This window comes from Malus domestica, chromosome 13 (assembly GCF_042453785.1).
Source record: "Malus domestica chromosome 13, GDT2T_hap1".
In the NCBI taxonomy this organism is placed as follows: domain Eukaryota; kingdom Viridiplantae; phylum Streptophyta; class Magnoliopsida; order Rosales; family Rosaceae; genus Malus; species Malus domestica.
The window spans coordinates 4588636-4857500 of NC_091673.1; the positions used below are offsets into that span (position 1 = coordinate 4588636).

General features: G+C 37.7%; 29 protein-coding genes, 4 long non-coding RNA genes and 3 pseudogenes across 45 annotated transcripts; 18 read left to right on the plus strand and 18 right to left on the minus strand.

The window, feature by feature from the left end:
* Positions 1 to 9442: 9442 nt before the first annotated feature.
* On the plus strand, positions 9443 to 12058 carry LOC103451807 (expansin-A10). The gene is made up of 4 exons (XM_008391234.3): positions 9443 to 9947; positions 10064 to 10203; positions 10309 to 10621; positions 11218 to 12058. Coding segments are annotated over exons 1-4 (762 nt in total). The 5' UTR covers positions 9443 to 9945; the 3' UTR covers positions 11525 to 12058.
* A 2587-nt stretch (positions 12059 to 14645) lies between these two features.
* LOC103451806 (agamous-like MADS-box protein AGL30) lies at positions 14646 to 19490 on the minus strand. 6 transcript variants are annotated; one of them, XM_008391233.4, is made up of 12 exons: positions 19113 to 19490; positions 18442 to 18694; positions 17922 to 17981; positions 17815 to 17833; positions 17594 to 17658; positions 17484 to 17499; positions 17305 to 17366; positions 17085 to 17181; positions 16560 to 16607; positions 16320 to 16447; positions 15718 to 16081; positions 14646 to 15337 (listed from the first exon to the last, which is right to left on the minus strand). In XM_008391233.4, the coding sequence occupies exons 2-12, from the start codon at positions 18624 to 18626 to the stop codon at positions 15329 to 15331; spliced, it is 1053 nt and encodes a 350-aa protein (XP_008389455.1). In that variant the 5' UTR covers positions 18627 to 18694; positions 19113 to 19490; the 3' UTR covers positions 14646 to 15328. The 6 variants fall into 6 exon arrangements, with proteins under 6 accessions (XP_008389455.1, XP_008389454.1, XP_028947652.1 ...); XM_008391232.4 differs by having other exon boundaries at positions 14646 to 15340; XM_029091819.2 differs by having other exon boundaries at positions 14646 to 15340; positions 19309 to 19461.
* A 21470-nt stretch (positions 19491 to 40960) lies between these two features.
* On the plus strand, positions 40961 to 43557 carry MYB32 (transcription factor CSA). Its single transcript, XM_008391235.4, has 3 exons — positions 40961 to 41807; positions 42088 to 42630; positions 42923 to 43557. The coding sequence occupies exons 1-3, from the start codon at positions 41318 to 41320 to the stop codon at positions 43246 to 43248; spliced, it is 1359 nt and encodes a 452-aa protein (XP_008389457.1). The 5' UTR covers positions 40961 to 41317; the 3' UTR covers positions 43249 to 43557.
* Positions 43558 to 47652: 4095 nt separating this feature from the next.
* On the plus strand, positions 47653 to 48264 carry LOC139190469 (uncharacterized). Its single transcript, XM_070810787.1, has one exon. It carries the CDS (start codon positions 47653 to 47655, stop codon positions 48262 to 48264), a length of 612 nt encoding a protein of 203 aa, XP_070666888.1.
* A 6232-nt stretch (positions 48265 to 54496) lies between these two features.
* LOC103451809 (probable calcium-binding protein CML46) lies at positions 54497 to 54820 on the minus strand. Its single transcript, XM_008391236.4, has one exon. It carries the CDS (start codon positions 54818 to 54820, stop codon positions 54497 to 54499), a length of 324 nt encoding a protein of 107 aa, XP_008389458.2.
* A 5450-nt stretch (positions 54821 to 60270) lies between these two features.
* Positions 60271 to 63561, minus strand: LOC103414303 (cyclic dof factor 1-like). Its single transcript, XM_008352701.4, has 2 exons — positions 63005 to 63561; positions 60271 to 61921 (listed from the first exon to the last, which is right to left on the minus strand). The coding sequence occupies exons 1-2, from the start codon at positions 63275 to 63277 to the stop codon at positions 60626 to 60628; spliced, it is 1569 nt and encodes a 522-aa protein (XP_008350923.1). The 5' UTR covers positions 63278 to 63561; the 3' UTR covers positions 60271 to 60625.
* An 8861-nt stretch (positions 63562 to 72422) lies between these two features.
* LOC108175100 (uncharacterized) lies at positions 72423 to 73645 on the plus strand. The gene is made up of 2 exons (XR_001791920.3): positions 72423 to 72735; positions 73218 to 73645. It is a non-coding gene; the product is annotated as an uncharacterized lncRNA (long non-coding RNA).
* A 1101-nt stretch (positions 73646 to 74746) lies between these two features.
* Positions 74747 to 76960, plus strand: LOC103451811 (myb family transcription factor PHL8-like). Its single transcript, XM_008391237.4, has 6 exons — positions 74747 to 75293; positions 75510 to 75586; positions 75679 to 75736; positions 75841 to 75916; positions 76021 to 76090; positions 76183 to 76960. The coding sequence occupies exons 1-6, from the start codon at positions 75161 to 75163 to the stop codon at positions 76783 to 76785; spliced, it is 1017 nt and encodes a 338-aa protein (XP_008389459.1). The 5' UTR covers positions 74747 to 75160; the 3' UTR covers positions 76786 to 76960.
* Positions 76961 to 77376: 416 nt separating this feature from the next.
* On the plus strand, positions 77377 to 80168 carry LOC103452327 (protein HOTHEAD-like; annotated as a pseudogene).
* Positions 80169 to 81029: 861 nt separating this feature from the next.
* Positions 81030 to 82252, plus strand: LOC103452326 (protein HOTHEAD-like; annotated as a pseudogene).
* A 144-nt stretch (positions 82253 to 82396) lies between these two features.
* Positions 82397 to 83445, minus strand: LOC103452325 (E3 ubiquitin-protein ligase MPSR1). Its single transcript, XM_017336730.3, has one exon. The coding sequence runs from the start codon at positions 83206 to 83208 to the stop codon at positions 82552 to 82554; it is 657 nt and encodes a 218-aa protein (XP_017192219.2). The 5' UTR covers positions 83209 to 83445; the 3' UTR covers positions 82397 to 82551.
* A 5623-nt stretch (positions 83446 to 89068) lies between these two features.
* LOC103451812 (beta-1,3-galactosyltransferase GALT1) lies at positions 89069 to 94397 on the minus strand. 2 transcript variants are annotated; one of them, XM_070810592.1, is made up of 10 exons: positions 94133 to 94353; positions 93873 to 94045; positions 93380 to 93529; positions 91808 to 92933; positions 91004 to 91227; positions 90627 to 90908; positions 90303 to 90431; positions 90045 to 90224; positions 89757 to 89864; positions 89069 to 89635 (listed from the first exon to the last, which is right to left on the minus strand). In XM_070810592.1, exons 4-10 carry the CDS (start codon positions 92565 to 92567, stop codon positions 89420 to 89422), a joined length of 1899 nt encoding a protein of 632 aa, XP_070666693.1. In that variant the 5' UTR covers positions 92568 to 92933; positions 93380 to 93529; positions 93873 to 94045; positions 94133 to 94353; the 3' UTR covers positions 89069 to 89419. The 2 variants fall into 2 exon arrangements, with proteins under 2 accessions (XP_070666693.1, XP_008389460.3); XM_008391238.4 differs by lacking the exon at positions 93380 to 93529 and having other exon boundaries at positions 94133 to 94397.
* Positions 94398 to 100040: 5643 nt separating this feature from the next.
* LOC103414307 (ribonuclease 3-like) lies at positions 100041 to 103067 on the minus strand (annotated as a pseudogene).
* A 6888-nt stretch (positions 103068 to 109955) lies between these two features.
* LOC103451816 (ribonuclease 3-like) lies at positions 109956 to 112511 on the minus strand. Its single transcript, XM_008391242.4, has 4 exons — positions 112225 to 112511; positions 111479 to 111634; positions 110606 to 110804; positions 109956 to 110470 (listed from the first exon to the last, which is right to left on the minus strand). Exons 1-4 carry the CDS (start codon positions 112327 to 112329, stop codon positions 110247 to 110249), a joined length of 684 nt encoding a protein of 227 aa, XP_008389464.1. The 5' UTR covers positions 112330 to 112511; the 3' UTR covers positions 109956 to 110246.
* A 2999-nt stretch (positions 112512 to 115510) lies between these two features.
* LOC103451815 (uncharacterized) lies at positions 115511 to 117150 on the minus strand. The gene is made up of 3 exons (XR_531723.4): positions 116693 to 117150; positions 116364 to 116426; positions 115511 to 115702 (listed from the first exon to the last, which is right to left on the minus strand). It is a non-coding gene; the product is annotated as an uncharacterized lncRNA (long non-coding RNA).
* Positions 117151 to 117604: 454 nt separating this feature from the next.
* LOC103451813 (extracellular ribonuclease LE) lies at positions 117605 to 119753 on the minus strand. Its single transcript, XM_008391239.4, has 4 exons — positions 119535 to 119753; positions 119263 to 119418; positions 118196 to 118394; positions 117605 to 117993 (listed from the first exon to the last, which is right to left on the minus strand). The coding sequence occupies exons 1-4, from the start codon at positions 119634 to 119636 to the stop codon at positions 117770 to 117772; spliced, it is 681 nt and encodes a 226-aa protein (XP_008389461.1). The 5' UTR covers positions 119637 to 119753; the 3' UTR covers positions 117605 to 117769.
* A 2221-nt stretch (positions 119754 to 121974) lies between these two features.
* Positions 121975 to 124368, minus strand: LOC103451814 (pentatricopeptide repeat-containing protein At2g02980, chloroplastic). The gene has a single exon (XM_008391241.4). It carries the CDS (start codon positions 124026 to 124028, stop codon positions 122247 to 122249), a length of 1782 nt encoding a protein of 593 aa, XP_008389463.1. The 5' UTR covers positions 124029 to 124368; the 3' UTR covers positions 121975 to 122246.
* A 3930-nt stretch (positions 124369 to 128298) lies between these two features.
* LOC103452328 (amino acid transporter AVT1I-like) lies at positions 128299 to 130145 on the minus strand. Its single transcript, XM_008391828.4, has 3 exons — positions 129901 to 130145; positions 129149 to 129756; positions 128299 to 128890 (listed from the first exon to the last, which is right to left on the minus strand). The coding sequence occupies exons 1-3, from the start codon at positions 130016 to 130018 to the stop codon at positions 128378 to 128380; spliced, it is 1239 nt and encodes a 412-aa protein (XP_008390050.1). The 5' UTR covers positions 130019 to 130145; the 3' UTR covers positions 128299 to 128377.
* Positions 130146 to 133352: 3207 nt separating this feature from the next.
* LOC139190471 (uncharacterized) lies at positions 133353 to 134640 on the plus strand. The gene is made up of 2 exons (XM_070810788.1): positions 133353 to 133457; positions 133855 to 134640. Exons 1-2 carry the CDS (start codon positions 133353 to 133355, stop codon positions 134638 to 134640), a joined length of 891 nt encoding a protein of 296 aa, XP_070666889.1.
* Positions 134641 to 141759: 7119 nt separating this feature from the next.
* Positions 141760 to 143548, minus strand: LOC103451819 (amino acid transporter AVT1I-like). Its single transcript, XM_008391247.4, has 3 exons — positions 143311 to 143548; positions 142559 to 143166; positions 141760 to 142300 (listed from the first exon to the last, which is right to left on the minus strand). Exons 1-3 carry the CDS (start codon positions 143426 to 143428, stop codon positions 141788 to 141790), a joined length of 1239 nt encoding a protein of 412 aa, XP_008389469.1. The 5' UTR covers positions 143429 to 143548; the 3' UTR covers positions 141760 to 141787.
* A 5729-nt stretch (positions 143549 to 149277) lies between these two features.
* Positions 149278 to 153256, plus strand: LOC103451818 (probable apyrase 6). Of its 2 annotated transcripts, XM_070810258.1 has the most exons (9): positions 149278 to 150238; positions 150479 to 150591; positions 151007 to 151114; positions 151235 to 151289; positions 151700 to 151891; positions 151986 to 152083; positions 152266 to 152462; positions 152585 to 152669; positions 152764 to 153256. In XM_070810258.1, exons 1-9 carry the CDS (start codon positions 149632 to 149634, stop codon positions 152797 to 152799), a joined length of 1491 nt encoding a protein of 496 aa, XP_070666359.1. In that variant the 5' UTR covers positions 149278 to 149631; the 3' UTR covers positions 152800 to 153256. The 2 variants fall into 2 exon arrangements, with proteins under 2 accessions (XP_070666359.1, XP_008389467.1); XM_008391245.4 differs by having other exon boundaries at positions 152585 to 153256.
* Positions 153257 to 155110: 1854 nt separating this feature from the next.
* On the plus strand, positions 155111 to 158435 carry LOC103451817 (uncharacterized). 2 transcript variants are annotated; one of them, XM_070810259.1, is made up of 8 exons: positions 155111 to 155398; positions 155535 to 155825; positions 156348 to 156419; positions 156971 to 157035; positions 157224 to 157377; positions 157483 to 157575; positions 157696 to 157785; positions 158013 to 158435. In XM_070810259.1, exons 2-8 carry the CDS (start codon positions 155559 to 155561, stop codon positions 158145 to 158147), a joined length of 876 nt encoding a protein of 291 aa, XP_070666360.1. In that variant the 5' UTR covers positions 155111 to 155398; positions 155535 to 155558; the 3' UTR covers positions 158148 to 158435. The 2 variants fall into 2 exon arrangements, with proteins under 2 accessions (XP_070666360.1, XP_028947296.1); XM_029091463.2 differs by having other exon boundaries at positions 155154 to 155398; positions 157462 to 157575.
* Positions 158436 to 177613: 19178 nt separating this feature from the next.
* On the plus strand, positions 177614 to 179348 carry LOC103451826 (zinc-finger homeodomain protein 11-like). Its single transcript, XM_008391255.4, has one exon. The coding sequence runs from the start codon at positions 178060 to 178062 to the stop codon at positions 179059 to 179061; it is 1002 nt and encodes a 333-aa protein (XP_008389477.1). The 5' UTR covers positions 177614 to 178059; the 3' UTR covers positions 179062 to 179348.
* Positions 179349 to 183398: 4050 nt separating this feature from the next.
* Positions 183399 to 184910, plus strand: LOC103451825 (large ribosomal subunit protein eL34-like). Its single transcript, XM_008391254.4, has 4 exons — positions 183399 to 183606; positions 183805 to 183884; positions 184371 to 184480; positions 184576 to 184910. Exons 1-4 carry the CDS (start codon positions 183528 to 183530, stop codon positions 184670 to 184672), a joined length of 366 nt encoding a protein of 121 aa, XP_008389476.1. The 5' UTR covers positions 183399 to 183527; the 3' UTR covers positions 184673 to 184910.
* A 1370-nt stretch (positions 184911 to 186280) lies between these two features.
* On the minus strand, positions 186281 to 188454 carry LOC103452332 (protein FEZ-like). The gene is made up of 3 exons (XM_008391831.4): positions 188115 to 188454; positions 187490 to 187812; positions 186281 to 187332 (listed from the first exon to the last, which is right to left on the minus strand). The coding sequence occupies exons 1-3, from the start codon at positions 188302 to 188304 to the stop codon at positions 186457 to 186459; spliced, it is 1389 nt and encodes a 462-aa protein (XP_008390053.1). The 5' UTR covers positions 188305 to 188454; the 3' UTR covers positions 186281 to 186456.
* Positions 188455 to 192912: 4458 nt separating this feature from the next.
* Positions 192913 to 196029, minus strand: LOC103451824 (uncharacterized). The gene is made up of 10 exons (XM_008391253.4): positions 195685 to 196029; positions 195484 to 195575; positions 195297 to 195404; positions 195103 to 195185; positions 194567 to 194700; positions 194376 to 194425; positions 194199 to 194291; positions 193587 to 193678; positions 193364 to 193470; positions 192913 to 193242 (listed from the first exon to the last, which is right to left on the minus strand). Exons 1-10 carry the CDS (start codon positions 195961 to 195963, stop codon positions 193201 to 193203), a joined length of 1080 nt encoding a protein of 359 aa, XP_008389475.1. The 5' UTR covers positions 195964 to 196029; the 3' UTR covers positions 192913 to 193200.
* A 6141-nt stretch (positions 196030 to 202170) lies between these two features.
* LOC103451823 (probable methyltransferase PMT2) lies at positions 202171 to 207239 on the plus strand. Of its 2 annotated transcripts, XM_008391252.4 has the most exons (7): positions 202171 to 202579; positions 203181 to 203826; positions 203971 to 204181; positions 204291 to 204585; positions 205014 to 205385; positions 205801 to 205878; positions 206620 to 207239. In XM_008391252.4, exons 2-7 carry the CDS (start codon positions 203188 to 203190, stop codon positions 206843 to 206845), a joined length of 1821 nt encoding a protein of 606 aa, XP_008389474.1. In that variant the 5' UTR covers positions 202171 to 202579; positions 203181 to 203187; the 3' UTR covers positions 206846 to 207239. The 2 variants fall into 2 exon arrangements, with proteins under 2 accessions (XP_008389474.1, XP_070666361.1); XM_070810260.1 differs by lacking the exon at positions 205801 to 205878 and having other exon boundaries at positions 202268 to 202579; positions 206620 to 206723.
* A 2052-nt stretch (positions 207240 to 209291) lies between these two features.
* On the plus strand, positions 209292 to 210761 carry LOC103452330 (protein PHYTOCHROME KINASE SUBSTRATE 1). The gene has a single exon (XM_017336655.2). The coding sequence runs from the start codon at positions 209292 to 209294 to the stop codon at positions 210759 to 210761; it is 1470 nt and encodes a 489-aa protein (XP_017192144.2).
* Positions 210762 to 213111: 2350 nt separating this feature from the next.
* LOC139190284 (uncharacterized) lies at positions 213112 to 215520 on the minus strand. The gene is made up of 2 exons (XR_011574386.1): positions 215114 to 215520; positions 213112 to 213563 (listed from the first exon to the last, which is right to left on the minus strand). It is a non-coding gene; the product is annotated as an uncharacterized lncRNA (long non-coding RNA).
* A 3544-nt stretch (positions 215521 to 219064) lies between these two features.
* LOC103451822 (sphinganine C4-monooxygenase 1) lies at positions 219065 to 221841 on the minus strand. The gene is made up of 2 exons (XM_008391251.4): positions 221288 to 221841; positions 219065 to 219902 (listed from the first exon to the last, which is right to left on the minus strand). The coding sequence occupies exons 1-2, from the start codon at positions 221507 to 221509 to the stop codon at positions 219351 to 219353; spliced, it is 774 nt and encodes a 257-aa protein (XP_008389473.1). The 5' UTR covers positions 221510 to 221841; the 3' UTR covers positions 219065 to 219350.
* Positions 221842 to 223101: 1260 nt separating this feature from the next.
* On the plus strand, positions 223102 to 224206 carry LOC139190726 (uncharacterized). 2 transcript variants are annotated; one of them, XR_011575082.1, is made up of 2 exons: positions 223102 to 223453; positions 223536 to 224206. It is a non-coding gene; the product is annotated as an uncharacterized lncRNA (long non-coding RNA). The 2 variants fall into 2 exon arrangements; XR_011575083.1 differs by having other exon boundaries at positions 223772 to 224206.
* A 2461-nt stretch (positions 224207 to 226667) lies between these two features.
* On the minus strand, positions 226668 to 229297 carry LOC103451820 (origin of replication complex subunit 6). Of its 3 annotated transcripts, none has more exons than XM_008391249.4 (10): positions 229023 to 229297; positions 228888 to 228934; positions 228691 to 228795; positions 228502 to 228582; positions 228196 to 228307; positions 228029 to 228091; positions 227834 to 227921; positions 227674 to 227744; positions 227115 to 227204; positions 226668 to 227013 (listed from the first exon to the last, which is right to left on the minus strand). In XM_008391249.4, exons 1-10 carry the CDS (start codon positions 229140 to 229142, stop codon positions 226981 to 226983), a joined length of 810 nt encoding a protein of 269 aa, XP_008389471.2. In that variant the 5' UTR covers positions 229143 to 229297; the 3' UTR covers positions 226668 to 226980. The 3 variants fall into 3 exon arrangements, with proteins under 3 accessions (XP_008389471.2, XP_070667215.1, XP_070667214.1); XM_070811114.1 differs by having other exon boundaries at positions 226668 to 227011; positions 227106 to 227204; XM_070811113.1 differs by having other exon boundaries at positions 226668 to 227204.
* Positions 229298 to 245749: 16452 nt separating this feature from the next.
* On the plus strand, positions 245750 to 247751 carry LOC103451828 (uncharacterized). Its single transcript, XM_008391257.4, has 8 exons — positions 245750 to 246111; positions 246209 to 246291; positions 246397 to 246480; positions 246679 to 246827; positions 246932 to 247005; positions 247101 to 247194; positions 247296 to 247377; positions 247448 to 247751. Exons 1-7 carry the CDS (start codon positions 245868 to 245870, stop codon positions 247360 to 247362), a joined length of 795 nt encoding a protein of 264 aa, XP_008389479.1. The 5' UTR covers positions 245750 to 245867; the 3' UTR covers positions 247363 to 247377; positions 247448 to 247751.
* Positions 247589 to 251161, minus strand: LOC103451827 (cullin-3A). The gene is made up of 2 exons (XM_008391256.4): positions 250694 to 251161; positions 247589 to 249757 (listed from the first exon to the last, which is right to left on the minus strand). The coding sequence occupies exons 1-2, from the start codon at positions 250852 to 250854 to the stop codon at positions 247720 to 247722; spliced, it is 2199 nt and encodes a 732-aa protein (XP_008389478.1). The 5' UTR covers positions 250855 to 251161; the 3' UTR covers positions 247589 to 247719.
* Positions 251162 to 251258: 97 nt separating this feature from the next.
* LOC103451830 (uncharacterized) lies at positions 251259 to 253619 on the plus strand. Its single transcript, XM_008391258.4, has 7 exons — positions 251259 to 251761; positions 251887 to 251922; positions 252023 to 252160; positions 252249 to 252335; positions 252412 to 252459; positions 252569 to 252645; positions 253299 to 253619. The coding sequence occupies exons 1-7, from the start codon at positions 251687 to 251689 to the stop codon at positions 253444 to 253446; spliced, it is 609 nt and encodes a 202-aa protein (XP_008389480.1). The 5' UTR covers positions 251259 to 251686; the 3' UTR covers positions 253447 to 253619.
* An 11935-nt stretch (positions 253620 to 265554) lies between these two features.
* On the plus strand, positions 265555 to 267532 carry LOC103451831 (transcription factor TCP15-like). Its single transcript, XM_008391259.4, has one exon. The coding sequence runs from the start codon at positions 266018 to 266020 to the stop codon at positions 267221 to 267223; it is 1206 nt and encodes a 401-aa protein (XP_008389481.3). The 5' UTR covers positions 265555 to 266017; the 3' UTR covers positions 267224 to 267532.
* The last annotated feature ends 1333 nt before the right edge of the window (positions 267533 to 268865 follow it).

The following is a 268865-nucleotide window of genomic DNA, read 5'->3' on the forward strand; positions in this document are numbered from 1 at the left end:
AAGAACCAAGAGAATGAAGAGAGTGGATTGGAGAAGAGATGAAAAAATGTAAAAATAAAATAAAATAAAAAGAGGAGAGAGAGAGAGAGAGAGAGAGATATTTGGAGTGAGAGGGGAGGAGGGAGAGAAAAGAAATGAGTGAGTTTAAGTTTAAAAACTCTAAAAACTCACATTTTATGTTTTTAGAGAATATACTATATTTTTAAGTTAGTCTTGAGTTCAGTTTTAGAAAATAGTCATACCAAACAAGTTTTTAAGGCCTAAAACTTAAAAATTGTTTTTGAGTTTAAAAAGTTGGATTTAAGTAGAGTACCAAACAAGCCCTTAACTTTATTCATGGTATCAAAGCAGGTTGTCATAGGTGTGAAGCCCAACGGTCACACGTGATCCAGGTCACCCTATTATGTTGTTCACGTGTTAGACTTGAAAATTCATCATATGAGAGGGAGCGTGTGGACGTGTTGAGAGTGAGGGTCACATAACACAAAGAGAATCCAATAGATTTTCATGCACATTCGAACACCATGGGACATGCATGGCCCGAAGGGGAATTAGTGTGTAGTCGTTTGACATCAAACTATTTTTACACCCTACTTAAAATATAAAGCAAGATCCAACGCACACTTTTGCATAGACAACTTTTTTAGGGTTTATTCTAATGTAAAAAGTCAAGTGATCCATCATTAAAGGTTGTAACAAGAGGATCTATGCAAATCTTAAACATAATTAGTGTCGGCAGCATATTTTTCTTCCTACAATATCACTAGAGAATAATGTGACACACGAGAGTTGTACTTTAATTGTTACAAATAAAAGAGGTTTAAAGTTGTTTAAGATATAACATGTAAAACACAATAATTGTTTACTTAGGGTTCAAAATTTCAAAATTTACTTAGGTTGAGTCTCTAATTTTACATTCCTCAGACTAGAAAGATAATCATTTTTACTCTTCTTCCCGTTTAGGAATGAACAAACACTTTAAACTTTTTTGCCCACCATTAGTGCTTATTGTTTAACCAAGTAAAAAACCAAACCCTAAAACTTTGAAAGCACTTCACCAAATCTTCTTTGGGTTGTTGGAAGTGCCTTTACTGGCGCAGTGCTATGGAAGAAAGAATCCTAGAGGTAGTTGGGTTGGTTAACAATGAGGCAGCGTTTAAAACATAAAAGAAAAAGAGCAGGCAGACAAGAAAAGTACTTCTGAGAAAAGCCAAATCTACCATAAAGATATATCTTCAAATTAAATTCAAGTCCCTCCTGCTTTTTTAGTAGACAACAACTCCTTTGATCGCGGGCTTGTTCTCCTTCTCACATTCCCTTACTCGTACGCCTGCCTCGTTCTGCTTCTGCTTCTAGAGCAATGTGCTGTGACTTTATACTTCTCTCTCTCTCTCTCTCTGCTCACGGACTTGTAATAAGAAACTGGACAGCATTCAAAATCACACCCAACCGAATCGTCTTCCTCCACCATTCTTTAATTTTTTTCAAATTTTTGTTTCATTCCAACTGGAGGAATTCTGTTGGGGGTAAAAATTTCTGTTTTTTTTTATTTGTTTGCTGGACCACATGTTGTTGGTGATTAGTTATGGGGCTTTTTACACACATTTTGACCTCCCTAACACTTCTTAATAATTACTGTCATTTGACTCATTCAATTAATCCGATTTGACGATAAAAAATTAAAAGAGTGTGTGAAAGATAAAAAAAGATATGTGAATAACACCTCCCTCCCTTAGTATTCAATTGATTATATATTTGGGTTGAAGTCGTTGCTCCATATGATTAGCATGTGATGGTCACTTTTAACAAGCACAAAGAAGGAGGTGAGACAAGAGATGAATATAGAGATTATGAGGAGTTGCGAATTAGAGTCATCCTCACGAGGTATATAATAAGCACTACTGCAATCTAATCAGATCTTTAATTCCCTTTTAACATATTCTTATACTGTTCCAGGAAAAAACACTATCATGCAAGTAAAGATTATGTGTTGCATAAAGAAAGTTCAAGTTGTATCATAAAACCAAATTAGTAACACGAAGAAGAGTAGATTACTGCTTACGCTTACAAGGACATGTACGTTTGATATATTGCCAGTTGATTTATGGTGGATCCTCTCTACTTTCTTCAAACGGAACTGTCAAATCAATAAAGTTTTACTAATTAATCAACCATACAGACAACATTCACATGTCATGCCATACAATTCGTGTCTGATGATTTCTGAATCTAAAATTTGTTCAATACAAACTTATGAAAGGTTTAGTGTATGCTTGTAGTATTTTCTTATTCTTTAAATGGTGGATAATCAGATAAGCAAGAAAGACTTGGACTTAAAATTGCACACCTTAATTATGTTTCGACATCGTTTAGATTGTCATATACTAGTATATGGCCATACACAAAGTGTGTGAAGTTTTTTATTTTTATTTTTAAAATTGAAGGAGAGAGGAAGAGAGAGAGAACGTGAGAGTGGAGAGAAAGAGGAAAAGATTTATTTTTTTATTTTTTATTAGTTAGATTAAGGGCAGTAACGTGAAATTATGCTACTGTTTTTAATTTTTTTTATTATGATAGAAAATTAAATAGCCATTTCATTTTATTTTTTAGTTGACAACAAAAATTATATTAATATGTAGTTTAGATGATCGTTTCATCTTCAAGATTAAATCTAGCTATTGATTTGAGTAACGAGTAATAGAAAAACACCTTACTATGTTAGTCATAAGTTCTCAAGAATGAATGAATGAAATTTTTCGATGTACTTGACTTGTAGTCGCACTTTGCCCGGGTGCAGAGTATATCTTGAACTTAGGAGGGGCCAGTGGCCACAGAAGGCAGCGTACCCTTTCAAAACAGTGAAAGGTGTGAGAAAACAGAAAAGGTTACAAAATCTAAAACGCCATTACCTTTTGATACCAGTCAGAAATACTTGGGACTATGGACGGTCCAGATGGAATCTTATACTAAAGGGCACAGTTGAAAAAGCGACTTGGACCGATGGACTATTTCTTTTGGACGTATCTTAACTACAAGTTGGTTATTGGCCGTTAAACTTTCAATTTTCATATAAAATAAGAAGTTGTTATTAGTATTTCAAAAATTTCATTCTACACTCTTCACAAGTGTATTTTTTTTTAATTATAGAAAGTTTGGAATTCTAAATAATATTTTTTGAGTGCTAATAAGAATTCTCATAAAATAAATATCTTAAAATGGTTTTGTAGTGTATTGATGAAGATTTTCGGATTAAATTTTTGTCTACTTATAAAATTGACGTTATCTTCTATATATAAAGCCGGAGGCCCGTTTTGGTGTCATTGGCTTCGACAAAAATAATTGGACCAAATTGCCCCTCAGCCAAAAAATTCAAAACCTGTCCAAAATAATATATCAAATCATTCAAGGGTAAGTTGGTAATTTGATCATCATAAAATATAATATAAATATAAATAGGGAGAGAGAGAAGAATAAAACAATGAAAGGGAAGAGAGAAATGAATAAACAAATAACAAAGTTGATGGTGTCCACGTGATGGGAAAGAAAAATATAATAAAAAATAAGAAAAATTATGAATGTTGTATTCAAAACATTTTAAGAGGCGCATAGCGCCGGTGATAAAAAAAGGAAATAATGAAATAAAAAATATTAAAGCAATTCATGCATATAAATATATTTAAAATGTCTAAGTCGCTGTGATTCAAATAATATCTTTTGCACGCAATTGTTTATTAAATATTATTTCTCAATTTTTAAATACTTAAAGAGGTGCGTAGTGTTAGTTATAAAAAAAATATCTCGCACACGCATAATAATGTAATTTAATTAGTTGTCAAATTATCATTTTTTTAACAAACGATGTAATATACGCTAAGGGGAGGGAGTGGGTTTGGCCTCACAATGAGCTAGCAATCAATGGTTTATTAAATATTATTTTTTCTAATCCTAATGTAAATTCAATAAAATGTAGATGAAAATTGAAATATCGCTTTTATTAACATGGATTCAGCTGCTTTAATTAGTTAAATGACCGCTTTTATTAGATGTATTTATTATTCATTTCCATCTACATTAATAAATACATTTAAAACATGTAAATCATGCGTAACACGCCGTGATTCAAAAAATTGTCTTCTACATGCGTGTGAGCGTGTGCATGGAAGCTAGTTATTTTAATTTAAGTTATAATGACTGAGTTTATTTATTAGTAATAATATTCTGAGGTTATGTTGTCAACCCTGAGTAGCTTGTGAAATGATACACTACGAGACATGTATTTCAATACCCACAAAAGTTTCTCGGATTTTAGATACAGATTGGAGTGCAACTTTCGCGTATCAGATCCGATTTTGAAATGCGTTGTCTGTTTCTATTTGTGTTTCTTTCATCTGGGTTTTATAATTTAATGGTTCTGTGTGGAAAAATCTCTCAGAAAACAAAAAACTCAAAAGGAAAATCGGATAGAAGCCAAATGGTTTTTGAACAAAGAACAATAAGCCAAACAATTGCATGTGCAGCAGCTGCAACTTGGCGCCATTAAAGGACTCAACGAGTCTCTTTCACCAGACAATGAGCACATATCTTAAAAATCCACGAAGTTAAATAAGTTGGTTAAACCGTGCCAAGAATATTACTTTTACCTCAATCAAGTAAATCGATGGATATTTTAAATTATTCTGATTTACGACGAAAAAGATTAAAACTTGGTTGTAAATGACAAACTATTAGAGCAAGTTCATCCTTAAAAAAATAAGTCAACATCCAGCCTATTTAATCCACTCAGTGAACATTAATAGACGTCCATGAATAGTAATAAGCCAAATGCATCTTCATCCTTAACAAAAAATAACATAGTCAATTTTATTAAAATATTATTATTTTTTATTATAAAATAATAATTTTATTTTTAATTTCTGACTTTATAAAAAAATATTATTAATTTTTTATATTTTTATAAAATATTATTATAAATTACACCCAGCAATGTATACACTTGACACACCCCTATACATACAATAACACCACGGTTGCCGCCACCTCTAGCATGACCGCCAGCTCAACCCGCGACGCCAAGCCCACCGTCCTCGTCTCAGAGAAGCCCAGCAAGCCCGGAATCAACCTCCTAAAGCAGTTCACTGACTGCTCCTCTGCACTAAGATCTCGCTTTGTGACGCATTGATCATGCGTAGCAAGACCAAGGTCACCTGCGAGGTGTTTGAGTCCTCTGGCGAGAGGTTGAAGGTTGTGGGAAGAGTTGGCGTCGACATCGACAACGTGGATTTGGCTGTGGCGACTGAGTTCGGGTGCTTGGTGGTGAACGCCTCCATGACCAACACCGTTGCAGTCGCCGAGCACGGGATTGCTCACGTCAAATGGCCCGACTGTTGGATCTGTCGATTCTAGGCCGGTTTCTTGCCTAGCTTGGGCTGGGGTGGTGTGATTTGGCTAGGTGCCGTCCTGTTTTGGGTGCTAGGTGATGGGCAATCCACTCTCGGTGGACTTGCTCTCAAGGCAACATTAGATACACGTATATGTCAAACAATAGGATGAATGTAAAGAAAGGAGTCTCGTATTAGAGAAAAATTAAACTTTGCAAAGACTTATAAGGAGTTGAGATACTCTCACTATATTGTCAATTCTCATGTACATTTATAACTGAATAATACACTTGTTACAATGTTGAGCTACCACTATGAGGTTATTCACATATGTGATCCAAATTTATCACAAATATACGAACATCTAGGGCAACCAGCAGTTCCAAGAGAAGGAAGATCCAGCAGGCGAGATCGGTTTTTTCGGTTCAAACTGTTGATGCTATACTACCAGAGCTGATCATCGGCTTTACGAAACAAGACGCGGAACGAGTAGACTTCTCCCATGACGACGTCCTGGTAAACCATGTCCAATTGGGCATGGTCGGTAGAGTGATGATGGACAATGACAGCAAAGTCAACATTCTTCAATTTTTCATGATCCAAAAGATGGCCTTCAAGAGCACAATCAGACCTCGGAAGGGGGTCTTGACCGGGTTCAATGGCAAGTTGAACATGAGTATCCTTCATAAACTCATCTCATTTATGATTAAACTTGCCTCAAATTGCCAATTTTCTTTTTATATTAGTGAATAGTACACATGACACTGAAGCCGTACAACAAAAAGAATAGAGTAAAAAAAAATTTAAAAAAAACTTATGAAGTTAATAAACATGGTTACTGCTGCTACCACGAATTACGTACATGACCTAAATTTTCTACGTGTAATTTGGACACTAGTTAGATGATTGAAAGCACTAATGCCGAGAATCACGGTCTTATTAAGATCTCGCCAAATCAAGTTGGAATCGAGTGGTTATCGTTTTCCATGCAATCTTATCTTATTAAATATAAATCAGGATTCAAGATCTGTGTTTAGTTTATGTGATTAACAAGCACCATTAATTAAATATCAGAAGCCAATATAATTTTACTTGTACAAGGTTTCATATTTGATTCATATAGATGACGAGTTCAATATCTAATTACAATTAGATCACGTTGTTAATTACCCACGCCCTCCATTTCAAGTTGATTTTTGTTGTAGTGAAAACACAACAATCTAAAACAATACCTGCGTCCATCTTAAGTGTGCACTTTCTTGTTCAATCAGTTACGATTAAGAAAATCTCTCTGTAATTCTTTTGTCTAATGTTTAGTAAACACCCCTAAATGAACCCTATGTTCGATCAACTTGGTGAAGTTTGTTTTGTAAAAAAAAAAAAAACCACTAACGTACACCTTCTGTCACATCATGGCCCGAGTCCATCACATCTCTGGCCCGTTCCACTACCATAGCACGATATTGTCCGCTTTGGACTAACCATTCCCTCAAGGTTTTGTTTTTGGGAACTCACGAGCAACTTCCCAGTGACTCACCTATCCTGGAAGTGCTATGGCCTCCTTCTCGTTTAACTTCAGAGTTCCTACGGAACCCGAAGCTAATGAGCTCCCAAAAGGCCTCGCGCTAGGTAGGGATGAAAATATACATTTAAGGATCACTCCCCTAGGCGATGTGGGATGTTACAATCGACCCCCCTTATGGGCCCGACGTATTCGTCGGCACACTTCAGGCTAGAGATTGGCTCTGATACCATTTTGTCACATCCCGGCCCGGGTCCAGAACATCATGGGCCCGTTCCACCACCGTAGCATGATATTGTCCGCTTTGGGCTTACCATTTCCTCACAGTTTTGTTTTTGGGAATTCACGAGCAACTTCCCAGTGGATCACTCATCTTGTGAGTGCTCTGGCCTCCTTCTCGCTTAACTTCGGAGTTCATACGTAACCCAAAGTCAGTGAGCTCCCAAAAGGCCTCGTGCTAGGTAGGGATGAGAATATACATTTAAGGATCACTTCCCTGAACGATGTGGGTTGTTTCACCTTCTTCATTAAGTTGTTATTAACGAATATTCATAGTTATTTTTTCTTTTATATAAAAAGGAGACCTCGAGGGACAATCGACCTTTATATATTTTAAGATAAATCACCCATCTTATTTCAAATAAATCTCTAAACTACGATTTAAATAAAAATGCTTTGTTCTACTTATAATATTTGTACGATTCATATTTTGAGAGGCAAAAGATAGTACACTCTTGAAGTGGATGCAAGTAAAGAAAACAAATAAGGGGAAAATTCGAAATAGCTTCAATTTTATAGGCTTACTTTTGAAATATGTCTAATTTTTAGTGACTTTTGACTTTTGAAATATGTCTAATTTTTAGTTACTTTGGACTCATATCAAAAGACTCCATAGTGGGATTTTAATAAGATGGAGGTCTCCCTTTCCATCTAATCCATCAAGTTTAGAATTCGGGTTATTAAAATTTGATTAAAAAGCTACCGTTATTATAACTTTTAAAAGGATTTCTTATTTGTAATCGTTGGATCAAATTTTAACGGTTTAGATCACAAATTTAGTGGATTAAATGAAAAGTGAACCGGATAGAATCCCTTTCCGTCTTGTTCAACTAGAAGACACCTAAGCTGCTAAAAATGTCATCACCCATGTGCTTCTCCGAGTGTACGTGGACCTTTTGCTTTCTTTTTCTGATTTTCTTACTGTTATGATTTGATAGAATCATCTGCAGTAACCCAACATACTTGAAAACGAACGGACGACTACAGTAATTTGAAATTATATATGATATGTAACGTTATCACCGTTATATAGCGTGTCCAGTTATATAACATCTCAATAATCAATTGTTTGTTCATTTTTTCCGCATACATAGTAATGCTTAATAACAATTAACTCGTTTTATGTAAATTATTCTTTCAATATTTACAAAGTATAAACTGACGATGATTTTTTTATTAAGAAAACTAATGAAAATATCTTGAAAACTTTGAGTTTTAACGATAATGATAAAATAAAGGGTAAAGTGAATAATAACATGATTGATTTTTTAGTATAAAAATGTAATTTTTCATTAAAATGAACAGTAGCGAGAACTTTTCTTTAAAGTTCATTTTTTATTTTGTTACAGAAGAGATGCCATTTAACGAAAAAGGATGAAATACTCATGGATTCATGAGTAAAAAATGCTCATTCAATTCGTTTACCAGAAAAGATTTGGGAATTGAATTCCTCCCTTCCTGCCCCAGGTCCTAATAAACGGCTATGTAATTAAAGCTTCTTTAACTGTGTGAGATGTGTGTCTCAATGTGTGCCATTGCAGAGAAAGGGAGAACAAGAGAGACAGAGACACAACACATCTCTCTCACTCTCTCCCCTCCCCCTCCCCCTTCCCCTCCCTCTCTTTTCTGATTGAGACAGCAAGTTCAAGATAAAATCTCCCTGCAAATTTTTATTCATGCACATTTCAGTTCTGCAATAATCTAAATAAAGTTGTTAATTTTCTGTTAGGTAAAAGAGATTCTGTCCGAAGCAAGAAAACCCAGTTCACCAAAAGTCTTTAAGCTCTTTAAAAATGGTTGTTGTGGTGAGTATGGGTTCCTTCAGGAAAAAACCAATACAATAAATATAATATTCATATGTAGGTTAGTCACGTTGGCTTAGAGCAATCCATTCGCCTCTTTTTTTTTGTGTTCGAAGTTCATTTCCATGAATTATACTAGACGTTGGTTAAGCTTGTTAACTAACAACAATCTCTCTTACGCGGCTACGTCTGAGTTCGAATTCTCTTATCTCTTTCATTAAACTAAATTCGCTTAAATATTGTTTTGTAAAAAGAAAAATATAATTGATAATCTAAATAATGAAAAGACAGGAGGAAAAGTAAAAGCTGAGAGAAGCATGGAAAACGAACAAAAGAGGGAAAAGGTTGTTTGCGGCAAATGGCCAATGCTTGCACGTGAGGTATGGATTCTACAGAAGAACACCCCAAAAAACCACCATATCTTACTTGCATTTGGGAAATTTCCCCCACAAAACCACACGGTTTGTCCTCCAAAACTGCCCTTCCATCCCAAAGGGTCTTGGGTTTTAGTACTAATTTGGTACTGAGATACTTTTATAAAAAATAGGTATAAAAAAAAGCTAAGTTAAAAGAAAATGTTTATTAAATACTTAAAAACAGCTTATTTTCTTAATTTTGGGTGAAAAAAATAAAAACGTGAAAGAACAAAAATAAACTTAAAGCATAAATAATTTTTTTTCAATGCACAGCAATATCAAATCAGAACTTAACTATTTCAAAACCAGTTAGCCCTAGAAGATTATGGTCCCCTCCCCAAACATCTTAAGTAACAGATATATTAAAAAATAAAAGTTTATGTCAGTGGCTCAGTGGCTCAGTGGCCATGGTGGCTAAACACTAAATTCCCCTACCTCCCCAAAAGTTCTATATAATCCTGCCTAACCCCTCCCACTTTCCTCACTCATCTGCCTCCTCCCATTTCCTCTCCCCTGGTTTTTTCAAGCCTTATTCGTTTCCAATCCAAATGTAATAATATTGTCCCTCTCTCTCTGCAAATTTTAATTAGAAATGCTTAATGGTTTCCAATAAAAAAGCTGCATTTTTTTCTAAAATGCTTAATGGTTTCACTTCTTTGCATGCAGGAAAATGGCTTCTTCATCTGGGTTTTTCATGGCGGGTCTTCTTGCAATGTTGGTAGCCTCTGCGCATGCTTACGGCGGAGGCGGGTGGGTTAATGCTCGCGCCACTTTCTACGGCGGCGGTGACGCTTCTGGCACAATGGGTATGCACCAAAACAGCATAAGATTCCATTTTTACTTAATGTTACCATTTTTAAGTGCCCTTTCTGACCTCTGACTTCTGAATTTTTGGGATTTTGTTTTTGAAGGTGGAGCTTGTGGTTACGGCAACCTCTACAGCCAGGGGTACGGAACCAATACGGCCGCGCTGAGTACTGCTCTGTTCAACAATGGGCTGGGGTGTGGATCTTGCTACCAGATTAGGTGTGTGAACGACCCCAAATGGTGTCTGCCGGGCACCATTGTGGTCACCGCCACCAATTTCTGCCCGCCGAACAACGCCCTCCCCAACAATGCCGGCGGCTGGTGCAACCCTCCCCAGCACCACTTCGACCTCTCTCAGCCTGTCTTCCAGCACATTGCCCAATACAAAGCCGGAGTTGTGCCTGTGTCCTACAGAAGGTAAAACCCTAGTTAAATTTCAACATTTCAGAGCTAAAGATTCATACTTTATCCCAAAAAATCATTAATTTTATGAGAATTTTTGTGGGTTCTTTCTCAAAATTGCAAATTTTTTGTGGACTCTTATCAAAATTACTAAAATTTAGTAGGAGAGGACAAGGATCCTCTCCTGAGCAATTCCCTGGGGATCCTAGGGATCCTGCAATTTTGTCCGTTCATCGTATATCGTGTGATCAGAAATCATTTAAAATTTAAATTTTAAAATTCAAATATGAATAATACTTAACGAAAACTGACCGATATAAAATGAACGGACAAGATTATGGGATCCCTAAGATCCCTAGGGAATTGCTCAGGAGAGGATCTGGTCCGGATTTTATCATGGTCTTTTAATATTGCATTATATTTATGAAAAAAAAAAATTGGAAGAAGGGCACTAGAAGAATTTCATAATTAAAAAATCCTCGAAATGAAAGAAGGGCATTAAAGGAATTTCATGGCTAAGAATCTGATAGTGCATGACATGCAAATATATGTGAAATTTTCTCTCTCTAATTGAGGTGTTTATCTAATTTTATTTTGTTGGGTTTTTGTAGGGTACCCTGCAGGAGAAGGGGAGGCATCAGATTCACAATCAACGGACACTCCTACTTCAACCTGGTCCTTATCACAAACGTTGGTGGTGCCGGTGATGTGCACTCTGTTTCCGTCAAAGGGTCCAGAACTGGCTGGCAAGCAATGTCCCGAAACTGGGGGCAAAACTGGCAATCCAACAGCTACCTCAATGGCCAAGCTCTCTCTTTCAAGGTCACAACCAGTGACGGCAGGACTGTTGTGTCCTACAATGCTGCCCCTGCTGGGTGGTCCTTTGGGCAGACCTACAGCGGTGCCCAATTCCGCTAGGGCACCCCCCACGCCACCTCCTAATTTACCCTCCATATTTAGCCATTTCCTAGGTCATTAAATATATACTGAAGTATAATTAAGATTAGTGCGACTCTTAAGTATACTACGATATTAGTTAGTATTCTGAGTCACTGAGTCATTCAGTCAAGGTCTTTGGCCTCTGCGGTCAAAAGTGAGTAGGGCTTATTTTATAAGGGCTCTCCCATCAAGTTTTAATTTTTGAATTCTATGTGTCTTAGGTGTAGGGTACCCTACTATCTTTGGGACCCTAACTCCTTGGGTATTGTTTCTTTTTTACTTCTGTGGTATTTGTAAAACCAGAAGTTGGCTGAGGTGGTGGACTTTGACCACCCGCCATTAGTGTTTTGAAATATTACTAGCATTTTGGGCTTGTTGGGCATTATTGTAATTCAGCTGAGGTTGATGGTTAATTCAGTATTGTCCTTGGTTGTTATGTTTGAATGTTGTTGAAGGACTAAATGTAAATTTTCCTTTTTCTACTAAGTAATGGATTTGCCAATTTACTATTTATTGCTTCTTATTTCACCTTTTGCGAATAATCAATCATTTTGTTCATCTAACTTGTGCTTGTTTCAATGAAGAAACCAGAAAAATAATGCATACGTGTGAGTTAAATCAAATTGTATAAAAAAAAAGTAAAATAATATAGACGTAGGTTATACCAGTTGATTAAAGCAGTGTGTTTTGTAGCGTTCAAGTTATAATTCCCCTAATTGTAATTACTTACAAAGTAACCTTTACTCTCAAGACTAAGCAAATTCATAGTTCCCTGAATGAGTAGGTTTGGTAACGAGTTTTCTAGATTGTGTTCGATGCAATAACAAATTATAAACAAGAGAGAAAAAGCATGTAGACATTGTCTAGTTGAAGTAATTGGCAATGGTAACAAGTTAGAAAAATATAATGTTAGGGATGGCAAGGAATGAAGGAAATGGGGATCGAGATTGAATTTCATGTGTGGCTATAGGAATATATTGGCACGGGCCAGCCCTAAACCAAAAGTGCCAACACAAGAGAAAATAGGGCGACCACGTAGCTAACTACTTGGTTAGCCACTCAAAAAGCGTGGGTTACCGTTCGTTGAGAATTTGTAGCTACATGAGGGATCATTTTCCTAGAGATCTTAAGGATCCCGTGATCTTACATGTTCACCATACATCATGCGGTCATAAATCATTTTAAAATTTAAAATTAAATATGAATAATATCTAATAAAAATTAACTGCACGATATACGATGAACGGATAAGATCACAGAATCCTTAGGAAAATGATCCGGTGATGATCCTTTTCCCATGAGGCGGATGATACCCTAAAATGAAGGGCCATTTTATTTGTGAGAGTGATCTAACCAATCACGCGGTCATGTTGCCCTACTTTCATCTTTTACACCTAGCTATTTTCACAAGGCAATTTAATAAGTCTGTGAGCAGAAATTTTGTGTGATGGGACTGAATAATTGATTGGGTTACAACGTTACATGAATTGGAGTAAAACATCTGTACAGACATTTCATATCTCAAAATTTTCAACGTCTCATCCATTGTCCCTTTGCTTTCCATGTCCCTTTCAACGTAGATTGCCTCAAAGATTCATACCAGTTAACAACAAAAGATTTACCAGAGGGAGAATCTATGCAGGAAACTTCACATACCCAACTTTTTTTTTTTGTGGTTTCATTTAAATGTTTTGCTGTGTGTATATAGACAGACAGCAACACGGAATAATAGCGGTTTACGTGTATACGTAACTATTTTAGTTTTGTGTGTTCAATGATCATTCATTTTTATATAATAAATGAATAAAAGATTAGTGTTATAAATAGGTAAAAGTTAGAAAAATAACATTTGCTAAGAACGAGAGTGAAGCAGATGTAATATATCACAATATTTTGTGTATTAACTATAACAGAAAGATTGCAAGAAAAAGAGAAATAGGAGAATGTAGAAAATATTATAACTTATCTTTCTTTTCTTATTCCTTTTGTATATTCTGTTTTGAACACTCGTAGTGCTCTATTTATAGAGTAACTACCATGAAAACTTACAAAAACTTCACTATTTAGCATATGAATCTTTACTATATACATGTGGGCATTCTAGATTTTAAATCGTGTAAACTTTTATACTTTCTAGGCCTTTACGATCCATTCGGTTATCATAAATTACTTAAACTGAATAACTCACTATATATTTGGTTTAAGTACTATTTAAATTTCAAAGAATGGGGCTTTGCAAACACAACAAGCACTTGCCTTGTCTCACGAGTAAGTGCAGCCTGCCAGGTTCCGACCTCAACGGCAAAACGATTGATATAGAATTAGAACCTTGGTAACTTTTCTAGCAATTTGTAGCTAGAGTCTAGAAATTCATCTGACATCATTGAATTTTAGCAAAATCATTTGCCTTAAGTGTTCTTCTACACTCCATGATCTTCACAAGCTCTTCAAGACACCAAGTTGATGTGCTGCGTAGCTCCTCGAGAAGACGATGACAGAGATCCTAGACCCTTGGATTGCCTGCGCCAGTACGGCTGTTATATTTTGCCCTTGTCTAATTTCCTCGTCGCCATTAAAGACGTTGATTCCGGCATCTTTTAACACCTGTGGAGGTGGTTTCACCCTTGAAGCTCAAGAACATGTCGTACGTACAATGTTTTGAGGAGGAGGAAGAGAAGAAGGATTCATATGCTGTCCTGGTAGTGGTTCTTAATTCCCTGATCACAACAAAAACGTTCCAGTTGTCCGTCTGCTTAGGAGGAAGGCATGTTTAACCCAAATGGTTGACTTTGAGAATCATATATGAACATCATGCAATGTAGTTGTTGGGCAAATATTATTTGAATACAGATCCTCGACTACTTCCATTTTAAACAATTTTTTGAACTTTTCATTTTTGTTTAATTTTTAGTCAACATTTTTCATGCTTTAGAAGTGCAAACCAAAACCATATCGTCTGTAAAATTGGAACGAAGTAGAGAAGATTAGCATGGCCTTGCAAAAGGACGATACGAGACCGTGTAAACCTGGTATAGTTGCTTTGTGGTTCCAGCTGATGTTTTGCGGTGTGTAGACAGCAACAAGAAATAGCAGACATTAATTTACACAAAAAAATGGAATTTTAAAAATTTTCCAATATGTTATGGTTTTTGTATATTTTTATATGTACTTTTATTTACAGCTCAGATTACTGAGAGGGGAAGCAAGGGGGACTTGGATTGTCTGCCCTCCCATTTCGGTGCCCTTCTCGTACCCTCCTGTTTGTGTGGTCACGGTAAAACCACGTCAACATTTTATAAAAAAATAATATAAAATGTTGACGTGACTTAACCGTGACCACACAAAATAGGAGGGCACAGGAAGGGCACCAAAATGGGAGGGCAGACAATCCAGGTCCAAGCAAGGGAAGGCAATGTCCTAAACTGCCAATAGAAACCTTGACAGCCAAAGACATGAAGGGGGCGGAGGGAGCAAAAAAAACTCAGCAGAACACCTATACTTCTATATATATAAAACACAGAAGATCTCTCATTATATTTTTGGTGCTTCATTCTTTGCGCATCAGCACCGTCGTTTCTTCTCGCAGGGGGACTAATCACTAATGATAGGACCGTTTTGTGTTGAACCCGCACTGTACACTCGGTGGTTGCCTTCTATATTACCACGACAAAAAAAATATATGACTGCGAAAACCTTGATGGATGAGTATGTTTTTCAAGCATTCAGTTGGATTTCTCCAGCAACTCCCCATCGGTGGATGAACGACAAAAGCACCCATGGACTTCAGTTTGTCTGCTGCATCAAGCAATAGAGATGCTTTTAAGATTTCAATACAGTACAGAGAAGTAAACCTTCCAATTAGTAGGACAAAACATTGCAACAACGGGGCAATGTCAACATAATACAGAGATGCTTTCTAAGGTGGAATATGCAGGTTTAACGCAATGGGGAGGAAAACAATTGACTTTGCAGTTTATCTCTGAAGAAAAATAAATTGGATTACATTGTAGCTGAAAGAAAAATCACATTAACAGTATAATAATATACATGGAGAAAACAATGTTATAATAACCAATGTCTAGTTTTTACGTAATTCGCTACTCCAGCAAAGGAAAACATGCTAGTAACAAGCATGAAAAATTTATTGAGAAAATCGGGGAAGAGAAACTGACCTGGGAATATAAATGCTCGTCAAACATGGTAACTGCACAAGGACCAGATGTAGAAGCCCAATTATGCTGAGTGGGGTAAAACTCAGGTCTAGGAGCTTCAAAGCTTCCATTAACTTGATACTCAACAGGGTTTTCTTGAGGACTCATTTCTGCCGGTGGTTGGAATTTCGTATCAGTCAGCATATTGAGATTGTACGGAAGATAGGGAATGTGCCCACCCAGCTGTAGATTCAGCGGTGCGGTTCTGCTTAAGTCATTTAGAATACCATTTTCTTGTCCAGAAGTAGAAATCTCTGGACTTTTTCCTGTGCCAAGGTAACCAGAATAACTACCAAAGGAGGAACTTGCTGAGCATTCCATATCCCTATAACAGGAAATAATTTCACTGAGTAACACTTTTGAGATAAAGGCAATCCACCATTAGATGAAATTCGTAGATTTTTAATCAACAAAAAATTAGTTGGGGGAGCCTTTTAACGTTCTATGTTATAAAGAGCGTCATCTTATCGCATAACATGTTGCGTTTCTTTTCAATTATATTTCCGTCTTACACAACAAAAATTCTTAGGAGAGCTAGTATGTACTTCCCAACAATCACTCACCTATGGGGAAGCAAGGTCGCGTCCTCAGGTAAAACTATATGTCGGCTTTCATTAGTCGGAATCCATGACAAAGGCTGGAGCTGCTGCTCAGCATTCATGCTGAAGGGTATATGCAACCCATTTTGGAACTGCAAGATGAGAATGTTTGCCAATATCGTACCGGTAAGTAAATAACACCTCAAAAAAGTTAAATAACACCTTAAAAAAGTTTCTCATGTCAGAAAAGTAGCAATGCTTTACCTGACTAGTGCATTTTATTGACATAAGCTGCTGCTTTTGTAAATTTTCCTGCCAGCGGAAAATTGGATAGCATTAGTATCAAGAGGTGTAGAACTAATCATTGTAGCACAAGGTCACTTGAAAACTACAGAGAAAGGATTCGAGGAAAATTATAAATTCTTTATTGTACAATTGTAATAACTCTATTTTGTTTGTAACTGTCAACAGTTTCTTGCTGAAACTCCAATGATGTCATACTCACTACTATTCACATACATTTCCAAATTAATAAGTAATCAAATTCTAAATTTCTACAGTCCAAGGCAGTACATCGTTTCAGCAACTTTCAATTATCAGTGGTAAAATTTCAATGGCATATAATATTGGAGAGCTAGCCAATTACAATAATTAGAAAATCTTAAAATTTGGAACCAGACAATGAGAACACTTACCAGTGCTGACCCTATCAAGCGCAAGAATTCTAACATCGGGCGGGTATACACTAAATGTCTTCATATAAAACCTACAACTGGATGAAGAGGATACCTTATGTGTTCGAATCTGGTTAAGCGATTCTCTAAGTGAATCTTCCATATGCCCCAACTGTTCTACACTGTTGATCTTATCAAGGCTAGTCCAACAGCTGCAGAATCCAAGATTGGTATAGCATTAGTTTAGGGGGTCATAAACCATAGTAAAATTTCATTGCAACTTAAATTAGTGAAACGTAAAATATGGCTCGCAAACCAAATTTTCAGGTATTCACCTTAGTCTCTTTTTTATTTCGGAAAGCTGGGTTTGCAATAAACTAGACTGGTTACTCAGATCCTGTCAGAAAAAAAGAGAGAGAAAGAGAAATATAAACAGCACGTAACAATGAAAAGTTAAGCCAAAGAGACTCGAATGGTGAAATATCACATTGGAAATATAGGTTTGCATTCTTACCTCAATCGTTTGAGAACTGAAACAAAAAGAAAAGAAAAACATATTAATTGTAATTCTTGTAATTCCATGATTTCTGACAACATTTTAACCGAGTGTGTTAGCTTGTGTACCTTGTACCCAAAAATTCTTGTATATTAACGTCATGATCCAACTTCTTGAATGTTTTCTTCAGTGCCTACACTTTCAACAAGAAAAACAGAAAATTAAGTAAGAGACAGCAGTGGTAGTATCTAGATTATACCAGAACAGAAAAAAAAAAAAAAAAAAAAAAAAAAAGAAAGAACAATAACATCATCAATAAATAAATAAAAGGTTATCAAAAGGGACTTACTTCGAGGCTTTCCAATTTCCTGTTAGAATCCAAACAATTTAAATTTAGCTAGGATACTTCGAAACTTAATTCAGATACATGATTGTTTCTTTGAGCGAAGAAATTACCTTTTAGCTCTTTCCTGTGGAGTGAGTTGAGCAAACTTTGCTATAACGTCTTCAATGCTACTAAAGTCAACAAGAAAAAAGAAAAGGGCAAATTACTGATCATTTCATCTACACATGATTTCATAAATGCAAGTGCATGATCGTTATTTACAGCCCTCGTTACCAATAATGTTATACAAACTAATCTCCATTTAACAATAGAACAATCAGACTTGTTCAGAAATAACGGAAACAATTAAAACACTAAGGTACGTCATGTGATCTAAAGAATTTTACATTCCTTACTGCTGTAACTCCTAAAGTGAATATAATTTGGTAATTAAACTAAATAACTGAATGAATTAAGGTGCCTCACACATTAAACATATCCCCCCGAATCAACTGCTTCGATTAACTAAAAGGCTTAATCTCGATAAGCCTGAATAGTTTTCAAACGCAAACATAAAAACCTCATGCGAGTCTTCATATAAATTCTTTAATTCGTTACCATTAGAATGAATGTACAATTGTAGATACATACCTGCGTTTGCCACAGCACAAAGAAGGCTTTCCGGTAGGCGAAAACATGAGAAGGATAATGTCAATGTCGCATAGTATAGATAATTCATTAGCCTTTTTCATAATGCCATTCTTCCTTTTAGCATAAGTTGCTTGACGCCCATTTGTGTTCTCCAACCTCTTAATCTTTAGCTTTACCCTTCCCATCCTGCACTTTCAACCGCGAATCTTACGCTCGAATCCCTCTTCTTTGACTGTCCAAAATATCGAAAAGCCTGCCCAAAACCAAAATCATTCATTTCTTCATCACAATCTATCCAACCACACAGAGTTCAATTTCCTGACTCACACAATTCAGCAACCAATTTAAACAACGTTGCCAGATACAAGAACATGCTACCGAAAGTTCACAAATTTATCAACATTACAAAATAAAGACAGATGCTTTTCCTATTTTTCCATACCCTAATGACCAAATTAAATCTTACATAAACAGGGGTGATTAAAATTGCATTAAGCCCAGATAAGAAAACCAAGATTCAACAAAAACCCATTTGCCAAATGAAGCTAAAAAACCAAAATCGAATACCTTTTCTGAGAACGGGAGACTTGTGGGATATTTGAGAAAAATAAGGAATAAATAGTAAAAGGCAAAAAGCATATCTGAAAAACCACAAAAAAATAGAAACTTACCCAGAAGAGGAAATGAAACAGGGGAGTTTTTAGCAAAACATTATCCAAACGTCGGAAAATGTTGGGACACGGAAGAGAGAGAGAGAGAGAGAGAGAGAGAGAGAGATTGGCTGTCGAGGAAAGCCAATAGGGAGGAGATTCAAAAGGCAGAGAGAGAGACGGAGGGAGAGAAAGAGAAGGGTGTGTGTGAGCTTACATATAGCTTTGCATAACACGACCGGGTGACCGAAAAATTCGGTAAACAAAATTTGCGGGAGAATCGGAAACGTCGGAAATTCCCAAACTAACCAACCAAAAACAATTTTGTGCGTCGTTCGCCCTCCTTCCTCCTCCGACTCTGTCCTCTGATCCGGACACAGATTCTTGTTTCTCTAACATGTTTTGCTGGGTCGTGGAGAGTCGGTGGGCTTTGGAACTTAAATTTTGTGAAATTACGTTTCTATCCTCCACTTCCCATGCATTTTGATGGAAAAGATAATGTCGCTATGGTCATTTTAGGAAACGAGTAATTAATGGTGGGAAAATGTGGTGTTATTTTTGCTAACTAATTAATTCATGGGCCCCTGGACTAGAAAAATAGGCCTGATGGATTGGGTTGGTTACACACTTGCACTCTATTACATGTGGTCCATTGAAACCAGCAAGTGAGAAGAGGAAACTGCTACTAAACATCTAGGATTTCAAATCACAAAAGGATTGTCCCTCTTAATGACAATTTGTATGGATTAATTCTGTTTAGACACACAAACCAACTTCCGTTGTTGACACTCTCTAATACTGGTTTGTCTTTACATCCGATGGTAGCTCTCACTTTTATCAGGGAGTATCAACAATGGTTAGTTTTGTGTGTCTAAATAGTATTACGAGAGAGGAGTAGACTTATGATTAAAAAATAAAAAGTACTTTATACACTGATCAAGGCAAAAACACATTGATAATCAAATCCCAAACCCACATTAATTCATTTACTTACCCATAAAAGTACTGAGTGTATAATAACAAGGTTTAAACATTGCAGTAATTGCCAACGTTTGATTGCACTGATGCTGCTAGAGTCATCACTGAGGTCAAAAAGAAAAGCAGCACGAACAGCTGAGCAGCTACCGGCAATGGACCAGCGGATTTTCGTGTGCATCATCATATTTTTCAATCAGTTAAAGTTTGATATGCGTGCAAAAATGGGCCATGGCTTTTGGAAAGTGTTAATAATTTAAGGCAGGTACTAGTTTGTCCATAAAAAGCAAGGAGCTCAAGAACCTCTTTGGGTTGCGTTACGTCAGATCAGATGAATCAGTTAGCTAATAACCACCTCTCTCTTTCTCTCTCTCTGTGATCGATCGATTTTCTGGATCACTGACAGTATATTGACAATATTATCTGACAGCAAAATTGTGAGACTTTATTCTCTGAAATGACCAATCGAGATTGCTGGTTTTAAGAAACTTTGAGCAATAATAACAAGGGTGTAGGGTTTGTGAATTTTGATGCTCTCTATCTCCACCCTTCGGGCCTCGGTAACAAGTAATAACCGACCGACAAAGACTAGATGAGAGGGTCGGTCATATAGCATTAACAAGAGATGAATATCTAGACTTCCAGCCAGATGTGCTGTATCAATATTTTCAAGTCAATTACACCTTGTTATGGTGCATTTTAACTATTTTATATAGTGATTTTGTGGCAATGGATCGTTATATTAAGCTTCATCTTCTATTGTTTAAAAAAATTCTTCATGCAACAAATTTTATGCTTATTTTTCTTTATTTTGCTCATCACTTTACTATTATTTAGGTGACCAGAGATAAAACATATGGGATATTTTTAGGGTTTGTATAGGATTGGACTGGACATGCCCAACAAACAAAAGCATAATCTGCCGTTTAGAAAGTAGTTGAATGCTTTTCACAGCAATCACTAAAAGTAAGGTATTATTAGGCATCCCCTGGTGATCATATAAATAACAGCAACAAATGACTTTGTTTCCAAAAGGACTTGCACCAATATTTATCTGTGCATGCATTTGATTTCGTATATATAGACAATTATAATGAAGCACTATTTTGTGTTAACTATTTACTTCAGAGTGCAGACAGACGCTTCTTCAACCGAGTGAAGCAATTTCGTGGTGAAGTTGGTCCACTGAAGATTATCACAGTTGGGGTTCTTCAGGACAGTCCAGGAGTCATGACTCTGCATTTGAAAAACAAATACCTTGGTCCCTACCACTACACTCCTCTACTTACTACCATTTATCAAACTTTGTAAAAGTTTCACATCAATCAAGCACGTTAAACATTGATTAGGCTTTTGGATAAACATCCCTTTCTCCTGCAGGTTATGCCAGAAAGATCAAATGAACATGGGAATAAACCACCACCTTTTTCATCACAAGTAAAAGAGTTCATGTTTGATACGTTTGCTTGATTAGGGCGATTTTTACAACGAGGCAAGACTGTGTGAGACATTTCTTTGCCGTTGACATGATTTGGCACTCCCCTCAAATTATCTTCTAAGACTATCTCCAAACCTTGGAATAAAATTTAAAATATAAGCTTTAAACCCCCCCCCCCTCCCAAACTATCTCCAATCATGGGTTAAAATAAGTCTTAGGATTTAGGATAAAATATATCTCTGGCTAGATTCCCCCATATTTCTAATATTTTTTTGTTTTTCACTTATAATTTAACGGTTATAATCAAATGAGATCAAATCTAATAGTAAAAAAAGAAAGATTTGATGGCCCAAAATTAAATCTAAAGTTTAAAATAATTTAAGAAACTTATTTAAATCAAATTTGACTTAAAACTTCATAAATATCTATGTATTTGTATGATTTTTAATTACTTATCGAAATTTAAATATTTTTAGACTAAAATATTCATAAAAATCAATTAAGATAATCTACATAAATTTTATTTAAAAGTAATTAATGAAAACAAAAAGTTAGACTAAAATCATTATTTAATTATCATAGGCTAAAATTTTAAGCCACAAGAGTTGAAGGAGAAAAACAGTTTTTAGCTTGTAACTTAAAATTTTATGGCTTAAATTTTAAAGTTTTATCCTCAAGGTTGGAGATGGTCTAAATAAGAAGTGATGCAACATGAGATTAGGTTTCCTTCGCTACAAGGATCAACCCTCTCACATCAGAAAAATCTATGTGATATAAGGTGGTAATAAAATATTGTGAGTCTCATACTTACGTGAAATATACCTTACAACTTAAATATTCGGATGCCCTTGTTGAAGTTATTATCCAAGTATATGTTAAAGTTTTAGGGGGACAGGCGTCGGTCCACCATTATACTAATAGCATTGAAGTTGTCCCCACTTAATCATCTGTGCAATCAATAAGCGTGGAGTTTTTATACAAAAAATCTTGATGTAATTAAAAGTGGAACCTTTTGACATAAATTGTGATTTGTTTTGTGAAATAACTTATGTGGGACTTTTTGCGGTCTTCAACACACCCCCTCATGTTGAACCACTTTAGAGTGGGTCAAACGTGTAGCTACATCAGTCAGGTTTGTAAGTGAACCCGATAGTTCGGGTCCATATTTGAAATCCGCCCTGATACTAAGTTAAAGTTTAAGAGAGACAAGCCGCAGTCCACTATGCCTCGATGCAATTAGCAGTGGAACCATTTGATATAAGTTGTGATTTGTTTTGTAAGATGGCCAATGTGTGATTTTTTGCTTTATTCAACAGTATATAAATATTTCTTTCTATCTCTCATCTCATACATGTATGTATATAAAAAAAATAGTGTTATCCACACACCAATTTCTAATTTTCACTCTTCTCAACTATAAAATATTAACAAGAATATATAGAAAAATGAGTGTATGAATATCGATAACCATAAGAAACCAAAATAAAGTGAATGAATCAAGCACAATTTTCCTTGGATGACTACACACGCATACACACATGCATGGTTGTCTAGCAACGACAGGCTTTTACGGGTGCGGGTGTCCAAAAGGACCATGAACCGTTGGCTTTGTTTTGTTTCTTTGCAAACAACATACAACAGGGGGCTCCAACGCACGTGGATTTCTGTTATAAACAAAGTTTTAAAAGATGTTTCGTGCTAGTTGAGTAACTGGTTGTGGTTTAGCGTCTAGACGGCTAGGTGGACTAGGTGAATTTAAGTAAATTTCACTACAATAATTTGGATCTTTTACAACTTGGCAAATACGACATACAGTACTGGTATGTCGTAAATAATATCATTCACGACATTCATAAAGTTCATATCGTAATACTTGTGCATAATCTCACATTCACGGCAGTACTTTTGTGCAAGTCGTTAAACACAAATATTTACAGCTTAAGTGTTGTGTGTCGTATTTGACAATTTATACGACACACTTTCCTCTTTTAAGGCTTCACGTTATGTCGTAATATGAATTTTTCATATATTTGTGTCCCTACCTTTTATGACACGTCGTAAATAATGACTAACTTTGGAAATTTATTATGTTATAAACAAGCCAAATTTTTCTAGTCAATCAATAGACAATTTGGCGCTGAAATTTTTTTTAGTTCCCAACTTCCCACCCAAATTTTCCCAACCCACATTTTATTATTTTTTTTGCTCAAAAATGAGCTTTTTGGCTTTTTGGCTTGGTTCTCTTTTCTTTCTCCAAAGTTCCCAGCTTCTACGACTCGTCAAGCTCTCCGGCCGGCCATGGTGATTTCCTAATCCAACACATCTCTTTTTTTTCACTTGCTTATTCTTTTTAGAAAATGCAGTTTTAATATTTTTCTTGAAACTTTTGTATTTTTAACCATTTGGTTTTACCCTTTTCAATGATATAAATGTTGAGTTTGTAATTATGAAAAATGATGTAGATTTTAATCTTTTGTCTGGTGCTATGTATGCATTTGTGAGTATTTGAAGGAATATGGCTTGAATGAAGGTGAAATGGTGAAATTTCTCTCTTTGTTGCCTTTTATTGAGTTTTAGTAGGGGCAAGAAGGTTAGAGTTATATGGGAGTGTTTGGCTCTTGCTGTAATTTGTGTGGTCTGGATGAAAAGAAATAAAGGGCTTTTGAAGGTATGGTGGAGTAGGGGCTGAGGAGCTATGGGATAACTTGGCGAGGAGTCTATGATGTTGTAGGCCTGCTAATTTTTTTTCAGATTTTAGGAGGGTTTTGTTTCCCTTATGCATTTCTGTTTTCCTTTAGTGGTCCTCTTGACCACTTTTTCATTGGTTGTTTTATTGTCTTTGTTGCAAGAAAATTGTTTTATTATCTTTGTTGCAACTAGAAGATGATTAGAATCCGGGAGAAAAGTAGTTTATTGGCACGACAATTCCATGCAATTACAAGTTATGAATCTTTTTTATTTTTAATGCAACATTATTAGTAATTTTGTTAGTTTTCAGACTTGTTTTCTACGTGAGATCATTATAAAGTATTTTATTACTGTTGGGTTGTTCATTTACAAATGTGTCTGTTTCCAAAAAGTATAAAATGACCAATAACATATTACAAGTTATGAATCTTTTTTATTTTTAATGCAACATTATTAGTAATTTTGTTAGTTTTCAGACTTGTTTTCTACGTGAGATCATTATAAAGTATTTTATTACTGTTGGGTTGTTCATTTACAAATGTGTCTGTTTCCAAAAAGTATAAAATGACCAATAACATAAACGATTGATGATTTATTTATGTAATCCATTTGAATGTTGATATTGTGATTTGTGATAACCAAGGAAAACTAAAGAAGAAGAATTTGAATGCATCAACTTCAAATTACCTTTGGAGGAAAAAGAGATTACAATTCATTTGGTTAAGAGTTAGGACTTAGGTCTAAATCTTGTAGATTTTAGATGCATTTGTTGATGTGACAAAGTTATGCATCTTTCATGTCTTCATCCCTTAAGACTTGACAATTGGATAACAAGTTAGGGAAGATTTGATATGTTTTACAAATAGTTGTGGTTTATTCTGAGAGTATATAATCTCCTAAAGTACTGCTTATTTGGCTATTGCAGGTTTGATAATATGCATGCATTGTTGCTTATTTGGCTTATCAAGGTTTCATCACTATCAATGCATGCCTAGAAATCCAGGTATAACAAATTATGTAAATGAGCAGTCATTTATTTTCATTATTATAATTGATGGCTTATTTTGTGTCTTGCCTTTGAATATGCTAAGTTTTTGTAATACAGTGCTTTTAAACTTGATTTTGTTTTCTGTATATGTTTTAGTAGCTACTATGTTGACTGCTAGAACTAGAGAACTTGACAATGTAGAGTGTAGAGTTTAATTGGTGTACAATGGATAAAGAATGTGCATACTTTCCACGGTTATATTCTGAACTATGTGTGTAAATGTTAAGATTTCTTATTTATATTCCACACACATTGAATTTGTACTTTTCCCTTGTAGAAATTCAGTAGTGTATCAAAATGGGGTACATAGTTTTTTGAAGGATGTTCTGACTAAGGAGGGTAATCCAAAAAAAATAATATGTCCTTGCAAGGATTGGTTTTAAGCGTGTTACAATGCAACTCAAGCCTGATAATGTGAGTTTGGTACAATGGCGGAGTTTTGTTAAGAAACGCTTAGGTTCAAAATGTAAGATAACAATATTTCTTTTCTTTTATTCAAATATATCCATTCTATATTCAAATATATCCATTCAAATATATCCATTCTTTTATTGAATAAATTTTGGATATATAGGAGATAAGTGAGAGATTTAAGAAAATGAGGGCAAAGCAAACTATGTTACACACAATGAGTCACAAAGGCTATGCTCGCCTTGAAGATGAGATGGTAAACTACAATTTTTATTTCTGTTAGTCATATTTTACTTTTGTAGATTTTCTTATTTAAAGTTTCAATGTATATTTCATGTATGTTTGTACAATAGTGAGTCCAAGTATATATGAGAAGAGAGAGGGAAAAAAAATGGGAAGGATGGCTACAGCAAGCAGCCGACAAGAAAGAAGAAGGCATGTTGCCTACATAATCTAAACCTTACACAAATATATTACCCTAATCAGTCTCCTCCCTTAAATAAAGGGAAAGGTGATTTACATACTTTTACCCTAAATATTACAATGTGCCTTACCCTAGAGATTTACCTTAGGGGTCACCTTGGTAGTAGACTCCATATGCAGCATCAGTAGATACATCATCAGTCATATGCAGCATCAGTAAATGCAGCATTATTGATGCAGCATCAGTAGATGCATCATCACAACAACTTTTTAACATAATTGTGAGTGGTGTTGCTGTATGAAGACTATGATCTAATATTCTCTCTTAGTGTTTTATTTTTTATTTTTTATATTTCTAATGATGTAGATAAGAGAAAGTGAAACACCTGATGCAATAACAAGGGGAGATGTATGGATTTATGGGCACACAAGGAAATTTGGTGAATTTTTAAATGAAAAGGTTGCAACTGTATCGGTAATGAATGAAACAATTTATACTTACTTGTATTAGTATTATAGTTTTTATTTTATAAGTTAACATTTTGCTTTTTCATCGTAGAAAAAAATACAAGAAGCAAATAAGAATATAATAGATGTTGATAAAAACTCTGTTAAGAATGATGCTCTTGCCAAAGCACTTGGACCCGAACGTAGAGGTAGAGTAAGGGGACTTGGGTTTGGTGCAACACCTGTGTTCAAACATATAATCGTGAGAAAGTTATTATGCTGGAAAAAAAGTTGGAAGATTTGAAAAATATTGTCGATTCCTTACTAGTTGGACGGATGGGGAAAAATACTAACTTGGTAAGTACATTTTTCATACACTTCATTATTATTATTAAATATTAAATTAGCATCAAACTCATAAATTATGGTCTACTTTAATGGCAGTCTCCTTGTGTTAGCACAAATCATCAAGGATCTGAAAACTTACCAAATGATTCAGCCAATCACCATGCTATTTCAGCAAACCATCATGCTACTTATTCCAAGCCTCAAGCTAAATCTTCCAACCTTGATGCCTCTTATGGTAATCTAAATCATAATTCTCCTAAACCTCAAGGGACTAAGTGCAAATTACTAAATTGTACAAGGACTAGAAAAGTTGTTGCACTTGCTGAAATTGCATAAATCCTCAAGATTTGGTGCATTTTGTGCCACTTGGACCAAATCATTGGAAAGTTTGGGTCCTTGAGATACTTGTATCTAGGATAAACTTACCTCGACCAACACGTGAGTTTTTTCTTCTCGACGATGCACTCCTTAGTACAATCCCATGGCCAATCGAATCTATCTCATTTGACTAGCTCTTGATTAAAATGTACTAATTTTGGTTGTGATGGTTCACTAAATTTATATCAATTTCTACTTTAGTTATTTCTTGTTTTTTCTCACTTACTAGCTATATATATTTTAGTCATACAGATTTGAGAATTAGCTTAACGCTTCCTTCTTGGTATGGTGCTATTTTGTGATGAAATTGATTGCTCCATGAACATGGAGGGTGTGCTTGGGATATTGCTTTTTGGTATGATGTTGCCTCATATTTTGGTACTACATATTTGAGAATTAGCTCAAAGCTTCCTTCTTGGTATTGTGACGATCCGTCCCAAATTATTATTATTATTATTATTATATATATATACACACACACATATATATCCCCAAGTATGTAAAGTGACGATAATACCCTCGAGGTTTGGTGACGTGGATGTACATGTTCAAATTTAAATTGATTTTCTTGCTGATGTAATTAAATCGCACTCGACGTCACGAGCGCATCGACGTGAGTTAGGGGCGAATTGGTTCCTTAACGAAAATGTTACGATGATTTTAGAGCGAGATTGGGTGGAATTATATTTTTGGGTTGACTATTTCATATTTTCCAATCATCTTATTTTCCTACAACCTTGGACCCAATTAGAATTTTTAGGCTTGTTTTATTTCATTTGAACCAATTGTTAGGCCCTGAATCACACAGCCCAATCAGGGCTTGTGATCCTTTTATGCTAACCAATCCCGTGCACACACACATGCACCCACACACGTACGCATCCTTCTTCTTTCCCTCACCTTCTCGACCTTTCCTCATTCGTACACCGTAGCACCCATACACCCAATCATCACAAAAACATCACGGATCGAGCTTTTGGAAATCACCATCACACCCATCTCAAGCTTTCGAACCTAACCATACCCATAGGTTCTAGTTTTGGTGAGATTTAGCCGTTGTTCCACGAACTCCCGCACGATGGGAATTTGAGACTCGTGAATCGTGGACGACTCACAAGGTTTTAAGGCTCGAGGAAGCTTTTATTCAACTTCTTAGAGACCCTAGACTAGCATTGGGACAGAGTTGACGTCGGGACTTGTGGTTTCGAGAAGTTGCAAGGGTGGCCGGATTTTCCAAGAATTATTCTGACCGTCTTTCATTGGTTTTAGGACCTCAAATAGGTATGGTTGTGTTCTATTCTTTAAGAGCTTCAAATCCATATAAAATTCATGAAATTTGGTTGAAAAACGAATTAGAAACTAAGGTTTTAAAATTTTCCAGTTTCTGGCATAACAGACGGCGACTCCGGCGAATCCACGGGAAAAGATAGAGAATATTCCATCAACTTTGACGGAATATACTAACGACGTCAGGTAAATTTAACGGAATATGCTTTTATTTAACGGAATATTCCCCAATGCCGTTAGGGATTCCGTCAGTGTGCCAGACACGTGCCTGCGCATGGCCGACGAGTGAGACATCAAAAAAAAATTCTAAAAATATGGATGCTCGTGGTGTTGAGTAGGCCACAATGGTATATTCAAATGCCCCAATTGAGCAACGTATGAGAAGTTATTACATGATTCAATATGCACTCACCTGAAGCTTACCTGAGCGTCCATAGCATAATGGAATAATATGCATATTCCATTATGATGTGGACGCTCAGTTAAGCTTCAGGTGAGTGCATATTGATGATAGTAATTACAGTGTGTATGGTTATGTTTAGATGCATTTAGTGTTCATTATCCTACACCCCGATGTTAGTGCTCCGCCTGAGGCTAGAGCCTAGTCTTCACGTGATCGTTCACCTCTCGCACCACACGCTCACCTTGAATCCAAGGCAGGTGCCAGCCTATCGTACAGACCACATTAGGTGGTTCCGACTCGTAGGTGACTTACAATACTTCGCACAACCTTCATGTGATCATAGGACTTGAGCGTATTTATTTAAACCTAGCCTGTCGTACATACCACATTAAGTGGTTCCGACTAGTGTGCTAGAATTGGTAGATGAGCTATAGGCTTAGCCGTACAGGTCACGTTAGGTGACTCTGGCTGACATATCAGTCTACATTGATTTATTTCACCTGACTTACTTATTTCATTGCTGAGATACTTGACATGACATATACTTGGTTTTCACTACTCTCGAGCATGATTTCTACATACGTATGTATTATTATTTTCTGGGAAATTATACGGGTTTTACGGTGAGGGGTTATTATTTTTGGAAAGAGAAATGGTTTTAAAAAGCTTTGTTTTTGCCCACTTACGTTTTCTGTTTTGGGCCCTCCAGGTTCTAGTTAGACGTTCGTACTAGTGGCTTATGAAGACTCTACGACGGTTCTGACAAACTTCAATTAATGTAGGAATCTCTTTCATATCTTGCATAATTAATACTTAGCCTGTTGGACTGCATTTAGGTTACCTATGCTCTGAATATGTGTATCTACACTTTAAATACCTTCACTTGCACTTATATATTTGTCTAGTGTAAGTTAGCTAGTTGGTTTTTAATTACTCACATTTTCATATCACTATAACTTCTGCTTTGCGCTCATGGCTACGTCACCCTCATGTGACGCCCAGCATGCCTCGATTCCGGTCGGGGTGTGTCAGGTATAATGCTCTTTTGTGATGAAATTGGTTGCTCCATGAACATGGAGGGTGTGCTTGGGATATTGCTTTTTGGTATGATGTTGCCTTATATTTTGGTCTTACAGATTTGAGAATTAGCTTAACACTTCCTTCTTGGTATAGTGCTCTTTTGTGATGAAATTGGTTGCTCCATGAACATGGAGATGGAGGGTGTGCATGGGATATTGCTTTTTGGTATGATGTTGCCTTATGGTCATCATTAGTTTCCTCTATTAGCTTTAGGATGTGCATAAGTTGTAAGAGGAACAAAACAACTCAGGTTTTTTGTAAACTTCCAATTGTAATGTAATTGACAATTTTTCCTAATTAATCTAAGTATTTAGAGTTTAATGCGTTTACGATGATTATTGTTATCTTTTTATAGAGTTTAATGCGTTTACGATGATTATTGTTATCTTTTTATTGTACTCCTTACAATATTAATTTAGATGTTATGAAGTGAGGTCCATCTAAAATGAATTGTTAAAAATAAAAATTAAAATAAATGTAAACTATGGCATGCAAAATCAGCCGTAATTGTTAATGGTAGTCTTCTTTTACGATGTATGCCGTATGCCGTAATTGCCTTCACAATATTACGACACTCAATAAACGCGTATCAAATATAAATTACAGTACACATGTATGCTAATTGCTTTTGCAATATTACGACACTCCATTAATGCCGTATCTAATACCAATTAAGGCGCGCAAGGCACAACTTAAAGAACATTTATGACATGTTTTGCTTAAATTATTCACAGCTACTAGCGAACGTCGTATTTGACAAAACATCTTTTACGACAGGGGCTTTTACTGCTTGGAGGCTCACGCCGTGAATAACCGTTTACAGCGCCCTTTGTGCTCTGCTAAAGACCAATTATGTTGTAGTGTATATTATATTTCATATAAATAAGTGTCTATTTATATTTGAAATATATATAATTTCATCATAAACTACAAAATAGAATGACATATTTATTATGAAGTATTAGAATATAATGAAAACATAGGGAGCAAAGATATACTATGTATTCATTTAAGTATGCAACATGTCTCTTACAATTTATTAAAAAAAATGAAAGTTATCTATTTTCTATCTACGTGGGACGCGACCTAGGAAGATTAGGTGTTCTAGACCGGCGCCTCAGCAGGTATATACACTTTTTTGAAATCGGTTATCCTATGTCACTCACTTGTTAAATGTTGCTCATTGTATTTTTATTTAACGGCCAAAAATCATGAAGCATGAGATATTTCAGAACATATTAAAATGTCTCATCTGTCGTTCATATATATGCATGGGAAGAAATATAAATAAGAGAAATAAGAAAAAGAAATGAAAGAAGGGAAACCCTAAACCTAAAAGTATAGGGTACAGGGACAATTCCTCAATGTACACAAAGCTGTGTCTTTTTCCCAGTCAATGAAAGAAAATCTTAAACAAAATCAACCCCCTCTGTCCTTTTCTCTTCTTCCACCTCTCAGACTCTCAGTTACTTAACTTCTTACACGCGCAGATTCACTGATACATCATACACCCCACATTATTACTGTACAAAAATAAAATAAAAAAACCCCAAATTCCCAACTATACCCCTATTCCCTTGGCCCTTTCCTAACTGTACCCTCTGATATTTTTCACGTTACTGATGAGTACGTAGTACTATTGAATCAGATATTCACAGGGATTTTAATTTGAACAAGCAAAGAGAGACTGAGAGACTGAGGGATCCAATTAAATTATAGTAAACAATATATATTTTTTTAACGAATCATGGAAAAGAGGGGTAAAAACTGAAAACCAACCTTTATTTACCATATATGGGGGTGGTGAATTTGCGAAGAAATGAGAGTGGTACGTCATGTTCAAGTGAGCTTTATTACCGACTGTTAACGCCTATGACAAATTGACAGTCGACCTTTACTATCTACTTATGGCATCATATGGCTTTGGATGCCTCCCCCTTCTTTGGATAATTCACTCCCCAGTCAGTCAGTTTTACTAACTAGCACCCCGTTATGTCTATTTTGACTCACAAGTAATTTCTCTCTCTTTCTCTCTCTTTCTCTCTCTCATAATGTATGTATATGCAGTAGTACTATTAATATCTGGAAACATCTAGCTATACATGACTTCATTAGCTGGTGTAGTGATGAAATGCGGAGATCATAGAGTTGTAGCCCCTTTGTTGGAGTTCTGAGCACGCACTGCAATTAGCTAGCTTGCTCGCCCTACCTTCTATATATCCTGATTGACTGAAGAGGTTCTAGTCTTGTAGACTTTTTGTTCTTGGGCTTCTGTTGCCATGTATATACTCATATCATCATCATCATCATCATACATGCTTACATACGAACATCATTATCATCCATGTATGCGCTTAGATATCATCATCAATATATACTGTTGTTAGTCTTAACTATTCATGTTATAACGTTAGTTTATTCACTTAACACTATACCTTAAGGGGGTGTTTGTTTGCCCTTACTAAGTGGGACTGGACTGGACTGGACTAGCTGTTAGTCCAATACTGTGTTTGTTCTATGCTGGGACTAACATTAATGAGACTAAAAGGGACTAGTATGGACAAAACCCTTCACTAAGAGGTCTTAGCGAGACCCCCCAATAACCATGGGACTAGCTAAGACTATCCTCTCTCGTCCTCATCATGCTCAACAACCACTCCTGATAGACTTCTCGTCATCTCCGGTCACCTAGATGATAATAAAATATTAATAATTTATATATTAAATAATATAATATTAGAATTTGTTCTTATCCAGCTTCTTAGTCCAACACTGCACCAAACGCTTCACTAAGTTAGTCCAGCTTAGTCTAGTCTAAGCCAATCCAGCTTAGTCCTTGAAGCTAGTTCAGTCCCAGATAGTCCGGCGCAACAAACGCCCCCTAAGTGTGCCTAATAATATATGAATTAAGTTTGCCTTGCATTCATATTAAAAAATGAAAACCAATGAAAATGACATGAAAATTTTGAGTTTTAACGATAAGGACAAAATAAAGTGTAAAGTAAATAATACCATGATTGACTTTTTAGTATAAAAATAAGATTTTTCGTTAAAATAAATAATACTATGAGCATTTAGTTGAAGTTCCCTATTAAAAATATGGAATAGTAACAGTATGTAAAGCGGTTTGACGGTCAAGTTCCTGAATTTCCAGACAACCCTCTCTAATAGTTGTTTCCATATTCCCAGCTTGTGTCCTCAGACAAAGTTGACTGCGATTCCATTTCCATATGCTTCATATCCAACACTCTAGTCTATGCTTCATTTTTTCTTATACTTATATTTACAATCCTATCCAATGTTTTAGAAACCATCTGTAAATTGTTGCATCAACTATTATCCATTAGAGTAAATTACATTTTACTTCAATTTCTTATAACATCTTTAAAACATTTCAATTTCTTACATTTATTTATCATTTTATTTCAATTTCATACAACTGTTAAGAAATCTATTAAATTAACCGTTAAGTGATGATGTGGCAAATATAGGGTCCCCATTTGTATTGACGTGGCTGCCACATTTGTGCCACGTGGCTAAACACTTAATAAAAAATTTATAATATTAAAATAATTAATTAAATAAAAGTATTTTAAAAAAAAACCCAGAACCTCTCTTCGTCTTCCTCACCCGAGCACCCCTCCATCCCCTCCACCCCCTCCACGGCTAGGGATGGCAATGGGGAGGATTGGGTTTGGATGTGCCATCACCATACCCGAACCTGTAGAATCTCCGAATGAGTTTTTCCCATAACCAAACCCGTCGGGTGACGGATTTTTGATCGAGGAATTGTTTTCCCCATTATGATATTTATATGTTTATTTATATTATTAACTAAATGAAGAATATTAAAAAATGATATTAAATAAATTGCTATTATTAATACAATTGACACAATGCATCTAATAAGTAATATTAAAAATTTATATTATTAAGAAAACATTTACACTCTTAAAAATTATAAGCATATAATTCTTATTATTAATGATATAAAAGTAAATAATTAATTTCATATTTAATAATGCATGATTATTAACAATCCTTTTTCATATAAAAAATATTTATATTTTTTTATTCATAGATGAAATGGTTTGGTTTCGGGTATGGGTTTGGATGTGCCATCCCCAAAACCAAACCATTTCGGATTGGTTACTTGCGGGGATCGAATTTGACAGGTTAAATTGTCATCCCTATCCACGACTTCACCCCGTTCCCCCATAAAAATTTTCCCCCAGACAAAGCCCATCACCTCTTCTCCCCCATCTCAAACTCCTTCGTTGCTCTCTTAAAGACGTCTCCTACCTCCGTCGTGTCTCCTCATCCTCTTCTGGTTCCCTCGATACTCGGGGCTTTGTTTAGTTCCCTTGTCGCCCAAAATTAGGGATAAAATTGGGGCTAATAAAATTTTGGGGATTAGGGTTGGGTGCAAGTTGATTTGGGGAGAGATAAGGAAAAGGAGGTGAAGAGAGTGGAGGAGAGGGAGTCGGGGAGGTGAAGAGGGATGAGTGGATCGGAGAAAGGGTGGCTCGGGTGGGTGATGGGGGATGGGAGAAGGGGTTGCTCAAGTGGGGAAGAAGAAGGGGGTGGAAGGGATGGAGGGGTGCTCGAGCGGTGGGGATGGAAGGGTGGAGTCGTGGAAGGGGTGGAGGGGATGGAGGGGTGCTCAGATGGGGAAGACGAATGAGGGTTCTAGGTTTTTTTTTAAAACTTTTCTTTAATTAATTATTTTAATATTTTAAATTTTTTATTAAGTGTTTAGCCATGTGGCACAAATGTGACAACCACGTCAGCACAAATAGGGACCTCATATTTGCCACGTCATCACTTAACGGTTAGCTTAACATATTTTTTAACGGTTGTATGAAATTAAAATAAAATGATAAGTAAATGTATTAAATTGAAATGTTTTCAAGATGTTGTAAGAAATTGAAATCGACCACGAACCTGAAGAGGTAAAATGTAATTTACCCTATCCATTAATATTGTTGGGTACAAGTATCATTTGTTCCAAAAACAAAAGGATAAAATTTGAGTTCATCATTTTTGCCTTGGAAAAATCCAATCATGCTGGTTAGATTTGTCGGGATCTTCTTAGAGCTTCTCCAACAATACCAAATAATTTTTTGTTATTCTAGCTAGTGACCCAAATGTTAATTGGCTAGCCACTACTTCCAACCAAGGAAGAAAATATCGGTAATATCGGAAATATCGATGGAAATATCGGGATAATATTGATATCGATAAAAATTACATGGAAACCACGGAAATTGTAAGAAAAACTTGGAAATTTTTATTGAAACTTTGCAGGATGTTTATTTAGTCAATTATCTATTAGTTTATCACAAAAAATTGAAAGAAAATGCATTGCATGATGGATTTAACTGATTTAAGTTGATTATATAGCGAGCTGGCAAACATTGTGAGTGTAGAAAATATGTAGTAATTAATAAAAGAAGTTTAAACAAACCATAATCATTTATATATTATGAATTAGTATAACATTTTACACTTTATACATTACATGGTATGATACATGAGTGACTTATTACCCTTTATTTATTTATTTAAGAATTATATGGTTGTGGGGGTTTTATTTAAAATTTATATTGAAGATGCTCTTAAATTATGTAAAATTGTAATCGAAAACAATAATTTATAATTTATATAAGATATATATATATATTCCACTTTATAAACCGTCCATCTCACCTTGCTATTTCCCATCACCCATCCACCTTGGGTGGTTTTCATGATTAAAACCATCTCAAAGTCCATGGTTTTCAATTTTTAAACTATCCAAAAACGTCAACATCTGCTATCTCACATTACCCAATTTTTTGAGTCCTCAACTTGCACAACCACCGCATATTATTCACACTCTCTCATCTCTGCTCTCACTCACTCTCTCTCTGCCTTCGCACTCTTTCATCTCCGCCTTTGCCTTCGCACTCTCTCATCTCTGCTCTCACTCACTCTCTCTCTCTCTTCGCACTCTTTCACCTCCGCCTCTGCCTTCGTACTCTCTCATCTCTGCTCTCACTCTCTCTCTCTCTCTCTCTCTCTCTTCGCACTCTTTCATCTCCGCCTCTGTCGTTGACTCCAGCGACGACCACCACGACCCCCAATTGCCCCCAAACCCCAACCTCAACCAACACAACAACCACCCATTCTCCTCCCCCCCGGAGCCCTCCCCGCCGGCGCCGCGCTCGCCTCCGTCTCTGTTCCATGTCTGCTTCAACCAAGACCACGCCTGCTTCGCCGTGGGGACATACCACGGGTTCCGGATCTACAACTACGATCCGTTCCGCGAGCTCTTTCGTCGCGACTTCGACAACGGCGGCGGAATCGGCGTCGTTGAGGCGCATATCTTAGGTCTGAGTCTGCAATAGATCTGGGTAGTGGGATGACGCAGCCTCGGCTGCCTTTTCGACGAGATTGTTTCGATAATATCGAATATATCGCGATATTATCGATAATATCGCGATATTTTGACGAAAACCATTTGGATACCTATTTAAATATCCATTGCGCGAACAACCGATAATATCGGCGATATTTCGCCGATATTATCGGCATTTTCTTCCATGCTTCCAACGATACTAACTGGTTTAGCTTAAGTTAAAATATTTAAATATTACTTTTTTCTAAACTTAACAACCCAAATCTTTGTCTTCTCTTCAAGTCCACAAACAATTAAATTTTTGTATTTTTTAATGTTTAGTAAAAATTTAGCTTTTCCTCTCCTACCTAAATTCACAAAGCTAAAATAGCTACTCATTTAACTAGACCTCCTTCAGCTATGGACCTTGGAAGATACCCTGACTTGGGGGAGTGGAGGGAGAGTAACCTATGATATCGTTTGGTATGCAGACGAGACGGAACAGAATGGGACGGGATGAGATGGGACGGGAAGGAATGGAGAGGGAGCAAAGATGCCCTTGGATGGAAACAAGGAGGAAGAAGAAGGAGACAGAGAGGTTATAATTTTGTGTTCCATGGATGTGGAACGAGTCGTTCCAGGAGGGTGAGGTGGAACGAAAATTCACCAAAAATTTGTCCCGTGGAACAGCGTGTTCCACCCGTTTTAGGTGCACCAAACGTGGGACGGAACGACTCGTCTCATTCTGTTCTGTCATGTCCCACGTACCAAACGTTACCTATAGGAACTAAGACATTACTGGTTTTTCTTTTGCATGTAGTTCCAAGGGAACAGACTCAGTAGAATCTTATACAACAGTCCTACAAATTATATTGTGGGACATCTAATATATCAACCTTTTGTGACCCTTTCTTTCATGCGTTTCTGGCTGCCTTATTACATGAGCCAGCAAGCCAGCCTATTCCCATGTCTTTACATGGATCATCCCAGAAGCATGTTCTTTCATTAACTTGCCCTCAATATATAACAAACTCTTCCATCTTTTTACATAACACTTTCCTGCCTCATTCTTATACATGCATATGTCATACACAATATGTGCACACTCACAGCCGACAAAAAAAAAAGGATTGTCATGACAGTATGAACTGAAGAAAAAGATAATAATAAGTGATAAAATTAGAGAAATTGGATGTTGTATGGACAATTATAAAAATATGTTGCTGAAATAGGAAAATCCACACTACCAACCTGAACTTTGACACGAAAAATATCTTATATGCCCTAAATATATCCCTACGCAATCGATCGACAATCTTCAATTCAATTTCATTTTCCAAATGCAAATTCTTACTGTTAAATACATGATATGTATGTTAGACCTTTTGAACATTTCACATGTTATGTCCCGTGTTGATCGTTGGATTTTTTTCTTCTTATTTGAGCAAAAACTATTTGCAGTTGTCCTATAATGACCAGTTTTCCTAAAATAAAATGAAAACCAAACAGAGATAATGAGTACATTGGCTATGCCTAGGGCTATGAAGACATCTTTTTTCTGCATTGATTAAACACTTACACATGAACTTAAGCATAAGATCTGAGCTCGGTGAATTCAGGATTACAGGCTTTCAAACAGTTCCACAGAGTCATAGGCTTTACAGCTAGCTTTTAAACATCAATCTGTATGTTTCATATCTCCTATTTGCCTTCTTCTATCTGAACATCTGAATACTATATAATTTATTTATTCCCATTTTCTTTCTTTTGTATATGTTATATATAAATTGTTTTGTAATTAGACCATGTTCAAAGTCACCGCAAAGTTTTTTTAACTGAGGTTTACTTTTGTAATCTATTTCTGGTTCAATTTTCATCGATTTTAATAAATATCGTATCTTTCCTCAAGCTGCAATATTTGTGTCATTGTTCTATTTAACATATTTAGTTTCACAAATTAAACCATCATTAGTGTATAGTTTTTTACATACCTTCAGTTGAATTCATTTTATTTTTGGGGCAATTATGCCAAAGTTCCCCTCATGCAGAGTCTGAGATTTAGGTTATACACGTGCAAACATGGGTCACACGTGGGGAGGGGCAGACTGGCAGAGGGAGAAGAAAACAAAAGAAAGCACAGAAGGTGTGAGAGAAGGCAGTTGATACGAGAGATATGGTGATGGGAACAATATATTCTCTACACTAATAAGTACTGTTCAATTTTACCTGTCAATGTTTAAATGCCCACGCGCGCGCGCGCGCCCCCCCCCCCCCCTCCCCCAAAAACCACACACGGTGATGGGAACAATATATTCTCTACACTAATAAGTACTGTTCAATTGTACCTGTCAATGTTTAAAAGGAAAACTAATGAAAAAGACTTGAAAATTTTGAGTTTTAATGATAAGGACAAAATAAAGAGTAAAGTGAATAGTACCAGGTTTGACTTTTTAGTGTAAAAATGTGGTTTTTCGTTAAAATGAACAGTACCGTAGCCCCCCCCCACAAACACACTTTTCGTTAAAACTCCCATGTTTAAATGCCCACACGCGCGCCCCCCACCCCCCACAAACACACACACATCACACATGCATGGTCTGAGAAGTCGAGGACCAAGTGATCCTTTGTCTTTTGAAAGATCTAACGATAAGTGGGGTTCTGTGAATTTCTGGAGATCGTTTCTATTAGTATTACCCCCCCAATTTTACTCATGTCCCAATTAACAACATTACGTTGTGTACTAATTAATACATAACTAATCCATCCTGTCATCTTTTGCAAAACCGGTCTCGTATAGTAATACCCTTGTCTTTGTCTCACTTATTACTTAACCATGATGTTATATATCTATGTTTAAACCCTAATTGTCTGACCAAGTCCACTCAGTAATTGAACAGACTCTGTCTCGCTGATGAGAGTAGTAGTGTCTAAGTTTGTTTGTAATCTAAATTGAATTTTAGGCATGCAAATTAACTTTTGGTTTATTTAGTCGTTGGTTATGTGGATGAATATGTATGACATGGGCATATTAGAAGTTAGTTTTGTTTTGCAGCTTCCGAACGTGGGGTCTCCATGGATATGATGACATGAAGAAGCCCAGCCAGCAGGGATCTCATAAGCATGATCACATGCACATACATGGACCTTAAATGCTAAGTACAGGCATGAGCAATGAGCTAGTCCAGTGAGAGACTGAGAGAGTAGCGACACACAAACGTGCATCGTTTCTTTGGTTTTTTTTTTTTTTAAATTATTTTTTCTAAAGAAAGAAAATTAAAAACAGAAAATCAAGTAAACTTAAGAAAGTAGATTTCATTTATTTTAAGCTAAATCCTAAAGTAGTTACTTAACAAGTTTTAAGTTAAAAAAAAATGAAAATAAAAACTAAAAATGAAATAATTATCGAACAATCTTATAGTAAAGGATTTTTCTAAATTACTTCAGTCTATGAATATTCAGAGTGTTTGAACGGCTAGACTTTCAAAATAAATAAAACCAAATCAGGGTTATCTGATATTGGGTTGTTTTTATTCTTTTTATTCTTGAGGTGTTATGTTATGACTGTTTATCTATGCATGCGAAATTTATGTCCGATTCATTCATCTCAAATATCATTTTTTATATATAAAAGATAGATTATTCAGCAGTGTTTGTTTAATTAGCTGATGATTCGAAGTCATTGGAATCTTTTGCTTATACAGAATAAGGTCATTAGAATCTTGGATTATATATGGAATCCATAAATAATGAAATTGTTGCCTCCTGGGCACATGATTCGTGAACACCCGTCCTCTCCGTAAGAGAGAGAGAGAGAGAGAGAGAGAGGTAGAGATATGTGGAGAGGTGGGGTTTAGAATGACGTTAAGGAAGTGGCCTTTCAGAACTGTTATAATAGTTGTGAAAGAAGGGACATGAAAAAATCAAGGCAAATAATTCATGGCCAAATGGGGTTTGGTGATGGTCGTTGGGTCAACTTCAGGTGGTTAACTGAAACCCAAGGTAAATTCCCCCAACTCTAGTTAAACAGGGGGGTCTCATCTTGCCAGAAAAAGCCGGTCTTATCTTTATAATTATGTGTCCATTCTTATTTCTGTACATACATAAAATATAAACACATACATAAGAATAAATACATACATAAGAGTCTCTTATCAAGTGATAAGAGAAATATATACATAACGTATTGTATATAACGAGATCGATCGCACGCAAAAATCTTTTCATATGTTGAGTGATAAGATGGAGGGCTAGCTGGCCTACCTTGTTTACTGGTGTCCAACAGGAAGGGTTCTTGTGTCAAAGTGCTCTTCAATCTGCGGTTTGAAAAGAGAAGGGGGGCGTGTCTAGACCAGCACAAGCCCAAGCGAGCATACATCACATTAAGAGTCTTCCTTGTCAATCTTGAGAGAGACAGCCTAAGAAGAACCCTTCAACTTTCAACCCCATCACCATAAAGAGAGAGAGAGAGAGAGAGAGAGAGAGAGAGAGAGAGTGTAGGCCTCACTTTCACACGTGTGAGTGATGTGGGATTTGTTAAAAAGAAAAAGAGGAGAACAACAATAAAATAGTAGTAGGAGCTTGTTAAATTTTAGGGTCAGGGTCAGTCAGGGTTGTTAACTACTTAAAAGCACTTCTCCCTCGCTCTCTCTCTCTCTCTCTCTCTCTCCTCTCTCCTCTTTCCACCACCCCCACACAGTCAGTGAGACTGATGAGGTGAGAGGCCGTGTAGGTTTCTGAACACTATTTGCTATTTTTGCTGTTTCTAGTTTTCTCGCCTGCAAACACACTCCTTGCTCTTCCTACCTAGCTTTCACTAGCGCGCGCTCTCTCTCTCTCTCTCTCTCTCTCTCTCTTTTGCTTCCAATTTATTTTTCCAATCCTTTTCAAACATGACTTTGTAACAGTTCTTCAATGTAAGAAAATGATGGCCAACAATGGTGCTATATATGCAACAGAAACCCCTAATACCTTAAGCTGTTTCTCCTCCTCTTCTTCTTCTTCTTCTTCTTCTTCTTCAATGGGAATGGTTTATGCCGATATGGGCTCTCTTTCTCTGAGCTCCAAGTTTGGAGTATACTCATCAGTTTCTTCGCAGGACAGCAGCTACATCTCTAAGATTTCTGAACCAGAAAATGGAAGGGCATTCTGGGGTTTTCCTTCTACCAGAAGTTATGAGGATCACCACAACAGCAGTGACATGAAGGGCTCAGATTATATCAGCAGTGATCATGATAAGAATCCTAACGAGAGTGGGGGGAAAGTTAGTGAGAAGGAAACAGAAAGTGGGCAATCAAAACTGTGTGCCAGAGGGCATTGGAGGCCTGCTGAGGATTCCAAGCTCAAGGAACTTGTGGCTCTTTATGGCCCTCAGAACTGGAACCTTATTGCAGAGAAGCTGGAAGGAAGATCAGGTAAGAAAAATGTGAGAGATTGTTTAGTCCTTTTGTCTGTAGTTATGTCTTCTTTTTGGAATTGATTTTCACACTCGCGTTCTTCCACCGCACTCTCCTATTTTACCTGAACTCTTGGATTGAATAAACCAGATTTCAACAACAACAAAAAAAGAAGAATAAATCAGATGAGAAGTGCACGAGAAAACGAATCACTGCTATGTTTTCTCTTTGATTTCACGATTTTCACTCTAATCTAGAATAATTCATATGTTTTTGCATATTTGTGTTTGTTAAAAAGGTAAGAGCTGCAGATTAAGATGGTTTAACCAGCTGGACCCAAGAATCAACAGAAGAGCTTTTACTGAGGAGGAAGAAGAAAGACTAATGCAAGCTCATAGAATATATGGCAACAAGTGGGCCATGATAGCCAGGCTCTTTCCTGGAAGAACTGATAATGCTGTGAAGAACCATTGGCATGTTATCATGGCCAGGAAGTACAGAGAGCAATCCAGTGCTTATCGGAGGAGGAAGCTAAACCAAACTGTTTACAGAAGCATGGAGGAAAATCCAAGCTTCAATGCAGCCTCGAGGAGTACTGAACCTCCGCCACCTTATAATGGTCTCAGTCTCCCCAATGGCGGCCTCGGCGGCAGTGGTTCTATATCTTCTTTTTCATATGGAACAAGCTATGATGGTGTTGTTGGTTATGGGGCTGATTATTATGGCTCAAATGGTTCACAAAACTTGATTAGTGTGGAAGAAGAAGCAATCGCAAGAAAAAAGTTGCTTTCTTATAATAATAGTGGATTTTGTTCACAACAAACTCCTGAATTCTTCCGTGGTATGTCATTGTGCTTAGTCTTTTTAATTTATCACCTTTCCATTTGTCTAAAACTCTCTTCCAATAAGATCACTTAAATCTGAAATGTCATACTAGCCGTATCTCAGTCTATAATCACGCATTATCACGTGTATGATTAACTTGGGATAATTAACTTGGGTTAACTTAAATCTGAAATGTCATCCTATATATAATCATGTATTCTCATGTGTATAATTAACTTGGGTTAGACACAAGGATGTCCCAGTTGCAGCAAAGTCTCAAACACATAATGGTGGTTGTGTTATTGCAGGTCGGAAGAGCAATGAGGTGATGGGGATGATGAGCCAGAACCAATGTTGGGATGGTTCAGGTGAGATGGAGGGTCATTCATATGGGGGTATGTATACCCACCATCCACCTCCAAACATGAATGTGATGACAATGCAACAGTCAAACTTCCACAGCCTTGTTCATCAAAAGTACTCAGATTCTTCATGTCAATTTTCAGGCGGCAAGCCCTCACCATCAGCATCAGCTGCTGACAGAGTTGTTGGCAGCGGCGGCGGCAGCAGCCGCCGTGAGACGAGCATTCAGCCACCGCCCTTCATTGATTTTCTTGGGGTAGGAGCCACATGAAGTTAGAACTCAGCCGAAAAGGGTTTTTTTTATTTTATTTTTTATTTTTTTTATTTTCTTCACTTGAATCATCAGAAGAAAAAGAGGCACAATGTGTTTGTGGTCCAAGAAAAACTATGAAGCAATTAGAGGAAAAAAAAGAAAAAAGAGAGAAGGCTTGTTGTTTTAGTTAAGCTCAGCTGACAGTGAAAAATCTGCATCATCCCCTTTTTAGTCATATCCCACCACCATCTTTTTCAATGTACCCCCAAACTCTCACATGAGACCCCCTTACCAAAAGGTGATCCAATAAATTAGATTATTGTCACACATTGACTTGTCACTTTTTTTTCATGTTTTTCATCATTCTCTATAATAGTTTCCAAGGAGCTCAAGAGAATGAAGATCAAACTAACTTAAAATATGGTAGAAGCGATTTTCGCATTCCTTTTGTATCCCCTAACCCTTGAATAAATCAAGAGAGAACTAAACGATGTTAACAAGAGAATGAGTAAAAAAGGTTAAAGAAGGATAAAACGAAAGTGAAAATCACTATCTTATCAAATTTTGTATTTGTTTGAGTAAAGGTTAAGAAATTAAATAGGGGAAAAGGTGATAAAATAGGGATGATGATGAAATGATGAGGTAAACAAAGATAATAATAGGGTCATTGGATTAGAACTATTTGGAACATCCTTTTCTTTCCCACGGGGACTGAAAAACTCAGGCACAATTTCTGCAACTGAAGACTATCCTAACCTATGCTAATCTTACCGTGAGGGGTAGAGAGAGAGAGAGAATTCGCTCAATGCACATGGGAGTAGCCGTTTGGAACTGTGTTAAATAGTACTTATTACTATTTTGCTGAGGGATGGATAGGATAGGGCATGAGAGTCCAGGATTTCCAAAGGATATTACGGATATTTCTGAAAGCCTGGAACAAGTAACGTCAGTGGAAAGTAATGCACACTCAAAGTCGCCTATTCCAATCCAATCCAATACGTATTGAACTGGTTCAGTAATGTAAAACACGATTACACTGAGATTTCGTACGCAAGTTTTGTTTCAAATGTCTGTCGCCCAGAACAGGAAAATATTTGAGTGGTCCTGGTTCCAGACTCCATGCATCGATGGAATTCGACTTGAAAGCTCTCAATCCACGTCAGCTGAGACTTGAGATTGATGGAGGAGGTCTCACAAGGCTTAACTAGTATTTGGGCCTTGGCCTTCGTACAAGATTCCAATGAGTTTAAGTTTGTTGTCACTTGTTACCAATATGAATGTATCGCATGACCAACTTGTTCAGAATGTTGGATTCTCAAATCACCCCTCAATTGGGTGAGAAATTATTGGCCGTGGCAACTCGTTCCACCTCACACATCCGCCCTAGACACAAAAACATCCCACCTAGACCCTCCCACGCTCTCCTAGTCCCAGTGATGGGTTTTTGGCCGAACAACCATGTAATTCGGGCATGGAGACCGAAGAACTCCTCCGCTTGGGGCCAAGTCAATATGAGGTTGCATAATGTGTCAACTGAACTTCATAGCAAAACTAGATTTCAACCCGTACATGGCATGTTTATTTACTTGTAACGGAAAAAATAATGAATCAGGGAAGCTATGAATAGTAGGGTGTGTGATGTTCTTCTCCTTGTTATTGAATGGGGAAAGTAACGAGACTAGTACGAAAGATCAATCAGAAAGACAACAAATCACGATCACATGGTTTATTACCATCAGACGATGGACAAGATGATATGAAAGCATCGGTGTAATATCTAGAATTCCCGCGGCAACCAGGAAAATTTGAAGCCAAAACAGAGACCTGGTTGTCGCCCACAACAAGAGCTTCATCTCTAATGCTTTTTACCTCAACTTGGCGCACAATAGATCCATCTTCATTGTGGAGCCAAAAATAATAACAAGGCGATACATGAATTTTTTAGTAAAAGAGGACCAAACTACCATTGAGACACACCGAGATTCCTACACGCGAGCAGCTCAAAAATGCTCCAAAAAGGTAACAATTCAATATTCATCTCATCAAATCCCGTAACCTCCAAAATATTTATTCCAAAATTATATTAATTGGTTAATTAATGGATTAATTACCCAATTAATCCATTAAACATCAATTAAAACATCCAAATAACCACAACATATATCCCACTCAATCCCAAAATTAGTGATTGACCGGCCACCCCCTTTCTCCCTTGTTTTTCACACTTTTTTCCATTTTATTACCCTATTTACACAACTATTCAATTTTGTAACCTCCTATTTATTTCTTTTACACTTAATTAGCCAATAAATTGGCTAATTAAGCCAAAACTATAACCACCAAAACCCATTAGTGGCCGGCCACACCTTGGGAAAATTGGGCAAAGCTTAGCCCTATAAATAGGCACCCATTCTCACCAAAAAGCTATTCCAACACTTTGGCAAAAATCTCAAAATTCCCTAAACACTCATTCTCTCTAAATTCTAACTTTGGCATCGGAGGTTCTTCGGCCAAAGCCCCCCTCATTCATCGTGGGCGTGTGAGGCTCTTGGCCTTAACCTAAGGTGTTAATTGTTTTGTAGGTGCAAAATTGTCCAAGATCAAGGAGGAAGAAATTTGCATCCACAAATTGGTGCTTTCATTGAGAGTTGAAATCCATACTTGTAGAAGACTCTCGCACAAAAAAGTTTTTTCTTTATTTTCTAGTCCATTTGAATATTTTTCATACGTTCTTATTATTAGAATTTTTTACTTGCAAAGGTTCTTTGATAAAACGTATAAGCAAAATATAATGGCTAGAAATTTAGAAAATTTCTTAAATGAAAATTCTAATGTTCAAGAAATGGGATTGCGGAGATTCGTGAGGCTAAATGCGACAATAAGTGGAGCAGCACCACCACCACGAGTTTCCACCATGGGAACCACCATGGTGGCGAGGTCCATGGTGCTTTCACCACGGCCCGAGCCGTGCCATCCAAGGCTCACAGCACCAAGGCCACGGCCCAAGTTGTGCCATCCAAGCTTACACGCGTCCGAGCCCAAGCCGTGTCATCCAAGCTTGCACGCGTCCGAGCCCAAGCCTCGCATTCGCATGCATCACGCGCTGAGCAGCCTGCTCCCGACGAGCAGCCCACTCCCGTGGTCTAGCCTGCTCCCGACGAGCATCCCATTCTCGCGGCCCAGCCTGCTCTCATGGCCCAACTTGCTCTCACAGCCCAGCCTGCTCCCGCCAAGCAGCCTACTTCTATGGCCCAGCCTGCTCCCGACGAGCAGCCAACTCCTGTGGTTCAGCCTGCTCCCGCCGAGCAACTTGCTCTCACAGCCCAGCTTGCTCCCGCCAAGCAGGCTACTCTCGTGGCCCAGCCTGCTCCCGACGAGCAGCCCACTCCCGTGGTTCAACTTGCTCCCGCCGAGCAGCCTGTTCTCGTGGCCCAGCCTGCTCTCGACGAGTAGCCCGCTTCCGTGGTCCAGCCTGCTCCCGTCGAGCATCCATCTCTCATGGCCCAGCCTGCTCCCGTGGCTTTCCAAGCCTGCCCAAGACTATCTCAACCATCCAGACCTACCATCGAGCTGGGGGCATTCTCACTACATTTTTTCGCGGATTTGACATTTTCCAACTCAAATCTCGCCCACGGAGTCTACCACCCTTCCATTGCCCTAAGAGGTGCATTCCTTCCAAGCTCTTTCAATCCAAATGGCGAACAACACTTGTCTCGACAAGTCATAGAGTTGACGAACACCCTTGCACAACAGACAACCTTGGTGAATCAACTTTTACAACGTATCGGGATCCAACGTGCCCCGGACGAGGTATCCCGAAGTAGGACAAGGGCATACGAACCTTTCCAGCAGCGTCCCGGTAAGCAGCCACTCGACCAACCACGAGCCGAACATTCGGGCAGTGTACATTTCTGATTGGGCCCCCGAGATAGCGTATACTCCCATCTTAGCACGCGGATGAGTATGCACTCTAGACTAGGCCCGCAGATGAGCATACATTCACGGTTGGGGTCACACTCCGATAGTCAACATGAGCAACCTTCCGGGCAAAGTGTTCATTCGTGGCTAAGCCTGCAAGGAGCATCATTCACCTCACATCAGAGTAGGCAGCACGACGGACGGAGAGAAGCAGTCACTCAATCCAGCTCAAGTTCAACCAGCAGCCTGCGAAGAACTCGCTCGCCTGCTAGGAACGCACCACATGCACTGCATCCGCGGTATAGACGAGCCAAACACATGGAAGAGCAGTCTAGACCAGCAAGTCATGGCTGGGGGCAACCGAGAGCTCCGCTACCCCAATAAAGGCAAATTCAGGAAGAAGTAGAGAGACTCTTGACTAACCTATTGCATGATTTCCAACGCAACAAGGTCACCGACGAGGCATTATGACGGAACATGACCAACATAAGCAGGTCACCCTTAATGGACGAGATCGAGCAAGCAGAGCCTCCACGCGAGTTCAGCATGCCACATTTCGTATCTTTCAAATGGGATGAAGATCCGGAGAGACACTTAAAACGCTACCGAAGCGCAATGATCCTTTATCGAAACAACGATGATCTCATGTGCAAGATATTCGCCACCACTCTACAAGGCGAGGCGCAAGATTGGTTTTACACCATGCCGCCACAATCTATCCGGAATTTTGACGAACTTTCTTTGATCACCAAAGAATATTCATCCTATCGCTCGATCAAAAAGAAGTCCGACCATTTGTTCGACGTTAAGAAAACTCCAAAAGAGTCGCTTCGCGACTATGTAAGGAGGTTCAAAGCGGAGAAAGCAAAAATAGTCGGATGTAACGACTCGATAGCTAGAACAGCCTTCCAAAAAGAACTTCCAGCAGACCACCCACTGTTCGGAAAACTGATAATGAAAGAAGATCTAACTCTGGCAGACTTTTTCGCTCTGGTAGAGAAGCATGCACTTTGGGACGAGGATTGCCAATGCACATTCAAAGACTTGAAGAAGTACTCGACGTCACATCCCTACTATCCAAACCGGAAGCAGCGGAGGACTTATTCACGTGTTTGATAGTATCTAGACCAGCAATAAGCTCTATCATCATGCGAGAAGAGCTGGGGGCCCGACTACCTGTATTCCACAGTTTAAAAGCTCTCATCAATGCTATCAGTTGTATTCCACAGTTTAAAAGCTCTCATTGATGTTATCAGAAATTCAAAAGCTAACTTCGGCGATATTTGTTGTAACTTGAAAGTTCTCCTTGCACACAGTCATCATCATGACACACTATTCTGCCGAATACAGACGCACGACAATAAAGGCGTAGACCTTGGCGGATGCAAAGTTTTTTTACGAAAGCAACAACTCGGCTCAAAAGACACGCCAAGGGCAAATGAACACTGGAATGAGCACTTATAAGCAAGTTTTATCCTCGTCGCCCCAGAAGATTCTACTTAAGAGCAACATGTACTGGCAGTTGAACACTACCTCCTGCTGCGTGTCACACGGCCCTAGCCGACCCTTGCTCCATTATTTAGCTCTAGAGTGGCCCAATACCGGCAGTTGAGCATCTCCTGCCACATGTAACATGGCCCTAGTTCTATGGCTCCCTACCGCGCCTTCACGCCCAGCCTTGACAACGTAACAGAGCGGCCCAATGAAGCCTCGAAGGTAACTGAGCACACTTCAGCCGCACTTGCTTCACCTGATGGAGACTTCTGGCATTTGCATGTCAACGGTGCATCCAACTACAAAAGTTCAGAGCAGACGAGGTCCTTGTCACCCTAGGCGGTTCGATGCCCGAGCAGGCGATCATTCTAGGTTTCAAAGCATCTAACAACGAAGCAGAGTACGAAACCCCACTAGCAGGCCTTTGAATGACAAAAGACTTGGCGGTGAAAAAGCTTTCAATTCATTCCGATTCCTAGCTAATCATCAGCCAGACTACTAGGGGCAAAGGCATGATGATCGTGGCAACCGACTACTTCACCAAATAGGTAGAAACAGAGCCCATGACGACCACAATTCATACGGACATAGAGCGCTTCATATAGAGGAACATCATTTACCGATTTGGCATCCCTTAATCCATCGTCACCAACAACGGCCCACAATTCGTGGGCAAAGGTTTGGAAAAGTTCTTCCAAAAATATGGCATAAAGTAGCACATGTCTACGCCAAGATATCCTCAAGGCAATAAGCAAGCCAAAGTATCCACCAAGATGACCTTCGACTGCCACAAGAAATCCCCCACCAGTAAGAAAAGAAAATGGCCAGACGAACTCCCTGGATGTCTATGGGCATATCGCACCACCAAAAGATGAGTAACCGAAAAGAGATGGCCACAAGCTTAAATCTGGAAAATGAGAAGTACGAGCAGACAATCACCCGCATTGCAGCTTACCAGCAGTAGTTCCTTTCCAGCTACAACAAAAGGGCCAAGATCCGGCAGTTCTAGCCCAAAGATCTAGTCTTAAGAAAAGCCTTCATCATTGCCCACAAAGAAGGCTCCAAAAAGATGGATCTCATCTGAGAAGGTCCATACAAGATCAGCAGAATAGGCGGCAAGAGTAATTACACCCTCGCCACCATGAAACGATAAAAAGATCGAAAAGTGGTGGAGCGCCTACAATCTGAAGAAGTACCATGCGTGACCTCCCACTACATTAAAGCCCGAAGACTCAAAAAGCTCGATGGGCACCACCTCACAAGTCGAGGACTATCCAGTTGTTATGCAGTTTCTACCTTACAACTAAGTTCTTGTTCGTTTCACTCGTTTTTCAATGAGGAATTCAGAATTAATCACAACTTGGCTCGGCTGCATGCTTACAACAACTGATCACTCCGGCACTTCAAAAGAAGACTGCGCCCTTCTTAAGGACCCATAGCAGGAATTGCGCCCCCCGAGGGACCAACCATGCTCTCCAGTGCAAGAGGGTAAACTAATTGCTCTCCAGTACGAGAAGGTAAACTAATTGCTCTCCAATACGAGAAGGTAAACTAGTTGCTCTCCAGTGCGAGAGGGTAAACCAATTCCCCGACACCCATATGGGTCAGCTCTCCAAGACGAGAGGATAAACTTTACACTCCGAATATCCAGACGTGGATGAGCCTGGCTGCCCTAGTATAACTAGATGCACGATGGCTTGCGCCGGGATTCCTAAAATTAGCCACAATGGTCTTTTTCAAGGCTTAGCTAACTGAAGGATTTTGGGTCTCTTGGCCTAATCCACAGGGAACCGGGCCCTAGAGACGGATGGGGCACATTACGCAGTACGCCCTATAGACGACTGCCCTGGAACCCTAAAGCTGCTACCGAGTGCACTAAGGTAGCCTACGGATTCCGGAAAACTGCCTACGGCTTGCCTTTTTAGCAGTAAAGCCACGCTAGACTTATACAACCGCACATTCTTGTGAAAGGTTAAACAAGCTAGCGCACATATACGAAGTTTTATCCACTGCCGACATGCTACGTAGTCGATAAGCTTCATCTCTACCAAGCGTTGAACAACTTACACCAAGTCTTAAAGTGTTTTGATACTTGCTACACAACCTACGGAATTGAAGAAAGTCAAGTTAACAGCCTAGTGGTTACGTGGACTTATCTGCTTCTATAAGTAAGGCATTCGGCTGCCAACCCTATGACTAACAACTTTGCAAAGTTCTACACCAACACCTACGGCTGCATAGGCTACGTGGGCTTGTTTGCTTATAAAAAAGTAGCATGCATGCCACTGGTCTATCAAGTCTAAAGGTTAGGTCATGAACAAAAGAAGCGAAGATGAAGAAAAGTGAAGGAAAACATGTTTATGAACAACTAGCAAATGCCAAAAGAGTTCAAGCAAAACGAGAGCTACAAGAAAAAACATAAAATCCTAAAGGCTACCTAGAAGACTATAGCAGCTTGGACATCCCACAACTACTCGGTCGCCACACCTTCAGCAGCCGCGACGCTCTTAGCAGCAGTATCATCCGGCACTTCACCCTCGGCTGCCCCAGCCTGGGCACTAACTTCTCCAACTACTTCACCAATAGAAGCCTCAAAAGTAAAAGCAAGCAAGTTTTCGGAGAAATAGAGAAGGTCTCAAAACCCCGAGCCCAGCCTTTTCACCTTTCAGCTACTCATCCTCCTTGAGTAGACCAATATGGATGCTCTGCAGCTCATCCACTTCCTTCTTCAAACTTTCGTTGATCTTCAGTACACCTTGAAGTTTCAACACTTGGGGTTTAAGCTTATCGACGATTCTCTTGAAGTGGATCACTTGATTATAAGCAGCAATCAACTTTTCATCCTTTGCATAAGCAGCGAAATGAAGCTCAGAAACTGCATACTCAAGATCTTGAATTTGAGGTATGTAACATCCAATCTCCTTCTCTGCACTTTCATGCTTAACTTGGATCGCGTCAAGCCTAGTCTTCAAGTCAACGATCTTTTGGTGAACGGTCTCAAGCTGCAAAGAAGTAGGGGTAGAAATATTATACCCCTTCAAAGCAACGAGCTCAAAATCTGCCATAGTATTTTCCGTCTCCTTAGCAGCCTTGCTATATCTGCATCATAGCAAGTAGAGCAGTCCTTCTATATTGGGTCGTATGCTTCGCAAACGAGCTTGGGTAAACACATTTCTGACGCCATCAACAAACTTGTCACAAGCGTCCATGTTTTCAAGAGATCTGGTTTCAAAAGCATATAGATCTCAGTAGCCTCCCCAGAAGCACGCTTAGTGGATTTCTCACAACTGCCTACGTAAGCAATCTCCTCATTCCCAGTAGGCGAATCAGTCTCAGCAGCATAAGGAATGAGCCTTGGCGCCACTTTTCCAGACTTAGCTCCCAACAGACGTCTTGGTACAAAATTCGGCACTAGGGGCATGACAGGACCTTTATGCCGAACAATCCTATCAGCAATCGTACTAGCCATTCTTGACATGACAGGCGCCACATGCTCAGATCTAGCAGCCTCATTTTTCGTCCCCTTGGAAAAAGTCAAGTCAATCACAAGTTTGGAGGCAGTCGGCAAACCCGCGGGAGCGAAAGAAGTCTTTGGTTTTTTCTCAGCTGGCATCTCTTGAGCAGGCAAAGAAGATCCATTTTCCCACCTTCACTTGCAGCAGGATCCACAACAGTGATTGGACGAGCCAATGCATCCGCCTTAATCCTATTTTGGGAGCAGCCCACGATTCTCCTAATGAAGAGAGTTAAAATAGCTAACGCCATTCGTGGTACTTAGCAGATGAGTTCAACCCAACATTCCAGCAGCTCATGAGGCCTGCAACCTCTTCATTTCTCTCAATCACCGGCCTAGCTCGCGTCATGTCCAAAAGCTTAAAAAGACATGAGTCATGTGACTCGCCTAGTATTATGCCCCAACGCCACAATCCGCGGCCCCAGCCACACAAGCTGCCCTTGGTTCTAGCCAAGTCGAGCAGCTTAAAGCAGTGGTCCCTGCCACAATACCTCATCGGCCCATGTCGAGCCGACTCCTGGCCCATGCCAGCCGACGTGCCACACCACTCCGACGGCTGCCCCGCGGTAGCACCATCTAAGAAGAAGACAAGGAAAATTAATTTTTTCTTACCTCAGTGCGGCATGAAGAAGACGAAGAAAGCAATGAAAGACGGTCATTTGCACGGACAAGATGTAGAAGATTGCTAGAGGAGGGGGAGCAAATATCCTCTAAGCTTTCTCTCTCTTGTAGGGTAGAATAAATCGCTCTCCAAAGTTTATTTAACAACCCACTTAAGGTGGACTTAAATAGGTTTTGAGAGAAATTTATTTCCCTTTCCTAAAAGGATCTAATTTCACATTAAAGAGGGAATCTACATCAAAATAGGAAGCAGTTCTAAGTTTCTTAGAGCAAGAAGATCTCTACACCTAATGCCCTTTCCTACGAGCAGCCCAGCAGGTGTGGGGGCATTTGTGGAGCCAAAAATAATCACAAGGCGACACATGGATTTTTTAGTAAAAGATGACCAAACTACCCTTGAGGCACACCGGGATTCCTACACGCGAGCAGCTCAAAAATGCTCCAAAAAGGTAACAATTCAATATTCATCTCATCAAATCCCGTAACCTCCAAAATATTTATTCCAAAATTATATTAATTGGTTAATTAATGGATTAATTACCCAATTAATCCATTAAACATCAATTAAAACATCCAAATAACCACAACATATATCCCACTTAATCCCAAAACTAGTGATTGACCGGCCACTCCCTTTCTCCCTAGCTTTTCACACTTTTTTCCATTTTATTACCCTATTTACGCAACTATTCAAATTTGTAACCTCCTATTTATTTCTTTTATACTTAATTAGCCAATAAATTGGCTAATTAAGCCAAAACTATAACCACCAAAACCCATTAGTGGCCGGCCACACCTTGGGAAAATTGGGCAAAGCCTAACCCTATAAATAGGCACCCATTCTCACCAAAAAGCTATTTCAACACTATGGCAAAAATCCCAAAATTTTCTAAACACTATTTCTCTCTAAATTCTAACTTTGGCATCGGAGGTTCTTCGGCCAAAACCCCCCCCCATTCATCGTGGGTGTGTGAGGCTCTTGGCCATAACTTAAGATGTTAGTTGTTTTGTAGGTGCAAAATTGTCCAAAATCAAGGAATAAAAAATTTACATCCACATTCATTACTGAAGTAAACCTGAATTCCTTCGTCAGCGGCCTCCTAAAAAACCTGTCACCGGTTTCCTCTGGCCTATAAAATCTTAGGACGTGCCATAAGTACACATGATTGACTCTACCAGATATGGATGATCTGTTGAAATGGATTGGAAGGGGTGAGTAGCTTTAGTTCAGGCCGCAGTGAAGGGTTATTGCTCCCATTAACATCCAGTGACATGATACCTTCCAGATTCGCAATAACCATATGACGGCTCACATCCGTGTGCTTTTTTTCTTTCTGTTTTTTTTTTTTTTTTTTTATGTTTTTTTGGCAGTATAGATTATTGATGGCAAAAAAAAAATGTATACCTAATCAGGACGACATAAACCTTATCCCTAAAAAATAAAAAAATAAAAAAATAAAAAAACATGAAAAAGAGAGGAACATAAACTTTAATTTTCTAGAAACGAAAACAAAAAAGATACAAAAAAAAAAAAAAAAAGGGCTTATAATCGTCAAAAACCTAGGTAGACAGCAAAATATAGCAATTTCGTAATCCATGAAACTTCATAACAATTAAAATAAAAGTAATCAGAAGTAGCACACACTTCAGTTGTACAGGAATTAGGCATTACAATATGCAAACCAGAACAATAAGCAAAAGCACACTTCAGCTTGGTTGTCAACAAAAGCTGTCCTCAATATGTTTCACAAACTCATCAAAATCAATTAGTCCATCTCCGTTCGTATCAACGGCCTCGATCATCCTCCGGCATTCGTCCAATCCAAACCCGTCCTCCAAACCCAAAATGTATAAAACTCTTTGTAACTCTGCAGCATCTATAAACCCGTCTTTATTTTCATCAAACACATCAAACGCTTCCTTTACCTCCTCCAAGCTAGGCTCCTCCTCATCGAACAGTCTCGAAAGCTCCTCCTCCGCACCAACCCCGCCTTGAATATCATCTCCTTGTGCATCATAACATGTTAACCCTAGCCTGTCCATCACCGTCTTCACTTCTTCCGTTACTTCTGTTTTATCAGAAGTTGATTTGAGGGTATTGGTGCAAACCCTCTTCGAAGGTGTGGAGAAAAATATTACAAGGGGATGAAACATGTGGTGTAAAGACAAAACTAAGAAATTTAATACCCAAGAAATCAATGCTGAAAAATAAAGGCAGACCAGTTGAGTTGTGTTTGTTGGTATGTCCTTCATGGATAAGTTGACAGAGCAAACCAACACTTAGAGAATGTTATATAGAAAAAAAAAGAGCGACCGGGTTACTTGTACTTGAAGCGTCAACGTCTTTAACTTTCTCAAGGGGTAAAGATGCGGTGCTCTTTTTCGGTCGACCAAATTTTCGTGGAAGATGCACAAGAATTTACTGAAGCTTGTTGGGAACAGAAACAGAAAGTTACCTCCTCCTATTCCCAACGGGCCAATAGGACTACCAGACTATTAACCTTGGGTTAAAACCTAAAGTTTTTAACATTCAGAAAATTTAGGTTTTAACCAAAAACATATTTTCTGCTCAAACTCTTATGGGTTAAACTTTTAGTTTGAAATCATTAAAGAATTAATTTAGAATTCTTAAAGTAACTTTTAAAAAAAAAATTATGTAAACTATCATAATTTAATTTTAGCGAACTTTAACGAAAAGCTCCCGGTACTGTTCATTTTAATGAAAAACTATATTTTTACACAATGGCGGAGCCAAGTTAAGGGCTGCCCTGGGCAGTAGCCCAGGTAGCTTGTGGTGAAAAATAAAATTTTACATGTAATTTTGATTGATTTTCTAATGTAGCCCACCAAATATTTAGTCGCTAATTCGAATTCTCTAGGTTTAACTATATAAAATTATATAATACAGTTTGCAAATCATCTCTTTTTCTTACATTATTTTTCTCATCGCTTCTTGTACATGTACAAATTTGGATTTGTTTAATTTTAACATGTTTTTGGCTCACCTTGTGAATTTTTTTAAGCTAGATGATACTATGAAAAATAGGGTATCAAGTTTCTTTATTTAAAGAGATTTAAAATTTTAAACTAGCCCACCCGGTAAAAAATTCCTAGCTCCGTTATTGTTTTTAACTAAAAAGTCAATTTTGGTACTATTCACTTTGCCATTTATTTTTTCCTTATCGTTAAAACCCAAAGTTTTCAAGTTATTTTCATTAGTTTTCCTTTAATTTTATGAACATTTTAACCTAAAAAAATTTAGATTCTGATAAATATTGAAAAATCACTAAACTGACACCATGAAACTCGCGAAATACTATGAAAGAACATGAAACACATAAAATAATTTTTCTAAATTATTTTAGCCATTGGATTTAAATTTGGACCATTAGATCTTTTTCTTTATCGTTAGATTTGATCATATTAGATCTTAGCCGTTAAATTCAATAAATTTATAAATATAAAACTAAAAAAAAGTACACATATATGGTGGGCCAGCCCGTCTAAATTTGCCCTAAAAATGAGCTTTGGGTTAAAACTCATATTTGGCTCAAGGGTTTGAGCAAGTTGAGATATGTTTAAAATCTAAAATTTGAGTTTTACACTAAGGATTGGAGTAGGTCTAAGAGAGTAAGCTTTCGGATTTATATTTTTATTTAAAAATTATATTGGCATATAGTTAATCTCATTCTCATTCTCATTCTCATTCTCATGTTTTTTTTTTTTACATGTTCATGACTTCTCACATTCTAAATTAAGAGAAATTTAAAACCGCTTCATATTCTAATCAATATGGTTACGTATACGTACATATGCGGGATTTTTGAATTATAGTAAATTTAATTTTCAATTTGTTTGAACCAAACCTACCTTTCTTCAAATATGCAAAACAACAAAAGAAATTAAACAGCCTACAAACTGAACTGAAAGTTCACATCGCCTATGGAAGTTTCCAGCAGGGCCGGTCTAAAATTTTTTGAGGTTTGGGGCGACGTCAAAAAAATGTGCACTCATTTTATATAAGAAAATTATTTGTTTTCATACATAAGACATTGATAAAATTGTACTTAGAAAATCACTTCAAACTTAATAATTTAGAAACACGGAAAAACTATTTCATTTTGTATCGTGAGAAGGAAACAAAAAAACTTCAGGTTTACAAGTAGATAGATATGAGTTTTGTTTTCCATTTGAACTTTTACAGTGTTTTTGTATAAATCATGAGGTGTTTTTTTCTTATATACTAACCTTGTCAATATGGGATTAAAAAGGTAATGATGTTTTTTTTGTCTTTAATTGATATGTATAAGTAATAAATGAGTATTAAATTAAACTTTTTGATGATACGTCATATGATTTGCAAATTTGGTCTAAAAATTTGGTCAACACATTACTCTTTGTTGAAGATTAGACTTGAATTGGAACAAATGTTTATAAATAACAATTCACATAGCTACTAGCTACTAATTAAAAATAAATTAACAACCAAACAAAAATTTGTAAAATTGAAAAGAATAAACATGCACTTAGCATTTTGAACTTAGGACATCTCGTTAATTTTAAACAACAAAAACCATTAATTCTAATTAAACTTCTTGATTATTTAGCCAAATTTTATATATTTATACTCTTATGAAAATAAATTTGTAAAAATTGAAAGGGAAATAAGCACACATGGTGTTTTGATCCCAAGAACTCCTCATTAATATCAAACAACAAAATCATAAGTTCTAGTTAAATTTCTTTGTCATCGAACCAAATTTTATAAATTTATACTTTTATAAAAATATATATAAATATATCATCCTAATAATTTTGATGTCCCCAATTATTTTAGGCCCTGGACGGTCGCCCTACCAGCACTAGGCCTAGGCCGGGCCTGGTTTCCAGAACTTGATAGTTAGTGCGTGACCGACTTAATGTTTCATGTTCCATGAGGACATCCAATTTCCAAAAGGCTTTACGAATCCTCGAAGAAACTGGGACAACAGCCTTTTGTTTTCTTCCCAACTTCTCTCTGTCAGGAGTAATTTCAATGCAACGACTTGTAGTTATAGTGTGTAAAATCATTTTACTCAAAAGTCCTTAGTTTGATCATGGTGAATGTGATATCATAACGCACTGTTGTGTATGTACATGATTGCTTGAGCAACTTTTAATGGAAACATAATAACACGCCATAACCAAAGAGGATTCTCGACCACAGCAGAAACAATGTCTCCCCAGAATATGATCTTAAGTATAAACGCAAGACCTTTTTGAGGAGGAAGTTGCCCATAACTATCTCTAGATTCTCTGCTCCTTGAAATCCTAAAATCCACCGCGTCGAGTCAAGTCGTTTCAGAGACGTCCCAATGCAAAATGAGGCCCAAGACAAAAATGAAATATGGCCTTCCAAATTTAGTATTTTAAGATGATTTCTTTCGTAACAATATGAATTTGAGATGCATTAGATTAGATTTATGAGAATAAGAGATTGTTTTCGTTCTTTTTAATCAAGACTACGTTTTTTTTTATTCTAAAAAATTTATTATTATCAATGGGAGTGAAAAGGTTCGAAACTATTACCATAATTTAGGAGGGAGAGTTTCGAACTCAAAACACTGGTGGATATACTCAACACCTATCCATTATGATTCCTACGATGAATAATGCAGAGTATGAAGAAAGTCAAGGCCTAATTTAAAGTGAGGACAAGGCACATGCCTTGTTCGTCTTGCCTATGGCCGTCTCTGAGTCGTTTGAGTTCCAAACCGGGTTGGGCCCAACTAAAAGTCTAAAAGTTTTGAAGTCCAAAATTATTATTTTCAAAACAACGAGGCCCAAGCGACGAGGAAATACACATATGTGACATGTCAGGGGAGAACTTTTCTATTAAAACTTCAAAGTTCAAAACAAACAAAAGAAAAAGAAAGGTGTTCATGTGAAGAACCCTTTTCCCCCTAATTATCTTCTATTTTATATATCAAAAGAAGAAATTAAATCGTACGGCAACCAATAAAGAACATGATTAGTAAGGTTTGATATTAATCTCCTTTGTTTTACTTTAAAGTCAAAGTGTTGATGTTAACATGCAAACCTAAGTGTTGGCAAACATAAGTGTTGATGTTAACATGCAAACATATAACAACCACAAGAGCTTTTATAATATATTTTGATCAATGTCACGTATTACTGATTGACACTGCAAAGAACAAGATACTATGATTTTATTTTTTCAAATAATTAATTTTTCTCCTTTTAATACAAGCGAGAATTGTAAATATACTAATTTCTCTCCAATTGACTGATTTTGATTCACCTTGGCCTCTTCGTACACAATGGTCTATTTGTTGAACCACATTTGGAATATGACTTTCTACGCCTCTCACATATATCGCGAAGTAAATGTTGTTAATGACACTTTGTTAACATGGCTTGCCTTCTCCAACTTTGGTATGGCATGATTCCCATCTGTTAGTGGCTCATGCTACTTTGTTTTCGGACTATGTTTTCTTTACTAACTTCTGCTTCTCAAATTGATGTGCATCTCAGCATACAAGTTTACCTTACTTTTTTTTTTTTTCTCGATCTGTTTTGCAAGTTTAGATCTTTGGGTTTTGCTTTAGACGGGTTACGGTTTGTGTTCTCCCCCTCCCCTCCCTTACCCCCACCCCCACAAAAAAAAAAAAAAAAACATTTTTTTCTTTGTATCTTTATTGTCTTCGTTTCTAGAATAATAAGGTTTATATCCCTTCTTCTGTTTCATGTATTTTATTTATTTTTCCTTGTATTATGAGTAGTTTGATTTATGCCCCTTGACTAGATACAACTTTTTCTTTAAAAAATAAAATAAAATTCTTCTCATATCATCGAAGTTTAAGAAAAATTTAGCTAACTGATCTGATCCACATCTGCAACTCATCTTTGTCTATATCTTGAGAGTATTTGGTATGCATATAATATAATCAACATATAGCAAAAATTCAGAATTTTTTTGTTGGAATCACATGTAATGGGTCCCACAACAACTAATTTTGGGGCTCCTTCAAGTGAGGACAAAGACAAGGAAATATCTGAATGAGAAACCATATATAAATATGGAGTGTCTTCCCTGATTTTGATATATTATCCAGCAAGCAAAGTGGAAAGAGAAAAGAAGCCACTTTCTGTGTTTGGTGGATATACTTGGCTCACATCGGTTTACACTTTATGGTCTTTATCTTTACCAATTTGGATTCCTTGTGTGTTGGAAAGGGATATATGCCCCTCCGATTGACCACTAGTTCAAAGCTTATCTTCCCAATTTAGGCCCTACCTTGACTTTTTCATTCTTTTGATGAATTAGTTTTCATTTAAAAAAAATTATATCACGCATTACTCTAAAGACAATAGAAGTCGATCATTTTGTAACTTATTAATTTTGTGATATTATTAAAAGTCAGTATATTGGGAGCTTTATTGACACATGAGTAGATCAGCGTATCATAATTACCAGAAACACGAAAAGCACATGAAAAAAATTAAAGTTTATTTAACAAATATTGGATTTTGTTTACATCCAAATATCTCTCGTTTTATTAGCTATCTTATGTTACCTCACATCCTAAATATGTATAAAAACACTTTCTGCAGCAACTAACTGAGGTGAAAACAAAAAGGACCTATCCATAATGTTACACAGAGATTCAAGAAAATACATCTATATGATCTAACTCAGAAACATTGAGGCTGATCAGTAAACATTGCCTTACGGTAAAAAAGAAAATGGAAAAAAAAGGTGTCATATTTGTCAGCAGCAAAGGTTGGAGGGAGGTAAACCCCCTTGCATCACATTGCCGAAGTTTACCACTCAGACTTCAGCTTTGATCATGTTCTTTCGCGGAAGTTGAGTGATCGGGAAAACGCTGCAGGGTTCGCTTGCAACACTGGAGAAGCTTCAACCACGTGATTCTTCTCATCTCCCTTTGATTGAAACGCCTTGAAGAGACCTCCTCCCTCATTGGTACAGTTTCCCTTTTCATTCTTAATGCCGAGTGTTGCCCATATAGAGCTTCTTGCTGCTTCATTAGGATCATCGATCCTTAAAGTTTTTGGGATCCAAACACATCTTTCGGAACTGTTCTCTTTCGCAGGCTCTTCGTTCTGAGAGCTGGATGGATTAGGTATGTCCTCGTCTCTTGAATGTTTCCCTAAGGTTGGGGAATTTGGACCGGGTCTTGTAGCACAATGGCTAAGAGTAGAGGATGGTGAGAGACATGGAACATTCCAAGGGCCCGGCACAGTGCAGCCCCAATATGGCGGTGCAGGGTAGAATGACATCGGAAAGCCTGAATGGCAGAAGCCGGGTGGAGGCATTGCAGAGGCCCACTGAGCTGAGTTCCATGGATAAGGCCAAGGGGAACCCGGAAAGCATGGTACTTGAGGAGGGAAAGTTTGACAATTTTGAGCTGAAGGCTCTTGAGAACTAGCTCTGCCTCCCCTCTCTGTTGAATTTGAAGCTGTAATGGATGATCCACTTGAGCGGTCGTCCCCATTATCTCCAGCAGTGGGAGAAACTAGGAGTCTTTGTTCGGGTCCATGAAATCCATTTTGCACACAATTTTGGTTTCTCTCTGCAAGATTCAATACAGAAGCCATTGATTCACAAAGAGGAGAATCTGAACCAAAGGTAAGGACAGTGCCGTTGCTTCCCAAAGTAGCGTTGTGCGCACCATTTGCAGTGCTAGCATGAGCTGCTTGAAGAGCATCGGACATAAAAATGTGACGATACTGTGAAGCTGAAGAGTTCTTATTCTTGCGACGACCAGCACCCACAGGCACATTCCTCATGATTCCTCCAGCAGTCCAATATCTCTGGCAGTTCTTGCAGAAATGGCGAGGCTGGTTGACATTGTAGTTATTGTAGTAACAGAACTTGGTGTCCATACTATTACATCGAGGGCATGGAAGTATCTTGTCTGGCTTCTTCAGAGTCTTGTCTTGTGAGCTACCAGTCTCGCTCAGGTCTCCATTCTTAGATGAAGTTTCTCTATCAGCTGAAGGAGTTTTAGGATTCTCGCTTATTCCAGATGATGTTGTAGGAGCTTTTATGTCTTCTGTGATTCGATCTGAGGTATCATCATGCTGTTTATCAGCTGCGAGTTCTTTTCCTGATATTGTTTCCTATATTTCAAACAAAATTTTCTGATCAGAAAAGTGCTTTACAAGAACAGTTCCGAGTTCCCTCAATGTGCTGATAAACAGATTGTTGTGATCATACATGCTAAAACATTGATTTATAAATCAAACAGAAACCGCTTTCGAGTTTTTCAAGCAGAATAAACACGAGAAAAAGGGTATGAAGAACTTTTGATACATAAATTTCGTTATTGTCCGAAACATTGTCATTCACAAAACATATAAAGGGGAACCAAAGTAGATTAAGAACGGAGCCAAAGAAAGAAAAAAATCTTGTTACAGAAGCAGACGGTGCAAAACGCTAAAGTTGTCCAGAAAGAAAAAGGTACAAGAGGCTTTTTGGATAAAAAACATAATCACTGCAGAAAAACCGAAAGCTATCGCGGATTTTATAAGCCGTTTGTTCAACTGGCAAAAGTTATCCGATCCCAACGAAAATGAAGCAAAATTCTAGGATTCTCCCTTTTCTTTCCTCTAAAATGTTTACCAGCCATGTCAACGTACAAATTTGACATGGATGGGTAAAACAGAGCAAGCAATTCAAAGTATCCGTGGAAAGAGTCTCAGAAGCCAAAAGCACAATTAGCTACTTCTAAAGTGCAGTTAAAAAAAGCAACTTCTCCTTATCACCATGCCTTTTGATTTCCAAACCATTTCAACTGGAACTTTGTGATTTTATTTTGACCAAAAAATGAAAACGTTTTCACCAAATCAACAAAAATCCAAATTTTCGGAAACTTGAACAGAATCAAACTAAACCGAATAAGACTGGTAAATCCAACACAGCCAGCATCCGAATATCATGACGTAATCCTCAAGTTCCCCAAAGACAGCCTCGGGATAATCAAAAGGACAGAAAAGAAAGGAATAACACAGACCAAATCGACAATCTTGATTTCAGGACAACAAATAGTCAAGAATCATTAAGTATGTCAATTTTCAGATCCCAAAATCACAAACTCAAGAGCAGGTAAAATCGAGCCATTTAAATTTCTGAGTTTCTGAAAAATGGGTTGTTCTTAGAATCTAAAAGAACAGCCGCCATAGAAAACTCAAGCTCAAACATACCTCTTTCTGTGCATCTTCTTCTCTCTCCGACTTCTCTTCCCGCGAATTGGTAGCAGCTGAAGAAGAAGAAAGCTTCTGGCTGGTTTCGGAACAGTCTTCCGCACCTCCACCGCCGCCGCCGCCGCAAGCAGTAGCAGCGACATCAGAGTCAACAGCCCCACAACGCACGTCAATGGAGGAAGAAGACTCACGGTTCAGTGGCGCCATGGCCAAAGGTATAGTCTTTCCGAACAGCTTTATCATGTGTCCACCTCCTTCACTCTCCGACGACATTCTCGTAATTCGATTAAAACCCAGAAACAAAAATTTGTCTTTCGAACAAAGAGCACAGAAAGTTCGAGTCTTTTGATGTCTTTTGATGGTTTTGGTGCACTTGATGGTTGTTGTTTTTTGTTGTTCTCCGAGTTCTGATCGAGGAGGAGGATGAGGGGGAGTTTTGAGGAGAAGGGGGAAAGGGGTGAGTGGGGTTTAACGAGGTGGGGAATGCCACATCATAAAGGGGGAAAAGGAAGGAGATTTGTGAGCCACAAGTTGTATGTGGCGTTAGGATATCTTTCGCCCTGTTGGATTCCCCACATTTCTTAAAAAGATAGTGCTTCTCTTTGTCCTCTCTTTTTTCCATTCCATATCAGCATTTGAATTTCCACCCCCTTTTCACAATTTGCTAACTACTCCCTTCTCCTTTACGAGATATTTTTCATTGTGCCGAAAACACGGACTGATACATCAAGTATCATAATACAATCAGTTGATTTTTTTTTAAGTATTTAACTACTTATATTATAACACTTAGTGTACCAAACCGTATTTTCGACTGAAACATTTCTCCTCCTTCACCTGCCTTTGCCAGTTTGCCTGCCTTCTACTTCAAATATTCTCTCTTTTGTTTGTTCATTTATGCTATTTGCCTTTGTCAGATTCACTAATTTGTCCATGTTTTCTTTGCCTTTTATTCAAATTATTACTGCAAGAGTTAGGGAATAAATTAATATTGAATTCGCTATTTACGATATTCAAACTTAATACCTTACAAGAAGAGTAATACAACTAGACTGTAGTACTTAATGCAAAAAAAAACATTTTCTAATCACAACATATTACGTTGTACTTCAATAGAAAATAAGACTCATAAATATGTACCATTGAATGTATAAATTGGATTATTGGTGAATGAGACCTATAGATATTTTACCACCAACATCGTGAATTTTCACTGATAAGTATGCTTGGAATTCTGCTTATTTTTCTGAAAAGGAAAAACTGTCAAACTTGTACATAGAAAATGACTGAGACAAGTTTGGTGTCGAGAAATGAGACATATAAATACTTACTATCGTTGCACCTATAAAGAAATCGTGAATTTTTAGGATAAGTATGTATAGAGTTTTATTTCCACAAGAAAAATCTCAATTATGTTTCATTGAACATATAGGGCTATTGAAAACCCTAACCCCCGAATGAAATTATATAAAGCTATTAAGTACTTGCTGCAATGTGTTGAACTCTTGTTCCTTTATGATGATTAGTAAGTTATATTTTGCAATGGGGAAGTAATGAAAATTACCAAATGAGCAATGGGGAAGTAATAAAAATTACCAAATGAAATACTACCTTAATAAACACAATCCATAAATTTTACCGTAATAAAGTTCTTAGTTTAGTGATATTTTTCTCATATGGACCACATGCATAACTGATGGTTAACCAACTACAATCCTATGTTTTACCAACTGAGCTAAAGATAAGCTGACTATTCCAGTTTGGATAAGTTGACTGTAATAATATATTTTTCATCATTTGCATATAAATTTAAATCATTTTTCATAATCTAAAAGAATGTAACATAAGAAGAAAATTACAAATAAAAAATTTGAATTCAAAAGCAAATTACCCTTATTAATTTGGCTAAAAATTCAGATCTGCGAAGTGGAAGTTATTGTTTTGTGTTAGCATAATTATTGTGTGGCTTTTCTGAGGGAGGATAATGTCTATGCCAGCTGTGGGAAATAATTGGGTGTGCCGTGGGAAAAGGTCGCTTGCAGTAGAAAACACGTGGCGGACAGGAACCAGTGGGGGCAGCTTTGAATTCGATCAGCTACCAAGGAATGGAGGGTCGGGGACCCACCTGCAACCTGCAAAAAGTGTAGTGAAAAGGTCATCTGATATCAGCATATCACCGCCGTTGATCCCGTAGTTCGAAGCTGATGGCACTTTCGCTTTTGAGAGACTGAGCTGCCACGACTGCGTAATATCGGAAGAATGTGCTATTCATACATTTATTTTTACTTCTTTTATATATTTTATTAATTTTTATTATTTGATTTTTTTCAATTCATCTGATCCAACGGTCGAAAATTAAAAAGGTGTGAGAGAAATAAAAAATGATGTGTTGATATCACATCCCTATCTGAAATGGATTCTCTTCCAATCTCTTTCCATCAAATTCATCTAATTCGGGATCCTAATTATTATTATAACTTTTAAAGGGCTTCTTATTTGTAATTGTTGGATCAAATTCCAACGATTCGAATCCCAAACAGGATGAATTTAGTAAAAAGGGACCAAGAGCCCTCTCCGGTTATATCTAGTTCTAGTGGCTCTGCAAATTTGTATTATTTGATTTATAATTCCATCGTAATATGTATTTATTACATCTCGTAACACATTATCTTTTAATATCTATTTTTTTTCATGATTAATTAGATGATGGCAGTCCATCATTTCACCAAATGAATTGGGAAGTTTTGTTTTAGATCAAATCTTCTCCACTGCCATTTAGTATTATGGTCATTGATATTCTTTTTCATTTGTAAATAAGAGTTTTTAAGTTCGATTATCGTCATAAGCGAATTTAAACCACATTATTGCTAACTCATTTTAAGGATAAGCCCACCCCTATATAATATTGTTTGTTCATAAGAAAAAAAAATATTTATACACCCAAATTTAGTGTAGCTTCTATATCGCCTCAATCATTGTTTGACACATATTAAGTTGATGACAATAAAATTAAGAGAAGTTATGTTTATAAATACATGTCAATCAACAATTGGGGACATAGAGAGACCACACCAATTTTGGATGCAGAAGATTTGATGATCTCGTTTTGTTTAGCTACATATATATGAGTTTTGAATTGGCTAATTTTTTTAAACTCATGATCTATTTCAACAAAATTACAGTGATATAGAATGCCCATTTTTCCATCAATGTGTGACTCATTCTCAACATGTCCCCTCGCGTGTGACGAATTTCAAGCCTAGCATATGGGTAACACAAATGGGATAACGTGAAGCACGTGTGGCCGTCAGGCTTCACAAGTAGGACAACTTGCTTTGATACTATGAAAAAAGTTGAAGTTCCATCATAAAACCAATTTGCAATAAGAGAAATATCTCAATTAAGTATAATATGCAAGTTCCCTCTTTCTATCAATATGATAATCATTCTACCAGAAAATCAAAGAGACACACTGTCAAAAACCTAAGGGAAGTGGCATAGACATTCTCTTAATTTCTTTACGTATATAGGTAAAATCAAAAGGACAATGTCTTAAGATGCATGCATGCACACGTTACTGGTTTTGAAATGAAGTATAATCACTTTGCTCTTGGTTTCCCCTTCCTGCACTAACTAATCCTGCCTTTCCAGCTGATTCAGAAGGTTGAAAGTTCTGTTTTCTATATATGTGCAGTCAATTTTTTAGGTATTTACTATTTATCTTCAGAGGATTTGGATCCTCTCCTGAGCAAGGGAGACGGATCCTCTTGACCCAAATATACGGGCCGTTGGATTGATCCAACGGCTACAAACAGAAGACCCCTCTAAAAGTTATAATAATTGTAGCCGTTAGATCAAAATCTAACGGTCTGTGTATTTGAGTTAAGAGGCGCCGTCTCCTTTGCTCAGGAGAGGATCCAAATCCATCTTCAGATATTCCACTTCCGGCAACTTTTTTACTGGTGGTCATGATTTATCTTTAAATTCTTAATAATATTCTTTTGAATTCAAAAGGGGGTCTGATTTCAATACTAAGCAGATATTGAAACACATGTTCCTAGAAGTCAAGTGTGGTTTAAGGGGTCTGATTTCAGTATCATTTCAACATTATGCAGATATTGACACCTCGATATTCGTCTAGAATGTTCAACGAAATATAACCTATCGTTTCTTGTAAAGAAAAATCGAAGTGAGGCTGAACAGTTTTCTGTGGTTTGCGATTTCACACAGCTGATTTAATTGAATCATAACATATTTAATATTTTGCTCCAATGAAATCCAAATCAAATAAAGAGAAAGTAGTGGCTGCCTCAGTGTACAGGTGGAGTTTGAAGAAGGTCAGGTGGAACACTACCTTTTAGGCTTTTGTATTTTAACTAGAAGTTTATTTTAATTGTTTATCGGAATGATAAGAAGAGTGTGAGCCTTGGTGCAATAGAAGTTACTCTTTTGTGCTCGAAATGTCACAAATTTGAGTTGTAAAAATAATATATATTTGAAAAACAAAGATAATGTTGCGTAAAAAACATTTCTTCTCGATCCTTACAAAACAGAGAGTATTGTTAGCTTAGAATCATAAATAAAATCTCTTTATCATACAAACAAACCACAAAGGTGTTTTATTTTTTCTTTTCTTTTTTCTGTTTTCAAACGAGAATTAAGACTGACAGAGTCTTCCAAAATTCATGACCTCAATCACAATTGCTACAACTTGTTCTGTTGGCCGACATAAATATGTCTTGCATCTAAAGTCTAAACCCAAAAGTCAAGAACTACTTTATTTGCTTGGAATTTTACAGTTGAAGGGTAATAGAAATGCTGAAATTTTTGAACGAGAAATTGTAGGAAGGAAATTCAAACTTGTAGCCAAGTTACTCATGTACGTATCTAATCTAGTTGGGGCTTCTTCATTAATTAAGCTAACATAAATCTATTGATTGCAACATGAAAGTTGACACTGCATGCACAAGCTAACTGAATCTGACCTGATTAGGGTTTCTTCATTAAGCAAAGATTAGCGTATTTTAAGTGTGACTTTCATGCTTTCCCCAGAATTGCCCTTTCCCAGTAGTAAACCGAAAAAGAATTTTCCCTTTCCAATAATAAAGGAGCAAATGAAATGAGAGAGCTCCAAGCAACCTTCACATATACCCTTCCAAATTATCTTCAAATATAGAGTTGCAGCCAAATTACAAGGGGTCCCTTGCTTTTAGATGTCTTATGAAGAAGACACACAATGTACGTATCACCATTAGAGTTATGGCCCAAACAAGTATTCAACCTATATATATATATCATATAAGGGGTTTATAGCTAACGCGCTTATAGACTTAAGGGTTCTTATTCCAGCACCAATAATTAAGATCATAATAGGTTCAATCTGCCCCACCTCTACCGTCGTTTGTACGTAAAAGAAAATAGTTACACAATATAAAAGACTTTTGTATGTTACTTGATACACAAAATTTTAAGATTATACACAAAAAAGAACTACAAGTTTACATTAGAACACAATAAGAAGCAAGATTTATTGTACACAATAACATGGGACGAGTTTATGCTTAATAATCTTGGGATGAAGATCGTGGAGAAACAGATTAAAACAGTGTCTGGTATTTTTAATCCCTAATATGATTTGTCACTAAAAAGGAAATGTTTTAAGAAAAGTGCGTTATGAAGCGGAGGAAAAGTACAACGAACGAACGTAGGACAGGACGTTTCTAGGAAAATATGGATTTTTACTCTTTTAGGTAAAGAAATGACCTTTTATTTTGTTGTAAAGATTTTTTAATCTTTTCAGCAGTGTATTTTGTTATGCTTTCCCATGAAGAATTGCCCAGATTACAATTTATGGATTTGCTTTATATTCTTATAAGTTTGTAATTAAGCACGGAGAAATAAACTCCAGCAACTCGAGCATCAGCGTTGACATCTTTGTTACCAAGTTCATTGCTTGGGACATGTCAACTTTACTTGATATTCGAAATCTGAGATCAGATCTTGCATAGTGTTAATACTTAGATTTAACATGTTAAGTGATGCAACATATTTGAGATTCACCCTTGAAGCATGACCAGAAACTTTGTTCTAAATTCATCACACGTTTCTATCGGTGTATTTAGTCTGAAAATAAAGCTTCCATCAATAAGTTTTTAGATGGTCTTGATACTATACAGGGTGCGGGATGTTCTTTTGGATTTGTGCACTTCAGGTGGCCTGGAAAGCTTGTTCAGGAAGGCTATCTTCTGACTGATAATTAGTGTTGCTCGGCTTCATACCCTTTATGCCATTCTGCCATTCTGCGCGGGTTCTTGACTTGTGTAAGCATCCCTTATCAAAGGATCTTAGATTTGCCTCACCTTTGGAGAACTTGGTGTTAGGGCATCACCAACCCGGTTGATTATGTTTTCCAAAGATGTGCCGGTAGAACTAGAGCAGTGAATTTTAACAATCTGATCTTTTGAGATATGAGACTTCATATCGGAGTTCTATTGTATTGAAAACCTGGTTTGGGAGGCTGAGGTGGAGTCAATTATTATTCGTTCAAGTGTTGAAATGGACTCAGCAATCAATTTGTGATATATCAAATTCTTGTTTGTTGAAAGTAGGTCAAGTATTAGTTAGTCCTTCTTAGCTTTTTTTAGTTGCTTAGAAAGATAGAAGAAAAAAGGGCTCCAAGTGAAACCGTTGCAAAGTTAGATAGCTCCATGTTCTAAATCATCGTTACTCCTGTTATGGAATGGAAGCAGCCGGCGTTTGGGTCATAGAACTTGGTCTCTGGACTTTTCAACATACAAGTCACTGAAATGCATGTGGTGTGTGTCTCTCTGGGAGAACATGTTGTTTTTCAGTGAAGACGTTTCTCTGAAGTTATATTATATAGAACGATTGTTACTTAGAGATTGATGAGGATTTATGAGGTACCATATACATCATATCCTTTTGCTGGAAATAGTTGTTAGATTCTGTATCTAATGCTGCTAGCAATAAACTATAACAATAAGAATACTAATACTAATACTAATACAATAGAGTAACAGTAATATCTATAAAATTTTATATTATATCCAAAATGGCAAGAAAACATCAACTTCTCAATGAATCAAGTATAAATTAGAGGTACCCTATTTGTTTTCTTGAGAATTCCTACCAATTAACCAAGGCTTTGCCTCTCCAGGTACCTGCTTCATGCTGCTATGTCTTGGATTCATGGATGTCAACCAAGAGGTATTTTTGCATCCGTTGTATTGTTCCATTGAAAATAACTTGGTCTTGCCTGAATTATTTGAGGGAATATTCTTCATGATTGTGTTTTGTCTCAGTCATGTTGTGGGGTCCTGACAAAGATGGTGTGCTCGTACATATTCTACAATTGTGAGAGCAATTCCACCGGGAAGAAGAGAGCCCAGCACCCAGTCAAAAAACCAGGCTGGCACCCTGTCAATTCACTCCAGCCTGTGAAATCGACTGGCACCCAGCCCAAGCCAGTCCACAGGCCGGCCTAAAATCGACAGACCTTGGGACCGGCCTATCTGACGTCAGTGTGACGTCGGAGGGCATATGACGTCAGAGAGGGAGTTGTTGTGGAGGCTGAGGAGCGGAGCTGGTCGAGGCGGGAGAGGATGTCGCGAGGGAAGGAACCACGGAGGGAGAACGACGGGAGGACGAAGCGACGGCGTCGGAGGTGTGGAGATGCAGGAGGACGGCGTCGGAGATGCAGGGGTGGACGGCGTCGGAGATGCAGGGGGATGGCGTCGGAGATGCAAGGGTGGATGGCGTGCAGAAATGGAAGGTTTTGAAGAGGAAGGAGAAGGTGAGCTCACGGGAGTGAGCTGGAAAAGAGAGAGAGAGGGAGGGAGAGAGAGAGAGAGAGAGAGAAAGAAAGGATCGGAGAGGGAAAGGAAGAAAGAAGAAAAAATAAAAAATAAAATAAATGATAAAATATTAATTGATATGAATAAAATAATATAATATTAGATAGACTGGGTGCCAGCGTATTTTTAGGGGTGGAGATGCTTTGGCCTATTACTGTTTACTGGGGTCTATTACTATTTAATTGAGTGGATAAATGCGCTGGATGCTGGCACAAAGTCCTTAGGGGTGGACTTGCTCTGAAATATGTACCGTCTTCATGTTTGGTTGTTTAAGATAAAACAACTTTTGATTATTTAGTGAAGGTTATGTTTGTAGCTCTTTTTACTTATCATTAAGGACATTTGTAAACATGCAATCAGTGAGTACTAAAGTTTGTTTTGTTTTTTGAACAAATGATATTATCTATGCTAAGAGGGTGGGGAGTGGACTAAGCCTCACAATGGACTAACAATAATGTGGTTCAAATTCGCTTTGAGCGAGAATTGAACACAAGACCTCTCACATACAAGCGAAGAGGAATACCACTAGACCGTAGTACTAAGTGGCTTTGTGTTTGATTTAAGTGAATGTTTTCTAGTATCAATACATTGTCGTACTTTTTTAAAACTTAAAACTATCTTAAGAAGGGCCATTTTTACAAATTTCGAACAGAACCCCTAAAATCTCAAAGACGGCCCTAGTCTTAATATATCCACTATACGCTAATTAAACACGCGCTTGGTAGACCCTGTATATATCTATGTGTAGCTTGCTACATCCTAAGATGTATAACGAACCTAAAGCTTGCATGATCAGCTAAGCATACCCTATAAGGAGAAGTTATATTGTCAGAAAGTTCAACAGCAATTTGATAGCTCCAAACATTGGCTTGTCGGCTCTCCAGATGTGTTCCTTCTAGAAGTAACACAAACATTTGGTTCGTGCTTTTAGTTTGATCTTTTGACAGGTTTCATTGTTTATTATTCTCATTACATATGCTTACATATTAAAGCTTGATATTAAGAGCTTGCCGCTTTGTTTATCAAGTCATTTGAGATAGCTGAATTCACTGCAGTTGGACACTCTTTTCAGTTCATAGTGGCTCCATCGTAGTAAAATCCGATCTCAACGAGGAGTTTTGTCTTACATTTTCCTTGTACTTGCATTAAATACTAGGCCAAAAAAAAATTTGTGTCCAACACAATAGAAAGAAGTCCATTTTTAGGTGTAGCGTTTTTATCTGACTATTTGTTCGGGTAGAATTCATGTAAAAACAAGGACATCGACAGTGGTTGCAAAATGTTTACGAAGACGCTTCACAAACGTGCTCGTATTATTAATGCAACTGGCCTTTGATTTTGGGGAGGGGAGTTCCTTCTGCATTTCACTATAGCTCTTCAAAAAATTGAGGTGCATGAAAGTATGTAAGTCGTCATTTATACTCAAAGACGAAGCCCATAACCATGCACTTGTTACATAAAGAAATTGATTGGTGACATATTGCTCGCGTCATTTTCAGTAAGCGATTGTGATTTCTACACCACATTGCCAACAATTGTTTTTGGTATTCTTTTGGTGGGATTTTGACAGGTTCTTTTTGTTTCGCTTTTCTTGATTCCTGAGGCCATATTCTTCTCATCTTCTTCTATCTCCATGCTTTTGTATTGTGAGATCTCCACTAATGGGGTCCCTTGAAGCATAATAATTGATGAGAGGCACCTTTGTTCTTGTGGCTTTTTGATTCACTGGACCTTCTCCTACTGACCCAAAAATACCAGGGGCCATTTCGGCATCATCCTGGAATCTCCTTTACTTGCCATGGAATATATTAAAGCGACGAAAGGAGCTCCAAGTACAGCAGCTGGTTAAAGAGAAAGGTACACCAATAACTCATTAACTCTTGCTTCTTTTCTTGTTTTTCAAACATTCGGGCCACACTACCATAAGAATTTGTCAATGATTATATTCCTTTCTTTGAACGTGAACTATGAGCTTGCCACTAGGGATATGTTAGCTCCATAGAGGAGAAGCAAATGCTTGCTCAGGAAGAACCCTCCACCACCACCGGGAACCTAGACCCCGCCACTCGTAGGTCCCACCGGTACAATCTTTCGGTTAACCATTTTAGCTGCAGGAATGATGAGAGTAACAACCTGATTAGTGAAAGTATTTTCCCCATGTGACCATGTCATTGCCTTGTATCCAAGGATTGTGCTAATGAGTTTAGGATCAAATGCTTGAACAGTCTCAAAGACGACAACGTATGCATCGTCTAGTTTGTTGATAAGATTAATGTGTTAAGAAGTAATTAAATTAGCATTTGAACTTTGAATCCTGGGACATTTGTGTATTTATGCAGCAGGCAGACCAAGTGAATGTTAAGCACTGGGATGGCAAGTCCTTGGAAGATCAATAATCATTGAATTTTGAATCCAGTGATCAAACTCTTGACGACAACCCAAGAAATCCCGAGATCAATCCGATATCGATCGACTTTTACGATTTGTTGTTGGCCACTGTGATTTGTGACCTTCTTTTCTTTTTTCTTCTTCTCTTTTCTGATCAAAATTTTCTTTTTATTCAGTCCTTTGGATATGGATTACAGAATTAAAGCTAACAATCCCTTTGGAATATATTTCTTTTTGAGACTTTTATGCAGAGTGAGAGCCTGTAGATTGCCCTTTATGTCATTTCCATTTGTTTAGAGAGAGAAAAAGAAGGGAGAGAGAGGTTGTGTTGCTTTGTACCAAGACAATACTTATTCAGAGTTTTATCCTTTGTACCCGAGTTTAAATTCTTTACCATTCTATATCAGGGTAATTTGAAATATCGTTGTGAAAAAAAAAAAACAAGTGCATTTATACTTTTGATTCCCTGTCTCTGATACATCCAAGGCAGGAACCATTGATTGATGTAACCTTGTGTGGCATTTAGTGCCATGTATTAACCTTTGTAATTGGACAACTAGATTCTCCCGTATTTGGATAATCTTACATATACAAAAAATACTAAATTGTCATATATATATCCCAATCAATTTAGTAAGATATGGTCCCTGTTTTAACCACTGTAATATACAGAATTCTGATGATTACCACACGTGTCATGATTACCAAACATGTCTATTATTTCAATAAAATTGGTGTGATTTAGTTCACTTTTTGTGGGAATACTTCTATCGGAGTAAAAAAAAGGTTATGGTTTGGGGTCCCAAAATCCAACGTTAGATTCGTTGATTCCTCCATCCTTACAAAGAACAAAAGGAATGTGCCAATCACACTACCTCCTTCCTCACAACAAGAAATACCCAAAAAATAAAAAACAAAAAGAAATGGGAAAGAAATATAAAAAAGAAAATGAAATCCCCATTTCCCTTTCAATCACCAAAAGAAAAAAAAAATCCAATTATGACGTCCCCATCAACTTATTTATTATTTATAATTATAATTATTTTTTAGCTGCATTGCATTGCTTCTCACACTATTAGCAAAGTTGCCCCATTATTATTCGTCATGGTGGGGTTTTTTGGTAACATGGAAGCAAAATAGAAAATAAACACTAACGAATAATTAGTTTAAGGGACACCAGAGAAGTTGTTAGAAAAAGTTCGAACTAAACAAAAAAGAGATTTTGCAAGTTTTTTAAAAACTATCTCTATAAACAGGCTGTAAATTACAACTGCAACCCCAATTCTCTTTGTAAAATTTCTACACATCAAGATGAGATCATAGAAAAAATGATTAAAACTAGGAGAATCATGAACGAGAGCAATCATGGTGGGGTTTCTTATTCATCAGGGAATCATGCATAGAGTCTAGAGAGAGAAACTAGAGAGATACAACAAGGAGAGAGAGAAAGATAAGAACAAACCATACACTTTTCCTTTTCTCTCCTTTTAAGGCTCTCACAAATTGAACTCTCTCTCTTGTTTTTGTTGCATCAGAGATTCTCTCTACCTCTTTCAAGTCAAAGAAGCAAAGAAAATAAAATTATTTTTTGAATTTTTTTAGAAAAAAGTTGGTATGAAATGATAGAGAGAGAAATGGAGGAAAGGGTAAGTACAGCTCATGGCATATATTCTCTGCCTCCAACATAACCCCACTTTATGTTTCCAGATATGGAATGAGAACATAGGACACCCCTACAACTACTACTCCCATCCCCTCCCCTCACAAATTATAAAGACCAGACCTTGAAACTCCCCTTCCCTTATAGCTTGGATCATAGAAACCAGAACCGCCATTATATATTTATGTTCCTGCAACTTGCCATCTCTCTCTCTCATCCACCACCTCAACAAAAATGGTTCATCAGAATATGCAAAACCAGAATATGAATTTGGTTTTATCCACCGACGCGAAGCCGCGGCTAAAGTGGACTCCAGAGCTTCATCAGCGATTCGTCGAGGCTGTCAGTCAGCTTGGAGGGGCAGATAGTTGAGTATATAAGCTTGGTGATGTAGGGGGACGGGTGGGGGCTCCTAGAAGTGTAGGTCATGTTCCCTCTTCTTTAGGATCGAGGGTGGATGTTCGCATCTTGTGACCTTCACTGAGGAGCTGATCTCGCCTAATCCTTATTTTTAGTGTCTTATACAATACAATACGAAGTTCTAATGTGTGTGTGTATATATATATGTTTCATATATGGACAGAGGCCACACCAAAGAGTTTGATGAGGATGATGGGAATTCATGGACTCACTTTGTACCACCTAAAGAGCCACTTACAGGCACTTTCTCTCTCGAGTTTCGTCACATCTAATCTTTGTCCAGATCATGATCGAAAAGCGTAATTCTCAAACTCCGTTGTGTTCTTGTGCAGAAATACAGGCTAGGGAAAAGCCAACAGTCCGAAAACTCCGCTGACATCAAGCAAGAAGGTGAGTCCATTACATTGGATTCCGAAAACTATAGAGGGTCATCATTTGTTGCTCGTTCTTTAATCTTTGGCGATTCTTTATATTTGTCCTCTACTTTGATGCAGATTACAAGGAGATTCAGAGCAGTGATGGTCATTTCGGCGCGGATATCAGCGATGAAGATCACAGTCAGATTAATGAGTAATATAGTTAGAAATAGATCCCAATCTCTTTGATGAATTTAGATGGAAAAATAACAGCACAAAGAGCTCCCTATTGATTAAGTGTTGTTATGTTTATATCAGAAGCTTGCAAATAGCTCAGTCTCTCCAATTGCAAATGGAAGTGCAGAGGAAACTTCATGAACAAATTGAGGTAAAATTGATAAACGAATACCATATTCCCATCTTCGATTCATAAAAAGATTGAAAAAGTATCGGTACTTAAGGCCGGAGTTCTGTTTTCAGGTGCAGAGACATCTTCAGCTGAGAATTGAAGCTCAAGGGAAGTATTTACAATCGGTATTGAAGAAAGCGCAAGAAACTCTTTCAGGGTATAGTTCTTCTTCAGTGGGAGTAGAACTTGCAAAGGCTGAACTCACCCAGCTGGTTTCAATGGTTAACAATGGATGTCCGAGTTCTTCGTTCTCAGAGTTAACAGAAACAGGAACTTCAACCCTAAAAGACGTGGAGCGGAAGCAAATGAGAGGCTCCATGGACAGTTCCTTGACATCTTCCGAAAGTTCAGGAAGGAAGGAGGAAAAGCTCCCTAAAAATTCTAATGCAACCTGTGTTGAACTACCATTAATGGGCATCCACCCGGACAATAAGGCATGGAATAATTCAGCAAGCAATCATGTTTTTGGGAGCAAGAGAAGCAGCAGTCCGATTTCTGACGGTGTATCTGTAAAGCAACCAGTTGCTAAAAGAACACAAACACAAAGAGATAAGGGTGGAAACCATCTGAGAAAGTCTGGATTGTTGGCTACTTTTGATCTGAATAGCAAATATCAGAGTGACAACATTGATTCGGGACCGAAAGTAATAGACTTGAACTGCAAGGGAATCTGATTCCTCAAATGCTTTTGGAGCCATCCGGTTTTAGTTATATACAGTTCATGGACAAAACTTAATTCCCTCGTGTCCTAGTCTTTTGTTTATATACATGTATGTACACTTTTATATATGTATGCCACTTTTGAAAGTATATTCATATTAAAAGAAGGTATAATATATTGTGTGGATACATCTCTTTCTCGCTCTCGCTCTCTCTCGTACGTGTGTGCACGAACGTGCGTGTTTGAACACCAGATGGAAACTGCTTATTGCTTAATGCTTCTGAGATCTGATTAACCTAATTTGCCTAGAGAATGTAGAGAATGTTTTGAATACGATTCCCTACTTTTATAGCTGCAAGTCGCATGACTTGATGCTAATCATGTCAAGCACTCTTGAAATATTTCTTTTCGATGTTTGTCGAGGGACAAGCAGAAGAGGAGGAGGGTGAGAAATCATCATAGAAAACAAAATTATGAACTAAGCACGCGCATGTTAGCTAATCAATGTCAAAGAACTCACTCAAGTTTAGGTCCCCCACATGACAATAAACTACGACAACTCTACAATGCGTCAACGTATGGAATGCATTGGACGGGCGAGATCCTTCAGACCGTCAAATATGGAAGTTTCGTCTAAAATATTTAAATCTGGCCGTCCAGTTGAGTAATGTATGGTAGAAAAACTCGAATATACAATTCATACCTTTATCTTCCTAATCCTGTTATATGAAAGCACCAATCTTGGAGTTTCTAATGCTAAACACCAACTATTCAAAGTAATGAGCTTTTTATTCTATCTGTTCCTCCTAATTGTTATCTTGGCTTTGTGTTCTTCATGGATTCAAGGTTTGTCACTAACCCTATTTACTTTCACCAACATCTCATTTTAGATTGATGTCCAGTTTTCGTAATCGCAGGGAAAACAGTGCCCCATATGACTTCAGATGTCAATGAAGTTTCAGGCAAGTCCTTCGACTACATTGTCATTGGAGGAGGCACTGCCGGCTGTCCCCTAGCTGCAACCCTGTCGGAGAAATTCTCAGTGCTCTTGGTGGAACGAGGAGGATCACCATATGGAAATCCCTTGGTGTTGGATACAAAGTACTATGGATTCTCATTGCTCCAAACTGATCAATATACATCAGTTGCACAAAGCTTTGTGTCCAATGACGGTGTGAGCAATCTCAGAGGCAGAGTTCTAGGTGGAGCATCTGCTATAAATGGCGGGTTTTACAGCAGAGCAAGTGAGGATTTTGTCGAAAAGGTTGCGTGGGATAAGGAGACGGTAACAAATGCTTATCAATGGGTCGAATCTAGAGTCGTCTTTAAACCGGAACTGACCCCATGGCAGTATGCTGCTGAGTTCAGCTTTCTTGAGGCGGGGGTTTTCCCTTACAATGGTTTTAGTTTGGATCACATCAAGGGAACAAAGGTCGGTGCAAGTGTGTTTGATGAACAGGGAAGAAGACAAACCTCAGCTGATCTTCTAGAGGCAGGAAATCCGAACAATATCACAGTTCTTCTGAATGCAACTGTGAAGAATGTCATCTTTCACAGAAAAGGTAACCATAAAACTGGTAGTATTTCTTAACGGCGAGTTTCTGCGCCCCCTTTTCTCGACCTGCACTCTTCACATCTTCTTTGGCCTTTGGAGTTGATGTGTCAAAAGAGAATTAACGGACAGAAACAAGGGGCGGAATGCAGAAAGAGAAGATAGGAGTGTGAAAATCACTATCCTTAACTGGTCAACCCTTTATGATTGAATTCCTAATGGTTTTTGCAGGTGACAGAAATGAGACAATAGCTGGAGGCATACGATTCATCAAGAGCAACGGAAACTCGAGCGAAACTTATGAAGCTCACCTCAACCAGACAGAGAATTCATGCTCACGGGGTGATGTGATACTAGCGGCAGCGGCTCTAGGCAGTCCTCAGATTCTGTTGTCAAGTGCCATCGGCCCTCATCAACACCTAAAGAACTTCAACATCGAACTAGTTGTCGACTTAGATGTGTTGTGCTTGGCTCATATACTTATGAGTTAGCAACAATTTTGATAGTGTAACTTTCTGAGTGCTACAGGGAAATGGCAGTAGCCACTTTGTGTTTGGCTTTCAGTTGTGGCATGGAAGTCTTGTTACAAGAGAAGACATGGTGACTGCCACAAGCAAAGTTGGAAGCAAGCAAGACTTGACTTTGTGGTTGCTTGCACACAATTGTGCATGTTGTATTTTATATGCATTAAATGACAAATGGAGAAAAGTTGTACTTTATAGACTAGGTATAGACTTTGGTGCATGCTAGGTAGGCTAAGTGATAATTATGTCATGTGAACTTAAGACTTTTTGGTCTTGTTTGTTGGCATAGTTGCAAGTGTATGCCTATAACTAGATGCAATATTTGTGCATTTAGTAATGCATTGGGAGTGCATCCGGAGGAGAACACAAAGGAGAGAAAAATAGAGAGTGAGACTGAGAAACTCTTGGGGTAGAGTGAGGTTCTTGAGAAAATTCTGTGAGTGTACAAGGGATTGGGGTTTGGGTTATGTCGATTTAACTCAAGTGTATCTTGTACTAGTTATTCTCATAGTGAAGAGCAATATCTCTCCGAGGACGTAGGCAGGATTTTGCCAAACCTTGTAATTCTCTCGGTGTCTTTATTTCTTGTATTTTATTCTGTTCAACTGAGTTTGATTTGGTGGGGTTGTAATCTGAATCTCGTTTCCACACTAACGAACGGGCCAAGGCACAACAAGATGCTGTTGGAAAAGGAATGAAAGACAATCCTGGCATTGCTCTTTTAGCAGATCCTAAACCGAAAATTTCCCACCAGAACCTCCAAAAGTTGTCGGTATAGCAGATGACTTCAAGATCATAATTGAGGCAGGAATTTCACCTGTCAGCTCCAATGCAACAGTAATGCCGATAGCTGCGAAACTCGCCTTTCCAGTATCAGAAGGAACGCTTGAGCTGATCAGCACCGACCCCAGAGAAAACCCTTCAGTCACATTCAACTATCTGGCAAATGAGAAAGATTTGGCAGAATGTGTGAAGCTGTCTCAGTTGCTTGAGCGAGTGGTAAGGTCTGAATCGGTCGCGTTCTTCCTGGGGATCGAATGCAAGCGAAAAGACGAGCTGATGTCTACAGAAGATGAGCTGAGAAAACTGTGCAAGAAGAATGTGAGGACTTTCTATCACTACCATGGAGGTTGCACCATGGGCTCAGTGGTTGACAAGGATTACAGGGTTTATGGAGTTAAGGGACTGAGAGTAGTTGATGGATCAACATTCTTTGAGTCACCGGGCACAAATCCAATGGCCACTTTGTTAATGCTTGGAAGATACCTAGGGATGAATATTCTTCAAGAGAGAGAAAATGCTTAAACCCGAAAGGTGATCGACTTCATCAACTTGTATTTTTAGCCATAAATATCATGTCAAGTTAAGATTTTCTTTGGCCTCCGATAAACCAAACCATCCAGCCAACCAACCACAAAGAAAATACCAAAATCCAACTTCAGTGCTCACCGGAAATTTGTATGAATTCCAAGTCCACAATTCACAAGTAAAAGTTGAACTATAAGGCAGAAAGAATAGGAACAAAAGATCATTGACTAGATTGTTACTGCGTGCAGCGAATGGAACGGAGAATAAATTGTTGGTGCGTGAAAATGGATGGGACAGTTGGTGTATTAGTTTAATTAATTTAACGGGTAGTAAAATGGGGAGCCTTGACAACACATAAATGATGCTTCTTTGTGACCAAAGGGTCACATGTTAGAGTCATGGAAGCAGTATCTTTGCAAAGTAAGGGTAAGACTGCGTACGATAAATGTTCATCCGATCTTCGCAAAACACTGGTGACAAATTAATCTCTTCCTCATACAATCTCATATGACATGAGGTGGTAACATAACTTTAACCTTTAGGTTAAACGATACACCAAAGTAGAGTTAGTGGCTTCATAAAATGCATCCGTGGTAATTTGAACTTGGGTAAAGTGCTCCAACTCTTAACTTGTTTCCGATCGACCAATTTATGTATTCATTTATTATATTCATATTAGATTTTAAAGAAAATCTATGTATTTTTAAAAAGTACGATGTTTATTAATGCGGTGAAATAATAAGTACGGATATGATGCAATTAAATACACACCCCTTTAGTAGTGACTAGAAGGAAACGGTCGTTGACTTGTGCCTATTAATAAAGAAAAATGTCTTTAGTAGAACCTACAAGCATCAAAGAGAGTTCATGGCAATGGGATTTTCATTGTTTGTGTTCCTCCCATTTGCTTATTTGGCCTTGTGTTCTTCATGGATTCAAGGTATGCTATTTATCCTTCTCAGAATAACTGAAAATAAAAGCGGACAACTGAAAAACGAAATGGTTATCCAAAAAAATTAGCTAGCCTTGAATGTTGAGAAATGATAATCACATTTTGATTTCTTTCCTGGTTGCAGGACAAAGACTCCCCCACATGACTACTTCAGATGTCGATCAAGTCTCCGGCAAGTCCTTGACTACATTACCGTTGGAGGAGGCACCGCCGGCTGTCCCCTAGCCGCAACCCTCTCTGAGAAGTTCTTAGTGCTCTTGGTGGAATGAGGTGGCTCGCCGTATGGAAATCCCTTGATATTAGAAAACAGGAACTATGGGCTCTTATTGCACCAAACTGACGAGTACACATGAGTTGCGCAACATTTTATCTCCAAGGACGGCGTTTACAATTTCCGAGGGAGAGTTCTAGGAGGAGGATCTGCCATCAACGGCGGAGTTTTCAGCAGAGCAAGTGAGGACTACGTCGAAAAGGTTGGGTGGAACAAGATGGTGTTGGATGCTTACAAATGGGTGGAGTATAGGAATGCCTTTAAACCTAAACTGACCCCATGGCTGTATGTTGCTGAGCTTAGCTTTCTTGAAGCAGGAATTTTCCCATACAACGGTTTTAGTCTGGATCATATAGGGGGAACGAAGATTGGCGTGACAACGCGTGATGAACGGGGAAGAAGAAACACCTCAGCTGATTTTCTCGCGGCAGGGAATCCAAACTACATCACGCCTCTTTTGAGTGCAGCTGTATCGAGTGCCATCTTTCATAAGAAAGGTAAGCATGAAAACTGTTGAGATGTGAAGGCCACGCCGCGGGAGTTAAAGCCTGTCAATGGTCCCTATCGATTTTGGTTAAATTCCTAAGGGTTTTTTTGCAGAGGCAGTAGCTAGAGGAATAAGATTCATCAAGAGCGACGGGAGCTCTTCGCAAACTTACGAAGCTTATCTCAACCCGCGGAAGAACTCAAGGAGTTCAACGGGCGATGTGATACTAGCTGCAGGGGCATTAGGCAGCCCTCAAATTTTACTGTCAAGTGGCATTGGCCCTTAGAAACACCGAAACAAGTTCACATTCCAGTTGAGGTAAATTGCTTAATTAATAAGACAAAAGTCGAGCCGTCATTTTCTAGGGAAGCACTCTATGAACTCTGTGTTAGCGTTATTTTCGGTGTTCACGTTATAAAAGATTGTGCCAATGTCACATAAAGTCGAGGCGAGTCCCGCTGCTTAATTGTTAAACCGTAACTTTAAATATGAAAATGAAGCGTAAAAAATTAAAACTAGCAAAGTGCGGATTTCACCGTAAAATGAGAATTACCACAATATATAAAACTAATTTTGAACCTTGAAATCTTGGAGATCCTGTACAATATTCCTCCTCGTTCCCAGAAATTCATAAGAACAAAATTTTTTTTTTTTTTTTTTTTTTTTTACTAAAGCAACTTTTATTCTAACTCTGCATCGTATCATCATCACTGGATTGCTCAGAACCCTCACTTGCTCTCCTGCCATTGTGAACAAAAACCCTAACCGTTATCTCCCCGTGGAGCCTCCTCCTCTCTCCGCTTGCTTCACCGCCCTTCTTCCCCACCTCCTCCTCCTCAAAAGGCATCGTAAACCTGCAGACCGGGCACGACCCACGAAGTTTCAGCCACCTCTCTATACAATCCCCATGAAACCTATGCTTGCAAGGCATCTCCTTCGCCACGCCGTCGACCTCAAACTGCTCCAAGCAAATCGAGCACTCAGACCCGACGTCCGCCTCGACAATCGTGACACTCGGCATGGCGTCAATCGACGCCTTCGACGCAGGCGGCTGACCGTCCTTGCCACCCAGCCCCTGCAGCAGCGAGTCCAGGTCAGAATCGCCTCCGATCACGGCCACGCGTTGGTTGAAAGGATCGACGAGAAATATTCGCTCCCGCGGGGTTCGTCTTTCCGGGTTTTCTCCATCTGGGTTTTCCAGGTCGAGTGTCGCGGTGGAGGCGGAGGCGACTGCACCTAACATTAAGGGCATGAGCACAGAGAGCTCGCGATCTGGACCCCTCCTCGTGAGCCAGTCGAAAAGGGAAGCGAACTCAGGCGCAAACTCAGCTTCGGAATCCATGAAACTTCTAGGTTTTTTGCGGATTGAAAGCGTAAACAGAGAAATTTTCAGGGAGATTTGGGGAAAACGAAAAATGAGAAAAAATTGGAAAAAATTAGAGAATGGGGTTTAGCGATTGCGAGGGGAATGATTTAAGAGGTGACGGGGGAGAATGACCACACAAGGAAGAAAGAAGGGTGTAGAAAGATCTGGAACTTCTGGAGAAAACCTAAATGTATCGGGGTTGTTGAGGAGAAATTTTTTTAAATTACGTGTTTTTATACAAGTAATGTAAAATTTTACATTTTAAGTTATTAAATTTTTTACATACATATTTCATTATTTGCATAGTAACACGTAATGTATCTGTTTAGGTCCAAAATATTGGTTTGGGCCAAGTGTGGAATCATTCTCGGCCCGGAATGATTTATTGTTAGAGTTCGAGTCGGTCGAGCCCCATTAGGAACAAGGAGCGGCCTGGATAAGGAAGAGGCGTGGGAAACTCTGCGTCTAACAGAAATCCTGATGTGATAAGGAGTCCCGGTGAGATGAGGAGGTCGAGACGCATTTTGAATACGGCCTGATAGAAAGGCTAGGTCCAAAATCCTGATGGGAGTAGGAGTATTCGAGATGGTGTTTGATTAGAAGAAGAAGTCTTCATTCGAGTAGGGTTTAACTACTCGGATTAACTCTGCTTAGGAAGTATCTGACGCTATAAATAGAAGAGGCTGTGCATTGTTCCAATTCAACACACAACTGCCCTAAGCAAACTCTCTCAACAACTTTGAGATTTTTATTTTCTCTTTTCGCTGACACATCTTCTGTTGGCATCAACAGCACTGTGAAAGCAACCGGTGATATCTTCAGTCAGCATAGATAGCTCTGTCGCCGTAGAATCAGCCGATCTTGCAGCATCTTCCGTTGGCATCAACAGCACTGCGACGAGGGCAGTTGATTACCTATCTAAGTCTCGGTCGAGAAGAATTTCCGAATCCTTATTGATCGAGGTCATCTCATTAGCCTTCTCGACGAGGTGAGGTGTTACAGCTTACTAAGCTCGGCGCATTGCACGCCGAGTTATTTTATGATTGGATACTCTCAAGTGGGATTTAGAGTTCGGCATTCAGACGGCCGAACCAGGTTCACTATTAATACTTATATCCGTTTTGAGTATTTGTGCCTTTACACTTTGCTGTTAATTCGGCGTGAGTTTACTCTGATGAAAACCATCACTGTGACCGAATCCAGCGACAACGATTCGTGAACTTCGTAAGAATAGTAGCCACTGCTTCTACCTTTTTCGATGCTCGGCTGCCTGGGAATTGAAAGCCAATTCAATAACAATAAGGATATATATATCTAAATATATAAAGAAAGTTATATACCATGGGTAGCCTCTTTAGGTTGGGGAGCAGGAGCCTTGTGGGGACGATCGCCAAGGATCTTGTTAATGACATCTTCGATCGGTGCGCTGAAGAAGCTATGAGTGTATTCTTCCCACCAATCGTCGAAGGTATCGGTGCTAAGAGATTCTGGAGTGACCGGTCGAAGGCGGAGTTTTTGGCATCGCTCATGGAACTTATTTTTGGCGTCATTGCACTCATTCTCTAAAGAACCAGGTTCGCGTCCGCAACTTAGGACGAATCGTGAGGAGAGAATGGGGACCGGGTAACCTTGGAGGTAGCCAAGTTACCGAGCGAGGAAGTTGGGATGATACACTTCCCAACCTGCTCGACGACCATCACAGCCGAGTGGTAGGTCGTAGGTAAGCACGAAAGACCCCCAAGATTGAAGAAGGTCAGCATCTTCATCCGCGCCCCACGCTGATGTAGGAAGCCTGATCGACGAAGGGTATTCTCGACGACGACAGATCAGGAGCTCGTAGTTAGAAAGGTCGTCGAGAGCGAAAAAGTATTTAAACACCTATTCAGCTTGGTGAGGGGGTGTTGGCCGAGAAGCCAGCTGAGGGCCGAGCGCTTCCGTGGGCGAGAAATCAGCAATCGTTGGCCGAAGAGGGGTGAAGTAGACCTGCAGTCAGAGTTGGAAGACCTAGAGGGGACCATTATGGTGCGGGTCGACCTTATCTAGGGTCGTATCGGCCAAGCAGCGTAGGAAATGGGCGAGAATGGTCGGGCTGAGTGTCAGAGTGTGACCGCTAGCTAAGGCTTCGGGCACTGGCATGTTCTCGACCAAACATTTGTTGGATTTGGTACAACAGATAAATTTGTTGTACCAATAGAAGAGGAAAGCCTCGTGTTCCCCTTCTCGCAGAACCTCTTCTCATCGGTCGGTAAAATGGAGATAGAGGGTGTTATAGTTGAAGAAGTTCTTATGAAGTTTGTGAAGTTTGTGAACTTCTTCTTTCGAAGGTGTTTGGCCTTCACCGCTCAGCGTCTCAAGGGCCCATTTGTCGAAAAGCGCTTTCAGGTCAAGGTTCGACGAGTACCCAGAGACGACGGCGTCGATTGGGACCCCAGTCGGGGAAGTCCCTAAGATGGCAATAATGTCAAGAATGGTGGGACCAATGGGGCCGAGAGGGAGGACCATGTTGTTAATGGCCGAACACTAGAAACATAAGGCTGCTAGGAGAAGCTCCTTGTCCAGGACAACTTCTATGGATGAGAGATGAATGGCGTCATAGATGCTTAGGGCTTTCCATTGCTTGCCGAAGAGTTTTTCCATTCGTACGACCCAAGCTGCCCAGGCTGTAGTGGTCGAGGGCCATGAACCTTGAGGCCTTGCCAGGTCCTACTTCGACCATTCAAACCCTTGCAATAAGGGTGATAGACAGTGCTCCTTGAGAAGTTCAGTGATGGTTAGTGGTACCGCCGCTTTGAAGAGAGGACCAAGGATTTGATGAGGGGTGCTCATGTCACTTTCAAAACGTATGGTTTTGATCGAACTTCGATCAATAATTTTCTGGCATTGGTCATATTGCTTGGAAAGCTTGGAGATGAAGGAGGCCATTGTAAGTGGGTTGAAGATGCGACGCAAGAGGAGTTTTCTGGGTTGGGGATTTAAAGACGAAGATCTGGAAGAAGGGGATTCACTGGAGAGCAATGGCAAGGAATTTCAGAGAATTTGAAAGCGTAAAGTATAAATGAAGGAATTTCGGTATTTATAGAATTGTGGAAGGAAGGGCAATCATTTGAAATTCAAAATGAAGGGTAAAATCGAACGAAGAATTCGCTAATCATTATGAACATTCAGAGAATCCAATTGAGAAGACCGAGGGTTTCGTGTTTTAGGGGGCGCATGATTGCATGTGGCGACGAGATTTACAGTGAAAGATGTTTTGGCATCTGCACGATGTTGAATGGTTCACGAATCAAGGTGGCATGGTTGTTTCAGCAACAAGGTCATGATAGTAAGACGGTTCAGTGAGCCGCACGCTTTAAATGTCACTATTAGGGGTTAGCCGTGTTAAAGGATGCCACGTGGTGGATTGGTCAGCAGGATCGAGATCGTACAAATCGTGCTCCATAAATGCGCCTTGGAAATAGAGTATTTGGATTCTGAGTATTAGTTTCGCTTCTTCAAGGTCAGAGCTCGACCGAAGAATTTAGGTCGAAGACCTCAGAAGCGAGGGGGCAATGTTTAGGCCCAAATATTGGTTTGGGCCGAGTGTGGAATCATTCTCGGCCCATAAGGATTTATTGTTAGAGGTCGTCTTGTTCATGGCCGCTTAATTGGAGTCGGTCAAGCCCCATTGGGAAAATGAGCGGCCTGGATAAGGAAGAGGCGTGGGAAACTCTGCGTCTAACAGAAATCCTGATGTGATAAGGAGTCCCGGTGAGATGAGGAGGTCAAGACGCATTTTGAATACGACCTGATAGAAAGGCTAGGTCCAAAATCCTGATGGGAGTATGAGTATTCGAGATGGTGTTTGATTAGAAGAAGAAGTCCTCATCCGAGTAGGGTTTCACTACTCAGATTAACTCTACTTAGGAAGTATCTGACGCTATAAATAAAGGAGGATGTGCATTGTTCAAAGCCTCTTCCAATTCAACACACAACTACCCTGCGCAAACTCTCTCAACAACTTTGAGATTTTTATTTTCTCTTTTCGCTGACACATCTTCTGTTGGCATCAACAGCACTGTGAAAACAACCGTTGATATCTTCAGTTGGCATAGATAACTCTGTCGCCGTAGAATCAGCCGATCTCGCAGCATCTTCTGTTGGCATCAACAGCACTGCGGCGATGGCGGTTGGTTACCTATCCAAGTCTCGATCGAGAAAGATTTCTGAATCCTTATTGATCGAGGTCATCTCATTAGCCTTCTCGGCGAGGTGAGGTGTTACAGTTTACTGAGCTCGGCGCATTGCACGCCGAGTTATTTTATGATTGGATACTCTCAAGTGGGATTTAGAGTTCAGCATTCAGACGGCCGAACCACGTTCACTATTAAGACTTATATCCGCTTTGAGTATTTGTGCTCTTACACTTTAGTGTCGATTCGGCGTGAGTTTACTCTGACGAATACCATCACTGTGACCGAATCCAACGACGACGATTCGTGAACTTCGTAAGAATAGTAGCCTTGTCTTCAGGTTCGAGAACCCAAAAGGCCGAAACGTGTTCTTTCCTTGGTCGCAATCGCAAGACGCAGAAGTCAGCCGCGCACCCAACGCAACATCAACAAATTTTACTCCTCGGCCGACGAGTTGGCACACCCCGCATTCAACCGAATGACGTAATTAGCTTATAGATTACTCGGCCTGCACGCCACGTAGGCTTGGTAGTTTTTAGGGTCAACAGTATCCTTTTGTGTTTTGGTCACATTGAAAAATCTTTCATTGTAGAGGATGAAAATTTTTTCAGTGTGACTGGAACACGAAAAGTACATCATGTATCATTACACAAATAGTATAATGTGTATTAAAAAATTAATAACTTTAAAAATAAATATTTGACCACTTATATAAATATACGTAATGTACTATTTGTATTCCAATTACAATAATTTTTTTTAAGAAGATAGGTGGGACTACTGTCACACTACACGTGGCGTATGAACTAAAATTATGTTTTTTTTTTTTTGTTTATTATATTTATAAAAAAATAACAATATTCACACCTTTAGTTCTTACATAATTTTAATTTTTTACCGTTAAATCGAATGATATGAATTAAGAGATAAAATCCCAATAAAATAAATAGAAAATTGACATACACCCTCGCCTAGCTAAGACGACATTGCTTTCTGGTACATTCAAGCCCGATCCGCCAAACCGGAAACTGTGCCTCTCCGCCAGAATGCACGCTACGAAACTTCCAAAATTAGTGCAATTTTAACTTTCTGAAAAGACCGCACGCAAGGTGTTTGATGAAATTCCTCAACGACCTTCTTTTGAACATAAAAGTGGTTTGGGTATGGCTCTTGCGAATGCTGCTGCTCTCAAGTTCTCGACTTCTGCGTTTTTGGATCTTCGTTCGGCAACTTCCATCTTTCAAATTCAACCCATGCAGCAGACTGGAAGAACAAGTGGATGATCCCAACTTACACTACTTGTGCTGCTGTGCATGCAACTCTGTGTTATTGGTTTACTGTTAAAGCTTGGGTTTCGTGTAGGTTTCTCGGTGAAGCCGTTCGTTATGAGAGCGAGGGGGAATGCCAGGACGGATAGTGCGAAAACACGAAACAGAAGAATGCAGAAGAAGGTAATGTCATTGTCATCTTCCCTGCATTTGATGAAATATGTGTGTATTGGTTGCTTTGGTTTCTGATCCGCCGGAATTGCTGTCTTTTTTTCGCTTCTGAATCAGTATAACGGCACGTCCAAAGACCGAGGAAGCTGCTAAACGTCTCAGTGAGGAGTTCGTCAAGGCCTGCAATGAACTTAACATACATGAAATATCATCTTATGATCGCAACGGTTTTGCTACTGGGGAAAGGATTCAGGCATTCGAGATTGCAATTTCTCAGCATGGTTTCTTGTCCAGATAGATTTGTATGCGCGTGAATTCTATACATCAACTCCACCTCTATTATACTATATCCTATGGCGTTGCTACATAGTATGAACTAAAATATACAGCAATCGTAGGCTCGTTACTGAAACAACTCTCTCCTCTTTTAGTTAGCGCCTTGGTAGGGTCTCGGCTTTGGTCAATCTCGGTCATCTACTCTCAGACAAAATGATCGGGCTAACCAAGATTTCTCTCTTCAACTTCGGAGGTTGATCGCGACTAAAAGGTTCCGATATGGAACGAATGATCTAACTGTGTCTACCTATCACCACCACAGCATTTAGCAACTTGCCCTTCTTGAATTTTCTGCCAGAGACACAGCATCTCCCTGGGACCTTGGTAATGTGCAACGACATACCCGTCCTTGCATCCTTCGTTGTAGACCTTCTCTTCCTTCTCATACCGTACGTTTAGACCCTCCTTTTTCATATCCGCGATCCAGATACCCATCGCCACGTCTTCCAGCTTAAACATCTGATCATAACAAAGCAGTGTTCTCTTTCAGATACAGAAACCGTTCCAAATTAAAACTTTCTTCCTTTCGATTCAGAAGCTATAGTGATAGACTGGTTGCAAAACGTAGATTGTTTCTTACCTTTAATCTGCCCTTTTTATATCGCTGGGAAACTGCCTTTGCTATGTCATTCGATACCACATAACCAGGACCGTGCGCCCAAGGTGGGTAAGTTGCTTCAGGCCATTCCTTCATTACCGCAGCAGACACAGCGAACGGGAAAAAATGTGAGAAGCAGAATACAATTTCTTTAACCTTTTACAACGATAAACTACGCATCAATTTAAGATATTGTAATTTGATTCCTAATTTGGGGAACAAACTCAGTTGTACCACGGCTTGCAAAGTTGGCAAAGTGTAGAAAATTACCTCATTGCTGATATACCACTTGCTATCTGGACTTCGATGAGGTCGAGAATCTGAGTTAATGAGGCCATAGAGCAAGCCACGATTCACTTTGATCCTGTGTAAGGAAGCTAGCACTTCATCCACACGAACAAATGCATCGTCATCCGTCTTCATAACGAACTTCGCTGAAACAACCTCCGTCTGTTGAAGCGATCAAATCAATTAGAAAAAGAAGAGATATCCCCACGCCACGCACTCAAGAAAAAGTAAGGATTTTACCCCAAAGATGCAGATGGCCAAAGTTTTCCAGGTAATGAGGCCATAGTAATCAACAAAAGGCATCAGCTGTATGTCTCCATAGGTTTGTGCCTCGTTCCAAAGCTCCTCGTTCACTATTTGGTTCTTATGCTGCATTACGTTACAAACTCGATGAATAATTTAGCAAAAGGACTCAAAGAAAACATAACAAAAATATAGAAAAGACAGCGTAAATATGGTTTGGTGAAAACAGTCATAAATTTTGCACATTGATGAGCAACATGCCCGATGATGGAGAAAAAACTGTTGTAATAACAAAGAACAAGGTTTCACATGTGAGCTCACCAAACCAACAAAAAATCGAACTGAAACTGCCCCTGATCGCACAGCTGCATACTGCATCCATGTTCTTCGAACTGCCATCCTTCGTTTAAAATTGTTTGCGGTAGAGAAAACACCAATAAAGAGATCCATTTGTTTGTGAGGAGAGAGAGGTGCAGATTTGAGTTCTTCTAAATTAATTATGTTCTCCGACTCCTCTGATGTGGGTAAACCGCTGGCTAGGACAGAAACTAATTTCAAGTCCCCAGATATCCTTACTTCATTAACAAGCCATGGCTCCAAAGTCTGAACAGAAAACCAGGAAAACAGCATATGAATTCACTGGGACTTTACGTTTTAATTCCAAAAGCAACAAGAAGAACTAAATTTGAAGAACTTACTTCGCGGAATGCAAAAGATGTTAGATGCTTCCCATCAACGGTCATTTGGATTCCTTCTGAACCAACTCTAAGTGTAGCAACAAATGGATAACCTTGCTTAAATGGAAAGTATCTTCTGGACTTTGATCCATCTTGCACAGTTGAAACCTGCCTTGAAACATTGGAACGCATCCTCTGCTCTTCAGTTTTTCCAACAATCTTGTTGCATTGGTCCAATTCATCCACTGGCAATCATTAACAATTTAAGATAAGGAAAGAGTAAAAATAAATAGGCCTTATAAACTACACAGAAACAAGTAACTGAGCATGGTTTCACATGGAAACATTACGATCAGTTGCATGCTATGACCCAAACGTAAAAAGAATTATAGACAACTATCACCAGTAACTGCACCAAATAGCTTATTGAAGACAGCCTTCTTCTGGATAAATTGAATCCTTGAGGCAAAATATGGGTTGAATATGTTTCTTAACTTATAGCAGAAATACTATGTGTCTAACGTAGGTAATGCAATTATCAACTTTCTTGGACTAACAAAGTAATAATTTTTATTTAATAGGGTCGAACATAATATGCATTACTGGTAAAGAAAAGAGTTTATCTGTTGGATGCACACCATGACGTGAAAAGGAAGAATGGGCTACAAAGCTATTGACAAACTGTTTCATGTTACTGTAACTGCAATTCTACTATTTGTCACCGGGCACAATAAGTCAATGAATTATCAACTGTAATATGTCAAACAAATCTACATACTAAATCTTTGATATAGTCGACTAATAGAAAAAGAGGCGGCAAGTTACCTTTATTATTCTTTTCAGGAGTTGGGGATGGGCAACGCTCCTCTTCACCCCAATCATGAGCAACAGTCCATGTGTTCTGGACAATTACGGGGTCCTCAGTTACCTTATCACCATTTAGCCTAACATTATAATGCAATATAATGGGTGGGTCGGGCTCCCCTGGAAGAGGCTCCCCTGTCAAGTCAATTCGAAAGTTTCCAAGAAGTCCATTCGGAATGCCGATAACTGTAATTGAAGAACCTTGAGTTAGGCCACAAGGGACCCGCAACTTAGAAACACTATTGTCGAATCCTGTCCCATTCATTTTATTAAGAAAATGAGGACATTGCTTTTCTTTTGCTTTCCCAGGTGAAATTTCATTTGTGTAACCAAGTCTTTGCTCTTCAACCGAAGCCATAAGACTATTCCATGCAACTCCAGCTTCCTTTATAGCATCCACCCCATTAGGCAAACCATGAGCTTGATTAATCAGATGTTTCAAAAGGTTCCATGTCTGCATATTTTGCCGCTCTTCATTGGATACATTCCTCTGAGCAAAGAGGCTAAAGACTATAGTCTCTCCAGAAATCACTTCAGCAGTATTCTCTGGATTCTGAACTGCAGGTGGAGTAGTATCTAACCATTCAAGAGGATTACTAATATTCGTGTAGAATGCATTGGTTAAGAAACTATCCCCAGCAGGATAGTTTATGATGCCATATCTCAAAACTAGCAGCATGAATAGACATGCAGCCACAATACCGCCATACGATTTCTTCATTCTGGTGATTAAGAAATTGCATCAACAGCTCTTAGCCCAATTTCCCAAGTTATTGATCATCATGCAGCCCAATTAACACCTTTTGAGAATTACGCGCATGAATCACTAAACGTCAATCCCTCACAGGAAAATCCAAGAGATCAGGTGCTTATAAAGAGAGAGAAGAATGATCTATGACATACAAATAGCTAAGGATCTTCGGTAAGAAATCAACAGGTCACAAGACGTATACTGGTATTCGTGGAAGGATCTCTACTTCTGTCAAGTGTCAAGTAAATGTTTCACATCTTCCTTTTCAGACTGCCATCCAAAGAGAAACCAACTATGGCTCTGGCAACAACTCTATCTTCCAGAGACACTACCACACTGAACCAAAACCCAAATTAATCAGTCTACAAGAACTTACAAAAATCAGCAACTGAAAAATCAGACGAAAATAAATAAGCAATGCTATGCACACATATAATTCTCAAGGTACCCCAACTTCAATCGTTTCATTCGCATCTTATCTGGATCTAAATCCTAAATGTCCACTTTGCTTCCCCAACTATTTCCAGAAACACCAAATATGACACCGAATCTGGACTTGTCTAATTATTACATGGTCATTCATCCTATTTCATTAAAAGCTTGTTCAATGTTTTCATTTAAGTTCATGATCAGTATTAAATTAAGTTTATGCACAATTTGAAGTCATAGTTCATACAATTGTTAATAAGGGTTAGCCTATTCACGGAAGGTTGTTCCATGCCCAGACTATTTAAACCCCCTCCTCATGTACGGAAAGACATTATCCAGAAATTGAGAATTACTTCTAAACTTGGTTTAGTGAAGAACGTTTTCTTCCCGTCCCTAAACTCTTATCTCTTTGGTAGATTCCTTAGAGTGACGAGTTATTTATCTTTGAGCGATCACTTGTGGTTTCTCTTTCATCAACATTATCCGGTGTGAGGAAAGTTGCTCTGAAAAAGTTGAAATTTTCCATTAAAAAGAAATAATATTTTAAGACTTTTCAACAAAATACAACCAGTAGCGGTTAATTCCTTGTCAAAAATTTCCACAGACCAACTGGTCAAATCTCTACGATACTGCAATTGCTAGAAGTTCAGGGACCATACTGAGAAATTGAAATCTACAATCTCACAGCTCTTGAAGTAATAAATTCAGGCGAAATTACGGAAAATAAAGTGAATTAGATTTCTCGGTCGAATAATCAATCCAACATTTTCTTCTCTGGTTCATTTGAAGCTTAATTTCGAATTTCGAATTACGAACCATAAAGTTCTGGAGTGAGAAAATCAATACCTCCGATCGTCTTGTTACTAAAACGGCACACTATGCTGAGCTCGATTCTGATAGAATCGTCAACTTTCTCGGCAACCAAACAGTTCTCGAATCGATTGAAGCAAGAAGCAAGCGACCGGACTGGACAGATCCGAACGTGGAAGCAGCCGAAGAAGAACAACTCGGGACGCAAGCTACAGCAAAAGGATAAAATTATGAAGATGACTAACAGAGGACTTAAAATTAGCGATGTGACTAATAAGACAAAGGTTAAAAATCACCTTGTGAGGAGAAGGAGCGGAAGCGGAAACTTTCTGTTTGGGAAGAATGCCGGAAAGTGCGAGAAAATTCGCCGAGAAAATTTGAAACGGGAGAGCAAGTGCAGCGAGTGATGGATTTGAAAAACTTCCCGTCTAAAGCGTTAAACGGTGGGAAACCATAAAGAAACTGTTTTGGTCTTTTGTAAAGACTTTGTTTTGGTCTTTTGCGAAGTGTTGATATCATTTTTTCTTTCGCTACTTGGTTCGACCATTTTTTACTTTAATTAGCATCACTTTATTTATTTAAAAATTATGAATCTAAACTCCGTATTGTAATTTCACACAAATTAATTTGCTTTTTTTTTTTTCCGGTCACTTAGACCATCTCCAACCCTTGGGCTAAAAGCCAAATTTTTTAGCCCGGAAAATTTAGCTTTTAGCCCAGAAACATCTTTTATGCTCCAACCCTTCTACCCTAAAATTTTAGCCCGGAATTATTAAAGAATGAAATTAGCCTAAATTTTTTTCTTAAATCAATTTTTTTTTTAAAAATAAATATGTAGATTATTGTAAATTAATTTTATGAACATTTTAATCTAAAAAAATTTAAATTCCGATAAACATTTCGCATTTAGCCCGGGGGAATTTGGGGGGGGAATTTGGCCCAACTTTAGCATTCCCCTTTTAGCCCAATATTTTAGCTTGGGTTGGGGGGTGTTTGGGGGGAATTTTGGGCTAAATATTTGGCATTTAGCCCAGGGTTGGAGTAGGTCTTACATGTCATTATAACATATCTTTTATTTAAAATAAAAATATAAAAATCTTCCCACTCTCTCACGGTCTCTCTCTCACCATTTCTATGCAACTTCTTTCTCCCATATATTTTCCAAGAAAAAAGCAAAAAAAAACACACACACACAAAGCGTGTGGGTATAAGCTAGTAATCACTAAAATAACGAAAATTAGTGTATCTGTATATAAATATAGGGTGAGGCTTTCATAATCTCAAAATTACGCTTCTTTTATTAAAATTTCAAAAGAAAAAATAAATTCACAAAAAAAACCATCATATAATGAGACGGTAGGTGGTTAATAAATTTAATATTTTCTAAAGTATATTTTTATAAATAAAAAAATAATAACTAAAACAAGTAAAACTTTAAAATTTAACCAAAAAAAAAACCAACAAATAATATATTATCAAACGAAAATGAAATAAAATAGAAAAATCAATTGTCACACACATAATGAGAGAATGAATTATTTTCTTTTGGGGCTAAGTGATATTTATTTGGACTGCATGTATCTTTTAAGGAAATAATTGTTTATATCTTCATAATTGCCAAGCCTTTTTTTGTTAAACTGTCACATTGTTATATGTTTCATCAACCAACTCACACGTTTATCTATTAATTTTTTATTTTTTGTACAAATAATAAGAAATTTTTCACTAAATTTATTAAAGCTACCTAAAAAAAAAAACTTGAACTTGAAACACGATGAATTGAAGAAAAATGCCCCTAACATTGGGACTATTCACCATTTCCAAGTTTATCTATTAATTAATAAGAAACCTTAGATCCATGACATATTAATTTTGTTTATATTATAACATCTGTGTTGATAACATTACATAACGACCACCTTAAAATTTTTCTTGAGAGAAATCTTTTTACTCATGAGTTTCTTTTTCAAGATTACTATTTACATGTGAGATAAGCACATTTTTGGTTATGTTAAAAAGTAAAATTATTTGAACAAAATAATTTAGCAACATGTTCATCCAATATGACTAATAAGATGGTATTAAATTATTAATTGAAGAAAGATGTTCACTGTAACAGAAAAATTGATAAATGTTGACCCGTTCAGCTGTTGACGAAACTTACAATTGCCTGTCCACATTTGTATTACGCGTTAAATATTGACCGGGAAAAGCTGACTGGAAAACGGTAAATGCGCGTTGGCGGTCGTTTTTATCGGAAAGATATTTTTCTTTATCTTTTTCACCGAGGCCATCAGATCAAGTGATTTGGATTTTTAGAATTTCAGCTAATTACAAAAAATTATTATAGTTTTTAAATAATCAAAACAGGTAGACCGTTGAATGAAAATTCAAAAATCTGAATGACTTAATCTGGTGATCTTGGTAAATGAGATCAGAAGAGAATCTCTTTCCGTTTTTATCCCTCTAACTATTGTACGTGTCGCCCTGTCAGTGGCGAGCCACCATGCAGTAGGAAAACTTGTCTTTTTGGTCAGAGAGGACGGAAAACTTGCCGTGGTTATGTCAAATGGGTCGATAGAAATCATGGGAAGTCCATTAAGGGTGGGACCCGCAAAGAGGGCCGCCTCATAAACATCGGAAGGCGATTTGTACGTTGCCATGTGTGTCTCCGCCATGAAATTGCAGGCGGGGCCGGCCGATTGCAAAAGGGCATGAGTAATGCTCAAAGGTGGAAGGACGGTTTTGTCCTTGGTCTAAACCCATGGTTCTGAGAATTTTCTAGTATTATTTATTCACATGTTTTTGAAAATTGCAACATGATTTATTTGTAAATTTTGTATATGAATTTGATGACACATTAATCATATCATTTATATATATATATATATATATCAACTTGTTAATTGGTACCAAAGAAAAACCTTCGATAGATCAGCTGGTCATGCCGATGTCATAAATGGTGTGTTTGTGAGTATGAGAAGTTTTATTCATATAGATTGAATGATACCTAAATATAAACGAGTCTCGTTCTTTGTAAAAATACATAACTATTTGGCTAGTCAAGATCTTGTACTTATATGAGCTCGAATAAGACCTAATATAATGGGACTCACTCATTTTTTTATGCAAATATGTAACCATTCAACTAATTATGTTGTCTTGGTCGTATTATAATTTAGCAACATTACATCATGGTATAACTGTTTGAGTAATATTTTGTGGTCCGTCGTTTGCTGGTGAAATGTGACCTTCAAGTTTGAACAAGGGGGGCCAAAGGGGTAGGCCTTAGCTAGGGACAACTCAACATGCGACTTTGCGAAAGGTAGAAGAAAGACCAAATGAAACATCAGTAAGCTTCCCTTGAATTTCTTTGTTTATGATTATTAGTTAAGGTAACATAACATCATTAAGATTTGGAGGTTGATTAATACTAAGCTTTGCACATAATATAAGAATTTGGTAGAGTGGTACCATCTATGGACCAGACAGTCGGCCAAACCTGATGAGACCTGGATTATCTGCCCTCCCCATCTCATACCCTTCACATCCTCTCATATTTTTGTGGTCACAGTTAAGTCACGTCAATATTTTATATTAATTTTGTTTATAGAAATAATAAGACAAAAAGTAATGAGAATATAAAATATTAACGTGGCATAATCGTAACCACAGAAGTAGAAGAGAATGAAAAAGGTATGAAATAGGGAAGGGCAGTCAATTTAGGTCATGATGGGGAAGGTGAACATAAAATAATAAATAATAATAATAATAAGTAACGTTGTACAGTTGATCGCTTGCAACCTAGGACAGCGCGGCCACGTGTAGAGATGAAGAAACAGATCTCTATTGAAAAAGGTATGGATCCACTAAATAATTGTTGCGCAAATTATAAATTGCATATGGTGATTGACTGATTGTATGTCAATGCAATAATTTTCATGTTTTAATGCCGTTTGTTTTGGAACTAGACTTAGCTGCTGAAAGATGAGCAACAACTACTGATGATCACCAATTATGATTGAACACGTGTTCAAATATTTGATTTTTTAATCAAAACTTAGATATTTGTCCAAACGTGATTGGTGACTAGCTGCTGCTGATCTTTTCAGCAGCGAAGTTCTATCCTTTGTTTTGGGATAATAGTTGGTTAGTGGCTAGTACTTACACGCCTCAAATCAAATTAAACCACGTGTTAGTTATAAACCGGCAACCGAAAACTGCATCTAAAAAATGAGTATTTAAAGAGATACTGCTATTGCCACTTAATAATACGGTCTAATTGTATTCTTCTTCACTCATAAGGTTTTAGGTTCGATTCTCACCAAAGGCGAATTTAAATCATATTATTGCTAGTCTATTGTAAGGCTAAATCCACACCCTCTCCCTTAGCATAAATAATATCGTTTGTTCAAAAAAAAAAAATTGTGCTATTCACACACTTTTTTTTACTTCATACACACCATTGTTAAGTTTTATTCATTGATCTTCTTTAATTCATTCAATCCAACAACTGAAAATTAAGAAAGATATATAAAAAGTAAAAATGAGTATGAGAATAGCATCATCCTATTTAAAGTATCTGCATCATTCAAAAGTGGTGGGGTGGTGTTAAGGACGTGAAAAGAAAACCACATAGCAATTAGAACGAAATTATTGTATTGCCCATATACGTCAGCACACTCAACACATATTTGAAAGAAGGATTTGGATCCTCGTCGGATCCCTTCCCTGGGGATCTTAAGGATCAACGCACGTGGACCGTTGATAAAAAATCATGCGGTCACAATTTGTCCTTATTTATATTTTTTACACAAAACGAGACTGTTTTACTTTTAAAAATATAAAAATCATTTAATTGGGACCGCACGATTTTTGATCAACGATCTACGTGCGTTGATTCCTAGGATCCCAAGGGGATCCGGCAAGGATCCAAATGGAATATCGTTAAAGTGGAGTAAAAGTTGAGTTTCATATTGTAAATTAACGATACTTTTGTTTCAAGGAGGAGAAGTGGGATTAAGTTTGAATTTCATGAGCAAAGCCAAAAGTAAGACTCAACATAATAATCATGCAGTGTGATTCTCCCACTCCACTAGTATATTGTCTCCATTAAAGTGGGCTTTAATGCAGGACCTGTGTCTTGTATTGTGCGTAGCCTGTTTTCTTCGGCCTTTAAATACTTTAGTTTACAACGAGGGCCCAAACACTGGCCCAAAAATGGCTTGGACAAACGGCAAACCGGCCTTACTATTAACTAAACCTGCTTTATAAACACGGCTTGATAAACACGTGTTGATAGGTTTCCAAGAGCTGACTAATTCTGTATCGAATTCACTATTTATGAGATTCGAATATAAAACGTTTCACTTGCAACTTAGTACTACGGTCTAGTGTTATTCCTCTTCAGTTGTAAGTGAGAGGTCTTAGGTTCGTCAAAGGCGAATTTGAACTATATTATTGCTAGCCCATTGTGAGACTAAACTAACCATCTCCCCTTTATAGAGAGTATAATTGATATTTATTATTTTTAATCCCACAAATTATGGGTTATATTTGAAATCTCATTATTATAAACAAATACAAATTTCAATTTTTAATTTTTAATTTAAAAAATATAGTAACTTACACTATTACATTAATGTCAGGGACTTCGATAAAAAACTAAAAACAAATAAGGTTTCAATCAAAGAATATCGATAGTTACGATAGTCTCCTTAACATTAACTAGTTTCAATCAAATAAGGTTTCAATCAAAGAACATAGTAACTTACACTATTACACTAAAATCTTTAATATAGTAACTTACACTATTACATTAATGTCAAGTTTAACTAGTTTTTGTATAAATAATATTTAAATTGATCCACTTTTAAAAGAATCTCCTTAACATTTCTCATAGTAATTAGAATAGCAAACAATTTCTGATTTAACTAGTTTTTGTATGAATAATATTTAAACTAACGACTTAGAAGAATGGACCTCTAAAATCATCAGAGACATTATTAGATAAAAACGGAACGAGAGAAATCTAAATAATAAGTAGAAAAGAGAACGCAGCCGAAGTTTGGTAAAAATTTATTAGCAACGTGAAGGTTGAATTATTCATAACTCATGACACATGAAGTGCAAGTGGCTAGCTAGTTGAAATAGAAGAAGTTGGAATCCTACATTGTGGGTGAAAAGAAATATAATGGGGTTTAAATATGATTACCTCACTTTAACTAATATCGAGACATTTTGTAATAAAATCTCATATCTGACGGATTTGGCAGGTGATAATGTTGGGGAATCCCACATCGGTGGGTGAAAAGAAAAACAATTAGGTTTAAATATGATTACCCCACTCTAACTAATATCAAGATCTTTTGTGATAAAACCCCACACTTGACGAATTGGGCAGATGATCAAGTTGGGAATAATATCGATGTTGTTAGAGTGGACCCTGCAGGCCTGCCGATCCAAAAATCCAACAGAAGATTAGTGTGAAATAATAAACTTTAGAAGCACATCCTTCCTTTGGAAGGAGAGGACACTCAATGATGTCTTGCCGGAAGTGTGGACGCACAAATAAACTTGGTAAAGTTGGCTGTTTCCGGCCGAATCGTTGTTGCACTCTATCCCTGGGGTGTACCCAGCACCTTCTTTCATAGCTTCCACTATGCTCTCTATGCTGTAAAATTCATCGTTTGGCACGATTCCTGCATTCAACAGTTACATTGTTGAATCCATTAGTTTTGAGTGATATTATATGGGATTTACTTTGGGAGCGGTCCCTGATCAGCCTAGACTGAAACTTAATTTTTTTGAAGTTAGCTAACTAATTACCAGCTTTTTTTAGGATTTGTAGAAGGTTAACTTTTTTTTGAGTTTCAGGGCTGCTTCGAAGTATTCTTTCTGATCGAGCTCGGACTCGGAGCAGGTCCCGTGCTTTTCCCATTCATGTGACCAGAACCCGTAACCGTCGTTACTTGGGCATTTTAGTGATGGCCAATTCTTATCAAGACTGCTCAAAAGCTCTGAGATCTAATTTTGTTCAAAATAAATAGTCCATAGAATAATTAGAAAAAGAAAACACTCAACACGCAGACAAGCACAAAAAATAAAAAATAAAATGGAATAGAAAAACAGTATTGCATGATCACTGTGTAATCAGAATTTGTATTCGAAGCTCCCTATATGCATACATATTCATACAACTATATGAAAATCTTTTTTGCGATACTGTCTGCTTACATTGTTAGATTATATACACAGACCAGTGATTAGGTTGCTTAATTATTATGTACCTCAGATTTGTCGAAGACACTGTCGGGATCACAGTTAGAGACTTAGAGGGGTAGCCACCATCCTTGTAATTAGGCCATGGACCATGAATGCCAAAATCTGCTGTAGGCTTTCCTGACTTCGGATAGCAACAAGTAAAGTTTGTGGCGTCACAGTATGCTCCTGGCCACTGCATGATATATATAAAACATCATGAGGATTATATACAGTACTAATGTCATATAGAAAAATAAGATCGAAAAGAAGAAAAATATAATGTTCAGCTAGGTTTAGAAACTAAAGAACAGTTGCGTAAAATTTCCACTAGGGTTGAGAAACCGAAATACCGTTGGGTTTTGAGACCGAAGAAAAAGTAAGCTGAAGCTCATTGATAAAATTTTTACCACCTGCGCAAAATGGTTAAAAACACGAAAAATTAAGCTGAAGGTCATTGATAGAATTTTTACCACCTGCCCAAAAGGGTTAAAAACACCTAAAATACTTACAAGAGAAACAAGGTTATTGTAGTATAATTGGCTCAAGTAAGGTCGTTCTCCATAGAGATTAATTTAAAAAGACTAAAGCAAAATCAATTCTCAATTAATTATTTAAAACAAAGTCTTTGAAAAAGGTGATTTAATGACCTAAATTAAGAAAAACGAATTTAATTAAAAATATTACTTAAACATTGCAACTTTAAAAAAAGAGAAAGAGAATTCAAAGTGAGAAAGTACTATGGTTCCGCCATCCTCTTAACAATCATATGTAGTTTTATCAATTACTTATGAATTACACATGCAACTTTGAAGGTTAGGTTTTCCTGATGCATATTCTACTCGTGGTATTCAAGCTAGAACGTATATCAAACATGCAATCCGTATGTGGTATTCAGATCAAATTGCATCCGATTCTTATCTAAATATCCTAATGGTCGCGAATCATTAAGACACAAAGACAGTTTAAGCACAGTGATTAATAGTTCAAAGTATACATGCATAATATCATAAGCAATTAAATAAAAACTACATATTTATGCTAAGGCTCAAGGCATCACCCTAGCAATATTCATAATTAAAATCAACATAATTGTATTAAACTAGAAAAAGTATGGAAACACCTTGTAGAATAAAGTCTGAAAATCTCTAAACTTTGCCCAAAATCTTCTCTTCAAAAATTGCATGCGTTCTACTCCCCAAAACCCTAGGTCTGCCAAAAGGCGTATTTATACTACTCTAAATAAAATCTTCCTAATAATAGGTCTTAGAATAAGACTAGGAAACTAAATAAATTAAAATAAAATAGGAAATATAATCCTAAATTGACTTAGTAAATTCGCCTAGAAATATGCACATGCACGTTTTGGACCCAAATCAGCTCCGAAACTGACCCAAAATAGCTGGATTTAAAGCCTGGACTATTTTGAACACTTCCCCAGAAAGCCACGAACCTATCTGAGGTCAACTTGGGCTCCAAAAACGCAATTTAAACCCAAAAATGTCACTTTCCAGCAACGCGTCGCATACTGCTCCTTCATTTGATCGCCAGAAAATAACCGTTTGGTAGAAAAATCCCAAATTTTGATACAAACAAGCCAAGAGACATACGAACGTCGTCCAATTTGAATCACTCCAAAATTCGTCCGTTTGGTTATGTTTTTCTCAAGAGGAAGTTGAATGTCCTATATTGAGAAAATAAAGCAAAGTATCAAAATTCTACCAAAATAATTACCAAATTATACTAAGAATAGAGTGAAATATATAATATAATATTGACTCATCAATATGTTGATGTACATTCACTAAAATTAGGAAATTTTGGGATGGGCGTTACAGCTAGGAGCTAGCTGTAGCAAAAACACACCTGTTGAACAAAGTAGAAGAAATCGAAGTCCGGGGAAACACAAGGAACCGAGAGGTAATGAGTGATCAAACGCTTGATCAAGATCAAAGTACTGCTGTATCACATTGTTTCTTTTCTTTTTTCTGCAGAAGTAGGTTTTTTTTCTTTTCTTTTTTTGGGGGGTGGGGAGCTATATTACAATGACAATATGCCTAGCTGAGATGTCTGTATAAATAAGGAAAAAGACAGGGTAAATGGAATATCTCCTGGAAAGCATATGCGGATGACATCATAGCTTATGAAAACCTGTAATCCATCATTTTCGTGTTTAATGTGATCGCACACAACTTTTTTTTCTTTGCTCCTTCGTTCTTTCCAACTACCTATTTACCTTGAAATAATTTAATCCGTTTACTTAACCATTAGTTACATTAAATCTAACCTTACTTTGTCTTTTAATTAGCTTAAGATCCCATCTCCATGAACTGTTAACCAATATAAACCAGAACGAAGATATCCCGTAGAAGAGTGTAGAAGAAGACAGAGAGAGAGAGAAGGCTATAGAGGAAAATTAATGAGTTGAAGTACATATATTTTCTTGATAGAAAGATACAACAATGATTAACCTTTATAAAGGTAATTTGTACAGCTAATCTCTATAATCTTATCACTTAGCAGATTCTAACAATCCTAACTAACTCTTTTGCTTATCAAGGGACAAGTTTATCAATCCACACCATCCATACACTCTATTCCCTAACATGAACAAGTAGAGGATATATATCCATTAACTCGTTGATTGAGTGACTAATTAAGTTAATCTAACTAATGATTTTCCACATTTCATATTTCATATAAATTAAGAAATGCAAGTCTGGAAGCAACGTTGGATAGATGTATGTCATGGGAAGGAAGTGGCCGGTGGATTAGTTTTTAAGTAATTAATTAATAAGATGGAGCGCTAGGTCAGATAGCTAGCTTTTCCAGGCCAATCTTAAATGAAGTTAGCTGGTTTATACTTGCTAGATCAGGCTTATTGGTGTTGCTTGCAAGTCATTTTTGCTTACGGACGCGACTCAATCTCATGGGGAGCAAAAATATGGATTTGTATTATACCTACCAGCTGAATTACACATTTTCAAATTAAATTCATTTTAGCGTCAAGCCACACTAGATCAGATGGTGTCAAGGCTTTCCAATGGAGATGACCCTTAATTTTTGGTTGGATTTCTTTGAGTTAAAAGTAATCACTGCACGATACACACGTGTTTGGTAGGGCTTTCAATAGAAATGGTGCTTCATTATTAACTATACATGCATGTCAAGCACTCATGATCCTTCTATTTATTTGATAATAGTTAGAATATTAATCAATTTTTGATTTAATTAGCTTCTGTATGATAATCTATAAACTGGCCACTTAGGAGAATAGACAGCTAAAATCATCAAGGGCATTACTGGATGAAAACGGAACAAGACAAAGTTAAATATAAAGAAAAAAAGAGAACGTAGCCAAAAGTGTGGTTAAAATTTATTAGCAATCTGAAAGTGTTAGGATGCCACATGGCATCATCTGTGATTGACAATTGTACGGTGGATATTAATTAGTTAGAGCTTGTTAGAGGGAGAAGTCGGTTAGAAGTGAAAAGGTTAGTACTAATAGAGGCTTGTAAAGGAAGATAAGTGTGAATGAAATTGTATTGTTGTTGATCTCTGTGTACAATCGTAGAAGACGTAGGGTAGGTTCTAACATTTGGTATCAGCCAGTTCGATCCTCTCAATCCTTCGACGTTGTATGTCGCGGCAAGGGTCGCGTAAGAATATGGAGTCCCGCGTATCGAGTCTGGAGACGAAGATTGAAGACGTGCAGCAAGCGCAAGAGAAGGTTCAGGCGAATTTAGAGCTGATTATGGAGCAACTACAAGCTCTTATGGCCAGGGGTAATGGTGGATCCTTGGGGGATTCTTCAGAAGCAACCTTGGGCGAAAATCAGTTTCAAGATTGCAGGAACCCTAACCCAGTTCATCACGAATTTGGGCATAATTTCAATCAGCTACATCAATCACCGTTGTTGAAGTTGGAGTTTCCAAGATTCAATGAAGGTGACGATCCATTAGGGTGGATCTACAAGGCTGAGCATTACTTCGATTTTTTCAACATTGACGAATCCAGGAAGGTGAAATTGGCGTCCTTTCACATGGAAGGTGAAGCTTTGCAATGGTTCCAATGGGCGAGGTGTTTGACGAATTTTCCCAATTGGAAGGATTTCACGGCAGCATTGTGCCATGAATTTGGTCCCTCAGAACTTGAAGATTCGGCCGAAAACTTGGTCAAATTACGACAATCAGGCACTCTCAGAGATTATGTCATGGAATTTCGAAGGTTGGCAAATCGCAGACGGGATATCAGCCTTTCTTTACTCAAATCTTGCTTTATTAGGGGTCTTCGACCGGAACTACGCCATGATGTTAAACTGTTAAAGCCCAGAGATGTATTGGAGGCTGCCGCTTTTGCCCATCAAATTGATGCCAAGCTCACGGAGTTGACGGCGAAATCGGGTACTAAAGCTTCTCTTCTCTTGTGCTATAGCCTTGGGAGGATGTGATGTTATACTTGGGGTGCAATGGTTGCGTACCTTAGGACCTATATTGTGGGATTTCGATAAATTGTACATGCAGTTCACAAAACATTCTCAGACATTTTGTATCACTAGTCTGGAGGCATCTAAGGAAAATCTTTAGGATATTTCTGCTTTCCAAATGCAAAAGCTACTTCATCAGGAGTCAACGGTAGGAGCAGTCTTGTTCCATATTAAAACTGAGGAAGTGGGGTCATTCCAATTAGATACTGCACAGAAGGACAAGGTTAGTCAGAATCTTACACTGTTTCAACAATAACAGTTGCATAACTTACTGGAAGACTATGCGATAGTATTTCAAACTCCCAAGTTCTTGCCACCCCACAGAATTCAGGACCATAGAATTCCACTAATCCATGGCAGCAAACCTCCAAACATTCGACCTTATCGATATGGCCCGGTTCAAAAGGCTAAGATTGAGAAATGTGTTGCTGAATTATTGGAGGCAGGATTTATACGAGTGAGCAACAGCCCATATTCTTCTCCTGTTATCTTAGTAAGGAAAAAAGAGGGAACTTGGCGCATGTGCATGGACTATAGAGGCCTTAATTGCATCACCATTAAAGATAAGTTCCCTATTCCTCTTATTGATGAACTGTTGGATGAGTTATTTGGGGCACAATACTTTTCCAAGTTAGACTTGAGGGCAGGTTATCACCAGATTAGAATGCATCCTGATGATGTTGAAAAGACAGCTTTTAGGACACATGATGGTCATTACGAGTTCTTAGTAATGCCATTTGGTTTGACCAACGCTCCTGCTACTTTCCAATGCCTTATGAATGACATCTTTCGACCATATTTGAGAAAGTTTATTCTTGTTTTCTTCGATGATATATTGGTCTATAGCCCTTCTTGGCAACTGCATTTGGATCAATTAAAAATAGTATTTGAGACATTAAAGGAGCACCACATGTTTGTGAAACAATCGAAGTGTGCATTTGGTCAATCACAAGTAGAATATCTCGGGCATATTGTATCCAAGGATGGGGTATCGGCTGACCCTACTAAACTGGATTCTATAGCTCAGTGGCCTATTCCCAAATCAGTGAAAGCTTTGCGAGGGTTTTTGGGATTAACGGGGTACTATAGGAAATTTATTCCTCATTTTGGCAAGATCGTAAGTCCATTGACTGCTCTCACACGAAAGGACAGTTTTCATTGGTCGGATGCAGCTACCACAGCTTTTAATACTCTCAAGAATGCAATGTTATCTCCTCAAGTCCTCGCTTTACCAGATTTTACTAGGCCTTTTGTGATTGAAACTGATGCTTCGGGTCATGGTATTGGTGCGGTGCTTTAACAGGGAGGCAAACCAATTGCTTTCACAAGTAAAGCCCTTTGTTTGAGGAATCAAACGCTATCTGCATATGAAAGAGAGATGTTAGCCATCTTACATGCTGTTCACAAATGGCAGTCCTACTTAGTGGGCAATCACTTCATTATTCAAACTGATCACCACAGTTTGAAATATTTCCTTCAAGGCAGGGCCCATACTCCAATACAACAGAAATGGGTTACCAAACTTCTCGGGTTCGATTACGAAATTCAATATAAACAAGGTTGTAATAACCAAGCAACAGATGCCTTATCACGATCTCATTTGAATATTACCAATTTTGTTGATCACCAGCTTGCAGAAATGGAAGTGTTGGCTATTTCTTACCCTTATTCTCAGTGGCTGGATGATTTGCGCAGAGATATGGAGAAGGATCCTTGGATAATAACAAAAATCTGAAGTCTCCTGTCTATGGATGACGGTTCTATCACAGTGGCTACATTGAAGTTTCATGTAGATAACAGTCTTCTTAAATACAAGAACCGCATTGTGCTTAGCCCTACTACTCACTGGAGAAACAAAGTGTTCTATGAAAATCATGCTACACCTACGGCTGGTCATGGGGGTTTTTTAAAGACCTATAAGCGGATTTCTAGGTGTTTTTATTGGGAAGGGATGAAGAAGTTTGTGAAGGATATGGTAGCTTGCTGTTCAACATGTCAACAAAACAAATATGAGACTTTGTCTCCTCCTGGATTATTGCATCCTCTGCCTATACCTACCAAGATTTGGACAGACATATCCATGGATTTCATTGTGGACCTTCCTCCATGTAAAGGTAAATTTGTAATCTGGGTCGTGGTGGATCAGTTGTCCAAATATGCTCACTTCACTGCTATTGGTCATCCATATTCTGCGTCCATGGTTGCTCAACTCTTTGTTGACAATATTTTTAAACTACATGGCATGCCGAAATCAATAGTGAGTGACAGAGATCCGGTTTTCTTAAGCAAATTTTGGAAGGAGTTCTTTCATCTGCAAGGTTCTTCATTATGTTTCAGTTCTGGTTACCATCCTTAAACAGATGGCCAAACTGAGGTTTTGAACCGATGTCTCGAAACATATTTGCGATGCTTTTGTAGCTTGCAGCCAAAGAAATGGGTTTCATGGCTTTCTTGGGCAGAGTGGTCATTCAATACAAGTTTCCATTCAGCAACCAAGATGACTCCATTTGAGATTGTATATGGTCAAGCTCCACCAACAGTACAAACCTATGAATCTGGCACCACTAAGGTAGAATCTGTCGATCAAGCTTTGACAGAAAGGGATCGAATCTTATCCTTACTCAAGAGCAATCTGGAAGCTGCCCAATGTACGATGAAGGTTCAAGCTGATAAGAACCGGTCTGAACGAGTATTTGAGGTGAGAGATTCAGTGTATCTAAGATTGGTGCCATACCAGCATTTGTCCCTCGCTTCTCATCCATTTCACAAACTCCAACCACGATTTTATGGTCCATTCCCTATTCTATCCAAAGTTGGTCCAGTAGTTTATAAACTCAAGTTACCAGATCACTTTAAACTTCACCCTGTGTTCCATGTGTCTTGTCTAAAGAAGCATTTGGGTTTGCCTATCCAGCATACTGTCCCATTGCCTGTTATTATCGATTCGGGTATTCTTCAAGATGTTCCGGTGGCCATTCTAGACAGACGATTGGTGAAATGCAATAATTCTGCAGTGACTGAAATCCTGGTGCAATGGCAGAACCATTCCAAAGATGATGCCACATGGGAAAACTACCAAGAGCTCAAACTCAAGTTCCCTGAACTTGTGCAGTTGTGATACAATCTGTTGATGTTGTTTTTTCTATCCATTTCATTGTAATCTGTTGGTTGAGTTTTTGTGTGTTGTGTTTTGTCGAACTTGTGTTTTGAGGGAGGGTATTGTTAGGATGCCACATGGCATCATCTGTGATTGACAAGTGTACGGTGGATATTAATTAGTTAGAGCTTGTTAGAGGGAGAAGTCGGTTAGAAGTGAAAAGGTTAGTACTAATAGAGGCTTGTAAAGGAAGATAAGTGTGAATGAAATTGTATTGTTGTTGATCTCTGTGTACAATCGTAGAAGACGTAGGGTAGGTTCTAACAGAAAGTTCATCAATTAGTCATGACCATGGTCTCAAATGCCGATATTATTGGCGATATTTTGTCGATAATATCGGTTTTTCGGGTTAACGATATTTTAATGCTTATCCAATGAGATTTCGTCAAAATATCGCGATATTATCGATAATATCGCTATATTTCTGAAATTATCGCAATATCTTGGATCTGTGCCAATCGGAGAAGAACGCCGGAGATGGATCTGTGCGAACCCGAGCCGATTTCGTCCCAAAAACCTTGCAAAAACACAATTTTGAACTTAAATTTCACATAGAAGCTTCAATGTGGAACAGAAAGAGGTAAACCGAAGCTTACCTAACTGGATAAATTTAAGAAACTCGCTGGAGTTCCTGTGTTCGCCGAGTTGCAGAGACGAGAAGGAGAGGGAGAAAGACGAGGTTGCTGATGACGATGGGTGTCTTCCTGAAGCAAGTGCGATGGTGTGCGTGTGTGTATGTGGGTCTCGGACTCGGTGCAGAGAGAAATGAGAGTTTCGAGAGACGACGCCGACGCCGACGAGGCTAAGGGAGAAGAGAGATCGACAGATCTCTGTGCGTGTGTGTGGGAGAGAAGGGAGAGAAGAGAGAAGAAGGATCGAGAGAAAGAGACTGAGGAGTCTCTGTCTGCGTGTGTGTGTTGTGTGTAATCTAGGGAGAAGGGAGAGAAGATAGAAGAATGATCGAGAGAGAGAGAGAGACTGAGGAGTCTCTGTCTGCGTGCGTGTGTTGTGTGCGTGTGTAATCTAATCAGAACATGTGTGCATGTGTGGTGGCATGTCTGTGTGTGTGTGGTTGGGTCACCTCAAATCAGTTAAGTAAACATCCTTTAAATCCATCATGTTTGCCAGCTCGCTATATAATCAACTTAAATCAGTTAAATCCATCATGCAATGCATTTCCTTCCAATTTTTTGTGATAAACTAATAGATAATTGACTAAATAAACATCCTGCAAAGTTTCAATAAAAATTTCCAAGTTTTTCTTACAATTTTCGTGGTTTCCATATTATTTTTATCGATATCGATAATATCCCAATATTTCCATCGATATTTCCGTGTTTTTGGACTACCGATATTTCCGATATCATCGATATTTAATACCTTGGTCATGACTCATGACACATGAAGTGGCTAGCTAGTTGAAAGCAACATCGGTAGCCAAAGATACATACAAGTAACAAGTTACAAAGTAAAAGGTTATTGTGAAAGAATTACAACAATGAGTTAATTAAAATTTAGGGAACTGAACTTTGGAAGCACATCGTCCCTTTGGAAGGAGAGGACACGCGATGATGTCTTGGCCGGAAGTGTCGACGCACAAATAAACTTGGTAAAGTTGGCTGTTTCCGGCCGAATCCTTGTTGCACTCTATCCCTGGGGTGTGCCCAACACCTTCTTTTATAGCTTCCACTATGCTCTCTAGGTTGTAAAGTTCATCATTTGGCACGATTCCTGCATTCAACAGTTACATTTAAATGTTGATTCATTAGTTTTAAGTGCTATTATGGGATTTACTTTGGGAGCGGCCCCTGGCCAGCTCAAACTTTAGACAGAAACTTAATTTTTTGGAATTTGCTAATGAATTACCAGCATTTTTTAGGATTTGTAGAAGGTTAACTTTTTCTCTGAGTTTGAGGGCTGCTTCGAAGTACTCTTTCTGATCGAGCTCGGACTCGGAGCAAGTCCCGTGCTTTTCCCATTCATGTGACCAGAACCTGTAACCGTTGCTACTTGGGCAGCTCAGTGATGGCCAGTTCTTATTAAGACTGGTCATCAGCTCTGAGATCTAATTTTGTACAAAATAAATAGTCCATGAAAATGGAATAATTAGTTAAAGAAGACACTCAAAACACACACAAATAAAAATATTTTTTTAATTCAAAATGGTTTTTAAGATTGACATGACTTCTTATGTTTTGGTCACTGAGATTAGCATAACTCTTCATTTTTTGGTTCATTGAGATTTAAAATCGATATAAGTGATCATTGAGTTTGTTCACCATCAATCATTTTGTTATTGCGTGAAAATCTCCGTAAAATAGGAAAATTGACAAAGATACCCTCATTTTTATAAATTATTTGGCTCATAGTTTATTAAATTGAGAGTATTTTTATCATTTTGGTCCTTATTTAAGGAGATCTTTCACAAAAGAACCATAATGATTGACGTGGACCAAATCAGAGACCACTTTTATCAATTTCAAATCTCATAAACCAAAGTAAAGAGTTATGGCAATCTCAATGACCATTTTAGCTAAAAAGCCAAAGAAAAAAAATAGAGTATGAAAACATTATGATCATTGCGTAGTCTTAGTTTGCATTTGAAGCTCCCTATATGCATACATATTCATATCTATATAGGTGTATGTATATTTTAAAACTATGAAAATCTTATTTGCGATACTGTTTGCTTACATTATTGGATACACAGACCATTGATTAGGTTGCTTAAAAATATACCTGAGATTTGTCGAAGACGCTGTCGGGATCACAGTTAGAGGGGTAGCCACCATCCTTATAATTAGGCCATAGGCCATGAATGCCAAAATCTGCTGTAGGCTTTCCTGACTTGGGATAGCAACAAGTATGCTTTGTGTCACAGTATGCTCCTGGCCACTGCATGATATAAAACATCATGAGGATTATAGTACTAGCTATAATGTGATATAGAAAAAAGAGATTTGAAAAGCTGATAGTGTTAGTGGTTAGATGTTAGATGTTAGATTAGGAAACAAACATGGTTCAAACCACAATAAAATGTGAAGGCACAACTCATTTCCATTACTGTGGTAAAAGACCACTTGCTTATGCAAAAATAAGATCAAAGAGAGAAGAAAAATAAAATGTTTAGATAGGTTTAGAAACTAAAGAACAGTTGCGTAAAATTTCCACTAGGGTTTAGAAACTAAAAAACCGTTTGGTTTGTAGTTATTGGGTGGGCTAAATAAAATAGATACTAAAAAAATAAATTAAAGGATTCATTGAGATTCTCAAATTTTGAAGATACTTTTTTGAATGAGCCGAGCCACTAGGATGAAACTAAAAGAGTTTCGCATTATGAACTTTATACCGTGCACATCACTTAGATGGGCTATAGAAAGTAACATAAGAGGAAATGAAGTATGAAAAAAAATATAGAAGAAAATGAAAGAGGATCATATTCTATTTGGGGCGGGTCATCACAGCAAGCTGAAGCAAAAACACACCTGCTGAACAAAGTAGAAGAAATCGAAGTCCTGAGAAACACAAAGAACCGAGAGGTACTGAATGATCAAAAGCTTGATCAAGATCAAAGTATTGCTGTATCTCATTGTCTCTCTTTTTTTTTTTTTTTTTTTCTGATGAAATAGGTTTCTTTTTTTTTTAGGGATGACAATATGGCTAGCTGAAAGGTCTGTATTTAATAGGGAAGGAGAGAGGGAATATGGAGTATCCCGGAAAGCATATGCTGATCACCAATAGCTTATAAATCTGTGCAATCCATCATTTGCTTATCTCCTTCTTTCTTTCCACCCTCAATTTATTTATTTTGTAATAATTTAATCCAGTTAATTTCTCATTAGATACATTAAATCTTAAGTCTAATTTTAATTTGTCTTTTAATTAGCTTAAGATTCCACGTCTCCATGGACAAGTACAGGATATGTATATCCATTAACTCGTTGATAGAGTAACTAATTAATTTAATCTAACTAGTTATTTTCCACATTTCATTTCATATTTCATATAAATTATAAGAATTGCAAATCTGGAAGCAACTGTGGATCGATGTATGTCTTGGAAGGAAGTGGCCGGTGGATTAGTCTTAAAGTAATTAACTAATAAGATGGAGCGCAAAGTCGGATGGGTAGCTTTTCCAGGCCAATCTGAAAAGAAGTTAGCTCGTTTATGCTTGCTAGATCAGGCTTATTTGTGTCGCGTGCAAGTCATTTAATCTGCTTACAGACACGACTCATGGGGAGCAAAAATATGGGTTTGTATTATATACCTACCTGTGTTACACATTTTCAAATGAAATTCATTTTAGCATCAAGCTATACTGGATCTGATACCCCTCCCATCCCCTCCCGTCCCCTATTTTCTCAATATCTCCTTTATCTTTTTCTCTATAAAGATAGTCACACAAGAAGTTGACGTGGCTTAATTGTGACCGTTCAAATAGGAGGGAATGTGAGGAGCAAATCTGAAGGGGAGAAAATCCTACTCCCTAGATCAGATGGTGTCAAGTGTTCTTTTTTATACTCCTTGTGGAAAAAATGGTATCCAACCAACCGATCATGTGTCTGTGAGACACCACACACAAAATCAACATTTCGTGTATATATATATATATTTTGTGTTATTCAAACGCGCTATGCTCACATCATGTTGGATGCGGTAGGCCGTACACAAGAATTTCTCCTATTATAATCACGTTTATCGACTAAGATATGGCTCATGCATGTCATGTCGCGTTGGATAACATCCCATCATGTACACTTGCTACCACCAAACGAAGTAACGAATATATGGACTTGGCCATATCATGAAGACCTTTTATCTAAAACCTTCCATTGTAAAAGGAACTTGCATTAGTGCCACGAATACGTACGAAAACCATAAGATAATTTCATAAACGTGGTTGATGGACCCCTCGATCAGCAATATATGGTGGTTGAATCCTTAAACTCAATATGATTTGGAAACTTGCTACAAAATTATATCAACGTATACAAAAGTGACGTGTAACTGGAAAGTGTTTATATCTCAGATAACGATGTGATCTACTCCTCAGATAATAACATATACTTCTTCTAATTAAGTATCCCTAAACTTCTATTAAGTAGTTAGCCGGTGAGCAGCTTCCATGACAAACACATTTCACCAGTTTTCTAGTACACGATTTGGCTTAAGATAGATCTCTTCTTCTGTATGGGTTCTTTTTTAAAGTTGTATAAATAAGCCATTCAATTTGATCTCTGCAACGCAGACGGTACTCCAAACGAAATCGAAATCTTACAACAAATATTGTTCTTTTTTCAATAAATAAATAAATAGATTATTAATGCGAACTGCTGGTGTTGAAATTTAAAACCATGCCATGTGCACTAGTTTTATACATGGCCCAATAACTCACCAAAACACTCTAACCCAAAATCAATCGATCTTGGCCGGTGAAAATTCGAAGGACAATTTCAACAAGACTCTCCTCATCAATGACATCTAATGACTGTTGAGCTTTTATTTAGGATTGTTTATTAATATATACTCCACAATTTGTTGAAACAATCAAAATAGAAATTCTTTAAGGGTAATGCTAAGGAGGCTAAATTTGTAAACAAAATTTGCAAACCAAATAATACGTCACCAATATTTTTGCAGATTCTCAAAACCACCAACTCCTTCACCTGGCCGATGGCTGATTGTTGAGACTTGAGATCCTTTGCTTTATTTTAGACTGCTCGCATTTTTTTCAACATCAAAATATTCATCGTTGTACTTTTGTTTTGTTTTTTTTTTTTTTTTTGGTATTATATTCATATCCGCTTGGGAATTCTGGATTGGCCTCGGCATAGTTCTCATATCGAGAATTGGACTCGGACAATATAAGAACAAAACCCTAATACAATTTGGAGAAACTTAGAGGTTATGCAACCTGTGGAATAAGCCTTGATAACCCTGTTATTCAACTTATAGTTATGGATAATAAACTTCTAATACAGTTTCGAAATCATTATGAAGAAAACAATTAGGAATACTAATACAGTTTCAAGAAAGGCCTATTTAAAAACAAAGCCGAGGCAAACACTCTCGCCTCTCCAATGGTCCGGATAATACGAAGAACACAATGGAGTCACAGGCGACGGTGACACAATGGAGTCACAGGCGACGGTGCGGGGGTATTGTGGGATTTATTGTTTTGTAAGGTGGGGTGGCTTTAACAAACGGAAGGGCAAAGATGAAATTGTTGAGAGACATTTTAGTTGTAGGTGTATTCAACAAATTAACAGTGGTAATAAAACAACCCTTTATTTATTAAAAAATGTAAAAAATCTAAAGGGATGTAATATTATCAATCCATGTTGGTGAGTAATTTTTTTTTTTTTTTTGGGCTTAATTAAAAGTCCGATGGTGATAGGAAAGATAGCTCCTAGGGTTTAAAAAATAAAAAAAAAATAAAAAACCTAGTATTTAAGTCCATGTGGTAAAGTCTGTTAGGATTTATGTCCAAAATTGAAAATTCCGTCAACTATTTTGTTAATTATTGGTACATGAGTTAGCTAACAATTAAAGTAGAGTTCCGTTTTAGCCTAATATATGTGGCTCATATGCTAATAATTAACAGAAAAGTTAATGGAATTTTCAATTTTGGGCATAAGTCCTAATAGATTTTATGATAAACCTGATCCCGATATCCTCCAAACACTAGGGTAGGCACGTGCTGGCCGACACCCGAAGGTGATGAAGCCATGCTAACATGCATGAGAACTATGAAGAAAGAACGAACATAAATAAAACTCGAAAATTTAACTGTAATGAATATGCAATTGTGGAACGTGTTCAGAGCATACAACTAAACCAGAACATTGAAGAAAGAATAATATACAAATGTACGAACAAAAGAATGGGTCCTACACCGAGATGACTTGAAGCTACCGATGCGGGAGTGCCTTGACATCGAGATTGTACGCCCCAATTCTAAGTCTGAAGGGGACGCAAAACAAAACATGAGTGGACCAAGTTTATATATATGTAATACTAAAACAGTTATTCTTCAACATACTAACCCCTAGTTTAGAAAACTCATATAGCATAAGTAGTAATAGGTTTTCCGAAAACCCTAGCATGCCATAAAACCTTTCATAAAACATATATCATATATAGTGTGCTTAATAGTGGTATCAAAATCGCTTGAAGACCCTACATCACCCAACCAAAGCCATATATAAATATTTCTGGCCAAAGCCATCTATTAACACTTGGCTGAAGCCATATATAAGTATCTTCCGGCCGAAGCCATCTACAAACGCCCGGCCGAAGCCATATATAAGTATTTTAAGACCAAAGCCATATATAAGTATCTTTCGCCTGTAGGCACATAGTATGAGTAACCACTGAATACGCACATAAAATCATGAACATAATCTTTCCCAAATGTATCTCATCGGAGCTCAATAGCTCAAACATTATATCATAAATCATGTTCATAAGTATATAATCATAAATATATTTCAAAGAACGTAAATCTGATAAAGCATAAATCCAATTTACTCATAAATGTTTCATAAAACGTAGTCATAAAATCATGCTTTCATGTATGCATTTCTAATAATAAATTCATGCATTTTGGAAGGGGTCCACTCACCTTACTCCGTTGTCGAAGAGCTGTGCAAACAAGAGAGGACGGGAACGTCACTAACAAACGCACCTAAGCACATAAAATGACCAATTAATAAAACTTTACTAAAACGATTGACTTTGGGAAAACAGAGCGCGGATTTGGAACCAGGATGTCGAAATTAGTTTAGGAGGGGTCCCAAGCATATTTTGTAAAAGTCAACACAAAATATTCTAGGAATCCAGGAATATTCCTTGACATAATATTCCCTAACAGAATATTAGCTCCATTTCACAACAATCACAAGCATGCCATATATGGATTTGAAGCTACGGAGGAGAGGAAGAGAAATATACCAATGTTTGGTCCAGCCGTGGTCGAAAAATGGCCTGGAAGTCACGGCATTCCTCGTCGGAATCTGGGAAAGTCTCCCAGAGGTGTTTTCAAGCCAAACCTTCACTAAAAACGAGTATATAACTTAGAAATCGAAGGAACAATCATTTGAGACAGAGAAGGTGACTCTGAGGCTCTCCTAATGTGAAAAAGGTGGAACTCGCCAGTTTTGTCGACCTACGGTGGTGGTGATAGAGGTCTCGGTGTCTGCACTTGCAGAGGAGGAAAAGGGACGAGAGAGGTGAAGACGTCCAAAATAGGCGAGGGAGATCAGAAAGAGAGAGAGAGAGAGAGAGAGAGAGAGAGAGAGAGAGAGAGAGAGAAAGAGGGTTGGTGCGTGTGGGTGTGCTGCTTGGGGAAAGAAAAGGTACAGAGAGAGAGTATGTGAGGGGGAGAGATGAGAGAGAGAGGTCTGAGAGTTATACATGGGAAAGAGAAGGGAGAGAAGAAGAGAGAGAGGGTTGGGGGACCAAAAAGGAAAGTGGGCCCCACATGGCACACCAAACAAGATCCAAAAAGCAACAATTTCAAAATATCTCCCAATCAAAGTGAAATTACAAAATTGCCCTTTCGATTCATAAAATATGGGATGGATCGTTACATTTTACCACAGGGACTAAATCCTTGTTTTTTTTTATTTTTTATTTTAAGGGGGACAACTGGTGGTAAGCCAATATTATCCACCATTTCCGGGCGCGGAGAGGCTATGAGGAATTTCACTCTACTCGTGGCCACAATCAAGCAGACTCACTAGTTCGGAGCATCGAACACGGAACCTAGGCGCAGTCCGCACCATTACCAATGGGCCACTTGATGTGGTTCATGTAGGTGAGTATTTAAAAAAATTAAGTTCTAAATAGTCTGGACTCAAGAACTTCGTACATCAAAATATATTGTATTTTGCATAAACACACTTATCATAAATGGGTTATTAAAAACGGGACTACATCCAGAATTCATGATTAGTGAATGATAGTTACATGAAAATTTAGACAAAGCTGATGCTGTGGTCTGAGCTAGCGAGTCATCTTTCTACATTTCTAAAAAGTTGGGAATTCAATTTGTGCACCGCACTTTCCATGGGGGAAGACAGGACACTCAATGAGGTCAGAACCAGAAGTGTCCACGCACAAGTAAACCTGATAAAGTTGGCTGTTACCAGATTCTTCCACATTGCACTCAATAAATGGAGTGAACCCAGTTGCATCTTTCACTGCCCCCTTGATGTTCTGTAGGGTGTATGAGTCCCCATTTGGCTTTATACCTGTAACATATAACATTATATATGTTTAATAAATGTGGATCGACGAACACAGCAAGGAATTAACATCAATAGTTACTGAAATTAGTGGGCTCAATATGAGGTGACTAGTGATTACAACATCTACCAACTAATAATCGTGTGTAATAACTGTTACGCATTGATAATTTGATCTGATTAGTTTCATAATTTATTTATTAATTACCTGCACTTTCGAGGGCTTGGAGGAGGTTTATTTTCTTTTTGAGGTTAAGAGCAGCTGCAAAGTAACCGTGTTGGTCAATGAACGACTCTGAGCAAGTGCCATGTTTCTCCCATTCATGTGTCCAGAACGTTATGCCATTGCCGCTTGGGCAAGCTAATGTTGGCCATTCTTTTTGCATGCTGCTTCTTAGATCTGAAATCTGTGACATCATTTTCCATGATAGAATTTAGTGGCATCTAAAGGTTGATAACGTTCGTTAATTATCAAGGGAAGAGGATCCTCTCTAAATCCACTTTGTGGGAATGCTAAGAATCCCCACATTCTAACCGTTCATCGTGCGGTCAGTTTTTGTCATATACTATTTGAGTTTAATTTTAAATAAAAAAGTCAGATAATTTCTGACCGCACGATACACGATGAATGACTAAGATGTGAAGATCCCTATTCCATTATCAAGAGCTATATATATTATTATAATTATAAATTCTTAATTTGTCAACAACAGAAGATTAAAGTAGTAAGAAAAAAACAGAATAAAGGATAAAAAGGCCAAATCTTAATTTGTCAACAACAGAAGATTAAAGCAGTATGAAAAAAAAAAAAAAACAGAACAAAGGATAAGAAGGCCAAAAGAGCCATTGCTAGCACGCAGGGGGTGTGAGATGTGACATCAAACGTCACGCCACAAAACCAAGCTTGCAATTGCCAGGAGTCATTCGATACATACAATTATGTGTTTATATTTCTCATACATCACTCGTTACATGATGAGAGATATATACATAATTATACACAACTAGTGGGAGTACATGCTTTCTCCATGCTTGCTTGTGGAGAACTTGTTCTTTACACCAATCAGGCGTGTGACAATTTTGTTACAATTTTGTCCAAGTTTAAAACTGTAAAACTCATTTTAACAAATTTTGAATAAATGATAGATGATTTTTATGCGAAAATGCCTAAATGTAGCAGATTTTGCATTAGATGGCCGGCCTTAAATGTAAAAAGAAATATAAGATCGATGTTCTTTTATGCCAAAGGACACTTTCAAGATTCAATTAAAATACCTCAGATTGATCAAAGGGGTTGTTAGGATCGCAGTTTGAGGGGTATGAACCGTCCTTGTTATTCGGCCAAAGCCCATGAATACCAAAATCAGCTGCAGGCTTCCCTGTTGTTGGATAGCAGCAACTTTTCTTTGTGTCACAATACGATCCCGGCCACTGCATTACTCAACAAAAAAACACAACCATAACAAGGTAATCATAAGAACTAACAGTCACATAGGTCAAGGGTTTGATTCCATCCGACGTAACATAAGATAAAACATCTCACTCACCTGCTGGACAAAGTAGAAGAAATCAAATTGTTCTGCAACACAAACAACTGAAAGACATCCTATCAGTAAAAGCTTGACAAAAGTTGAAGGGTTGGTCTTCATCCTTCTCACTCACACTCTCTCTCTCTAGATTTCTCTCTCTTGGTTATGGCCTTTGACTCTTGAGACTGGTTAATTTGGAGAGTAATGATAGTGTATATGAAAGGGAGGTGACGAGCCTTATTTATAGGCAGAAATATGGAAAGGTTGAGGGGCCGAATATCCAGCCTTATATGCTTTCATTACCAAATTTTATGAGTCCACAGGATTATTTATGTGTGTAACCGTTGCATGATGATAGATATATGTCGGCTCACGTTTTCTTTATACAGAATTTTTCCTTTCATATTTGTGGGATTTTTTTCCTGTCACATTCACTATTTTTCTTAATTTTGTTTGTTTGTCCAACTAATCGAAATTAGCCATTAATTAATTTAAATCTCAACGCGGGATTCTTCTGTGATTTTGGCAGATTGTGTTAAGCTTTTTAGCTAAGGTTTGACACATGTGTAAACAATTTTTATCATTTTTTTCCATTTAATACGAGACAATATGGTGCATAATGTATGATATGAGAGATTTTTCAGTGTGCCAAAAATATAGAGCGGTACGTCATATGTCATTGTATAAGTGGAGGGAAGATTTTTTTTAAGCGTTCTTGCACTTGTATAATTATGATGTATGTATTTGTGTTCCATTGAAAAATCTCTCGTATGACACACACTTATTGGCCATATTTGTGACTTCCTGCGACCTTTGGAAGTTACCTCAATTAATAAATAAATGTTAGGAATATTGTAAGGAGTGAGGATCTTGGGGATCCTCAAATCACATTCATTCATTGTACATCGTGCGATTAGATATCAATGTAAAAAAATTTATTTAAAATTGAATATGAACAGTACCTGATGAAAACTGACCGCACGATGCACGATGAACGAATATGATTAGAGAATTTCCAAGATCCTCACAAAGAGGATTCGGCAAGAATCCTCTCTCCATTGTAAGCATCTCTTTGTACTTGCACCAATTATTTGATGGATTCCAAGTTAGGTAGATAAAGTAATGCTTTCACACTTTATTTATATTGTATCAAATAAAACAAATATAAATCATGTGGTTGTAACTTGTAACATGCATGTATGCATATATAAATGTGGTCACCAATAGCAATAATATCGGTGAAATAGCGTGCCGTGATTTCCATACGTGCTTAATGCTTTCATACTGAAAACTTGGCATATATTGATCAAGAGGATATTCTCTCCTCATTTTAGCAATTTTCATTTTGTATATTGACATTAGCTGAATCTTTTTCTTACAAAATAGATTCACAAAATACTTTTACAACAGTCCAAAACATAACAACAAAGTTACGTTACCACAATTGGATGAATCACAACTCATTGTCAAACTTATTACAAATATATAGTGTTATCGTCTCTACAAATCGAACATGATACTTACTCTAAGTGGAGCAAACTATCATGGTACAAACAAGTTGATGACAATATTTGATCTTTAAACAACTAAGTACAATGATCCAAGGAGTTCCACTGTTCCACTATTTCTTGTCATAATTGTCCACATGTTAGGCAGCTCAGGTTTGAATTTTTGTCATTTGTGATGAGAAGATGTGAAAGCATTGCCCCTATATCAGAAAGTTAAAAAAAAATCTTCCAATAGCAAAATAAGAAGTTCGAAAAACTTTCCCAAATTTTAATTTATTTTGCGATGAAACCTAAATTTCTTTCTTATTACCTTTAAATTATTAGAACTCAAATAGTGCCAAGAGTCGAGATAAATTGTCAAGAACTCATGTCTCTGTTCAAATTACAAATTATATGTCTACACCGTGAAGAACGTAATCATTACAATTTATGAATATATTTGTGCGTATTTGTGATTGTTTTATAGGATTTTTCGTTTAACATCTGAACCTGCCTCCTAAAATGATTGCCGACGTCCTTTTTCTTTCTTTCCAATGATAATCTAGTGGACAAGAATTTTGACAGTGTGTGCTTTGTTAGTGTAGAGCAATTTAATTACATGCGTAATTACATTACGATGACAGCAAAATTTTACTATGAGAGAGTCCAATATCCAACAAGTGTACTAATATTATGGAAATTCTACTATGCTCCGGTATATGTAATACACCTGAAGTTTGGCCATCAAATCTTGGTCTAGACGATACTAGAAAATCTCATAATATCAAAGTAGCTAGAAGGATGGGAACTCAATGTTGGACGAGCATCTCATCGGGCTGCATGGACATTCAATAAACCTCATGAAGTTGGCTAGTCTGAGATGCATCTTTGTAACATGTTATACCAGGAGTGTACCCAATTTCTCGTGTTTCACTATAAAACTGAGCTTAGCCAAGTTGGTTAGAGCAGTGTGCTTCTAAGTTCGAATTCTCATGATTAATCTGTAAATACCTGAATTAGTACAAATATTTTTATAACAGCATAGTTTATCTTACATTTACAACAAATTAATCTGCATTCTTGTTGATGATGATTGACAAATATGTCAGCCTGCCGATGATCGTCGAAGTGGGTTTGGCGAAGAGCGTGAGGATCGCCTTCCACCAACAAAATGAAGAGTTTTGTCGAGCCAATATATTCTCTATGCTATGATAAAAATGATCTCCAGTTCGATTAAGTTAAACTACCAATAATCTCCACAAGAGCACTTTCCCTCTTTGAAATGATGGAACCGTTGGACATCTCGAAGAATTATATGCCTATTAAAGATCAACGATATATACTTAGCAGCAGAGTGGCAATCCCCACATACCCTAAGGTTCTTCACGACGCGGATTGTTGCCCCGGGGGCTGTGTTTAAGAGCCCGTAAGCAATCGCCAACTTCTCACTATGGTATCTGAGAGAAACTTCTCTCTCTTTATCTTCCATGTTAGAATGAAACACTAGAGAAGTATCAGGAACATATCCAGCCAGCTTTAATTCTTCAACCAATTCGTCAACCGCCTGGTGCAGTACAGTAGAAACAGAACGCTCCCCGTCTCCAGAAAAGAATTCGTGCACTACATTGTTCACCTCAATGGAGCTGCATCCGGGAATCTTTACAACTCCTCTGCTTCTCATCAACTTCCTTAAGTAATCCACATCCTCCCATCTCCCCGCTCTTGCACACAAGTTCGATATGATCACATAATCCCCACCATGAGAGTCATCTAACTCAAAAATCCGTTTAAGCACCCGCATCCCCATGTCTACATCACCGTGGCTGCCACAAGCAGATAACAACGTTCGCCAGAATATGGGTGTCGGCTTAATTGGTAACTCATCTATGAAGTTGTAAGCCTCCTCCAAGCGTCCAGACCGACCTAGCAAATCTATCATGCAACCATAATGCTTAATCCCTGGAGCAATCCCATATTTCTCACTCATGCTGTAGAAATAATTGCAACCCTCCTCAACAAATCCAGCATGACTACACGCGTACAAGAGACCCAAAAAGGTGATATCGTCAGGTCTAATTCGTGCTCTTTTCATTTCTTCAAACATAGATATGGCTTTGGAACAATGCCCGTGTGTCGCATATGCCATGATGATTGCAGACCAAGCCTGAGTATCTTTGTCGCTCATGTTTTCGAATACAGACACTGCATCCTCCAGGCTTCCACATTTTGCATACATGTCTATCAGTGCAGTGTTCACTTTAACGTATCTATCAAACCTGTTTTTCTTAACATATTCATGTATCCACTTTCCCAAGTCTAATGCTCCTAACAAAGCACATGAAGAAAGAGCACAAAGCATGGTTACATCAGTCGGCTTAACATTGCTTGCCTGCATTTCTCGAAACAACGCCAACGCCTCATTTGGCCGGCTACTTCGAGCATAGCCCTTGATCATGGCATTGTGTATAACAACACAAGGGTCAGTTATCTTATCAAACACCCGGCGAGCGGCATCCAAATCATTGCACTCGGTGTACATATTTATGAGTGTAGGACACACATAGATGTTAAGGTGGAGGCCAAACTTGATAGCAAAGCAATGCAATTGCTTCCCTTCTTCTAACGCTTTAGAGCCGGCGCACGCCTTGAGAAGCGACGGGAATGTGTAGTCATCTGGGAAGAGACCTGCGCACAGAACGTGGGAAAAGAGTGAAATGGCTCGAAACGGTGTGCCAGAGCGCGCGTAGCCGCGAGCAACGGTGTTGAAGACGACGATGTCCGGGTGGGGAATTTGGTCGAACAGGTGGTGGGCGTAGTCCATGGAGGTACTTGTTGGGTTCGAGGTGCAGAAATTGATGAGCTTGGTGAGGACGGAGATGTCATATTGGAGATGGGTTTTGATGGAAAAGGCATGGATTTGCTTGATTTCTCTCAAAGTCGAGCACTTGGGGACGAGAGAGAGAGGGGTGTTTGTGTTGGTTTTTGGGTGAGAGAATGGGCTTATTTGGACAGCCGGCGCTGCCATATCACTATCTTGTGTGTTTGGAGCATACAGTATGCGGTGATGATTGAATTGCAATTTTGGAGGGAATGAGTGATTTGCAGATGGGTGGGCTTCGTACAACCATCAATTTTATTTGAAAAAAAAAACAGAGAGACTGCTATACGTATTTATAAAATTATACAAAGAACATAGTGATTTTATCGAGAAAAATAGTTATTTTTTTGGACGCTCATATGGTGGTAATCAAGCAATTGATGAACTTGAGGACGGTTGAATTTCACAATAAAATTGAAGAGAAAGCCTTCATAATTTATACAAGAAAATAGGTGTTCAAAGAAAGTAAAAAATAAGTGTCCAGAGAAAAATAATCATATAAAGCAAAAGAAAATTATTCTTTTGTCCGGGGAAACCTTTTGATGATGGAACTTGTTCCTTGTTTGTCTACCCAAAGCCCAAATTCCGGTTCTAGTACTTCATGCAGCCCAAGCCCAAATATATATATTTTTATGGGATTTTAATTTACCACATTCCTGTCCTCTTCTTGTGCACTTCTGTTTTTTGTTTACGTTACTTGAATTTTTTATTTTTTATTTCAGTTTAGTGGCTAGAATAAAAGGAAAAATAATGAAAAAAGTTTAAAATTTTTAAGTTTTAACGATAAGGACAAAATAAAGGGTAAAGTGAATAGTACCATGATTGATTTTTTAGTGTAAAAATGTTTTTCGTTAAAGTGAACAGTACCGGGAGCTTTTCGTTAAAATTCTCACATTCTGCAAATTCACTATGCACATTCAAACTAGGTACTAATATGATCCAAAAAGGTGGTGCATTTTGCCTTATTTTTGTGAATCTATGATCATCACGCTCAAAAGTTTCTCAATCGTAGGTGTTAGGTTTTTGACTCTCCATTCTCTTTGCCTTTAGTCTTATGGGGTCCGACTTCAGGTGTCTCTCCTTAAGCCTTTCACATTAATTTGAGTGAATGTGATATTAATATATAAGAATCATGTAACTTGAATTTGATACGTATAACACTACTGCTATACTAGTGTAAGTTCAATATATTAGGATCACCTCAAATTTTCTAGTCCACTGTAAGAGGGTGACTCCTGTATAAGTTCAATATATTAGTCAACAATAGATAGTGCATGAGAGGCCATGAATAATGCAAGAAAAAGGACTGAAAAAAGCATCAAATTATTAGGGAAGAAAGCAGTGTACGCACTTTGCAGGGATCCCAAATCCAGATTAAATATATGCTCATCTTTTCTATGGATGTCCTGTTTTCTAGTGTTGAAGTGCTATATATTGGAAGCACATTCTTCTGCACTAAAAATAGTCAAAAGCCATTATTTACAATGAAACTTGCTGCTTTATGTGTCCCAATGTCTCATGATGTATCCAGATTCAGTATGAAATACTTGACTGAACGTCATGAAATAATAATTCATCATCAAGATTCAAAAGTGCTTCCATATTGATTAAAAACAAAAGACGAAAGGTGCTTTTGCATAATTGCAGACAATGAAAAATGAATCAGAATAGCCCGATATATAGCTGATAAACTACTCTCAACTTATTGCCGATTAATTTTAAGTTAGATGCTCGTATTCTATTATAATCTTTCAACTATTCAGTATCAAGTTAAGAATGTCATCTTTCATATCTTACGATTAATTGTTTTGAGATTTTTTATCCTTCACACTATCTTACAACATTAGATGCATTTTATAAATCTTCCTCTTTCAAATTCTTGCAGCTGGTACCCCCTCTTGAGGTCATTTTCTTTATCTTATCGTTATCTTTTGCCCCTTTAATAAAAGAAATAGCATATCCAAAGTTTGCTTTGGTGCAATTGAAATTAATCCTGACATGACCCTGACATTGATCAAGTCGCTTTTGGACAGATCCAAAGATTCCAAACTAATGATTCTGATTTACCAAAAAAAAAAAAAAAAACTAATGATTCTGATCATTAGATGGTGCATGTGGGGCAAAAAATAATAAAATTTTTTATGAAGGTGACACGTAAACTTTTGGATGAAAATGACAAAATTATCCTCGATACACATCGGGATTCCAATGCACATGCAACGAACAATAACGGCTCAATCAAGAAGGAGTCAAAGATGATCAAAAAATTATATTTATTCAAATCCATCTCATCACTCATCATCAAATTCTTATTCAAAAGGTAACTTCCAATTTTTCTATTTAATTTAGGATTAATTACCATGTTAATTGTAAAATATTATTTCACATAATATCTTGCAATTATTCACTCAATTTCACCATATATGGCCATGCACTATTCTCCAAATAGGGCCGGTCACTTCCCTATAAATAGTCATATTCTCCCATTAAAAAACTAAGTCATTTGCTATTCACAAACTCTTAAACACATTATTTTACAGGTGCAATTTTGTTAAAGGAGAAGACGGCGAAAATTTACATCCACAGTGCATGTTTCCTGATTCTTGTGAGTTTGTATGACTGTTATACTAGAAAATTTCTCAATTGTAGTATGTTACATGGGCGTTGGTTTTGGTTCTCCGTTTTCTTTGCTCTAAGGGATTCTGACTTTATATTCATCTTCTATATATAAAGCCAATCGAAAAGTGAATAGTGATTTTGGTGTCACCAAGCTTCAACAAAAGATTTGGACAAAAATGCCCCCACGACAAAAAACTTCAAGGGCATCCCAAAATAATGCATCAAATAAGGCAAAGACATTTTTCGTCATTTTAACAGTATTTTTTTAATAATTAATTTTTTTGTGGTTTTTTCTTAATTAATACCTCACAATATACTAGGAATAATATGATTCAATTTCTCTATATTTAATCACATTCAAAACATCTTAAGAGGCGTGTAATGCATGTTATAAAAAAGGTCTTTCGCTCGTGGATAATAATGTGATTATATTAGTTGTCAAATGATTTTTTTTAACAAACGATATTATCTACACTAAGAGAGAAGGGGTTGAGCTTAGTCTCACAGTGAGCTAGCAATAATATGATTCAATCAGTTGTTTATTAAATATTATTTTCTCTATTTTTAAACACTATCAAAACATATTAAGAGACGTGTAATGCCAGTTATAAAAAGGTCTTTTTGTCACATCCCGGCCCAAGCCCCCACCACATCCCGGGCTCGACTCCATCGTAGCACGATATTGTCCACTTTGGATCCTGACCACGCCCTCACGGTTTTGTTTCTGGGAACTCACACAAGAACTTCCTAATGGGTCACCCATCTTGTGATTGCTCTCGCTGCAATCTCGCTTAACTTCAGAGTTCCGATGGAATCGGAAGCCAGTGAATTCCCAAAAAACCTTATGCTAGGTAGAGATGAGAATATACATATAAGACTTACAAGATTCACTCCCCTGGACGATGTGGGATGTGACAATCCACCCCCTTGGGGCCCGACGTCCTCGTCGGCACACATCCGGCCAGGGATTGGCTCTGATACCAAATTGTCACATTTCGACCCAGGCCCCCACCACATCCCGGGCTCGACTCCACCGTAGCACGATATTGTCTGCTTTGGGCCCCGACCACGCCCTCACGGTTTTGTTTCTGAAAACTCACACAAGAACTTCCCAGTGAATCACCTATCCTGGGATTGCTCTCGTTGCGATCTCGCTTAACTTCGAAGTTCCAATGGAACACGAAGCCAGTGAGCTCCCAAAAGACCTCGTGTTAGGTAGAGATGAGAATATACATATAAGACTTACAAGATCCACACCTCTGGGCGATGTGGGATGTGACATTTTTGCACGTGGATAATAATGTGATTAAATTAGTTATCAAATGATTGTTTTTTTTTTACAAATAATATTATCTACACTAAGGGGGAGGGGGTGGATTTAGCCTCACAATGAGCTAGTAATAATGTGATTCAATCATTTGTTTATTAAATATTATTTTCTCTATTCTTAATGTAAATTCTATAGAGACCGATTTTATTATGTGAATTTAGCTGTTTTAATTGGTTTATGAGAGATTTGTTCTAGCATGATATAAGATTATTCATTAAGAAGGTTACATAATTTGTAAGACTATATTGTAACGGACTTATACGACTCCTATTTATAAGAGAAAAACGAAAATAAATCCTAAACATAATGGATAAATAATCATAATCCTTGACCCACAAAAAAACTAATAAAATAACAATAATAACAAGAACTAAATTTCCAACAAATTCATCGTCAAAAGTGCTTCCATACCGAACCAAAAAAAAAAAAAGCAAAATCAAAAACTGATTTTGCATAATTGCAGAAATGGGAAATGAACCATGTGGTGAAATTCTACTTCTTGCAAAAAATTTATCAGAGTTACTAATTAAAACGCTCCATTACGATTTCAGAATTGTCTTACAATTTGTTTCACAGAAGTGTACGTACCCACTACGCCAACAAAAGACCCTATTACCATAATCGCAACAATTACCACCAACTCGAACCCGAATCTCCGAGCAGCAACGTTAATCTTGAGGTAGAACAAGCACGGCAGCAAGACTGAGACCATCACGTTCAGAGATGCGCCGATTAAAGCCATTAAGTAGCTAAAAAAGGGAATGGCCAAGGCCACAATTACGGTGCTAATTACAATTAAGGTTCGCACGAAGATGCTAATTGTGAGACTATTGCGAAAAGGGCGTGTATCCTCAATAGCAGCAGCAATCGGAGTGATTATAATTGCATACTTTGTGAGGGGATTAATTATAGTAATGTAAATTGCTATCCTTGAACTAATTTTTCGTACTGGAAGATTTAATGTGACTTGAGACTTCAATTCTTGTCCGAACATCAAGTAACCTAAAACCGCCATTGATCCGTAGGTGATGGTGCTTGCAACGAAGCAGATAAGTAATACCTGCAATGATGGGGAAAATGGACATGGTCATATCACTGCAAAAGATTTCAGGAACAAATAGAATCCGTTACAAAAAATTTAGTCAAAAATTAAGTTGAAGGAGAGTAAACCGACAATAAGCTATGTGTGAATCACGATTTAATGCCTCTTTATAGTCCTCTTAAATGTTTCTCTTATTCTGTTTTTTATTAAAAATTTGTAACCATTCTATCTGCACCTGTTCCCTGAATTATTTAACCGTGCTTTGAAAATACTGACCTTGGAGAATTTGCTCCTGTCCTTCATGGAATTGCACAATGTGGGAAAAACTGCATGGCCACAATAGCAGAACAGATACAAGTTCACAGCAGTAGGCAATCCTCTGAAATTCAGAAGAACATCTCCTTCATGAAACCCTACACCATCAACCGCACCAACCCAAAATACGCAGGCAACCAAAAAAAGAGAAGCGAAAACTCCTCCGGCGGAAACATACGCCAACAATCCCAGACTCTTCAGCCATGTCGTTGGCAGAATTACAAGGGCAGTGAGCAAAACAAAGCATTGTTTGCCTCCGACTTTGAGGCCTGCCATGTTAAAACCCTTGCTTGGGAACAACTGGCTTAAGTTGTCACCTTCTAATATTAGAAACTCAACAGCTACCAAATACAGCTCAAGGTACATAAAAATGGAGATGGCGACTCTTCCTTTCTGTCCATAAGCAGCTTCTCCAATGTCGGGATAACTCTTGATCCGCGGATTCCCGTCCATGCATCGTCGTAGAAGCAACCCGGTATACCAACAAAGAAGTGCCAACAGGAAAAGAAGGATTAAGCTCAGCCACCCTCCTTCAGAAAGTGCAATTGGAATCGATAGAATCCCAACTCCTGAAAAATTAAACAAGGTAATTAAGAACGTTTTGTGTGAAGGGGTCAGACACGCTATCCTAGTCAACCGACCTAATTCATATTTGTTGTAATTAAGAAATTTAAAAATATAGTGTGACAGAGAGAAAAAAGAGACAAATTTACCTGATAACGTGTTGAGGCCATTAAAACATGTTCTGAAAAATGTGGTGCCTCCACCTTTGGTTGGTTCCTGTGAGGGTAGGTTTTGGCTCTCAATTTTCTCTGCTTTAAGGCTGTCCATTTTTTGTATTGCCCACTATAAAAACTTTGGTTCCACTGAGGAAGCAAGGGCTATCCAGATACATAATGCAAAAAGGTGACCAAAGCTAGCATTGCCAGAAACGATTGAATTCCAATAACAAAATCATTTGTTCCTGGAAAAAAAGAAAAGAAAAGAAAGGGAAATGGATGGTGAGGATGAGTAGATAGCCACACAAACAAACATAAATATTTAATTAAAGAGAGCATTAAGCAGCTTGTGTTAGACCAAGTCCGTGTCTGGTTTCTGTTCCCGCAACTTCAGGAAGTTGTGATCAACCTAAACTCTTATCTATGAAGAGTTAGCTCAGTTTACAACTCTTTTAAATGTTTGTTGTTTCTATGATACGTTTCCTCTGTATCTTCTGTTGTAATTTTTGAATTTTGAATAGCCTTGTAAATAGGGATTTCATTCTCTAATCTAATCTGAAGTGGAATATAAATACATGCAGCCCTTCATTGAAAAGGCATGCAATTGAAGTGAACCCTTGAATATACTTAAGTTTTACATGGTATCAGAACCCTAGCAGTCTAACGACACAAATCCAATTTTTTTTCCCATTGGCTGATAGCTCGAAGGCATGCAATTGAAGATACAAAGGAAACGTATCACCGAAACAACAAACATTTAAAAGAGTTGCAAACTGAACTAACTCTTCATAGATAAGAGTTTAGGTTGATCACAACTTCCTGAAGTCGCGGGAACAGAAACCAACTGGGTCTAACAGCTTGTACAATCTGTGGAATTTAATTGGTGAAAATTACACGTCTATAGGCTTTCAAGATGAAACCCACTTACATGTCACGAAATTTGCTTTAGAAGAAATTAAGCTTAATTTCCATTAGGATCCAATCTCAGAGGAGACGTATCCTCTTATTGTCATGCATTATTTGCGATATCATCCATAACTGTTCAGAACAATGATCGACACGCGAATATAAAACTTATTCGGCACTCCTCTTTTGTTATACTTGGAGGAGTGCGAATGGCTAACAGACTTTCTAGAATGTTATTGTAAATAGAATTTTTTTTAGAATATCAATAACCGTTTTCAAATCATAATTGTGTATTTTATCTTATGATAACTAATATTTTGAATATCATCACTATTTTGGTCATTCTAATACAATTACAAATAAACACATGAAAATTGCACACTTAAAATAGCCCGAAAAGCACTTTCCACGTTCATGGTCTTATCTTACTTCACAATAAAAAAAAAAAACAGAGAGACTGTTATACGTATTTATAAAATTATACAAAGAACATAGTGATTTTATCAAGAAAAATAGTTATTTTTTTGGACGCTCATATGGTTGTAATCCAGAAATTGATGAACTTGAGGACGGTTGAATTTCACAATAAAATTGAAGAGAAAGCCTTCAGGCCATCTCCAACCGAAGGGTCTAAAAGATCAAAGAGCCGAAAATAGTCCGAAAACCGTCTCAAACCAAGGATCAGGGCAAATGGCTCGTGGGCCTCACTGGACAAAAAAGGGCCAACCCGCTGGCTAGCCCAATTTCTTTTTTTTTTTTTTTTTTTTTTTTGTTCTTTTCCATTTGTCTAGCCCCCTTTAGGGTTTGGGGCTTAGGTTTTATTTTTTTGTCCCAGCTTATTTTTTGTTTTTTATGCCTAGCCCACATTTCTTTTCTCTTTTTGGACTTTTTAAAAATAAAAATTTAATTTCTAATTTTTTCTTACATCATTTCTCACATATTTTTCATCATTCTATACTATCTTACCTCATTTTATTTCAATTCTTCACATTCCATACCATTACCATTTGGCCCTCGATTGGAGATGGTTTTTTATGACATGCCTAAAACGAGCCCTATGGCCCTCGGTTGGAAATGGTAAGAAATATGGCCCTGCACTGTTCATTAAAATATTAATTTCTTCGAGGGTCAGAGGCTTCGAGGGTCAGAGGGCTAAAACGAGCCCTTTGGCCAGCCTTCGGTTGGAGATGACCTTATAATTTAGACAAGCAAATGGGTGTTCAAAGAAAGTGAAAAATAGGTGTCCAGAGAAAAATAATCAGAAAAATTAAAAGAAAGGGTCGGCAAATGCTTATGTGGATGATTCTCCCAGATCTGAATAATTTAGCCCTCTGTCCAGAGAAAAATAATCAGAATAATTTAGCCCTCTGTCCCGGATGATTCTCCCAGATCTGATCTCCCCGACTCAAAATGTTTTTGTGGTGGGTCGGCAAATTCAGGACAGTATTGGGATTGCCCATGAACATTTCCACTTCCTGAAAGGTAGAAAAGCTAAAGGTAAGTTCGAGATAGGCATAAAGCTTGATATGGAAAAGGCCTATGATAGGGTGGAGTGGGATTTTCTTGATGCGGTTATGGAAAGAATGGGTTTTTGTAATGATTGGCGGAGGATCATAATGGGGTGTGTGTTTTCGATCCAGTTTAGTCCTTCAAGGGTCCTCAGACAGGGAGACCCCCTCTCACCCTACTTATTTATCTTGGTTGGAAAAGTTCTATCCCGGATGATTAAGGATGCAATGGATCACAATCTTCTGAAGGGTGTAAGGTTCGGTGGCTCCGGACCGATTATTTCGCATATGTTCTTTGCGGATGATACTCTTCTATTTCTGAGAGCAAATGAGAAGAATTGCCGCAATATTATCCAACTCCTTGAATTGTATTGTGAGGTTTCGGGTCAAAAAGTGAACCTTAATAAGTCGAGTGTTTTCTTTGGTGCAAATGTTCCTGTTGACTGCTCCACTCTTTTAGGCAATATCCTTGGTATGAAGGTGGTTGATAACCCGGGTGCTTATCTGGGTGTCTCGGCTATCTGGGGGTGTTAAAAAAAAAAGAGGTTTAGCCTATGTAAAGGGGTGAGTGATGAAGAAGCTCCAAGGTTGGAAACATAATTCTTTGTCTCGAGCGAGGAAAGAAGTTCTAATTATTGCTGTGGTCCAAGCCATTCCTGCCTACCTAATGAATATTTTTAAGTTTTCGGCCATTGTATGTCAGGAACTAGATTCTCTGGTTTCAAATTTTTGGTAAGGGAGCAAGGATGGGGTTCGAAAAACTCATTGGGTTCATAAGTCTATTCTTGGGCTTCCAAAGTCTCGGGGTGGCTTAGGCTTCCGGAATTTTCAAGAATTTAATAAAGCTTACTTATGAAGCAATGTTGGAGATTGGTAACTAAACCAAATTCTCTATGGGCTCGTGTGATCAAAGCTCGCTATTTCCCTCACTGTTCTTTTTTGGAGGCTAGAAAAGGAGGTCGAGCTTCGTGGGCATGGGCTAGTCTTCTCTCAGTTAGAGATTTGTTTAATAAGGGTTCCCATTGGCAAATCATGGGAGGGCAAGATGTCAAGGTTTGGAGTGATAGGTGGCTGCCCTCGATTCCTTCGGGACACCCGAAGCCTATGGGACAGCAGAGTGTATCGCCAAATCTCAGAGTTTCTTCGCTAATATGCCCGATATCAAGTTGTTGGGATATTGATTTTTTTGCAAGCTTTTCTCTCTGAAATGGATCAAATGGCTATTTAGACTACTCCCATTGGTGTTTTAGGTCGTAAGGATATACTTGTGTGGGCTCCGAACAAGAAGGGTATCTACTCGGTTAAGTCGGGGTATAATTGGTTACTAAGCAGTGCTGTGGACAAGAGGGGGTTTAGCTCTACTTTAATTAATCAACTCACTCCTATTTTTTTGAAACATTTATGGAAACTTGGGGTGTATCCTAAGATCCGGCACTTTATTTGGATCTCGATTCATGGTGGGCTTCCCACCCGTGCTACTCTCTATCACCGTAAATTTGCCCATTCCCCTGTGTGTCCTATCTGTTTGTGCTAGGATGAATCTCTTGAGCATCTCTTCCTCCTTTGTACTTGGGTTCACCCTATCTGGTTTGGCGGTGCGCTCCCTTACAAAGTGGATGGTAAAGCTATTTCTTCGTGGGGTGGGTGGTGCAATGATGTGTTTTCGCCAACGTTTGGATCGGCTTCAAGCAAGAATTGGGTCCAATCTTACATTGCTTTCACTTGTTGGTTCATTTGGAAAGCTCGTTGTGATTTTGTGTTTAATAAGGTTCCATTGAACCCGGTTTCAGTTCTTCTAAAAATTTCAGCTGCCCTTAGTTCTTTTTTGAAGGCTAATTCTAGCGTGGAGCCGTGTGGAGTGACGAGTTTTGCTTCGGCTCCTGGAGTTGCCTCTTGGTGTGCTCTGTCTGATCCTTGTTTTAAGATAAATGTGGATGATAGCTGGTCGATGGTCACTCAACAAGGTTTCGTTAGGGTGTTGGTGCGTGTTGCTGAAGGAAGATTTGTAGCAGCTGCGCGCTACCCTATTTGTGCTCCATCTGCCATCACTGCGGAAGCCCTTGCCTTGTTTCATGGGTGCAGGTTGGGGTTGAAGTTGGGTTTTCAGGAGGTCATTTTCAAAGCGGACTTGTCAGAAGTCATTTCTTGTCTTTCTAGTTCTGTTGTTGACAACTGGGAGGCTTCCCCTACATTGGGGATGATCAGATTGTTGGGGAGTTCTTTTCAGAGTTGTCGTTGGTCTTGGGTTCCGAGATTAGCTAATGAAGCAACGCACATTTTGGCGTTGCATAATTCGTCGGAGATGAATGATTATGTTTAGGTTGATCGACCCCCATCTTCGTTGGTTTTCATCCTACACAATGACGGCCTTCCTTGTCCACATTAATTCTCATATGTTTTTTTTTGGTGCTGGGGTGACGCTTTCACAAGGTGGAAGTGTCCTATTATTTGTAAGCCCCGCACTATTGTTTCCTGCTCAGGCTCTACCTTTGTATTAGCCTCTTATAGGCTCTTCTGCTGCTGCTTTGTTGATCCTGTCTTGTTTCAATGAAGTGTGTTTCCTCTAAAAAAAAAAAGTTTGTTTTCCAACGTCCTCCTTTTTTCTTTTTCTTTTTTTTCTGGGTTCAAATTTGTCCAGGGAAACCTATAGATGATGGAACTTGTTCCTTTTTTGTCCACCCAAAGCCCAAATTCTAGTTCTAGTACTTCATACAGCCCAAGCCTAAATATATATATATATATATATATATATTTGGGATTTTAATTTACCACATTCCCGTCTTCTTCTTGTGCACTTCTTTTTTTGTTTACGTTAGTTGATTTTTTTTATTTATTCAGTTTAGTGGCTACAATAAAAGAAGAGAGTGGTTGGAAAAAAAAAATTAGTGCAAAAATAATTTCTCAAATTTTAATACAAGATGAAGGAGAATCGAACGTGAAAGAGTTAGGTGCTCTCATGGATTTGACAGCATGCAACTTTTCCACATTCTGCAAAAACACTCTGCACGTTCAAACTAAGTACTAATATGACACGCCCCGACCGAAGTCGAGACGTGTTGGCCGTCACGTGAGCGTGACATAGCCTTGTGCGCAAAGCGGAAGCGATAAAGAGTAAGGAAATACGAACAATTTAAAACCAAGCAACTAGCAATCTCAGTTAAGATAGGATGCTAGTGAAAAGTCTAAGTGTATAAATACACTTTCAGAGCAATAAGAAAGTCTAGTTGCAGTCAAATAGGACAATTACTAAGATACAACAGCCGAAGGTGAATCCTACTTTTTCGGATTCTGTCAGAAACCCCGTTGGATTCCTCATGGCCACCAAACTCTGGTACCTAAAACCTAGAGGGGCGAAAAACAAAGTTGAGTGGGTCAGTAAAACACATTTACACGAAAACCTTATTTTTCTTTGAATATACTAACCCCTCGCCGTAAAACAAGTATATAGATAATTTCCCAAAAATAGAATACATAAATATGTATATATCTCAAATCATGCTCAATAATTCAAGATTCATATTTGTATGTATACTGAACTCCTACTGTCCTGTTACCAAGCATTCTCTCTTTTGCTCGCCTAAGGGTGCACTAAGAAAGATTGCTAAAACGACCAAAGGAAAGGGTATATACACCCATAAATTGTAGACCGGAACTGCCCTCGCCTACCTGCACTGACTTCCTTGCCTTACGAAAAGCATTTAAAAAGTTAAATTTTCCCTCCTCAATTAGTTTTTCCTTCGGCAACGAACAGTTCCATGCCTATATATAACAGAGTAACCAATTCAGGTAAGAATAATTTCATAGAAATATAACATGTTAGCCGGAACCTCTGTGGTAGTTTGTACGGCTGAATTCATAGCTCAAAAGTCACTCTAGCCGGAGTCACTACAATGACCTATACGGCAACATATTGCACAAAAGTCGGAACACAATAAAAGGGTCTGTACGACAATAATGGGTGTAATATAATCATGCTCAATATTACTCTCACATAATAGTTGTGCGATAAATCACTAGTCACCTACGAGTCGGAACCATAAATAAGGTATGTACGACAATAATGGGTGTAATATAATCATGCTCAATACTACTCTAACATAATAACTGGGCGATAAATCACTAGTCATCTACGAGTCGAAACCATAAATAAGGTTTGTACGACAAGACTGTGCACCTAAATTGGATCTAATGTGAGCATATGGTGCGAGAGGTGACATAATAAACAAGCTTGTGTCATATCTCTGGCTAAATCACAAGCACCCTAAGTGCAATTTTATGAGTTTAACATTATTCAATCACAAATTGCATCATTGACAATTCATATAACCCAAACATAACTCACCTGAGCTTACCTGGGCCTCCACAACACCATACAACAATATGCATAATTATGATAATGCATATACCAAAATAAAATATAGGCATAGCATGACATTTAAATCACATTTCCTTTAAATACGTTTTCTGGGAAAAACGTCAAGTGTGTATATATATATATATATTGAAAATAATTGCCCACTCACAGATATGCAGCTGGGTCGTAACCCCCATGCCTAGCCTGGCTACGCTCATCCTCCGGATAGGTCTTACCTATAAGAGAAGTACTGAAATAACGTTATTTAAGCACATAAACTAAACTATGTAATAACTTCTCATACATATCTCAAATTGGGTATATGAATATACCACAGTGACCTATACAATCTCAGGATCGTCCCCATATTTTTAAAATAATTTTTCATCCACTCAAGCGCCGCCACGCACCGGCGAGTGCATGGCAAGACACGCGGCCAGGCGCAGGGAGCCCTAACGGAAACAGTAACGGCAGTTAGGGAATATTCTGTTAAATCCTAACAGATTCCGTTAAACTTAATTGACGGTGTCAGAATATTCCGTCATCTTCAACCTCAGACTCTGGCGACCGTCGTCGTCACCGGAAAACTGAGAAATTTTCAAATTGCTATATCTCTCTCATTTCTTCACCATTTTCTACGAAATTACCACCAAAATGAAGCTTAGGGTCCAAAGAATTACTTTATACCTATTTGAAGCTTTAAATTCCACGAAATCACGTCGGAGCAAGTTTGAAAATCCGGTGACCTCTGCAACTCCTCGTATCTGGGCTTCCCGACGTCCAATTTTCACCAACGATGCACTCCGAGCATTGTGGGAAGGTCCTTAAGCTTGCTATGGTTCTAAAAATTAAAGAAACTCACGATTTAAAAGTTGGTGAACAGTACCACCTTCGGAGGTTCAATTTCCAAGGTTTCCTTACGTCTACACCTGGCCAAAACTCATCCAAAACACTTAGGAGGGAGAGAAGATACCTTTAGGAGTCTTGATATGGCTTGAAACCTTGAAAATCACTTCAGTGGTACTGTACCTCGACGGACCTCTCAGGTCTAAGGTTTTCCTATGGTTTCAAGGTCAAAAATGACATGGTTGAATTTGTTGACCTTCAAGGATCTCGGATATGGTCACTGCAAGTTCAATCTGTGAGAAATGGTTGGTTTTGGGGTGTGATCCGTACAATTGCAGAGAGAGAGAGTGTGTGTCCGAGAGGGAGCGAGTACGGGAGGGTGAGAGAGAGAAAGTGGTACTTTTGTGTGTGTGTGGTTTACAAACAACCAACCAATCACCACTAATTTCCTTTAGTTCCAATTGGTCCCAAAAATTTAGGAATTTAACATATTAGTCCACTTCCAATAGCATGTCACACACAACACATCTCAACGCCCAAGGGCATTTTAGTCTTCTCACATCAACGATAATTGTTTCTCGGGACGGGCTGTCACAAATATGATCCAAAAAGGTGGTGCATTTTGCCTTATTTTTGTGAATCTATGATCGTCACACTCAAAAGTTTCTCGACCGTAGGTGTTAGGTTTTTAGCTCTCCATTTCTTTGCTTTTAGCCTTATGGGGTCCGACGTTAGGTGTCTCTCATTAGGCATTTCACAGTAGTTTGAGTGAGTGTGACACTTAAATATAAGAATCATGTAACTTGTGTTTGATACGTATAACAATACTGCTTCACTAGTGTAAGTTCAATATATTAGTATCACACTTAAATTTTCTAGTCCACTGTAAGTGTGTGACTTCTGTACAAGTTCAATATATTAGTCCACACTAGATAATGCATGACAGGCCATGAATAATGCAAGAAAAAGGACTGAAAAAAGCATCAAATTATTAGGGAAGAAAGCAGTGTACGTACTTTGCAGGGATCCCAAATCCAGATTAAATATATGCTCTTCTTTTCTATGGATGTCTTGTTTTTTAGTGTTGAAGTGTTATATATTGGAAGCACATTCTTCTGCTCTAAAAAAAGTTAAAAGTCATTATTTACAATGAAACTTGCTGCTTTATGTGTGCCCAATGTCTCATAATGTATCCAGATTCAATATGAAATACTTGGCTGAACGCCATGAAATAATAATTCATCATCAAGATTCAAAAGTGCTTCCATACTGATTAAAAACAAAAGACGAAAGTTGCTTTTGCATAATTGCAGACGATGAAAAATGAGTCAGAATAGCCCGATATATAGCTAATAAACTATTCTCAATTTATTACCGATTAATTTTGAGTTGAATGCTCGTATTCTATTATATTATCTTTCAATTATTCACTAACAAGCTAAGAATATCATATTTCGTATCTCACGATTAATTATTTTGAGATTTTTTATCTTTCACACGATCTTACAACATTGGATGTATTTTATAGATCTTCCTCTTTCAAATTCTTGCAGCTGGTACCCTCCTTTTGAGGTCATTTTCTTTATCTTATTGTTATCTTTTGCCCAGAGGTCGCACTTGGTGCGATGGCAAGCCATGAGCGGTAGGTCTCGGGTTCGAGACTTGGGAGCAGCCTCTTCATAAATGGGGGTAAGGCTAGCCGACATTCACCTCTCCCAAACCCTGCGTAAAGCGGGAGCCTTGTGCACTGGGTATGACCTTTATTGTTATCTTTTGCCCCTTTAATAAAAGAAATGGCATATCCAAAGTTTGCTTTGGTGCAATTTAAATTAATCCTAACATGATATTCCAAACTAATGATTATGATCAAATGATGGTGCATGCTTCCTGATTCTTGTGAGTTTGTGACCATTGTACTGGAAATTTTCTCAATTGTAGTACGATTCGTAGGCGTTGGTTTTTTTTTTTTTTTTTTTTTGAACTAAAAAAACATCCATTCCGAAAGACCAGAGGCCAACAGAATACAGACAGCCCACACAAGAGCAAGCACAACAAAACAAACAAAGGGCCGTGCGAGGGATAACAGCAATACAAAGACGCTACCACAAAGGTGAGACGTCGTCCCAACACACGCCCAAACCCAAAAAAACCAATCACGGAGGACAAGGCGTTGGTTTTGGTTCTCCGTTTTCTTTGCTTTAAGGGATTCCGACTTAGCTGAGTAATTATTATAACCAAGCACATGAAAATAATGCTGGGAAAAAGCAGTAAATTATTAGAGCAAGTCCAGCCCAAGACAATAGGCTAGTCTAAAGTCCCAAATGTGCTGCAATCCAGCCCAAGTCAGTCTCTAGGCCGGTCCAGAATGTGCAGAGTCCCAACCTACATGACGTCAGCCACTTGATATCCTTTTTTTGTGTTAGGCACGTGGAAAACACGCGCGAATGGTCGCGAGTGGCCGACAACATCGCAAAGGTGGGGCCCACTGTGCAGGTGCAATATGGGGTTCTTCCGTGTGGATATGTGGCACCATGTGGACTGTTGGATTCCCAATGGCTATTTTTCTAGGCCGTTAGATTTCAACGGTAAAAAAAATTGAAATTTAAAATTAATGGCTACTGACATGGCACAATGAGTACCATTTGATTTTCAAATCAACGATCCAGATTTTTTGGCCAAAAAACTTAAAAATAAATAAATAAAATGTCAGAAATTAATAATATTTTTTTATAAAGTCAGAAATTAAAAATTAAATTATTATTTTATTATAAAAATTAATAATATTTTAATAAATTGACTAGCCTATATAGTTTTAGAGATAGAAATGCATTTGATTAATTAAACTGTTCATAGAGTCTATCATTGTTCATTGAGTGGATTAAATAGATTGAATGTCTGTATTTTTTAGAAGTGAAGTTGCTCTTAGGAAAGCAATGCACTTTGTTGGCTGATTAAAAACCGGATTAGGTTTGCTCCTTTTTCTATGAATTTCTTGTTTTTTCAGTTTCGTGGATGCTATTGGACACACATCCTTCTCCACTACAGAAAGTCGAAAGCCATGATCCGGAAGCAGGATTGACATTTGACCGAACGTCAAAACTGACAGTTCAGTTGAAAATTAAAGTATGCGTACCATGATCGAATAAAAGAATTATAAAATTAAAGAATATTGAAATCGAAGAAACACAACAAGATTCCTTAAGAATGTTACATAATTGATAATTCATAAAATTACATTGTAACGCATTTATAAGATTCTTATTTATAAGAGAAAATGAAAAGAAACCCTAAATATAACGTATGAATAATCATAATCCTTGGCCCACAAAAAAATCTAATAAAATAACAATAATAATAAAAACTAATTTTCCAACAAATTCATCATAAAAAAATGCTTCCATACAGAACAAAAAAACAAAAGAAAAATTATATTCTGATCCTTATCCAAAATTACTTTTTGAATAAAACCTTATCTACGATTAAAAACTAATTATAATCCTTAGTATTTAGTTGTAACTTTTTAATATTAAATATGTTGTAATAATTATTGAGTTTTTTGTTTGTAGGTTATATATTGATTCCCATCAATAATAAAAATGTTATTTATCATTGATAGTTATTATTAAGTTCTCATAATAAGAAAAGTCATATATTATCATATATTTTTTATTGTGTGTGAATTTCTCCATATATATGTATATGCATATCACGTACATATGTATGTTTATATACTATAGTTATGTACCAATACATTTGTACCAATATATTCTTACTGATACTTCTGTGGGTATGAGTAATATAAAGTACCAAAGGTTATGTACCGATACTTTCGTACTTATGAATAAAATAAGATACCGAATGTTATGTATAAATTGATTTTGTTTTGTTGTTGAATTTTTTTAATAATGAGAATTTGAATTTTGAATAAATTTTTATCTATTCATATGATTAGAGCACAAAATAAAAAACATAATTATGGATGGGTAAAGAATTTCGAATGAAAAGTTTATAAATAATAAATGTGCTATAATTACTTAAATCTAGTAAGTTTTAAAAATAAGGACTTATATTAGATTTTAAAAACCATTCAGGTTAAAATTTAAAAACAATCTTATTGAAACCCTAAAATCTAAAAGCCCCAAAAAAAAAATGCAAAAACAGAAAGTGATTTTGCATAATTGCAGAATGGGAAATGAATCATGTGCTGAAATTCTACTTCTTGCAAAACATTTATCAGAGTTACTAATTAAAATGCTCCATTACAATTTCAGAATTGTCTTACAATTTGTTTCACAGAAGTGTACGTACCCACTATACCAACAAAAGACCCTATTACCATAATCGCAACAATTACCACGAACTCGAACCCGAATCTCTGAGCAGCAACGTTAATCTTGAGGTAGAACAAGCACGGCAGCAAGACTGAGACCGTCACGCTCAGAGATGCGCCGACTAAAGCCATTAAGTAGCTGAAAAATGGAATGGCTAATGCCACAATTACGGTGCTAATTACAATTAAGGTTCGCACGAAGATGCTAATTGTGCGACTGTTGCGAAAAGGGCGTGTATCCTCAATAGCAGCAGCAATCGGAGTGATTATAATTGCATACTTTGTGAGGGGATTAATTATAGTAATGTAAATTGCAATCCTTGAACAAATTTTTCGTACTGGAAGATTTAATGTGACTTGAGACTTCAAGTTTTGTCCGAACATCAAGTAACCTAAAACCGCCATTGATCCGTAGGTGATGGTGCTTGCAACGAAGCAGATAAGTAATACCTGCAATGATGGGGAAAATGGACATGGTCAGATCACTGCAAAAGATTTCAGGAACAAATAGAATCGGTTACAAAAATTTTAATAAAAAATCAAGTTGAAGGAGACTAAACCGACAATAAGTCATATGTGAATCACGATTTAATGCCTCTTTATAATCCTCTTAAGTATTCCTCTAGTTCTGTTTTTTATTAAAAATTTGCAACTGTTCTATCTGCGCATGTTCCCTGAATTATTTAACCGCTCTTTGAAAATACTGACCTTGGAGAATTTGCTTCTGTCCTTCATGGAATTGCACAATGTGGGAAAAACTGCATGGCCACAATAGCAGAACAGATACAAGCTCACAGCAGTAGGCAATCCTCTGAAATTCAGAAGAACATCTCCTTCATGAAACCCTACACCATCAACCGCACCAACCCAAAATACGCAGGCAACCAAAAAAAGAGAGGCGAAAACTCCTCCGGCGGAAACATACGCCAACAATCCCAGACTCTTCAGCCATGTCGTTGGCAGAATTACAAGGGCGGTGAGCAAAACAAAGCATTGTTTGCCTCCGACTTTGAGGCCTGCCATGTTAAAACCCATGCTTGGGAACAACTGGTTTAAGTTGTCACCTTCTAATATTAGAAACTCAACAGCTACCAAATACAGCTCAAGGTACATAAAAATGGAGATGGCAAGTCTTCCTTTCTGTCCATAAGCAGCTCCTCCAATGTCGGGATAACTCTTGATCCCCGGATTCCCGTCCATGCAACGTTGCAGAAGCAACCCAGTATACCAACAAAGAAGTGCCAACTGGAAAAGAAGGATTAAGCTCAGCCACCCTCCTTCAGAAAGCGCAAATGGAATCGATAGAATCCCAACTCCTGAAAAATTAAACAAGGTAATTAAGAATGTTTTGTGTGAAAGGATCAGACACACTAACCTAATCAACTGACCTAACTCATACTTATCGTAATTAAGAAAGTTAAAAATATGGTGTGACAGGGAGAAAAAAGTGACAAATTTACCTGATAACGTGTTGAGACCATTAAAACATGTTCTGAAAAATGTGGTGCCTCCACCTTTGGTTGGTTCCTGTGAGGGTAGGTTTTGGCTCTCAATTTTCTCTGCTTTAAGGCTGTCCATTTTTTTGCGCTGCCCACTATAAAAACTTTGGTTCCACTGAGGAAGAAGGGGCTATCCAGTTATATAACGCAAAAAGGTGACCAAAGCTAGCGTTGCCAGAAACGATTGAATTCCAATAACAAAATCATTTGTTCCTGGAAAAAAAGAAAAGAAAAGAAAAGAAAAGGGAAATGGATGGTGAGGATGAGTAGATAGCCACACAAACAAACACCAATATTTAATTAAAGAGAGCATTAGGCAGCTTGTACAATCTGTGGAATTTAATTGGTGAAAATTACACGTCTATAGACTTTCAAAAGGAAGCCCACTTTACATGTCACGAACCTTGCTTTAGAAGAAATTAAGCTTACTTTCCATTAGGATCCAATCTCAGAGGAGACGTATGCTCTTATTGTCATGCATTATTTGCGATGTCATCAATAACTGTTTAGAACAGTGATTGACACGTGAATATAAAACTTATTTGGCACTCCTCATTTGTTACAGTGGGAGAAGTGCCATTGTAAATTGAATTTATAGAATGCCAATAACCGTTTTCAAATCATAATTGTGTATTTTATTTTATGATAACTAATATTTTGAATATCATCACTATTTTGGTCAATATCCAATAAGTTCTCATTCTAAAACAATTACGAATAAACACATGAAAATTGCACTCCTGGTTTGGTATTTATGTGCTTTGAAAAAAGAACTGCTTCTGCTGTGAGAATAAGCTCATTTTTGCTGCTTCACGTTTTCAACTTTTTTTCACCTAAAACTGTGAAAAATAAGCTGTTTTATATATTTACCAAACATATTTTTTAGCTCAACTTTTTTTATACCCACTTTTTATAAAAATACCTCAGTACCAAACAATTACTTAAAATAGCCCAAAAAGCACTTTCCACGTTCATGGTCTTATCTTACATCACAATCAAACTGGAAACCATGTCTCTTTTTTTTTTTTTTTGTTGAGATTCTCAACAATTTGAGGAAATTTATTGATATGGATAAAAGAAGAAGTTATACCTAGTCGGGAGTGACATAAACCTTACCATGTGCTTTTCAACACTTTTGTTTAAAGATAATTAAAACAAAAGAATATTATAAACATGATTAGTGTACATGTTTTGAGTAAATTTTAAAGCGCAAAGAAAAACATACATAACAATGGCAATTAGATAATTAGGGTTTTTTTGGTTTTTTTTTTTTTTTTTATTTTACCATTATTAAGGAGAATGAAGATGGTTCGAAACTATTGAAATGATTTAGGAGAGAGAGTTTCAAACCGTGACATAGGTGAAAACTTAACACCCTATCACTAGGATATTGAACTACATGCAAATTAATTTTCTTTCATAAGATTGGATTGCCTTTTTTTCTTTCGGTGTTAGTAAGTGGAAGCTATTGGGCACACGGGTCTTGCACTAGAGAAAGAAACCAATTTACAATATTGGTACCTATTGATGCATGATCGGGACGTATATCTGAAATGACTCATTTAAGTGATTATTTACATTAACTAAAGATTTGAGCCTCTCTAATTTTAAATGTGAAAAACTCACATACTTTCAACCAAAAAGGGGTCGAATTTGTATATTTATACTGAAATCATCGGGAAAAAAAAAATTATGGAGAGTTTTGATACAAGTGATCTAAGTTTTGAGATGGAGAGTTGAACTCGGGTATACAAAAAAAGCATATTCGCTCTAACTAATGTAGTTACACCTGCCTCTAAAAAATTAGTCCAATATTAGAGCCGCATAAGTTTTAGTTTTCTGATAGACAAGTGAACAACTCATTTAAATGTGTCGTTTCAAAAAGTCAGGACGTTCTTTTTTATGTTTCCCATGATCGATCGATGCCTGGTAGTGTTGTGATAATTTACCTAGCATTATGTATGAAGAGAGTGGAAATATGACCGCATGAACAACGATAAAGGTGCTTCCATCCCATGTATATGCTCGCTTGTATAATTGTAAGGAAGACGTTAGAGCTATGATAATAATCCATCACCATTAATATAGAATCATGTTTCGCTAATAAAAGGAGAGCAGCAAGTGTTGCTGAAAAACCAATCATAAATGGATACGTGTCTGAATAATTAAAATTGGAACTATAATCGGACACTTATTTATTTGTGATTGGGTTTCAACATCACTTGCTGCTATTCTTTCACAAGCGAAGCATGATTCTTTTATATATGATCAATCCATCACCATCTCTAAGTAGGGCCGTCTCTGAGATTTCGGAGGTCCTGTGTGAAATTCATAAAAGATGCCTTTTTTATAAGACATCTTAAAAAAAAATTGAATAATGTATTGATGTTAAAAAGTAATATCGAAATAAACTTTGTGGTTCCTTTTATTTCAAAAAGAACCTATCAATAGCTCCTTTTTGAGACTGAGTCAATTGTTCAATTTTTCTTTTTCTTTGACGCTTTAAGTAGCCAAATTGATATTTTCTAGTAGGTGTCATTTTTTATATCACAATAAAATTATAGTAACTATGAACAATGAAACCTGATAGTCCGCAATACGTGTGCGCCTAGTGATTTTTTGTGACTGTTCTTCTCTTGATTTTGTCCTGAAAAGTACAAAAGAAAAAAAAATATTATAAATGAGAAAGACCCAAATCTTCAAATTCCAAGTCAATATACTTGAATTAGTAAATATTTTATTTTAATCGAAATCTACATCATTTTAATCAATTGAATTGTCTTCATATTCAGAAATTTCTCTTCAATTTCATGAACTTATAAATTAGGGTTTACTAATTTGTAGGAAAAAGAACAATAAGAATAGAGAAGTAAAGTAGACTGCAGCGGTAGTGATGGGAATTCTGGAACTGTGGTGTGAATTGTGAAAGAAGAAAAATGGGAGCAGCGATGGGATTTGGACATGAGAAAAGAAAAGTAGGAAGGTGATGGGACTCAACGAATTATTGGGAATCAGCCATCAGATTTTTATATACATATTTCTTGATTGGATTAGTATTTTTATATATTATTATTTTCAGTAAAAAATTATTTTTGGAGGGCAGATGGCTTTTAGCCCCATCAAATATATATATTTTTTATTTGATTAATGTTTTTATATAATATTATTTTATATAATATTATATTCAATAAAAATTTATTTTTGGGGGCCCCCAAAATTTTGGGACCTTATGCATTAAAACCGGTCACACCACTTAAAAGCCGACTCTGTCCCTAAGTTTCATAACGAATTGGTATGAATCATGAAAATATTCTAAAAATGGAAAATCATCGATCTGAGGAAGCTAACTTCTTCCTTTGGGTTACCCAAAAAAAGGGCACACATCACGGATTCTTTAGGCATGCTTAAAGACTCTCTCTAACCTAACTGATTGCTTGGGGAAATTGTGGACATGGTTCACTGGTTCTACTTTGTAGGTCAAAAGAAATTGCATGGAATATGCATTATATTATTTTCCAACCTTTTGTAAAGAATTTGAAAGCAACGTGACAAAAAGCAAATACTTCATATGATTAAGGGGTGTGATATCCACACACCCCATTTTACTTCTCACACACCTTTTTAATTTTCGACCGTCGGATCAGATGAATTAAAGAAGATCAACATACATAAATAATCAAGGGGTGTGTGAGAAGTAAAATGAGGTGTGTGGATAGCACACCCATGATTAAATATTCAGGTCTAGGCATGTTTGAAAGGAGAAATAAAAAATTGTGTCCAAATTGAAGCATATTCATTTTAATTCCTATCAAAATGGTGGGATGAGAAGATATATATTTGTATTATGTCTGACCTAGTTATATTCACATCTGGATTCTTTACGAGAAGTCTTTCAAAATGTAGTCAAAACATCGTCCATGTGATATTAGGATTCACTTAACTTATAACATGTGTATTTAATTTTTATCCATATTATAACACGAATAATAATTCACCGCGTAACATATGTTTCATGTACATAAACGAGGCAATAAGAATAAATTGTGTAGACCGGTGAAATTGGGTAGTCGGGTTCTGATAGCCCGATGCTGGGATCTTATTGGTCTTGATGGTATGGCCCAATACACTGCTAGGCCACACTGTGATATATTCTAGCCGAACTATGGGCTCACTAATGAGCTTCGCTCTTGTAGCATTCAGCTCACCATCCTCGAGCCCCATATATATATATTTTTTAAGAAAACCTTAACGGTACGAAAGAAATTTATTGATATGAAAAAGAAAAAAAAAGTTACACTTAGTTAGAGAAGCCAAAAATCTTATCCTTTATAAAGCAAGAAAAACAAAATACAAGAAAAGAGGGGAGGACATACACCTTACCCTTCTTGAAAAAGAAAATACAAGAAAAAGGAGCAGCTAGACCTCAAGTCCTGAAAAAAGAAAATACAAGAAAAAGAGGAAACCTATATTTTCCCTTATTGATATATCCAACGTTTAAAATTTATACGATCAATATTTTTTGTAGAAATATATAAAAAATTAGAGAAATATATGAAAATAAGGATTGAAGTCTAAACTTCACCTCATATCACATAAACTTTTAAGTTTAAACTAAAATCGATAGATATTGTAGATATTTTTGACACATCTGTTAAATACTAGAGAAATTCGTATATTTCGTCGTCCAAACCAATGTTTGACCTCTAAAGTTTCATTTTAAATTTTCATCATTTTCATCAAAAGCGACTAAAATCGATTCAATATATTCATTGATATTTCTACCAATTTGCATATGAATATTTATACTGATACTAATATTTAAAATATTAAAAGCGTCTGAATGATTTGTTGGTGAAAATATTTTGATAACTTTTAAACGCTAGAAGATTTTTTTGGTGAAATTTTTTTCTTTCGAGAAACTACGACATTCAGTAATTCAAAGAAAAGAATACACAAACATGCAAGGATAGGGTGCAAATATATATATATATATTTTGGTACGGTTGTTCTTCGGTTTAATTCGTTTGTTCCATTTGTTTTTTCGGTTTTCGGTTGTTCGATGGTATACACATAAACAAGGCATAATTGGATAAATGGTTCCCGTGGTCATAAGGTATTCAGATGAAAGTCCTTGTGGTAAAAAAAAATCGGATTTAAACCCATGTGGTCACAGTTTGTTAGGATTTAAACCCTTGTGTTATAAGTCTGTTAGGATTTATACCCTTCTGTTAGGTTGGCCAAAACGGATAAATGGTCCCTGTGGTCATAAGGAATTTGGAAGATAGCCTCTGTGGTATAAAAAATTTGGATTTAAACCCCTATGGTCTAAGTCTATTAGGATTTATGCATGAAATTAGAGGTTATATCATTCCTTCGTTAAGCTTATAGGTGAAGCAGAGTTTCTCTAAGTATCTATCAATAAAAAATATCTTACAATAAAAAGGGGGGGGGGGGAGAGAAGATTTCAGTTTATGGTAAAAAAATTCATTCATCTCAGTTATTTCACAAGCAGAAAAAGACGAAAACAGAGAATATGTTGAATTTCAAAAAGTTAGTTTCACCAATAGGATACGAAAACTTACTTCACATTTACAATTACACAAAAAAAACTATTTATCTCATGAGGTTCACCTCGTTATGTCGCGTCTCCTAAGAGAAACTCTGCTCCACCTGTAAGCTTAACGAAGAAATGATAGAACCTCTAATTTCAGGCATAAATCCTAATAGACTTACACCACATGGGTTTAAATCCGATTTTTTTCTACCACATGGGCTATCTTCCAAATTCCTTATGACCACGGGACCATTTATCCGATTTGGCCAACTAGGGTTATCATCCGAATACCTTATGACCACGGGAGACTATTTATCCGATTAGGCCAATAAATAATCTCAAAACAAAATGAAAAACGGTCCAGCGCGACAAACCGTAAAGAATGAGTCACAATTAGACAAGTGAACCGAACCGGAACGGTCGGAGGAGCGCTAAGGAGGGAGTGAGGAGGAGTCGGAACCTGCCTCTATAGGAAGAGGGAAAACCAGGAGGCCGTTCGTTTTTCCCAGATAGCAACACCTCCGACGCACACAGAGGGATCGAGAGGGCGACAGTTTGATCGCTGCCCTCTCCGTTTCCGATCAACCACCACCCCTCATTTTTGTTTTCTTTACACATTTACATTTGAATTTAATTTTTCATTGCGTTTCGATTAGAAACCCTTACTACGACATCATTGTTTTTGTCAAATTACCTGCGCAAATTGCTATGATTCTCGGTGCCTTTTCATGCGACGATTGAATACCCGTAAAGGGAAGCCTGCCGACGACGACGACGACAGCAATATGGATCCGGTTAAGCTCCAAATCCGACCCATCACCCGATCCAATCTCTTCTCCCGGAGTCCCAAGCACAACCCCAGATCGAGCCTCTTAATCATCGCCTCAGTCGCCATCGCACTCGCTCTCACAGTATGCTACTTTCTAGTTTCCGCGCGAAATTCGAGAAATTTTGGTACGAAACGGTACGGGATTGTCATCGACGGCGGGAGTACGGGAAGCCGGATCCATGTATTCGGGTGCGGAGTCGACGGCGGTAATGGCGCCTTGTTTGATTTTGGAAAGGATGGGTTGGCGTCGATGCGGGTTAATCCGGGGCTTTCGGCGTATGCAGAGGATCCGGAATCGGCAGGTGGGTCGCTGCGGGAGCTTGTGGAGTTTGGGAAGGGGAGGGTTCCGAAGGAGCACTGGGCGGAGACGGAGATTAGGCTTATGGCTACGGCGGGGCTTCGATTGCTTGACTTGGGTGTTCAGAATCGGATTCTGAATTCTTGTAGGAAGGTGCTTCGCAGTTCGGGGTTTAAGTTTCGTGACGAGTGGGCTTCCGTCATTACAGGTACTGTTAGTTGTGAATTTATGGTGATTTTGGTATTAATTGCAATACTATTGAAGTGAAATGAATAAGCTTTGAAGCTAAATTTAGTGGCATTGTGCGAAACAAGCCGATATCGGATACTAGGAAAGATTATTTGCCATAATGTTCATTGTTAATTGTATGTTAACTTCAAGTTTGTAGTTTTTTATCTTTCGGAATTAGTCTTCAAATCGTTATTGCTGAAAATTCTAGTTGATTTAGGATCTGATGAAGGATTATATGCTTGGGTTGTTGCAAACCACGCTCTTGGTACTCTTGGTGGTGATCCAACCCAAACAACTGGGATTATTGAACTTGGTGGAGCTTCTGCTCAGGTTAGGTTATTTCTATCTGCTACTTGGGAATTTGTGTTCTATTCGGAAATATGATTAGATATCTTCTTGCACAAGCACTAAAAAGTTTAGGCCTTTTCACTTAACAGTCCTTGATAACGTTGCACTTTAGAGAGAAACACTTCAAGTCCAATGTTTTGGAAGGATACCCTGCTGACTTTGAATGGGTGAATGACAACAAAGGAATTTCACAACTAAGAATTAGTTAGAACATGGCAAGTGGCTAGCTGAGTTGTTTTTTTTTCCCTCCAATTATACTCTTGAAGTGTTTTTTCTAATTTACTAAAAAAATATCGGAGAAAAGAGTTGGAAGGAGTTATGCATGGTTCATGTGGTTGGGAATATGAGGTTCTTATTTTTTGGTTGTCTGAGAATGTTCAGTGCAATTTTATTTTAGGTGACTTTTGTTTCAAGTGAGTCAGTGCCTCCTGAGTTCTCTCGTGCAATTAAATTTGGCAATGTCACTTACAATCTCTACAGTCACAGCTTTCTTCATTTCGGCCAGGTATTCATTTAGTTCTGTTAACTCTATTTAAAGTTGCCAATCAATTGGAAGCTTGAACTTTAATTTTCCTAAAGGTGCTACTTTATGGTTTGAAGTTTAAAAAGTAATTTGGTTTTGCAGAATGTTGCATATGATTCATTGAAAGAGGCTATTGTTTCTGGAGACTTCGACTCAGGTTTCTTTCTGCGCTGATTATATGAATGCTTTGAACCTCAAGTTATTTGACTTACTGAATTCCAATATATTGTTGTGAGTGTGGCACCTTGAACTGATACCTCTTTAGATACATAGAGTGTCGTTGTCTGTCCTGATAGGATCTGTCTTTATTTGAATGCAATGGATTTGTGTTGGTTCACATTCGTTTGCATTGAATGCTACAATTGACAGTTCATATATTCTTAAAACAGAATATTAGACTGTTTGCTAGCATGGAGCATATTTATGCGGTTCTTACTCTCCCTTTTGCACAGTTATTTTGATTCCTTTCTTTGATCAAATGCATATTGGCCATACTTCTTAAAGTTTCACACTTAGAATATGATATTTTTTTTTCTGAGTTTCTTCATCCTTTTCTCATTAATGCAGCTGCTAAGTCACTTCAGGAAAGAATGTCAATAGATCCTTGCACTCCTAAAGGCTACTCATATAAGATGCAGTCTTTGGAGCTTCCTCCACGTTCTTCGGTTGGGAAGAACAGACATTTATCTGCTCTACAATCAAGGGGTAACTTCTCTGAGTGCAGATCTGCTGCAAAAATTATGCTGCAGAAAGGAAAAGGTTTAGATACTCTTCTTCAATCTTTAGTGTATTATTACATTTGCGTGACACGTTACCTTCTTTTAACACTGATTATCTCTTTACTTGGGATCAGAGAAATGCTCGTATCAACATTGCGATATAGGATCAACTTTCATTCCTAAGCTTCGGGGAAAGTTTTTGGCTACAGAAAACTTTTTCTATACATCTAAGGTTTTTTTCTTCTCGGTACTTTATTTTTCATCAGTTTCTTCTTATTACTGCTTTTACCATCAATTTTAGTGTTAAGCAAGTAAAAATTATACCTTTTCAGATTTGAAAAAAAGATATTATTCTTCATTGCAGTTAACGGTGTTTCTTACACTCCTTTTTCTTTTTTGTCAATACTTGCTTAGTTCTTTGGTTTGTCCCCAAAAGGATTTCTTTCAAATTTGATGATGGCTGGACAACAATTTTGTGGAGAAGATTGGTCAAAGATAAAGAAGAGATACCCGACAGTTGATGAAGAAGCTTTGCTGCACTATTGCTTCTCTTCAGCATATGCGGTAGCCCTACTTCATGATAGTCTTGGAATTGCTTTGGATGATGAAAGGTATTACTCATTTTACTTCAGAATTGTATATTAATATGATGACATACTTATACATTTGAACTTGAGCACACGAATGCGAATCTGTATCTTATTGTTTGTCACTATTTTTTTTTAATTACCAGGATCGGGTTTGCAAATCAGGTGGGAAGTATTCCACTCGATTGGGCACTGGGAGCTTTCATCTTGCAAAGTACATCTGATTTGGATGTAGGGCACTCTGATCGGCTTACCGCCATAATTGATGATGGATCTCCCACATTGCTATCAGTAATTTTTATCTTTTCAATATTAATGTTTACAGTGTGGTCACTGTCAAAGTGGAGGAAGCCACAGCTGAAGACAATTTACGATCTGGAGAAAGGGCGGTATATAGTCACTCGTGTTAGTAGATGATGATAGCGCCTTGTAGAGGAGTGCACACTTGCAATGTAGATTCGGATTGAAAGAGTGGTGCGATATGCTAAACCCAATTCACTTGAGCAGCCTCGGCTTCTTGCCCAAGGCCACCCTCTCGAGGTCACCAACCAGAAGTGAGATTGTACAGTGCGGGTATCTATCTGCACAGAATTTAGAGGTAACTTACTTGCGCCATAGCTACGCTTAGATCCCCATTTTGTATTCAGAGGAAGCCCGATACCTCTTATTTACTATATCATATGAGCTCACATTGGCTCCCAAATGCAATAAAGAAGGTTAGGATAAAAAGAACAGGGGCATGCTGGTATTGGAGAGAGATGTCGAAAGCTGTATTGTTGTATGATAATGTGGTAATGCACGTGATTTGTTCGTCACAATTGTTATTCTTGTTACTGAAGCGCGAGCTTATTTCATTGCATCAGGGTTTCTACTTTTCATGTGCTTCGTGTTATTCAATTGTCTCGTTTGGATTAACGAAAGAATTACCAGCTCTCTCGACTGTTTGTAGCGAGTGAAAGCCTCTGGGAACGTATATGTTCACTGAAAATTGTAGTTGTTGATGTCATGAGATCCATTTGAAGACTGAGGTTATGGTTTTTCAGAATTTCAAATTTTGGGGAAATGAACTTTCTCATTTTCACTCGAAAACTAAGAAACCACGTAGAGCATGACCATGTTAAATGTCCGGCCCTTAAAGAGAAGCGTCAATAGACCAAAAGCTAAGAGTTGCGTCCCTGAGGTACCGTTTGGTACGTGGGATGGGACGGAACGGAGTGAGACGAGGCGTTTCGTTCCACGTTTGGTGCGTTTAAAACGGGTGGAACGTGCTGTTCCACGGGACGAATTTTGGATGAATTTTCGTTTTGCCTCACCCTCTTGAAACGGTTCTTTCCACATCCGTAGAACACAAAATTATAACCTCTCCGTCTCTTTCTTCCTCCCTGTTTCCATCCGAAGAAATTTTTGCTCCCATTCCGTTTCGTCCCGTCCGCTCTGCATACCAAACGATACCTGAAGGTCTGGTTTTTTCTGTTCCCATCCGGGCAATGCAAGTAATCGAAGTATGCCCGTGGTTATGTTGTTCCAATTGCTTTTAAAACAACGTCGTGGACGTGTAGTTTGGTTTGATGTTCTCTCCCACATGTTTCTACAATTTGGGAGAGAAACATGATAGCTCTCGTTTTCAGTCGAAAGGGTCTTGGTCTCTTTGGGCTCCAAGCCTCCAATCCTACCATTTTTGTTTGAACGAGTATCTTCTGAGCTGTATGAGTGTGACAAAAAGAAGAACATGCAGAAGAAATTAATAATTTAATTAACATTTCGTAGGGAAATTAATGGTCTTTTACCAATTTGAATCTGTGGGCGTTATCCTATTCTCACCTAATTAATTAAATCTGACCCAAATTATACAGCCTAAAGTGTGTTGAAATAATTGATTAAAGCGTAGCTTCACTATTACATTACACCTCCAATTTTGAACAATTTAAAGCAAAGTTTGCAAAATTTAAGACCGTGATTTTGAACCACGGAAGTGGTCTAATGGAAATGCGATAGAATTATAAGTCAGGTTTGCTCTTTGGTCTTGGATTCGATGCACGAAGCTGTAAAAAAATACGGATAATTTATTGATTGAAAGCTCTGAGAGGAAGTGTGTCATTGGACCGTGAATAAAAATGGGTTGAAATATCTTTGGCCCTTCTGCACTCCACTGAAAATTCGTCTACTTTTCAGTGTGTGGGATACCTCAAAGTTTAGAAAACAAAAACGCATGATTTTGATACCCTTCAAAGGTGGCAATTTTCAATAGAAGGATTGGAGTTACGTAGGCTTGAGGGTCGGTTCAAAAGTTGGATTGAACTATTAACTTCCAAACCTAATGACACTCGCAAAATGTTACAAAAAGTAACCAAATTAGGGGCACGTGAAAGACCCGTTTAGGCTTTTAACCTAATTCCAATGGTATGTTTGAGACTGTTTGTAGATGGGGTAGAACGGGTTTTGACAATCAAAAGTGCTTTTGATCATTTCGTGAGAAAATTCAGAAGTATTATAAATTAAAACTATATTTTCATTAGAAAGTTCGAGAAACGCTCTTCATGTTATGGAATCCAATATTTTTAAATTTATAGTGTGTTTTACAATGTATTAGTTTTTGTAAATTTCCCAACACATTCCCATATTTGCCAAATTCGGTGATGGTGACGAGTCCGATGACGACGATGGTAATTGATAAGCAACTTCATTTGTCCAAGTCAGTGTCGTTGTATATCGTGCAGAGCGGAACCGGTCGTTTTACGCGGCAACGAAAAATCAGTAGGACGAAAATACCCCTTCTAGTCGTTCGGCGAAGTCGAGGACAAGACAGCCGGCACTATATGTAGCCATTTGGCTATTTTGGGCAAATCCAAATTAACAACCAACGGACGACTCCAATTAGAAAATTCACGAAATTCCCTCTCTCTCTCTCTCTCTCTCTCGATTATCTTAACGCGCTTTCGATTTTCCTCTCCTACTCGGAGGTAAGATTTTTCTCCCAAATCGGGAACCTCCGATCCGCTGTGTCAGTCCAGCGCGATCCCGGGTTTTCGAGGGCTTTAATTTGACCCCAAATTCGTTTCGTTTGGTTGGTAATTTGTGTTGGCTCAATTCGATTAGGTCTGTTTTTCTGTGCAATCGGCAATGAGTGACCACCTCGTGTTGTACGTTGACCGCCTCCTTCGGCCCATGGCAGCGCAGCCGCCTTCCGAGCCTGCTGAGGCTGGTTCTGTGCCTGAGCCGGCTGGACCGGAGCCAGAACGGGGTGCTGCCGGGCCGTCTTCGAGTTCGTCATCGGAGGAGGCGGATGAGGAGGAACCGCTGATTCAGACGGCGGAGTGCCGCATTTGCCAGGATGAGGATAGCATTAGCAATTTGGAATCTCCTTGCGCCTGTTGTGGCAGCCTCAAGGTATAAATTTGCCGTCATTCTGGATTTTTTTTTTGTTGAAAATGGTACGGATTTGAATTCATTTGGGTGGTTGTAGGGCATGTTTTCGATTTTGTAAATTACTGTGTAGTTTTCGGGACAGAGAGAGTATAATGAAATGTCCCCAAATGAAAGTATGAGCATTTCGACATGGATGGGAGAATTTCCTAGCTATTTATTTGAATTTGTGGAATCCATTAAGTCATTAGGACATGCCGTCTCACATTTCGTATTCAAAGTACCGGTCTTGCCCATCCTTGTTTGCAGTTCTTTCATCAATATTGTAAATTTGTAATTAACAGAATTGTTGCATTCCAAAATGTTGAATTTGTAAAGCATGTATTGTTTCTATGAGCTAGTGCTTAGTAATCATCTATTCATGTCTTCTTATCTTCGTTTTTCGTGTTTGTCTGATCGCATTGTGAGTGATGAAATTTGTTTTACATCTGTTTATCATATGGGTCTCCAATGGATTTCTTACTGTTTTTCTAATTTGTTTTTCAGTATGCTCATAGAAAATGTGTTCAGTATTGGTGCAATGAGAAAGGGGATATAACTTGTGAAATTTGTCATCAGGTATGCTTCTTGAATTTTTCTGCATCTATTATTGGCGCTAATCTTACGTTTGATTTTCCGACTGCCTTGGTTACTGGAATTTTCATTTGTTGAAAAATGTACTCCTAATTTCCTGTTAGAATCCTTGGCCGGCTGTGCGTCATGAGGAATTAAAAACTAGTAATGAGTGGATGACAGTTGAATTTATGTGGTGACATGGTAAGGGATGGATCACCCTTGACCTTTTCCTAAATGATGTGATACAATGGGGCCATGTTTACCTAAGAAAATTAAATTTGAGCGGGTGAATAGAAGTCATTTGTGTACATATAACTTTTAAATCTCTCATACACATTATGCTTTTCATGTATCTATTTAACGCTATAAAGATAGCTTACATTTTCTTCAGAATTTGGAAAAGTAGGTCATGTTCTGTTTTGTATTTAAGTTAGATGGAGAAGTTGTTTGAATTTGTTATTCTTCCATCTTATTTATTTTGAAAATTCGAAATCCTTCCAAGCGATATGAAATTTCTTTCCGTTCTAATACGTGGTCTTTTGCATTATGTACAGCCTTACCAACCTGGCTACACTGCACCTCCTCGTCCACCATCTGATGAAACTACTATTGAAATTGGGTGAGTCAAATTTTCTTATACATGTGTTCATGTTTTACTCAAGTGTCTGATTTCTCTTGATTATCTTGGTAACTTTGCTACTTAATGCTTCTGTCATGTTTATGAATGAAACTGTATAAATGGCAATGTAGATTCCTTATAGACTTATAGTTACCTTACTCATATTTGGCTATGGATGTTTCTTGCAGTGGTGGCTGGACACTTTCTGGCACTCCCTTGAGTTTGGATGATCCACGCATTTTGTCAATTGCAGAGGCAGAGCGTCAATTTATGGATACTGAATATGATGATTATTCTTCAAGTAGTAGTGGAGCTCCTTTCTTCCGTTCAGCTGCCTTAATTGTAAGCCAAATAATTTTCAAAACTTACCAGAAAACATTCATATTTTTTCTCATATGCTTATTCCTCATGTATGATGTAAATCAGCTTTGGTTTTTTATCTTGCAGTTAATGGCCCTTCTAATCTTGCGGCATGCATTGAGGGCCTCGGTTTCTGACTCCGACTCTGGGGATGACAGTGACACATCTGCCATTTTCTCTGTAAGTGGATTTGAATTTGCATTTTCTACAACATGCTTGCTGGTGTTGCATTGGTGTTGCATTATTGAAAGAATGTGATTTGCGGTTCATTGAGGCTGATAAACTGGTCGTTCTTTGCAGCTTTTCTTGCTTAGAGCGGCTGGCTTTCTACTGCCCTGCTATATTATGGCTTGGGCCATCAGTATCTTGCAGCGTCGACAGCAAAGACAGGTCAGGATTATCTTATCCACTGTTGGGGTTTTTATTTATTTAATTTTTTTTTTCCCGGCTCTGCTCTTACCATGCTGGGCTGATGTAGCTACATAATAATCACTTGGTCTATTCCATAGTAATGTCGTAAAGATATAATCGTAGATTTGGAAACTGTAACATGATACATAGAATTTGTGCTTATTTTTGTTGCTCATTATTGTTCTCATCGTAATATGAAAAAACAGGAGGCCGCAGCAATGGCAGCAGCCCAAGTTGCTTTTGTTCTTCAATCCGGGCAACATAGGGGTTTGCAATTTGCGGTAGCACCAGGACCCAGCGGAACTCCACATCCAGAAACTGCACATCAAGAAACTGCCTAATTTATGAAGCCAACAACATGCCAGAGAGTTTCCCGTGCCATGATGAGGGCGATTCAGCGGAAAGTAGTGAACAATAAATGAAAACGTTTACGTTTGTCAAAAAATATGATGGAACAAAAAAAAGTGAAACATTGGAGAAGCGAGAAGGCTGTAATTGCTTGTGGAAAAAGGCTATGTCGGGCAGGTCTTGGTTCGTTCCATCTTTGGTTGTCCTGTATTTCATGTATGTTTTATGTACATTAATTTCGTCCAACCAGAGAAAGAAAGAAAAAAAATATTGATTTGGTACTCCAACTTGTTGGGTAGCTCAAAGCAGTTGGTTGTTCGACTTGAATATATTTCCTCAGCTCAAGGATGTTACATAGAAAGATTGCGGCGAGGGACTTAAAACATCTGTAGAACCTTGAGGTAAATTTGTTAGAAATGCAATATGAAAATTCGATAAACAAACTAGAAAATGATTAGATGCAATATATTTGAGTTAACCTTATGAAGCTTCTTCATAAGTCATAACCAACATGCTAGTGGCGCGTTACCGTGTCAAACACATGTTATGCCTTGCATTCTAGTGTAAACTAGCAAGGCTTGTTATGACATGCATTTTTCTAACACGTTGCCTACTATTTCATAATATTTTAAATAAAAGAGATCTAGGAAAAAATAGACCCCGTCCCTAAAATTATTTTTTTAGAAATTAGTACAAAACATGATGCTAGACGTATTCTTACCATGGGAGCGCCCAGCCCAACAAGCTCTCCAAGATTAAGGTTGTGACGATGTTGATCGCCTAAATATTAACAGTGATGTCACAAAAGTTGTTGCGAGTCCAAACTGTCACCAAAGGTGATCTCAATCCAAGCCCAATTCAGTGAAGGGTGTCCAAGTGTGTAAAGATGGGTGTATTGAGATTTTTTTTTTCTTTCTAAAGAATAGACAGCAAAGGCTACCATAGATGGAGGTATAGGAATGTGGAATGAGATCGGAGGTGATTGTGGGACTAGGTTTTTAGGTTGACAACTTTTTTATTAATTATTAAACCTATTTGTCTTTTTTTTTTTAATTAGACTTGATGACATATTTATATGTCACATCAGCACATAACAAAATTTTTGATAGAATTTTGATGGAATGACGACATTTATTTTAGACACTTACTTGCGAGACTACATTGGTTGATTTTCAATTTCAAAGACCATTTTGATGTCTCGGGTCAATTTCAGGGACCATTTTGATTTCGCGAGTTAATTTCAATGACCATTTATGATTAAAAATGACTTATGGGGCCTATTTATGTATCACATCAGCACTTAATAGAATTTTTAACAGAACTGTGGCTAAATAACCACTTTGATTTGCAACAATTATTTTCAGGAACTACATTGATCGATTTTCAATTTCAGAGACCGTCTTGATGATGAGAATCAATTTCAGGGATCATTTGTGACAAAAACCTTTTGAAATTAGTAAAAAACAAGATGCTAGTCATATATGAGCGTGATCTTACCAGTAATAACACGTTCACTGATTGAGTAGAAAATTTACACGTGTTCTTACGTTTTTACAGGTAAGAACACTTGTAAATTTTCATCTCTAATAATGAACGTGTTCTTATCGATAAGAACGCGTATAAAGTTTCAGCTCTATTAATGAACATGTTCTTACCATCATTTGAAATTCTTTCTTTCAAATTCATTAGTCTGTTAGGCTTTGTAGTCCTTGATCGGTCGTTGGTCTTTTTGTTGTGCATTTTAAACAATTGAATCTAAAGTTTGCTACTTTAAAGTCCCTCAGCCAAACATGGACTAATGAATTTGAAAGAATAGTTTTGCGTTTTACAACTATACGCGAAAAAAAATTCAAATCCATTTATTTTCTTTGTTTTATTGTCAGGTTGGGGTGTATATAAATAGTCTTGTTTGGTGTTTCAGATTTGATTAAATAGATAATTAAACAAATACAATATATGTGTGTGTGTGTGGAAGCTAGAAATAGATGTTAATTTCCAAATTTGTCCAAATTAATAATAGATCAATGACTTACTAACATCTTCATGACTAGCCCATCTTTTGCCTTCAACAAAGACGAGATTTGTTAGTCTGAGACCTACTTCTTACTTCAAGACATTAAATCTAAGTAAGTTTTTCTTTTCTTTTTGATGAACATATAACTAAGTTGATTATGTAAATTCCTAGATTTGGAAGTGGTCCCAATTACAAAGTGATGGATGGATGGTAGGCTTGGAGCTTTTGTGAATCATGTTCAACGTGGTCTTGTGTTTTAATGCGATCTCTGTTGAAGGAAACCAAACCATATAAGACTACATATATTCTCTCTCACATTGTTTGGTATGATTGTGAATCGTGATCCAGGAAGAATGATCGTAAAGTACACAAAGCAAGCATCTCTCTTTAGCATATATTTTTGGGACATTCTCTTTGTAGCTCCCAACTTTGTTTTTTGCTATTAAGCTATCTTAATGATCCTAAATATGGGTTTATCAAGAAATTTAAGCTCCCTAAATAAATGACTAATTGTCACAAATTTAGGCCATTGATAACTTGTCATACAGAAGTTATTTGAATTTTCGACTTCTCATTGGTTTACTGATACATTTATAAATAAAAACGTATGGGTTTCACATTAGAATTCGTAATCTAATATTTAGAAATTAGGAATCATATTAGCTAGGAAGTAATTGATCTCATACTCATTCCTTCTTTCATTTTCATGATTCACAACTTCTCTCATTTTAAGTAAGTAAACACAGTCGTAAGTCATATACAAGATGAATAATACGATTTTTAGTTGGAAGATAATAGGAAACATTCTCTCGAATCTTAGTTTTAACTTTTTTCCCAAATGACACTAAACTCATATACATAAAAAAAAAAACGCAAAACTTAAATCGCCTATTTGCGTTCTCATATACATCAACGCTTCTATATTGCTCGTACTATAGTGTGGAGATATGACGATCCGAATAAAAGCTCCCTTAATTTGAGTCACACATACTTAGCTTCAACACTACCATAATAAAACGCAAGGAAAATGAAGATATCAAATCAAACACATGAAATTCGAAGGGGGCAAAGGAAATAAAGAAGGCAAAAGAGGAGAAAGGAGAAGGAAAACTATTGGGGAACAAAATGGGATATATTCTTTGCTTTATCTTCTTTAACTTGCTTTGGCACTCATTGCTTTGGTGGCTTATGAATGTTGTCATTGCATCGAGACCGTTATGATTGGTGGGGAGGTTTAAACTTTCATGGGACCCCCTCTCCAGTTTTAAACATGTTTAGAAAGCCATAACTTTAAGACCAACCTCGAGAATCTACTAAACCCTGCCCTATACGAAATATATTAGCTCTTTAATCTTTAATCTTAATTTAGTTTAAGTTTTTGCTTTTAATTATTACTGTTAAGATGATACTTAGGGATGGGATCCACCAGCTTAGTAAGAAAATATAATGTTTTGCATAATTAATTAACTGATCTAGTTTTACCTTAGCAATGTGGTACGTAGCCGTACAGCAATCCAAAGAATCAAAAGGTCCCACTCACACTATTTACCTATTTCCTAATTTGGCAAAAGCTTTTGGAGCCAACTTAGGGTTTGCAATCAGTTTTCTACGTAGACATCGATTCTGTTTTGCGATTAGGTTTTATCTAAGGAATTGTGAGGTTCCCATCTACCATCTACTCGCGCGTAAGCAATTATTCTTAGCATTTCTTGATGAATATACATTTCAAAAATTTTGGATGTCATGCATGCCTTTAAAATATAAATGTAGTATCACAAAAAAAAATCAATTTTCAAGCAACATCAAGGCTAACCTAAAGTACAAAGTTTTTGAATGTATTGATAGTCACTCTTTCAGAATTGAGTGAGGAATTGAGTGATACTGAGTTCTAATTTTACTTGCATTAGTAGTTAATCTTGCTTAATTTTTTACACTGAATGCGAAGTACCTAAAATATGATATTGGTGTTCGAATTGGATAAATCATTGTATATACTACTTATATATGCATGGTTGGTGATAGGAAACCCACCAAAGGAGATTTTAAAAACCTTGTGGAGAAAAAAATATCGACCAGAAAGCTACAATTCAGTTAGCTCTCTTTTCACTTTCATTGGTGGATAAAAAAGCAGAGAATCAGCACATTAACAAAAAACATTCGAGCCCAGATTTTATTTGACCAGTTGCCATTTATCTTAGGGCAACATGTCACCCACCAAATTGGATAAAGCACAAGAATTTATGCTTTCGAATGTTCCAAGTTGCATGTAAAACTTATGTTAATTATATAATATTCTAGAGTTGATTAAATCTCATTGGATATAAAGAAAAAGTGGTCTAAATTACAAAACTGAAATGAGTCGTTTTACTTAGAAAATTGAAGAGCAGGAGTTTTTGAGCAAAGTAAAGCATAAAGAAAACACATTTAGCACCAGAACCCAAGTGTCCCAGTGTTGTTTTTGATGCATCGGGAAGAGAGCTTGGAATTCTAAAGTTTGAAGGGAGAGGGGAGATCTTTAAAATTTAGAACGGCATAAAGCAAGTGTTTGTTTCTTTACATGCAATGCATGGCTTGCTACTGCTTGCGACTGTAGTATATGTTAGGTTTACTGTGGTGTCTGCCCAGTCATATATTCCTATTAGAAAAACAAAAACATCCTTTTCTTAGTGGGAAAGGAAATGTATTTTACCATAAACCCCCCAGTACACACCTCAGATTAAGGAGCTTAAACCCCTTTTGTCCCAATACAAATCTCAGATTAATGAGTTAACCATCAAAATCTAAAGTGTTAGGCCAAAAAGGGACAACAAACACGAATGAAAATACTTGGCTCCTTATATGTAATATGTAATGATTTATTTATCATTATAAATCAATCACAATGTGTGTAAAAGTTTTTGGTTTTGTGATTTTCTAGGGACAAATGCCCTCATTCAAGTAATTCGTTTATTTAGTTGCAGACTACAATTATATAATATACACGGGTTATCTTTGAAGAAAATATATGTATCTAATATCTAACATACATTCATTCTACTTATACTCCATATCAAATATTATATGAGCAATAGTGCTCTTGTTTTGTCATATATTCAAACCGAAAAAACCCTCTCCCGCCTATCATGTATTTATATTTTTCTCATCACTTTGCCACTTTCCACTACTATATTGAAATTTTTGTAACATTGGAATTGTGATACATCATCATTTGAAACCATCATTAATATCATATTGCGTATAACCATACTATAATAAGGTTTTCTTAGTTGTTTTTTGTTGCCCCCATTAGTAGAAATTTCTAGCTCCATCCCTGGCCAAACAATGTTCCTTGATATAAGCTACCTTTGTTGAAACACTGAATATGAGCAGAAATCCGAGATTATTTTGGGGCTACACTCATTTAGTTACAATTTACTTACACAAAACTAATCACATTGCTGATACACTATCTAATTGTAGCAAACTCTATTATTGTACATGTATTGTAAACTGTGTTAACAATATGGTCAAATTTGTATACCAAAATAGCATAACTTGATTAAATAAGTATACATCGAAATTACAAAAGCACAGTATAGTGATGTGGCAAAGAGAGACCAGTAGACTGGATTTGGCCTTTATATTCTGAGTAGACAAAAGCAGGGCAAATGATAAGAGATGTAGGGGAGGGAACAATTGAAAAAAGATGCTTGGCTTCTCAAGGGTATTGTTCAAATACCCTTTATTCATCCATGTCAGATTCTTCAATATAACAGCCTTAATTTGCCTAAGATTGCAGACTTATGATTTGGGTGAATCTAAAATTCCTTGTTGGTGTCTTGGGTCCCTCCATCCATCGCTTTACACTTTAAATCCTCCCCTTCCAAAAACCAGCACACATAAATACCCCTCTTGCATCTACAGGAAGGTATCTTGTTATCTCCTACTACTTCTCTTCTTGTTAATCTGTTTTGTGTCGAAATCAAACCATGATTTGCAGTAATCACAGTGTGTTTATTCTTCTTATCTGTATTGGGTTCTTAGTAGTTCAACCAGATGAAGTCTATGCCCTCACTAGTATAGGTGTTGCCCTCAGACAGAACCGAGACCAATATCATCAAGGGATTTTGCCGTGGAATCAGCGCAGTCTCAAGGCTGTCACAGTGGAGGCAATGAACACTGAGAAGAAGAATTCAACAAACACAAAGAACAAGTTTGACCTGAATCAGTCGAGCAAAAGAAGAGTGCGACGAGGATCGGATCCTATCCACAATAGGGCTTAAAGGAGCAAAGCTGACATTTTTACACACAAAGTTGATTTGATTTCAAACAATGCAGCAAAAAACAGAAGGTGGTGAATTGCTTCAAAGTTTCAAAATTCAAGAGCAACTTTCATATGGTTGGTTGGTTGGTTGGTCTTTTTTCCTGTCTTGCTTTTTGAGTTTTTCTAATAGAGACGTGTATAGTGAAGTAACAGAGGAAATCACTGAAGGGTTTCGGCGACCGTGGAGGCAACGCCATCTCTATATTTTGAGCCAAGATCATAAATGAATGAGAGACATTAGAGATGAAGTCGGCGCCTCCAAAATGAAAGAAAGAATATAGGTGTTCAAATTTTTTCTACTTTTATATTTTTTTCTGAAGAACAATGTTCTGTTTCGTTTGCATCAGTGTTTGAGTTTTCTTGCATATTATAGTGAAATTCTTTTGAAATCACACAGCTCTCTTACTAGAATGTTACAATGGGTTTAGAACATGGATTTATTTGTCAGCAAGAATGGGTTTACAATGCAGTAAGTTGACATCCAGAGTAAGTAAGAACATGGACTTTATGAAATGGAGCACACTGGGTTTAGAAGGGGAGGAACATAATTAATTATTGGGAATTCAAGTGTTAGACGGTTCATTGTAGAGTTTACGTCCTGTGTTCCGATTCCCACATTTTGCTTTTGAGGCAAAACGACAGTGATTTTATTAGCGTTTTAAGAAAATGTACAAACTGCAAAGAAGGCATCCTGAATTAGATCCGACATATCCTCAAATAGAAATGACTCCAAAACAAAAAAAACAAAGCCAGTTCGGCCAATCTAATAGCCACCATATTGGCGGATCCTTTAGTGTGACAAGCACAAGAACACAAATAGCGCTACAAAGCCAAACAAACTTCAATCCTGACAACTAGAAGTTCAGTCACTTAATAACCCACCACATGAGAGACTTTGCCCACAAAATTGCCTACAAAACCGGTAAAGGAACACTCTTTGCATACAAGCAGCGCCAACTCCAATAGATCTAGCAAACCAACCTATCAACATCACTCTTGTAAACCCTTTTACAACGTTTGAGAACCCTACCAGAAAATTCGTCTCCCTCCTCTTGAATTTGAAGCTAGAGATATGATGTCATTGCCAACAGATAACATGAACCCTTACGAGCATTATGTCCGTAAGGTTTGATGAAATTGGGGTTTCACCATAAAATCAATTGGCAATATGAGGAGTAGCCCAAAATCATATAAGCACATAGCAAACATTGTCCCTCACCGATGTGGGACAACTCTCAACACGTTCCCGCACGTGTGGTGGATTTTCAAGCCTACACGTGGACAACAACAGGGTGACGTGGAGCGCGTGTGGCCTTTGGGCTTCACACGTGGACAACTTTGCTTTGATACCATGATGAAATTGAGGTTCCACCATAAAACCAATTGGCAATATGAGGAGTAGCCCAAGATCATATAAGCACATAGCAAACCTTGTCCCTTACCGATGTGGGACAACTCTCAACACGCCCCCGCACATGTGGCGGATTTTCAAGCCTACACGTGGACAACAACAGGGTGACGTGGAGCGCATGTGGCCTTTGGGCTTCACACGTGGACAACCTTGCTCTGATACCATGATGAAATTGAGGTTCCACCATAAAACCAATTGGCAATATAAGGAGTAGCCCAAGATCATATAAGCATATAGCAAACCTTGTCCCTTACCGATGTGGGACAACTCTCAACAAGGTTTTCCTCTCCGCCGATCCCAGTTTGAGTCCTGACAATTACATAGTTGTTACATTAATACCGTAGAGATGGCATGTTAGCTTTCACTAAACCGGGACAAATTTTGGACCCCTTTCGCTAAATTTGAAGGACACATTTGTGACACTGTCTTAAAGGTGTTTGGGCAAAGTTAGAATTGTTCTCGGCCCGGAAGCCTTGCTCAGGGGCCATTGGGGGTCATCCAATTCATGGGCCGCATAGCCAAGGTCGGCCGTGTCCTATCAGGAAGTGGGTGAGTCTCATTGCGAGACGGACGGATAGGGTAGAATCCTGATACAAGAAGGAGTCTCGGCAGGATGAGGATGCTGAAACTTGAAAATGAATGCGGCATGATAAGGGTTGAGTTCAAAGTCTTAATAGGAGTAGGACTGGCCGAGATAAGATTGGATCGGGGTAAGGAGTCATAACCCGAATATAGTTTTGATTCGATCAGAAACAGGTTTGCTACTATAAATAGAGGGATGAGTGCATCATTCAAGGCCCCTCCAATTCAACGCACAAATTGCCCTGCGCAAACTCTCTCAACAACTTTGAGATTTTTATTTTCTTTTTCCGCCAACACATCTTCAGTATGGATAAACAGTACTGTGAAGGCAACCGGTGATACCTTCAGTTTGGATAAACAGCACTGCGTCGAGGCCGACTGGTTAGCTATCCAAGTCTCGATCAAGAAAGACCTTCGGGTTTTTATTGGCAAAGTCATCTCATTAGCCTTTTCGGCGAAGGTGAGGTGTTATAGTTTACTAGGGCTCGGCAAGTTGTTTTATGATTGGATACTCACGAGTAAGCTTTAGAGTTCAGCATTCTGACGGCCGAACCATATTTACCATCAAGACATATATCTGTTTTGAGTATCTGTGCCCCTATAATCTGGTGTCGATTCGGCGTGCTTATACCTTTACAAATATAATCACCATGACCGAATCCGACGTCGACGATTTGTGAACTCCATATAACTAGCAGCCTTGTCTTCAGGCTCTAGAACCCAAAGGCCGAGAGTGTTCCTTCCTTGGCCGCAATCGTAAGATCGAGAAGTCAGCAGCGCACCCAATGCAACATCAACATATTTTACTCATCGGCCGAGCTCGGCCGACAAGTTGGCACGCCCCGCATCAACCGAATGACGTAGTTAGCTCATTAGTTACTCGGCCTGCACGCCACGTAGGCTTGGTAGTTTTTAGGATTAACAAAAAGCCTTGGCTACACAATCGCAAAATATGAAAATACGTATATAAACCGCCATGCTCGCAGAATGGGAGAATATGGAGTTATGGAAAGTGTGGTTAGGACGTCAAATGGAAAGGCACTTTCTATTTAGTACCTCTCCCAAAACTTGTTGGCGGAGAATATGTTGTGGGAGAAATATATTGTGGAGTCAACTAAGGGAGATCCACTGCATGTTGCAAGTATTTCGACATCAGTGAGAGGCCTTCCTAATGAGACGGGGACTATGCAGAACATCACACTTGAAAATATGTTAACTCTAGGACTTGAATTAGGCAGAATATCAACTTAAAACTATTAATCAAACCAATCCAAATAATCAGATTTCCACAACTCAATCATATTGTTTATCTAATAACTGCGCAGTGAAATTATGTTACTTGTTTATTAGGGTTTCAGTATTTTTATAAAGGAAGACCAACTAGTTCTTGATTCAAAGAGGAACTACATGTTTTCAATTGTTCACTTGGTTTTTTTTTCCGCTGAATTTGGTCGTATGATAAATCATTGCTGGTAGGTTTATGATTAACAAAGAATTGTTGTCATGTAACGTTTGTTTGTAGGTCGAATAAGAAGCGCTATCTTAGGGTTAGGAACAAGCGGATGAGTCCGACAATACTAGTTACCACCGATCAGTAGTATCAGAAATCAAAATGGGCCAGTCTTTGTGAAGACCTTATCTATCCGATTCTGGATAAGTTGTTGGAAACGAGCAACCATCGTCGCTTCTCTGCTGTTTGCAAGGAATGGCGTTGTCATTCAAAAGAGTATATTCAGACGACCCAAATGTGTTAGATGTTGGAAAATATTAATATTTATGTTTATTTTCGTATTTGGGTTTTCCTTATTAGTTTAGGATTTGGGCCTAACCCATCCTAGTTAGGATTTTTTAGATTTAGTTCTCTATAAATATTGCTTGTAATTTAGTTTGAGATATAAGTCATTCACAATGTAGCCTCTTGGAGTTTATGTAGCCGTCTCGACAATTTTGTAGTGTTTGATATCAATAATATTTATAGTTTCGTAATCCGTTTGTTCGTTCATTGTGGTATGCACACCTTGATATTCAACTTGGTATCAGAGCGAGTTCGATCCTTAGGGTTCAATCCATTCTAGTTGGTATCAATTTGTGTGCCTTTGTCGTCGTTCGTTTTAGATTTGTTAGTTGATATTGATTGTTTGCAAGGAAATGAAAAATGAAAGAGAAATAGAAAGAAAAAAAAAGGTTTTGCTTGCAGAGGAGAAGATTCCCCAGCAAATAAAAAAAGGGGACGAAGGAGAAAAGAAAGGAAAAAAAAAAAGGAACCACGGAAAGGAAGAAGAAGGAAGAAAAAAGGGAAAAGAAGGAAGAAACAAGGAAAAAGAAGAAAGGAACAAAAAATATGGCTGTTGTGTTTTGAGGTTTGGGGCCCACGTGATGCTGTTGTTTGGGCTTGTTTCTGTAGTTTGTTGTTGCCTTCTACAACAATCGCTCGAATGCTTGGATTGATGACCATTCGAGTGACGTTGTGGACAAAGTAAATTGGATTTTTTGATTGTTTGTTCAGAAGTTGGAATTTGCATTGGTATCGGCATCGGTATTAACATTGGTATTGGCATTGGAATTGGAATTGGCACTGGCACTGGAATTTGGAGTCTTGCATCCATATCTACTTTGGCAAACCCATGTCATGTACCGTCATGAGTTTGACGGGAGGTGTTGGAAAATATTAATATTTATGTTTATTTTAGTATTTGAGTTTTCCTTGTTAGTTTAGGATTTGGGTCTAACCCATCCTAGTTAGGGTTTCTTACGTTTAGTTTTCTATAAATATTGCTTGTAATTTAGTTTGATAAATAAGTCATTCACAATGTAGCCTCTTGAAATTTATGTAGCCGTCTCGGCGATTTTGTAGTGTTTGATATCAATAATATTTCTAGTTTTGTAATCCGTTTGTTCGTTCATTGTGGTATGCGCAGTCTGATATTCAACATACTACTTCCTATGCTCTTGATCCCTTCTGAATCAGAATCGAAAGGAAATACTAGCCCAACAAACTACAGATTAGTGTACAGCATTTCTGAAAGGAAAGTTTACACGAATTTTACGTTACGAGTGCTTTCTGGTGAGAGGTGTTGCGGCTCTAGCCATGGTTGGTTGGCCACAATGGATCTGGCAGACCTACCTATCTATGATCATAGCTCTCGTAAACTCTTTCAGAAAAGAAGCGACCATTCGTCTCCCTCCTCTAGGGTTGAAAGCAAAAGATAATGATCCCAGAACACCTCACGAATCCTTTCAAGGATTAAGTTCGAAAGGTTGTACTGTCGCTGATCCCAAATTGAATCCAGACAATTATGTGATTGCTGCGTTATATGGTAATTAAGATCCCAAATTGGCTATTACAAATGCAGGACACAATTATTGGATTTCCTTTAGTAAGGAAATGACTGATGTATTTTACAAAGGCCAAGTCTACGCAATTGGAAATTGTGGGCATGTGGTGACACTCAAGGTTGCGACGTTATACATAAAGAGTTTTGTACCTAGTGCAGACTTGGGATTTTCTAGTTGGGTATATCTTGTGGAATCAACGAAGGGACACCTATTCTATGTTCAAAGAGTTCGAACAACGATGAGAGCCCTTCCTCATATGAGTATAGAATTCATCGTTTGCAAGTTGGTATTCCACGATAAACCTGTTGAGCATGTTGAGGTGAAAAGCATTGGAGATGAGGCTTGGTTCGTCGATAGCAAAGGTTCATTCTCTGTTGTGGCTTCAAGTTTCCTGAGTGTACACCAAATTGCATACACCACACGAATGGATATAGGAGAAAACGGCAAGGATTTGTTGAGTGTGACATGGTTATGTTCAATTTAGAAGAACCAACACCCCGGCTAACTTTGCAAAACCTGCAACTTGGATTGTGCCAAATGTCTTTGCCTTGTGAACATAACTTTTCTTCCTATAATGTCTGCTAGTTCATCTTACAATTCTACTTGTTTTAGGTAACTGTCAAACTCTCTATCTTATGTTTCATATATTGGAATTCTCATCATTTCTTATATGATTTAATTAGTTGGTTAATATGTTGTTTTCAATTCCAAACGGTATGGAATCATATGTTCAAAACATTACTGGCCCTCTGATTGGAGCTTATGGACCTTTGAATTGCACTTTGACTTAAACTAAGAAAATATTCTGAGCATAGTTTTTCTTTTCAATTTATGTACCTTTTCTATTTTCGACGTAACATTGCAATTAACTAACTATTGATTTAGCAATATTTTTTTAATAATGTTAAGAGTTCTTCTCGTGAGGAACCTACTTATCTCTCCACTTATGATTAACGTATTTTCACCATACGAACATTATAATCGAAATCATTTTCATTTTCTTTGGAGATCGTACATTCTGATTAACAAATCACCCTCCTCCATTAAGCATATTTTAAAATGTTTGCTTGAAGTATTGAATTACCTTTGATGTTTAAGCAGTAATGCTTATTTACAAAGATAGGTTCATCTTAAAGGTAATAAGTTTGCCCTTGACTTCAAAGCTACTGCTCACGATTACTCATTTTTATTTGGAGATGGCATCAAGATAAAAGAGATTATCCACTAATCTACAATTTCTATAATGCATGTGTAAGAATTCGATTAGACACAACCCTTACTTGAAAACGAATATTATTTTTACTTTGTATCTATCTTTTGGAAGCAAAATCCAAATTATTTGCTGCTACATGATTGAAGAACAAATGAATAATTAGAGAAAATAAAAAAGGGGATTAGTGATGTGATTACATATGCAAAAATAGTAATAAGATAATGCTTATCCATCCTGTGGGGGATTTAGCTGGCTCTGTGTGGGAAGTGGAAGATCTTTTAGTTTTGGGTGGAAGCTGGTTGGGTGTTTATCTTGTTGTGTAATACTAATATTGCATGAAAAAACATAAATGCTTTTAGGTGGATGCTGATCCACCCCATAAATATAATTTCAAGCAGCTCTTGTGATATATTATCCCCTTCTCTCTACTGCGTGCTCAGCAAAGGATAAAAATTTGATGGTCCATATTATAAAATGGTGCCCACACCTGCCACTTGTAATGGCAATAGACCCTTCTGGAATCTGGTTCTGTTAATTAATCAACTAGAGCTCGACATCTCTCAAGTCTCTAGTCTCGTGAAAACAATGACGATATCTCAATTTAATAATTATTAACCTTTTTAGCTCACTGTAACTTATCACTACCTTCACTGATATGATTTTCATTTATTCACGTATTATTAGTTGTTGAGTTTTATCACAAACCACATCCATAATATTAGTTGGTGCTATAAACTCCAAAAGACTGGCCTAAGTGAAAGTAGCAAAAGTTTAGAACTCGTAATTTTCATGTGAGTTCGAAATCTCAGTATGCATTTTTTTGAAGTAACAGATTCTATTTTAGCGTACCATTTGATCCAGGAGGGATTTGTCATTGCGTGTGGAAAATTATCTACACATTTTGAAGGTGGTTTTTTCGTTTTTTTTTCTTCCTGCGTTTCCTTAATTAGATTCCTCAGTTTTGCCTTGCGTGCCAAAGACACAGAACCCAGATTGAAAAAAGGACAAATTGGAATGAACCAATGAAGGTTTTTGAATGTAATATTTTCACTGCATACACTAATTTTGTCGTGGAAGCACTCAAAACTAATATTACAAGAGAGAGAGAGAGAGAGCCAATTGTGACATAATTTATCAAATATAGCTAAAAATTAACTCTTAATTTCAAAAATGTCACTTTTTATAAAAACTTTCAAATATATCCAAAATTTCATTTAAATAGACACAAATAGCCTCAAATTTAACAATTAAATAAATTAAAGGCTTTTTAGCTACTGTCGCCTCAAGCTTCGGTCCAATTTCACATTCGCTTCAACACTCCACCACAACAACCCTATCCCTTCGACCCCCTCATCACCGGCATTAAGCGCCGCTGCGGTTACCGCAAGTGGGAGTAGCAGAATTTCAATCATGCCTTCAACGTCTTTTTTCTTACTAATATCTTTTTTAGTTTTAAATATAAAAAAATAGTTTTTAAAGCTAATCCACATGTCGTTATATGATTGTATTTGTGAAACTCACGTAATGCCACATCATCACACTAACAGAGCAATTGATAGATTTTTCACGAAAAAACTAAAATGATCACGATGGACATATTCAAAGAAAGATAAATGATTCATGATAACAAATTCAAGAATCCTACTATTGATTATCATTAATTATTAAGGATCAGATTAATGAGTTATGTCAATGTCACGAATCATTTTGGCTAAAAAGCCTTTAATTTATTTGATTGTTAAATTTGAGGGTATTTGTGTCTATTTAAGTGGAATTTTGGATACATTTGAAAGATTTGATAAAAAGTGACATTTTTGAAATTAAGGGTTAATTTTTTGCTATATTTGATAAATACTCTCTCCAACCTTGGATAAAACTCAAATTTCCCCTTCCCCCGCCACCCCCCCCCCAAAAAAAAATCCAACCCAACCCAACCCAAGTGCTAGGGGTAGGCACGGTGCGATTCGTTGCGGTTCCACCCCTAAAATGGAACTGGAACCGGAAAATATCAACGGTTCGGTTCGGTACGGTTCCGTTTAAATTTATTACTAGAACCTTACGGTTCGGTTTACACCGGTTCCGATTCGGTTCTTGCCGGTTTACGGTTCCGAATACTAAATTATTTGAACACCACATCATCATACATTCAAATACATCTTCTAAAACTGATTATATAAGTTGCATACAATACATCTTTTTTAATGCAAATGTCTTTGGCAGTGGCACCAAGTGAATAAAAAGAGACAACTAACAGAAATATGCATTGGTCAGTTAGTCAACAAACAAAAAAATGAAGAACTCAATTACTCAAGCAGCATTAGTCTCCTGGTATTGGCAGCAACAGCAACAGTGGCAAGCAAACAGAAATATTGAAATTGCAAGGACACAACGACAGCAGCAAGCAAAAATGACTAGAAATAGCAGAAGACGGCATATTGCTTGGTTGTCTCATGAGTCTCCTTACTCCAACACGTAGCGCTCCATTTTCACCTCTGGAACATACATGTAAAACAACACATAAGCAAACAATACACCAACTTAATGTTAAGCTAACAAAAGAAATTTTAGATTTTAAACTAAGTGTTAGAGATGATCTAAGTGGGGTGAGTTTATCCAATTCTGTTGCCCCTTACCGTTTATGTCAATTTGCTCATTGCGCGTGCTGTTGGAGAATGACAGAATTGTCAGAACATTGTATGGACAATTTTTTACTCCCTCGATTCCTAAAGCCCTTATTTTATCTTCGGGAAAAAAAAATTTCCTAAAGCCCTTCTTTTTCAATGGCCTATACCCAAGTAGCTAGCTAGGTTTCTAGTTGAGCATACAAGTCACTAATCACTATTTTTTTCGATTCCAACTAATCTCCGTTCTTTTTTACGTTGACATGCAATGGTTAGAGCGGATATATTCTTTTGAATAATAATTTTGTATTTTAAAAACGAATTAACTTTTCTACTTTAATATGAAATAAACTGTGTTATGGTCAATCATTTATGTGTTTAGAATTTATCGGACACATGTGTATGAGCTAATTGTGACCGTTTGTATATGTGAGGTCTACAAGCTATAAGGTATCAATAGCTGAAATCACGTCCGACCATCCTTCTTAATAGGATTTGGGAAGAAAGTTGAGACCCCATTGTGATCTTATTTTCTAATTTCTTGGATTCTAACAAAAGCATAATTGAGGTTTATAAACATAAACGACAAGGAAACATCACATCTGAAGCAATGGATGGAGAGATTAGGAGGAGGATTACTCCAACGTTGTGTGCCTTTTGTTTTCGTTTTGAGATGACTAATATCTAATCCAAATGCTGTTGCCATGATTAATATAAAACATGGCGTGTGTGTGGGCGTGGCCGCATTTCTTGCTACGTTCTGTTCATTGCAACGCGTGGATGGATCATTGAGAAGATAACTGAGGATAGGACCAGAAACCGACATGCGTTTTAATTGTAGAGTGGGATTCTCTTTTTTTCAATTTTTCTTTCGTTCATTCTCATCTTATTTAAACAATCATATTAAGTCACGTCAACATCGTTTTGTGTTGATTTTTTTTTTAAAAAGAAAAACAAAACCCAAGAGGAAAGTGAGAATGAATGAGAGAGAAAGGGAGATTTAGATAATAGAGAATCATACTCCTTTAACTTTTGATTAAAATTTAACTTTTGATTGAAAACACTTTTTTCTTTAATTTTCTGGTGATGACTTGTTTTTCTTACTAGTCAAGCAGCCTGTATTTGTTACTGGAAGATCCAGTTAACCTAAAGATGATGTCAATTTGCCATAATCATCATCATCATCATCATCATTAATATTTGATGGAGGGATGGACTCATAAGTTTAGTTGACAAATTGTGGCCTCTAATTTCAACTCAATTAATTCAAGGCTTTCTTATGTTTTTCAACCGTAACAGTTGTTAGCAGTTGGTGTTCTGTATTACCAATATGTTATAATGACAAATGCTGAGGAAACTCCTTTAAATTGAGATTCTTTATGGATTTTCTGTTACCTCATATTTTAACGTTAATTTTCATGTCAATATTATAAAATATCGTGTCAAAACATAAGGTGGCAAAGAATTCACAGACAGTCACACTTTTGAAATAGTCTCCTTAGCCTTTTTTGCTTATAATATAAGTGGGCATCAAATTTATATTTTGAGAAATGCTAAGAAGGCTTTCTTCATGTACTCTTTGTGACATCACAGTTTAACGTCAATTCTCGTACCGATGTTACAAAGCATTGTGCAAAAAACATGAGATGACAGAGAGTTACCACTTTTGAGAGAGTCCTCTTAACATTTATTTTATATTTATTTTATGTATTTAGAAAGTATATACTTGACTTCTTTCGTTGGAATACTCCTTCTTACTTACTTATCAATCACATTTGACATGTGTGCATCAAAGTTAAATTTCTTGTTTTTCATAAGTTATTTGTTCGTGTCTTAAGCCCTGATTTAAAGAGAGCAAATTGGGGATTTGTGGTAACAAAAATTCCATTCCTCTGATTGGTGGTTTTTGCCTAACGTTTTATAAAATGTGGCATGGTTTCATCTCTCTTGAATCTTGATGACCAGTTCCGATTTAAGGAAGAAATGGTGATCGAGGAGAAATGGATTCGTTGTGCGAAAAGTGTGTTACCACCTGTGGCTGCCTACCTAGTAAGGGCCGCTCCTCAGCCATGTATCACTATGTATATTGTTTAATGCTGTAGTAATACATGGCATTGCATGCTATTGCTTTGAAACTCTTGTGCATTTGATGTTCGTTATCAATTCACGGAACTTCATAATCGTTCACATTATAAATCACTATATAAAGATAGATTATGTAAAAAATCAATTAAAACTAAGGTCGTTTAATTATCTAAGTATATAAAAGCATATGTATAGAATTGATAAAAACATTACAACTGTAACATCCCACATCGCCCAGTTGTAAGCCTTTTATGTATATTCTCATCTCTACCTAGGAAGAGACATTTTGGGAGCTCACCGGCTTCGGGTTCCATCAAAACTCCGAAGTTAAGCGAGTCCCATGATGGGTGACCCACTGAGAAGTTCTCGTATGAGTTCCCAGAAACAAAATCGTGAGGGCGTGGTCAGGGCCCAAAACGGACAATATCGTGTTACGGTGGAGTCGAGCCCAGGATGTGGTAGGGGCTCGGGCCAGGATGTGACAATTTGGTATCAGAACCAATCCCTGACCGGAAGTGTGCTGATGATGACGTCGGGGCCCCTAAGGGGGTGGACAACATCCCACATTGTCCAGGGGAGTGGATCATGTAAGCCTTATATGTATATTCTCATATCTACCTAGCACGAGGCATTTTGGAAACTCACTGGCTTCGGGTTCCATCGAAACTCTGAAGTTAAGCGAGTTCGCACGAGAGCAATCCCATGATGGGTGACCCACTGGGAAGTTCTCGTGTGAGTTCCCAAAAACAAAACCATGAGGGCGTAGTCGGGGCCCAAAGCGGATAATATCGTGCTACGGCGAAGTCGAGCCCAGGATGCGGTGGGGGCCCAGGCCAAGATGTGACAATAACCGTCTATGTATTTGATACAATAGATTAACCAAACGACTTTAGTTTTAATTCATTTTTTGCTGAGATGATCTTTACAGAGTGACTCGTAATTTGAACGATTCTAATAATAAGTACAAAGCTCTGTAATTCAAATACGAAGAGTTTTAAGTACAAAATTATACTTATCTCTGAGTAGTTAAACATTATTCAACTCAATAATTCATTTCAAAGTCCTAATAAACTTTCAAATTTTGATTTACACCAAGACAAAAGGCGAAGAAAGTATTCAAAAATTGGATTAGTTTGGTACAACACAGAAGAGGAGGGAATCCCCACTGCCACAGGGCCACAGGGCCACAGGCAAAGCAAAACGATGCGCACCAGGAGGCACTGGGAGCTAGCTGTGTGCTGAAAACCCATGTACTATTTGAACTGCGAATCTTATGCGTGCAACCTCACTCGCATGACACGTACACGTTTCGTTGGGTGGCAGGTGTCCAAAATTTGAATCGCTGACTCCTACGAATATATATTCCAAATTCCAAACTTTTATAAGAACAAAGAAAATTTGCACAATGGTATATGAATTTTTTCCAATTTATCAAATTATCACCTAGACTAAAGAAATTTACAGTTGACCACTCAAATTTTGAATTGTATTCGAGCACATATGTGATATGTCTGCTTCTATTCATTCTCATTTCCGTCGAATAATGGCTCGTGACAAGAAGATGTGCACTTTGTAAAAGCTATTTTCGTAATTTCAATCTAATATGGTCTAGGTTTGATGAGTTCTGAGTTTTTTAGGAGAAAAAAGTTGTATAAACACATAATATATGTCTATTGAGTGATGAACGGTCCCAGTATTTTAAGAGTTGTTTGGTATTTAATTTGAAACGTATTTTAGTTTTTTTTTTTTTTAATCAAATGAAACATTTGTTAAATTAGATGTTGTATAAAAGAGCAGACGAAGTTTAAATCCACACCATTGTCCTATACTAACATTCTTCTCCATCACTATAGTAAAGAGTCACTTCCGTTCACATGAGTAATTGTACATAATTGACAAAGTCAAAAGGAATATCATTTATGCAATTTTCTCCAAAAATAAAAGAATAGAATGAAAAGAATTATATGAGAGCCTAATTTATTGCTCTCAACGAACACATGAAGGCACGGACTGACATACGTTACCTCAGATTAAACCCCCATCCCTTCAAGAAGTGAGAGAGATTTTTTCCCCTAGCTTAATTAGGTGGTTGAGAATATTGGTCTGTGTTTTTATGGAGCTAAAACAGGTTTAGGTACACCACTAATTATTGGATTAAATTCATATCAGATATCTCTGCCCCCACTAAACACCCCATCTATATATTTGTCTTCACTTCTCATTACATCCTTCATCACCCCAATCATCCTCCAAAACCCCATTTAAGTTTTCAACTTTGAGCTTTCACACCCTAAGAACAAAACCCTAATCAGTTTCTTATGCTTCTTCTCGCCTAAAGTTATGAACTTTACCACCGTCACCGCCACCATCCAAACCCCAGATACGGACACCGAACCGCCCTCGCCGTCGGACCCCAAATCCAACTTCTTCAGCAGCAGGTCCTTATCCTTCACCAACGGCGCGTTCCAGCCTCAGTCGACGCCAACAATGGTGGTTGCCTACAAAGAATGTCTCAAGAACCATGCTGCCAGCTTAGGCGGCCATGCTCTCGACGGTTGCGGCGAGTTCATGCCTTCCCCCTCCTCCAACCCAGCTGACCCGACCTCGCTAAAATGCGCCGCTTGTGGCTGTCACCGCAACTTCCACCGCCGTGACCAGTACAGACCCAAAAGTAATGTTATTCGCAACCCCCACCGCCTGCTACCGGCGCCGAAACCAGCTCACTACAACCACAGCTCAAGCCCCAGCCCGAGCTCGAGCCCCAACCCAACTTTGAGCCCGCAGTCTCCACCGCCAGTCTCCCACTTGCCCCCCTCCTATTTCGCTTCCCCGCCGCAAATGCTGCTCGCTCTCAGTTCCGGCTTCTCTGGGCCGTCTGATGAGCACCCCCACCAGCACCAACTCAATCCGACGGCTGTGAAGAAAACGGAGAAGTACCCAGGTGAGAAAAAGAGATCCAGAACAAGGTTCAGCCAAGAGCAGAAGGAAAAGATGTTGTCTTTTGCCGAGAAAGTGGGGTGGAGATTGCAAAAGAGCGAAGAAAGACTGGTGGAGGATTTCTGCAGCGAGGTGGGGATTGGGAGGGGAGTTTTCAAGGTTTGGATGCACAATAACAAGCACGGTCGGAGGAGATTGGAGAGATTGGGCAGCGGAAACGGCAGCTTAGGCGACGGTGGGAATATGAACAAAAATGTCAGTGAGATCAACGGTGATGGTGAAAGACTTGGTTTTGACTCCATGAATGCTCACATCGCCAGCTACAATGTCAATGCCAACCCCCTGAACGAAGGCAGCAGAGCAAGTTTCCACCTTTCCACCAATGGGTCGTCGTCTTCGTCGTGAACCAGAGAGAAAGATGGAAGCTTTTGGGAGATATTAAAGTTAATTAATCACGCTTATTAGTATAAACATCTCTTGTTAATTCGCTAGCTCGTTCGTTAATTAATAGCTACCGCGTACTGACCGATCTGCTACTGTTTTGGCGAGGCCGAGAGGAAGGGATTAGAGAGGATAACGATTAAAGAGAAAGTTAATCATATGTTTAGCTGAAAGATATTATTCTTAATGCAAAGTTAATTAGTCGATGTTTTTAGCTTTCCATTAGTAATATAAAGTTGCTTTCTTATGCAGACATGTTTGTTTGTTTTCTAGCTGCTGATTAGTCTTTTTCCTTGTGGTTTAACGATTATAATATTTGATATTTCCATTTTTGGGTGGCATGAATTTCGTGTTTGGTATTTTAAATTCCCTTTAAATGTTTAATATTATCCATTAAGCTTAAAGGCAAAGCCTTCCCCATGCTTGTTTGTCCCATAGGGCACCCGTATTCCTAATTTTATTGAACTAATTTTTAACTTGAATAATATTTGGTTATTTAAAGGATGAGTTAGAGTTTTTACTTAAAAAAACTTGCTTGTTGCTAATTTATGAAACTTCGCGTTTGTAATGAAAACAGTTTATATTTAAGTCATTCTATAAATATTGTCTTTGTTAAAAATCAACTAAATCTAAGATCGTTTAATCATCGAACTGTATAAAAAATAGATAACGAAATTGGTAAAAGCATTACGAACCGTCTATGTATTTGCTACAATGCTACAATAGATTGACTAAACGACTTTAGATTTAATTTATTTTTTTTGCAGAAATGATCTTTACAATGTGATCATAATATGAACGATTCAAAATCATAAACATAAAACTCTCTGAAGAGTTTTGAGCAGGAGTTCCTACTCATCATTAAGTAGCTAAGCATGATTATTCAATCATATTGTATTATACTATTATTGGTATGATAGGTCATGTTATTCGTATCTAGATACTATTATTGGTTCGAGATACTATTGGAGAACCTCCAAATCATTGAACACAAATTTAAGTATAGGAGGAGATAAAACAAAACAAAAAAGATTAGTGGTAATTAATCTTCATGAGATAGGGCATAAGATTATCAGGTCGAGATCTAGAACCGAGTCCCCGTGACTCTTTAAATTGAGATAGAATTGGGACCAGCAAACAAAAATTAATAATCTCCTTCATCAAACTTGTTCTTTGGCCTTACAATATTAATGCTTCCTTTCTGACATCACCAAATCCACCATTTCCATACTTATTATCCTCACCTGTGTGTCAAAGTTGTGCATGGTCCTTTCATTTTCGTAGTCTTCCCTTCACATTTCACTCAATCACTGAGAAAGGAAAGACCGCTTGCATAGAACGGGTCCACCGTTTCGATGACGTTTGTGGTAACGTTATGTCGAGAAACACCGGTTGCACATGAATTTGCATATCTGGTTTTAGGGTGTAGCAACATGTATGTACTAAAACAAAGGAAGATCACATCAAAGTTCAGATACATCTCTACAAAAGCGAATATAAATAACCGACACATTGTTCTAATCAAGTAACGTAACGTGCGTTGCTTTGCCGTGATGTTTAGACTTCAAAACGAGGAAAATGTTAAACTACGGACGCCGGGATTAGGTATGAAGTTTGAACCCAGAAGGGACATGTGTAAAAGATGTGTTGTCGTGCTGCGCATGCAGTTGTCTAATTTAGAATGCTGAAGATGATTGCCTGGGCTTTTAAGGCAAGCCAAGCAGGAGAGGTTGGCTAAATCCAAAAGATAATAATTAAAATTAGGGTTTAGGTGATGGAAGCGGTGCCCAGGAGCCTGTACATATAAAGAAATTTTTTATTGTGATGGAAACACGAGTAATGCATCACTTTTTTTTATATAAATGGTGAAAAGTTTTACTTTTTAAGTTATTAACTTTTTAACACACATATCTCATCATTTGTATAGTAATACATGATGTACCATCTTGTATGTCGATCACACTAAAAAATCTCTCCTACAAACGCCACCCTTACTTTGTTTGATTGGTTACTTAGAACGGCAAGCATTGTTTTCCTTCTTTGCTTTGCTGCTGATGAATATATTTATATATAAATTATAATCCGCTATATATATATATATATATATGTTGATGAACGATGGTGATGATGACACATCTCTCTCTGAGATTCTCCTAATCCAATTTTGTTGTAATCAATTTGATCCACCGCCCTATTTGTACACACGTGTCAAGAATCAAAGGTTAAGTCCTTGTTCTTTATTCTTCCTTACTTTATTTGGGACTTAGATCTCTTCATATTTTAATTTGGATTTTTAACTGATTTTGTTGGAACATGAATATTTGTTAGGCAACAAATAAAAAAGAAAGAAGCGATGCTTTGACATTTTGACAAATATGTGAGGGCTTATTGGGACAATGCAATGGCTTCATTCTTCTGGGGCCCAAATCTTTACAAATAGAAGACCGAAATTGTTTGTGAAATGTCACTTAGAGCGGCAGGTAACGTCAATAAAAAAGTAATGATATTTATACACTCTGATGTGAGTTTAATTTTTATCGATTTTTTAAACAACTAACAATTTAATTCACTAGCTTTATTGTTATTAAAAAAATACTGTTATATGATGAAATCAGTTTTAAGTGGCAAATCAAATAAGGACGAGCGAAGGCTATTGTCGCAACTGGCCTTGTTTTGCTACTTATAATGTTCCAAAGTTTCCGGAAACACTTTCAGCCGTGTTTTACAACATGCTTATAAATTATCGTCTGCTCAAATCTCGTTGTAACATGATGTACTATGTGATAGTGTTCTATTACATGTGGAGTATGTTTGTTCCCAATTATCCCATATAAAAATAGAGAACTGTTATTAGCACTTCACAAATCTCATTTTACACTCCTTACAAGTGTTTTTTTCTTTCTAATTATAGAAAGTTTAGAGTACAAAATGAGATTTTTGGAATGTCAATAATAATTCCATAAAATCATAGCATACTTAGGGTGGTCCCTCTCAAGGACTCCTCTCTTTAGAAGATCGTTTTCAAACGCAAGTCCTGTCGATGAGCTCTCAAGTATGTCAAAAAGGGACATGGATCCTCTCCGGATCCATTGGTCCTAATCTATCAAGTCCCATCATCTGGACCATTGCAATTTGATCCAATGGCTACAAACAGGAGCTCACTTTAAAAGTTATAATAATTTTAACCATTGGATCAAATTTCAATGGTCCGGATGATGAGACTTGGTAGATTAGGACCAATGAATCCGGAGAGGATCCATGTCCATAAACAACATGGGAACGAAAACGAGGGCTCCACTTGAAGTGGCACCAAAACCAACGGCTCTCTTTTGAGTTTTGACAAGTTTAGCACTCTTTATATCAACCTTAATTCAACTTGAGCAATGAATAAATCACGCTCAAGTCTTCCTTCTTGGTGCTTTTTGAACTTCTTCACCACACAATTTCCACTTCTTTGTATTTCTTCAAGCTTTCTCTCCTTCTGCAATTTGATACGTAAATAATGATTATCGCTCTTTGTAGGGACCACAGTTAACGCCTATTTATTTGACTTGTATATACGATCAAATATTTAAGTGTGTGAATGAGAAATGTGTTATCTGGTATTCAGAATTTGTCACATCTACACTCAATTTTAGATATTCCTCATTTGAGGAAAACTGTAAAAGATAATGTAAAGTTGGGTACAAACAAAATACGCAGTCAAGAAATTGGCCGGCTGTGGCCATCATTATCAAGAAATTAGCATGTCATTATATACTTAATCATAATCATAACAATTTAAAACGTACTTGTCAAACCTATTCATAATGCACACGCATGTAAAGATGAGACATCAACATTTGAAACTAGACTCATACCATCCCATTACACAAGTTCGATTGGTTCAAAAATATAACTTTAATCCAACAAATGCGATTTATTTGTTTCTTTTAACCATCAAATCTATGTAGAATCAAATTCAGTTCATATCTAAAAAATGAAGACCGTATATGCCCCCAAACAAAATTATTCCTTGTAGTGCAACTTGTTGGTATAATGATTTTGACACAAATGATATTTTACTGGAAAAGAGATTCAAACTTAATTCAAAATAGAAAAACGCTATTATAACTAACTTGACTACGATTAGATCAACCGATACGATGATTTAAGTTGCCTAACATCTGCAAGATAGTTACTTGATCCAAAACAAAGTCCGGAAGGGTTTAGTGGGCCTAACTAGCCCAATACATTACCACAGTGGGCCTAACAAGCAGTCCAGTTTTTTTGTTAAAACGACATCGCATCAAATCATTGGTGGCAATGACGCAAAGATCTAATGACAACCCTCCGATCTTATGCAAATCCATTAAATAATTGTTCGGTATAAAGCCTTTCATCTTCAACAAAACCCTAGACTGAGTGGCAGCTGAAACTCGATTGCAAAAATGGTGCAGCGTCTCACGTATCGCGCCCGGCACAGCTACGCCACCAAATCCAACCAGCACAGGATCGTCAAAACCCCTGGTAAATTAAATATTACTGCTCTTAAACCCTAATTCTGTTTGCTTCGTTTCTGGGTCAAATTTGTGTTTATTTGCATATGAAATGTTGGATTAAGATGGTTTTTTTGAGATTAAGATTGTATTTTGATTTGTGGGTTTTGTTTAATTTGTGTTAGTTGAAGTTCTGGTGCTGTTATTGATGATTGTTTTGGGTGAACAGGAGGGAAGCTAGTTTACCAGACCACTAAGAAGAGGGCAAGCGGGCCCAAGTGCCCTGTTACCGGCAAGAGGATTCAAGGGGTATTTATTTGCCTTATTTAATTTCGAAATGATGGTTCTGTTTTCACATATTCTGTTGATTTAATAGGATTTCGTTGTTAGTTTCGTATCCGTAGTCTTTTTGTGGGTTCACAGTGTTTTGCATTTGCAAATGAGTGAGAGTTTAATTCTTTTACTTAGAGATATGCCGCAACAATAATCCCAGTTTATTGGTAGGTTATGCATTAGAGTTGGAGCTACTATCTATGAAACTGTTGATCTACCCTCGTGTAATTGGATTCATATAATTTGTGCTAGAATTATCAATATCATGCTCAGTTCACCATTGTGTGTGGAGAGGGAACGGTTCAAGTTCTCGTGAATTTGACCTTCTCTCGAAGCTCAAAGTAAAAAGTACCCTTGAACTTATATATTCTGTTTGCAAAACAATATTGTGCATAATGATTGCGTAGTCCAGTTACTTTAAGTTTGTTCTGAGTGGCGATACATTGTTGTCATTGTTTGTAGATCCCTCACTTGAGGCCTACTGAGTATAAGAGGTCCAGATTATCTAGGAATCGGAGGACTGTTAACCGAGCTTATGGAGGTGTATTGTCTGGAGGTGCTGTCAAAGAAAGGTTCGTGTATTGATTTCATTACGACGTTTTCTTCTTCTTTTCATGTTATGTTGCACTGATGGGATTTAGGCAAGTTGCTTTCTATTGGTTTGCAGGATCATCAGGGCCTTTCTGGTGGAGGAACAGAAGATTGTGAAAAAAGTGTTGAAGATCCAGAAGGCAAAGGAAAAGCAAGCTTCAAAGACCAAATGAAACTCAACCGAGTTTTAAGTAGCTTCAGACTACGCTGATTTTGGCTTATGGTGAGCTATGGGATCTAATTCGAGGTGTTCCAATTTGTACTTTTATATTTTGTTGTGGATGGTTTAAGTTATGATGTTAAGTACATTTTCTTCAGAAGTGCATCCTACCATGGAATTTCCTGTTTTGTATTTCAGTGGTAACATATACGCTTTGGAGTTATTTGTGTAGTGTCAGATTACTAGCTTTATTTGCGATTGTAGTTATGTCACGGTTTTTACATGTTTCTGCTTGTGAATGGTGGGAACTCTACATGTTTCATCTTGCCCCAGGGGACATAGAAGTGCAATTTTTCAAGGGAAACAGTAAATGACCACCTAGCTTCTGTCATGAAGTGAAAGTATTCGCAGTCTAATACAACAAGGGTTTTTCTACGTCTCCCTCGAGCACACAAGATCAAGCTGAAAAGCGCTTCAGCCTGACGACATATTTGTCGTTAGGCGGGAGTGTCTCCTTGAACGGAGGACGGTCTTTGAGGTCATTCACCCAAGACAAAAGTGCCAGGGTCTTCGGGCCTCATGGAAAAACAGGATTCGTGGTATGATCTGATCGATATCAGAATCACTTGTTTGTAGTCAGCAATTAGGATTCGCAGTGAAGAAATTTCTTTGTGCAGGATGTCCCGTCTTTCTTTAAAAAGTGAGGCTTTCTTAGTTCGTCCTACCTTTAACATCCTACGGTTCCCAACTGTTTGAAGTGATTAAATATGACTCATAAGTATGACAGATCATGATCATGATCATGATCACGCAGTAAAAAAGAGCAGGAACCCCTTTTCATCAATGTACTGGAGGATGACGGAGTGACTAGGAGGTGATCACGGTGATCGGGTTGCTCTCATGAATAAGAACAGGAACCCTTTTGTGGACATGATTGTAGGATAGCCGCAGTGATTCTCTCTCTCTCTCTCTCTCTCTCTCTCTAAACTTGGAAGAGTTATAGAAAATTTTGGTCTTTTTTATGTTTTGAATGATACAATTGGATAAAAAAAAGTTTCCCTGAATTTGTTTTGGTAAAATTCTCTTGGATATAGACTAATATCTAAATGGGCCTATCTCAGCTTCGCATTTTGCTCTCTCCGTATTCTAACGACTCTCATGAATATTTCGGCTCCGAATCCAATTGAAAGTACCTGCTCCTTTGGTTCTTGTCAGCCCCATGTACCAAAAAGGTAATTATAAAGAGACAAACAAAACCAAAGCTTCGACTGTTTTTTTTACAAAGAGTAGGATTATTTACATTAAACTACAAGAAGGGAGATTCGAACACTGGATCTCAAATGCAGAGGCAAATACTCTTAATCAACTGAGTTACAAGCCACTTACAAACTTTCTCGTTAACTATCCCGCCTATGTTCATTGCAAATCCTAATCCAATTTTTTGTTTTTTGTTTTTGTTTTTGGGTTCAAATATGATCCAATGCTTAGTACATATATAAAGCTTTCATCCAACATCCACGTTTTTGTTTTGGACACAAAAAACAAAACATGTTGATTAATGTTTTTAGGTCTCTCGAGTCTGAGGACATGACTTAGTTAATTTGATAGAGGACCCCAAACATGTCAAACCTGATCAGCCTTCTATTTCCTTAATCATACCCTTTGGGGCTTAATTAGCAAAAAGAATTCTACAAACACGAAACTTAATTAAATAATGAGCTATAGCCTATAGCTGACACAACCTAATAAGCTAAGAAACATTAGTAATTATGCAATGTTTCTAATTATGTGACAAGTTTAAGTATAGCATCTGGTTGTGGACATTTCAGTCGGACATGGCGAAGACTCCCACGTCAAACTCGACTTCCATGCATCCCCTCCTCCTACATCCATAGGCAAAGGCAAACTACTCATCAATGGAAACCCAATATTTGATCTCGCACTTGTCTCCCACTGATGATCGTCTCTTTCTTCTGTCACGTTCGAGTTCACATTTTGAATGTTTTTAATCAACCCAGCTATATTGTCATAAACATTGCCAAGGTTATTATTACTTCCTTGCATGATCTCATGATGATGTGGCAATGCCGTCGACGAAAAGCCTCCGTTAGTACTAAAGTCAAAATTAGTACTCTCTGCAGAGGAGCCCTTGACGTTGTTGCTGCCATTGTAATCTCCAACCATCGAGGATGACATGTTTAACAAGAAGGAGGACACATCCACCGTGCATTTTTCAGCTGCTGGTCCGGATGAAGTTTCTAGAGGTGATGGAAATGTGAAGCTAGGGTTAGAAAAGTAATCTGATGATCCACTGGGAAAATTGGAGGAAATGGGAAAGTACTGATAGGGTAGTTTGACATTGCAACCCATCATCAGGGGGTTTACGGGTTTGTAGGAGTTGGGATAAATATCTAGAGGGGATATATTGCTTGTTGTGGATGAGATTTGTATGTCATTGTTGTTGCCAGAGAAGTTGGTTTTTGATGTCAGGCTCTCTGAACTAAACTCATGATGTTGATGAGTTGTATTGTGTGCACCTTTGGAGCCTAACATATGATCACCAAAAGTGTTTGTTTCAGGCAAGGCAGACACCCAAGAGTGATTAGAAAGGGCTCTTTGGTGAGCATTACTTGAATTTGTTTTCTTAAATATCCTGCATATTGCCCATGAATCCTGCACGTGTATATATAAATATTAGCATCGGAAATGTTTTTGTCAACTAGTCTCACAAGTTTGACAACAGATTGACAGTTTAACAATATAACAATTAGATATTATGTGAAAATAGCGATGCATATATAGAAAAATAGTTTTTTTTTTTTTGGCATACATTTGCAGGAATAGTTTTGTCCATGAACGATGATGATCTCTTTGGTGGGAGTGAATCCGTGAGAGAAGGTAAACGAAACTCATGCATCATCCAGTCGGTTTTGACCCCTTTGGCAGCTCTACCTTTGTAGAAAACAAGAGACTTCTTCAACCCAATACACTTGGAGGAACTACATGCATCTTCGGATGAATAGATGGGACGGTCGGTTCCTGTTGCTTTCCAGAACCCGGCTCCGGTAACCCTGTTAGGCCTTGTGCTGTTTCTGTATTTTCTGTCCCTTGGACAGTAGAAATACCACTCTTTCTCCCCAGAAGCTGCCAACTCTACACATATCATGCAAAAAAGTAAGTTAAAAAGTTTATAGCTAAGCCGTTCAAAACAGATGCAACTAAAGCCCTTGTATATTTTGAACAAATTAGAAAGTGCAACCCTAACCTTAAAACACAGATTACATACACACAAACATATATAACAGATTTAGGTTCAAAACTTCTATGTAGTAGTGGTAAATAGTGGGCATATCAAAGAACACATAAGAGAGAAAAAGATGCTATATAATATTACACGGAGATGGAAGTCCTTTTAGTCATGCATGAATATGTAAGATTATGTTTTGAAAAATTACTCGGAAGATCCCAGGGGTCAAATTTATAGATGTCGAGTTGCTTGATGAGCTCAATAGAGAGGGGCCTCTGCTGAACCTTCCTCTTGAGATAAAACCCTACCAGCTCCTCATCAGTTGGATGAAAACGAAACCCTGGCAGCATCACTTCATCCATTTTTTCTCCTTCAATATTATCACTTCTCTCATCCATTTTTTTCTACAAAGAACTAAAGTACTGGTAGGTATATGCTGCTTCTCACTAACTATTTAAAGTTACCCAACAGTGAGAAACTGAAGAAATTAGTGTTAATGTTAATTACAGTGCTACTGTGTGCATATATAACACCTGAATATGCCCGAAACTGCAGTAAGACGCAAACCCTAGCTGTAGCTAGAAAAGATGAACACACAGAACGAGAACGAAGAAGAAGAAGTGAAGAGGTGGAGTGAAAGCAACGAGTTTAAGATGGCGGTGAGGGTTTGGAGTTAATTTGTAGGGAAAATATATGCTTCCTGAGGAGGGTTCTGCCTCCGAAGGATCAGCCGCCTTTTCTGGTGACTTAATATATATGAGTCTGTGTGTTTTGCGAAGATCACGTTGGCTACTTCACACTCTCAGACAGTAGTACAGATAGAAATTAATTAGAAGGGAGCTCTTAAATATTGAAATCAAAATCAAATTAAAATTACACCTACCAAGAAAAAAATTAAAGCTGAAGTCAAGAAAATAGATTTCCATAAGAAGACCCTTATTTCTAACTTGGACCTTAATGAACCCAATTTAGGGTTTTGTTTATTAATCCAAGTATTGGAATCTCAAGGAAACCCACCACTATCAGCACCAGCTTATAGGGATTATGAATCCTTTTTTATTAATTAATATTTCTTAAATATATATGTTTTTTAATACAAGCGTTTTATTCATAATTCATCTAAACTACGGAAATGAGCATTCGAAATTCTATACAGGGATGAGCACACTACTATAGAGAACTTGACTAGCCCTGATCTTCACCTCAACTATTAGAACCAGAGATTTGAGCTTGAAAAAACACACTAGTCTGACCAACTTAATTAAGTTTAATCTATAAAAGATTGTTTATTAGTAATAATTAAGTTTTGGTCTCTCCACTACAAATCAAGACAAGGAAAATTTCCAAGCAAGTACTAGTTTTTAAAGTTGAGGTGTTTGAAATGGTGTTTGGAAACGTGGACCTGAGCCAACCTCCAAGACAAAGCTCAAACAGTATCAATATTTTAGAACTTGAATTCCTATGAGAGGACTTATTAGGATCCCATCATTATAATTAGTGATATTATATTAGTTTCTCAGAATCCGAAATTCCCGTTTCTATTCCATTCCCAGAGCTTCTATTCCACTGACTTTGTCAGGTTCAATAGGTTTAATAATTTTAGCGTCATTATCTCACTCATCTGCAGGTTAATCAGCTGGCTATTACCCTCCAAATCTAGTCAATATGGACCACTTGCCCTGGATAGAATACACAATACAGGTTACGTTTTACATGATATGGTGAAATTATGTGTTTGACCTTTCAGGAGAATCGTTCCACCTATCTTTCAGAAACTGATCAGAGTCAGAGGCTTAATTAAGTTATTAATTAGTATTTACTCATCTTATCTGGAAATTTCAAATTAATTACCATAGTTTTTACAGGTATTAGGAAAGCTAACCCTCAATGATTTTGTTGATGGTTATTTGTTAAATATACAACTTCGTGCCCGTGTTCCCCTCAATTTTTTCTTTTCTAATTTTCTGTGCTGTAATGCATGTTTAAGTTTGTGTCACTATAGTTATATAAATTCATGATTATATATGATGAAAACTATAGAAAAGTAGATTTCAACCCAATTGCATTAGAATATTTTAGGAAAAACCCACACATCTTTTGACTATTTTTTTCATGTTAAAAAACATATCAAATTGTGATAATGAGGTCAATTAATAGCTTAGAGTTCTCATCTAAGATTTTGTTTCATGCCTGCTTTACCCTCTACAGTTTTTATTTGTCAACAATACTTTTTTAATTTAATGTTATTTATGTGGTACAAATTGATTTTTAGCTTAAAATCAATAGATTTGAGTCTTATATATTAGTAATGTAGATTGGTGTGATACCAATGACACACCCCAACCCTAAAATCAGGATGTGCTGGCCGTCACGGGGGTGTGACGTAACCAAAAGTGCGACGCGGAAGCAAAAAGGTAAAAGAAATACGAAGGAATAAAAACCAACTACTAGCAATAATATCCAACTAACACACACAAGTGAGTTTTATGTTGTTCTGATTATGTGTGTTTCACACTTAAACTCACTCTAGCATGTCACGCCCTAATTTTAGGGTCGGGGTGTGTCACCCAATGTGTAGGTATGTGGATGAGGTTGATATTAAAAGTATATGTAATGTGGATATATAGGTTTTGATACCTATTGCGGAGGTGATGTAGATAGGATTTGCTTACCTAGTGATGAAATTTCAATTGACTATGCATACTAAGTGTCCATGTGTTGATTGTATTTGGATTTTTTTTAAGAGACATTGTATATACCTCAACAATAGGTTTTATGACTTCCTCTTTTTTTTCTACAAACGATATAGGGAAGGTTTTCGAACATGGGACCTTCGGTGCAAGGGCGAATGCTATTAACCAATTGAGCTACAAACACTTGCAATAGATCTTATGGTTATATATGATGAAAAATATAAGTTATACATTTTTTTTTGTCAAACGATAGATTTTGTTAGATTGTTGATAAATTAGTCACCGATGGGGTTTGAACTCATGGCAACATGCAAGAGCTCAACACCTTTCACCACTGTGGTAAAGGCCACTTGCGAAAAATACAACCAACTGCATGATTAATAAGTGACTGGAAGAAAAAAAAATTGTCACATTCAAGTCTTGTTATTAGTGTAATCGGCCACCTTGTTTATTACTTCACAATGTCATTTTTTTAAAAGAAATGCTAAGAAGACTCTCTTAAAAGTGAGATTCTCTATCACTTCACAGTTTAACGCAAATTCTCATGTCAACGTTATAAAATATTTTGTCAAAAATATGAGATGACAGATAGTCTATGAAAAGTCCCCACTAGTGAGAGTCTCCTTAATATTTTTTTATTATTTTAAATTCTGAACTTCATCACAAAGTCAAAACTAAATGTCACTAGACCAGTTACAATGAATATTAACTTGCTAAGCATTTCATGAAAATCATATCTTACGATTGCTTGTTGTGTCGTTATAAGCATATATGGGTGGGGAAAGAGAGCTATGGGGTTTTAACGTACATTTAAGTCTTTTAAGATGAGTAAAAGTTTATCTGATTTTGTAGACTTTGGAAAAACCAAGTGTGGGATTCCTCAATTCCTTGTCTTCTGCAAAACCAAAAAGGTTTCATTTTTCCAACAACAATGAATAAGTTAAATTACAGTTTAAAATCCATGCATTCTTCATTTTGTTAATGGATAATGTTAGGGAGATCAAAATGTAAAACTATATTTACAAATCAAATAATGTGTCATAAATAAGAAATAAGCACTAGACAGTAGTATTAAGTGATTCAAAGCTCTTTTTTTCAAACAAATATTAATTAGTTCAAAGTCCAGTTGGTCATACAGTACTTGAGTTTGCTTACAAACAAGGCCTACTGTGCTGTGCTGGTGGGCAAGTGAAGTACTGTAGTAATCAATTATTCAATGGTGATAAATTAGGGTTTTCACAGAGTCAAATGCAAAAACTTGGGGACTCCAAAGTCAGTGAAACTCCCCAAATTTCTTACCCTCGGTTGGAACCCATTTTGTCTGTTGATTGACCTAGAATTACTTCCCCAAGCGTGCAACCAAAGTCTTTTAAAAAAAGGGTCAAACTCTTCAACTCCAAGCGTCTATACGCCTCTTTCTACGTGAAACATTATTAACCCCCCACACCCTTCCATTTCAACCATTCATTAACTCTACCATGTATATTTGCAAAGGGCCAACCTAACACTCCACTTAACAAGGTTTATGAATTTTACCAACCGCACTCACTTGTAAACAATTGCTGCCCAATATTCATTAATATTCACTATCAGCTTATAATTGAAATGATTAAGAGGTCTATCTATGTTCTCGAAAAATTATGTGTTCAAGCTCTCCTTTAATATCATTTGTATAAAAAATAAATAAAAAAAATTGTTATTAACACTTCAAAAATCTCATTTTACACTCCTCACAATGTATTTTTCTTTCTATACTCTTCACGAGTGTATTTTTCTTTCTAATTATATAAAGTTTGGAGTGCAAAATGAGATTTTTTGAGTGCTAATAGCAATTCCCAAAAAAAATTATGTATCTCATAATTACATCACTTAAATCCTAATCTTTGCCTAGATTATGTTAACTTGTGTCACTGTGTGAACTGATGAAGGTGACCCTCTTTCTTAATTAAGAGGAAATAATTAGTTAAATCGGAATTTTAGGACTAAAGTATCTCAATTTCTATCTGGGATTGATACAATACTCTACTTAAGCTACTCTAATCTAAGAGGAAGGATATTCAAATTCAAATGTATAGGATGAACACATTCGTTCTAGCCAATGTGCCCACGACCATTGCATAACCTTTTCCAATTAAGAAGGTTGTACGTACATTTTTGTCAACAAACAAGTGAGAAACAAGGGCCAATGACATCTTGGAATACAACAATACTACTTATATCATAATATTTTCTTTCTTTATTTTCTTATTATTTTCTCTTTTGTTTGTACGTCTTCCTTGGAACTTAGTCAACAACCAAACCAAAAAAGAGAACTTACTCAAACAAAAGTAATACACTATACGGTACATACGAAAGCGATCCCACAGTACATTGTTTGTATGTTGTGTGTCTCCACTGGTAGAGCCGAAAGTAGGTTTAATGCCTCTAATACATATTAACTTTTGCCTATTGATCTGGAACAAGCACCAAAAAGATTAAAGATCCTGATTTTTGGCGACATTTAAGCAAGCCTTGCAGGCCGTCTTCTAACATTGTGCACCCGTTGCAGCAATCCTCTGTGTCGATTACCATCAACGTAATATATACTCAACTACTATCCTATCAGGTTGTCTGCAACAGTTCCTTGATATCGTACCCTTGTAGCTGTCACATAAACAAGAAGATTGGTTTTAGCAATGAGAAAGAGTACTTGATGCTTACCCTTCAGCTTCGGAATTCGGACTCATCTATAACCATAACTTACATACTCCGAAATCTTGTTTACCTGAAGGAACGTCAGAAGCAAGATCACTCCTGAGTTCCAGAGAGCATGTATTGTGATGGGAGTTACAAGGTTGCGAGTTTGAGCATACGACAATCCCAGAGCAGTGCCTATACAGACCATAAAGTAAATGAGATAAAAATGTGTTTGATGAAACCTAAAGCACATTAATGTGCGCCTGAGGTGATGCACAAATTTGATTTGATTACTTTGGTAGACATGCTACCTAGCACAAACAGCTGGGGAAACTCTCCAGGAGTGAGATGTGCAAGTGCAAATACAGCGGCACTTATTACAATAGCCACTGGTGTAGGTACCCTGCAAAACACATTTTCAACGGCAATAAGATACTCAGGGATGAACACTTGACACCAACAAATGCAACAATACTAAAACAAGTGAAACTAAAAAGTTTTAAACCCATGCTCAGCCACCTCTCCGAAACCTTATGTAAAAATTTTGTATGATTCTGCCATTCTCCTACATAAGTACCTCAAAAGCAGTTTCTTCTACCATATATTTCTTATCCTCTACACTATTCCAGCTTTGCTCTTGTTAGTAGAAATATCCGATTCTGGTTGATTAACTCAGAAAATAAGTTTTAGGAGTGAACCAAATCACACTGTCTGGATGGCAACTTCCTAGTTAAACTAGCCCTCAATTTTCCAAAACTTATAACCAATTCTACGGGTAGTAATTACTGGGAATATTTATAAACAATTGCAGGCAAGCTTAGAGGAAGAACTGTGCACGTTTATTAGAGAAATTTAGATAGAAATACTCAATCATTTTAGGCATATTATGCAACTCTATTAAACAGAGAAAAAGGGAAGTATACCATTTAGTCATGGAGACCATAAAAAACCCGCGAAACACAGTTTCTTCGAGAATTGGAGCCAAAACTCCAGTGATGCCTAGCAAGCAAGCAGTACTGCAACCAACATTAACAAGAGCTTAATCAACTTGCTTAATCCTCAAGTTCTAGTGATGAAAAAGAAAAGACCTTCTAAAGTACCTAATACCGGACGATCCAATCAGTGGAAGCAAACTTACTAGAGCGTCCTTCTGAAATCATGTCAATATGAATAAAACATATAGTCATGTTAAAATTATAATTAAAACAAATAATTTGCTTATTAATTCAATCCAGTGTCCATTGCATCCTATAGATAAAGAGATAATAAGATAAATTTGAATAATTCAAACCTCTCGTTCTGGGCTCTCCCCCCTCAACATGGACAATGCAGCCCCTGTCACTGCAATAGCAGCTATGGCACCAACAAAACCAATCCCTGCCCACAATAGCCATCCCTTCTGTAGATTGAAAGGTTCCTTCAAATCTGAAACGGTAAAAGCTCATTATCTCTTTATCAGAAATGGTAATAGCTAATTAATTAACTCAATTGGCCACAGTCTAGATATAGGCTTTGACAAACCAGAATCTGGCAACGATGAGCTTTCAAATCTAAATTTCGCAACTATATGTTAATGGAAGAAATACAGATTACTATTCATTGCAACTCAACAAATCACACATTCTATATATAAGCTACAACAAGAGTTATCTCATTGAGACACTTACCAAAATAATGTTACAACGGGTACCCTTTGCCACCGCTTTGCATTGAAGCAATTAACAGTGAGCAGGGTGAACGACAATCCAACAAGAAGAAAATTTACGAGTGTGTTTGTGTTTGTGTTTTCGTTCTAGGATAAAGAAATAAATTGGAAAAAATCAGTACCGTAGCGATAAACATCTTCAGGCAGTGGTTGGTAAGTGTTGGCAACGGTATATAGAACAGCAAGTACAGCTGCAGTTGTAATACTAGCGAAACAATAACCAAACCAATCAGACCACGTCGAAATTCGCTAAGCACGGTTATAAACACTGCAAAAGAGCTCCTGCAAGTAGAATTACAATGTGATTACGCATTACCCTTGATCAAGAAACAGTATCTCTGCCTTCTCATCCAAACTCAAATCCTGAATTCGAATTCCTAAATACGGTATAGCTGCCGCCTCTACCAGTCCTGTCAAAACAAAACTGCCTGGGACAAAAATTAATCTTTCTTCTTCTGAATTGTGATAGTAACATTTATAAGCTAATTAAACACTAAACCCACCTCAGCCCACAAGCAAGCGATGTTAACGACGCCGTTTGCCATTCCCAGGGGACATCCCACCGCTTCAAAATCAGCCACTGCGATTCATTTTCCTGATAATTTCACCCCAGGATGATTACTTTAAAGTTGAAATGATTACTTTAAAGTTGAAACTCTCTCTTCTTAATCTGGGTTCTCTTGGTTGAAGCTGAAAGCGAGTACCTTTTCTTGGAAATCGCCTTTGGGCTTTCCTCCGCCGCTGAAAAAGCAAATGTACGGCGGATTTCTGACGTTTCTGAGCCTTGAAAGCTGGGTCGATCGGCGCGGCGAGAAGCCGGCGGTGAAGCTTCTGCGGCCGTCGAGAAAAAGGGAGGGGATTTGGGTTTTGGAGGAAGTTGGCTTGGGTGAGTCCGAGAAGCAGGAGAAGGAAGATTGAGCTACAGATGTGAACAGCGTGCACACCATTGCTGGTTTTGATATTGTATTCGAACTTTTAAGCATGCAGAGAATTGCCGAGCAGCGGGAGAGACGACTGTTTGAGCAGGGGGATAAGGCTGGCCTGAGGTTTGCATAATTTCACTTTTCACCCCGTAATGTTTCTAAAATTGCATTGAGCTCCCTGTGAAGTGTGAACAAGTTGCTTGGGCCGTTTGGGTTTGGCTAAACTCCTTTGATGGACTCCTCCGTTGTAGGCTGGTATGACCAGGCCTAGGTGGGCTTTTTGGTATTTTGGGCCTCAGGCTGATAATCCGCTCGTGAAGGCTTTCACTCAGATGTTTTTGAAATCGAGTCGTTTGATAAACATTTCAATTTAGATTTTTAATTTTCTATTTTTTTTGTTAGATTTGAGGGCAAATATAGAAGAGAAACAAGGGATACATGGCGGGAGAGATTTAGAAGAAATCAATAAGAAAATGGATGCAAAATTGACTTCCCTCACATCTTAAACATAATACATGAAAATCAAACCCTAAAAAATGACGTGGTTATAAAACGGGTTATTGACTTCTCAGTTTTACAACTGCTATTTGATACTTCATAAAATATATATCTTATACTCATCATTTATTTCTTTGTCACTTTGTTTGCAGGTGACTAGTATATTAGGTTCGTAAAATCATCCGCAAACCAAATGTACAAGTCAAGACGTAGTTTTATTGCTATAACTTTTATGTCTATACTTGTGATTCTTGTAGCTGGCTCGAGCTTAACCATTTTTTTTTTTTGGAAAAATAATAATATTGTAAACTATTATAGTTTATGGTGAAAATTCTAATTTTTTTTTTAACAAATGATATTATCTATACTAAGTAGAAGGGGTGAGATTAATCTCACAATGAGTTACCAGTAATGTGGTTAAATTCGCATTTGGTGAGAATCGAACATACAAACTCTTACTTACAAATGAATAATCTGAATTTAAATGCGATGAGTCGAATACTCTACCTTATCCAAGTGCCCTAACTCACATTTGTCAGTATAACATAAATTAATAAGATATAATAATGCACATATCTTCGTCTGTATATTTATATGGATCAGGATCCTCTCCTGAGCAGATGGAGAGGATCCTCCTGACCAGGCCCATCGGGCCGTTCATTTTTTATCCAACGGCTACAAACAGGGGGTCCTCTAAAAGTTATAATAATTATAACTGTTGGATAAAAAATGAACGGCATGATGGCCTTGGTCAGGAGGATCCTCTCCATCTGCTCAGGAGAGGATCCTGATCCTATTTATATAACCTCATGTTTTCTTTGTTGTCCGACCTAACATATGACCAAATGGACCACCATTTGTAATTAAATGGTTCCAAGCCAACTTCCCCCAAATTTAATTTCTAATTATAAATTATTGGAATTTGGAATGGAAGCTGCTAAGTAGGATCCTCTTATCATACTTTAATTTAATATTTGATAATTCATGTGGAATTGAAATAATTCAGCAGCTTGATCCGATCTAAATCCGGCAAACTCTCTGACCGATTGGAGAACAAGGGAGCAAAGTGAGTTGCGTTCATGTTTTTGAGTCAAAATAAAATATGCATAAAGTCGTAGGACAAATAAACTAATGAGATGAAACTTGTAATGGTAGGGGAATGGGACATCGTGGTCACCCACACAATCTCTAGTCTATGTACAAAGCCAAAGTCCATTTAATATGCTTTTTTTAACATGTACGATATTATTTACAGTATGTATGGGAGAGCGAGTCAAGATTCATAGTAAGCTAGCTATAATAATTTGGTATGAATTCTGTTTTGGCAAGAATCAAACTGAAGAAAAATATTAGACCGTAGTATAAAACGGCAAAAGCAATCTAATATTTATCAATTTTAGTAATTTTGAAAGGAGGTTTGAATTTATTAATCATGGTGTTGCTTGGCTATTGCCGCCCTATCGGTATTTGATTCCTTTTTGTGTGTTGTATTTGTAATGATCCCATTGCCTCATTGCTAAACCCTACTAATCAATAACATGCCATTTGTACATTGAGTTTTTTTTTTTCTCACCATCCTTAGGTAGTAAAAGTAGGCTTTTTTTTTTTTATTAATAATCCTTTCAACTCCATTTCATGCTTACTTTACTCTCTAAAATAAAACTATCGTCACTTCATACTCTAAAACTCAAGTTTCACTTTGAAAAGATTCCTCCATTTGGTGAAATGTTCGTCAAATATACTGAAGTGCAAGAAATCTTGCTGATGTGCACACCCTACGTTTGTTTCTGACAATTAAATCAAATGAAGTCAAAAAAATCAAAACCAAACAAAAAGTGCAAATACTTTTTTGATTTGATCCTAAACCACGCCTCATAATTTATCTATGTTCATGAGAATTCTCAAATATTAAGAAAATTTGCTTTTTCACCTTTCATTATACACAGTATGTAATCGGTGACACTCAATGTGGAGATGGTATATATGATAAGTTGATCGATCGTGGTAGGCTTTAGCTTTAGGGAATTTGTTTGGATCAAACAAAATTCTATACATTGGAGCAATTTGAACATCTCTAGATCTAGTTTTTAAATGATGGTAAATTTAACTTTATGAAAGTCATGATTATTGAAATGGACTTTAATTATATAGAATTAAAGCTGATAAATGTTATTTAGTCAAACTTTGAAGAATGTAATAATGTATGAGAGTGGTGGTCTATGTTAGGTGATACGCCATATGCCTATAAGTCGTCCTTGCCATCTCCTATGAGAATCTGAGTGCTGGGTGAGGATTTTGCCTAATCATTTTGATTTTTTACTTTACACATGAAAGTTGATCATTAATCAAAGAGTGCAACTTTGCTCACAAGGGTGATGGTCACTCTTGTTGATTATTATTAGATTAGTTTGGTTTAATTGATTTAATATATAGATCTCGAAATTTAAACTAATATAACTGAAATCCATAAAAGGATGAGCATCACCCTTAATTAGTGTTTAAAATATCGGTATTGATAGAAATATGGATATGTAAATGGGATGAAATATCGATGGATATATCAAATATCGACATTGGTGGAAATATCGATATGCATATTTAAAATGAAACTTTAGGAATTGTCAAGCGTTGGTTTGAACGAAATATAAGAGTTTCTCCAATATTAAACAAATGTGTTAGAAATATCGACGCTATATGTCAATTTTAACCTAAACTTAAGAGTTTATCTGATACGAGGTGAAGTTTAGACTTCACCGATTCATTCTATTTCCATATATTTTTCTGATTTTTTTTATATTCCTATGGAAATATCAGTCGTTTCGAACAAATTTTAAACTCTACCCTCAATTCAAAATGAAAAAAAAATGCGCTTTTAAAAAGTTGTTTTTATATCAAAAACGCTATTTATACCATTATTTATACAGTAGATATAAGACTCATATGTATTAGTGAATTCTATCTATATTAAGAAGAGAATACAAACTGTTTATACCATATTTAGAGCCTCGTATTTAGACATCGTATAAATACTCGGGGAACTTAAATGTAATTATGTAATAAAGGAATGGGCAAATATGTAATTATGGGAGGAGCCCTTATTCTATAAAATGGCCTCCTCACCCTCACAAACGGAAAGGCCTCTCCTATCTAGAGCAAGGCTCTCACACTCTCTCCCTCACTTCTCAGAGAATACAATACAATCAGTGTGGAGGTAGCCCAAACCTTGGGGTGAACCACGATAACTCTTGTGTCATTTACATTACTTGCAAATTCACGGTCGGATTTACATTGTTCCAAGACCTCCGGTTTTGTGCATCAACACAAACGATATAGCACTTACTCTTTTTCATATATAAATTCCCCCATCAAACCAGAATTTCTGCTCCATCAAACGAGAGATTTTTCAGTGTGACCGTCATATGAGGTAGTACACCACGTGTTCTTAAATAAATGGTGGAATATATGTGTTAAATGATTAATAACTTAAAAATTAAAATTTTCCACCATTTACATAAAAACATATAGTGTACCATCCGTATTCCGGTCACAACTAAAAATTTCTCCCACCCAAAGACCAAAAATCGTGGAGAACCCCCTAATCCCCAGTCTTGCCATTTGTCTCTTCGTCGTCGGGCATTGGAATCGCACCTTAATTGGCGCGTGGGTCCCAAGCACTGTCAAGCTCTAAACGCTGTTTTTTGTTTGTTGGACTCCAAGCACTTCATAATCAAATAAAGTTTAATAAAAAGTTTACTCAAAATATAGACGTTCTGTCATATTTCACTTAGGTTAAGCATGAAAACATGAGTTACTTAGTATTACGATATAATGATATTTTTTTTTATTAATAAATAAAAATTCTTAAATTCGATTTTCGTAAAAAGATTAATTTGAATTACATTATTGTACATACAAGTACGAATAATATGTTTCACATCCATGATTAAATTATTTATAAACACAAAAGATATTAAGAAAGAGAAAAATTAAACTCGGTACTTCAAATACAAGATAAATGCTATTTCGCTTTTTTAAATGCAGAGAAATGTTATTTGCAAACTCTTTCTTGTAATTTAGACTACTCTATCTTAGACTCTCTTGCAAAAAGAATATATATCAATGACGAAAACATATAATTTATTTATATTATTTTGTTGTTAATGTGTTAAATAATAAATATTCACTAAAACGAATTATAACGTTTCTAGTTAGAAAATGAAAGGAAAACTAATGAAAAAAGCTTGAAAACTTTGAGTTTTAACGATAAGGACAAAATAAAGGGTAAAGTGAATAGTAGCAGGTTTGACTTTTTAGTGTAAAAATATGGTTTTTCGTTAAAATGAACAGTACCGCGAACTTTTCATTAAAACTCCCTAGAATGAATTCCGTTACTTTGCAAGAGGTCATTTTTTTTTTTACAAAGTGATATCTAAATTTCTCTAAATATTTAGAAAACAGTATACATTGTCCGATTAATTGGCTTAAGGCATATTGCGTACATAGTTAGTAAAATACATAACAAATATAATACATTAAAAATAATTATGTGTATTATTCAACTACTTTATTAAAAAAACATTTTGAAAACATTAGTCACTTTTAAAATTTAATATTAAATTTATTTAAAATATTTGTTTATCTTAATATTTTCAATATCATATTAAAATTACGTATAAAAATGTGAATTTTGTATATTTTATTAAAAATGTGTCAAAATAATGTGTATTAAACATAAAAAAATTTGTTCGCATGTGAATAAACATGTATGGTACTTTTGAGTTATAATTATAAAAGACGTGCAATTTAACGAACCATTAAAACATATTAAAAAATAAAATTATTTTAAAAAAATACATTTGTACGCGTATTATATACTCAAATTTGTTAATTATGGTTGTGTAGTTAGAAGTTCAATAGATTAAGGGTTGTAATATTCATACACCTTTTTTACTTCTCAGACACCTCACATATACCCCTTTAATTTCTCAGACAGCTTTTTAATTTTCAGGTGTCGGATCAAATGAATTGAAAAATATCAAATGATATAAATTACTAAGAAGTGTGTGTGGAGTAAAAAGGGATGTGATAGTACACCCCTATATTAATTTGTATGAAATATGACCAAAATTGCTCATATTAATTTTGAGTACAAATCCTCCTTGGATCTAAAAAAACAGAGCCTAAGCATCAAATAATCTAGACCGTTGAAATTTATCAAATGGCTACAATAATTATAAATTTTTGAGGAGCTTCCTGTTTGTAGCCATTAAATCAAAGGGATGTGCTATCCACACACCCCAAATTACTTCTCACACACCCTTTGTTAATTTATGTTTGTTGATCTTCTTCAATTCATCCGATCCGACGGTCGAAAATTAAAAGGGTGTGTGAGAAGTAAAATGGGATGTGTGGATATCACACCCCTAAATCAAATTTCAACGATCCGAATGATTTGATCCTTAGGCTCCGTTTTTTGTTTTTTTAGATTTGGAGAGGATATGTACTCATTAATTTTGTTCATTCAGCTGTCGTTCCTAATTTTAATTGGTCAATTAATGGTGAGAGAGCGAGGTAAATTGTTTACCCTCCTGTTTGGGTGCATTTCCTATCCTCTCATATTTTATGCGGTTATGGTTAAACAACGTCAATATTTTATATTATTTTTTTTATAGAGATAATAAGAAAAAAATAATAAAAATATAAAATATTAACGTAGCCTAATCGTGATCGAACAAATAAGAGAGAATGAAAATGGCATCCAAACAATCTGCCTCGGTGAGAGAGACCGTGATCGCATCATGTCGTACAATTTTTTGTTTTGTTTTTTCTTTTCATTTTCTCTCCGCTTTTATATAATAAAAAAAATACAAGGAGAAAATCCAGTTCCGCATATAAATGTCACAACAAACTCATAAATCCACAATTCAGAAAAGGATCTCAATCACCCTCGGTCACCAGATTTTAAAGCTCCTTGAGGTTTTTTCAGAGGCTTTGTGTCGCTTCTCCACCGCCATCAGTGAATCCCCCACCTCCACACGCACACTCTCTCTCTCTCATAATATCAATTTCTCACCCTCATCATTCGAACACAGAAAAAAGAGTGAAGATTTTCTCTTTTTTCTTTTGCTTACGTTGGATAGATCTCGACGCTCTGCTCGCTTTTTCCTTAATGCGATTGGTAAGCGATCTAAGCATTCGCACCCCATTTTTCTTATGCAATTTTCAGTAATCCGTGTTTAATCAGCTTCTTAATTAGTGGTTGTTTTTGGGTTAATTAGAGATTGATCCTTGGTGTTTGATAAATTTAATTTGAACCTCAGCACAGTAAAGCTCTAATCTTTGTTGGATCTCATTTGGGAAACAAAAAACTCTGGAGTTTTAAAGCTCCAAGCTTCTCTCACTAGCTATTTTTAAACAAGCAGAGCATTACCCAGTATGCTAGTTTTGTGCTTTTTATTGTAATTAGAGAGTATTTGCTTGCTTTAAACGGATGCTTAATTTGTTATTAATGGATGCATTTGGATAATTAATTACACTTAGTGCTCTGCTATTTTGGTTAATTGGTTTGTCCTTTTTCTTGTAATTGTAAGTTAAGCAAATCCAATGCAGGTTTTACGGTGTTGTGACGTAACAGACGCACTCAAATCGTAATTAGACACAGATTTGTGATGGAATGTGTGTGTGTCTGTGTGTCTGTGTGGTGTTGCTAGTTGGTAGTGGATTTGCATTTTTTGGATTTCGTTTTCTGTGGCAATTAGTTAGTGTGGGAATTATTTCAGGTGTTCAATGGCTCCCAAAGCGAACGCAGATGGTCGGACTAGGAGCTCGGTACAAATTTTTATTGTAGCTGGTTTGTGCTGTTTTTTCTATATATTGGGTGCTTGGCAGAGAAGTGGTTTTGGGAAGGGAGATAGTATAGCTTTAGAGATCACTAAGAATGGGGCTGACTGCAGTATCATTCCAAGTTTAACTTTTGATTCCCACCATGCTGGCGAAGCTGGGAATATTGATGAATCAAAGCCCAAAGTTTTCGAACCGTGTCAACATAGTTACACTGATTACACCCCATGCCAAGATCAAAAGCGTGCAATGACATTCCCTAGGGAAGATATGAATTATCGAGAGAGGCATTGCCCTCGTGAGGAAGAAAAGTTACATTGCCTTATTCCAGCACCAAAGGGGTATGTAACTCCATTCCCCTGGCCAAAGAGCCGTGACTATGTACCATATGCCAATGCACCATATAAGAGCTTGACTGTTGAGAAGGCTGTTCAGAACTGGATCCAATATGAGGGTAATGTATTTCGATTCCCTGGTGGGGGAACGCAGTTTCCTCAAGGGGCAGATAAATATATTGATCAACTTGCTGCTGTAATACCAATAAAGAATGGGACAGTGAGAACTGCACTGGACACTGGTTGTGGGGTATGTTGTGTTCCCCCAATTCACTGTTTCTTTAGCCTTGATTCCATTCTTTTATGTTTTCCCGTTCTCTTATCTGGGAGAAAATTTAACATTTTTTTCTGATTGTTTGATCCATATGACATAACAATGGTATATTTTTCTTAGGTTGCCAGTTGGGGTGCATACTTGTTGAGTAGACATGTTCTGGCCATGTCGTTTGCGCCAAGAGATTCCCATGAGGCACAAGTCCAATTTGCTCTTGAGAGGGGTGTACCTGCAGTTATTGGTGTTCTGGGTACAATAAGGCTGCCTTATCCATCCAGAGCCTTTGACATGGCTCATTGTTCTCGTTGCTTAATTCCATGGGGAATAAATGGTAAGCATTAGATACACCAAACTCAGAGCATTTCTACTTGGTATGAATTGTTGATATCTAATAATCAGCAGTCATTTCTGACATTAAATTTACTATTTGTTGTGTACAGATGGAAAATATCTCAAGGAAGTTGACCGAGTTCTTAGGCCTGGGGGTTATTGGGTGCTTTCGGGTCCTCCAATTAATTGGAAGAATAATTACATTTCATGGCAGCGTCCCAAGGAGGATCTTGAGGAGGAACAGAGACAGATTGAAGAAGCTGCTAAACTTCTTTGCTGGGAGAAAAAGTCTGAGAAGGGTGAAACTGCCATTTGGCAAAAGAGGGTGGATTCTGATTCATGTGGAGACAGACAAGATGCTTCCCGTGCTAACTTTTGCAAAGCTGATGAAGCAGATAGCGTCTGGTATTTTCCTGTGCTTAAATTTTGTTTACCATTCTCATTGTTTTTAATATTGGGAGGCCTTCGTGCAGTTATCAATTGACAAGAAGACATTGATTCTTTTTTTGGTCTTCCCTTATAACTTTACATGTATCCAATTTGTGTTCTCAACTTTTAAATGCCAGCATGTATAGGAGGATGATAGAAAATATGGGGCAACTACTTTAAATGAATGCTAATGGTGTTCAAACGTTGTTACCTTAAAGTTTTTAGCAGACAGGGTTTGTTGTCATCTGTAATGAAAAGCCTTGCAGAATTATTTTTAGTTAAAAGGGGTCCTGAGGTCTAGATGGGTTATAATTAAATCTCATGTTTGTGCTTTTGCTTATCAGCTTATGCTGTTAACATAGATATATCTTTTCTTATTTTTTCTTCATTTTGGTTGTTATCAGGTATAAGAAAATGGAGGGATGCATAACACCATATCCTGAAGTTTCCAGTGGGGAGTTGAAGCCATTTCCAAAAAGGCTTTATGCTGTTCCCCCCAGGATTTCTAGTGGGTCTGTTCCCGGAGTTTCTGCTGAGGATTATGAGGAGGATAACAAAAAATGGAAGAAGCATGTAAATGCTTATAGGAGAATCAATAAACTAATTGACACAGGAAGGTATCGCAACATTATGGATATGAATGCTGGTTTGGGTGGTTTTGCTGCAGCAATTGAATCTCCAAAATTGTGGGTCATGAATGTGGTGCCCACAATAGCTGAGAAAAATACGCTGGGTGTTGTATATGAGCGAGGATTGATTGGCATCTACCATGACTGGTACCCTACTCTGAACTTCCCTCCCCTGTCTAATTGTTTTCCTCTAAAGCATCCTTTTTAGCAAATTCTGTTGACATTCCTATATAACCATTCAAGTATATTACACGCTTCCTAGGGACCTAGACTCTGCTTTCAAGATAAATCTTATATCCTTTCCTGCTAAAAATGTCTTCTGGCAGCTGAACATTTGTGTTAGAACTTAAACCATGTCAATAGAAGTGCGTGTTGCGTATTTTACAGCGTGCGTATGGCTTTTTCCAAAAAGGTTTTAGAATATATACCCATCTTTTTTTCATGAAAAAGAAAAGTTCCTGTGATGTGTTAAATAATTGTGAGGTCCTGGAGCAGATCTCTCCTTCCATTAATTTTGTTTGTTTATCAATCATTTTATTCTTTTTTGGTGATGCTATATCAGGTGCGAAGGTTTCTCTACTTACCCAAGGACATATGACCTCATTCACGCCCATGGTGTTTTCAGTTTGTACAATGGAAAGTAAGTATATCTTCATTAGTTTTTGGCTTTCTTTAGTGCTTTTTACTCCAACAAAGAAAGCCTTGGCTTATTTGGTGTAATACCTAATTAGATATTCCCTAAGTTACTTGGGCTCAGTACATAGAAAACTGTGTTAAGCTTGATTCTATGGCCGGTTCCAGTAAGGATGGATTGACCTTGATAATGTTAAGCTCATTTAGGTCAACCCGACATTGTGGACTTGTTTAGCTTCACTCAATCTTGGCTATCCACCCATTATGCTTTTTCTCGGTCGAATATTGTTCTTGAAGCTTATTGGATTGGCCTGCCTTATTTTTTCAAGTAGAACGATTAAGATTGGTTAATACGGTAGACTTTTTATGAAGTTCTTTTACGGTCCAACAGTAATTTCCCTGAGCACTTCGCTTATAAAAGATGGTACACGAAGCCATTTAGTTGAGGGTGAGGTGATTCTTTTGGTTATGACGGTATATGCACTTGTAACACCAACTATTTATTAACTTGTCATAATAAGAATCTGACTGTAGTGTTGCGGAATCATCTTAATGAGGGATAGTATATGTAGATCCAATCAGGGGTAATTGTTTAAGTACTGACGGGGATTCCATGCTTGCAATAGTAGAGGTAGAACTAACCACTTCAATTCCAGATTGTTTCTTATGCCAAGACCAATTCACTGTTTTGCTTATGCTTTCCTTCAGCTTTTCTGTGACTGATTAAGCTGTATTGACTATATTGCAGATGCAATTGGGAAGACATTCTTCTTGAGATGGACAGGATTTTGCGGCCAGAAGGTGCGGTCATATTCCGCGATGAAGTTGATGTATTAATTAAGGTGAAGAAAATAGTTGGAGGAATGAGATGGGATACTAAAATGGTGGACCATGAGGATGGTCCCCTTGTACCAGAGAAGGTATTGGTTGTTGTCAAGCAGTACTGGGTTGGAAACTCCACCGACACACAATGAACGCCTTAAAGGACAGCTTCTGATATCGTGGATCTAAGCTGGCAATGTTCTCTGTTACAAGTCCTGACAGGGATGTGTATTTTTCCGGTGAGCACTTTTGCTGCCCGAGTACTGAGTACTTCATACGGAGGAGGGCTTACACAATCTATGTTTGCTAACTATCTTCCACCACGTTCCTTTGTAGCATTTTATAAGTAGACAAAGCTACAGAGGTAATATGCTTGTATGTTTAGAGTATCATTCATTTTACAGAACCCCTTTTTTGTTAAATCTGTACGCCGCAGAGGCCAAAATTCGATCAAACACTAGCTTCCTTAGTTGACTGTCGAATTTCAGATGTATGATTTGCACTTGCAGCCTGCAGCTTAATGTGTTTATCCTTTTACTCATTCAATTTCCTCTCGAAACATCGATATTCTCTGGTTTTTAAGGTTTCCTTTCCATTTTTACCACTTTATTATTTTCGCTTCTATGGCTCGTACAATCGACATGTGAACTGCCTAAATCTGGCCGACTGGTGTTGAGAAGGCAAAAACCAACAACAATTGGAATTTATTGCGATGGGATGGAATTAGCTTTTTTGGTTTAGAAATGAATTCAAGTCCGCGTGTAATATTCATATCCTCACCGCCCTTAATTTCATAAAGTGAAATTTTTGTCCGGTCAGCTTCATCTCACATTGGATATGAAAGTCTTATGATAAAAGTTTAAAAGCTCTTCGGCCTCCCCAATCACTGTCATACCGGCACGGTAACACGTTACAAAGAGTCTCTTTTCATTGTGTTTCATCAATTATTGATGATAATTTTTCTACTGATCTGAAGAAGAAAAAAAAAATATTGACAGATCAATGGTGTTCCGACTTCACAAGACACCGCAACCTGTGGATACTGAGACGACAAATTCTGTGTGTCTTTGTATTAACAGAGGAGGATGGGTGCTATTTCTTTCTTTAAATGGCTTTACTTGTATGACAGATCAAATACAAATTATTATTGTTCACATACACTTCATATTCTCTAGAAATTTAAAGGAACGACTTAGAGGTTTGTAGCTCGAGAAGTCGAGATTATTTGTCTATGTGTCCGAAGTTTTGTGCTCAATTTCAAAAGAAGATAACTCAAGAAGACTGAAATCGCATTTTATTCACCAGAGTCGTTCTAAAATGACTTGATTCGCTAACCGTAGAATCTATATTTAGTGATGAGGTGAGGACCGTTGCCTGTTGAGGACTTCCGACTTGGATTACCATTTTCTCATAGAGTTTCAAACGCTTAGGGATTAATTAGGGAGGCGGTCAGCCGCCTAGTGCCTTGGTAGAAATTTTTAGAACAGTGGTCATAACTTATTTTAAGAAAATTAATCATGCATCCAAAGTCATGTATATGTTATGTATAGGTAAAAAGATTCAATAGGATAGTATGACCACGTGATTGTATAATATCCAGAATCCTACTTCTAAGAATGCCTAACCAATCACGTGATCGGGTTATCCTACCGAAATTTTTTGTATGTACATACAGAGGGCAGCTCTAGGTCTGTTGTTAGTCATATCTTCTTTAAGAAAGAACCAGAAGTTGAAAATTTTCTTTGGTATTATTGGAACCCAACAAGTTGGTGTGAGCTTGTTATATTTGTAGGCGTCCAAAATGTTCAAATAAGCACCATGTTATATGACAGCCGCAAATATGGAAAGCGAACCAAACATTTAACGTATACATTTGGCAGATTTCTTGGAAATTTATATGTCGAGTTTATATATTATACAGAGTAATGCTAGGAAGATCACATATTTATACTACATTTGTGTGCTATATCACATAATAAATGATGCATACAGTTAATATCCGATAAGATAAATTTATTAATTGACGTGACATGTACATATCAGTTATCACATCAAATAATACACATAATATAAAAATACGATCCCCCAACATTTTCCTATTACATATAATGGTAACCTGAAAACCAATGATTTTTTCCTCACGTGAAAAAATGGCAAACTGTCAAATTAGGCAAACAAGCAAATATGTCCCTACCCTCTGAATGTACAACTTTTCATGTTCCATGATAAGCCTATGCCTCTACATATACAACCATACTTCTCAACTAGCTCTCTCACCAGCCTAATCTTCTCTAAGCCTCTAAAATATTCAACAAAAACCCTCCTCGTCAATTCAATTCCTCTTTCAATCTGATCCATCTTCTCTTCGGTTTCAAATTTTCAAACTTCTGATTTTTTTTTCTTTTTTTTTTCTTTTTGTAGTTTTATGTGTTTTCTCCCTAGCCTTTGGAAACCAATTCGTTTTCTCTACTTTTTGTTACATAGAGTTTGTTCGAGAATTCAACCCTTCACTCGAGTTCCAGGATTCGATTCAACTCCGCTCCACCAACATTACTTGTCTCAAAAAAGTTTCTTGGAGAATTTTGAGTTCTCTTCTCTATGGCCATTGTTACCTCAAAATCAACTAGTAAGGCGAACCTCTCGCAAACTTTTCCATTCGAGAACGCCGCCGCCAACCATGATGCTTCATTTTCTTCATACTTCAGCGGCAATGAGGAAGCCGTCGTGCATAAACTCGCCGATCAGGCGAGCAAGGAGCAGCAGCATAACAATAACATTCACTTGGGAGCAGAAAAGGAAGCAGCTGACGACGAAGAAATTGGAGTGTTCAGAGCTGAAAAATACTTCAATGGAGTAATAGATGAGGAGACAAGCGTCACAAGCCCGAAAAGCGGCTGCAGCAGCACAAATAAGTACCATCATAACAAGGATAAACCAGTAAGTATGGATCACATGAAGATAAGGGTTCAGCCGGGGACTCCGAGTGTGCGTTCTGAATCGAGCTGGAACAGCCAAAGCAACTTGCTTCGAAGCGCGTCGAGAAATCCTTACCGGACAAACACAACTACGGGAAACAAACAGAGGAAGAACTTCTTTGCCAGCCTTGGCTGCAAATGTTCGTGTTCAGATAAGAATTCGGTTGATGTGGATGAACACGTCGGCGAGATCAGCTTCAAGAAGAACGACAATGGTGCAAACACAAGCTGCACGACAACACCAATTAATCATAAACCTCCTGGTGTGGCAGAGATTGTTGATGAAGTTGTAGTTGATATGAAAAAAAACGAAAAGCTCGAAAAGTTAGGAGTTGAGTTGGGAAGAGAGAACTGTTTTACTTTCCCAACTTTAAAATCCGGGGCGGGGAGTTTGCCGCCGAAGATGCTTCCCTTTCAACAAGCAGAAGAGGAAGCAGAGAAAGTGAGGAAGTCTCTGGAGGTGTTCGGCTCCCCTGTGTTTGTGAAGCGAAATAAGTCTTTCGCCCTTGGAAAAAAACTTACAATGCTGCCGCGGGATGAGTTTCCGGCAAATTCTGGTGGTGTAATCTACAACAATGAGTCGGATAGTGATGCAAGTTCGGATCTTTTCGAGATCGAGAGCCTCACCGGCAAAGCAAACCCTTTTCTTGCGCGGCAAGCATCAGATGCTGGCTCTGCGACGCCAACGAATTGTTATGCGCCGAGTGAGGCGAGCATAGAGTGGAGTGTGGTCACCGCCAGCGTTGCTGACATGTCCATGATGTCCGACTTCGAAGATCACCAGAGACCAGCGAAAATGGCTCCGAATTCTACAAATGCCAAAGCAAGAATGAGCAAGGAAATTCTGAGGCACCACTCCGGGGCACTGTTGGGTTGTAAGAGCCATAAATCTGTGAAAGTTGCAGGAGATGCACACAGAAGTACATATCAACACGAGAAGAACAATTTCGAACCACAGATCATGCGTCACCGGGCAGAATCATACATGGCAGGGACAAGGTTTCAAGCTGAGACAACTAATAAGCTGGCAAGCTTTGATGCCAGAGTACAAGGGCATGCTCTTGCACAGGGACGAAGCCAGAAATTTAACTAAGAGCCCACCTTAAAATATTTGAGCTGCTTTTTTGGACAAATAAAACTAGTTCTTTTACAAATGCTGAAAAAATTAATTTCAAAATGCCTAATTTTATTACTCTATTGTCTAATTTTGTCTTTAATTATTGACAATCTAATGCTCATTTGTACTAATTAACCAAATACATGCAACTCAACAAGATTTAGACATTAATGCGTGAGAAAAATATTCAGGAGGGAGGCGCATTTAAAAACTAAAAGAGGATTTTCACTATTTTAATATGATTAATTGAATAATCTGCATACCAAAAAAGATGGAAATGATTAATCGAATAATTTGTAATGCAGAAAAAATGGGATGAGAGGGGACATGTGCCCCCATTGGGCCTTACCTCCCTCCGTCCATGCTCTTGCAGCACGGCCGCTTCCTTGTTCACATTCACCACATGCTTCACATCTTTTTGTTCATGTAGTCAAGTAAATCTATTTATTGATGTAGTATATATAGTATATGGACCATAATTTTCTCTAGTAGTAGTGATTAATTCCAAAGGCTGCTTAAGTTTTAGAGTACGGCAATGTATCACATACCTTACAGAATTTAACGGCTGGATGTGCATTAAAGAATTTAAAAGGTATATCTAAATCACTTAAAAGTTAGAAGGCAATGCATACCATACATTGTCACACTTGCCATAATAAACTCCACAATACCTAGTGTACGACATACAAAACTAAATTTAATGTAAGACATATATTATTGAATTTAATGACTAAATATGCTTGAGTATCCAATTTCAATACGCAATAATTCTTTTTATGTCTATATCTAACTAGTTTTCTTACTAGTTCCTTCCAACCTTTTCTGCAAGGAAAATGCAAAGATTTTGGTGTATGTTGCTGGCCTATTACACGCAACCACAGGAAAGCTACTTTTCAAAAGCTTCCTCTTCCATGACATGCTTAGAAGGCTACAGATCTATCTTTCTGTTTTCTTGTATTCTCGTGGATTCAAAACCGAGGCTCCCAATACTCCAATTTCAGTGCTTCACAAAAAAGCAGCTTAAACGGGAAGCTAACATGACCGAGTTGTCAAATCTTTATTCCCCTTTAACGACCACACCTGAAGTGACACACACACATATAAATATATCTAGGGAGCTGATTTTCACACATCTTTTATAGCTTTTCTCACACCCCTCTTTGTTCCTGGTCATCGGATTGAATAAATCAAACGAAAATAACATACATGATTAGCCAGAAGTGTGTAGAAAGCTATAAAAGGTGTGTGTTTATTAGTTCCCTATATCTAAACAAAGGTAAACTGTTAAGCGGTTACAAATCTTTTACACTTTTCCTCCTTCACAATTGCTTTGAACTTCAGTAGAAACAGAAATAGCAGAAACATTGTATCCAGTTCTATGAACAGAAAGCTGTCCATCATCAGAGACAATCAAAACTCAATCAGACCCCACACTGGGATGGATTTGCTTCCCACTTGTAATAAGTAATCCGGGTATGAAGCATGCATCTGGTCTTTATAATGATTGTCAATATGAACAGACTATTTACATTGGTAATAGGAGCAAATATTATATAATTTAGACAACATTTGGTTCAGGCAAGCCATGCTCTGGGTTATTCCTTCGTTAATGATGATGTGACATTAGTTCATCGAATCATTCCTCATTCAATAATGATGTGATATCATTTCATCTTTAAAATATGATAATTACAATCTTTAGTTTCCTTATTATCATCTACATATCATATCTAGAAAATTCATTCACTTTTGAAAACCATTAAACCAGTCATATATGTCGAAAAATAAAAATTTATGTAACGAGTAAGATCCTTATTAATCGTCAATTTAAATCCCTCAATAATCACACATAAAGTGATTTACATTAGGTCCCTCATGGGAGAAGGTCTTGGGTGCAACACCCATACGTGGTGGGCAATGGGGGTTGTGGGAGTGGGGTGAGGTCATTATATAGGATAGTGGTGGGTTTCAAGGCAAGCGGTGGTAGGCCATAAGGGGAGATATTGTATCTTTGTCTGCACATATACGTAATCCGAGTACCGAACTTCAGAATTTCTCTCCTAAATTTTTAGTTGTGACGTTAGGGCTAGAAAGATTCGTAAGTTAAAAAAATAAGTTCAACCATGAAGAGTGGCCTGAAGCCAGAAAGGTTCCCACGTGTTCCTGAATACAACCTCCAAATCAAATAATTCACTCAATTTAGTCTTCTCTTACTATAATTTTCCATTCTCTCCAGCTATATACTTTTTAATGTCGATCTTTCAATTTTAAAGGAAGGAATGTCTTCCAAAAATGACATAATCCTCACCATGAAACATTCATACCCTCATTAAAAACTAGAGGCATAATTGGATAAGCATCAAAATCTGCAATAACTTGCTTATAAATACACTGCCCCATTTCTTGCCCTTCTATTTCAAGTGCCTGGGCCAAATATTTTATGATTTATTTCAGTACTAGATCTCATCCCAAATGAACAATAATATGAGGGAGAGGGTCTACTACTGACACTAGGGTTTCTACTTTGTACCAGTAGATCTCAGTGGTGATGTTGTTTGTTCGGAAGCTTTCTTAAACATTCCAATTGTCTTGACGTGCCACGAGAAGAGGAGAGCTAAGTGAGAGAAACTTGCATGTCAAGGCGTAAATACTGTCTTTGGGGTTGCTTCTTCCGACAAACGTTGGTCACATTTCTTTATGTTATTTGTACCACTAACCGGTTTATGAATGAGTGATCTAGAAGTAGTCTCTCTGGCCTTTAACTTAAATGTCTGTAACCTTGTGAGGTGAGAGGTAGGAACAATAAACCTCGTCATATTGTAAGAAACGTAAAGTACTAAAATTAAACGAGAGATATTTGCACGTCAAAAATGTACACAATTTTACGAGAAGAGAGACAGATATGAAAAATGTATAAACTCTATGACATACGAATTGTATTAGAAAGGGGTAATGTTATGGAGATTAAATTTGAAGATAAAATTTGCAAACTAAATAATGTATCACCAATAAGAATGAACACATTTATTAATGTTTAAGTAATAAATCAATCAACTTTCATGTCCTTTAGTTTTCAAAATTTGTCTACAAATTTAGTCTTCCTAAACATTATCCATTAGAAAGACGCACATGTGCAGATGTAAATTCAAGAAGGAGAACATGCTTGAGGGCCTCAGGGCCATGAATGTGAGAGAGGACAACATCAATCAAACACAACACACCGCACAAACACTGAGAGGTAATCGGATCAAGTGTTTACTTCTAATTGGAAAACGTAACCATCTTCATCTCTTTTATTAAAGTAAATTGTAGCAATGATCATTTATCTTTAATCAAATTGGAACAATGGTTCTTCAACTAAAAATTCATTACAATTGGTCCCTCAGCTCATCAAAATATGTAGTTATGATCATTTTCGTCAACTTCATTAAAATTTTATCAAAATAAGTTATGTTGGAATGACCATTGCTACAATTGGGGTCCCTCAACTCATCAAAACGTGTAGCTATGGTCATTTTTGTCAACTTCATCAGATTTTTTTCAAAACGAGTTATCTTGGAATGACCATTGCTACAATTGAGTTAAAGTTGAGGGACCATTGCTTCAATTAGGTTAAAGTTGATGGATCATTGCTTTAATTAGGTTAAAGTTGAGGGATCAATGGTAATGAATTTTTAGTTGAGGGATCGTAGCTGTAGGTTTTGATGAGTTGAGGGACCAATGATAATGGATTTTTAGTTGAGAGACCATTGCTCTAATTGAGTTAAAGTTAATGAACCAATGCTACAATTTACTCATTTTATTAAGTTAGGTATATAATTCAAGGAATGAGGATCCGGGGATATTCCAATCACATCCGTTTATCGTACATCATGCGGCCAGTTTTAATTAGGTAATGTTTATATTTAATTTTAAATAAAAAAATTTATAATAATTTCTGACCGCACGATATACGATGAACGAATATGATTGAAGGATCCCCGGATCCTCATTCTAATTCAAGCACAGACGTTGAGGATCATGATTGTGATTGTGAACCAAAAAGCGTGGGAAAGTAAGCACCCCATATCCTATTGAATTTAACAACTGAATGTGCACTGAAAAAATAAAAAATTACTTCTAAAGCACTTAAAAGTTAGAAGGCATTGCATACTATACATTGATGCATAGTCACACTAGCCATAAAAACTCCATACCTTAGTGTATAATATACAAAACTAAATTTAATGTATGACATACGTTACTGAATTTAATGATTAAATATGTGCTGAATATTCAATTTCAATACGCAATAACTCTTTTTAAGTCTGCATCTAACATTTTGTTACCGTTAAAAGATCATCAGTTCTTGACGAAATGGATGTAGCAGTGGCTTGTCGTTGAAATGGATGTAGCAGTGGCTTGTCGTTCCTTCCAACCTTCTCTGCAAGGAAAATGGATGTGTCTTGCTGGCCTATTACAAACAAATTGGTCCGCAGACTGCAGTGCAAAAGCACATTTCTCCACGCATGCGCAGGAAAAGTGCTTTCCAAATACTTCCTCTTCCTTGACATGTTTATAACTTATAAGGCTACAAATCTTATTTTTTTTTCTTGTATTCTTGTGGATTCAAAACCTGAGGCTCCCAACACTCCACCTGAGGCTCCCTACACTCCACTTTCAATGCTTCGCAAAAAAGCAGCTTAAACTGGAAGCTAACATGATCGAGTTGTCAAATCTTTTGTCTATATTCCCCTCTAAGGACCGCACCTGAAGTGAGATATATATATATATATATATATAGATAGAGAGAGAGAGAGAGAGAGAGAGAGAGAGAGAGAGCTCTAGACAACGGTGAACTGTTAAACAGTTACAAATTTTTTACACTTCTTTCATCCTTCCCAATTGCTTTGAATTTCAGTAGAAACAGAAATAGCAGAAACATTAACTGTATCCAGTTTTATGAACAGAAAGCTCCCCATCATCAGAGACAATCAAAATTCAATCAAACCCCACACTGGGATGGATCTGCTTCACACTTGTAATAAGTAATCTGGGTATGAAGCATGCATCTGGTCTTTATAATGATTGCCAATGTGAACAAACGTCCCGCATAGAGAATCTGGACAATTCTTGGCTCAGGGTAGGTCATGGTCTGAGTCATTCATTCATTAATGACGATATTACATTATTTCATTAGACCATTCCTCATTAATAACGATGTGATATCATTTCACCGTAAAAATGTGAAAATCTCAACCTATATTTCTCTTTATTATTATCTAAAAATTAAGTCTACAAAAATTTATTCAATTTGAAAACCGTTTAATCATTTATATATGTTGACAAATCAAGAATTAATATAACAAGTCACATCCTTATACGTATACATCAATTTGAATCCCTCAATAATCACGCATAAAGTGTTTTATATTAGGCCATCTCCAACCGAAGGCTGGCCAGAGGGCTCGTTTGAGCCCTCTAGCCCTCCAAGATTCCCCAAGATATTAATATTTTAATGAACAGTACAGGGCCATATTTGCCTCCGTCTCCAACCGAGGGCCAGAGGGCCAAAGGGCTCGTTTTAGCCCTGTCACAAAAAACCGTCTCCAACCGAGGGCCAAAGGGTCATAGGGCCAAACATAATTTATTATTTAAAAACTACAATTTAATGTTGTATAAATGGTCTAGGAAGTTATACGAAAAAAATAGAATTGAAAAAAAATATGAAACAAATTTTGTGAAATAAAAGTTATAGGAAAAAAAATATGAAACAAAATTTGATTCATATGAAAAGGAAAAAAAAAAGGGGAAAAAAAGAAGTTTACATTCATTAAAAAAAAAAAAAAAAAAAGAAGTTTAAATTCATTAAAAAAAAAAGAAAAAAAAAGAGGCCTAATAATACAACGGCTACTAGCCGTTATATTAAAAAACATTTCAAACTATTAGTGTCGTTATAACCGACACTAATAGTAGAACTATTAAAAAAAAAAGAATATCTTTAATGCTGTCGGCTATAACCAACAGCAATAGGAAATCATTAAAAAAAAAAATAGCCAGCCCGGGGCTGGCTGGCTGGCCGAAAGCAGCTAGCCCTCCAGCCTTCCAGCCCTCTCCGATCCCGTGGGGGCCTCCCAGATTTCAGAGCCCTCTGGCCTAGCCCTCGGTTGGAGACGGTTTTAGGGCTATTTTCAGCCCTCTGGCCCTCTGGACCCTTCGGTTGGAGATGGCATAAGTCCCTCACAAGAGAAGGTTTTGGTTACGGCGCCCATAGGTGGTGGACTATAAGGATCGTGTAAGGGGGTGAGGTTATCACATAGGATTGTGGTGGGTTTCAAAGCAGGTGGTGGTACACCATATGGAGAGGTTTTGTGTTTAAAGTCCGCACAGACACGTGAACTAGTTACGAACCCCAGAATTTCTCCCCTCATAGAAGCTAGAAAGATTCCATAAGTTTCAAAAAAAAAAAAAAAACCAGAGGTTCAACCATGAAGAGGGCCAGCAGCAAGAAAGATTCCCATGTGTTCCTTAATAAACGTCCAAATCCAATATTACAATCAATTTAGTCCTCTTAATATTATTTTCCATTATCTCCAGCTCTATGCTATTTAATGTCGATCTTTCAATTTTAAAGGAAGGAATGTCTTCCAAAAATAACATAATCTCAGCATGAAACATTCGTACCCCCGTTAAAAACTAGAAAGCATATTTGGATAAAGCATCTAAATCTGCATTAACTTGCTTATAAATACACTGCCCCATTTTTAGCCCTTCCATTTCAAATCCTGGACCAAATATTTTATTTTCGATGTACATGTATAACTTTTTCTTTTTTAATAAAATTATTATTATTAAGTGGAAGGGTGAGAGTTTGAAACTATTAACATGCAGAGAGTTTCAAACTCAGGATGCGTGGGTGAAGCCGCACCCTACCTACTCAGATAGGTGATGAAAGAATTTCAAACTCGAGACGCATGGATGTACAAGTATAACAAGTAAACTGCAGAAAAGGAAAAACAACAATCGTTTTTAGCAGTTTTATGATTTATTTGAGTCCTAGAACTAAACCCAGATGAACAATAATATGAGGGATTACTAGAGACGCTAGGGTTTCTACTTTCTACCAGTAAATCTCAGTGGTTATGTTGTTTGTTGGGAAAGCTTTTAGAAACATTCCAATTGTCTTGACATGCCACGAGAAGAGGAGAGCTAAGTGAGAGAAACTTGCATGTCAAGACGTATATACAATATACTATAACCTTGTGATGAACACTAAACCCTGTAATCTTGTAAGAAAAGTAAAGTTAAACGATAGAAACTTGCTCTTCACGAATGAACACAACGTTATGAAAAAGAGAGACAGGTACGAAAAATGTATAAACTCCGTGACAAGCGAATTGTATCAGAAAGACATGCATGTGAAGATGTAAATCCAAGGAGGAGAAAGTGGTTGAGGGCCATGAATGCGAGAGAGGATAACATCGAACAACATCATACACACCACACAACAAACACTAAAGGGTAATCAAATCAAGTGTTTAATTGGAAAACGTAACTATCTTCATCTCGTTTATTAAGATAGGTATATAATTCAAGCACTCACGTTGAGGATCATGGTTGTGATTGTGAACCAAATAGGATAGCGTGGCAAGTAAGCACCCCACACAAAACTTAGCTACCAACAAAACCATGAATCTTACAAAATTTCCTTAGGTGTCGGTTACTAGTCCAGAAAAGAGATGAATAGGATTTGCAAGGGTGAATTTGAATTTTCATTCAACCAGAGTAATTTAGAATATCGTATATGTCTCAGACCAAAAATAGCAGATGGACTCCCTAGTTGACATTCTAAACGAACCATTTTCAGCACGAAGCAGTTTGGCACAACCGATGGTTCTGGTTAACTCGTAACCGGAAATCTATTTCCTTAACACATAGGAATTAGGATCCGAAACCCAATTGAACGACAAAATCGAAACAATAGATTGAATGCATAAACCAGAAACATGCTGCCCATGAATGGAGCTTTAAACAAAACTTAGAAAGTACTAACATCTAACATCTTGTTGTCTTAATTAAACGGAGTTGGAATAATATGCCACCACTAGAACGGTCAACAATCATTTGGTTATGCCATTTTGGGTTTTGCTCTAACCAAAGCTATTGCATCGTTTGCCCCAATGATGGCCTTTTTTATCTCATCTGTACGCCGATCGAGATTGAACTTTCATTCTTACAACTATCGAGCATGAAGAGAAACTAGAAAACAATCTAGGGAGGAATTAGACTACATAAGCGAGTAGACCTGCACAATCACATCCTCAATCCAAAAGCAAATGTAGTTCACGATGACATAATCCGGTGGAAGATTGAAACCACCGGAGCTACTGTCGGAATTTATCTTAATACATGAATTCTTGATTCCACAACTAAGGTTTAAAACTCATCCAAAAAGGAGAACAAAAGAATAAGGCACAACACAGTATATGTATATACAAAAATATTTAGGCAGTGTGGTTCCCTAACAAAGAAAAAGAATAAATACCGGTACAATCGAATATAGACCCGTGTTTCCTCATGTAAGAATCAGATCTCCTTCTCTACTTTCTTAGGCCGCACTTCAAAGCCCCCACCTGCTCTCTTCTCTAATGAGTAAGGCATGTACGTACCAAGTATTCTATCCCACATAACAAAGAAAGGCTGGGAGAAGTTATACTTGTTTCCATAGAGCTGGTGATGGACATCGTGGTAAGCAGTATTATTTCTGAACAATGCATGGAAGAGGTTCCCAGGAAGCCATAATCCACAATGATCGTCCACCGTTTTGATGGTCGCAAAGGAGAAGAAGAATATGGAGGCCCGAGGAGACATACCAGAGAAGAGAAAAGACAAAGCCCCGCCAATTGTATCAAGGAGAAGTCCCTCCACAGGGTGATTGTACAGAGCTCCAAATGCATAGGGCACAACAAGTCGGTGATGTTGGGAATGGATATGTTTGTATAAGAACTTGTTGTGGTGCATGTATCTGTGCATAAAGTATTGCCAGGTATCCAAAACCACCATTGCAATAACAAACTGTCTTCCTAGATCAATGAAAGAAGGCTTTGTAACTGCATCCCCGCCATCATTTCCTGTCACCTGTCAATTAGATTTTTTTTCATAAGTTACGTATGTAAAATCAACAAACAAATATGAGCATACCGCAGATGATGCATCAAGTCTGAAGAAGGGGTCAGGAAATGGAAAAGATGATGGCAGGGTGCTATCGATAGTATAAGCACAATCTTTTAGCCAAAAAACAAAACTACCATATCCCTGCATAAATGAGGCAGAATTATAGTAATGACTGTAATTCATGCATCAATTGGGACTTTAAGAAAATGGAACTCTAACTAAGACTTGTGAATAACACTACATGCAAAAAGAGATTGCAACAACCACAGCAGAACCAAAAGCAAGTGAAGAAAAGGTAGCACAATGCATAGTAAAGATTCTGTTTTAACTCCCTAAAAAAGGTTATCATGAGGAAAGCAACGACAATCTTGGATAGTAACAAGTATCAAATTTGTTTCGTGTAATTTGTGGGTCAATATTAAACAATAAGGTGGATGAGGGACCTAATGTTCTCCACCTAATGATACTCAATCATCACCATCCTTTAGTGAAAGTTTGCAGTACTTATGACATACATTCAAGTGGAGCACCTAACTATTCAAAAGCTAAAACCTTTACAAAGTAAAATTTTCACAATAGTTCTTCAGAAAAAAAGACATACAAACTGACTGAGGGCGGCCACAGCTAGACTAGTTCTGGCTCAATCGTCCTAAACTGATCAATGAACCCAATTTTCTATAATCATGTTACACTTTCCTCATATGCTAACAACAAAAGGAAAGAAGCTTGCATAACACACAAGTCCATCCCTTGAAAACTCAAACGTCTTCCACGGTGAAGCTTAGATTCCAAGATATGTCATAAAGCATGATCGCTAAAACAATATAATGCGAAGAGGATAAGATCACCAAAACCTAAAGTATTAGGTAAACCAACCAAAAGAAGCAGGACCTGCTGCAACCATCACATTTCCAACTACTTTCCTAACCATGTAATAGAAAAAAACACGAAGAATCCAAGGTATTATGTAACTAGGCTGCCGTTTATCAGCCTGTTTGTTACATTTTATTTTCTTTTGACAAACGATTGAGTTAGTGGATTAAATTATTAGTTGTTAGGGGGAGGGGGATCTGGGGGATCAACGCGGTGCATAGGCATTAATGCTTTCGGCCACCAGCTGCCAGCCCGTTTGCTACAATTACCACACCATAAACATAACCCAGAAAGGAAAAAACATGTGCAAAACCAAATTATCAGAATTTATCTCCAAAAGAAAATTAATCAAAATTTGAGCCTCCCAAACCAAAACTTTCCCAATTCATAAGCTAATCAAAATTATTTCCTTCTGAGCATGGAAAATTAACCAAATTTTGCCTCAACAAAAAGGGAAAGGAAATTGAAGTAGTTACCGTGAACAGGATAATAGCGACAATAGCCTGAATCGTCTGCTGCAGAAGAACCCCTTTGACGACGGTTCTCTTGGAGACCAAATTCTTCTCGTCCTCGTCCTTCCTGGTGTGCAATCGGTACTCCTCGAACGAATCCAGCAGCACGTAAATCCCCGAATACGCCCAATATATCAAAACCGGGACGAAAGTTCCCAACAGCTCATCGGAAACCTCGATTCCCATCTTTTGATTTTTCAGGGGGGGGAAAAAGACGATCAAGACGAAGAAGGAAACCCACGAATCGAAATTCGCATCAAAAGTTATCGATTCGATTCGAATTTTACTCCAAACGGCCCTAAATTAGAGAAAGCGAGCCTAACCCTAAACTAAATTAGGAATTCTCTTCCCCCACCATTATTGGCGTACGCTGGAAATGCAATTGAGTTTTTAAAAATTGGAAATTTTTTAGGAAAAACATATTAAAATAATAATTTAAAAGAAAACGTGGGTCAAGTTTTGATTTTCCTGTGGGTTCCCGTGGGACGGACAAAAACAGAAAAATGACGGCAAGATTTTTCTCCCGTTTAAAAGCCGACAATTCAACGCGCAAGGGTGGAGAGTCCAAAGTGCCCCTGGGGACGACGTGTCAGCTTGTGCTCCTTGGAAGGCATTTTGGAGATTTTACAAATTATGATACCAAAAGTTCATGTTGATCATAGGAATAAAAAAGGATACGAAATATGTCGGTAACATACACTTGTGGTATCATATGACGTTTTGTATTTTGATCCCATGTGAGTGTGAATCTTTGGTATGGACATTATATGATTTAATTTGTAAGGTGGTTTAATAAAAAGTCGTCTGCCAAATTAACCATACAACAAAGAGAGTTTGAGAAAGTATATGAAGGAAGATGCTGAGTTGGTTGGACCCTCTACCTTAAGATTCTCTTTTGCTAGGCACAATGTTGGTCTTTATTTTTATTTTATTTTTTATATCTCTTTTTTATATCTTTTTTTTTTAACAAACGATATTATCTACATTAAGGAATTTGTGGGCTTAGCCTCACAATGTGCTAGCATTAATATGGTTTAAACTTGTTTTTGGTGAGAATCGAATCTAAGACCTCTCATTTATACAACCTCTAAGTTATGAGTTTCAGATACGTGTACATCCTTCAAAAGGTTTACGCTAGTTTGAATGGTCCTCTTGCAAAGAACTGCAAAGAGCAAATACATCTTCGTTAGACCCATTTCAACCATGGGCTAAAACCTATAATTCCCCTTCTCCCCCCCCCCCCCCAAAAAAAAAAAATCCACTCAAACCCATGATCTAAAATTAACCTAAAATCTAAAACCCAAATGGGGTCAAATACCAGCCCAACTTTAGACCACAAAGCAAAGTGGACCCTAGCAAATGAGACTGAAACTGGGGCTGTGAAGCCCACTGTCCATTCCCTACTCGCCTACGCGCTGCATGCGCCAGGCAATTTTTGTTGCCCAACAAACCCACGTGGGGTTGTTCCCCTGAGTGTCAGACCATTAAGTAGCCCAACGGTTAGTTTTCTTCATCCAACGGCTCGATTTAAATGGGTCATTGGTTAATCCAACGGTCCAAGTTCAAATTAATTTTTTTTTAGTTTTATATTTATATATTTATTGAATCCAACGACTTAGATCGAATATAATCAAATCTAAAGGTAAAAAAAAGATCTAACGGTCCAAATTCAAATTCAACGGCTAAAATAATTTAAAAAAATTATTTAACTTAAAATTCAACCAAAAACTCTATAAATACCTATGTATTTGTTCAAACATCCACACAAAACTCACTTTTCTCCTACAATTCTTCCAATTTTTCTTTCTACCATTTCTTCTCATTTCCAAATTTTTCAAGATGGCAAAAGAGCATGTTAGAGGTCATAATTAGACCTTTGACGAAGATATTGCTTTATATTTGGCATGGATTTCTATTAGCGAAGATGGTGTCGTCGGCACGAATCAAAATAGAAAGATTTTGTGGGGTAAAATCGTTGATAAGTTCCATGAAAACTCCAACGCCGATCGAAGGGAAGTTGGTGGTGTTTATAATCGGTGGAAGATTATCAACAAAGCGTGCACTTTGTGGAAGGGAAGCTTGCAAAAAGCCATGGTTGACATGCCTAGTGGAAGGGGCACCTCAGAAATTGTGAGTTTCTTTGTTGATATTTTAGTTGTCATGTATATAATAGTATTTTGCAACTAATTATTTTTATGTATTTGTTGCATAGGGTGACAAAGCAATAACAATTTATAAGACAAGAACCACACCAAAAAATCAAGTTTTTAAGTTGCATCATGCTTAGAACATCCTCAAGGATTGTCCGAGGTGGGGAACCAATGCGTACCAACAATGTGGAATATTATTTCATAGTGAAGCCCCACCCCTAAATGATGTCAATGAAAGTGTGAATTTTGCCGACAATGAATGTGTCAAACAAATGACCTCAACTTCTTCTTTTGCAAGGCCCCAAGGTAGAGATAAACAAAATGAAGCAAAGAGAAAAGGGAAGTCTCAAGATCCGATACGTGCACAGTTTGCTAGCGAAATTGCAAGAATGAACGAAAATCATATCTCTGGGCAAGAAGAATCAGCCCAAATGCATTTGGCCATGAAGGAAGAAGGGGATAGGGAGCAAGAAAGGTTCGAAATTAATTTGATGATGGAGGACCTCGACAAATACACTTCAGAGAGGAAGAAATACTTACGTGGTAAGCAAAATGACATTTTACGAAGGAATGCCACAAGGAGTATATTTCAAGATGATGATTCATCTCAAAAACTATCACACAAGTCCATCACCAAGTCAAGATGGTGGATATCATTATTAAGTTTATGTAGTTTATGAGTTTTCAATTGTATTAAGTTTACGTGGTTTATTAATTGTCTTTTTTTTTTTAAGTTTATGTGGTTTATTAATTGTCATTTGTATTAAGTTTATGTGGTTTATTAAATGTCGTTTGTATTAAGCTTATGTGGTTTATCATGATTTTCATGTATTGATTTAGTGATTTTTCAAAATTTATTGGAATTTAAATATTTTTAGGTTAAAATGTTCATAAAATTAATTTAGGATAGTCTACATAATTTTTTTTAAATTTAATTTTAAAAAATAGCTTTAATTCATTCTTTGATAATTTCGGTCTAAAATTTTAGGCTAGAAGGATTAGAATAGAAAAGCTGTTTCTGGGCTAAAACCTAAATTTTCTGGGTTAAATATTTTTAGGTTTTAGGTCAAAGTTGGAGATGTTCTTAGGATTTTCCATCTCAATATGCATGATTGGTACAGGGTGAAGATAAGGTATTGGTATATGATTCAAGTAGAGAGAATAAAGCTTTATAAAATGGAAAACCGACAAAGCAAGCCAGTGAAATGCGAAGTATGAACTTGGTTGAGAGGTTGACTGCCTTCATCGACGCTGCTAACAAGGAAGATGACGACGAGGAGTGAAAGTTGAACAGTTGTAAATAATCACAAACTTGATTAAACAAACAGCCAGAATTTAAGAGATTACATTGATTATCTTATTAGTTAAGTTAAGATGAGTAAATTAACCGATTAAGATAAGCAAATAGTTATATTTGATACTTACTGGGACTCTCAAAAAATAAAAAATAAAATAAAATATAGGAAACTAATGAAAAAGGTTTGAAAACTTTGAGTTTTAATGATAAGGACAAAATAAAGGGTAGAGTGAATAGTACCAGGATTGACTTTTTAGTGTAAAAATATAATTTTTCTTTAAAATGAACAGTAGCAGTAGTTTTTCATTAAAGTTCTTATAAAATATTTTACTGGGACTCTAATACCTCACTCACTGGCGCATCAGAGAAACGGAAGGCTAAGAAAAATGCCACGTCCAACTGAAACTACGTACTACAGACAGAGGAAACTACTTAAATTAGAGATTGAGGATGAAAAACAAAACACTAGCTAGATAGTTTAACCGACCGGAGTAAAGAAATCAAATAGTGGCCGGAGCCGGTGGCTGGATAACGGCGGATATGGCGGACGACGAGGCATCAATGAGGGAAAATGGGGATCCGTTGGCCCTGTGCCTAAGCCTGTAATTACCTTAATTTGATTAATCTTGTTGTTGTTGTCGTCAGTATATGTTCAGGGTGGAAAATAAGGGTGAGTGGGTGTGAAAATAAGGTTTTATTTAAACCCTTCTGAAAACATTATAACTGTTCGCCGTAAAACAAGTATAGTTTCCAAAATATACTTACCACGTATAGTATAAAAATAGTTACCGTAGCTTGCAAAATCTCAAGAATTTATTACGGCACAATATCTCGTAACTAAAGGTATGACATCCAAAATCACAAAATCTAAACAGTAATGTAAGTAAAAATCAGGTGCCCAATCAATCTATACCAGCACACCAGCTGGAGTCGCCTAATGAGACCTGTCGACTGAACTAATTGCTCATCAATCTATACTAGCACACGAGCCGAAGTCGCCTAATACGACCTGTACGATAGTACCGGGCATGCTTCTTAATTGTTTAAGAAGCACAACCTGGTTACGTTGTTCTGTTAAAACTTAAAAATATCATGCGTGCATGTTGTATTGATTTCTAATTTTGTTCTTGCGTTGTCATGTGCATGTAGCATCGTCTTAGGGTTAGGAGGAACCTGTCGATGTCGATATCAAAATGGGCAAGTCTTCCCGCAGCCCTTACGTTCCTAATTCTGGATAACTTGTTGGAACCCATTGATCATGTTCGCTTTGCTGCCGTTTGCAAGGAATGGTGTTATCTTTCGAAAGTCTATAATCTTGCAACGCAACGGATGCTTATGGTGTGCTTCCCATGCTCTTGATCCCTTTCAAATTAGAATCACAATCACGAGTAGAAACTACCGGCCTGACAACAAACCGAGCAAGAGCAGTATACAGTATTAATGAAGGGAAAGTTCACGAGAATGTTCGGTTACCTGTGCCTTACGGTCAGATATGTCGAATGTCGTGGCTCCAGCCACGGTTGGTTGGCCACGATTGATCTAGCGGACCAACCTATAAACATAACTCTTGTGAACCCTTTCAGAAAAGAAGAGACCATTCATCTTCCTCCGTTAGAGTTCGAAGCCCAAGATATGAACCCAAGGTTTCACCTCTACGAGAATTACGTCCAAAAGGTTATATTATCCACCAATCCCAGTTTGAATCGTGACAATTATGTGGTTGTTGCAATGTACCGCGCAGATTGCAGGTTGGCTTTCACTAAAGCGGGAGAGAACTATTGGAGGCCCTTCCCTATAAACGTGACTGATGCTGTATTTTATCAAAGCAAAATCTACGCAGTTGGATATCGGTTGGGATGCATCGTCTCAGTTGATGTTGAGAAGTCACAAGCACATCTCACAAAAATATGAAATTCTCTACATTTTGATTCATTTCGACACAATGTTGGTTTCATCTAACATAAGAGCGGTCCTAGTTTATCTTGTGTGTTAGGCAACGAGCATTCTTATGGTTTCCAAAAATAATAAAATAAAATAAAAAATTGCAAAGCTCCAATGAGTGAAATAAATCAACCCAAGATACTCAACGAGCAATGGCCATCCGCAACCAAAAAAATAGCTGAAAATTCTATTGATACAAGGCAAACATGTATCATCCTATACAGCCTCCAAGTTCTGAGTTTCGGATACGTGTACATCCTTCAAAAAGTTTAGGCTAGTCTGTCTGGTCCGCTTGCAAAGAACTGAGAAGAGCAAACACATAATAGTTAGGTTTTTCTATGTCAATGTGCGTGATTGGTACAGAGTGAAATGATCTGAAAGGAAGTGCATTCAAAACTTTTGCCTTGGTTTCTTTATTAGATGTGAGGACTGAGGTTTTCCAACCCTCATAGGCATGCTTTTCCATCTTTTTGTGCCGCTTGTAACTCGAAGGCTGCAAGTTCAAGTGCATCAAAGTCAAACAGTTACATTCCATGGTTTTCATTTCTTGGGTGGATACTCTAGGGATCGTTAAGATAAGTAGACCGATCAAGAACAGAAAAACAAAAGCTACATCATTTGTTCCCTCATGCTGTACGGGCAGAGTCCACTCTAAAGAAATGGATGGTAATACCCGTCGCCATAGAATCCAAAATAACATAAACGATATTAAAAGTGAACCATTGCGAACCTATCAGAGTTCTAACATATATCTCAAGTGTAGAAAATCCAGTTGCTTTGAAAAGGTAGTGGCAGGATTGCCATCAAATGTGGCCAACCGAAAGAACAAAAATAGCATGATAACAGGTTGCAGGGACGAAGCCTGCAAGTCTGTTTATGTGTGCTTATATAAGGGCAACCATAAACAATGCCTTCAGCTCAGCTAGGAACCGATGTAGCAATTAGAATTAGGTTATCAGTACCTCGTTTCCTTCATCGGAAGAATAGCCACCATCCTCAAGTTTCCTTTTCTCTGGCAAAACATCTAGAAGCTCTGCGAAAAATCAATAAGTTAATGACGGCAAAACATCAAGTTATGCACCATGGCAATGTTATAACATAAATTCAGAGACTGACACCTACCTCGGTTCCCCTTCACATCCTTGGGATCTTTCCTTTCCTTTTCAGTCCCACAAACATCAAAGCACAAGTCCTTCATGGAAGTCGAAACCTGCAGAAGAAGCTCACATATATGATAGATGTACATAGTGAAGACTAGAAACAAAATGTAGTTGGCAACAAAAGATAATCTTGCATGGTAGAAAGGCTCTATCTTACGGAAGAGAATTCAGTTTCAGATGCACCACAAAGCTCAATTAACTTAAGCTTGTCTACCTTTAACTGCAAACATATTAGGTATGACACTGTAATTAGTAAAAGCTCAACGGAGTTAATTACTTTCTTGCCTTGAAACCAAGTGAGAGAGAAAGAGGTCACGGGGATACCTTGTGTTTTTTCGCACACAAATAGAATGCCACAGCAATGAACACAGGTCGAGTGAAATCGGCACTTGCACGCCGAGAAGCTGGCAACGATGCAAGAAACCGAGTCTTGTAACTGAAACATAACAGAATAAAAATTACACTTAGAATCGAGCCATCCTAACAAATTAACAGAACGTGATGCTCTCAGCAGCATTCTGTCAAACATCTAGCATGTAATATGCAGCCCCATGAAGCAAACACATGAAAGTATGCATCAAAACCCGAAAGAGATTGACAATGAATCGCGGAAAGGAAATCAAATCTTACAGAGACAAAGCCTTCTGTACAAAGGGAATGATCCGAACACACCCAAACTGAATTGCCAGTTCTCTGACATCCAGCTTGTTCCTACACAACCACCACAACACACAATCCAATCCAACAATCAGTATCCACTCACTAAACCGAAAAGTCACATCGAAATCGGTACAAACAAATGAGAAATCGAAAACCCACTTGACCCCGAGACCATTCTGCATCGAATTGTAGGATCTGGTGTAAGCCTTTTCAGACATCCCACTCAACATTATCGCCTTTTTCCGATCGAATAGGAGCCCCGATCTGTAAACCAATTCAATCCGAAACAATTACAACCATAAAATTAAAGTACGATACTGAAAGCCAACGCGATTGCAAAATCAAAGCTCGATTACCTTGTGGCGGCGATTTCTAAGCAAATCACAGCTTTGCAAACCTCGCCCTGCGAATCATAAGCAAAATCGATAAACAAAATACCCAGTTGGGAAAATTGATCAGATAGAGATTTAGGGATTTTGAGAGAAGCTTACGACGCCGATTATGGAAGAGTCGAACTGGATGTCGCAGAGACGGCGGAGCTCGGCGGCTCGTCGGATGACGTGCTTGGAGTCGGAGAGGTCGAGCTTCCTTGCTATGTCGGAGAGATCCATTTTTTCTGAGATGTAATCTCTCGCTGATTGGTGGGTTTTAGGGAGGGAGGGGGAGAGAGAGTGAGAGAGGGTTTGGCGCTGCAATTGCCATTGCCATTGCCATTTGAGCACTCTCGAAAATGGCGGGAAGTGAATTTTGCTGGTTTCGCGCTTAATCGGTTACTTGGATTTTGCGCGGGTAGTTTTTGGCGCCGCTGCGAATTTTAAAAGGACGTAGGTCTCGATCTACGGTTGACTACTTGACTTGATCTCTACAAAATTTCAATAATTTTTTGTAAATTTTCATAAAATCTCAACTGACTCGGCTCCACGTGAAAAACTAAACACTGAGTTGGAGAGTTTTTTTTGCCATTTTTTACCGTTGTAAGTCTATGTGACAGTTTTGAAATGAAAAGGAAACACAGCTTTATTTTTTCATTTTCCGTGAAGAGGGAGATTGTGATCAAGCGCTTGGGATGGCTAAAACAGGCGGTTGGTACCTGATTTTCAGGTGGAGGTCAATGGTTCTATAGTTTCTTAGGTACAACTAGGGCGGGGCTGGATTTAATTTTGAAGGGATTGGATTGGACTCGGGTTTAAAAGAAACGGATCGGACCGGAACAGGTACAACATATTTTAAAGGGACGTTTTGAATTAGACACCTCGTTTTTAAATGTCATAGACTAAACATCTATTCCTTTTGCAAATTTGATTAAACATTTTCCCTACAATTTTGGTACTTTAATTTTATTTCATTAGAAGTCTATTCACGTTAGCATTCTCTTTTTTCTTCCTATTTTTATGCATCTCTTATAATGGTACATTTAGTTACTTGGTACATTTGAATTTTTGGTCCATTTGACTTCTTGGTACATTTTAATTTTTGATACGTGTTTGTACCATACTTGACCAATCCCGAAACTACTGAGCACCGGTCAACGTTATACTGTCAAGGACCCAAAAGAGTTTCCCTCCAACCAGGAGGCAAATCACAGTGTGACACTTGTCGACATCAAAAGCCAATCATAGCGCGACACGTGTCAACATCAGAAGCTAATCATAACACGACACGTGTCAATGTTAGAATGAAACTAGAAACTCTCTTCTATAAATAGAGATCATTCTCTCACAATATTGGCTAATGTCATTTGTACTAAATCATTCACTTGTACTCACTAAAGGAGAGCTTGAACCTATGTACTTATGTAACCCCTTCACAATTAATGAGAACTCATCTACTCCGTGGACGTAGCCAATCTGGGTGAACCACATACATCTTGTGTTTGCTTCCCTATCTCTATCCATTTACATACTTATCCATACTAGTGACCGGAGCAATCTAGCGAAGGTCACAAACTTAACACTTTCTGTTGTACCAAAGTCCGCACTGATTTTGTGCATCAACATTTGGCGCCGTCTGTGGGAAACGACACTTATTCCAACTCTCTTCAGCTGTGTCAAGTTGGTTTCCACCATTCGTACACTCTTTTTTTACCAGGCATCCCTCTTCAACATGGGGAGCGAGGGAAGCCATAGCACACAGAATGACACCCCTCTTGCACCTAGTGCGAAGCAACGAAAGAATGAAGGAAAAAGGGTTGCTCTTCAAGCTAAAGTCGATGAGCTAGAAGCTCAGAACAACAAGATAGCAATGAAGAATGAAGTCCTCCAGGAACAGTATGAGAAGCTCTTTCAGACGCTCCATGAAACTAGGCGTACTCAAACATGCGAGCTCGTTGCCCCTGTGGATATCAACCATCATTTGGGTGCCCCCCAACACGGAGGGTCACCTTCCTTCGACATGGGTATCCCTGATGAGGAGCAAGCTAATCATCAAAACATTGATCAACGTGAGACTTATCTCAACCTAACTGCTTCGACTCGAAGCAGAAGAAGTGGAGGAAGACACCTCCTTGCAGAAGGGTTGGAAGGATCGAAAACCGTTTATCGTGACTGCCGAGACTTCCTAAAGCAACATCGAGAGAATCCCCTCCACATATGCTCGAAGATCAATGACCCAAGGGTTTCTGAAAGACTTGGTCCCCTCTCACGACCCAGGCCGGCTGCCAATCTAGGGAATGAATGACATGTCCTAGAGGAACACGAAGGTACATGGGACTCTAAGGTATTCTGACAGACTCGCCCTAGAAGTCAGTACGACGAGTCCAAGGAAAAATCACACGCCCTTACTCAAACTTTCCTACTTCCAAGAGGCGATGGAGACTTACGAAAGAAAATCCCAGTGGCACATGACTCCACTCAAGATCCCCTTGTCCTACAGCTCATTGAGGAAGTAAACAAGTTGAAGGCCGAACGTCAGGCCGAGATACCTGACTAGAACCAACCCAGGCCTGGCCCTTTCACAAAGAGGATCATCGACACCTCCTTCAAACGAAGACAAAACAAAAGCTTGGTTTACAACTCTATACTGGAAGGGATGACCCAATTGAACATCTTAACCTCTTTGAGTCCACCATGGCATATCGGATGCACACCGACGAATAGCGATGTCTTCTCTTCCCTTCCACCCTCTCTGGCGGAGCTCTAAACTGGTATTGCCATCTTCCACCTGAGACAGTAGACTCATTTGAGGAACTGAGGAAACTGTTTGTCTCTCAACACATATTCCAGACCGATCGCTTGCATTTTGCAGATGACTTGTACACTATTCACCAGAAGCTGGACGAGTCACTACGAGAGTATGCGGGTCGTTTCAACCATGAGTATTCTCGCTGCGCTGAGGCATATGACAAAACCGCCCTTAAGGCCTACGTGATTGTTTCTTCAAGTACATGATCAATGCCAACACTTAGAAGACTTACTCTGAGGTGATGGCACAAGCTTACAACCATGCCTCCGCTGAGGCAAGGACATATTAAGGGAAACCCCCCACAACCACCCCTTATCAGCAAGTAGGGAGTGGAAGCCAGATCCAACCAAATGAGAATACCTCGACCTTCCAAACGGCAGCGGTGCCTCCCCCTGCCTTACTTAATACTTTGCCAAGTCAAAAGACATATCAATCTCAGGGCAAAATGAAAGATTTCCATCCTCACCAGTCTCATTTTAATTCAAGGAGTAAGGGACAATACCACGATAATCAAGGGTATCGCCATGATAATCCCCAACCCCAGGCAGTCAACACAGTGGGTCAAGCACGTGTCAGGACAGCGCCTACCCCGAGGTATGAGGCATACACACCTTTTAACGCCACATGCGTGGCCATTTACCCCAGCATAGCACACCTGATACCGAAGCCAAAGCTAAGACACCCGGATTACAAGCCCACAAAGAACACAGGCACGTTTTGCTGCTACCACGAGCATAACGGTCATGACGGCGATAAGTGTATCACCATTTGTGATCATATTGAAGCTTTGGCACGTGAAGGAAAAATTGATCAATTCCTCCGTCACCCTCTAAGGGGTAACCGTAACCAATGGCAGGTGAATGTGATATATTCCATAAGTGGTGGCATACCCATATCTGAATCTTCCAACATGGCCATGAAAAATAGCGAATGTGCTTTAAGGTCTGGCCACCAAGTGTTTCACGTGGAAGACATCAGGGGAGGTAAGCATCAAAAGCCTAACTGGGATCTAATATGTTTCTACCCTGAGGAAGAAAGATGGATCATCTACCCTCACAACGACCCACTCATCGTGGAAGCTCACATAGCCAACTTTGAGGTACGACGAATCCTGGTAGACACGGGGGCTTCGGTCAATATCATGTTTGCTGAAGCTTTCAGGGCACTTAATGTAGCTGAACACTTGCTCGATCGCTTGATTTCCCCTCTGATAAGCTTCTCCGGTGATATCGTGCAACCTTTGGGGAGCATACACTTACCTTTCACCATTGGTACAGGCCCTTACACATCTACCATTACCACTAACTTCCTGGTGGTTGATTGCCCAACGGCATACAATGTCATCTTCGGATGCACAGGCATCAATGATCTCAAGGCCATGGTATCCACACATATGTTGTTGATGAAATTTCCAACCCCTTATGGTCATGGTTACATCAGAGGAGATCAACTTAGTGCATGATCATGTTACAACATTTCGGTCAAGCAACAACACTTTCTTGTGCCCAAGGAAACCATTTCTATACATGACCAAGTCATAAAGACCAGCCCAGACGAAACCAACTTAGATCTTCACGGTGGCAACAGTCAACCTGACGATCATCGAGATGACTCTTTCACCCAGTAAGCACAACCCGCTGAAGAGTTGGAGAAGGTCTCTATCTCAAAAGATTATCCGGATCGCATGGTGAAGATTGGCACCACCTTGTCACCACCTATTCGGTTGGCATTGATCTCTTTTTTGCAAGAGAACACTGAGGTCTTCGCCTGGTCATACGAGGACATGCCAGGCATCTCTCCCGATATCATCTGTCATCACTTAAGTATTGACCCCAAAACCAAGCCAGTGAGACAGAAGCGAAGATCTTATGACGCTGAACGGTACGAGGCAATGAAGGCAGAAGTTGAAAAACTCAAAGGCATAAGCTTCGTCTGCGAAGTCAATTATCCAACGTGGGTAGCAAATGTTGTCATTGTTAAGAAGAATCCGACCAAGGAAATTCTCCTGCTCCAAAATGTCTTGTGGAGAATGTGTGTCGATTACACCGACCTAAACAAAGGATGCCCGAATGATAGTTTTCCTCTTCCTCTCATAGACAGACTTATAGACTCTACGGCAGAGTGTGAACTTCTGAGCTTCATAGATGCTTACTCAGGATACAACCAAATCCTCATGAACCCTCCGGACCAAGAACACACAGCCTTCACTACTGACAGAGGACTATATTACTATAAAGTCATGCCTTTCGGCCTAAAGAATGCAGGAGCGACTTATCAGAGACTGGTCAATTCAATGTTCGCTGAACAGATTGGGAAGAGCATGGAAGTTTACGTTGATGATATGCTAGTCAAAAGCAAACATGCTGACCAACACATCACCAACCTATCTGAAACTTTCACCATTCTGAAGAGGTATCGAATGAGGTTGAACCCCAACAAATGTGCCTTCGGCGTAGGCTTTGGCAAATTCTTAGGTTTTATGATAAGCCAACGAGGCATTGAGGCTAATCCCGAGAAAATCAAAGCAATCCTCGACATGAAGGAACCGGTAACTTCAAAAGACATCCAGAGCTTTACTGGCAAGGTGGCAGCCTTAACTAGGTTCATCTCTAAGGCCACAGACAGATGTGCTCATTTCTTCAAAGTACTTAAGGGAAGTAAGAAGTACATTACATGGACTGATGAATGTGCTAAGGCATTCAAGAACCTCAAAGACTACATGAGTAAAGCCCCTTTGCTCTCCAAACCTGAGGTTGGTGACACTCTTATTATCTATCTGTCGGTATCAGCTTCAGCAGTAAGTTCCGTTCTTATTCGAAAGGATGGTAATGTTGAACGGCCTATCTACTACGCTAGCAAGGCCTTAGAAGATGTGGAGACACGATACTCCAACATTGAGAAATTGGCTCTAGCATTTGTCATGTCTGCTCAAAAACTTCGCCCTTACTTCCAAGCACATTCCATCATCGTGCTTACCAATCATCATCTTCGACAGATACTCCAAAGTCCTGACACTTCCGGACGAATGATCAAATGGGCGATAGCATTGGGTGAGTTTGACATCTCCTACCAACCAAAGCCAGCTGAGAATGGCCAAGCAGTGGCAGACTTCATCGCCGACTTCACAGCCGACTTCACATATCCTGTTGACATTGTTTCTACGCCTAAATAAGTGGTTTCATTACCCTCGGAAACTCAGAAAATAGAACCAACAACCCCAGCATGGAGTCTATATGTTGATGGCTCGTCCAACCACCAAGGTTGTGGAGCAGGACTAGTCCTTACGACCCCTGACAAAATGGCGATGGAGTATGCTCTTCGTTTCAAATTCAAGGCGTCGAACAATGAGGCCGAATATGAAGCCTTCCTAGCAGGCTTACGTTTGGCCAAACACCTTGGGGTTAAACGAATTGATATCTTCAGTGACTCCCAATTGGTGGTTAACCAGGTCACCAACAACTTTGACGCTAAAGATAGCTCCATGGCAGCATATCTGGCACAAACACAATTATTGCTCAAGCACTTCCACTACCAGATCACCTAAATTCCTCAAGCGGCAAACAGTCATGCAGATGCTTTGGCTCGCCTCGCCTCAGCGGTGGAAGACAAGATTAGGAGAAAAATTCAGATCGAATTGTTGGCAGCACCAAGCACCATGGCTGCGGAAATGTGCAACTTACAACAAGGAGATAGTTGGATTACCCCGATTTATAGATTCCTTGCTCATGGCACCCTTCCAAATGACAAAGTCCAAGCTAAGCAGATTCGATACAAGGCTACCCGTTACTTGATCATTAATGACCAACTTTACAAGCGAGGTTTTAACCTACCATACCTAAGATGCCTTACGCCAGCAGAGGCGGAAACTGTCCTTCGGGAAATACATGAAGGAGTCTGCGGAGATCATGCTGGATCTCGATCCCTAGCACACAAGGCTTTTTGCCAAGGATATTACTGGCCAACACTCCACCAAGATGCCATCAGAATATCCCGCTCATGTGACAAGTGTCAACGCTACGCAACTATTCCTCACTCCCCTCCCGAGCCGCTAACTCCTATGATCAGCCCTTGGCCCTTCACCCAATGGGGACTTGATTTGATCGGCCCAATGCTTGCAGGGAAGGGCAAGGTTCGCCATGCAATCGTTGCAGTTGACTACTTCACAAAGTGGGCCGAAGTAGAACCCTTGGCAACCATTACTGAGGCAAAAAATAGAAGATTTTGTATGAAATAACATCCTTTGCAGATTCGGCATTCCCAATGCGATAGTCACTGACAATGGGCGACAGTTCGACAACAATAAGTTCAGGATGTTCTGTTCTAAGTTCAACATCAACTTATGATTTGCCTCCCAAGCTCATCCCTAGTCTAATGGACAAGTTGAAGCCATCAACAAAATAATCAAGCGAACTTTGAAAACCAGCTTGGACAAGGCTAAAGGTTGTTGGCCAGAATTTGTACCCCAAATTCTTTGGTCATACCGCACTTCGTATCGGACATCAACAGAAGAAACCCCATTCTCACTTGTCTTTGGTACAAATGCAGTTGTCCCAGTTGAGCTTGAGCAAGCAACGTTCCGAGTCTAGAACTACGTGCAAAGCGAAAATGACAAACAACTTACCCTCAACTTAGATCTAGTTGAGGAACACAGAAACCAGGCTCACTTGAGGAATGTCGCCTACAAGCAGCGCATTTCCAACTACTATGACTTAAGGGTCAAACCTCGTTCTTTCAAAGTAGGGGACTGGGTATTGAAGAAAAGATTACTCTGCGACAGAGTCCTGAGTGAAGAAACACTTAGTCCAAACTGGGATGGACCGTTTGAAGTTGTTGACATCAGTCGCCCTGGCTCCTACAAGCTTAGAAACTCTGATGGCAAGACACTTGGCCATCCATGGAACGCTGATCACTTGAAGTACTATTACAAGTAAACTGACATTGTATAAGTGTTAAGCTTCAGCCGTTCGGCATCTTATGTAACGAAGACTATTTGGCATGAATTCAATAAAGAGGTGATTTAGACAACTTGATCCTAATCCTCTTACATTCCTAGCAATGAAACACTCGAGGTTCAAAGCTTCAACATGAATGCTTCCAACATGAAACAAAGCCTAAGTATATGTCAACAAGACTATACAAATAAACGAACAGCTTCACAGTATATCCGTTCAATCATACATTCCAACACATTCATACATAAGCCAACTGTGTTTTGAAAGGGTTCAACATATTTTGTGTCATTTGACACTTGCTACAATGTGCCTAGACACCTTGCCCTTATTCTCACCAACCAGATGATGAAATGTGAAGAAATAACTCATCTTCATGCCACCAACTAGGTGATGAAATGTACAACCCGTACTCTAATATCATTTGGCAACTTGCCACTCATGCCACCAACCAGGTGATGAAATGTACAACCCGTACTCTCCTTCATACCACCAACCAAGTGATGAAATGTACAACCCGTACTCTAATATCATTTGGCAATTTGTCATTCATGCCACCAACCAGGTGATGAAATGTACAACCCGTACTCTCCTTCATGCACCCAACCAGGTGATAAAATTTACAACACGTACTCTAATATCATTTGGCAACTTGCCACTCATGCCACCAACTAGGTGAAGAATGAACTCATCTTCATGCCACCAACCAGGTGATGAAATGTACAACATGTACTCTCCTTCATGCCACCAACCAGGTGATGAAATGTACAACCCGTACTCTAATATCATTTGGAAATTTACCATTCATGCCACCAACCAGGGGAAGAAGGAACTCACATTCGTACCACCAACCAAGTGATGAAAGCAACTCACCATTCACTCCATCTACTATAAGACGAGTGGTACAACTTGTACATGTGAACTCCTAACATTCACAAATAATAAAAAACCCCCAAGCTTGACAACTCAACTAGGGGAGCACTTATGCCCAACAAGAGTTATAGTCACCAACAAAGTCTTATTGCAAGCCAACAGCAACTTCAATGCATGGCATACGAAGATCAAGCTATTTAGCTCTTTTGCATCTGCTTCAAACATTTCCTCTCTGTAACAATGCAAACACTACAACTCGTAGAAAGCTTCACACACTCTTGATCAAGACAGTGTGAAGCAAAACCAATTTATGGTGCCAACAAGAGCTTCATCAATGGAGGGCAACCACAATTCTCAAAAGCTTCACACACTCTTGATCAAGACAGTGTGAAGCAAAACCAATTTCTGGTACCAACAAGAGCTTCATCAAATGAGTTCAACCACAATTCTCAAAAGTTTCACACACTCTTGATCAAGACAGTGTGAAGCAAAACCAATTTATGGTGCCAACAAGAGCTTCATCAATGGAGGGCAACCACAATTCTCAAAAGTTTCACACACTCTTGATCAAGACAGTGTGAAGCAAAACCAATTTATAGTGCCAACAAGAGCTTTATCAATGGAGGGTAACCACAATTCTCAAAAGCTTCACACACTCTTGATCAAGACAGTGTGAAGCAAAACCAATCTATGGTGCCAACAAAAACTTCATCAAAAGAGTTCAACCACAATTCTCAAAAGCTTCACACACTCTTGATCAAGACAGTATGAAGCAAAACCAATTTATGGTGCCAACAAAAGCTTCATCAAAGGAGTTCAACCTTAATTCTCAAAAACTTCACATACTCTTGATCAAGACAGTGTGAAGCAAAACCAATTTATGGTGCCAACAAAAGCTTTATCAATGGAGGGCAACTACAATTCTCAGACCTTCGAAGCAAATTCAATTTATATGGTTCATCCAAACCTTCGACTACTACAAGGTGTGGCTTGCATCATAATCTATTGCTCAACAGTGTGGAAGCAAAATTTGTATATGTTGTCTCTCCCACATTTTCAAATTTCTAGTTTTCCACAAAAAAAAAGGGAAATTCAACAAAGCTTCATCAATGGAGGACAACTACAAATTCTCAAAAGCTTCACACTATCTTGATCAAGATAGTGTGAAGCAAAATCAATTCATGGTACCCAACAAAAGCTTCAACTCCAAAGTTTCACCTACAAAGCTTCAACTCCAAAGCTTCACTAACAAAAGCTTCATCAATGGAGGACAACTACAAATTCTCAAAATCTTCACACTATCTTGATCAAGATAGTGTGAAGCAAAATCAATTCATGGTACCCAACAAAAGCTTCAACTCCAAAGTTTCACCTACAAAGCTTCAACTCCAAAGCTTCACTAACAAAAGCTTCATCAATGGAGGACAACTACAAATTCTCAAAATCTTCACACTATCTTGATCAAGATAGTGTGAAGCAAAATCAATTCATGGTACCCAACAAAAGCTTGACCCATAAAAGCTTGACCTACAAAAGCTTGACCCACAAAAGCTTGACCCATAAAAGCTTGACCGACAAAAGCTTCACCTACAAAAGCTTCACACTATCTTGATCAAGATAGTGTGAAGCAAAATCAATTCATAGTGCCTAACAAAGATTGACCTACAAAAGCTTGACCCATAAAAGCTTCACCAACAAAAGCTTGACCCATAAAAGCTTGACCCACAAAAGCTTGACCCATAAAAACTTGACCTACAAAAGCTTGACCCACAAAAGCTTCACCTACAAAAGCTTCACCCACAAAAGCTTCACCTACAAAACTTCAACACAAAAGCTTCACCTACAAAAGCTTCACATTATCTTAATCAAGATAGTGTGAAACAAAATCAATTCATGGTGCCCAACAAAGCTTCAACCTCAAAGCTTCACCTACAAAGCTTCAACACCAAAGCTTCACCTACAAAGCTTCAACACCAAAGTTTCACCTACAAAACTTTAAAATATATATATATCTATTTTTTCGGAAATTCGAAAATTCAAAAAAAAAAAAATCGAAAAAAAAATTTTAAAAAAAAAATTGCCTAGGCCTCTTTTTCTTTGGTTCTAACAACTTTCATAACAAATATATATAAAGAAGGAGTTTTGGGCTACCACTTAGAAAGGAAATGCCTTATTCATCAACTCCCTTGACCGGAGACTTAGGGGACTCCTACGATATGCTATTGCACCTTGATACTCGGAAGTCTCACAACCACTCAGTGACTTGAATTTTTCAAGTCTTCAAACGAGAAGTTTTCCTCACTCGGGAAATTAAGGGAGCACTACCTCAACCTACATGCTTCACTCACAAAGCTTCAACATACAAGTTTCAACAAAAGGAAAAATTCAAAGAACTTAGTGAAGAAGGCCTTGGTGTATTTAACACAATACGTTGAAATGAAGCAAAGCTTGTTTATTGATATCTCTAATAAGTTACAAATATGTACATATACATAAATCAAAATAAATAAACAAGAGGAAGCTTTCACAAAGGTTGCTCAGGAGAAGTCTCAGCAGTCGGCAGAGCCCCAGATTGAGGAGGCACCATAAGGTGATTATTCGGAGCCTCAGTACTAGGCAGAACCCCAGAAGGAAGAGGCACCGAAGGTTGATTATTTGGAGCTTCATTACGCAGTACAGCCCTAGAAGACGAAGGCAATAAATGCCTTTGGAACAAACCCACAAACCTCTGATGATCAAGTAAAATCTGACCATCAGATTTCTGCAGCTGGTCGAGCTTCCTCTTCATGTTTGTAGCATAGTCATGTGCGAGCCTGTGCAACTGTTTATTCTCATGTTTGAGCCATCTGATCTCCTGCTTGAGACTTATCACTTCAGCCACCAATGATTTAACTTGGCGGGTTCGAGCAAATAAGCGTTGGGCCATATTAGACACAGAACCTGCACACTGAACACTGAGAGCCAGAGAATCCTTAACAGCCAACTCATCAGACCGTTTGGAAAGTAGTCTGTTATCTTTGGGAGTGATAAGGTTCCTGGCCACCATCGCAGCGGTCATATCATTCTTCATCACAGAGTCCACAACAGTAAGATGACCAGTAGGGGATAAGAATGATGGGTGCCATATGTTGTCTTGAGAATGCATGGCTGCCTCTTCACCAAAGTTCAAGTCAAAACGACGGTCGGATGGGCCAGACATTCTCAGAAATGATGAAGGAGAAATGAGGTGCAATAAATATCTGAATTAAGGGGAAAATTCCTACAAGCAATAACTGTCTGAATGTACTCATTGCACATAATTGGTGCCTTTATAAAAGAAAGGGCAACATGGCCGTTGATTTAAAAATCGAAGTGGCACCACTCTTTGGATTCCGAAGAGGCACCACTTTCCACACGCAACATCAGCTCCTCGGGTACCACAGATAATTTTGCCAAAGATCTCTGACAAAGTTTAGACACATAAATTTTGAAGGTCCAGTTACCCTACTATTACCCACAAGGGTAAATGAACACCACCATTGCTTGATAACTAAAAAGTCTCAATGTGTGTCAACCTCCGTGTTCCGTGGCAAGGCAGATTGGTAAAAATGCCCAACCTTTACTCACATTCGAGAAAACACTCCCAACAAGATTGCTTTCTCAAAAATCTAAGATGCACCGTTCTCTGAATCTCGAGAGCCAGATCCCTGACAAGATTACTTGTTCGAAAACCGAAGAGGCACCGCTCTCCGAACTTCGAGAGCCAGATTTCCTTAGATAAAGCTTGTCTGCAATCTTCACATACAACATCAGCTTTCCAGATACCACAAACCATTTTTTCAAAGCGCTCTGACAAAGTTAAAATATGTGAAGCTTGCAGCTCCCACTACATTGCTATGACCAAGAAGGGTAAAGGAATAACATTATTACTTGCTCAAAAATCGAAGAGGCACCGCCCTCCGAATCTCGAGAGCCAGACTCCCAACATGATTACTTTCTCAAAAATTGAAGAGGCACCGCTCTCCGAATCTCAAGAGCCAGACTCCCAACAGGATTACTTTCTCAACAATCGAAGAGGCACCGTTCTCCGAATCTCGAGAGCCAGATCCCCGACAGGATTGCTTGTTCGAAAACCGAAGAGGCATCGTTCTCCGAACTTCGAGAGCCAAATTTCCTTGGATAAAGCTTGTCTGCAATCTTCACACGCAACATCAGCTTTCTATATACCACATACCACTTTTTCAAAGTGCTCTGACAAAGTTAAAACACGTGAAGCTTGCAGCTTCCACTACATTGCTATGACCAAGAAGGGTAAATGAATAGCATTACTACTTGTTGTTAGGGAGACTTCTATATATGTTGACCTTCATCCTTCACGGACAAGCAGACTTGCAAAAATGCTTAACCCTTCCAAATATCTGAGAGGAAACCAGAAAACCCTCCAGCCCAGTTCAAGAATAAACCTGTGGAAAGTTACTTCTTTAAAAGCAAAAGTATCTCATATCATCTCTTCTCCATTTGCTTCTCCTTATCCTTGTTGCTGTTTACGACACAAGGAGAATGAGAACTATCAACCGGAAGCCAAAGTCGAACCTCTAATCCAGGTTGCTTGCTTGGAAGTCTGATTGCTTACCTTGTCTGTTACCTCTTTCGGAAAATCTCCTAACTCGGCAACTTGGGGGACTCATACTATAGGGTTTTGTATCGCACTTGACCAAGCTCGAAACTACAAGTAAGCTTCAAGTGAAATTGATACATTACCTTGTGCATCTTCATCGATTAAAGATACCACCCCTGGATGAAGGAAAAGTACTTATAGAGAAGATACCACATCTACATATGAGACAGATAAGGCAAGTGAAAATGATATCACACTTCGGTACTTAGAAGTTTCGTGATTACTCAATGGCTTAGATCTTGCAAGTCCCCAACCGAGGAGCTTCCCTCACTCGGGAACTTAGGGGAGCACTGTTTGTACCATACTTGACCAATCCCGAAACTACTGAGCACCGGTCAACGTTATACTGTCAAGGACCCAAAAGAGTTTCCTTCCAACCAGGAGGCCAATTACAGTGCGACACGTGTCGACATCATAAGCCAATCATAGCGCCACACGCGTCAACATCAGAAGCCAATCACAACACGACACGTGTCAATGTTAGAATGAAACTAGAAACTCTCCTCTATAAATAGAGATCATTCTCTCACAATATTGACTAATGTCATTTGTACTAAATCATTCACTTGTACTCACTAAAGGAGAGCTTTAACCTATGTACTTGTGTAAACCATTCACAATTAATGAGAACTCATCTACTCCGTGGACGTAGCCAATCTAGGTGAACCACGTATATCTTGTGTTTGCTTCCCTATCTCTATCCATTTACATACTTATCCATACTAGTGACCGGAGCAATCTAGCGAAGGTCACAAACTTAACACTTTCTATTGTACCAAAGTCCTCACTGATTTTGTGCATCAACAATACATTTGTTTTCAAAACATAAGTTTTATTACTTTTTGTTCTAATAATGAGGAATTACTTTAATTAATTTTTTTATATAAAGAGTCGTTCACAATGTAAAAGTTTAAATTACTTGAATTAATTTTTTTTTTCTTATAAAGAGTCATCAATCAACGGATAATAACCTTTTTGTTAATTCAAAAGTATATGATTTATCATTATTATTTAGATTCTGGAGACTTATCTACAAAAAAACAAGACTATCTAGAGCATTGTGTATGAATCAAACATGTTTTTAAACATTCCAAAAAGATGAATATTCATTTTAATATAGTTTATAATTGGGTACGTTTTAATTCAGGGTTGGTATGTTTTCATTTGATGTTGGTACGTTTTCATTTAATGTTGGTACGTTTCCATTTGGCGTGGGTGTATATTTAGATTTGAAAAGTTTAAATTTTTAGACTTAAATATAGTTGAAATTATTTAAAATATATAGTAGATAGTTAAATGTAAATTAATTTCAATTAATTTGAAGTAATTCAAATCTCAGTATCTTAATTAAATGTTTCAAAAGCTTAATAAAAAACTCAAAAAGCATAAATGTTTAATCTACAAAAGTCTAAAATGAGGCATCTAATTCTAATTTCTCTATTTTAAAACGGAAACCGAACTTAACCCAACCCGCTTGAAATGGGCCGATTCGGGCTAGGGTCCACGGGTCCTTTTTTTATTTATTTTTATTTATACAATCAAGGCCGTCTCCACCCGAACCACCACTCAATAGCACCGCCCGAACTCAGATCTGCCTCTTATCCCGCTGCAAATCCACCAAGAGCTGATGCAACTGCAAATTCATCCGAGACACAGAAACCAACCTAGAAGATTACTGCTTGCTTCTGCAGTTGCTTCCTTTTCTGCATATCCAAATAATCCAAGCAGCAACAGAGTAATGGAAGATCCCAAGAAATATGTGGAGACTAGCTTAAGGAAGGCTCCACCCAACAAATCGAATCCGACCACAATCGGTAACCCGATCGATATTGGTGTAAGGATCCCAAAATAGAAAGAGAAGGAAATTCCACTTATCGACTTTAATAAAAAAAAAAAAAAACACAGATTAAAAATTTGGAAGAAAGAAAAGCCAAGTTCAGATCTTTATCTTACCTCTGAAACGCTCCAACCAATATCTCCAAATATGCACGTGCTGATCGACATCGATTTTGTTGTTGCACCTGACCATGTAGCGCAGACACAGCGAAATATTTGATCTAGAAATTTTAGCTTGCCTCAAATGTTAAAAACGACGAGTATTGTTATATTCATCCACTTGTTTTATTTTTTTGGGTAAAAGACTGTTTACTACCCTCATGTTTTGTGGTTTTCAACATTTAGTACATTAAGTTTTTTTCGTCTCAGATTCATACCTAAAGTGTAAATTTTGGGACAGTTTCATACATCCGTTAGTCAAACTGTTAAATCTGCCGTTAATTATGACGTGGCGCCATGACTGGGCGCCACGTGTCATCCACGTTTTTTTTTTCTTTTCTTCTTTCTTCTTCTTCCTTCTTCTGCAACTTTTTTTTTCTTCCTTCTCCTTCTTCCTTCCTCCTTCTTCATTCCCCTTCTTCTCCTTCTTCCTTTTTCTTCCTTCTTCTTCCTCTGAATCTGGGGAAGTTTTTTTTTTTTTTCTTCCTCCTTCTTCCTTCTTCTTCTTCCTCCGAATCTGGGGAAGATGAAGGTTTTTTTTTTTTCTTCCTCATTCTTCTCCTTCTTCTCCTTCTTCCTTCTTCCTTCCTCCTTCCTCCTTCCCCTTCTTCTTTTTCTTCCTTCTTCTTCCTCTGAATCTGGGGAAGATGGAGGTTTTTTTTTTTCTTTCTTCTTCTTCCTCCTCCTTCCTCCTTCCTTCTTCTTCTTTTTCCTCCTCCGACTGCAACTTTTTTTTTTCTTCCTTCTTCTTCCTCCATCTTCTTCTCCTTCTTCCTTCTTCCTTCCCCTTCTTCTCCTTCTTCCTTCTTCTTCATCTTCCTCAAAAAAAAACAAAAAAAAAACCTTCATCTTCCCCAGATTCGAGGAAGAAGAAGAAGAAGAAGAAGGAAGAAGAAGAAAAAGAAGGAAAAAGAAGGAAGAAGGAAGAAGAAGAAGAAGAAGGGGAAGGAAGAAGGAGGAAGAAAAAAAGAAGTTGCAGTCGGAGGAAAAAGAAGAAGAAAGAAGAAAAAAAAAGAAAAAAAAAAACTTCCCCAGATTCGGAGGAAGAAGAAGAAGAAGGAGAAGGAGAAGGAAGAAGAAGGAGAAGAAGGAGAAGAAGGAGAAGGAAGAAAAAAAAAAGTTGCAGAAGAAGGAAGAAGAAGAAAGAAGAAAAGAAAAAAAAAAGAAAAAAAATGTGGATGACACATGGCGTCCAGTCATGGCGCCACGTCACAATTAACGACAGATTTAACAGTTTGACTAACAGATGTATGAGACTGTCCCAAAATTTACACTTTAGGTATGAATCTGAGACGAAAAAAACTTGATGTATTAAATGTTAAAAACCACAAAATATGAAGATAATAAACAGTATTTTACCGTATTTTTTTTCTCATCCAATTGAAATGGATGAGCGAATGTGCCTGGTAGCACCTTTACCTATTAATGATGTATGCCCCGAAGCTCGAAATGATGATTGACTTTATTTATATTTTTATTATCGAATTTAATAAATCAAACAAAAACGATGATTATAATTCCACAGTGATAAATAGGAAACCGCGAACATAGTTGAACATAATGCTTGTGTAGGACTTTGTTTATTACTAAAAGGTTCTTGGTAAGACCGTTGGTTTTCTACAAAAGTTAGTTAGGGAAAAATAAAACGAAATAACTATAATCTTTTACCTAACGACGCTGCCATGGAAGGTTGCTTGATGAGATGCTCTCACGGCGGCGCACTATTCAAAAACCTCAAACCCCTCCCTTTAAACCTCCCCAGAAACTCCATTCGCGGCTCTTCCATGTCCGTCTACTCCGGCGGAGGAGGAGGATCGGCTCTTAGTCTCAAGGTCTACGACGCATTGCTGTTAGACGCCGGAGGCACTCTGTTGCAGTTGGCGAAGCCAGTCGAAGATGTCTACGCTTCCATTGGAACCAAATACGGTGTCGTATCGAAATCCCACTCCTCAATTTCCCATCAAAATTTTAAAATTGGAGCCAAATTCAAAGAACCCTTTTTTTTTTTTTTTTTTTTCTGCAGGTGTGACTGCAACTCCAGCTGAAATCAAGCAGGGATTCAGAAGAGCACTTTCTGCTCCTTGGCCTCAGAAGCTGCGTTACCAGGTTCTTAAATTGGTTTAATTTAAATTTCTGCGAATAATTCAAAACTAGTGTGACTAATTAGTTGTTTTGGGTACTAATAAGGCTGTAATTAATCGATAATTATAGGGAGATGGGAGGCCATTTTGGAAACTTGTTGTGTCCGAAGCCACTGGTTGTTCTAATCTCGATTATTTCGAACAAGTTTATGAGGTAATTTCAGTGATTATATATAAAGATTGAAGCTTTGAAGCGAATTGCTTTGTAGGAAGCAAAGGAAAACGTTGAAATTTTTGTTAGTTCATTGTTAGAAGTGCTTTTGGTTGTCAGAAAGTACTTTTAGCTCTTCCAGAAGTAGTCTAAACCGACCATGGTTATGATATTGTTGATGGTTTTGGTTGTTTTTATCAGTACTATGCTAAAGGCGACGCATGGCGTCTTCCAGATGGAGCTTATGAAACAATGCTTCTTCTCAAAGAGGCTGGAGTTAAGCTGGCTGTTGTATCCAATTTCGACTCCCGCTTACGGAAGCTACTTGAGGACCTTAATGTTTTGCATCTGTGAGCATCTGGGCTAGCCTGTTGGATTCGAGGTGCACGGGTGTAGGGTTTCTTCGTTTCTTTTACGTGAAGAGATAAAGCATTTCTCATGCTTTTGTTTGCAGGTTTGATTCCGTTATCATATCTTCAGAAGTTGGGCATGAGAAACCAGATGCAGGCATATTCGAAGCCGCTTTAGGTATGCATAGCAATGTCGTCGTAGAGATCAAGATTTGTTCTTACAATTTAAAAGTACACTTTGAAGCTACTCTCTAAGTCCGTCTGTTGTTGCAGATCAAGTACGTGTGGATGCTGGCAAAGCAGTACATGTTGGCGACGACAAAATTGCAGATAAGGATGGGGCCAATGCCATTGGAATTGATTGCTGGTAAGAGTTCTTCACAGTACAATGTCGCACTATACAAAACAAAGCTGTAAATTTAGTTGATTCCAGAGTCGATACTACTTACCCTTGATTTGAATAAGCAGGTTATGGGGCCTAGATGTGAAGGCATTCTCTGACATTCAAAATCGCATTCTCATTTCAGAGTCTTAGCTTCCGAAGAACTAGGTACCACGCTGCATTTTTGTCGATTGTAAATTCAAGCTTGCTCGATCCTCATTTGTTCTTTGTTTTTCAGGTACCGCACTGTGAATCCCAAGCAGTGATTGAACCACAAGCAGTGTCTTCGGCTCCAACTGATCGATTGACAGATTCATTAATTTAACCAGTGATATTACTGGAAAGGAAAATATCATCCGATCAACTCAAACAGTGAATGTTTCAAGTGGAAATAAATGGATATTCATTGAACATCAATGGAGCTTACAGAGATCAGGACAACGTTACATTTGCCCTAGCCGAGGTACACTTTTCAGTTGTAAATGCTAAGACAACAATTAAACGATTTCGTTAAGCAAGATACCGATACAATTTTCTGTCCACATTGTCCCGTTCCAAAAATTCCCGCTCGATAAGAGACTCAATCCGCTTCTTAACCTCCGTTGGGTTGGCCAGGAATCGAGATTGCAACTGCTTTGTGACCTCGGATATTACGTTGTTATGATCCAGAGTCCTCCTTGATTTCATGATCCTCACAATCGCAGCTTCGATCTGGGGCTTCCTGTCCTCCTCCACTCTCTGCCGAGTCTCTTGCTTTTCAGGTTCTGATTCCTTCTGTGCAACCACAGTTCCTATCTTCACCTTATGTAACTTACTCGTGAACTTGTCATTAACGAAAAAAGCATCGTCCTCACCAATGTCTTTACTCATAGGCTCTTTCCGAAGAACATTCTTGCCCTTCACACAAGCCATGGATTGCAGACATCTCTTCAAATCTAAAGCAGGAATCTCCGTCGCCTGCTCAATCTCCTTATAGTTCAGCCGATCGGCATTATTGAACAGCATTAGGACACACATTTGGTAAGTGGAGACATTCAACTCATGCCTCTGGCCTTTCCCGAAGGTAGCCTTTATATCCGCCGTGCCCATGTTAGTCTGCCAGGACAATCTCCGACCTGTATGCGTCCCGAGGTAATACGAACGGAACTTCTCACAGAGTTCTGACATCTCTAACGGAAGGTTGCATGTCACACTAGGTTGAGTTGGCCAGGACCCTGTCGTCAGAACCTGGACAGTCAATGTAGGGCCATCCCCTAGCTCGGGATGACTTGCATAAAACCCTTGCATTGTATCCTGGGCAGTTTTCAAGTCTGTAAACATGCCCTCTAATTTTGAAGTAAATTGGTATCCGCATTCGGTCTTGAGCTTAACTATCAAACTTCTCTCTGCCTCGTCGGAGACAGTTTTACCGGACAAAAGCCGCTTTGCCAAATGCTGTTTATAGTACTTCTCGAATACGTCTTTCTCCTGCAGGTAACGGAACAACATCATCACCTTGTCGAGAATAATTTCTACATCCTCCTCGCTGACCCCCTCCAAACCTTTGCGGAGTTTGTCATCAACGAACAGTGAGATGAACTCAGGCGAGCGGTTGTTGAGATTAATGAAGTACTCGAAAGAGGAATTCAAGGCATTTAGGAATGTCTTGTCATTGTTAAAAGACAATCTAATGATGCTATCGTACTTATCCTTCTCATCCAAGAGCCTTTGGACAAATTCCACCGGATCTTTCAACGTTTCCGGATCACTAACCAGCTGTTTACCGGTTTCCCTGATGTGGGAAGTCATCACTTCTCGTATTGTTGAGAGACCGTTGGCAACCCGACGGAACAAGTTGTACATTCTTCCAAGGTCTTCGTACTTGTCATCAAGAAGCATGTTCACCAAACCTGAATTCTCCATGTGGACTAATCTCAGCATGTGGTTTGCAATCATCTCCTTCTCCACCACATTCGTTATCTTGGCTTCACTCTTGGCATCCAAGTAATGTGTCACCCTCTCCAGTTCCTCATTCAGGCGCCTCTCAGCCTGCTGCAGATAATCTCCACAATCGCAGCACTCGATAAAATTTTGAGACTCGCCCTTGTAAAATTCAGCTGAAACCTCAAGAAAATGATTCTCAAAGTCGTCCTGGTAAACTGAAGGACCTAAATCCATAAGCATCTTGATTATATTCCTCATCAAACCGCGGTTGATAACATCACCTGTTCGTTCTCTCAGCACTAGTTCAAGAAGTGTGTTTAGAAGCCTCGTCTGAATCTTGCTAGAGCGGACAATGTTGTCTCTCCAAAGGTTCAGCCCAAGCTCGTGAACTGGGGTTTTCTGGGTGCTCGGAATGTAAGTCCTGTCCATGTACATCAGAATGTCTCGAATCATCTGCAACGCCTTGTTGTGTTCGGTCCATTTCTTATTCATTTCTTCAAGAAACATTCCACCCTGAGCAGATTCAATCGATTTAGATATCTCTTTGAGATGGGAAGTCATGGTTGTAACCAGTCCCGAGTAAAGCTTCTCGCCGAATTTGTGAAGCACCATATTGTAGGCATTTCTACGTCCATAAAACAACCAGAGCATAGTTCAGTAACAATATAATCAATTCTCATTTTCTAAATAAAATGCAAAATCACATAAAATCCTAAAAGCACTTCTTCTCAATTATAGTCACTTTAAATGCATATCAATTCACAATTAGGCATGTTTGGACTGCTTCCGCATGGACCAAAAGCACTTTCTGATGCATTTGGCACGACAAATTAGAAGTGCTTCTGGTTTGTGAATGTGCTTTGAGGAGGAGAGGCAACGAAAAGTCCTCAAAAACTCTAGTTTTAATAAAAAATGACAAATAAATGTGTAAGTGAATAGTACCAAGAAAGGTAAAAATATGGTTTTTTGTTAAAAGTAAACAGTACCGGGAGTGTTTCATTAAAACTCGCTTAAAATTTAGGGCAATTAGCTGAAATTATCAGTTTATGACATTTGGTTACAAAAATAATCAGTTTTACATGTCGTCATTATATCATCGTTGTGTGGTCGCTATATCATCATTGTGTTATCGATATATGATTAATATGTCGTCGTTGCTAAAAACTGATAATTTCTGCAATCAAATCTCAAAAACTGATCATTTCTGCAAATAACGTCAAAAACTAATCATTCCAACTAATTGTCGGAAGATTTAATATGTTTTTGACGTTACATATGCAAACAAGTGTTTTCTGCAGCAAGGTTGTTTTCATTTCATTCAAACATATTTGGCATCAAAACACTCGGAACCTAATTTAGCTCTCCCTTTACAAATAATCAATCCATTCCTGGTTCGAAAGCATCGAAACCAAAACGATGAAAGTGAATTTAACAAATAATAATAATAATAATAATCAATAAATAAACAGCAATCAACAAAATCTAAAATCTCCAAATAAAAGCAAAGCAATTTAAAAAACAAATACATGAAATTAAGAGGAGGGTGAGGGAGCGAGCGAACCTGTAAAGCTCTTCGAAGCTGAGGCCACTGGCATTGTGATTGTAAATCTCGCGGATTGCGTGCTCCAGAACATTCCACGTCTTGTCAGCGTATTTCGGATCCACCACCACTCTGTGCTTGAAGGCCTCTATCTGAAAATTCCGCTTCTTCTGGTTACTCATCGGATTCTTCTATTTCCGATTTCGGTATCGCCGCGTGACTGTGTCGTTGAAAATTCCTCTGCTTTTGATTTGACGGAGGCGAGCGGAGGGAGGGAGGGAGGAGACCGGCGGTGATTGGAGCTTTTGATTTGATTTGCCGCGTGACAGCGACGTTGAAAATGATTGAAACGAAATTGATTGGATGGTGGAGGGGAGGGGATTTAAAGCTTTGTATTATTAATCATTGAGGGATTATTGATTAATTAAATTAATTAATAAAAAATATAAAAGGTTGAAGGGTGTGGGAGGAGGAGAAGCAAGGCAGGGGGTGGCTTGGGTTTGCGACGATGCCATTTGATTTCGTTTTTGGTTTTGCTGTTGGAGAAAGATGGAGTTTTGGTATTTTCTCTCGTTTCGTTCACTACTTTTCTCGTTAAGTTACGAAACGTTTCGCCGTTGCGTCCGTTGGTAGGTTTTAACCGCACGTTTCGTTTCGCTTCTGTGAAGGGTGAAAACCAAGCCTCTCTCTCCTCTCGGGCCTCCTACCTTTGACTTGGGCCTAAGCCAGTGGAAGCCCAATAAGTTAATGAGAAATGGGCTTTTAAGCCAGTTGCGCCTCTCTCCTTCCGGGCGTGGCGTTATATGTAAGCGGTCGTAAATCTCAAGCAACTGCATGCTATAAATATACACAGAAATCTGCAGAAGGCAGAGCCTTCGAACTTTCAGAAGCTTCTACAGAAGAAGAAACCAGAAGCTTCTGCTTCTCAGCGGTACGAGGTTCCACGATTCCTGTGCTCTGACTCTTTAGGAACAAAACGACGCCGCTCGCCTCCACTTCCCATCACCGAACAAAATGTCCCAGGATATCTACTCCGAGCGCCCCTTGTTCGGCGGCGCCATTACTAGCACCTTCCCTCTCAGATTCCAGGTCAGTTTTTGTGTGTGTGTATATATATATATATATATATATATATATTGATTATTTTGGTCTTTGTTTTCGTAATTTTATTCCAAATTCTGCATCTTTTTCTTATTTTTCTGTCAAATTTGTAGGATGTGAGCAACATTCGGCAAGTTCCCGATCACCAGGTTCGTTAATTTTGTTAACTGGTTTTACTACTTCTTCAAATTTTGCTTCTTTTACTTAATTTCATGTTGTGGATTTTATTTATATGGTGGGTTTTTAAAGGAGGCGTTTGTGGACCCTGCCCGGGACGAAAGCTTGATCTTTGAGCTCTTGGAATTCAAGCATGAAGTCGGCGACAATGGAAGCGCCAACTGGTTTCTTCAGGACCTTGCCACTGAGCAAGATGCTGAGGGAAGCATGGTAAACCCTGAACCCTAAACCTTTGCAGCCTAATGTATCGGTTTTGCAATTGTATTTCAACGTTTTATTTTCGCAATTACTTCGTCAGGTGATCGAGCAGTCTGGCATAATTGAGGCCCCCGGATTGTGTTATAGAGACACGCCTGCTGTTGTTACAACTGCTGTTGGTCAAATGGTATGTGCGGTTTGGCTTTTGATTCATGCCATTCGTTTTAGGGAGCTATATCTGTGTTTTTCATTTTCGAATGTAGGCAATTTCCAAGGGGCGGCAAGGAAGAGATGCACAAAATATTGTGAGGGTATGTTTGTTTGTTGTGTTCTCTGGTGTTCTAAATTGTTTCAGAGTGCTACTCCAAGTTCACTTGGGCAAGTATGCTAACCAAGGTTTTATCGTTTGGAGTTGGCCAGGTCTATGTGGCGAATCTGCGCCTTAAGGGAGTTAATACGGATGTGCTGATTACTGCATATGAGCCCGTTCATATAAAGTAAGTTTCCGTACAAATTTGACGTTTGTTCTTGACTGAAACTTATTTTGGCTCTTTCATCTAGATACAACAGAAACTTGTCTCTTGGAAACATGATAATCGTGGATGTCCGTTTATTTTGATTGAGATTTTGACGAGTATGTATGAAAGATGTGATGTGAATTACACCACCTCCTGACTGCACCATACCCTTTAGATGTCGTGTATGCCTTCTTACATGAAGTTTGCAATATACTTTATTCTGCTGCTTATTTCCGTTAAGCAACTAAAAAGGGGAAATTACATCCTACATTGTTAATCCATTGGACGCTTTAAGAAATACAGGTCCCTCCCGATGAGCCTTCCCTGGTTTTCATTTAGTACTGCATATAATCTTCGTGTCATCTCGTCTGTAAGCAGTTTGGTTGAGTCAATCGATTTGAAAATCTGCCAAATGCAAACAATTAGTGCATAGCTTCCTCCTTTTATGTTATCATTATCGTGTATGATGGTAGAAAAGAATACGGTTGATATGAAAGGATTTGAGTCTGCTGCGGTTGAATTCATTCAGGTCAAAAATTGAAAATATGTGCATTTTAATAAGTCTTATGTGTCGATAATTTGTGACGTGTGCATTCTATGACATTGATGTGGTTATGTTATTTTGGTTGCAGTCCTTTGAGCGAAAGTGCAAACACCGTGGGGGCTGGTTTTGCGGTACCTGCAGTACAATCTGGGCATATGCCGGTAGCAGAGGTCTTTAAACTCGCCGTCTCTAGCTTCAGAGTCAATGACTGGAATCTTTTTGGTTCTGTTGCCTGAGATGTATTGTGTGTTCATATCTGCAGACTGCAGCAGTATTTTTAAGAGAAGGTGAAACTCTAAATTAGGATAAGATGGGTTTTTGGAAGAGGCATGGGTTGTGACATTTTGTAGTTTGTTTTCTTTTTCCCTTTTGGGCTTCTATGAATTCAAGTTTTCTTCCGATCACAAAAGTTCAAATTACAAGAGTACAGACCATCTATAAAATTGATGTTGGGCTGGGCTTGGCATCTGATTGACAACCAAGCAATAACGTTTATCGTGAATTATGTATGAAAGTAGCTAAAACTACGTCATCTAGAACTTAATTTTAGTCTCACTATGACTCATAAAACTTAAAAGTTGCTACTTTATATTTGAAATTAAAAAATCGCTTCAATTTGCCTCCTGAAACTTTATTTTGATCCCATTTTGCCCTCTCAAGTTTGAAAGTCATCTCTATAAATTTCAAAATCCGCACCACATTGCTTTAGATCTGTTAATTTCTATGTGGTTTTGATTTGGTGTGCCATTCTAATCAATTTCTTTTTTTATTTTTGGCATCTCTTCGGTTTCTTTTAAACTAAATATTCTATGATTGTTGTATGTTAACGCATAATGAAGATTTTTAATCAAGTTTATTACATGTGTGGCATATCTTATTGGGTATTAGATTCCACATATGTTTTAGGATGCGACTTATAAGTTTAAGCAAAAAGAGAGAGTCTACAAGTCAAATGAACGAATTTTAAGTTTCAAGAAGTAAATTGGTGACTTTTGACAGAGACAAAGTGAGATCAAAATGAAGTTCTAAAGGGCGTAACTAGAAATAATTCATGAAACTACTATCGTTTAACTTTTTATTTCTTTGTTCCTTGAAATAAAATTTTAAACAGTTTTACACCTTGACCCCTTGAGGTAAGATTTTGGATCAGTCACTGCACCACAAGGACCACGAAAATATTTTGGCTTATTATGGATATTATTAATAGTTGGCCAAATTTTTTTTCATGATCCTTGTGATGATACACTACTTTCGATGTGACCCTCGTAGTGAAAAAGTTTTTAATTAAACCCTCGAGGTGGGTCTTGTTAGCAATTGAGGTCCAAATCCAAATTTCCGTTAGTCTACCGTTAAATAAATTCACGTGACTATCACATGAAGGGTCAAATTCATCATTTCAATCCAAATTACATCTCATTCAATGGACATCTAGTATAATTTATAGTATAACTGAAATTAGATTTTACAAAAAAAAAAAAAAAGCTTGAACGCGAAGACTGGAACTAAACTTGTAAAACCATGTCAATGGCTAGGAGAAAAGGTGAAGGTGAAATCGTGTCTAATTTCTTAGGTATGATTTAATTTCGTTTGAAAATTCTAATACTTCTAATATATATACCATTGTTTTTTTTTTTCAATGCCAACACGTCTTTGATCATGAGTTAGTCTTAGTCTTACTTGAATTTTCATTCTTGTATCAATTTGTACCAGTTTGAATGCATAAATACCTTTCAGTTTGTTTTTTAATTGGTAATGTGGTTTTATACAGACCCTAGTCGGCCAGTACACAACTTTTCAAATTTTTTTCTTAATCTTCTTTGAATTTTAATTCTTTAACGTTCTTACGCTCTTGAAATTCATATGCGGAGAGTAGACCTGAAGATTGAATTTTCCGCAATGCCTTTCACCCGTAGTCTTTAATTCTACAATGCATTTCACCCGTCTGAATGCATATATACTGCATTTCACCCATTTTCTTTAGCTCTTTAAGTTATTTTTGTGCATATGTGATTTTTCTGCATTATATAGGTTGAGATACATGTACTATCAAATTGAGGTGATGGTTAGTGACGGTGGAGGAGTCCACTAGTGGCTATGGCGGTGGCTAGGAGCTTGAGATGAGATACAGGAACTGTTGGTTTTTTTTATCTTTACAAGTTTCTTTTGTTTGTAATTTTTTTTTTTAATTCAATCATGTTTATGTGTTTTTATTTTTCAAAATAAATAAACTTAATTTTGACCGATCCACATGTGATAGTCACATGATTTTATTTAACGGAAGACTAACGGAACTTTGGATTTGAACCTCAATTGCTAACAGGGCTCACTACGAAGGTTTAATTAATAGTTTTTTCACCACAAGAGTCACATTGAAAGTGGCGTATCACCACAGGGACCACAAAAAAAATTTGGCCCGTAATATTTCTAACTTAGTGACATGCTAGCCTAGGAGGTGGGGAATTTCTTTTGGTTGAGTAGGTGTGAAGTTTTATAAAAAAAAATCGATGTGATTCTTTATTTTGTCACATCTCAGTTGTAAAGTTTTACATTCCTCCTTAAGTTTTTCTCCAAAATTACACCTATTTTAGATGTACTTTGATTGAATAAAGAAAAACTATACCTCACCAAGCTAAAGCCACCGTCCTAAATTTTAAATTGGACCGGCGTCCCCTTTCTTTCATCTTGAGTGAGAAAGGAGTTTGGTTTCTTGATTTATTCAGACAATGTATGGCAAAGCTTAAGATAATAAATCCTGATATTTTATGTCATTGTCACACTTATCGTATCTAGATTATAAGATTTTGCAATGATATGATGTGAATTGGGCAAATTTGACAACCAATAATTTCAACAAATTAGTCATCATCTCTAAAGTATGAAAACAAAATACAGAGGGAGGGAGGGCAGCCATATTGTATGCTTTTGGCCCCACTAAGTTCATAATTCAAACTAGCTGCCTGCCACGTGATTGACTTGGTATATATTTTGCCAAAGTGAAAGTTACACTTACACACTACACATATGTGATCTCCTTAACATTTTCCCCTAAGTTTTTCTCTTATTTTGTCTCTCCAGGAAAATTTGGGTCACGTAGTCTGGTACCGTGCAATCATATGTAGATTATTGCTAACAACGCATCAATAATTATATAAAGTTTCGATATTATCAATATGAAAAGTATGTCAATAATCGATGATGTATCAATGTTAAATTGTCGGAGCAACGAGCTATGTATTCATTATTAATTTTGTTGACAAGTTTACTGATTTTCACGTAATATGGGTCTGAAATTCGTTTCTAACCTCTTGACCACCCCGTGGTGGTTACATGATCAAACTATTAAGGCCAACTTTTTTTTTTTTTTGTGGTCCCTGTGGTGACACGCCACTTTCAATGTGAATCTTGTGGTGAAAGGCATTGTAGAATTAAAGACAATGGGTGAAAGGCATTGCAGAAAATTCAATCTTTAGGTCTGCCCTCCGCATACGAACTTCAAGAGCGTAAGAAAGTTAAAGAATTAAAATTCAAAGAAGATTAAGAAAAAAATTTGAAAAGTTGTGTACTAGCCGACTAGGGCCTGCATAAAACCACATTACCGATTAAAAAAAAAACTGAAAGGTATTTATGCATTCAAACTGGTACAAATTGATACAAGACAGAAAATTCAAGTAAGACTAAGACTCTAACTCATGATCAAAGACGTGTTGGCATTGGAAAAAAAAACAATGGTATATTAGAAGTATCAGGATTTCCGCGACTTCACCTTCACCTTTTCTCCTAGCCATTGATGTGGTTTTACAGATTTAGTTTCAGTCTTCGCATTCAAGCTTTTTTTTTTCTTTTTTTTTTGTAAAATCTAATTTTAGTTAAACCCAAAATTATACTAGATGTCCATTTAATAAGATGTAATTTGTATTGAAATAACGAATTTAACCCATCATATGATAGTCATTTGAGTTTATTTAACGGAAGATTAACATAAATTTGGATTTGGACCTCAATTGCTAACAAAGCCCACCACGAGGATTTAATTTAAAGTTTGTTCACTACAAATCACATCAAAAGTGGCATGTCACCACAAGGATCACAAAAAAAATTTGACCAATAATACGATGTTGTATAGATTAATAGTGGATTGTTGGCCTATCATTTATTGGTCGATTCGACCGGAGAGCGACGATCACGTGTATTATCCAACTGATTCACATATTAAACGAAGACCCTATATTTTGGTTGTATATACCCAACTCTACTAGTTATATCCGATTTTGAGAACTACTTTAATCATACAGTATTATTGAAGTTTCTATTGAAAGTTAAGAGCAATGAAAAATAAAAAATAGTGTTTTTTACGTTCTTTTTTACCTCTCATATGTTCTTGTTCATTTTGTTTTTATTGATCTTCTTCAATTTATTTGATTTGACGGTTGAATTAAGAGGGGTGTGAAAGATAAAACAAGTGTATAAATAACACCACTCAAAATAAAAAATAAATTAAAGTTAAGGGATGTTAACGTCAAATTAGTGGCGAGCCAGGCCAATTAAAGTCCATCTGACTTGATAACACATAAGCTAATCATCTGGTATCTAAAAGAAAAGACATGATGTGACCCCAACTACCGCAACTTTTTTAATCTTATCTTAATACATATTATTCCAAAATATTACAGTATTTAGATAACTTCCCCAAATCTTGAGAGGAAAGTAAGAAGGTAGAAAAAACAAAAAACCTCATAAATAATTCATAAACCTTTTTATTTTGTCAAACCATAATAGCACTGGATTCGTAATGAAACATTACATCCTCAACAAGAGTAGTAGACAACCATTTAGGAAAAAGACATACTCTATCTTACTATGAGTATCCCCATTTGTTGATACAAAAGAAGTTACCGAGCGAGCTGCTTCGTGTCGAAGGTAATACCATAAAATTAGGAGGACAAGCAGATTCCGATTGTTTGAGTCCTATGTTGCTGTTTTCCTACCCAGGACTGTCTCTGAGATTTTGGGGACCCTATGCGAAATTTATAAAAAGGCCTATTTTTAAGATAGTTTTCATTTTTAAAAAAGTAGGACAATATTTTGGTACTAGAAAATAATAAATAAATCAAAACAACATTTAGGACTCACTGTAAGTTTACAAATGTCATTAAATAAGTAAAAAGAGTTACAAATATAATCTTCACTAACTAATAAAAAACAGTTCAATCTTAAGCAACCAAATAAAGAAAAAAAAAACTTAAAAAACTCTAACTTTAAAGTTTCACTTGAATATATAGCATTATTATACAATAAAATTGAAAAGAAAATCGTTTTTTAAGGTGTTGTTTTGGCTCTCCTATTATCTCATTGTGCACTCCAAATTTTTTTATTTAGAAAGAATAAAAAATTACACTTACAAAAGTACACTATAAGATTTTAAAGTGCTAATAAAAGTATTTTTAATATATAACATTTACATATAAATATAAGATACCAAACAATTTTGGGGGGCCCTTTAAATTTGGGGACCTTATGTGATTGCACCTTTTGCTCTTCCTCAACGCCGCCTCTGTCCCTGCCCACCCACCAACTCCGGCAAAAATGCTCAAGAAGGAAAGTAATTTGTATGACACGTTACACCGTAATAATGACGATTCGTGCCTATAACTTCAAGACATTTGACAATTACATACATGTTATTGTATTACTTACATGAGACACCGTGTGGCAATGCATTTGTGCCATGCAAGTCTTTATCCTCGAGGAGGAGAAAGACATTCCATTGACTGTTGTAATTATGCCCATTTCTCTTGTGTAAGTTTGTAATATCAATGCGTGTGCTTTTACGACTGAATGTGATTTAATAGCATAATCACAGCGTTAATGCTTAAGCGTTTAATTCTCAACACAAATATCTAAATTATATTTTGGCGTACAAAGACTTTAATTCTTAAAATTAGAAGAATTAAATGTTGTTTCGATAACATGTTTTACAGGAAGTTAATTTTGTGTATATCACATGTGATTCCAAACTAAGGTCATCGGCTATGTGATAGAAGAATTTGCATGCATTTACATAGTATATTTTTCTCCACTTATTACTGGCTGACGAGTTCAATACTTCCTTAGGACTAATGTATTATGTAGTTTACTTCAAATCTTTTCTTCCAAAAATTGTTACCTGCATCCCTTGAAATCATAGTGTGCAAAGCTTGGGACATATTTCAAATTACAAAGTGAAACACCTAGAGGATAGAACAATATATAAAATATATGAGTTTAAACAATTATTGGACCCATACCTCAATCGTGCTCACAGATATACTTTTACCGACACAGGCATAGCTGTGAATCGTGATATGGTTTCTTTAGTTTAGTATGGTAAATTCCTTTCTCATGATGGAGACGGTAATTAGATTAATATAGATTAATTATCATTATTGTTATTATTTTACTTATTGCACCATGCAAGCAAACATATCAACACTTCCCATACATCCCATGTTCAACCGGCAAAATCTAGTCATATACAAACACTAATGATATGGGGTTTTTCTTTAAATAATGAATTTATTGTTGACTGTATTTTTTTTATTAGGGGTAATTTGATATGGGTCCAAAATAATTAAAAATTTGACCTATTTCAAAAATCAAAAGTCACTAAAAATTGGACCTATTTCAAAAGTAGATCTATAAAATTGGACATATTTCAAATTTTCCTTTTTTTTTATCCGAGCGCTAATAAGAGTAACAGAGGAATCAAACTTCAAATTATTAGGGTGATTATTCTTAGGGAACTTTAACGAAAAGCACCTGGTGCTGTTCACTTTAACGAAAAAACCACATTTTTACACTAAAAAGTCAATCCTGATACTATTCATTTTACCTTTTATTTTGTCCTTATCATTAAAACTCAAAGTTTTCAACCCATTTTCATTAGTTTTCCTTTATTCTTAACTAACTGTTACTGAGTTATAATTGTTTACATGGTCTTATTTTGGTTTAACCAAGTTTAGAACAAAAAATTCGATACCTTACCCCCGAATCATAATTTAATTTTTTGCCTTTGATTTGGACATCACAGTATCACACCAATCACTGCTTTGACACAGGAGACAATAATCTCTATGAAACATCAAATTCTAGACTGATCTATTGCTTTCCATCTCAAGTTCATAACACTGCCTCTTTTGTCAAATTTGAATCTTGTACGATTTTGAAACTTGTATACAGAATTTAAAATTGAGTTGACTTCTATATGAATATGCGTATCAGCGTATTTTCAAAGTCGATGTGAGTGTGAGAGACTCATAAATATGAACGGTCAAGATCGGTCCGCATTTGCATGCACGACGTATTCTACCATGGCAGATAGTATTTTGTACGTAAAGAAAATTGGACGGTGAAGCGTTGAAGCATGCAGCTGTCCTCTCTGCTGACAGAGACCATAAAATTATGAAAGCAGCATAAAGATGGAAAGGATATCAGAAGGAGGAGACCCGTCGCACAGTTTCTAGCTACCAACAAGGCAACCAGCTACTAAAACTAGGTAAGGTCACCGCAAGCAATAGCTGTGGAATGACCCACAAATATTCATCAATACATTTCTTTCTGTGCATAGTACGGAAAAGTGCTTATTGGATTCTTCAAGTTGGTTAAGCTGCTTAAAAGAGTGCACTCATGATTAATTACATGATCCCAGTAACCTGTCATTCAGTACTTCATTCTTTTACTTCATTTTATTTTGGATTAATATTGTGCATGCGTGCACAACTGTCATTCCATATCTTTCTAGCTAGCTAATATTCTTCTAATCATAGAAAAGAAATTCATCCATGCATGCTAAGAAGGTTATTGTTTAAATATAATTTTTATCAATCTACACACAGACGGGTTGTAACTACATTATTCTGCATAGGGGTCACATTGTGTATATGCACATGATAGCTTTTTCTCACTCCCTTCCAATCGGCAAGTTCCAATCCTTTTGTTCGAAATTTCTTCGTTCATATCGAACCGCTTGAGAATCAAATCATGTTCCACAAGACCCTATATCAGCTACACATTCTTTTGCATTTATGCCGGAGACGTCATTAGTGCTATGGGTGTTGGCTTATGTAGATAAATAATGATGAATGAACTGTGGCATTCCACTCGCCACCAATGCGGAAGGATTTCATCGAAAAGAATGGAACGCTGCTTCGTCATGCTGAATGTGTTAGATCTCGTACAAAAGCAAGTTTTTTATTAAATATAAATTCGAATTTGAGACCTTGTTCGATATTAAAAAGAAAGATGGTAATGGATTAAGAATGTGTTAGTGTGTGACATAATTTGTGAGAATCAATTGCCCGGCAGTTGGTCATTAACAAATGGCTCATGCATAACCAATTGATGCTGCTTAATTAGCATGCCCACTTGGACAACACAAAAGGCCATAAACTGGAATTTTTTAAACCAGAGTCTTTATTTTTTGCCAAGAATTTGAGTATAAAGGCAAGAGATATTAAATCCATGGTGCTTATAATATGTTTGGATATGAATTGAATTGTATCTTTTGAAAAAAAGAGGGACTGGCTTGGCCTAAAAGAAGACGAAAATGATTTATTTATAGCTCGGCCAACCACCAACATTCCGACAAATTTGTTTATATGATTGAATCTGATGAACTAGCCTGTGTGGAGGGTAAGCCATCTTCATCACCCTCATGAATATGATAGCCAGGTACGTAGCAAGACACGTGATTTCTTAGGCCATCATCGTCAGGTATTAATCCCATTGGTCTCTTTCGATATCCCTTCAACGGTGTGGATTCAATATTGTGATGTTGGAGAGAGAGAATAGAACCTACGATACAGGAGGGCAATTTTTTTTTTTGGATAATGCCTCTTTTTTTTTTAGGGTAATGCTAGGTAGACCAACTTTTCAAACTAAATTTGCAAACTAAATAATGTGTCACTAATGGGAAATAAGCAAATCAATACTTAAATAATAATCCAATGATCAACAACCACAACATTTAGTTACAAAATGTAGTTAAAATTTGTTCTATCTAGCATTACCCTTTTCTAAAAGTAATAATTCTTACGTTTTTGTCAATTATACTCTGACATATATGTGTAGAAATTGAAGAAAATTGGGGTTCCAACATAAAACCAATTGATAATATGGGGAGTAGCCCAACCTCTTCTAAGCCCATGCAAGATCCCTCCTCCTATCAATGTGAGATTCATTATCAACACCTCCCTCACGTGTGGCGAATTTTCATGCCTAACACGTGAACAACATAATGGGATGACATGGAGGACGTGTGGCCGTTTGGCTTCACATGTGGGACAACTTGCTCTGGTACCATAAAGAAAGTTGGGGTTCCATCATAAAACTAATTAGCAATATGGAGAGTAACCCAACATCTTATAAGCCCATGGAATGTCCCTCCTCCCATCAACGTGGGACTCATTCTCAACATAAATAAGTCATTCAAAATGCAAAAAAAATTTTGAATTTATGCACAACATATAAAAAATATTTGAAAAAAAAGTGTGAGAAATGCATGTAAAAATTTCTATTCCACGAGAAGAAGCTAAGTCTAATTCATTTTCTTATATATATGTGTGTGTGTGTGTAAAGAGCTTGATAGTGCTATTTTTGTCACAACCATTTTGGTATTTATAATTTATTATTTTACAATGGTGTTTGGTTTTACCCTAAAGAGAAGAGAAAAGATATAATTGAAATAAACTTATATTATAATACATGATTTTATTTTTTAATTACAAACGTTATTTTACACTAATCAACACTAAGTGGAAGAAAAATGGTCTAAATATGAGACACAACGAGTTAAAAAAGAAAAATCCTAATCATTAGAACAATTCACCGTTTATAATACAGAATAGAAATTAATATAATAAAATAATAATTGATTAATTAATTAAGTTGGGTGCAGAAAAGTAAATGTCTTGGGATACTAATGAAATGACTAGGCACTGGCTAGTTAGTGCTGGTCATCATAGTATTAGCATTCAAGTTTAATTAGTTTAGTACAAGTTAATCAGACGTGAAAGATAATGATCGATCGATCGATCGATCGATCGATTCAATTGTCATTATCGAATGCCAACTGGTTTTATTTCCATTTACGTGTAAAGATTTATTTAGTTTCTACGTACATATATATGATTACTATCTGCTGGATAGGTTTGTTGGTTGTTGAAATGTAATTGTTCCTGCTTCCGATTTATGTTCTTTTTTTCTTCTCTTTGCTCCCTTTTAAGTAACACTAATTGACTATTAGGTGTGTTAAGCACAGCGCTTGAGATCTACAATGTTCTAAAGTTCAAATCCTCAAGAAAAAACATTGAGATGAAATATTAAATTACTTCGCGAACACGATGACATTTATGTGTGCCAGCCCCAATATTCATCAAAAGTAGTCACGACACACTCTACTGAGATATTATATGTTATACTTTGTAACCTTCTCATACATTTATATTCTGCTAAAAATACCTGTTACTTGGCAGTGATGCAAAATCATATAGATGCATTATGTAACAATTACAACAACAAAAAAGTATTATCTTACTAAGTCGGATTGACTGTATGAATACTAGAACGTCATTACACTTGGTTTTGTGTCAAATCTTTCTTTAGTTCTAAGTACTCCGTGCATTTTCTTAAAATCTCTTTCCAAGTCTTCATAGGTTTTCCTCTATCCCTTTTCTCTGAGCTTCTGTCTCATAATCGCATCTTCTAATCGCAATATATGTAGATTTTCGATTCACATGCTCAAACCACCTTAACAAATTTTGAAAGTCCTCTTCCGTTTGATTTAGTTCATAACGATCAATACATAGAATCATTAAGCAAATTTCAGAATTTGAACTTTGAAAACATAGTCCTTGAGTCATGAGGATCAAATATCTTGCGCAACGTGGCTCACATGTATTGAATAGAGAACACCAAAACTGTAGGGTATATTTATGTAGGGACACAAGCCTCTGCATTATGGCGTTTGAAATAAAGTTAATTAATTATTGAGTATCCTATTCTTTAACATAAAGATAACTTTATTCTTCTTATCATACATGTTTATCCTTGGTTGTTTTAGTTGATAGTTTAGAGCTTTAAGTGGTATATGTAACGATCATGAGTCTCTGCATTTAGGCGTTTGAATAAGTTAATTAATTATTGATTATCCCATTGTTTACTATAAAGATAACTTTATTCTTCTTATCATACATTATTACATGCCATATATATATGCATGCTTCAACTATATGTAAAATTTTAACAAAGTCACAGTTTTTTTACAGCTCGTATATTAATCCTTTATGCGTGTTTGATAAATGTAATATTTGGAACTTTACTATGGTAAATTATTATCCATTTATTGTTCGAAGATCCTCTCGAGGAGGTAGCATAAAATGGTGGGAAGTGGGAACCTAATTTCCAAAGGTAAAGGGCAAAGGTGCAAAGGCAAAACCGCAATGATTACATGAATGCGATTGGAGCCACTAGATAATCTTTTTCCTCTTTTAAATTACCAATCAGTCTATTAGGGTTTTAAGAAATGCTAAGGGAATTCGCTTAAATGTGAGACTTTTTATGGATTATCTACTATATTTCATAATTTAACTTCAATTTTTTTACTAACATTATAAAATATTGTGTAAAAAATTTGAGGTGATAAAAAGTCTATAAAAAATCACACTTTTAAGAGAGTCCACTAAACCTTTCTCAAGGGATTTTGACTTGGAAGAGTGGGTCTCCACCTGCGGCCACCACCTTCTTCATGGATTGAATGGTAAGGAGCACCACACGTGGAGTCTGAATCAAGGAACTGTCCAACCACAATAAAAAGGACACAACTCAGCAAATTAAATTTATATTTTTGGTAGGAAATCAAACGAAAAAAAAATATTTGAGAAACGTCCAAAGTTACAAACAAACTCTCTCATCCTTCTAATGAATGAAAGCAATAATTTCAATGGAAAAAACTATTGTTTTTAAGAAAAAGAGAACGGTAATATTCCAAGAATTATAGAACCAAGTTCATGCAGACATAGAACATGATCAATAAGTAAAAAGTATTTTATCATAATGTTAAGAAACATCGATATATATAGATATATATGTAGAACAAACATGATAACAAAAAATATTTTAAATTGTAATTGAATGATTCAACCATTAATCGTTCAAGTATTCTTTCAAAGATCATCTCTTATGTTTCATCTCATAAGGCGTCCCTCAAACTTATTTGATGAATTCTTCAATACAATAGGATTGTTAGATTATTAAAATAATTCTTTTTGCCAATACTTAATATCATATCGCCACGGATCTAAATGTAAATCTGAAATAATCTGGTAATTATAAAAAATAAACAACTTAAAACAAAGAGAGAAGATTGTTCTTTATAATATGTATGTATATATATTTTAGATATTTATTATGGATCATAGGCCAACCATATAATTCCCACTCATTATTTTTGTTGCTTAAAGCTTGCCTGGTCTCTTCCCTTGAGTCTTGACCCTTATCCTTTCCTTTCTGTTCTCTTCTCTCTCTCTCTCAAACAAAAGTGAGAAAAAAACAACTCAAACAGCTGCTGAGCTGCCACCTTCCCCCTTCGGCAAAAATTTCATGCTCCGCAGTCCACACGAGAGAGACCCACTAGGCCAGGCCAGGCCAGGCCACCACAAATTGATAGAAATTGCGCTGCTGGGTCAGCTTTCTACAGTTGTTTGTACCAGGAGAAACCAAGGGAAAAGAATTAAAAAAATAAAAAAATAGTGAGTGATCGATCGTCCCCTCCATATGATCATGGAAGCAGATAATGGGATCCGCTGCAGGCCCAATTTTCCACTACAATTCCTCGACAAAACAAACCAAGTCGATGACGATCCAGAACCAGCTGCTGCATGCTCTACTGTCGCCGATCCCGGTTCAGACCCCAACAGAACCGGTTCTTCCATTCAAGAAGAACAACCCAGTAACAAGAAGCCTCCCCCGAAGAGGACATCCACCAAAGACAGGCACACGAAAGTCGACGGGCGGGGCCGCCGCATCCGCATGCCCGCCACGTGCGCAGCTAGGGTTTTCCAGCTCACGCGTGAGCTAGGGCACAAGTCCGACGGCGAGACCATCGAGTGGCTCCTTCAGCAGGCCGAGCCTTCCGTCATCGCCGCCACCGGAACCGGCACTATTCCCGCCAATTTCACCTCCCTCAACATCTCGCTCAGGAGCTCCGGGTCGAGCATGTCGGCGCCGTCGCACTACTTGAGGACTAACGCGAGTAATTATTACTTCAACTCCAACAACTTCGGAGCAGCTGCGCCCACCGCGCAATTGGGTACGGCGGAGCACTCGCAGCGCGGAAGGATTTTGTTTCCCGGGGCAGGGTTAATGTCGTCTGAGAGTTCTCCTCCGTCGTCGATGTTGTGGAATTTCAATAATTCTGGCAACAATAATCTAAGTAATAATACAATGTTGGAAGCTAAGCAAGAGTTAGGTGATCATCATCAGGCTGTTACTCTCGATGAGGCAAGTAGTATGGCGAGAAAGAGAATTCGGCCGGAGCAAGATTTGTTATCCGCGAGTACAGGTTCAATTCCTGCGAGTCAAAATACAATTCCGGCTACATTTTGGATGGTGGCAAATAATAACCCTAGTAGTAGCCAAGGGAGTATTCACCACGAACACATTAATTCCATTAATCCCATGTGGACAATTCCGACAGTTGGTAACGCCGGCAATATGTATCGAGGGCCCGTGGCTGGCGGTGGCCACGGCTTGCATTTTATGAATTTCGCTTCTCCATTGGCAATATTGCCTGGCCAACAATTGGGTACGGGATCAATTACAACAACCCAAGGCGCCGCCGACGGCCACTTGGGAATGTTGGCCGCGCTCAACGCATATCGGCCTATTCTTGGCGGGGTAGCCATGGAGTCTCCTGTGAATGGGCAGCATCCGCACCAGGGAGCGGACGAGGGACATGATCGTAATACCAATGCTAGGTAGTCTCTATTAATTAATCCTTGCTAGGTTAAGTATTCCAACAAGAGTACTATGGTTTTTGGTACTTTTATTTTTGTTTTTTAGAATTAATAATTACTAGCTAGTTTCTTAATTAAGTGCATATATGTCCATTTTAGAGCGAAGGCGCAAGGTTGATTGCTTTGAATTTTGAGTTAATGTTGGATATTTGGTGTGAGTCAGCTAGTAAGAAGATTTTATCAGGGTTTTTTATTAGAGGAAAATTTTCGTTTATAATATGGGTGAACGACAGTTGTGTTTTAATTACAAAAACGTATGGCGTGTTTTTTGGTATGATTGGACTGCAACCAATATATAACTTCATCATGCATGGTTTAGTTGCTAATAACTATTAATTCAGAATATGTGTTGCCATAACATATTTGCCACAGATCGAGTTCAGGAAAGCCTACATGCATGCATTTCTGTCGTTACTAATGAATTAAGGCTAGCTCATTTGTTTTTCATCTTGGATCAACATAAACTCGATCATAATCTGTTTCTGTAGAAACATTTGCTTCCCCCACTGAAAAGTTTGCATGTCTGATTATGACTGGCTAGACATATCTACGTATGATGTCCCACGATCATGAACTAGAGTTTTTCTAAAATACATCGGTGTATGAGATGCACAAATGTTCGAACTGCTACATTGAGTTTAGGAAAGCCTATGTGCATGCATTTCTGTCGTCGTTAATGAATTAAGGCTCTTTTCTTTATCCTGGATCAATCAATATAAACTCAATCAATGATCATATAAGGCTCTTTGTATCTTTCTTTCATTGATCAAAATCTGAAACTTTCAAGTATATATACTCCCAGTACATATATAGGATACACCATAGCATTGTAGAATTTTCACAAAACCTTTCATTGATCAAAATTTTATGAGCTGCTAAGAATCAGAAACATTTGTTTCCCACACTGCAGTATTGGACTTAAAAATTCTTTGAAAGAGTTTCCATGTCTGGTTCTGATTCGCTAGAAATACGTATACATGATCTCCCACGATCATGAATTAATAATATGCATCATACTGCTACCCTCCCAGTAGCTACTGCAGTTGTGATTCAGGTTCCGTACGTAAGCCGGGCCAGGATGAAGAAGCCCCACGACGCCTAATCAGGTCGATCCGGACCCTTAATTAAGATGGCTGTACGCACTCGCTACTCACGTTTTATCAGCAAATGGTCAGATGGGAGAGCAATTTAAAGGCACGAGTACATCGTTAATGTGACATCTTGTGTCAATGATACAACGGTATGTAAATAAAACTTTACACATGTATTTGTATCACTGATGCAAGACGCTGCAGTAATGATGTACTCGTGAATTAGCCGACCATTGCCTATAAATAAATTGAAACCAATATTATACAGTGGTACTCGCTGACTTCTGCATGCATTTCTCTTCTTTCTGTAGCGACTTATTTGTTCGTATATAATTAAGGTCGTCGTCAGTGCTATCTTATGGTATATATAGAGATGGATCAAATTAAGTGGCTGGCTAGCTAGCTTAGCTACTACTGCATGTGGTCCTGCATGACCATTTTCATTCATTGTATTGGTTAAGTGGCTAGCTAGGACATGGCAGATAGACGTTGATACTACTGCAGTTCTTCATGGAA

Bases quoted from the DNA above. Each gene is read 5' to 3' on its own strand.
- LOC103451807 (XM_008391234.3), top strand. The intron at 10,204-10,308 runs GTATGCACCAAA...TTGTTTTTGAAG, and splicing joins TGACGCTTCTGGCACAATGG to GTGGAGCTTGTGGTTACGGC. The intron at 10,622-11,217 runs GTAAAACCCTAG...GGGTTTTTGTAG, and splicing joins GTGCCTGTGTCCTACAGAAG to GGTACCCTGCAGGAGAAGGG.
- LOC103451806 (XM_008391232.4), bottom strand. From the start codon at position 18,626: ATGGGAAGGGTAAAGCTAAAGATTAAGAGGTTGGAGAACACAAATGGG. The intron at 17,182-17,304 runs GTGAATACCTGA...TGGATTCTGCAG, and splicing joins GAAATAAAAAAGAGACTAAG to CTGTTGGACTAGCCTTGATA. The intron at 16,608-17,084 runs GTATCCTCTTCA...TTCCGCTGGCAG, and splicing joins ACCAGATTCGAACACATAAG to GAAAATTTACAAAAGCAGCA.
- MYB32 (XM_008391235.4), top strand. From the start codon at position 41,318: ATGATGGCCAACAATGGTGCTATATATGCAACAGAAACCCCTAATACC. The intron at 41,808-42,087 runs GTAAGAAAAATG...TTTGTTAAAAAG, and splicing joins GAAGCTGGAAGGAAGATCAG to GTAAGAGCTGCAGATTAAGA. The intron at 42,631-42,922 runs GTATGTCATTGT...GTGTTATTGCAG, and splicing joins AACTCCTGAATTCTTCCGTG to GTCGGAAGAGCAATGAGGTG.
- LOC139190469 (XM_070810787.1), top strand. From the start codon at position 47,653: ATGGACGAGATCGAGCAAGCAGAGCCTCCACGCGAGTTCAGCATGCCA.
- LOC103451809 (XM_008391236.4), bottom strand. From the start codon at position 54,820: ATGGACAGGCTAGGGTTAACATGTTATGATGCACAAGGAGATGATATT.
- LOC103414303 (XM_008352701.4), bottom strand. From the start codon at position 63,277: ATGTCGTCGGAGAGTGAAGGAGGTGGACACATGATAAAGCTGTTCGGA. The intron at 61,922-63,004 runs GTATGTTTGAGC...TTTGAAATATAG, and splicing joins AAGAAGATGCACAGAAAGAG to GAAACAATATCAGGAAAAGA.
- LOC103451811 (XM_008391237.4), top strand. From the start codon at position 75,161: ATGGTTCATCAGAATATGCAAAACCAGAATATGAATTTGGTTTTATCC. The intron at 75,917-76,020 runs GTAATATAGTTA...TGTTTATATCAG, and splicing joins GATCACAGTCAGATTAATGA to AAGCTTGCAAATAGCTCAGT. The intron at 76,091-76,182 runs GTAAAATTGATA...TTCTGTTTTCAG, and splicing joins AACTTCATGAACAAATTGAG to GTGCAGAGACATCTTCAGCT.
- LOC103452325 (XM_017336730.3), bottom strand. From the start codon at position 83,208: ATGGATTCCGAAGCTGAGTTTGCGCCTGAGTTCGCTTCCCTTTTCGAC.
- LOC103451812 (XM_008391238.4), bottom strand. From the start codon at position 92,567: ATGAAGAAATCGTATGGCGGTATTGTGGCTGCATGTCTATTCATGCTG. The intron at 90,225-90,302 runs GTAAAATCCTTA...TCGCTTCAACAG, and splicing joins TGGCCATCTGCATCTTTGGG to ACGGAGGTTGTTTCAGCGAA. The intron at 89,636-89,756 runs GTAAGAAACAAT...TGTTATGATCAG, and splicing joins ATAAAAAGGGCAGATTAAAG to ATGTTTAAGCTGGAAGACGT.
- LOC103451816 (XM_008391242.4), bottom strand. From the start codon at position 112,329: ATGAGATACAGCAATACTTTGATCTTGATCAAGCTTTTGATCATTCAG. The intron at 111,635-112,224 runs GTGTGTTTTTGC...TATATCATGCAG, and splicing joins TCTTCTACTTTGTTCAGCAG to TGGCCAGGAGCATACTGTGA. The intron at 110,471-110,605 runs GTAATTCATTAG...TGTTGAATGCAG, and splicing joins ACAAATCCTAAAAAATGCTG to GAATCGTGCCAAATGATGAA.
- LOC103451813 (XM_008391239.4), bottom strand. From the start codon at position 119,636: ATGAAGACCAACCCTTCAACTTTTGTCAAGCTTTTACTGATAGGATGT. The intron at 119,419-119,534 runs GTGAGTGAGATG...TGAGTAATGCAG, and splicing joins TCTTCTACTTTGTCCAGCAG to TGGCCGGGATCGTATTGTGA. The intron at 118,395-119,262 runs GTATTTTAATTG...ATGATGTCACAG, and splicing joins ACCCCTTTGATCAATCTGAG to ATTTCAGATCTAAGAAGCAG.
- LOC103451814 (XM_008391241.4), bottom strand. From the start codon at position 124,028: ATGGCAGCGCCGGCTGTCCAAATAAGCCCATTCTCTCACCCAAAAACC.
- LOC103452328 (XM_008391828.4), bottom strand. From the start codon at position 130,018: ATGGACAGCCTTAAAGCAGAGAAAATTGAGAGCCAAAACCTACCCTCA. The intron at 129,757-129,900 runs GTAAATTTGTCT...TTAATTTTTCAG, and splicing joins TGGCCTCAACACGTTATCAG to GAGTTGGGATTCTATCGATT. The intron at 128,891-129,148 runs GTCAGTATTTTC...CCATCATTGCAG, and splicing joins ACAGGAGCAAATTCTCCAAG to GTATTACTTATCTGCTTCGT.
- LOC139190471 (XM_070810788.1), top strand. From the start codon at position 133,353: ATGGGAGGGCAAGATGTCAAGGTTTGGAGTGATAGGTGGCTGCCCTCG. The intron at 133,458-133,854 runs GTTTCTTCGCTA...TGTTTGTGCTAG, and splicing joins GTGTATCGCCAAATCTCAGA to GATGAATCTCTTGAGCATCT.
- LOC103451819 (XM_008391247.4), bottom strand. From the start codon at position 143,428: ATGGACAGCCTTAAAGCAGAGAAAATTGAGAGCCAAAACCTACCCTCA. The intron at 143,167-143,310 runs GTAAATTTGTCA...TTAATTTTTCAG, and splicing joins TGGTCTCAACACGTTATCAG to GAGTTGGGATTCTATCGATT. The intron at 142,301-142,558 runs GTCAGTATTTTC...CCATCATTGCAG, and splicing joins ACAGAAGCAAATTCTCCAAG to GTATTACTTATCTGCTTCGT.
- LOC103451818 (XM_008391245.4), top strand. From the start codon at position 149,632: ATGCGACGATTGAATACCCGTAAAGGGAAGCCTGCCGACGACGACGAC. The intron at 151,892-151,985 runs GTTTAGATACTC...ACTTGGGATCAG, and splicing joins TATGCTGCAGAAAGGAAAAG to AGAAATGCTCGTATCAACAT. The intron at 152,084-152,265 runs GTTTTTTTCTTC...ATACTTGCTTAG, and splicing joins ACTTTTTCTATACATCTAAG to TTCTTTGGTTTGTCCCCAAA.
- LOC103451817 (XM_029091463.2), top strand. From the start codon at position 155,559: ATGAGTGACCACCTCGTGTTGTACGTTGACCGCCTCCTTCGGCCCATG. The intron at 155,826-156,347 runs GTATAAATTTGC...TTTGTTTTTCAG, and splicing joins CCTGTTGTGGCAGCCTCAAG to TATGCTCATAGAAAATGTGT. The intron at 157,036-157,223 runs GTGAGTCAAATT...TGTTTCTTGCAG, and splicing joins GAAACTACTATTGAAATTGG to TGGTGGCTGGACACTTTCTG.
- LOC103451826 (XM_008391255.4), top strand. From the start codon at position 178,060: ATGAACTTTACCACCGTCACCGCCACCATCCAAACCCCAGATACGGAC.
- LOC103451825 (XM_008391254.4), top strand. From the start codon at position 183,528: ATGGTGCAGCGTCTCACGTATCGCGCCCGGCACAGCTACGCCACCAAA. The intron at 183,607-183,804 runs GTAAATTAAATA...TTGGGTGAACAG, and splicing joins CAGGATCGTCAAAACCCCTG to GAGGGAAGCTAGTTTACCAG. The intron at 183,885-184,370 runs GTATTTATTTGC...CATTGTTTGTAG, and splicing joins CCGGCAAGAGGATTCAAGGG to ATCCCTCACTTGAGGCCTAC.
- LOC103452332 (XM_008391831.4), bottom strand. From the start codon at position 188,304: ATGGATGAGAGAAGTGATAATATTGAAGGAGAAAAAATGGATGAAGTG. The intron at 187,813-188,114 runs GTAATTTTTCAA...TGATATGTGTAG, and splicing joins TGACCCCTGGGATCTTCCGA to AGTTGGCAGCTTCTGGGGAG. The intron at 187,333-187,489 runs GTATGCCAAAAA...ATACACGTGCAG, and splicing joins ACAAAACTATTCCTGCAAAT to GATTCATGGGCAATATGCAG.
- LOC103451824 (XM_008391253.4), bottom strand. From the start codon at position 195,963: ATGCTTAAAAGTTCGAATACAATATCAAAACCAGCAATGGTGTGCACG. The intron at 194,426-194,566 runs GTTTGAATTATT...ACATGATTTCAG, and splicing joins GGGAGAGCCCAGAACGAGAG to AAGGACGCTCTAGTAAGTTT. The intron at 193,679-194,198 runs GTATACTTCCCT...TGTGTTTTGCAG, and splicing joins ATGGTCTCCATGACTAAATG to GGTACCTACACCAGTGGCTA.
- LOC103451823 (XM_008391252.4), top strand. From the start codon at position 203,188: ATGGCTCCCAAAGCGAACGCAGATGGTCGGACTAGGAGCTCGGTACAA. The intron at 204,182-204,290 runs GTAAGCATTAGA...TGTTGTGTACAG, and splicing joins AATTCCATGGGGAATAAATG to ATGGAAAATATCTCAAGGAA. The intron at 205,386-205,800 runs GTACCCTACTCT...ATGCTATATCAG, and splicing joins ATTGGCATCTACCATGACTG to GTGCGAAGGTTTCTCTACTT.
- LOC103452330 (XM_017336655.2), top strand. From the start codon at position 209,292: ATGGCCATTGTTACCTCAAAATCAACTAGTAAGGCGAACCTCTCGCAA.
- LOC103451822 (XM_008391251.4), bottom strand. From the start codon at position 221,509: ATGGGAATCGAGGTTTCCGATGAGCTGTTGGGAACTTTCGTCCCGGTT. The intron at 219,903-221,287 runs GTAACTACTTCA...TCTAATTGACAG, and splicing joins TCGCTATTATCCTGTTCACG to GTGACAGGAAATGATGGCGG.
- LOC103451820 (XM_070811113.1), bottom strand. From the start codon at position 229,142: ATGGATCTCTCCGACATAGCAAGGAAGCTCGACCTCTCCGACTCCAAG. The intron at 228,583-228,690 runs GTGGGTTTTCGA...GTGGTTGTGTAG, and splicing joins CAGAATGGTCTCGGGGTCAA to GAACAAGCTGGATGTCAGAG. The intron at 227,205-227,673 runs GTACTGATAACC...TTGAACTTGCAG, and splicing joins CTTCCGATGAAGGAAACGAG to CCTTCGAGTTACAAGCGGCA.
- LOC103451828 (XM_008391257.4), top strand. From the start codon at position 245,868: ATGGAAGGTTGCTTGATGAGATGCTCTCACGGCGGCGCACTATTCAAA. The intron at 246,112-246,208 runs GTGTCGTATCGA...TTTTTTCTGCAG, and splicing joins TTCCATTGGAACCAAATACG to GTGTGACTGCAACTCCAGCT. The intron at 247,195-247,295 runs GTAAGAGTTCTT...TTGAATAAGCAG, and splicing joins GCCATTGGAATTGATTGCTG to GTTATGGGGCCTAGATGTGA.
- LOC103451827 (XM_008391256.4), bottom strand. From the start codon at position 250,854: ATGAGTAACCAGAAGAAGCGGAATTTTCAGATAGAGGCCTTCAAGCAC. The intron at 249,758-250,693 runs GTTCGCTCGCTC...TTATGGACGTAG, and splicing joins AGCTTCGAAGAGCTTTACAG to AAATGCCTACAATATGGTGC.
- LOC103451830 (XM_008391258.4), top strand. From the start codon at position 251,687: ATGTCCCAGGATATCTACTCCGAGCGCCCCTTGTTCGGCGGCGCCATT. The intron at 251,923-252,022 runs GTTCGTTAATTT...GGGTTTTTAAAG, and splicing joins GGCAAGTTCCCGATCACCAG to GAGGCGTTTGTGGACCCTGC. The intron at 252,161-252,248 runs GTAAACCCTGAA...TTACTTCGTCAG, and splicing joins AAGATGCTGAGGGAAGCATG to GTGATCGAGCAGTCTGGCAT.
- LOC103451831 (XM_008391259.4), top strand. From the start codon at position 266,018: ATGATCATGGAAGCAGATAATGGGATCCGCTGCAGGCCCAATTTTCCA.